Source organism: Dromiciops gliroides, chromosome 4 (genome assembly GCF_019393635.1).
Source record: "Dromiciops gliroides isolate mDroGli1 chromosome 4, mDroGli1.pri, whole genome shotgun sequence".
Lineage (NCBI taxonomy): Eukaryota > Metazoa > Chordata > Mammalia > Microbiotheria > Microbiotheriidae > Dromiciops > Dromiciops gliroides.
Genome location: NC_057864.1, coordinates 474,664,741 through 474,908,533, shown reverse-complemented (window position 1 = coordinate 474,908,533; position 243,793 = coordinate 474,664,741). Strand labels below are relative to the sequence as shown.

The 243,793-nt window shown below is 47.0% G+C and overlaps 4 protein-coding genes across 6 annotated transcripts; 2 read left to right on the top strand and 2 right to left on the bottom strand.

Moving 5' to 3' along the window:
* Positions 1 to 952: 952 nt before the first annotated feature.
* Positions 953 to 20,493, top strand: NCF1 (neutrophil cytosolic factor 1). 2 transcript variants are annotated; one of them, XM_044004719.1, is made up of 11 exons: positions 953 to 1,074; positions 2,874 to 2,954; positions 5,112 to 5,187; positions 6,294 to 6,459; positions 10,060 to 10,115; positions 11,750 to 11,872; positions 13,333 to 13,440; positions 17,609 to 17,726; positions 18,664 to 18,771; positions 19,274 to 19,419; positions 19,970 to 20,493. In XM_044004719.1, the coding sequence occupies exons 1-11, from the start codon at positions 1,003 to 1,005 to the stop codon at positions 20,086 to 20,088; spliced, it is 1,173 nt and encodes a 390-aa protein (XP_043860654.1). In that variant the 5' UTR covers positions 953 to 1,002; the 3' UTR covers positions 20,089 to 20,493. The 2 variants fall into 2 exon arrangements, with proteins under 2 accessions (XP_043860654.1, XP_043860655.1); XM_044004720.1 differs by lacking the exon at positions 13,333 to 13,440.
* A 10,152-nt stretch (positions 20,494 to 30,645) lies between these two features.
* Positions 30,646 to 49,040, top strand: RCC1L (RCC1 like). Its single transcript, XM_044003760.1, has 11 exons — positions 30,646 to 31,057; positions 32,563 to 32,692; positions 34,395 to 34,523; positions 35,457 to 35,523; positions 36,394 to 36,445; positions 36,814 to 36,898; positions 37,510 to 37,691; positions 38,070 to 38,157; positions 38,872 to 39,045; positions 41,716 to 41,801; positions 44,855 to 49,040. The coding sequence occupies exons 1-11, from the start codon at positions 30,722 to 30,724 to the stop codon at positions 44,930 to 44,932; spliced, it is 1,407 nt and encodes a 468-aa protein (XP_043859695.1). The 5' UTR covers positions 30,646 to 30,721; the 3' UTR covers positions 44,933 to 49,040.
* A 3,161-nt stretch (positions 49,041 to 52,201) lies between these two features.
* On the bottom strand, positions 52,202 to 151,148 carry CASTOR2 (cytosolic arginine sensor for mTORC1 subunit 2). 2 transcript variants are annotated; one of them, XM_044001562.1, is made up of 10 exons: positions 150,956 to 151,148; positions 82,913 to 82,983; positions 65,954 to 66,147; positions 65,147 to 65,279; positions 64,821 to 64,944; positions 64,010 to 64,087; positions 62,765 to 62,875; positions 62,066 to 62,148; positions 61,510 to 61,604; positions 52,202 to 61,416 (listed from the first exon to the last, which is right to left on the bottom strand). In XM_044001562.1, exons 1-10 carry the CDS (start codon positions 151,066 to 151,068, stop codon positions 61,351 to 61,353), a joined length of 1,068 nt encoding a protein of 355 aa, XP_043857497.1. In that variant the 5' UTR covers positions 151,069 to 151,148; the 3' UTR covers positions 52,202 to 61,350. The 2 variants fall into 2 exon arrangements, with proteins under 2 accessions (XP_043857497.1, XP_043857498.1); XM_044001563.1 differs by lacking the exon at positions 64,010 to 64,087.
* A 41,412-nt stretch (positions 151,149 to 192,560) lies between these two features.
* LOC122752552 (60S ribosomal protein L38-like) lies at positions 192,561 to 192,773 on the bottom strand. The gene has a single exon (XM_043999376.1). It carries the CDS (start codon positions 192,771 to 192,773, stop codon positions 192,561 to 192,563), a length of 213 nt encoding a protein of 70 aa, XP_043855311.1.
* Between the last annotated feature and the right edge of the window lie 51,020 nt (positions 192,774 to 243,793).

Genomic DNA, 243,793 nt, shown 5'->3' with positions numbered 1-243,793 from the left:
CATGGCCCCCAGTGTCTCTGCCACAAGCCCTGCTTCTTCCCAGGGGCTGAGGACATCTGGCTTTGGGGCCCAGAAGGGGCCTAGGCGGGGCCCAGGGCAACAGAAGGCTAAGAAGCCTCCATAGCTGAACCAGGTGTGGAGTTCAGGCCATTGTCACAGCCTCTGGACGGCTGTTCCCCACGGAACCCACCTTAGAACTCCAGCCTAGACAGGGGGCTCCCCACCGGGGGGCCAAGAACTCAGGAGGCTGTGGCACTGGATGGGCCTCTCTGGCTTTGGCTTCCCCGTCTCCTCTGGACCCGAAACACGGTCATTCAAATGCCCTGCCCACAGTACTCTACAGTCTACAAGGGACACTTAGTATAGCGAGAGAGGCAGACCCAGTTTCAAAGTTCACTCCTGTGTAACCTGGGGCAGCTCACGGCTCCGAGCCTCAGTTCCTTCACCTATAAAATAAGGGAGGGTTGGATCAGAGGCCTCTCAAGTCCCTGCCAGCTGTGGCTTCCTGATCCATTATCTCATGGGATGCTCCAGACAGCTCCGGGAAGGGGAGGGGGAGGGCGGGGTGGGGGAGGCAAATACCATCTCTCCCTTCCCACCTTCTCTCACTCTATCTCTCTCTTTCTCTCCCCATTTCTCCTTCTCTCTCTCTCCATCTCTCCATCTCCCCTCTCCATCTCTCTCTCCCCCTCTCTTTCTCTCACTCTCTCACACACACGCACACACACACATGCACATATACATATACAGAGTTGTTGAAATGGTGAGAAAGTGAAACGATGAATTAGAAGAAATTATGAGAAACTGAAAGAAGAAGCCAGGACCTTCCAGGCACCTGCCCCTCCCTGAGGGCCGAGCCCCTCCTCTCCCCTCAGCCTGTGGCTTCCTCTTTTGCCAGCACATAAAAGGCAAGGGGTGCCGCCAGCACGTCCAGTCCTAGCTCTGCCACCAGCCTTCAGCCCCTCAGGGAGTCCTGACCTGAGCAAGCTGGGGATTACAGTCATGGGGGACCCTTTCATCAGGCATATCGTCCTCCTAGGCTTTGAGAAGCGGTTTTCCCCAAGTCAGCACTACGTGAGTACAATTTGGGACTGGCCCTGGTCTATGGGCAGATAGAGGGGGGAGCTGTCCACCAGCAGTTGCATCACAATACCAGAGATTTCCCCATGGAAGTCTGAGTATAGGGACTATGAGTGTCTTTCCTGGGGTCACAGGAGCCTCTAAAGCCTGAAGGACCCTCAGGATCTCTAAGCCAACCATTTCCCAAAGAGTTTAGGTAACCTGCCCGCAATCCCCTGGAAGGTCATTATCAGAGGTTGGATTTGAACCCAGCTCCCCCAACTCCAGAGCCCACGCTTTCCACTGCTCAGTGCTGTCTCCTTAGACTTCACATTTCCCCCAGTGCTTAGCACTTAGTAGGGACTTAATATTTCTTGACTTGAATTTAATTGAATTAGGCAAAGTCACGTTTTGTTTCCTGTAAATATCCCTGAGAGTTTAAATCATTACCAGTCTTCCGCATCCATCTCCAGCTATGTGGCCTGAGACAAGTCACTTAACACTGGGCATCAGTTTCCTTTTCTAACACCTGTTTAGACTAGACAGCCTCTAAAGCTTTTTCCAGCCTTGCATCCTATGAATCCACAACCTTTTCAAGAGAAGGAAGATTCCAAGACAGCTCACTGGCTCTTGGGAGGAGAGAGAAAGGGGGCAGAGGGGCCACGGAGGGGGGAGGCGGCTACCAGAAAAAAGGAACCTGGACATACCAATTCTGTCACACTGTCCCCACTTCTGTCTTTACTTTGCTTTTCCTTCCTTTCTGTTTTGTTTCCCCTACTGAGCTCCTAGAGAGCATAAAATGATTTGTTTGGGTTTTTCCCATCTTCATGCCCACTGGAGCACCCTATATCCAAAGGCCTGATGAAAATTATTTACTTGTAAGGAAATCTCTCTTTAAAGTACTATATAATTGTAGCTTTCTATAAAAAAAAAATGATGAGCAGGATACTATCAGAAAGACCTGGAGGGACCTGCATGAGCTGATGCAAAGTGAAATCTACTGTATACAAAAGAACAGTATTATTGTGAGATGATCTGCTGTGAATGACTTGGTTATTTTCAGCAATGCAATGACACAAGACAACTCCAACGGTCTTTTGAAAAGTGCAATCCATATTCAGAGAGAATATTTGAATACAGATTGAAACATAATTCTTTTTTGCTAGTTGTTTAATGGCAAGAAGGCAAGAGTCAAAACAAAAAAAAAAATGATGAACAGGATGCTCTCAGAAAAACCTGGAAAGACCTACATGAACTGAAGCAGAGTGAAATGTACTGTACACAAAATAACAGCAATAGTGTAAGATGATCTGCTGTGAAGGACTTGGTTATTTTCAGCAATGCAATGATTTCATAAATCCCTGAAGGACTTATGGAAATTGCAATCCATCTACAGAGAAAGAACTGATGGTATCTGAAAACAGATTGAAGCATAATTTTTTTTTCGATAGTTCCTTAATCTGAAGTTTTGTTTTTGTCTGTTTTCTTTTACAACCTGGCTAATGTGGAGATGTTTTGCACAACTATTCATGTATAACTTTTTTAAAAAATGCAAATAAAACCTGAACAAAAAGAAAATTATTTACTTGCCCTCTTTCCCTTCGCCCTAACTCCACTTTCCCCTAGATTCTCCTATTTATGGTTGAGGCCACCCTGTAGGAAAGGAGCTAGAAAGCTTCAGGAAAGGGCTGGACAGCATTCTCCACTCCCACCCCACTTCCTGCAAAAACCTGGCCTGATGATTCTTTACTCCATTGTTTGGCTGGCCCTACTCATGGACACTGAGCTTAGGTGTGCCCTTTTCTTTTCTCCAGGTCTACATGTTCCTAGTGAAATGGCAAGACCTCTCAGAGAAGGTCATCTACCGCCGATTCACAGAAATCTATGAGTTCCATGTAAGTGTGGTCGGGCCGGGGGGTGGTGTTCAGGGGTTATCAGCATAGTGAGAGGGGAAAGAAGGAGAAGCAGGAGGAAAGGCCTTAAGAGGCTCCATCCCTATCTGACCACTGACTGGAAGAAAAGACCTGAGATATATACATTATATACATAACTCCCAGTTAGCCAAGGAAGGTTCTCATTATGAATGAATAAGTGAGAGAATAAATGAATATTAAAACATTTGGGGGACAGCTAGGTGGTGCAGTAGATAAAGCACAGGTCTTGGATTCAGGAGGACCTGAGTTCAAATCCAGCCTCAGACACTTGACACTTACTAGCTGTGTGACCCTGGTCAAGTCACTTAACCCTCATTGCCCTGCCAAAAAAAAACAAAAACAAAAAACCCCAGCCATTTGTTAAACGCTTAAAATATGCAAAGCACTATGCTAATTGGTATAGATAATCCAAAATAGCAGATATTCTCAAGTACAGAAAATAGTAATCCTCAAACAAGCCTCAAACCACCCCTTTGGGGCTCTGAAAGGCCTTCTCTAATATGAGGGTCAGCAGACTGACCTGCCTAGGTGGTAAAATGGATACTGCATTGGACCTTGAGTCAAGGGATGCCTTAATTCAAATCCAGTCTCAGGCTCTTCCTGGGTGAGTCATTTATCTTCTGTTTTCTCATCGCTAAAGTGGAAATAGTAACAGCACCTGCCTCTCAGGGCCATTGTGAGGGTAAAATGATATGATATTTGTAAAGAGCTTTGCAGACCTCAAAGTGCTATGTAAATGTTAGCTATCACTAGTATCTTTGGCTTGAGACCACAATACAGTGAGTTTGTCGTGTAGAGATTGACAGTCAGGGGAAAGAATAGAAGAAACAGGGGCCAGGTTGAATGGCTGTCCCAGATCAGATACAGAGTGTGTGGCACCTCCCCTCCCTGATCAGATAACTGGGGAGGGGCCAGATGCCTAGCATCACTCAACAGCTTGATCACCTGGGCACAGGGTGGGTGTTGTTCCATTAAATCCATGTTTGCTGTGCTCATTAGTGTCTGTTAACACAGTGATGTTTATTTTTAATCACGAAGTTGTGGTCAACTGGTTACTCTTTGCTTTTGGGGTGGACTTATAGTCCACCCCAAACTTCCTCTCGAAGTGCTAACAAGACCTAAAAAAGATAGCTCAGTAGATATGTTCAGTTGTGTGAGACTCTCCATGACCCCATTTGGGGTTTTCTTGGCAAAGACAATGGAGCCATTTGCCAGTTCCTTCTCCAGATCATTTGATATATGAGGAAACTGAGGCAGAGAGGTGGACTTACCCAGGATTACACAGCTAGTAAGTGTCTGAGGCTGGATTTGAACTCGAGTCCTCTTTAAGCTACTATGCCACCTAGATGCCTCATCTATATATCCATCACTTTCTCACCTGTGCCTTTCCTTAGGCTCTTTCTTCTTCCCAGAATGCCCTTCCCTTCCTTTCTATCCATTGAAATGTGATTGATCCAAATACCCACTCCTCTAAGGAGACTTCCCCTGAAACAAAAGCAATTTCTTCCCCCTACATCTTGTTCATCTCTCTCTTGCCTTCTATCCTCTTTTCTATTGTAGTTATTTGTTCAAGCATCTTATCTCTCTCACTACTTTATAAACTCCTTGAGGCAAAGATTGTATAAATCTTATAAATATCTCCCAGAACCCAGCACAGTAGTCTGTACATAGTAGGTGATTAATAATTGTTTTTGGAACTGAATGCACATGATCAATCCAGCAACTAGCATTCATTAAGCACCCACTAGGTTCCTGCGGGGCTGGAGATAACAATGATCAAAATGAAACAATGCCTGCCTTCAAGGAGCTTACACCTATCAGTCTATCATCAACCATTTATTGAGTCTTATCAGTCGAGCGACAAGTATTTATAAGGCCCTGTGCCAGGTACTTCCAAATACCGAGGGAGCTCTGGGACTAGAGAGAGGATGCTGGATGTAAAAGGAGAAATATCCAATCTGGTGTCTGCTGGATGTGTGGAGAGACTGAGGTGAGGGTGATTCTGAGGTTGTGAGCCCAGGAGGCTGAACGATGAGGCTGGCTCACTCTGAATTTCTCTCCATCATGTGGGGAGCAGGGACGACGTGATTTGCCTTTTTCTGTTTTCTCTCATTTTAGAAAATGCTAAAGGAAATGTTTCCCATCGAATCTGGACAAATCAGCTCAGAGAACAGAATCATCCCTCATCTCCCAGGTAGGCTTGTCTGAGGGCAAGAGAGAGGAAAGGAGTAAAATCTTCTTGTCGCTTCTCCCCCCTCCCCTTACTGAACCCAAGTAGATCTTGATGGGAGGAAGGGGTCTCTGGATGGTGAGCATCATTTCCCGCTCTCAGTTTCTTCTTCTGTAAAATGGGAGCATACTCTCTGTCCTGCCTATGGAATCCTGTGTGTGGACATGCTTGTAAAAATGTGCGGCAGCAGGGTGGGGCTTTGCCCCAGCTGGGTCCTCTGTCAGGGGCCTGAGCTCTCGGGCATTGGATGAGGGTTCGTTGGGATGAGCTAGCTGCCTTCCCCGGGGAAAACCCCGGGCCGGAGGGGGAAACAGAGTTCCCAGCTGTGCTTTGCTGCCTAAAGTTTCAATTCCTATCAGAACTCAGGGCCCCAAATTCAGAGGCGCAGTAGCCTAAAACCAACGGAGAACCGCCAGGTTTAGGTGGCAACGATGACTGCAAACAGGAAGTTGCCAGATGGCTTGTGTCCTTAACCCCTGGGCCGTGGCCAGGTGAGGCCCTCCTTGGTCAGCCTCCTGTGGCCGCCTCCCTAGGACCAGGCCAGGCTCCTAGACCTCCCACAGGCCTCAGAACTTCTCCTTGGGTCTCTGCTTCTCCACCCGCCCGGGTCCTGCTCCTTGTTTGTGGGGCTTAGTCTGTGCTATGGGACAGGTTGGAACAGAAAGAGGAAGAGGAAAGAACAGCAAAAGCCACTCAAAAGCCTCAGGGAGTTGGGCATTCATGGGACAGGAAGCCACGCAAGCACTTTCTCAGCTTGTTGGCCACAGATGGAGGGGGGAGGACCTTGGCCAAGTGCACAGCAAAGCAAAGTCCGGGGCCCGAGACTCCTGGTCTCCCACTCCATGTGTCCCGGGACCTAGATTCAGGAGGACCTGAGCTCAAATCCAGTCTCAGACACTTGACACTAGCTGTGTGATCCTGGGCAAGTCACTTAACCCCAAATACCTCATCCAAAAAAAACAAAACAAAAAACCTCAGTGATATCCTTCTCATTTCTCCCTACTACCCCCACCCAACTGAAAGTGATCTCTTCTTCCATCACTCACCTTTCTGCTTGCCATCCCACCCAGCCCCTCGATGGTTTGATGGGCAGCGGACCACAGAGAACCGTCAGGGCACACTGACTGAATACTGTAACACCCTGATGAACCTGCCCACCAAGATTTCCCGCTGCTCCCATGTTCTGGATTTCTTCAAAGTAAGGCCCGATGACCTGAAGCTCCCCTCGGAGAACCAGTGAGTGACTGCTGCCCAACTTCCCTTCTCCACCCCATTCCCCGCTAGGGGAGGGATGAAAGGCCACAGAGTGGGACGTTGAGGCCCCAGCCAAGCAGGCAAGGGGCAGCGAGGTGGTGCAATGGATAGAGCACCAGCCCTGGAGTCAGGAGGACCTGAGTTCAAATTCAGTCTCAAACACTTAGCAGCTGTGTGACCCTGGACAAGTCACTTAACTCCAATGGTCTCCCCCCACAAAACAAAACAAAAAAAGCATTGTTAAATTTGGAGCCAGTATATTTTAGTGGCTAAAGACCTGGTCTGGGAGCCAGGAAGACCCTGGTCTTCCTGGGAGCCAGAGACCTTGGCCTCTTCCACATACAAGTTATGTGACTCAGGGCAAGTCATTGCTTAGTTCCCCAGGTAGCTTCCTGACTAAATTGCAAGTAACTTAACCTCTGTTTGCCTGCCAACCTCCCAGAATTGTGGTGAGGATCAAATGAGATATTGATTTTTAAAAAAAATTTAAGTGTTTTATTTTTTCCAATTATATATAAAGACAATTTTTAGCATTCATTTTTTTTTGAAAGATCTTGTGTTTCAAATTTTTCTCCCTCCCTTCTCCTCTCCTCTCCCCAAGATGGCCAGCAATCTGATAGAGGTTACACACTTTAGCATTGTTTTTTAAAAATATTTGTGTTCCAAATTCTCTCCCTCCTTCCAGCTGCTCCCCCACCCATTGAGAAGACAAGCAATGGGGCAACTAGGTGGCACAGTGGATAGAGCACGGGCCCTGGATTCAGGAGTACCTGAGTTCAAATCCCGCCTCAGACACTTGACACTGGCTGTGTGACCCTGGGCAAGTCACTTAACCCCAGTTGCCTCACCAAAAAAAAAAAAAAAAAAGAGAGAGAGAAGACAAGCAATATTATATCAATTGTACATGTAAAATCATGCAGAAATATGTTCACATTAGCCATGTTGCAAAAACCCTAGAAACAGAGAAAATGAAAAAAATTATACTCTGATCTGTGCTTAGGGTTCACCAGTTCTCTCTCTCTTGAAGATAGCATTTTTCAGTGAGATGAACAGTGTCTGGCAAACAGTAAGCACTATATAAATATGGGGCAGCTAGGTGGCACAGTGAATAGAGTGCCAGGCCTGGAGTCAAGAGGACCTGAGTTCAAATATAGCCTCAGACACTTAGGCCTAGGTGTATGACCCCGGGCAAGTCACTTAATCCTGCTTGCCTCAAGTTTCCTCATCTATAAAATGAGTGGGGCAAGGAAATGGCAAACTATTCCAGTATATTAGTTCCATATGGAATCACAGAGTCAGACATGACTAATCGACCAAAAAAAAAAAAAAGGAGGAATATAGGTGGAAAACATAGGTGATGTAAAACCAAAAAATATACATAAAAATTTATTTAAAACCACAACTCTGTGGAGGGTGGGTAATCAAGTCTAGGGCAGGGTTTCTTAACCTGAGATGTATAAATTTGGTTTCATAAGTGTTTTTCTAAATATATTTCAATGTCATTGGTTTCTAAATATTTTCTTTTCTTTTTTTTTTCTTTTTGGGGGCAATCAGGGTTAAGGGACTTGCCTAGGGTCACACAGCTAGTAAGTGTCTGAGGCTAGATTTGAACTCAGGTCCTCCTGACTCCAAGGGTAGTACTCTATCCACTTTGCCACCTAGCCTATGTATTTTTTTGGATGCATTTAAAAACATGATTCTGAGAAGGGTTCAATGGGCCTCGTTTTAGAAAAAGAAATTGAACAAGCCATCAATGAACTCCCTAAGAAAAATCTCCAGGGCCATATAGATTTATAAGTGAATTCTACCAAACATTTAAAGAACAGTGGTTTCCAATACTATATAAACTATTTGGGAAAATAGGTGAAGGAGTCCTACCAAATTCCTTTTATGAGACAAATATGGTGCTGATACCTAAACCAGGAAGAGCCAAAACCGAGAAAGAAAATTATAGACCAATTTCCCTAATGAATATTGATGCAAAAATCTTAAATAAAATATTAGCAAAGAGATTACAGCCATTTATTACCAGGATAATACTCTGTGACCAGGTGGGATTTATACCAGGAATGCAGGGCTGGTTCAATATTAAGAAAGCTATCAAGATAATCAACCACATCAATAAGAAAACCAACCAAAATCCTATGATTATCTCAATCGATGCAGAGAAAGCTTTTGACAAAATACAGCATCCATTCCTATTAAAAACACTAGAGAGCTTAGGAATAAGTGGAGCTTTCCTTCAAATGATAAGCAGCATCTATCTAAAACCATCAGCAAGCATTATATGGATATAAGTTAGAGGCATTCCTAATAAGATCAGGGGTGAAACAAGGATGCCCATTATCACCACGATTATTCAATATTGTGCTAGTAATGTTAGCCTGAGCAATAAGAGAAGAAAAGGAAATCAAAGGAATTAGAACAGGCAAGGAAGAAACAAAACTATCACTTTTTCTAGATGATATAATGGTATACTTAGAGAATCCTAAAGAATTAACTAAAAACCTATTTGAAACAATTAACTTTAGCAAAGTTGCAGGATATAAAATAAACCCATATAAATCAACAGCATTTATATACATATACATATACATATATATATATATACACATATACATATACATATATATATATATATATATATATATGGCCAACAAAGCTCAGCAGCAAGAAATAGAAAGAGAAATTTCATTAAAAATAATTGTAGACAATATAAAATATTTGGGAGTCTACTTGGCAAGGCAAATCCAAGAACTATATGAACACAATCACAAAACATTTTTTACAAAACAAAATCAGATCTAAACAACTGGAAAAATAGCAATTGTTCATGGGTAGGCTGAGCTAATATAATAAAAATGACAATTCTACCTAAATTAATTTACTTATTCAGTGCCATACCAAACTACCAAAATTTTATTTTACAGATCTAGAAAATTACTAACAAAATTCATCCAGAAAAACAAAAGGTCAAGAATAGCAAGGGAATTAATGAAAAAAAAAATGTAAAGGAAGGTGGCCTAGTCACACCAGATCTAAAACTACATTATAAAGCAGCACCCATCAAAATTATTTGGTACTAGGGGTGGCTAGGTGGCGCAGTGGATAGAGCACTGGCCCTGGAGTCAGGAGTACATGAATTCAAATCCGGCCTCAGACACTTAACACTTATTGGCTGTGTGACCCTGGGCAAGTCACTTAACCCCAATTGCCTCACCCCACCCCCCCAAAAAATTATTTGGTACTGGCTAAGAAATAGAGTGGTGAATCAGTGGAATAGATTAGGCACAGGAGACACAGTAGTAAATGACTATAGTAATCAACTGTTTGATAAACCCAAAGGGCCTCAGCAGACACCACCCAAAGGGTGCACGACACAAACAAGGTTAAAACCCCCGACCGAGAGGAAAGGCTCGTCTGTCTTCTTCCTTGCTCTTGCTCCAATCTGATACATGTTTCTGGTTATCTAAAAGCTCTTACTTGGGTCTACCTCAAGACCACCTGCCATAGTGAACAGTGAGTCAGGTGTGAGCAAGAGAACACAGGCATGAGATAAGATACTGGATCTCTTCCTTGCAGGGCGAAGAAGCCAGAGACCTATCTGATGCCCAAAGATGCCAGGAACAACATTTCCGGTGAGAAATACAAGGGGCTCTGGGGGATCAGGGAGTATCAAAGAAGGGAAGGATCTTAGAAGCCTCACCCCAGAGGAAGTCATCAGGACTCAAATAGGGGAAGGGATGGGAGGTCAGCTTTGTGTTCCCCACAACCCTGGGACTATCGTAAGCCCCCTGAAAGGATTTGCTGAGTGAATGAAGACCAGAGCTTCCTTGGATCTTCCCTTTGGAGGGAGAGGGAATCTTTCTTCTTTTTCTTTCTTTCTTTCTTTCTTTCTTTTTTTTTTTTTGCGGGGCAATGAGAGTTAAGTGATTTGCCCAGGGTCACACAGCTAGTAAGTGTCAAATGTCTGAGGCCGGATTTGAACTCAGGTCCTCCTGACTCCAGGGCTGGTGCTTTCTTCACTGCTCCACCTAGCTGCCCTGGGAAAGGGGATCTTAGAGGCTGCCACTGGTTCATCCTTTGTTTTACAGAAAAGGAAACTGAAACCCAAAGACAATTATAGAATCATGGCTATGTCAAAATGAAAGGGACCTCAGAAAGTGTTTAATCCAACCTCCCCCTTCCCGTTTTACAGAAAAGGAAATGGAAAGGAAGTGGTCATACAGGCAATAAGTGTCTGATGTAGGGTATGAACTCAGATCCTTGGACTCCAGAGCCAGTGGTCTTTGCACTGAGTGATGATTGCATTGCCTGGCATTGAGTCTGAGTTTCTGAAAGGCTTTGGAGTATAATGGAAGGACCACTGGAGTCAGAGGCTGTGGGTTCAAATTTTGCCTCTGACCTTTGCTTATCTGTGTGATCTTGGGCAAGTCACTGAAACCTCTCTGGGCCTCTGTTTCCTATTCAGTAAGATTAGGGATTGGATTAGGATTTGGGAGTTCTTCACCTTTTCATTGTGGGCCCCTTTGGCAGTCTGGTGAAGCCTGTGGGCCCCTGTCTCAGAATAATGTTTTTCAATGCCTAGGATTCCAAAGGAAACTAAACATACTGAAATAATTATGAAAATAATGAAAACAAAAAGCCATGAGGGATGAACTCTAAGTTCTGCTAGATCTTCTATGATCTTAGCCGTATGACTTTCTAAATTCACTTAATCTCTCTATGCCTCAGTTTCCTCCTCAGCAAAATGAAGGGTTTGGACTAGATCACAGCTTCTTAAACTGTGGGTCTTGACCCCATATGGGGTCACATCACTGAATGTGGGGGGTCACAAAAAATTTGGCACCAGTAAAAGGTTATGTATGTACACCTATTTTATATACCTACGTACCCGGGGTCATGTAAAAATTTCCCAACAAAAAGGGGTCACGAGTGGAAAAAGTTTAAGAAGCCCTGGACTACATGACCTCTATGGGCCTTTCTGGCTCTGGGTTATTTGGCTTCATCTGGGGAACAAAAGGCGGGAGAATAGGCCGTCCTTCTCCCCAAACAGAAGGAGGAAGAGTGAGAGGTCGTCACAGTAGAACAGGCTGGGGGGGAGCAGGGGGGCGAGGAAGTCCTGTCCCCATTTCTCCATTCTTTCTGGTGGGGGTGCAGGGAGAGGGGGCCAGAGGCAGGGGTCCAAAGGACAGCCCCCCTCCCCTGGCTCCCCCCTCCATCCCCCCACCTGGAAGCCTCCCTCCTCAGCGCTCCTCTCTACCGCCTGCAGACATCACTGGCCCCATCATCTTGCAGACCTACCGGGTGATCGCAGACTATGAGAAAAACTCCAATACGGAGATGACCCTGAAGTTGGGAGACCTGGTGGATGTGGTGGAAAAAGGACAGAGCGGTCAGTCCCCCCGCCCCCACCTTCCTTCTGCTTTCTTCTTCCTTCCTCCTGCCTCCCCTCTCTCCCTTCCCCAACCCCCGACCTGCACAAGTCCCATCCCCAGCGCCCCCTGGGACAGGCAGGCTGGGCCCCTGTTTTGCTGGCCTCTCCCACCAGAGGATCCCACAGATCATTGAAAGCTTTTACTTTTTGTTTATGGAGTTGGTGGGGCCAAGGGTGGTGAAGGGTCGGGGTGGGGAGGTGCCAATGTATAGGAATAGTCCTCAGTTGTTTCCCCAAGTGGCCTTGTCTGGGAGGCTTTGGGGGTTGGGGGGAAGGGGAGAAAAGGGGTTTGGATGACCTGTGGATGTGCGAGTGTGTCTGTATGTAAGACATGGTTACGATACATATTCCTGTGTGTCTGTCCATGTGCTTGTGTGCACATGTCTCTGTGCAGGGAGGGAGAAGGGAACAAGCATTGATTAGCTTCTGCTTCATCGCTAAGTGCTTTACAAATATTATCTCATTGGATTCTCACAACAACCCTTCAGACCGGTCGCTGTTACAAGCTCCATTTCATAGGATTACAAAGATATGTTGGGGAAAAAACCCCTAAAACTCTGGACTTTGGACTTACCTGAGTTCAAATCATGCTGGTGCTAGCTGTATGATTAAGGCATTTGATCTCTCTCTATCTGTGCAATGGGGATATGAGTAATTCCATTACTTGTCTCACAGGGTTGTTGTGGAGCTCAATAGAAATGTGAGCTATAGGATAGTGAAGATGACGTATTTAGCAGCTAGGTGTTACAGTGGTTGGAGCATTGGACTTGGATTCGGGATGTCCAGAGTTCGAATCCAGACACTCACAAGCTGTGTGATACTGTGCAAGTCACTTACCCTCTCTGTTTCCTCATCTGAAAAATGGAGTTAATAATAGCACCTGCTTCCCGGGGTTGTGGTGAGGATAAAATAAGATAATTCGTCAAGCTTTTTTGCAAGCTATAAAGCGCTACAAAAATACTCTCTGTAATAATTATTTATTTATTTCCCATCTATTTATTATTATCACATCAAGCCAAGGACATGTTGATATGTTTATGTCATATTCTTATAACAAAGGGTTGATCCCATGATAACCTCCCAATACATAGGTGTGTCGGGAGGAATGAGTGTGGTTTGTAGTTGTGTAAGGATTATGCTTTCAAGCAAAAGGCTTCCAGGTGTCTATGTGTCTTTGTGCTTGTGTGTTTTTTCATACACTTGTGGATGGTGACTGGGCCCGTGGGCTTGGTACCTAGCATAGCACCCTGTCTGTAACAAGCCCTCAATAAATGTGTGCTGAATAGTTGAGCACCTGTCTCTATGGGCGAGCTTGTCTGTTCGGGTGTCTCTGTGGGTGCTCCCAATAGCCTACAGGGGCCTGGAAAGCCACAGGGAGGCATCTGGCCCACACACTGCATTTGTGGCTCTGGACACAGGTTGGTGGTTTTGCCAGATGAAGGCCAAGCGTGGCTGGGTACCGGCTTCTTACCTGGAGCCCATAGACAGTCCAGATGAGTCTGAAGAACAGGAGCCCAATTATGAAGGTACCTTTCCTCCCCCTTCCCAAAGACGTTCCCCACACTTTGGAGGGGGGCCCTTCCATATCAAGGCGCACCTCTCAGTCCAAACAAGACAGGATGCAGCAGGTTAAGGAGAAGAGAAGAATCTCTTCCTAGCCAGTAGGAATCCATCCATCCATCCATTCATTTAATCAATCATTCAATAATATCATTGAGCCCCTAACCTGAATTCTGTACCAAGTGGAAGGGAGGCAATGTACTACAGTGACAAGAACACCAGATCTGTAGTTGGAGGAGCCAGATTATAATCTGAGATCTGCTACTTGTTAGCTGTGTAATCTTGAGCAAGTGACTTCCCCTCTCTGAGCCTCACTTGCCTCACCTCTAAATTGAGGGGGTTGAACAAGATGATTACTCAGGTTCCTTCCAGCTCTAAGGCCTATGATCTGTGGTACAAGAAACAGAGATGGTACCTGCTCACAAGTTGCTTACATAAGAGGAGAAAAGAATTTGAACCCAGGCTTAAAAAAACAGATTCTGAATTCAACAAACATGTAAAAAGGAAAACGTCCATGTACAGAACAGAGCAGAAAATAAAGCTTTCCACCACCACATTCGGCTGGGTTTTCTCTCCAAGAATATAACGTGTAACTTTTAAAGCTATTCTACTTGGCTGCTTCCTTCTGTTGCTTCTGTGAATTAAAAAAAAAATTCTGAACTTAAACATTAAAAAAATCCAGTGTTTCCCTACACAAGGTAGAACAAAATTCTATATGAAATCATGAATCTCCATATTTCCTGCTTTTAAAAAAGTGTTTACTACATTTTACATCTGACTTTCAAAACTGTCCTGCTTGTCTATGCTTCCTTCTGATTTTCCTTTTGTTTTCTCCTTTGCATTTTTTTTGGGAGGGGGGCTGGGCAATGAGTGTTAAATGACTTGCCCAGGGTCACACAGCTAGTAAGTGTCAAGTGTCTGAGGCAGCATTTGAACTCATATCCTCCTGAATCCAGAGCCAGTGCTTTATCCACTACGCTACCTAGGTGCCCCCCCTCTCCTTTGCATTTTAAAAAATGTTACAATGTCCCTCTTTTTTGAACATCATTATTACTAATTTGTCTTTCCCCTAACCGTAGCTCCTCCAACTAAGAACAGAGATAGAAAAGGGGTAAAAATACCCAACTCTTGTAACAAATAAGTATAGTCAAGCAAAACAAATCCACCCAGTGGTAAACTCCAAAAATATCTTTTTATTCACTGTGTCCATCACTTCTTTGTCAGGAGAGGTAGGCGACATGCTGCATCATTTGTCCTTTGGAGATATGGTCAGTCATTGAATTGATCAGAATTCTTAAGTCCTTCAAAGTAGTTTTTTGTTGTTGTTGTTGTTTTTTTGTTTTTGCGGGTAATGGGGGTTAAGTGACTTGCCCGGGGTCACACAGCTAGTAAGTGTCTAGTGTCTGAAGCCACATTTGAACTCAGGTCCTCATGAATCCAAGGCCGGTGCTTTATTCACTGCACTATCTAGCTGTCCCTAAAGTTGTTTTTCTTTACAGTGTTTCTGTCCTTGAAAAACTCTTGTCCAGGTTCTGCTCGCTTCATTTTACATCACTTCAAACTAACTCTGACTCTCTGAAATGATCTTTTGTCATTTTTTACAGTGTAATGATATTCCATTACATTCATTGACCACAATTTGTTTAGCCATTCCCCAATTGTCTAAGGCACTCCCTTAGATTTTAGTTCTTTTCTCCCTTCCCTGCCAGCCCCCACTTCAATCTCTTCTTTGGGATCGGCACATTCATTTCATTTATCACTATTCTCTTTCCAGTATTATTTTCCTTCCTAACCAACCCCTCCGTCCCTATTTCCATAGGTTCCCCTGTTGAGTTTGGTGTACTTTTATACCAAACTGTTGTGTGCATTCAAACTACTTTTGTCTCAAAGAGTGAGGTTTGTCTAATACATTCTTCTCCAACTCCCTCTCCATGTTTGTATACTCTTCCTTTCTTGTGCCCTAATTATGAAAAATAACCAAGTTCCACCTCCTTTTCCCCCTTTCTACTTTAGTGTATTCCTCTTTTTACCTTCCCTTCTCTTTTCTCTTTTTAAACCCTTAGAACAAAACTAATCCACCCCCAGGGTCTCTGTTTTTTCTTAATTAACTCAATACTCTTTGAAGATAAGAAAGTTCTGAAGGGACAGTTGTTTCTTTTCCTCCTATTAGAATGTTAGCACTACATCATCATACATCTCCCACTTCCTCAAATAATTATACCTTTCTAGATGTCTCTGAACTCTTGTGTTTGTATTCCAAAGTTTCTACTAAGTTCTAGTCTTTTCATCAGAAATGCTTGAAAGTCCTCTATTACAGTAAGATCCACTTTTTCCCCTCTGTAGGATTATACTCATCTTAGTAGGGTAAATTATTCTTGGTCATAAGCCAATATCTTTTGTCTTTTGAAATATTGTATTACAAGATCTCTTCTCATTCATAGTAGAAGCTGCCAGGTCTTGTGTAATCTTGAATCTGGTTCCTTGGTACTCGAACTGCTTCTTTCTGGTTTCTTGCAGTATATTGAGGCTTTTGTTTACATGGGAGCTCTGGATTTTGGTTACTATATTCCTGGGAAATTTTCTTTTGGGCATTCCTTTTAGGAAATGAGAGGTAGATTCTTTCTTTCTTTGCTTTTCCCTGTGATTCTAAAAAGATAGAGAGAGTTTCCACTTACAATTTATTGAAATATAGGCTTCAGACTTTTAAAAAAAGACATAATTTTCAGAGATTCTAATGATTCTTAAATTCTCCCTCCTTGACTTACTTTCCAAGTCAATTGTTAAAGATATCAGATCTTTATTTTATTTTTTTATTTTATGATTTTGTTCTAATATTTCTTGCTATCTCATGGAATCAATGATTTCTGTTTCATCTCTTCCAGTTTTTAGAGATTGCATTTATTGGATAAAGTTTACCATTTTCCCTTCTAACCTATTTATTCACTTTCTAATTCTTTCTTCACAAGCTTTTGTTTCATTTTTTAAAAACCTATTACCAGGGGCAGCTAGGTGGCGCAGTGGATAGAGCACCAGCCCTGGAGTCAGGAGTACCTGAGTTCAAATCCGGCCTCAGACACTTAACACTTACTAGCTGTGTGACCCTGGGCATGTCACTTAACCCCAATTGCCTTGCCAAAAAAAACCCCCCAAAACCTATTACTTTATTTCTTCTAGGTATTCATGTAGTCCTTGTAGGAAATTTATTTATTTTCCTTTGAGTCTCTGCTCACAGTTGTTATAGGATTACCCACTCTTACTTTGGGGAAGTCTATAGATTTGCAATAATTTTTATATAGATTGATGTTTTCTTTGATTTATTCATCTCTCCAACTTCAGGACCTGAATTGGAAATCTGCTCCACTCACTGCTAGTCTTTCCCTTGGGTTCCTGTATTTTCCTCCATTCCCTGGGGTTAGACAGACCCTCCTGGATTTTTTTTTTTTTTTAGTGAGGCAATTGGGGTTAAGTGACTTGCCCAGGGTCACACAGCTAGTAAGTGTTAAGAGTCTGAGGCCAGATTTAAACTCAGGTCCTCCTGACTCCAGGGCCGGTGCTCTATCCACTGCACCACCTAGCTGCCCCCACTTACTATAGTTTCTCATTGGATTTATTGATCATTATTTGGTCTGGTTTGAACTTGAGGAGTTTGCTAGGCTAGGTATATGGGAGCTGGGTCATTTGAACCATCTTGCACCAAAAATTGGGCAGCTATCTTGGCTAGTACCTGAGTAGTCATTTTGGCTAGAAGTTGGAACCCATCTTCCCAACTCCAGGTTGAGTGTCCTATCCACTGGCCCACAATGCCTCTCTCATAAAGCCATGGGATTGAATAAACTAACTGAGAAATCCCTCTCAGGGTAGAAAAAAAAGGAGGCCTAGAGCAAAGCCTTGGGGAACACCCCAAGGGGAAGAGGGATGTGCAAAAGAGAAAGAGGAATGGTGGGAGATGTAGGAGGAGACAAGGAGGAGGCCATATCACAGGTACCTAGTGAGAACCCCTGAGGAGGGTGGGGACAGACTTCAGAGGCCCAGGTCAGCCTGTGGATAGGGTTGGGAAGGGGGAAAGGTGGTGGTGGTGGTGGAACAGAGGGGAGGGATGGGGCTCAGAACTTTGCACCCATATGACCATCCCAGGTGAACCCTATGTCACCATCAAAGCTTACACTGCCGTGGAGGAGGATGAGATGACATTAGCCGAAGGAGAAACCATTGAGGTTATCCACAAACTGCTGGATGGCTGGTGGGTCATCAGGTAGGAGAAGAGGCACGGTTTGGGGAGCAGGGGTAAGGGATGTGGGCAATGGTCCTGGTCAGGTGTTAGGGATTTAGACCATTATTATTTCCCTGGGAAAGACTCTCGGGATGGAGTCACCAGCTGGGGAAGCCACATGATATAGACTCAATCGACCAATTAATCAATCAGTCAGCTAGCTAGGAAGTGGGTAAAGTGCTGACTTGGACACAGGACTGCCTGAGTTCAAATCCTGTTCCATATACTTACCAGCTGCGTTACCCTGGGTGAGTCACTTTACTTGTCTATGCCTCAGCTTCCTCTCTATAAAATGAGGGAGTTGTACTCAGTGGTCCCTTCTGGCTCTAAATCTATGATCCTCGGATCCAATCAATCAACCAGCATTTGTTAAGTGCCTACTATGTGCCAGACACTGTATGAGTCACTGGAACTTCAAAGAGACCTGGACCCAATTTGGCATCAGGAGGCCTGGGTTTTGATTTCAGCCCCGGCCACTCATTCACTGTGAGACCTTAGGCAAGTCACTTCCTTTCTGTTGGACTAATAATCTGTAAGGGAGCAGTTTAATAGTCGCTCTGGATTCAGAAGACCTGAGTTCAAGTTTCTCCTCTGTGTGTCCCTGGGTGAGTCCCTTCATTTCCTGAACCTTGGCTGCCTCTTGTATAAAATGAGGTGCACTCTGAAGTCCCTTCGACATCTAGATGATCCAGCTCCGCCATTTTATGGCTCTGTCTCTAAGTTGCTATGTGACTTTGGGCAAATTCTCAACCTCTCTAGGCCTCAGTTTGCTCATTGGTCAAAGAGGCATCATTAAACCTGCCTCCTCTTAAAGGGAGAGATCCCTTGGCTGAGGACCTCCCATTTATCCCCCTGGAATTGCTGCCCATCCCAGGGCATCGTGCCTGGGGAGTATCTCACGGGAACTCTGTGACTGTAGGAAAGACGACATCACCGGCTACTACCCGTCCATGTACCTTCAGAAGTCTGGGCAGGACAACACCCAAGTCAAGGACCTCATCAAGAAGAGGGGAGCCCCACCCCGCAGGTGAGGCTCCTCCAGGGGTCCCTTTGTGTCGGGGATGGGATGGGAGGCCAAGGAGCTTTCAGGAAGGGGCCCAGGGTATCTGTCCTGAGCTCTGTCTCTGTGCCAACCTATGGGGCAGACAGGAGAGGAGAAGAGACTGGCATTTCCCTCAGGGAGCTTACAAGACTCTCACACAGAACTCACCGCTAGTACTCATATAACTGGCATATGTCCCAGAGCCCCAGAAATCATGATTGAACTTTTCAGATGTCATGGACACATGTGAGTCAGAGTACCTAGGTTCAAATCCTGACCTTGTCACTTAGGAAGGGGCAGGCTTTCTGGGATGGGGTTTCCTTTTTTGGGGGGCTCTGTCCTACGAGCCTGCAATTGGGGTAAGGCATTTAGAGAGGAATGAGAAGCCCGTGCAAAGAGAGTCCCAGGGGCCAAGGGGATAGGGGTGAATCTGGGAGGTCTTCTTGGGGGAGGTGGGCTTCATACCGACATTTTCCCCACTCCCAAGGTCCACGATCCGCAATGCTCAGAGCATGCACAAGCTAAGCCGGAAGCGCATCAGCCAAGATTCCTACAGGAGAAACAGCATAAAATTCATTCAGCAGCGGAAAAAGATGAGACAGCTCAGTGCCCAGAAGGAGGAGAACCAGCTGGGTGAGTCTCCATCCTGCTTGTCTGGGGGCCTGGCTTCCCTGCCCTGCCACAGAGAGGGGGGCCTTTTGGTGCTAGGAAAGGGGCTTGGAGGTCGGGGGACCCCATGGAATGGTCCCCCAGCAAAGACAAGGGGGGCAGAGGCAGTGTGTCATAGCCGGAGAAGCTCAGGGTTAGGACCCAAGGACCCTGGTTCAAATCCTCCTCTAGGTCTAGGAACGCCCAAGAGAACGGCATTGGTCGGCTCTTCTCTCTCATCTTTCAAGCCCCTTCCTCTTCCTTGACCCCTCCCATCCCTTCCCTTCCAGTCTGATCTCATCCCTCTCTCTGCTGCTCATCCCTCTCGATCCACAGAATATTTTCCACCAGGCCCAGCCTGGCCCATAGGTAGAGCAGGTAGATAGCCAGTGTGAGAAGGTTCCTCAGAGACCTTCCCAAGGATGCATCCAATATGGTGTCTGTCCCATCCATTCCTCCCTCTATCCATCCATTCCTCCCTCCCTCCACCTCTCTCTCCATCTCACCATCTCTCTCTCTCTATTTCCACCACCAGAAGGGGCCCCGAAGTCACCCATGAAGCCCCAGCCAGCTGTGCCTCCTCGGCCCAGCCAGGACCTCATTCTCAACCGCTGCAGTGAAAGCACGAAAAGGAAGCTGATGATGCCCATCTGAGGCTGAGCAGCCCCTGGCGCTCCCAGCCTCTACCGTGTGATGGGGAGGACTCTCTGCATGGCAGCCACAGGGCACCGGGCCAGGAGGGGCCTTCCATTTGGCCCAGCCTGCCCCGCCAGGCTCCATGCCTTTGCCAAGGTTGACCAGCCCCCTTGGGCAACTTCTTTGTCCCTTGTAGCACCTTGGTCCTCTTGCTCCTCCAGGAAGTCCTCCCAGATTCCTGCTGGTCCCTTATCTGTGCTGCTCTGTACATATGTGTATAATCATTGGGAACTGCCCACTTCTGTTTTCTCCCCTCTCTAGGCTGTGACCTCTGGAGGGCAGACACTCCCTGCCCTTGGTGTTCTGTCTGTACTTGGCAGCTTGCCCTCAATAAACACTGGTTAAGGAGGACTAAGAGGAGCACATTCATGGCCCTGCCTGGGTTTTTGGCAGGTCCAGCTGGGCCTGGCACCCCTGCTGCCCTCCCTCCACTCCCTGCCAGGGGCTCTGGGGATCTGTCAGAGGAGGAAGTTGTAGGAGTTTGGGTTTGTGGGGAGGGGGTCTATTGCACACAGCCTTGGCCAAGAGCAGGCTTGCACAAGGCTGGACTGCAAAGAGGCACTTCCTCTTGGAGCTGCCTTACCCAGAGCATGCTTGCTGCTGGGGCAGCCTCCGTTCTTCCCCCTTCCTTCGCTTCCCCTCCCCCATCAAGCTCCTGCAGCTCCAAGATCCCAGGATGGATGGAGGGAGGCTGCGCATGGAAAGGCTCGGAGCCCATGACAGCAGAGCAGAGAGCCCTGACCTCTGGGGGCCAAACCTGGAGGCTCTGGCCACCTACCACCTGTGTAGGGCTGGACCAAAGGCCTCCAAGGTCTCTTCCAGCCCTGGATCTATGGCATGCTCTCAGTCAGCCTCGTCCTCCTGGTGACCCCCAGAGTGCACGTGGCCGCTCACCTTGTGCCTGTGACTTCACGCATGTGCGAATGTGAGAGTATGTAGGAGCTATGGTCTACATGCAGATATCTCTGAGCATGGGAAGGGGGGGCACAGCTGGGTACCTGAGTGTGACGAGTGCCCACCTGGACAGCCAAATTCAAAGTCACAGAACTTGGGTTTGAATTCTGGCTCTGCCGCTTTCTACCTTGGGCCTGTTCCCTCAGCCTTGGAGTCAGAGGAGGCCTGGGTGTTTTCTGAGGTCCCTTATGCCTCTGGAACTAACTGCGATGGGAAGTGCGCTTCTCCCAGGGAGTGTTTCCCAAACCTGTTCAGCTTCCCCTTCCATGGCTCACTGAAGGTCTCCATGGGGTCCCCGCACCCCTCTTGTCACTCACCCCCAGTTCCCGGCTTGCTCTGGGGGAGAGGGTATGTCCTGGTCACTTAGTTTGGACTGGATGATCCACTTCTAGGAAGGAACCAGGCCTATCTGAGTAATCTCACAAAGGACTATTTCCCACCAGCCTTTCCCTCCTCTAAGATGAGCCAGCCCCATTCAGCTTCCTCCATCACCATAACACCAACCCATCCACCCTCCCCGCCCCTGCCCTGACACAACTACTGGGTGGGGGGAGGGGTTCTGCCACTTGCTACTTGGGGTGACCTTGGCCAATTCACTTCCCTTTTCTGGGCCCATTTTCTCATCAGTAAACTGAGAGATTAGACCCCACTACAAGGAATACAAATACATAGACCAGGAAAACTGAGGCAAGGAAGAGAACTCTTAAAACAGGGGGAATGAGGGAAGGCTTCCTGGAGGAGATAACACTGCTAAGCCTTGAAGGAAAGGCAGGGCTGAGGGGGGAGCTCATTGCAGGCACAGCCTGGGTGGGTGATGAGGGAGAATATGACAAACAAGTTCAATGGTCAAGCTAACAAGCATTTGTTAAGTGTGTGTCTACTATGTCCCAGGTACTGTGCTAAATCCTGGGGATACAAAATGAGGCAAGACAGTTCCTGCCCTCGGGGAGCTTACAATCTAAGGGGGAGATAATGTGCAAACAACTGCACACAAACAAGGCATGGACAATGGGATTGACTGGGGGCAGTCCCAGAGGAAAGGGCCCAAGGTTAAGTAGGACTAGGAAAGGTTTCTTGCAGCAGGGAGGCCTTTGGCTGAGACTTGAGGGAAGTCAGGAGGTGGAGATCAGGGAGAAAGCTCCAGGCATGGGGGAAAGCCAGTGTGAAGGTCCCATGTTGGATAATGGAGTATTATGTGGAAGGAATGGCAGGGCCTGTGTCCCTAGAGTAGATGGGGGGGGGGGGTGTAGGAAGACTCCCCATGAAGGGGAATCAGGAGGACAAATAACTGACTTTTGGCCCATGAGATCTTGTGTGGACAGAGGGGCTCTTGGGTTGAGTTGGCAGGATTTTGAGAAGGGGAGGGTGGTCCGAAGGAGGCCAGTTCTATTGGCTGGAACATCAGAGGCAAAGGCTAGAGGTGGGGTATGGCTGACCGGAGCTAAGGAGACTGGGGTGGCTCTTGTGATAGCCCTGTGGGGGAGTGGCGATAAAGGCCTGAGCTAGCTGGGCAGTGAGGCTAGAGAGGAGGGAGCATCATAACAGAGAGAGGCAAAGGGAGTATTAACAACCAAACCAAACCAAACTTGTGACTAACGGGGTGGGGGAAGTGAGGGGACAGGGAGAGTCACAAGATGCTGCGATTAAGGGCACCCAGGAGGAGCTGTTTCATGGGGGATGGGGACCAGACCCCTGGCTCCCAGCTCTTCCCACTATGCCCAGCAGCTTCCATGCTTTTGTTTTGGGCGGGGAACCAGACTTGCAGTTTCATTGCTACAGGGAACTCCCAGATGAGGAAGCTCTCTCCACCAACACAGGTTGGCCCCCACTCTGCCTCTTAGAATCCAGAGAGAGCACTGAGAGGGTGACTTCACCCGGTCAGGACGGGTCAGAGGCAGGATGTGACCCCAGGCTGGGATGTCTCAGGGAGATGATGAATTCACCTCTTTAGACCTTTCACTTACAGACAGAATCTCAGCTCATGTCTCCCCGCTCTGACCTGGGGGGTGAGCCTCCCCTGGACCAGAGCCCTCGCGTCCTGGCATTCTCTACCCTCTTGCCCACACATATCATAGAACCACAAAAAAGTCAGGGTGGGAAGGGGCCTTGGAGCCCACCCACTCCTAGAATTGTAGGATGCAGAGGCCCAAAAGGAGCTTAGGGGTCATTTATTCCAATTCTCTTGCTTCATGGGGAGGAAACGTGCTGCCCAAACTGGTGAGGGAAATCAGGTGTATTCTTGAGGCATTTGTAGGACAGTGAGTAGAGCACTGGGCCTGAAGTCAGAAAGACCTGAGTTCAAATCCAGCCTGTGACCGTGGGCAACTCACTTAACGTCTGTTCCTGTTTCCTCAGCTGTGAAACAGGGATCATTTTAGTACCAACCTCACAGGATGCCCGTGAGGATCCAATGAGAAATCTGTAAAAGCACCTAGTGAGGGGGCAGAACCAAGATGGCGGAGGAGAGGCTGTGACTCCCACGAGCTCCAGATAAACCCGTCTACTCAAGCCCAAATAATGCAGTAAAAAAACAAAACCCAGAACAGCCTAATGCACATAAGAACAGAGTGAGACTGTTTCTCCACAAAAGAGGGCAATTCTGATCACCTGCTGATCAGGCTGAACAGCTCAGCCCACGGTCCAGACCCAGCCAGGGACGCTGCTTCCAGCGCATGTCAGAGTCTTCAGCACCGGCAGCTTCTGAGGCTCCGATCACGGACTGGTGAGGGGGTTCGGCGGTAGACCGGGGTGAAGTGGAGGCAGTACCTGCTGGAGTTGGAGCAAAGCGCCCTGGGTCTGAACCAGTGGGCTGAATCGAGTGGTAGTGACCTAGTGGGGGAGGGGCAAAAGCACGCCGAGCTTCCAACCATAGAGAATCAGAGCTCAATCAGGCTTCTGTTTCCGGGTCAAAGAGAAAGCGGCTGTGATTACTCACAAGCCAGGCAGGCTGAGAAGAAGCCCAATCACCCCCTGGGCCACGCTGTAGCACGAACGGTGTGTCCGGGAAGCAGCACTACACTTTAAGGAGTAAAAAGCCAAGAAACAGTAAACCAGAATGAGTAGACAGAGAAAGCAGAAGACCATCGAGAACTTCTTTGGGGGTAAGGTAGACCACAATACAACCTCAGAAGAAGATAATAACAGGGTCAAAGCTCCAACATCCAAAGCTTCCAAGAAAAATATGAACTGGTCTCAGGCCATGGAAGCTCTCAAAAGGGACTTTGAAGAGAAAGTAGGAGAGATAGAAAGAAGATGTAGAGAAAGGGAGGAAAGAATGGAAAGAGAAATGAGAGTGATGCAGGAGAGTCATGAGAAAAAAGTCAACAGTTTGAAAAGCCAAATGGAAAAGGGGATTAAAAAACTGTCTGATGAAAACAATTGCCTAAGAATTAGGATTGAACAAATGGAAGCTAGTGACCTTATGAGAAACCAAGACATAGTAAAGCAAATCCAATTGAATGAAAAAAATAGAGGGCAAGGTGAAATATCTCCTTGGAAAAACAGCTGACCTAGAAATCTAGGAGAGATAATTTGAAAATCACTGGACTACCTGAAAACCATGACCAAAACAAGAGTTTAGACACCATCCTCCAAGAGATTGTGAGGGAAAATTGCCCTGATATTCTAGAAGCAGAAGCTAAAAGAGAAATTGAAAGAATCCACTGATCACCTCCTGAAAGAGATCCCAAAAGGAAAACCTCCAGGAATATTATAGCCAAATTCCAGAGCTCCCAGGTCAAGGAGAAAATATTGCAAGCAGCTAGAAAAGAAGGAATTCAAATACTGTGGAGCTCCAATAAGGATAAAGCAAGATCTAGCAGATTCTACATTAAAGGACTGGAGGGCATGGAATATGATATTCCAGAGGGCAAAGGAACTGGGACTACAGCCCCAAATCACGTGCCCAGAAAAACTAATCATAATCTTTCAGAGGAAAAATTGAAATTTCAATGAGAAAGAGGACTTTCAGGCATTTGCTATGAAAAGATCTGAACTCAATAGAAAATTTGACTTTCAAATACAAGACCATTGTGGTAAAAAAAAATATGAAAGTTTTTTTAACAGTCAGTTAGGATAACTGAAAGACGCCAGTTTTTTTAAGGACCACCCTTTCGGGGAGGAGACCAATGGCATGAGCTACGCACGCCAGTCCGCCTGCTGCGCATGTCAGACTGCCTGCTATGCACTCGACTTCCGGGGTGCGAGCTTAAAAGGCAAGGAGAGAACGGAAGTGGAGACTTTTTTTTCTGCTCTGCTGGTCTCCTGACTGCGCTGCACAGGCTGATGCTGACAAGAGTTCGACTGGGCCCGGCTCGCGGTTAGCAGCAGCACGCGCTTGACACGGTCTCTCTCTCTCCCCAAAGGTGGCCTTCAGCTTTTGGTGAGTTTTATACGGAATATAGACTAAGCTTAGACTTAAGACGATTTGTATTGTATTTCTACTTTCCTATCCTTCTAATCAACATCACCTTGTGACTACCATACAATAAAAGCTCTAACTAGAAAACCAGAAGCTTCTTCCATTTACTAGTCTGGGAGATAAATTAAGGGAAAGGTTAAAGAGGGGAGATTTATGATCTAATATCCAATTTTCAATCTCACACCATGGAGAAGCATAAAAAGGTAAAAAGGAAAAAGACTTCATGAGGGATATTAGAAGATCAAACTGTTTATATTCCTACATGGGAAGATAATACTTCAAACTCATAAGAACTAGCTAGGAATTCACAGAGGACACAGGTCTGAACTGAATAGAAAGGGATGATATCTGTAAAGCATTTATGTTTTGTTCTTTGTGGGGCAGACAGGGTGGGTGTCTTATGTCTGGGGCCGGATTTGAGTTTGGGGCTTTCTGGGTCCAGGGCTGGTGCATTGCCCATTGTGCCACCTAACTAACCCATGATGACATCTTTAAAATAGGGTTGAGGTGTAGGAGGAATAGACTGGGGGAGGGGGAAGAGGAGAGATGGTCTGGGGAGAGGTAGTTCACATGAAGGAAACAAGAAAAAAGCTTATGGAGGGGAGGGGAAGAGGGGGAAGGAACTGAGGAGTGAGTGAACCTTAATATCATCAGAATTGGCTTAAAGAAGGACTAACATACATACTCAAGTAAGTATAGTAATCTATTTTTGCCCTGAGAGAGGGGAAAGGAGATAAGGGGTGGAGGGAGAGGGGGAGAGGGGAAGGAGGGAAGGGCAGATTGGGGGAGAGAGCAGTAAAAAGCAAAACACTTTCGAGGAAGGTGAAGATGTTCTGCATTACTGCACAAGTATGACATTGAATTGCTTGATGTCACAGGGAGAGTTGAGGAGGGAGGGAGGGAGGAAGAAAATTTAGAACACAGAATTAGCTCAAAGACCTTAATCCCATCAGAGTGGGCTCAAGGAGGGAATAACATTCACACCCAATTGGGAGGAGTAATCTATTTTACCCTACAGTAAAGTAGGAGGGGAAGAGGATAAGGAAGGAAGGGTAAAAAAAAGGGAGGGCAGAGCAGGGGAGGGGACAGTTAGAAGTAAAACACTTTTGAGGAGGAATAGGTTAAAAGAAGATAGAAAATAGAGTAAATATCATGGGAAGGGAATAGGATGGAGGGAAATAGTTATGATGATCGATTATAATGGCAAAATGTATGGTACCTACCTTGCTGGGCTATTATGAAGAAAATTCTCTGTCAAGTTTAAGGTACTATATACAGGTTATGATGGAAAGACCTACATGAACTGAAGCAGAGTGAAATGTACTGTATACAAAATAACAGCAATAGTGTAAGATGATCTGCTGGGAAGCATGTGGTTATTTTCAGCAAGGCAATGGTCCAATATAACCCTGAAGGACTTATGAAAATGGCAACCCATCTACAGAGAAAGAACTGATAGTATCTGAAAACAGATGGAAACACATTTTTTTTTTCTATTTTTTTTCCTCCTCTTTGACAATTCCTCAATCGGAAGTTTTGGGTTTTTTTGACTATTTTCTCTCACAACCTAGCTAATGTGGGGATGTTTTCCATGACTACTCATGTATAATTTATTTTGAAATGCTTGAATTCTAGTGGATTGGGGGTGGGAATGGAGGAGGAAGAGAAGTTGGAACACAAAGTTTTAAAAAAATTGATATTAAAATCTGTTTTTACATATATTTTGAAAAATAAAATTCTATTCAATTAAAAAAAAAGCACCTAGTGCAGTACCTGGTACACACTAGGTGCTATATAAATGCACACTCTGCTCCTTTTCCTCCTACTTCCTTATCATTTCTTCAGTCTTCTGGGAAACAGGTTGACAGGAAAACTAGTGACCTCCACCCACACACTCAGAGGAATGGCCAGTTCTGACTTCCTGTCCAGCCCGAGGGACAATGGACTGACAAGTACCACTGTCTATTGGGGCCACTAGTCAGAGCCTCTTGACCCCTCTGGGCCCACTTGTTTAAAGCCCCAGGCTATGCCCTGGCTGGTTTCCCTCTACAACAATCAGGCTTCAGGGAACCCTTGCTAGTTTAGCCTGGGGCAGCTGATTATCCAGCTCCTTCCCCAACTACCAGCAGCTAGATAGAAGCATATCCCCCAAGCCTGTAGCACTTTCCAGCCCACCCCCACATTCTTGTGTGAAAGGCCTCCGAACAACAAATATTTTCTAAGTGAGCAGTGCAGGAGATGGATGGATGGATGGATGGATAGATGGCTGGGTATAGATTGGCAGAAGGATAACTCAATAGATAGAGCAATAGATGCAACGCTATATAGATAAAGAAAATGATCGATCAATAGAAAGAAGTAGATTGATGGATAGGCCAACGGAAAGAGATTAATAAAAAGACAGATCAATAGATTGATAAGATAGATACATAGAAATATATAGATGGGTAGACAGATTGATCAAAAGATAGAAATATAGATAGATGGATACAAAAATAGGCAGATAAATACAGATAAATAGATGGATAGATACAAAGATAGAAATAGATTGAAAGAAAGATAGAAAGACAGGCAGATGGATAGTTGGATAGAACATTTATCAAGCATTTACTATGAGCAAGCATTGTGCTAAGCATTGGAGATTGAAGCCAGAGAAAGTCCCCACCTCCAGTCCGGTCCACATGGAAACCTAACTTAGATTTAGGCTGTGCCTCAGTGTTCCATGAATGACCCAAGTGGTAAATCCTACTGCATCATTTCTTTTCTTTTTTTTTTTAAAGTGAGGCAATTGGGGTTGAGTGACTTGCCCAAAGTCACACAGCTAGTAAGTGTTACGGGTCTGAGGCCAGATTTGAACTCAGGTACTGCTAACTCCAGGGCTGGTGCTCTATCCACCGTGCCACCTAGCTGCCCCCTACTGCATCATTTCTAGCCAGAGTGGTCAGGGAAGGCTTTTTGGAGGTGGTGGAATATGCTTTGAAGGATGATTTGGCAAGATCTGAGACAGGGTGGAGACTTCTCTTACTCTTGCTCCTTCTAACCATGAGCCTCCATAGCTGATCTCATAGTCCCCTTGTTTTCTGTGCCTTCTAGAGAAGGCTGGGCTCATCCCCTCCCTGGTGCTGTCTCACTGCTGACACCTCATGGCCAAGATCCAAATAGAAACTCTGAACCCTTTCTAAGGGAGTGGATGGAACAATGGTTCCTCTCATTCACACCCATTCCATTCTTTTTCAGGGCACAATAACATTCTATTGCAACCATATATCACAGTTTCTTTAGCTGTTCCCCAATAGGAGGTCAGTCATTTCGTTTCCAAGTTTTGGCTACCACGAGAAAAGCTGCTCCACAGTAAATTAACTAGGTGACTTTGGGCAAGCTGGAACTTAATCTCTGTGCTTTGTTCATTCTCCCTGTCTTGTATATTCCTTACTTACGTCACTGGGATGTTGTAGGGATCAATTGGAATTGCCTGTAAAGCATCTGAACTCTTTGGAGAAAGATATAAGTCCAAAGTAAGCTATTAAAGTTGACTTTTTCATGGGGAGTAAAAGAGAGAAAACCATATCAATGAGGACAGACATAAAATAGCCATTGTCAGTCACTGTACAACCCAAATGGCCAGAGGCCCCAGAGCCATTTCCCCAGAGTTGATAGTCAAAGGGTATAAATAGGCTGTTTTCAAAGGAAGAAATCCAAGCTGTTAATAATATTTTTTACAAAGCTTTAAATTGACAGCAACTGGAGAAATGCAAATTAGAGCAACTTTGAAGTTTCACCTGACACCTATCAGACTGAAAAAGATGACAAAAGGGGAAAATGACCAACACTGGAGAGGCTGTGGGAAAACAGGTTTACTTGTGCATTGTTGGTGGAGTTGTAAACTGGTATGGCCATTCTGAAAAGCAAGTTGGAACTACGTGCAGAAAGTTACCACTGTGCATATATACCCTTTCCCTCAGTGATACCACTGCTAGGTCTCTACTCCAAGGAGAGAAAAAAAAAAAAAGGAAATGGATTCATGCATACAAGAATATTTATAGCAGCTCTTTCAGTGGTGGCAGAGGATGCCATCCATTGGGGAATGACTGAACGAAGCATTCAAATCTCCCCCAATATCCAGTGATATATCATGTATGTGAAGTTGCACACCCTACTTCATTGACTTCCAGCTGCCCGGGGTGGGGGTCACAGCACTGATAGGAGGTGGTCACTGCCCCAGGCCATTTGGTCATAAAGCTCAGGATTATCTAGAGCCAGAACTCACCTGAGGCCATGAAGTCCAACCCTCTTATTTTACAGAGGGAGAAGCCGAGGCCCAGAGATGCAAAGCCATCCATGTAACAAGTGTCAAAGGGGGGATTGGAGCCAAGTGCTCTTTCTTTAGTAGGGGTTGTGAGGCTGGAAAGGTCCTCCAAGGTCGTCTGAGTCTAACCCTCTTCTTTACAGATGAGGAAACTAGACCAGAGAAGGTAAAGGCATGTCCTGTTCTCAACTCCATCCTATAACTCGTCTCCCATCTCCACCCATTAGATCTTCAGAGTCCAATGGGATCTATCTCACATCCACCTTCTTCCCCCCAAAGTCACACCTCCCTCTAACTTCTCTATTTCCCTCAAGAAGGCAAGAAGCATTTATTAAGCACTTACTGTGTGCCGGGCACTCACTAAATGCTGGGATTACAGGTAGAAGCAAAAACCAGGCCCTGCCCTCAAGGAGTTTACATTTTAATGGGGGACGATCGAATAAAAAGGAGGCTGAACGGGGGTGGGGGAGAAGGTAAGGAAGGGAGTGGGCATGGAGGCCTTAGAGTCAATTCTCGTTCACGTCAAAAGGGTTTGTCTATCCTCCGTTTTACATTAGGGGATTAAAGCGTTAGGGGTGGGATTCGAACTCTCGTCCCATACTTTCCCTCCGCACCCCGTCCAGCACTGTCTATTCTGAGCATGCGCCTGGGTGAGTGGGCGGGGCGACGTCGCGCTCTCACTAAATGGGTATTTGCCATGCGCCGGGCAGCGAGGAACACCCTCGGATTACGCTGATTGGCTGGGGCCATAGGTTATGAAACCCTACAATGACGCCACTCCCGCTTCCGCCCATATGAGACATGGCCGACAAGGGCTTTCCGCACCGGAAACGGAAAAGCGGACACCAACAGAGAGGGCAGAGGTCTCCCAAGATGGCGGCGCCCCAAGCGGGAGGCCTGCGAAGACGCTGATGGCGGGGGCGGCGTGGAGAGGAGTGTGCGTGTGGGCGCGGCGCGTGGGGCCGCTGTCGCCAGGGCGCGCGGGCCCGTTGCTAAGGACGCATTGGACCGCAGCTGAGAAGTCTCGGAGCCGACGGGAGGCAGCCGAGGCCGAGGCCCAAGTCCCCGTGTTCCAGTACGTGGGCGAGCGAGCTCGTCGCGCGGACCGTATCTTCACGTGGGGCTTCTCGTATACGGGCGCGCTGGGCGTGCCCAGCTTCGTGCAGCCCAGCGCCGACGGGCCCGCCGCCGGCCGCAAGCCCCGCGCCATCCAGCCGGTGCCCTACCGCCTGGAGCTGGACGCCCGGGTGAGGAGCGGGGACGGGGCCGGGGAGTGGAGGGGCGGGGCCACGGGAGGGAAGGACCAATGAGGCGTGAAACTACTAGGTATGACCAGTGAAAGGCGGGGCTAAGATGGGGCGGGGCCACTGGAGAAAATGACCAGTGAGGCATGAAACTAACGAGCCTGGCTAAGAGTAGGGCGGGGCCAAATGAGGGGAGGGAGTGGTAGGGACCGATTCAGGGAGGGGCTTATGGGTGGCCCGAAGTTGGGAGGACTCATCTTGGCGAGTTCAAATCCAACTCCATACGTTTTCTAGCTGTGTGACACTGGGCCAGTCACGGCACCCTGTCTGCCTCAGTTTCCTCATCTGTCCAGCATCTTGGCCAGGAAAGCCCCAAATGGGGTCACGCAGAGTTGGCCGGGACTGAACAACACCACCCCCGGGGTGAACACAGACTCCGGGCTCCCTTACAAACAAGCCCCAACCCTTTCTTCCTTTGTCGCTCCCTCCTCGGCCTCAGACCCGCCTCCATCAATGATCAGTTTCTCCTCACTCAGTTTCTGGGTCTCTTTGCCTTCGGGGAGTGGGGCCTTGCCTCTGCCTGGTGAACCCCTCCTGGCTCCCCCATCTTCACCGTCAGGGGCTTCTCAGGGAGAACACACACACACAAACAACCCAAGACCTCTTTTCTAGCAGCACCTGAGGCCTTAACTATCGTCCTCATTTTGCTGGTGAAGAAACTGCTTTTTGGGTCCCTCTGATTGGACTCTCTGATCCAGGGGCCCCTTCCCTCCCGTTCTTTGTGTCTGCACCCTGCTTCCTGCTAGGTTTTTCCTTCCGTTCTTGAGCATGAATGAACCGGGTGTGGGTGCCCTCCCACCTTCCCATCTTCCAGGTGTGGCAGGTTGGCTGCTTGGGGCTCAGGGGCTGTGGTCTTGCCGCTTCAGACTGGCACTCAATAAACGTTTGCTGTCTGATTGATGGCATCAGATTCTCCCTCTTGGGGTCTGGGCATTATTTCCTCATGCTCTTGAACAGCATGGAAAATTTGGGTGTGTCTTGTACATGTCTCTGTGAGGGCCGGGGTGTAGCGTTCCCTCCAGAGCCCGGGGTCAGTACTTAGAGCCTGTGATTTCTTGGGGTATGCCCTTGTCCCACCAACAGCCTCAGAGTTTGCCCATTGCCCTGTGGCCAGTCTGGTGGTGAGCTTGTCTGGACTGTTCTAGCTTGTCCAGGCACCTCAGGGCCCCTCAGAGATTGTCCTCTGCCAGCCTCGCTTCAGCTGCCTACAAATCATGAGGAGATACTGAAGATACAGAGTGCCACCTGATAGCCCAATGGGGGGGGCTGACGAATGAGTCTCTGAAGTGGGTGAACGTCCGCGTGATCTCTTGCATCTTGTATTTCTCCGCTCCCGTCCTCACATGTTCCATCAAAGTGCTGCATAAAGCTCTGGGGAGAAGTGGGCAGCATGCCAGCTGGCCGGTCACCCGGTCACTTACCACCAGGGTCACTTACATGCCTTTCAGATTTCGTCTGCCGCCTGTGGCTATGGATTCACGCTGCTGTCCTCCCAGACCCAGGACGTCACCAAAGTCTGGGGCATGGGCCTCAATAAGGATTCCCAGCTGGGCTTTCACAGCAGCCGGAAGAACAAGGGTAAGTGTCCCTGCGCTCCCTGCCACGAGCTGTTCCATAGATTCTGTTTGGGTTCCCAGGGCAAACAGGCAGTGGTCAGCATAGCCAAGAAGGGTGGCCTGTGGTGAGGCTGGGAGCCATTCACACACCGTGTCTACAGTGACTGCAGCCCAACTCGTCCACGCTGCCCGTCCTGGATCGTCATTGGCCTGGTCACAGCCGTGGGGAAAGAGCCCCATCGGCCTCCTGGCTTTGTGCCAGCTCTGAGGGGCGGTTACTCTTTCTGACCTTCCTGTGATGGGAAGTGCCCTCCCTGCTCTGGGCATCTTCCCTGGCCATCCTGTGCCTGAAGTCCTCACCCTCCTCCTCACTTCCTCCAGGACCAGCCAAGACCCTGCCTCCTGTGGGAGGCCTCCCCCCTGCCCCCCATCGGTCATTCCCTCTCTGTAGCTCATCTGTACACCATTGTTTGCTCATACTCTCTCCCATCAGAATGGGAGCTCCCTGACAGCAGGGACTGCTGTTTGCCCCTCTCAATCCCCAGCACTTGGCTCAGTGACTGGAACTTTGGGTCAGGAGAGACCTGAGTTCAAATCCTACCCTAGACAAGTCTTAGCTTTTCTGAGACTGCTGCTTGTCTGTAAAATGGGCCTCTGCCCGTAGCACCTGCCTCAGAGGTTTTATTGTGAGGCTCCCGGGAGAACCATAAGGTGCCATACAGATGGGGCGGGCACTAACGCTTGCGCTCTTGTTTTGAGCGTTAAGCCACTGGACGCATGTGGCCTGCTTCGTTGCTTCTCCTTTATCACTGTCCAGGATCAGAGGCCATGGGCTGGAAGGGACCTTGCAGGCCGCTGAATCCTACCCTCCCCTTTTACAAATGAGGAAACAGGCCTGGAGATGAACGGCCTTGTCCTGGACTCTCCAACCAGGCGGGATTCAAACTCGGGTCCTCTGTCCCCCAGGCCAGTACCCTGCAGTGTGCTGAGCACCCTTTGTGGTCCTTTTGGCTGAGGAAGCATTTTGTTTACCCCCGAGTCCTGTTTGGGCTGCCCTGGCTTATGTCCAGATGTTGAGAAAAGCTCTTTTCATGTTGGAAGGGGGTGGGGGAGTGATACTCAGTACTGTCAGCCTCAGGCCTGACAGCTGTTGTTTGTGTGTTTGTTTTGGTTTTTGCTTTTTGGTTTTTTTGGCGGGGCAGTGAGGGTTAAGTGACTTGCCCAGGGTCACACAGCTAGTAAGTGTCCAGTGTCTAAGGCTGGGTTTGAATTCAGGGCCTCCTGACTCCAGGGCCGGTGCTCTCTCCACTGCGCCCCCTGGCTGCCCCCAGGTGATAGCTTTTTAATTTAAGTTAGGCATAAGAAGGAAGAAATGGCCAAAGCCATTCCCTGCTCTTTTGGATGGCAGAGGCCATTGGATAGCTGTCAGCACCCCTGGGTTCTAGTCCCGGCTCACGTCCCCTCCCTGGGCCTCAGTTTCCTCCTGTGTAAAATAAGGGGGGTTGGACAAGTTGTATCCAAGCTCCCTTCTTCCGCATTAACGCTGACCACATGTTTAGGAGAGATCTGAGTGAGTATTGGAGTGATTGAATGTTCCGGATGTTGGGGGCTGTGGAGGGGGGGGGGAGGGGAGGGGTGCTCTTCATGTCCTAAGGGAATGAGGTTTATAGTTGTCGCCGGGCTTGAGAACACTCACCACCCTTCTTACTGCTTGGATGTTTCAGGCCGGGGATATGAATACGTCTTGGAGCCATCCCCGGTGCCGCTGCCTCTGGACAGACCGCAGGAGACCCGGGTGCTGCAGGTTGCCTGTGGAAGAGCCCACTCCCTGATCCTGACGGACAAGGAAGGAGGTGAGCCCAGAACACCCGCTGCGGGGCACTGAGGAGCCTTGGGAGGAGGTGGCTGGGCTCTGGGGAGAGCCTCAGTCTGGCCAAATCAGATGGGGCCCATGCAGCTCTTGGCCTTTCACAGACACGGCAGCAGGAAGGACGTTCAGTGGGCAGAGTTCCTGGGCTGTGCAAACCCTTTCACAGGGCTTTTTTCTCCCAGACATGGAAAGTGTGGCCTAGGGCTCTTGCCTCAGAGGCTCCAAAGCCACTTCCACGAAATAGTCTGTTGACAGACCAAGCCTACAGCCTGGGGGCATGGTGGTCCAGTCCCTTTGTTTGAAACCCCCAGACAGTTGGGGGCCCAGGGAGCCTGCCTACAAATGCTTTTTTCGAACCTGGAACCTGGGCTTTGTTCAAGTTAGACCTAAGAGGCGGCAGGTGGCACATTGTTGGGTCTGGCATGAGAAAGACCCAAGTTCCAGTCTGGCCTCAGGGAGTTTATTAGCTGGGTGACTCTGGGCAAGTTCCCCTCTGTTTGCTTCAGTCTCCTCAGCTGTAAAGTGGGGAAGGTAGTAGCAGCTCCTTCACATGGTTGTTGGGAGGATCGAATGGGCTTCTATTTGGGAAAAGGCCCAGCACACGATAGGGCCACAAGGCCTGGCACACAGTAGGGCCACAGAAACGTTCATTCCCTTCCCTCCTCACCCCCCATGGAGGGAGGGTCCATTGGAGACCCTGGACAGGTGCTCTCTCTCCTGCTACACTTTGGAAAGTGGGGGCTGCTGGGTGAGAGAGCGATGATGGAGGTGGGGGTGGGGCAAGCCCCTCCCTGGGCTGCAGGATTCAGTCGCTACGGCCCATGATAATAGGGAGCATTTATGTGGCTCCTGCCACGGGCCAGGCGCTGGGCTAAGGGAGGGCTTGAACTGACCTACTTGGCGGTGGATTTTCTAGTCCTCAGCATGGGAAACAATTCCTACGGGCAGTGCGGAAGAGCCGTGGTTGAGAACGAGGTTTACAGGTGAGCACTTGGGAGTCCCAGCTCCAAGTAGGGGCACTTTGTAGCTGGTGTCTTAGGTCAGGCACTTTGCCCGCCAGTGCTTTAGAGACACAGAGATGAACCAGACTTAGGCCCGACATGTAGGGAAACAAGGGCCCTGAACAGTCACAGGGACAAATAAAAGTTAGGTTCAGATTCAGTGCACTTGACTGGGTAAAAGAGTAGATGGGGAATCACTACATGGTCTCAAAAGTTCTTGCTCCCATTTTTATGGGTCCCCCCGTGTGTACAACAGAATAGATGTTGTCCCTCCTTTGCAAACAGTGGCCACCAGACAGGCAGGTAACTGGGCCTGGTGCCCCAGCAAAACCCCAGCTGCTTGGCCCCTGCGGAGTTCCTCATCTTTCGAGGACATCGGGGGCTTTGGGGCTGGGCCTCTCCGTGCTCAGGAGCGTGCGCGCTCTCTCCCCTCCCCGCCCTCTCTTTCTCTCTCTCTCTCTCTCTCTCTCTCTCTCTCTCTCTCTCGCTCTCTCCCCTACCCCCCCCCTTTCTCTCTCTCCCTCTCCCTCTCTCTCTCTTTCTCTTGCTCTTTCGCGGGCGCGCTCTCTCCCCTCCCCCCCCTTTCTCTCTCTCCCTCTCACTCTCTCTCTCTTGCTCTCTCACACTCTCTCTCTTGCTCTCTCTCCCTCTCTCACGCTCTCTCTCTCTGCCCCCCTAGGAACGCCCCATCCTAGGGAGCTGGGATCCCAGCTCCAGGGGGGTCATTGACGTGGATCCAAATCAGCTCAGGGAGAGTGACGCATACAGGGAGTCGGGCAGGGAGGACAGGGAGGATGCTGGCTCGTGGTGGTCGCTAAGCCCAGCCCCTCTCTCCTTTGCTCTGACCCACAGTGAGAGTCACCAAGTGCACAGGATGCGAGACTTTGATGGACGGGTGGTGCAGGTAAGGACCGTGACCTTCAGCAGCCCGAGGCTGAGTTCTGACCCCCTTGCTCCCTGCTGAGTGTTTCCATATTGGCTTTTGAGGGAGGTGATACGGAACCGTGAGGGGCTGGTCCCCACAGTTGATATGGAATCCTCTGTGTGCTGTGGAATGCTGTGTATGCTGTGCTGTGGGATCCCCCACACACACACACCTCATTCAGGTGTAACACCTGCCCTTGTTGGCTCCACAGAGAGCAGGAGGGAACAGGGCCTTGGGGACCCATCCTCAGCCTTTTCTTATAGAGGGACCCCCTGGAGGGTGAGGGGATCAGCATGGTCCTTGGCTGCTCACAGCCCATGACCCCCTGTCTCTACTGCTCCCTGCAGGTTGTCTGTGGCCAAGACCACAGTCTGTTCCTAACGGATAAAGGCGAGGTCTACTCTTGCGGATGGGGCGCAGATGGGCAAACAGGTAGTGTGTTTTCAGTCTCTGCTGGGGAAATAGTATGCTCTGTCCCCTGCAGTGGGATGGCAAGGGGTCTGTACGTTAGGGAGTCAGGAGGTCCTAGCGCTCCTAAGTCATTTCACAATGACTTCGGCCAGACCCCTCGCTTTGATCATGGATCAGGGGCCCAAGGACCCTGGCACTCCTCCCTGCCCCCCCCCCCCGCGGCCCCCCCCCCTCCAGTACTGGGTTCAGAGACTCACCAGTAGTGGGAGGGCCAACAGATCGAGCCAAAGTTGGCTGCTTTTCCTAAGAAGCCGACAAGCCCTAGAGAGAGCTGACTTTTATGTCTCTTCATAAGACACGTGGTCGACAGGAGAGGCAAATGAGCGGGCCCCTATTTGATTAGATGTCCAAGGGGCCACCAAGTCACGCCTGCGCTGGCCCCCACTTATTTGTGAGTCTGTCACAGTGCAGTGAATGAGAGTTTCAGGGCCTTGGAGCAGCACAACGGGGCTCCCAGACAGGTGGGAGGCTGCTCAGGATGTTCCCAGTGCAGCGACCTCCTCCCCCAGACCGTTCTTGGGGCCTGCAGAGGGACGGGAGGTTTTCTGATGCCCCGCTTTGCCCTGAGGCAGGTCTGGGTCACTACAGCATCACCAGCAGGCCCACCAAGGTTGGCGGAGCCATTGCCGGAGTGAATATAATACAGGTGGCCACCTACGGAGACTTCTGTCTCGCCGTGTCTGCCGACGGGGACCTCTTTGGCTGGGGCAACTCGGAATACCTGCAACTGGCTTCCATCACCGAGGCCACCCAGGTACCGGCTTGGGAGTCACGAGAAGGTGCTGGGGCGTTTTAGGGGGTGGGGGCCAGGGTTCCATGAAATGCTTCTTGGTGCTTGCTGCCCCCCCCCTTAAAAAAAATAAGCCCCCGACCTACTGGGAGACCAGGGGCAAAGCCTGGAAGCCAACCCATCCTTCTCCATTCTGGGCCAGGGCAGTCCTGGCCTGGCAATTGGGAAGCCAGACCTCTGCTCCAGTGTGCTTAGCCCCCAGTACTTTCTCTAATCAGGGAAGAAGGAGGAGAATAAATTCCTGGCCAGCCCGTCAGCCCCAAGAGCCCGGTCCCCTGTAGTCCAAGCCAAAAGGCTTCCCAGGTTTCTTTAGCCCAGTGCCTGGTTGTCTCTTGTACGCAGGTGAATGTCCCCACACACTTGCCCTTTTCTGGGATCGGGAAGGTCAAACAGGCGGCTTGTGGCGGAACTGGCAGTGCCGTCTTAAACGGTAAGAGCCCCTCGGTCAGGAGCTGGGCAGGCAGGCTGGGAGTGGCCTTGGGCACGTCCGTACAAGGCAAGGGCCCTACCTCTGGTCTTCCTCCGTGGGCCAGTTTGACTGAGATGGAGCTGGGACGTTCAGATCCCACAGGCACGAGGATCATCCTCACCAGTGATTCCTGCATAACAGCAGGAAGAGCTGATTCCCTGATCCCTCTGCAGGGAGGGCCGTCACTTCTACCTGTTTCTCTATTCAGAGACAACGTGTCAGGACGCCTGACGGGAGGGGTGCTGGGATTACTGAGATCCGGCCCCCCAGGATCGAGCATTGTGTACCCAGGACTATTTAGAAGAAAGACCCTCTTTAAAAACTAACTAGATATTGTGAAGGGCAGGTCTAGAATTTGTCAAGCATTGATGTATTTAGCCTTGTCCAAATAGGGCGCAACTAGGAATTGAGCTGGGGGTCATCCTTCTCGAAGCCCTCCTGCTGCTCCGTGAGGCCCAGTGGTTAATGGGTAGATTGGCCTGAGCTGGGTGATCCTTCTGAGCTTGGTCCTTGGCTGTCTCCGAAAGCAGGGAGGCAGAGCCCCCATGCCCCCTCCCAGCGGGAGGGAATGACCCATCCATTGGGCCTTGAATTTCTTTGAAGTTGTCTGCCTTTTTCCAAAAAGGAGGGAGGGCTGAGTGGGCTTAACTGCCTGTTATTTTTATTGTGATGTAGACGAAGGAAATGTCTATGTCTGGGGATACGGGATTCTTGGGAAAGGGCCAAACCTCATGGAAACTGCGCTCCCAGAAATGATCCCGCCTACCCTCTTTGGCTTGTCGGATTTCAGTCCAGATGTCCGGGTTTCCCACATTTGCTGCGGACTCAGCCAGTTTGCCGCACTTACCAGTAAGTGATGGAGCAAAGCGAAATGAGGGGCATACCTGGGAGTCACTGCTACTTAGCTTTGGGTTGTAACATGTTTTTCTCTAAAAAAAAGTCTTTGGGTGAGTTAGGCTCCTGCAAAAATGACTTGGTGTGTCCCCAGGCATATTCCAGTGCGGGGCGGGGGTCCCCCACCCAGGCTGGTAGCCTGCAGAAGGCCCTCCCCCCGTGGGGTAATTGAGAAGTGATTTGCTCAGATTGAACCATTTCACTTAAGGTGGCGCCACCATGAACGGTGGAGGTTAACATGCGCCCTTTGGGCTCAGCCTGGTGGACTTCTGTGTCCATGTCGAAGTCGCGGGCCAGAAAACAAAATGACAAAAGCAAAGGCTTGAAATTCAAGGCTTTACTTTCATTTGTGTATGAGATTTAACAGACAGAGAGGGGAGCCCGGAGATCCTGGGACTCAGGACCTGTAGGAGCCTCTGAGATCCGCTCGGCTGAGCCCTTCCTCTTACAGACAAGGCCACTGAGGCCCAGAGAGGTGAAGCCCTGGCTTGCCTGTGGCCGCTGCCCCGACCGTTGTAGCTGGTTAGACGTGTCCTGATTCGGTTCCCTTGGCCAGTGGAGTCCTCTGTTAGAGTGGCCCTCCTCTGGCCTAGGAGGGCAGGACAACCCCGCACAGCAAAAAGCCTTCTCTTAGCCTGCTTGATGGCATCCGTCCTGGGTGTCCCGGCTTCTCCTGTGTTTGTGTAAGATGTTGTAAGCACTGCCATTGCAGTTAGGGAGATGTGAGTTTGAGTTCTGACTCGGACATATACTAGCCCTAGGCAAGTCCCTTCACTTCCCTGGCCTCTTTGGTCAAGTGTACATTAGCTGGTCCTTGAGGCTCCATCCAGTTCTAGGGCGAGGACCCCAGGGTCCGAGAAGCAGCCCCCAGGCATACGGCTGGGGCATCTGGGCAGGGTGTGCCGGCCCACAGGCGAGCCCCCTTTCTCTTGGCCCTCATTCCAGGGCTGGCCGCCTCCCTGAGTCGCTATCTGACAGCCAGGCTGCCTTGTGAGATTTGCTTTGAGGCCACATGATGCACTTTAAGATTAGGAAAAAAACTTTCTTAGATGCTAGAGACCAAGTTAGGGCAAAAGGCTTATTATTCTCCACTGCTTAATTATTTTTTAAGCTAGCTTCTACATTCATTTTGGGAGCAGTTCGTGATTGAAGAGGGCTCGTGGTGGAAGACTTGAAGAAGAACCAGACCAGGCTGGAGCTCTAGGCTAGACAGGCCTTTTCTTAACTGCATGTGTTCTCTTTTTTTTCTCATACCTGGTATGCTTTAATAAATGCTTAATGGGGGCAGCTAGGTGGCGCAGTGGATAAAGCCCTGGATTCGGGAGTTGCTGAGTTCAAATCTGGCCTCAGACACTTGACACTTACTGGCTGTGTGACCCTGGGCAAGTCACTTAACCCGCATTGCCCTGCACCCAAAAAAAAAATGCTTAATGAGGGGTGGCTAGGTGGCACAGTGGATAAAGCACCAACCCTGGATTCAGGAGTTCCTGAGTTCAAATCTGGCCTCAGACACTTGACACTTACTGGCTGTGTGACCCTGGGCAAGTCACTTAACCCGCATTGCCCTGCACCCAAAAAAAAAATGCTTAATGAGGGGTGGCTAGGTGGCACAGTGGATAAAGCACCAACCCTGGATTCAGGAGTTCCTGAGTTCAAATCTGGCCTCAGACACTTGACACTTACTGGCTGTGTGACCCTGGGCAAGTCACTTAACCCCCATTGTCCTGCAAAAAAAAAAAAAAATGCTTAATGCCCAAAGACTGGTGCTGAAGCTTCTAATTTAAGGCGACCACACATTTAGATTTTAAATGACACAGGAAGGCTGGGAGGGCTGGTGAGTTCAAACAGCGGGCAGTGTGTAATGGGGGATCCCGGGATCAGCCTCTTCCTCATGACCGATGTCCTTGGCCCAAGCCCAGCTCTTAGGAGGTGGCCAGTGGACAAGCTGGTCACGTTGAGGCACCTGTCTTCTTACAAAGCCTGGCCCGGACAAGACAGGGTTGAAATTTGGGGCTAGAGGGAGGTTTTGGAGGCGGGCGCTACACCAGCCCACCTGTCTTCATCAGGAGAGGTTCCTGAGAGATCCAGAGAAAATGGGGAATGTGCTTCCCCACAGCTGTCACGAAGCTGATTCCCCCATCGAGGAAGCCAGGCGAAGAGGGGCCGAGGAGTGACGGGATGGCGGCTTTAGAGGGGCCAAGGAGTGACAGGACAGCGGCTTTAGACCTGAGGGTCCGGGGCCTGCAACATTTGGGTCGTGGGGTATTTCTGATGCCGGCGTGTCTCAGCTGGGTTAAGACGTTAAGCCCGTCGGGCTCTCCCGATGCCACACGAGCCGTCCGTCCCTTGGCTGGCGCCTTCCTCCTGGCCCTCAGAGCAGACCCTAGTCCTGAAGAGAGTTCTTGTTGTTTCTTTTCATGTGAAGGAGCATTATATGAGGTTTTCCCATTAAAGGGGAGCCTGGGAGAGAAAACAACAGTCCCTCAGATTCCTTCTGTCCCAAGGGCTTGTTAGCCTCAAGTCCCTTGCTTTGTTCTCACTTCTGGAAAGCCTCATGTCCCCAGTCCCCTCGCTCTGAGGACAGCGCTTGGTCCGCCCTGAGCCAACGCTTTGGTTTCTTTGCAGACAAAGGAGAGCTGTTTGTGTGGGGTAAGAACATCCGAGGCTGCCTGGGAATTGGCCGCCTGGAAGATCAGTACTTCCCGTGGAGGGTAAGCCTGGCCCGCCTTGGGTGGGGTGGGGCTGGGGGTGGGGAGGGTCAGGCCCTATGAGAACAGCTTCCAGTCCATCTGGTAGCAGGAACCCCGTGAGCCCCCACCCCATGTGCCCGAGCCCCGTGAGCCCCCACCCCATGAGCCCGAGCCCCGTGAGCCCCCACCCCATGTGCCCGAGCCCCGTGAGCCCCCTCCCCATGAGCCCGAGCCCCGTGAGCCCCCACCCCATGAGCCTGAGCCCTGTGAGCCCCCACCCCATGAGCCCGAGCCCTGTGAGCCTGAGCTCCGTGAGCCCCCACCCCGTGCGCCCGAGCCCCGTGAGCCTGAGCCCCATGAGCCCCCACCCCGTGAGCCAGTCTGCTCCAGCCTTTTCTGGCCTTCAGTTCACAGCAAGCCCCAGGCTTGCTAAGACAGGGATGAAGAGCTGGGCTTACTCTGGCCGGGCATAGCTGAGGCTTCTTGGCAGACAGCGCTCACCCCACCTGGTGTCCAGCTCCCTTGTTCCCAGTGGCCCGGGTCCTAGGCCGACAGCCTGTTCCATCATCCTTCCTTTCTGTAGCTCATTGGCTGGTCTCTGGGTACTCAGTTGGAAGAAATGGCCTCCCCCCCAGCATGCCATTCTTCCAGTCTCCCCTCCAGGAGCAGGCAGACAAAGCCTGGGCAGAGTCTGGCTGGAGGGACCCACAAAAGGGAACAAAGGCAGACTTTCGCTTCCAAGTAGAAAGCGGGGCGGCCCGGGAGCCTGGCAGGCTGAGGCCAGGGAGGGGATCTTGGCGATGTTGGAGATGCGTGGTGACTGGCCAGCCTCAGACCCTCGGGACCTCCCTGAGGGGTGCACGCTCATGGGCCAGGGCCTCTCCCTGGCAGCCCCCCTTCCCCTTGGGGCTCTGTACCTCCAGCTGGGCCCTTTGAAAAGAGAGAGAGGCTTTTGTGGACTTCGCAGGTGTGAGAAATGGACTTGCAGAGAGCCCGAGATAGGAATTGACCTTTCAGAAGACCCCGATTCTCCAGTGTATGGAGGCATCGCCCAGGGAAGGGAGAAGGAAACTTGGCTTTCAGCTCTTCCTCAGCCTGGTTCTCATAGCTCCTGGGGACCCCAGTAGGGCCTGACTCATTTGTCACAAGCTTTGGGGCCCCTATTTCAGAGAGCAAAAAAAATTAGTTTTTTCTTTTTTTGCTCCCCCCCTCCCCCCCACTGGCTCCCCCCCCACTGGGCTCCCCAACCCCCCAGTGCTTTTTCAGAGGGTTTGGTGAGTGCTTGGTAGCTTAATTTCCTGAGTGTTCCTTCTGCTGGAAATGAAATGACACGTCAGCCATGACTGCTAACAGCTGGAGGGTAGAGGAGTCTTGAGCGTAGTGGGAAGGGGATTGGGGTTGGAGTCAGAAGGCTTAGGCTTCCCCCATACCCAGTGGGACATTGGGAGCTCCCATCGCTCAAGTTCTTAGGACTAAAGTGAAGGTCTTTTACCTCCAGCGGTGTTGACACTGAGTTCAATCAAGAAATGCTTTCTCTCCAAGACAGCATTTTGCTATATGCCCTTTGGAACTCTGAAATAGGATCATCTTCTTAAAAACCGCAATCCAAGCTTAGATAGGAACTTTGGGAAAGGTCCTTTGCTGACTTACACAGAGAAAAGTGAAGACCTTTGAACATTTGGCCTTAAAAAGTATTGAGAGCTACTTTTTGTAACCTGGGTGTTTATAATGGTCATGAGATTTGGGGGCAAACCCTTCTATACCGATTAGGAGTTTGGCACTTGGATTTTAGAGGGCCCAATACAGAGATCACCTGGTTTTCTTTCCCCGCCTCTAACTTTTACCGGAAGAAATGTAGCAGGCCCCCAGCTCCAGTCAGGAGGAAAGCAGGGGCCGCCTCCCGATGTTGCTCCAACACACCAGGGCTGCTTGGGAGCTTGTTGTTTGAACTCTTTCCCTTTGCAGGAGCACCCACAGTAAAGCTTAGTTTAGAAAAGATGTTACTTTTGCCCTTGCCCTTAGAACAAAACCACCTTACCAGGACCTTGTTTAGACCGTTGGAAGAATGGAAATTTTGAGGAGCTTTGGCCTGGCAGATCTCGAGCAAACCCAGAGCTTTGCCTGAGGAAGGGGCTTTTAGAAGGCCTCCCCCACTTCGTTTGTCACCCCCATCGATGAGCTCATAGCCAAGGCTGCCCTTTGGGAGTGATAAGCCAAGGTGGAGAAGGCAACTCTGCCTGGGGACCAGGCTTTCTAGGTGTTAATGAACAGGATCCTGGATTTGGGGTGAAGGTCGTTGGTGTGTTAGCACAGTTGGCCAATGGTCCACCTGGCAGAGAGAGAAATATGCTCTCTTGTGAGGTCAATAAAGGCCTCCTTTTGTGGTGGTGGGGAGGTGGCGAAGAGTGCAGAGCGGTCTGCTCTGACCCCCTTCTCCCCTCTGTGTCTGAACTGGGTCACGGTGGGCTCCTGTTTGCTCAGCTGCCTCAGTTTTCCTCACTGTGATTTGTGCAAAGGAGGAGAAAGCCCTCAGAGCCCAGGGCTCAGTGCCTAGCGTCTGTTTGCCTGGGGGCCCGAGGCCCGAGTCTGAGGCTTCTTGGTCTCTTGCTTTAGCAGCAAACCACTGTGGGTAAAAGGAGCCGGGTCCGAGTGCTCAGCCCCAGACGGGTAGAGCATCCTAGCTCAGAGGTCTCCTCCTGGCCTGGTAAAGCTTCATAATTTCTGCCAAAATGCTGCAGATCCCTGAGCTGGATAGACCGGGGGCTGCCATTTGGGCTGAGATGCTTTGGATCTCCAGCATCCTCTAGGCAAGATGCCAGGCCTCCATGGAGCCCGGGCTGGAGCCTGGTGGGCTTGTGCCAGGTGTCCTGAGTGTGGACTCAGAAGGCCCAGGTTCAAATCTTGGTTGGCACCTCAGGGACCCTGTGGGCAAAGGGCTTCTCTGAATGCCTGTTTCCTCATCAGTAAAATGGGTGGGGAGGGTGGGCAAGATGACCTCAGGGGCCCCCCAGTTCTCATCTTTGGTCCTCTGATTTCCCAGCCTGCCTCACCCCCATTTGGGCCCTGTTTTCTAGGTGACGATGCCAGGGGAGCCGGTCCAAGTGGCCTGTGGTGTGGACCATATGGTGACTCTGGCTAAATCATTCATCTAAGCCTGCTGCCTCCGCCAGGTTCCAAGAACATGGCCCCCCAGCCCTCACCTCTCTCGGAGACAAATCGGCCCCGCCCTCTTTGAGGATCAGCTGCTCTGGGCCCCCGGAACCTTTGGACAGCAACTGACTCATTAGGAGACAGGAGGTGGTTGCAGCCTCCTCGGTGTGTGTCTGCACGTATGTGTGTGTCTGCACATGTGTGTGAGTGTTGGGGGTGAGGCTGTGGCCCCCCACCTTCCTTTCTCTCAGGGTAGTGTTCAGGCCAGCCCCCTCCATGCTGAGGGCCGTGTGGCATGGGTGTCCAGCTCTGTGCGGCCCTCCCCGGGAGCAGGGCGCTGGGCGGCTGTGCAAACAACAGCCCTCCGATGATGGAGAGGGAAGCAGGGCCGGTGGCACCTGGTGTCCCCACTGGTATTTTTCAACTCTTATCAAATAAAATGACAGCTTTCTCTGGGCGCAGCGGCACGTTCCCTTATGCGGGCTGGTCAGGCAGAAACTGGCTGGGGGTGGGGCAAAGGATCGGCCTTTGAACCTCCGGAGTGTATTTGATCAGTAAGAGATGACCCAGCAGAATTCATGGTTGACTTGGGGTTCCCATGGCCCCCTGGTGATGGTTTGGGCTTCTAGAGCCATGCTGTCCTCTGCTGTTACTTCATTTGTGTCTGAGCTGGCATCCCTGGTGCCTCTGTGGGGCCCGCCCTGACCTAGCTGTGGGTGGACTGCCCAGGCCCCTCCTGTGCTGCCTTGTTCTGCTGAGAGACAGGGAGAGATTGGATTGTGAGCTTGAGCCTGGAGGGGAAGCTTAGGTTTTGATACTGCTCTTAGGGGTCCCTGCTGCTACTGCTGTTCAGGAGCCCAGTTAACTGGCCCCCAGGAGGACAGCTCCTTATATCCCAATGCTGGGCTGCATTATCACCAAATCTCCTTGGGCCAAAGGTTTCAAGTGCGGTCAGCCTAGCTCTAGAGAGGAAAAATCTACCCCAGAACGTCTTTCCGGAAAGCATTTCACTGAGTGCGCCTGTAAAGAAGCTCTTTCTTTTAAAAACTCACTTTTTGAATAAAGCAGAATGTGTCTTTTGTTAGTCCCTCACTGGGACCCAGCCCACAATTGTCCCCAGCACCAGAGAGCACCTGGAATTCACTTGGTGTTTGGAGAATGGTCTTTAATGTTAAAACCTCACACTAGAGGCACACATTTGGGGTTCTAATGAGAGAAAATGAAACGCATTTTATAATTCCCTCCACCTTCTCTGAACAGTGGCTCCTCCCCGCAGTGCAGCCCTGGGAAAGGTTAATGGCAGGGCAGCTAGTTGGTGCAGTGGATAAAGCACCAGCCCTGGATTCAGGAGGACCTGAGTTCAACTCCAGCCTCAGACACTTGACACTTACTAGCTGTGTGACCCTGGGCAAGTCACTTAACCCTCATTGCCCCACCCCATAACCCCTAAATTTAAAAGGTTAATGGCAAGAAAGCCATTGATGCCAACCAGGGAGCCCAGGCTCTGGCCGGCAGCTCTTCTAGTGTTGGTTTGTGAACCAGCTTGTCTTGGTTATGCCATGTGCGATGAGGCTCCTCAATAAGAGGGGACACCGTGTGTGCCCCCACTGCACAAACAAAAACCACCTCCTGAGTTCTCTTTGTTCCAGGGCGGGGCAGGAAGTTGGAGATTCCAGTTTGCTTCAAGTCGCTGCCAGTGGCCACTGGCTGGATTGTGTGAGACAGACAGCAGGGGTCCTAGCCTCAAGCTCCTCTTTCCACCAACCTTTATTAATGATGTGCCAGACCCTGGGGGTACACAGATGAAAAGGGAACAGTCCCTGTCCTTAAGGAGTTCCCATTCTATCAGTCCACCAGCATTTATTCAGTGCCTACCGAAGTACTTTGTTGGGCAATGGGTAGACAGACAAAAAGGGAACAGTCTCACCTACTTTGTGTGAGACACTGGAGAGCCAAAGCATCCACTGATACCTTCCCAACATCCATTCCTTTTGGCTGGAATCTAAAACTCCAGATGACTTGGTGTCGTGTCTCCTCCTTTGAGCCAGGCACAGGGTCTCAAGCAGAGAGGGACCCCAACAACTATCTAGTCTTCCCGATAAGTAAACCAAGACCTGGGGAAGTAGAATGACTTGCCCAGGGTTACACAAGGAGCCAGTCACAGAACTGGCTAGATGACCTCAAATTCCCTCCAGCAGTGCCTCCATTGACCACCTACCTTGATTTGGCGCTTCTTTGGGCCTCTATCATGCCCCTGTGCTGGGCACCTCCCCTTCTTCCTCTGCTACCCCCCTTTTCAGTTTCCTTTTGTGTGTTGTCTTTCATTAGATTGCAGGCTTCTTGACAGGAACTATCGTTTCTGTTTGTATCCTGGGCACCACAGTGCCTGGCACATAGTAGGTACTTGATAAAAGTTTACTGATAGCCCTGACTTTCTGTGGTCTTTAGGGATTCACCAGACTGCATAAAACACCTTTTACTGATCCGAAAAGTCCCTAAAACTCCCACCATGTCTTTTCTTAGATTTCTGATTTTTATCATTGCTTACAGAGGAGAAGCCATTCTGTCCCCTTGACCCACTTTTATGGTGAAACAAAAGCCAAATGTGTGTCTATAGGCTACAGGATTCCATTGCTGAAATGATCAGTGTTTGAGTTAACATTTTAAGAAATGTGCTCAATAGCTCATGGTTTATGTGGGCATTTCCATATGTACATACAGTGGGCATATGCCAACTGTAATCAATTGATATAGCCCCGGTCAGTAGTGGTGGCCCATGAGATGATTCGTCGTGGCATTCACAGCAAGTCCAATTAATAGCAAAGAAAAAAGATGTAGAAACACCCAGATCAGTTGGCCACCTCAGCCCTGCTTTATCTAGAAGCTGTCACAAAAGCCTGGCTAGGGGAGTGGCATTGTGGGGGGAGGGGCATAACGAGAGGAGGCATCAGTCTTTGCCTCTGCCTTTACTTAGAGCAGAGATTCTGAAATTCTATAGATTAGAAACCATGTTCCACTATAATTGTTTTCCTTGGTAATATTGTGTATTTTATGCATTCTGAGAAAGGGGTGCTTTTGAGCTTCACTAGACAGCCAAAGGGGGTCTATGACACCCCCAGAAGGTTGAGAAACCCTGACCTAAAAGGGGCTGGCTTCACCACCTAAATAAGCTGAGAGTACCAAAACCTCTCAGCCCATTTCATGCTGTGCCCCTTTAAAAGCAATAGTCAGAGCTGTTGGCTTCTGGTGCCTTACAGAGGTCTTAAGGACTGGTTATCATCTTCAGCGTTCTGTGGGAGAACTGTGGTGAGAGGGACAGAGCATTTATTAAGCACTTGGTGGGGGAAGTTGCTGCTGGTGACTGTTAAACTCACATTTGTTTGTGCCAATCCCCAGGAGTATTAATATGTTGGCATTATCCAAGATACATTGTCTGCATGCTGGGTGAAGCCTACTAGCTCGAAAACTCCACAAAGGTGCATATGTGTGTATGTATGTATGTATATCAAATCCATCCATTATTCTCTTTCTGTGCTATGAAGCCTGCTAACACTCTGCAAAAGCAAGGGGCTGTCTCATTTAAATCTTTTGTGTTTGTATTTATATCATTCATCTATTATTCTTTCTTTTTTTCTTTCTTTCTACCTACTTACACCTACCTATGTGTACTGTGAAGCCTACTAGCTCAAAAACTCCACAAAGGTAAGGGCCATGTCATATGTGTATGTATATGTATACACACATATCTCTAGGTAGAGATGTAATGTATATCTAGGGGTGTGCTGGCACCAACTCTTAAAGAGCCTATTGAATTTTCAGTGTGAGCATTTACATCTTAGAAATCTGCAAAGTCTATGAACCAGGGTTTGTTGTGTTAGTTATACATACATGTGTGTGTACACACAACAGTGCCTATCACAGGAAAAGAAATTTTTGAAGGGTGGAAAAATTTGTCAATCATGTTCCCTATACACGTACCTCTGTCCACTCTTCCTCCTGAACTCTGGGTTTATTTGTGGGAGTGTACCCTGTACTTTTGGAGGGGTATGTGTGTGTGTGAATAATTTGTAATTACTGTAGTGACATTTGAGTAAATGCTTTTCCTAAAAATCTGATTCTCTGGGCTGATTGTTGAAGGAAAGCATTGACTGGGGCTAATAAGTTAATGTTTTGGAGGAGTAACCCACAGGGTTTCCCCTAGAACCCTGGGAATAGCCAGGGCCCAACTGACCAGTGCTGCCTTGTGAATTGGGAAAGGGAGCCCAGACAGTGTTTAACAAGCAACATGGTATTGTGAAAAGGATCCTGCATTCAGAGTCAAAAGTCATCACATATATCCTCCCAGTTCTGCTTTTTTCACTGTACATAGCTGGATGTTATACTTTGTAAATGTATTCCAATCCCCCTTCTTCTCCCCACCCCAACCGTAACAATTTACTTCCTCTATGAAGCCTGTTAAGGTAAGGAACCCCGTGGGCTGAACATTGACTTAAAAAAACATGTATTTAGCATTATCTATGTTCTATTGTATTTATATTTTGTTAAATATTTCCCAATTACCCCCAATGACATTTTTGTTTTGTTTTTAGTGAGGCAATTGGGGTTAAGTGACTTGCCCAGGGTCACACAGCTAGTAAGTGTTAAGTGTCTGAGGCCGGATTTGAACCCAGGTACTCCTGACTCCAGGGCCGGTGCTCTATCCACTGCGCCACCTAGCTGCCCCCCCCCAATGACATTTTAATCTGATTCTGCCCCACTCCAGAGGGGGCCTCCTGCTTGGTACCCCTAATGCAGGGCTAGTAAGTCAGTAGAGCCAAGAGACAAGAGAAGGAATGAAAAGGCACAGAAAACAACTCAGAGCTGGGGAATGATGCGTGGGAAAATGTGGGACTCTCACTTCAGCTACAGCCAACCCTAAGGGATATATGCCAGATGCTTGCTAGCTGTGTGACGTTGGGCAAGTCACCTGGGCCCACCAAGCTCCTGCAGCTCTCTAATTCTGATTTCTTGACTGTCCAAAGACCCAACCTAAAACCCCTCGAGATTTTCCCATCCACCCTGGATTCAGGAGGACCTGAGTTCAAATCCGACCTCAGACACTTTTTGACACTAGCTGTGTGACCCTGGGCAAGTCACTTAACCCCAATTGCCTCACCAAAAAATAAAAAAAAATAAAAATTTCGAGGGCCTCCTCCCCATGAGCTTTCATAGCAGTTGAGAGCCATCACTATTTACCATGAGAAATGAAAACTTCTTGGTTATAATGATGAAAAGGTTTGATCTCGGGGACCCCCAGCCCACAATCACTGCTCTGGATTTCTCTGACCTTTCTGAGTTCTCAGGGAGCCTGCTAAGCGCTAATTGATTACTCTTTCCCCCAATCTCTATTTCTCTATTTCCTCAGACTGACCCAGCACTTATTCAGTCTGTATTTTTCTATTTCCACATTATCTCCCCCAACAGAATGCAAGGGCTTTAAAAGTAGGGGGTGCTTTCTTTTGGTCTTTCTGCCCCAAGGACCCAAGAGGAGTGCTGGGTGTCCCAAGTCTTAGTACACCGAGTCTTGCTGTATCGACTTCAGTGCTTGTTGACCGAGAATTCAGACGTGACAGGAGAACAAAGGGGGCCCCTGGATCAACAAGAGGATGTCTCCATCTCACAGGGCAAGTTCTAGGTTTGGAACCAGGAGAGAAGGTGGGCTTAAATTCTGCCTGACACAGCCAGGAGGTCTATCCCTCAATACTGAATGGATTGGGTACCTTCACACAACACCCATGAGCTAGTGCACTCTTGCTCTTGCTCACACTCGCTCACACAGCCTCGTTTTTCCTTGAAACCTCAGGAGTTTTCCCTGGAGATCAAGGAACCTTCTCCTTGAACCTAAGCCAAAGGACAGACACACCCAGAGAGATAAGCAGATGACCTAGCTCCGGGACCCTTCATTCCAGTCTCCCTCACCCCCTTGTTAGGCGTGGCTACACCAGGAGGGGGCAGAGTAACTGCCCACCACCAGACTACCTCCAAACCACCACCCAATAAGGGACATTTCACCCACGCCACCATGGCCCTATAAAAGGGCACTCCCCAGTCTAGTTGGGGAGGAGTTTTAAACCTTCCTCCCGGCCAGTTTCTCTGATAACCAATAAATCTGTTCTTTTATTCCTAACTAGAGTGTAATTCATTACAGAGGAATCCTAAGGACCCATGTGCTTTCCCCATAACATTTCTTTCTTTCTCTCTTTTTTTTGTAGGGCAGTGAGGGCTAAGTGACTTGCCCAGGGTCACACAACTAGTAAGTGCCAAGTGGCTGAGGCCGGATTTGAACTCGGGTCCTCTTGATTCCAGGGCCAGCGCTCTATCCACTGCACCACCTAGCTGTGCCCCCCCCCATTTTCTTATCTATAAAAGGAGGCAAAGTGCTTACGATCAAGCTTCAAGTTGTTGAGTTTAATAATATTTGGGGAGCTGACCACCTACCCCCACCCCAGGTTTGCTGTAGGTCCAAAGGAATGAAACAGCAGGGTCGTCATTGGGCTCAAGGCAGGATAAAAATGCTTGTGCTGCCAGCAGGGCTGCTGACACAATCTGGCTGTGTGAACTTGGACAAGTCACTTAACCCCTCAGTCCTCCAGGCAACTGTCCTGGCAGGACTTTGCTCAGTGGGAGTTCACTATGTTGCTATTCACATAATAGGAAGTGAACCTGAGGAACTTCCTTCCAGAAGTGATATAGGGTGAAGAGTTTCTGGTTACATATAGTTAAGAAATGGCTCTGCGCACAGAGGACCTGAGTTCAAATCCTGATTTTACCACTTACTACTTGGATGACCTTCAACAACCCATTCTGGATCTGTTTTTTCCCACTTGTAAAAGTAAGGGGGTTGGACTAAGGTAACTTCTGAGGGCTTTTCTCGCTCTACAACTCCAAAGAGAATGAGGGGATGATGCCCAGGGCAGGAACACATTAGGGACCATCAAAGGAGTGGCCGTTGCCCACCTTCATTCTACCAGACTTCCAGCAACCCCGCTGGATCAGGCGGCAGTACGGGTCCTGACTCTGCTAACTGGCCATATGACCATGGGCAAGGCCCTTAGGTCCCTCAGTTTCCTCATCTATAAAATGGGTTGCACTAGACAGGCTCTGAAGTCCCTTCTCGCTCTAGACCTCCGATCCTGGGATCTCCCAGCCCATGGACTTATTCCCACCTCTGGGGGATTTGGGGAACAGTCAGGGGGAAAAGAGGCAACAGGGGCATCTTGGAAAGACACTGCCACGCTTCATTTTATTTTAATCAGTTTGATCAGTACAAAAGCAGACAGTGTTTGGTTAACTTTTCTGTTTTAATTAACACTTTACAAAGTACAAAATATACTGTCATTTGTTTGGGGATTAGGTATTTTTTTTTCCTCTTTCTCTGTTGTACAGTACATGAAATCTCTAGGATTTTTGTTTTTCTCCTGCCCAAGACCCCCAAAGAAATGGGAGGACACTGGAGGGAGGAAAGGGAGCCCCGAAGTAGCCTCGTGAATTCCCCCCCACTCCCTCACCCCACCAATCTTCTGGTCCGTCCCAACCACAAGGCCAAGGTGCTCCAGAGTGGCTGATGCTGGTGGTGTAGCCATTGGGTGACTCAGGGGTGGTCCTAGCCAAGTGCTCTGGGCTGGCATGTCTTCAGAAAGAGGGAGGGGACAGCACATCAAAAGACTGGGGGGGGGGTGGACTGGATACCAGGTGGAGAACAGAGAGAGCCACCACCCGATAGTCATTAGCTCTCCTGCCATGCACCCCCAGCCTCCCCATTACTCCAGGGTAATGGAAAGGGTTCTGGAGGCGGCTCTCCAGTCCCGAGGGTCTCAGGGCCACCATCACTGCCCTCCACAAGCTGATCCCCGAATGTCTAATTTCCACCTTGGTCTTGTCCGGTCTCCTTATCCCAGGTTCTGCTGGGGACGGTTCTATGACCTTACAGAGCAGGGAGAGATGGAGGGTAGTGATGGCCACAGGGGAAGGGGCTGGGGAGACACTCCTTGGGGTCCAAGGGGAGATTGGGAGGCTGACCAGGTTATGCCTGGCCCTTGATGCCGCATTCGTCTGTGCCAGATGACGTCACAAAGGCGGGGAATCAGTTGTTCCCTCTTCCCCAGACCAGAGGCTCCAGAACCCCTCCACACTCTAACATGGAGGGAGGAGAAGTGATGGGTCAGGAAAAGAAAATACCTCATCGGCCTCAGCTACCAGAAGAAGCTACAATCTTCTGCCTGGTTTGAGGCTGGACGACGGGTCCGTGTTCTCCACCTGGGTGGTGGGGATGGGATGGGATGGCTTTGGGGGATGGACAGGCACCATAGTTGGAGCAGGGGACAGAGAGTGCCCATTCTCCAAGGGCTCAAAGTAACTATGAGCCCCAAATCTCTAAAAAAGGGATGAGGTAACACCACCAACCAGGGCTGATGCTCCTAAGGACAGTGAGCTAGCCCTCTCGTGCTCCTGGGACTCGCTGCGCCCCCTCCCGTGTCCCCGCTACAGTACTTATTTGGGAAAACAAACAAAATGAAGTGCATCCCTCCCAGAGGTAGAAGGGAGGGGTGCCCACACCCACGCACAATGTTCAAAGCACCCCAGGGCAGTGGGTAGCCAAGGTGGGAGGCTTGTGGACTCTTTGGGGGAGGGGGACAGAGGGATCCCGTGACATCAAGGGCCACCCACTCTGTAAACTTCACCCATAAGCAAACATCTAGCCAGGAGGTCTATCCCTCAATACTGAATGGATTGGGTACCTTCACACAACACCCATGAGCTAGTGCACTCTTGCTCTTGCTCACACTCGCTCACACACACACACACACACACACACACACACACACACACACACACACACACACACACAGAGTAAACCATCATTTTGGCCACTCCCAGAAGACAAATGTTCACAAAGACCCTCTCCAGCTGCCAATGGCTTTCAGAGAACACATCCGCATCCCTCCCGTTCCAAGAGGGCAGGCTTTGGCTCTTCCTTCTCTCTGCCCATCTGGCTGCTTTTTAAAGAGGATCAGTTTTCCTGTCCTCCGCTCAATGAGTTTTCAGTCCATCTGTCAACCAAGGTATTTTCTGAGAGCCGTCAATCCAGACCACACCCCAGGCCCAGAAGAGAACTAAGTACTTGACCTATGGGGCCCTTGCAGAGGGTCTTAGAACTTACCCCAGTGCTACAGAACTGTGACATTCTAGACAGTCCACTAAGTCAATAGTCCCCAGGACCTCAATGTAGAACCCAGGCTGTCTCAGGTATAAACTCTTAACCTTCCCACTGCTTCTGGCCTGATGCTAAACATCCCAGAAGTCACAGAAATTGGGCAGGACCATTTGGGGAAATCAGCTCCTGGAAGGCCCCAAAAAGCACAGAGGGCCCAGCCTGGTGTTCAGCTGGACCATGAAATGGTAGTGGGTCACTGCGTGCTCCTCCTTCCCCCTTTCTCCCGTGACTTCCTGTCCACCATACATCACGGTCTGACTGTAGGTGCTTGGCTAGGGAGTGATTCCTTGTCTCTGAGCCTTCTTGGCCCAATACTCCGGACCCAAGAAGGGCACCCCAAAGCAGGATCTTCCCAAGAACACATTCACCTCTGGCCCACTGCCTCTGCCTTACCGAGTCCCTACCCAGTGGCCCACAACACTGACATCACTTCAGAGCACGACAATAGAACATGCTGCATTCTCACATCCAAAAATATATATAAATAGGAAATGGGTTGAAGGCTAACTCAGTAAGATTCCCTGGGAAGGTGGAAGGAGAGACATTCAATTTGTCTTTTTGTTGGATCATTAGAAAGAGACGGGGACGATCCAGACTTGAGATCGGCTTCTGCACGGGAAGGACCTGAGGTCAAGCAGGGAAAGAGGCAGGCCCAGCCCGCTACAACAGAAACAAACGCTCACATCCACACACAGACCACAGCACAAGACACCACTCTTTCCCTTGGAGAACAACCCCAATCGCAGAAGCCATTTTGTCCAGTGTCTGGAAGAAAGGTGAGGAGCGGGGAGGAGGGAAGGGGGCTACATTTCAAATGGCTATCAAGCTAAACCCCGGTATGGAGCAGGATGGCTGCCAATTCAAGATGGCAGCCATCTGAGAAAGGAAATCAAGCAGGCAGCAACCTTGGGCCCTCTCCAGCCCTCACCTCTTTTCTTCTGCTCCCAATCCAGGACTCCAAAGAAACACCTTCTGAAAAATGAGAATACTTGTGGTCTTCCAGCTAGAATTCCACTTGGGATGGGCAAAGATGCCCTCCCGACAAGCACCATTAGCAGAATAGCCAATCACGTCACCTTGGGGTTGCCGTTAGCTACTCAGAAGCACAACCCTCTGTTTTATCGACTTAGGGTCAAACTGTTGAATGGTGTCCGTACTAAAGGTCAAAATGACCCTTTCCCAGGCACTAACATTCTGAAACAGGCCACAAGAAAAGCTCAACCAAGAAGCCTGCTGAGGCCACCTCCTTGCCCACATGGAGCATTGGTGAGGCCCCTTCTCAGTGGCACTGTGAGAGTCGAGCTAGCTCTTCCCGTACTGGGTAGAAGCTCAGCTAACGTGGACCAAATGCCCAAGTCTACACAACGGGTGCATGGTAGGTGAGTGATGGGAGATGGGGGCTGTGCCCAGAAACTACTGTACAATCCTCATACCAGTGCCTTTTCTCAAAGAAATCAGGTGGGAAGGAATGAGGACAGGAACAGCTGTGGAACTGTCCTGGCAGCTCGGCCTGGGGGGGGACGACAGGCAGGCGGGGCCCACTCTGCACAGGGGGCTTTCAGGGACTGTGAGATGTGGTCTTCGGAAGGGCGTGAAGAGAACTGGCCCAACCTAGCATATAAAAGCAATCACGAGACTGCATGAAAAGAGATACATTTTAGCAGCTCATTAAAGGAAGTGAGGCTGAATGAAAAGAAGAAAACACCAGTAAAACTAACAGATCTAGTATTTTTAAAAAAGCAAAATTTCTTAACTCACTGAGGATTTTCAACACTTGGGGTGGTCAAATTCCTTCCCTTGGGACAGCCAGACTGGGTCAGACCCACAAACAGAAGCCTTTTGGTGGTTGGGCAGGGCTGCTCTCCCCTACCACAAGCTCTTAGTAAAGGCAGTGGCCCAACACTGCCGCCTTCTAACCAACCCCACTCCAGAAGAAGCCAGGTAAAGGTACCAGGTCAGTGGTCCACTAGGGACACAAGAACTTCCTATGTTTAAGACAAATAGGTAAGCACTAAGCTGGCTTGATGTGACCCTGCTTCCAGGAGGATGGAGCTGAGGTCCACCTCTTTTGACACACAACCTGTGACATTTCTCGCCTCTGCCAACTCCCAGGGGAGCCTGAAGCTCCCAGAAACCTAGCTAAGCCTTGGGCAAATCTCTCCAGGGGCCTTCTAAAGACCCTTTCATCAACCTCTTCCTTTTCTTCCCATCTGGAAGCCCAAGGAAACAGCTCTGTTGTGAAACCCACCCATCCACTTTGGGCTGAGCAGCTCTTGGGATTCTCCCTAGCTGTGGATACTTAAATGAAAACCCAGCATAACTTATCTGGATCACTGATCTCTTCCTACAGCTCCCTGCTCTAAGCAGTTCCCATCATGGCCTGGGGCCTCATGGACTTCCACTCTTGTCTAGGGGCTGGAGGGTCCGCCACAAGAGGGAGGGGCTGTGAAGGAGACCAAGTTCTCAGAGCCCTCCAAGGGCCCTTGTGCTGCTAGGGAAGGACTTGGGTGTCCAGGAGCTCCACCACCATCCAAGCTAAAGAACTACTTGGATGCACCCCCCTCCCCCCCAAAAATGGGAGTCCAGAGCTTCCTAGAGGACTCTGGTGACACTGAAGAAAACAGACTCCTGAAGGGCCCCAGGTGCCAAGGAGTGGAGTGATGGGACACGCTAAGGAGGTAGAAATGTGTGCAGCCCTAAAAGGGACAATTATTTTGAGGGCAAGATACTTTGGGAGGGGGGCCGGGGGAGCAGAGGGAGAGGGCAAGAGATAATTCCCATGGCCAATCCCCCGGCTGTGGCCTCCTGGTTCCAAAGACGCAGAGCCTGAGAGGGCCGGGAATCATCTCTGCTTATTCAGAAGATACTCGCATACACGTGCTCACATATGTGTACACGCACTCACATGTGTGTGCCCTCTCTTTCCAGTCTGGGGCCACGGCGGGATGCCCAGGGTGGCTTTCTTCATTCGGTCTGGGCCACCCCGGCCCACCAACCCTCTTCTTCCTCAGCAAGTTTTAAATGTGCCAGGGTTATTAGTGAGAATCAGGACTATCAGGATCTCCTTGTCCCTGCCCTTTGGAGGGGCTGGCCGGTGGAGAAGGAGGAAGAAGATGATTGGAAATGGGAACGCCCTGCCTAAATTAGGCTCTCCAGTAACAACAATAAAAACCCAGAAAATATCCCCATTGCCCATTCCCCCTCGGAATGGGCCGCATCTAGCCTCCACAAGTCCTAAGTAAGGGGGGGGCGAGGCGACTGGTGGAGGCAGCAGACGGGGGCTACTAAATCACATCTTGTCTGAAAGAATGATAAAGATTAAACTACTCAGAAGCTACGGGATTCATACACACTCACAACCCCCCCCCCCAAAAAACAACCCCAAAGCACAGCACCCTTTTCAAACAGGCAAAATAAAGCGCCCAATGTCTCCTTGGGCTCAGGATGGGACTCTGACACTGTTCAGCCGACGTGGGCCTGGACAGTGAGTGCCTGCCCCGATTCCCGATTCAGGTATCGAGAGCTCGTGTCCAGGCTGGGCCCAGTGGCTGTGACTCAGCCCATCAAGGGTAACCTTTCCTGAAAAGGACTAGTCCATTAATAATAGGAATATTAAAAAGGAAAACGGAAGGAAACCTGTCCTTAGGGTCAGGTGCCAAGGGCAATTCTACAGAGAGACAAGGGAAAGAAAGGCCCATCTTATTCCCAAACTTAATGGGAAACCACTTTCACACCAGAACTCAGGTGACCACTGTCACTGGCTGAAGGACGCCCCACCACGGGGCCCCTGATCCAACCGGGGAATGGGACAGCTGTGTCACTAAAAGCCAAACCCAACGCTGGAGCTTCCCTCCCATGCCCCCACCCCCACCCTAACAAGCAAACCATGGTCTGGCCTGGTCTGGCCGTCACAACTGACCGGGAAGGCTGGAGGGCAGGGTGGCAAGCCCAGTGGCTACCGGACAAAATAGACAAGGCCAGAGAGCAGCTTGAGCTCCGTGTCAGGGGCCTTCCCGCCCCGACTCTGACCCCAGGCGAACTGTGGCTGCTGGTTGTTTGACATCAGGTTTGAAAAATCCGTACGGCTTATCTAAATAGTTGTATTGCCCATATATCTGAATGAAAAATATATGGTGACTGTGTGTGTGCGTAGCTATGCCGCACATGCCCAGCACATGGATCGGGAGACAGATGCCGCATTGGCAGTATCCCATGGACACTTACGCGCCTCGGTAACTGGGATGTGTCTGTACACAGGTGTACGCACTCACACACTCACAGTATATATATTAACATATATATATATATATATATATATATATATTGCTCAGGTATATACGCTATTTACAGCATATATATATATATATATCTCTATCAACATAAAACACAGGTATTTATATACGTGTCCAACAGGGTCACGTCTGGCTGAACACAATGCATTCGGAGGGTTGGGATGGATGGACTAACAGACGCACACCACACAGTCGGGAGGAACACTGGGGAAAATTGGGGGAAGGGAGAGGATTTGGGTTGCCCTGGGCCTCTGAGGGACCAGAGACTCCTGCCCTAACACTTTCCCCTCTGGGGACCAGCAAGGAATAGACAACTTTTGGTTATTTCAGAATTTTGTGCAAAATTAGAGACCATAGTTTTTTGCAAGGGGGCAGGGGGGGCTTCCACAAATGGAGACAAATCCCAAGAAATCCCGACGTGTCGCTCCATGCCCTTGTCCTCCCTCCAAGCCATTCTCCTCTCTAGTCCTTGCAAACAGGAGCCCAGGACAAGCTCCCTCCAGCAGGATCAGGATGAGAATGGGGTGTAGGTGTATGATAGGGGGGGGGGGGAGCTCACTTGGCCCCTCTCCTCAACCCCCTGGAAAAGCCTAATCAGGGAAAAGGGTCTTCATCGTGTTTCGGAGAAACACTGTGACTCAATGGACCTTGGCAAGAAGGGCATGAGGGAGAGTCGGGGAGGCCAAAACAGTGGTGGGCGTGGGCCCCTCTTTGGGATTCTCTTTGGGCTCCCCCCTTGGGGGTCCGAGGGGGCTACTTCTGCCATCTTCCAGATGGGAGCCAGAGCACAAGGGACGTGTCCTTGGGGACAGATCCGCTACTGGGACAATAGGCCCGAGAGGAGGCAAGTGAAGTCACCCTCCCCGACCGTGTTCCACAGCCTTGTTTTTCTTCTCTTTGGTCTCCCCTCCCACCCTTGTCTACTCACCCCCAAGCCCAGGAGCACACACGCAGGCCAAGCATGCTGACTGGGAACTCTGGGTGGCTCAGGACACTGGGATGTACCAGTCTGAGGGGGATGAAGGGGGGGTGAGGGAGCTGGGGCTGGGGGGAAGGGTCCTCGCTGAAAAGGGCTCCCTCTCCCCGCTCCCATGCCACCAAATGAACTTCACTAAAACAGCCTGAGTGCAAAAAACACTTTAAATAAGAAACTAAAACAGGGTTATTATTTTCTCTTTCTATTAAGGCTCATTAAAGGGGCCTCTGAGTTCAAGTAATTGCTTGATGAATGCCACGTGGTCTGGGGGAGGGGAGGTGGGCAGAGGGAGGGGGGCCGATGGGTTACAGGGAGGCACCAACTTTTCACCTTCCTCTAAGAGCTGGGGGTACAGCTCTGGGCTAAGGAGGGACAGGGTGGGCCTCCAGACATCAAAAAGACCAGGGGAGATGTGAGCCTTACTTACGCAGGTACAGTTGCTGGCTGTCATCACTGGGGGCGCGTGCCTTCAGCCCAATGAAACCTAAAGCCTGAGAGGGTGGGCAGAGCCCGAGTGCTGCTAGGCCTCCACCTCTCTGGGTATATGATGGTCTTACAGGTTGAAGCCACTCAAGGGACTATCCCCTAGGAGAGTATGACAGCTACTTTTACTGGGAGGCAGGAGGGGTCTTTTCTGTCCTGTGGGCTACATGTCTCTGGGGAAGGTTCTGGGGTGGCAGTGGGGAAGGGGCGGGGCAGACCACAGGGTCAGTCAGTGGAAAGTTCTGGGAGCGGGCCACAGACCTGACAAAGGGGCCAGTGAGCTCCTCTTCTCCCTGGCAGGAGGAGAGCATGGCCCGTGGCCAGCAGGGGCTGGCGGAGGTGAGAGGGGAGCGTGGCCCGTGTGGTCGGGGGCTACAGCTGGCTCTTGAAGGACCGAGGCTGCCGGGCCAGCAGTTCCAAGTACCTTTGGCTCTGTGATTTTACAACTTGGGGTGGGGGAGAAGGAGGGGAGGAGGTGATTTTCTTGGAGGGTCTCGGTGAAGACCTCCAGCCTAGGTGACCCAGCAGCAGCAGAAGGGATGAAGGGATCATGGCGGGGGGGGGGGGGGAAGGAATATTAAAATCACCCCAGCAGAGGGTCCTTTTTGTCATCCCCCACTCCTGCACCCTCCAGGGCTCAGAAGGGACGCGCTGGGGTGAGAATCCAGGCAAAGCTGCTAGCAAGGACAGACTACACTTCCTTCTGGCTCTGGGGAGCCCGGTCCCCCCACCTTCAGGCTAGCTCCACCCGCTCCCCAGGGTTCCGGCTCCTTCTAAAACCTGGAAGAGGCTGATGAGATGTTTCCCCTCAGTCGACCACCTGGGTCTCAGAAGTGACGGGCATGGGGTGTGCCAATGGTGCGGGTAGGTGTGAAGTAAGGAGGAAACCAGAAGGCCGTGGGCTGGGCCTCAGCCACCTCCCACCGACTGCCCCCTGGCCGGGCTGGCCGGAGCATTCAGGTGTCCCGGACACAGTCTCACACCAGGCTTAGGAAAGAATGTCCCCTCCCATCATCCGACTACCATCCTGCCAATTGGCGGCCTCTTGAAGGTGGTGGTGACTTCTCCCTGCCTCTCTGTCCGAGCCGAGGTGAGGAGGGGGAGGAGCGGGGTGCCGGGCACGTCTCTTTTGTGTTTCGTGTCGGAGTGTTGGGGGGCCACGGCCCTCGCTGGTGGTGAGGGGGGCTGCAGGCGTCCTCACGGACACAAACCCCACTTCCCTTCAGGCCTGACCTCGGCCCCAGGGGACGGCTCCTCCTGAGCCCTTCCTTGCCGGCTCTGTCCGTGGCGGCCTCTACGGACCGTTTTCTGGTTTGTTAAGAAATGCTGCGAGAAGAACGTGGGGAGTTGCGGGCAGGGGATGGAGGTGGGGGGTGGGGAGCATGGGGAGGATGAGAAACTGGGGAAGGGGGGCTTCTAATGCTTCTCCGCTTGACTGACTTTCAAGGCATTGATAACACCCTTGATGTTTTCCTCAGGTACCTGTGGGGGGCAGGGGAAGCAGAGTGAGCACCTTGGGGTCCCCCGCCTCTCCCCTCCCGTGTATGGCCACCATCCAACCGGCTGGAGACTCACCAGCGCGTGGTCGAACTTAAAAGTACTGATGTAGTAGGCGGGGATGTCGGCAGCTGCCAAAGGTTCCGAGATCTGAGCGACGATCCCACATTCATCTAGGAACACAAAAGCTCACTGTTTCTGCGCCTCCCGCGGTCTGGTCCCCATCCAGCTTCCTCCCTTCACACAACCTAAAACTGCTGCCTTCCAGATACGGCTCATACCCCAGAGGGCTGGCCTTGGGAGGCTGAGGACCTGCGTTCAAATCCTGCCTCTCTCGGACTTCCTACCTGTGGGACAAAGCACAGAAGGGTCTGGTGCCTCAGTTTCCTTTTCTGTAAAATGCATGGCCTCTAGGGTCCCAAGGCAGGAGCCTGACTGGTGGAGCCAGGCAGCCTTTCCAGAGTCCCCTATCCCTTAGCTCTGTGATCCCATGTCCGCTTCTCTGTGGGCAGGTGTGTGGCAGCAAGTCTGGGGTCTTTGCTTATGATACCCATCTTACAGATGAAAGCCCTGAGGCCGGGTGAGGTTAAGCCACAGGGTGCCTGGCACCCAGGAAGCACTCGGAGCTACTCACCAAAGCCGAGGGGCTGCCCTCCAATCCGCACCATCTTCCAGAGTTCTCCAGACGCGCTCGTGAACAACAGATTGTTTGGAAACCTCGGAAAGGGACACACAAGATCCACTTTAGCCACGGGACGAGCATACCAAAGACCCATGTTAGCCAAGACGACCACCCACATGGCTGGGACTCCTCTGCTCTGTGACCCCCAGGCTGGCAGCTTTGGCCCAGAAGAGAGCGGGCAATGACTGTGCACAGCCAGCGTCCACCTCCACATCCACTGGCGGGCTCATGACTTTCAAATCTGCCTTCTCCTGTCTCCTTGCACTCAGAAAGAGGAAGATGGCAGGGGACTTCTGCAATGTTCTGGTCCCCTGCCTCCCCGACATCAAATTCCACCAGGCTTCCCTCCTTCATCCATAGTGTTACAATGGAAGGAGACCTGGGGGCTGGAGGAGACGACAGCGCAGAGCCTGGGATTCCCGAGCACTAAGCTGACGATTTGGGTGCCGCCCAGGAGGGGCCCTGGACATCTGGGACATCCCGATGGCTGGAGCTGCTCTGCACCCATCACCCCTGCAGCTTTTAGAGCACAAGGCGGCTCTGAGTGAAGCAAGAGGTGAAATTCTAGCCCACCCAGGCCTTTGGGCCTCGACAAATCCCTGACCTGCTTCTCTCATCCGGGTAGCAGGGAGCCCCAGCCCCAGGCCTCACCTCTGCTGGGTTTGCACATCCATCACTAAGGAGATATAGCCCTCAATCAGGGAGAAGGAGAAGAAGCGGATATGGCCGCAGTCCTCGTTGCCTACCACAGACTCCTTCACCCTGGGGACATAGGAGAGAGAGGTTGACCAACAGGGGCCAGGCCATTGACCCCTAGACTCCCACAACACCCCCAGCCTCAGAGTGAGGCTAAAAGTGAGGAGAAAACAAGGTTCAGGCCTCAGGAAACCCCAATTCCGCAATAAAATGGCTGAATCTGGGAGCCATCTCACATCTGGGACTCAGTTTGCCTATCCATAAAGTGGGAACAATATCCACCCCCCTCCACCACGAGACTCACACATTATGAGAAGCACAGAATGGGTTGCCCCTAAGTCATTTTTTTTTTTTTTGGTAAGGCAATTGGGGCTAAGTGACCTGCCCAGGGTCACACAGCTAGCAAGTGTGTAAAGTGTCTGAGGCCGGATCTAAACTCAGGTCCTCCTGAATCCAGGGCTGGTGCTCTATCCACTGCGCCACCTAACTGCCCCTCCTAAGTCATTTTTATAATCTCGTGCCTTTCCACTTTTGGACGGAATCCCAATAGAAACTGTTAATTCAGGAGATAGCGCTCTTCCTCCCTCCCTCTCTCCCCCCCTCCCCCCCACACTCTGGGGAATCCTTCTCAGGCCAATTCCAGTAAGAGAGGATTATGGGAATGATTGCCTTCCTGGTTTGGTTTTTCCTGCTAGATATTTATATTTTGGGAGCTTTTTATGTAATCTTCATCATAACCCTAATGATCATCTTCATTACGAGCAAATGGTGCAGCCCGGGAGATGGACAGCTGGCTGCTGAGTCAGGAAAACCTGCCTGGGTTCCAGTCCTCATGGACAGTGGCCCCCTGTAAATCACTTGATCTTCTAGGGCCCCAGGATCCTCTCCAAGCCCAGGAAGAACAGGGGTCACTAAGAAACCCACAAGGATGCTCGAGTTACTTAGAAAACCTGATAGCAATTGTCATGTTTTATTCTGTTTTTATGTTGTTAAATAGCTCCCAATATTCTGGTTTGGATCCACAGGCCTTGGGTCTGACACCTCTGTCTAAAACTAAAGAGTTAGTCAGGTGCTCATCTACACTAGTGGAGGCATTTCCTCACTTGGGAGATCCCTGCAGTGGCAAAACCACGAACTGGACCCAAACACCGCCCCCCCCACCCCCCAAGTATAATGATTACACCTGTCTCTGTAACTCACCCAGGGCCACTGACTGAGCTTGCACTTGGCCAAGAATTTCTCAGCTTCCAGGGTCTTGGGGTATTTGTAGGAGACTCTCTGATCTCCGAAACATGAAGGAAAAATCATTAGGGATGGGAGATCCCCAGGCTAGGGGCCGGCCCCACCTCCCTTCTGGGACTGAGTTATTTATTCATTCATCACACCCCATATCTATTTCTACCTTGGTCCTCCTTGGTCCCTAATGACACCCAAGAGATGACTATGGCTTCTCAAAGAGGATCAGGGTCCAGTGGAAAGGCCTTCAATGGACTGTCTGCCCGGCATCTGCAGAACACTCCAGCCAAGTGAGGGGAGGCTCATCCCCAGGCCATGCGATTTTGGGGGTCCTGAGGAATTTATGAAGACTCAGGAGGGGCTGTGATCTGCATCAGTGAATGGTATGCTCACCCACACATGGGGGTTTTGAAGCACTGGGCAAAACCAGATTAAGAATGTGAATGTGTCATGAGGGAAAAGCTCCCAAGAACATTCACAAGTAAAATCCAGCACCATTTACATTTTACCAAATCGACAACTACGTAGTAAGCACCTACACTGTGCTAGGATTCATTCTATCACAGTCTGTCTTTCAGAGATGGCTGTGTGCCACCTTCCCTATCAGAGCAGGGGCTGAATCTCCCCCTTTCCTGTTTCCCTCGCAGTGTCCAGAGCCCTAGACTCAAAAGTGATCGCGAGTCCTCCATGGGAAGCTGTCCATGCGCCGGGCTCTCAGACCTTCCTTCCCAAGGCAGGTGAGCCGCTCACTCTTCCCTCTCAGGTGAGGACCTACCCATTGGAGTAGAACATGACATCCATCAGGAGCGTGGCCACAGTGGGGAGTGTGTCGGGGTCCAGGCTGGTGACACAGAACATGTTACTGGGGCTGGAGAGAGGGTGAATGACCGGCCTCTGAACTGGAAGAGAAGAACAGAAAAGATGGAAAGACTAACAGATGAGCCAGGGATAAAGGCTTCCCCTGGGGGAGGAAATGCCAGAGAGGGTCTACCGAGAGACCCTTCCTGCTTCCCGGGCAGACCCGAGGGCAGGTTCCCGAGGGAGGTCAGGAGATAGATGTCCTTCTCCTCTGCCTACCACCTCAGCGATGCCGCCTCTTACCCATCTTGGGTTTCACAAAGCCGTTGGTGATGCCCAGGTTGTCGGCAGCTACCGTCTCCCCATTGACAACCCGAAGGATGGTGAACTCGGCTGCCAAGGTGTGTGTGACAAAGGGCAGGTCCCGCTCGCGTACCTGGGGGAGGACAGGGAGTGTGGAATACGTCAGTTCTCTGGGACTCAAGCATATAAGAGGAGGAGGTTAGGCTAAGGGCGCACTAAGGTTCTTCCCAGCTCAGACAATCTGTAGTTTTGTGATTTCCTCCCTGGGCTTTTCCCTAAAGCCCTCTGCTACCAGAAGGGAGTGCACAGAGGAAAGAAGCAGGAGAATTCTCCAGGGTCAGGCTATAGGGAGAGGGATGCCGGGTCCCAAAGGGAAGGTGTGTGGTGAAACCAGTTTAAATCAGTCTCGTGGGATTTCTATCCAAATTCTATTCAATAGTCATCCATGCAAATAAAAAGCTACCCAGGCTCTAGCTTAAAAAAGATGGTAATTGCGCAGTGGATAAAGCACCGGCCTTGGATTCAGGAGGACCTGAGTTGAAATCCGGCCTCAGACACTTGACACTTACTAGCTGTGTGACCCTGGGCAAGTCACATAACCCTCATTGCCCGCCTCCCCCCAAGATGATAATTAATATGACAGATGACATTCTAGGCCTCTGAAAAGGCCCAGGTTATATAGTAACTGAGAAAAAGAAAAGCGTGTCTATGGGGGAGGAGGATGAACTCAAGGGGGTGAGGTTGTTCAAAATTCCTAAATCCTAGACCAGTGTAGATGTGCTTGCAATGTCCCCCACATCCCCATACCAAGATGAAGTCCGTCTGGTAGGTAGAAAGCATGAACACAGAGATGTTCTGGTCGGCCAGTGGGGCGATGACTGACTTGGCAATCTTGGTCACTCCGATGGGCTGGGAGCTGGAGAAACTTCCCCCGCCGGACACCACGTTCAAGGCCAGCCACGTTGCGTCGGCCACACTGAGTTGCTCCGAGGACGGCAGCTCTGTAAAAGGTGGGGGGTGGGGGGGTGGGGTCAGCCCCTGGTTCCTCACTCCATCCCCTTCCCAGGACCTCTTCCTCTCCCATTCCCCCTTGGCCACACACAAAGATGGCAATACCTTCCTTCAATGGCTGTCACCCTCCCCCCCAGACCCAAATCCCATCCCAGGCTACTTCTCCCTCAACCATTTTCTTGACTCATTGATGAACCCATCCATGTCCTCCATTTTGGATCCCCTCGGCCCCTTCTCGTCCCATCACAAAACCCAGCCCTGGACGACCACCCCGGTCGGCATCCTTTACTCCCATTCACACGTTGGTTGGAGCTAGAGGAAGTCACCTGGACCCTCCCAGAGGCGATGCTGCCCTTCCCTGATGGATTCCCTCCCTAGTCCATATCCCTACAGTGCTTCCAAGCCTTCTTGTCTCTCCCCAAGCCCCCCGTGGTATTTCCTTAGCCTCTTGGGAAGCCCTCGCCTTGTACTTTATAGAACAAAATGAGGCCTCTGACTGTGAGCTCTTCCTCCCCCCACCTCCTCCAGCAGATGGCCCCCTGCCTCATGCCCATGGTCACTATTGGACGATCTCTCCCTGGCTGCCTCCTTCCCGGCTGCCCACAAACATACTCAACTACCTCCTCTTTACAGGGGAGGCATCTGAGGTAAGGGGAGACCCCCCTCCCGGGGTCCTTTCATAGCCAGAGCGAGTAGTGATAGAGAGCTCTCAGGCTTGCAAAGCACCTGATGGTGATCGTGCCTCATGGATCCTCCCAACAACCACAAGAAAGAGAAGCTGTTGTAATCCCCATTTTGTGGATGAAGAAACTGAGGCAGAGCACCCTCATGTGATTCGCTCGGGTCTGAGGCTGGATTTGAACTCAGGTCTTCCTGAATCCGAGCCCAGGGCGCACCAGGGCAGCACCCCTTCCTCTGGGTGTAGGTACCATGAGGCTTTGCAAACAGAAGGTGTTTGATAAATTCTGTCTGTCTCTAGGTCACCCTCCCAGAATTTACAAGTGGGCAGGGCCTGGGAGATCCTATAAGTAGAGGAAGAGGCAGCCTTGACTGGGGGCCAGCTTGCCTAGCAGTTGGGGAACCTCTGCTGCCCCTCCCCTTCTGAGCCCTTGGCCCTTCCGTCTCCCACCTGCTCCTCAGCAAACCCTCCCCCATCCTTGGCCGTGGACCGCTCTGTGAGACTTGAATGAGGCTGCTCAGGGTTCCCATGGCTTCAGTAGCCATGGTGACCAGGCCATGCAGGAGGGGATGAGGGGCCACCCGACAGACTATGGCTAATCCTGAAAGCCCAATTTGTGGGATTAATTTGCACATTTTCCCATAGGCGGGTCATCCAAGGGGGCAGCTTAAGTGGGGCCGCTGAGGCTGGGAGCCAGGCACGGAAGGGAGGCTTAAAAAATGGGAGCACAAGGGTGGGGCCAAGCAAGACTGCTCACATCTGGGCCCCTCTTGTCTAATGTGAACAGCAGCCACCGGGCACAGGAGGCAGAGGGTGTGGCCTGGGTTCAAATCCCAGCCATGTCACTTTCTAGCTATGTGACCCCGGGCAAGTCACTTTCCTCCCCTCCTCTGGGAGGGAATGAGGGGCTTGGCCTCTGTGCTGTCTGAGGTCCTCAGACAGGCTGCAGACAGGAGAGCTCTCTGGGATTCTGTGCTTTGGGCACTGTCCCTCAGCACACAGAACAAAGCTTTACTGGCTTAACTGTCACTCGCCGGGAGGAGAAACTGGGATTTTCAGGAGATTCTGAAGGGGAAGGAGTCAGTTAGGGAGAGGAGTCCAGAGCAAAGAGGCTTAAGGATCTCACCCTGACTCACATCTGTGAAGCAAGCAGGGTTGTACCCCTTCTCCCTCCACATCAATCAAGTGACCCGGCTAAAACAAAAGGCCAAAAATGCATCGTGCTTCTTCCAAGTACCCGTAAAGATCACAGTTCTGATGCTTCATAAAGCTTAAAAATGTGTTCTTTGGAGGAGGCAAATCGGCTGCAGAGCAAGGCATCTCTGCTTCCCAAAGGTCAGTTGTTTTGTGTTGTAAATAAAAGCACCCAGCTCTAGCTAAGCCCAGGATCACCCTGCCCCGGGGCCAAGCTGGCCAGGGCCCTGAGGGAAGGCAGAGATGGGGGAAGCCCCCATGTGGCCTGAGGCCCTTGGAGGGGAGCCTTCCCCTGCCTTTAAGTCTGTCCACCTGCCTTTTACTGCCTCAGAAGATCACGGATCCAGGTTTGAGGGACCCCTGAACTCCACCCTCTCATTTTACAAAGGAGGAAACTGAGTTAAGTGATTTAGGCACAAGCTCAGAGAGTCCAACCTAACCCCCTCATTTCACATTTAAGGAAACCGAGGCCAAGATTCAGGGTCCTAGCTTTAGACCTGAAGACGACCCCTGAGGCTATTCAACCCCTCCCATTTACAGAGGAGAAAAGTGAGTCTTGGAGGAGAGAAGGGATCTACCAAGGGACAAAATGGCAGTATTTGAACTCTGGTTCTGGGGCTCTAGCCACCGTAGCACACTGTCTCTCATTTAATGAGAGCTGAAACCACATCACAGGCCCATTTATTACTCATTCATTCGCAAGCATTTGTTATTAAGCCCCTGTGCTTGGCACTGGGGGTCAGAGACAAAATTACTCCAGGCTGGTATTCTATCCACTGCACCACCTAAATGCCCCAGAATAAAGTTTTAAATGTATACCACCTCAGATAACTCCTCTCCTCTTTGTTAATTCTCTCTCCTTCCTTAAATTGCCTTGTATCTATTACTACCATCAGGCAGTTATATAGTGCTTTACAAACCTCTCATTTTATCCTCACAACCACCCTGGAAGGTAGGTTATCATCACCCCCATTTTCACAAGTGAGAAAACCAAGGCAGGTTAAGTGACTTGCCCAGGGTCACATGTCTGTAAGGATCTGAGGCTGGATTTGAACTTGGGTTTCCCTGACTATCTCTGCATGCACTGATTCCCCCCAGGGGAATGTAAGGTCCTTGAGGGCAGGGACTGGTTTCATCCTTGTCTTTTTATGCATCCAAGACTGGGTAAAATGGGTCCTTCTGCACTGCATCTCCCCGCTCCCATTCTGAAGATGGAGGTCAGGAAGTCAGGAGTTAACTCTGGAGTCAGTGAAGCATTCGAGTGGTGTGTATTTTTAGGCAGCCCTTACATAAGTGGGTGATGGCTCCGAGGGTTCTCTCTCCTCAGGTTCAGCTGAGCAATGGAATTGTCAGCCTGGCTAAGGAACTCCTCCGAGCAGGGTAGAAAGCAGGCACACTGCCGGTGGGGGCTTGAAGGAGGATGCCAGGCACAATTTTATTCCTCTCCTGGGAATTGCAATCGATAAGACTGTCCCGTGGAGCCCAGAGCGGTCCGTCTGACAGCACAAGTCAAGCACAGCCGAGCTCTGGCCTGTGAGGCTGCTCGTTCCAGCCTTCGGGGAGAATTAATGGGACCCAAAATAGAAACCCCACAGAGGAGTGATTCCAAGTTTAAAGGGGCCAGCTGATATGGCAGGGATGCAGCTGGATTGGAGAGAGAAAGAGAGAGAGGGAGACAGAGACAGAGAGAAAGACAGACAGATAGATACACAGAGAGAAAGAGACAGAAAGAGACAATCCCCAACTCTGTGGGATCCCCTCAAAGGCCTTCAGGAAGGTACATTTTCTTAACTCAATCAGCAATAATTAAGCACCTCCTAGGAACCAGACACAGTACTAGAAAAGCCACTTGAGAAACACAAACTCAAATGACAATCTATCAGGGAAGACAACATGTATACATATTTTTGGGGACTGGACCTGTGATTTCTTTGGCACAGGGCACAAATTAGCACCTTCTCTGTAACTTTTAGTGCTAGAAAATGGCCAGCCCCCTGACAAGTGGATTGCCCAGGGCCAAGGGTCTAAGCTAGAATGTGTCAGATGCAGGATTTGAATCCAGATCTGTCAGTTCTCTGCCCATTCTGCCACTGAACTGCCTCTCACACAAAAGAAGTACAAGGTCATTGGGAGGGAGAAAGGTCCCAGGCAGCTGTGGGAGATCAGGGCAGGCTTCAGGAGGGAGGTGGCTTTCTCCCCTAGGGAACACAAAAACCTTAAGAGTCAAGGGCTGGGGCAGCTAGATGGCACAGTGGATAGAGCACCGGCCCTGGAGTCAGGAGGACCTGAGTTCAAATTCGGCCTCAGACACTTAACACTTACTAGCTGTGTGACCCTGGGCAAGTCACTTAACCCCAATTGCCTAAAAAAAAAAAAAAAAGTCAAGGGCTATAGGGGCAGCTAGGTGGCGCAGTGGATAGAGCACTGGCCCTGAAGTCAGGAGGACCTGAATTCAAATCCAGCCTCAGACACATGACACTTACTAGCTGTGTGACCCTGGGCAAGTCACTTAACCCCAATTGTCTCATCAAAACAAAAACAAAAATAAAAACAAAAACCCCCCAACAAACCAATGATCCAAGAGTCAAGGGATATCAGAGCCTGAAGGGATTTTTTTTTCATTGTTTTAAATTTTTTACTGATTTTTAAAACACGATCATTTAATGGGATCAAACTAGAAGGGCCCTTATCTCCTCATTTTACAAATGAGGAAACTGAGTCCTAAAGAGGTCTGGTGATTGACCCTGATTCCCACAGCTGGTGAGGATCTGAGGCAGGATTTCTACCCTCCACTGCTTCCCCCCTTCCCCAGTGCAGCAAGCTAGCCTTTGTAATAAAGAATAACAAAGAAAAAAACCCCACACGCAATAAAAGCCATTGGATTAAGCAAACACATCAACCTGCTTTGTGGAAGGGACTTCTGGGTCCTCACTTTACAGATGGTAAAACTGAGCCCAGGGGCAGCTAGGTGGCGCAGTGGATAGAGCACCGGCCTTGGAGTCAGGAGTACCTGAGTTCAAATCCGGCCTCAGACACTTAACACTTAATAGCTGTGTGACCCTGGGCAAGTCACTTAACCCCAATTGCCTCACTAAAAAAAAAAAAAAAAAAAAAAAAAGAGTTAGAAACTGAGCCCAAGAGAGAGGGATCATAGATTTGGTCAAGTTCAACTTCCCCTCCCCATCTCCCTATTTTGCAACTGAGAGAACTGAGGCCCAGGAACATGGAAAGAGTCACCAGGGGCTATGAATCAGCTCATCACAGGATCATCGCTGGGAGAGCCAGTAGTAGTTTTCTCTAGGCTTGACCACCCGTTTCAGGGAAGTGGAAGAGATGGGGAGTCTTCTGACTTCTTGGCTATTTGGGGGCCTTTTCAGGCTCCAGGGGAGTTTTCTGCTTCTTCCTTCCAAGTCAGGTGTTAGGAAACGTTCCCTACCAAGGATAGTCAAGGGGAGCAGGGGATAGAGAGCAGAGCCCAAAGCACACATTTCTCTGAGGGGAAAAACCCAACCTATTCTGAGGCTGAAAGGGCTTATTTTTGACACAGCATGTCCCCAGCCCTAAAAATAGCAGCCTGGCTGTTCAAAGGTCCCCCAGAGTGGGATGTGAGCTTTCTACCTACTTCCCATTCACTGGGGTGCTTTGACTCAGTCCCTAGACATGGTCTTTGGAGATGTCACCTCCTCCAAAAAGCCTTCCAAGGTTTTCACCCCTCACTCTTGACAGACTTTTCTCTCTATTCCCTTCAAATAAAACAGACTTCCAGAGCAATTTATTTATTTAGTTCTCCTCTCTCTCCTCCCCCTCAAGACTCCTGACACAGCAGCTTTTCTGCTTAGACTTATCTTCTGGAAGGCCATTCATTCCCTTCCCTATTGTAACTGGTGAACTTCACCAGCTCCATAAAACGGAAGGTGTTTATTTCCCCCTCCTTCCACCAGGGACCAGAGCAAAGGCAGGCTGTGCTCCACAGTCAGCCTTGGGAACAAGAGTGTCAACAGGATCCCAGCTCTCCCACTCATGCTCATTGCCTTATTTTGGATACAGGGTGTTTGCTTTAGCAACACTGAACCCCATTAGATTTGAGGTTTTATTCAGTCTGCAGGCTGCTTGTCAGAATGCAAATACCTGAATGCCAGGGACCCACCACACCCACCCACAGAAAAATGAAATTCTGGAACTACCCCATCCTTGTCTATGGGACTTCTTTGTTCACAGACAGGTCACAGCCCCCTCAAGTCAAAATATTTTGACTGTGGCCAAAATACCGTAGAGATCATTTAGTCTGACTTGCTAATTTTACACATGAGGAAATTGAGGCAGACAGAGGATAAGTGACTTACCCAGGGTCATACAACTAGTAAGGGTCTGTCTTCAAGGATCCAGTTGAACACTATCTACTGCACCACCTGACGCAAGGGTTCTTAATGTTTTGGGGGTCGTGGACCCTCATCTCCCCTGTGGTCTGGTGAAATCTACAAACCCCTTGAAATATATGTTTGTGAAGGAAACCGGTTCTCTTGAGAAAGTTACTGATGTATTAGAAGAACAACAAATAAATCCACTAACCTCAGAGTGAAGGAACAATGGCATACTATTGCACCACAAAAATGATGACTGTGAAACCGTCTGAGAAACGTGGGGAGTTTTGTATGAACTGATGGAGGATGAAGTAAGTAGAACCAGGGGAAAAATTTACATGACGACCAAAAATGTAGAGGCAACTGTCTCAGGAAGACCTGGATTCAAATCCTACCTCAAGACACTTACTAGTTTGTGCGATCCCTGTCAAATCATTTAACTGCTGTCTGCCTCAGTTTCATCCTCTGTAAAATGGAATCATCATATCACCTCCTCATGGGGTTGTTTGAAGATAAAATGAGTTGACATATGAAAAGTGCTTTTAAAGGTCTAGACAAGGGCAGCTAGATGGCACAGTGGTAAAGCACTGGCCCTGGATTCAGGAGGACCTGAGTTCAAATCCGGCCTCAGACACTTGACACTTACTAGCTGTGTGACCCTGGGCAAGTCACTTAACCCTCACTGCCCTGCAAAAAACAAAAAAAACCCAACAACAACAACAACGAAAAGGTCTAGATAAATGCTAGTTATCATCACCATCGTTGTTGTTGTTGCTATTATTAAAAGCAGATTAGCCCTGAAGGACTTCCAAATTCTGATCAATATAGTAACTCAATGGGACCCCAGAGAAGTGGCAATAAAACTTGTCTCCCCCTTCTTGGCCAAAGGTGGTGGGCCTCGGGTGCAGAATGAAGTCAATATTTTCAGATGGGCCAAGGGGTTAATGCATTTTGCTCTCCTTATTTATTAGAAAATTGAGGTCTGGGGGCAGCTAGGTGGCATTGCAGTGGATAAAGCACAGGCCCTGGATTCAGGAGGACCCGAGTTCAAATCCAACCTCAGACACTTGACAATAGCTGTGTGACCCTGGGCAAGTCACTTAATCCCCATTGCCCCCTTCAAAAAAAAGAAAAAGGAAGAAAGAAAGGAGAGCTCTATTATGTGTGGGGGGAAGGAGAGTCATTGAGAAGCGAGTGATCTTTTAAAAACAGCATCAATAAAACAGTATAAAAAACAAAGTCATGCAACAACAAACAAAACCCCCCCAAAACAATGTCAGAATGGGGAGCCCAAACTGGGTGGGTTCTGAGTTCTGGCTCAGCCCCTATTTTTTCTGCTTGACTCTGGATACACCATTTCCCATCCATAAGCTTCAGACTCTGTCAGGGCCTGACACAGTAGACACTTACTTCCTTAAGGATTGTTGACTGACTGAAAATGAAGAGGTTGCTGGCAGTGAGGCCCTCCCTAATGGAAGGGGGTGGGGGCCATTCCGAGGAAAGAAGAGCCCATCCCCAAGGCTTACACAAAGAGGAACGCAGGCAGCCCCTGGCCCAACAGGGAGGAAAGGGCCTCCATCTTCCCTTCCATGGCAGGCCGGCTCCCCCAAGGCTTATTTAATGACCCCCCCCCCCCACCTAAGGAAGCTGCCACACTTGGGTCCTTCCAAGTTAAGAAATTACAATTCTTTGGCTGCAGAACAAGTGTGTGTGTGTGTGTGTGTGTGTGTGTGTGTGTGTGTGTGTGTGAGAGAGAGAGAGAGAGAGAGAGAGAGAGAGAGAGAGAGAGAGAGAGGACCCCTTCTTAAAATCATGCTTTTAAATGCCTGAAATAACAGAATTACAAAGGAACCCAATTAGACTGAAATACAGTTATCAACACATTTAAATAAAAACAAGCTGGGAACTCAATCGCCAAAGGCTCCTTTCTCATCAAAGACCCTCCCCCACCCTTCAAGCCATGATGGAATGAGGCTAAGAATCTGATCATTGGTGGATGGCCTCCCAGTCAAGGCTGGCCCTCGGATAATGAACCGGGGAATCTGTCTCTCCTGAGGCTGGCTCTTCTTTGAAGTGGGTCCAGCTTGGTAAGAGGCATTTCTGAAGCCTTCGAGAACCCAGGGTCACCTCTAGGAGGGCATCCTTACAAAAATAAACCCTGGCCCCTGTGCTGGGAGGGGGGCTCAAATAATCAGGATGGGCCCAAAGGGCTTTGAACACTGCCAACTCCCAACAAGCAGCCCAAGGTAGAGAGCGCATGGGCAGAAGGCGCTGGGGACAGAGAATCTGGACCGCATCACGACCCAGAGGAGAGTGTGCTGGGGGACAGGGCACCTGGGTTCAAATCCTGACTCTGCTTTTTATTAGTCATGTGCCCTAGTCACTTGCCCTGTCTGGGTCCGTTTATTAATCTGTAAAATGATTTGGTCTAGAAGGTCTTTGAGGGCTAGACAGGACCAGGAGCCGGGTCTTATGCCTGCCACCCTGAAGGGTCTTCCTTTTTTTTTTTTTTTTTTGGTGAGGCAATTGGGGTTAAGTGACTTGCCCAGGATCACACAGCTAGTAAGTGTCAAGTGTCTGAGGCCGAATTTGAACTCAGGTCTTCCTGAATCCTGGGCCTGTGCTTTATCCACTGCGCCACCTAGCTGCCCCTTGAAGGGTCTTTCCATTAGAGGTTGGACCCTGATGGGTGCAAGAGGTTCCATGGGACCCCGGAGATGTGCTTGTGGCTCCCGCATACTATTGATGTTGAAGACACAATTAGAACGGAGGGGAGAAGATCACCTGAGTCGGCTATTTCTCAGGTCATTAGCTCAAAGAATGTTCCACATGACTTAGCTCTGGCATTTATGAGCACTGGGGTCACCACATCTGTAACTATCTACCACTTTCTCCAGGCCAGGAGTTTCCGAGTTCCTGGAGGAGGCAGGCTGATGGAACTTTAGCTACAGGTGGTCTTGGAGGCCTGGGTTACACAGGCAGCTTTTGTGGGGGGAGGGTCCCATTCCAGGGGGGCATTCCTTTCTTCCCTTACCCATTCCTGAATCACATTCCCCAATCACACACACACACACACACACACTCTCACTCACTCTCACTCTCTCTCTCTCTCCCCCCTAACCAAATCTTACCCACCCTTCAAGGCCCAGTCAAGTATCACCTCCTCCAGGGACCTTTTGCTCCCTGGGGTCATCTGCTATTTTCGCCTCTGAGCTGCCACAGCCTCAAATGACTATGCTCCTTCCCCTGGCCCTCAGCAAAGAACTCGACTCATTAGCTCCCTTTCCACTCCACCTTTGGCCACTTCTCCAAATGGACAGGAATATCCTAGAGGGAAGCCCAGGCTGTCTCAGTCTGGACACCAAGGTGGACACACACAGAGACCCAGACTTGGGTCCTGTTCCTGAAGTCCCTCCCCTCTCAGTGCCCACTGAAGACAGTGAAGAGAACATCAGACACAGGCGCCATTTTGCAGTGAGGAAAGGCCAACAAGGGATGCTCTTGGACTCTGGTGTGTAGCCCAGTGTCTGGCATTGGTAAATGCTTGGTGATTTATTCTAGCTCAGTGAGGCTAAGAGGGTCCTCAATATCTTCCAACTGAAGATACTATGATTCTATGAAAGGATTTCTGGTGAACCTTGCCCACATAGAAAACTCTGGGAGTTCTTGGATTAAGGTCCAATCAAATGTCAGCTACTTGAAGGCAGGGACTATTTCATTTACCCCTAGTGTCTAGTACAACATTATATTGTAGGTTGCTTCATAAGTGTTTGCTGAATGACTAATAACAATAGCTAACATTTATATAGCAACTACTTTGTGCCAGGCACTGTGCCAAATGATTTACAATGATCATCTCATTTGATCCTCACATTACCTACATGGAAGGGAGGTGCTATTATTTATTCCATTTTACAGATGAGGAAACTGAGCAAACAGAGCTCACCTTCCGCTGCCCTGACAAAAATAAGGAGTCAGGGAGAATGTGTGCAGTTTTCGTCATCTGAGGCTCGCTCATTTTGGGTAATGATTTCCCAAATTAGGAGGAAACCAGCCTAGGGCATGACAATGTTGGCCCGATCCCAAAGCAAGAGGCAGTGGAGGAAAGAAAGTGCCGACCCAGCGGCCTCCCATTTCAAACAATCCTCAGCAGAAAAAGAAGCCAGAGGACAGACGCCCATCATTCCTCCAGCCAAATGCTAGTCCTGAGGCCTGGGGATCTTGGTTATGGTTTGGAATGAGGTCATGTAGAAGACTGGGGAGCATGAAGGGCCAGGGTCCCATCCTCCTGCAACTCCCTTCCCTCCTGCCCTGCATCCGGTGACCTTAGAGATGAGGCTTCTCTTCCCTTCCCTGTCCCTGTGGACTTCCTGTCTGAAAGGAGAGGCCCTTCCCATCATGGGACTCAGTTTCCTCCTTTGTTAGAAGAATGAGTTCACCCATCAACATACTTTGGAGTCCCAAAGTAATTCTGTAATGGTTGCTCAGTTGTGTCCAGCTCTACGTGACCCCCTTTTCTCGGCAGATATATTGGGGTGGTTTGCCATTTCTTTCTCCTGTGTACTCCCATTTTACAAATGGGGAACTGAAACAAATAGGGGTGAAGTGACTTGCCCAGGGTCACACAGCTAGTGAGTGTCTGAGGCCAGATTTGACTCTTATTGACTCTAACCCAGGTGATCTATCTACTACACCACCCAGTTGCCCCTAACAAGTTACTACTTGTTAAAATAAGCACATGCTAAAAAAATTAAAATTTTAAAAAATCAGCATACACTGAAAAAAACTAAAAACCTAAAGTGTACAGAATAAGAGCTCAGGGGGCGGCTAGATGGCGCAGTGGATAAAGCACCGGCCCTGGATTCAGGAGTTCCTGAGTTCAAATCCGGCCTCAGACACTTGACACTTACTAGCTGTGTGACCTTGGGCAAGTCACTTAACCCCCACTGCCCCGCAAAAAACAAAACAAAACAAAAAAAAAACAGAATAAGAGCTCACATGGTCACATACAATTCTGTTTGTCTGCATTTATGCCATGGGCTTAGAGATACAAGTGCAAGATCAAGACTGGACTTGCTCTCAAGGAGATTAGATTCTAATTCTTCTAGACAAGGGCAACATAGAGAAGGTAAATTAGGCTTACAGGACTACAACAGCATCGCTCATATCCTTAGCAACAGGACACTCTAGGCTTCAAATAAGTGAAAATGAGCATTAAATGGTATATAGAAGGGGAACTGGAGTAATAGGGGCCAGGGATACTCCCCCAAAAAAGGGCAGCCAGGGAAACTGTGGAGCAAACAAAAGAGAATTGGGAAATATTTTTGAATTGAAAAAAAATTAGTACATCTAAATAAATGTGAAATCTATCCATCCATTCATCCACTCATCCATCCATCCCCCTATCTATACACACTTTGTATTTATTATTTTAAAAGGAAGACATTGCTAGCATTGATTTTCTTTTGGGGGGGGAGACAGTGTAATCCCTATTTATAGAGTACAGGACACTAGGACACCATGGAACAGTCTGGACAGTGTTGAACCTCTAAGACTCCTCTTTCATCCCACAACACCATGAGTTTGTTTTTAAATAGGAGAGAGAGAGAGAACCTGTCCCTTTAAATTTCCCTTTGTTTTTTGGGAGAAAAGATTTTTTAAAAATTACTCTCAAGTGGGGGCAGCTAGGTGGTGCAATGGATAAAGCACCGGCCCTGGATTCAGGGGGACCCGAGTTCAAATCCGGCCTCAGACACTTGATACTAGCTGTGTGACCCTGGGCAACTCACTTAACCCTCATTGTCCCACCAAAAAAAAACCAACCCCAAACTCCTGACTACACGAATGAATGAAAAGCATTTATTAAGTATCCCTTTTAGCCTGAGTGCTAGGAGATAAGACAGAACACAGGTCCAGTAGCTGGGCCTACTCTGGCCAAAGAACACTGATGTATACAGCCATCTACCATAATAATATAGCCACCTAAGTTAAACAACTGGATGTTTCTTTTTATTTTTGTGGAGCAATGAGGGTTAAGTGACTTGTCCAGGGTCACACAGCTAGCAAGTGTCAAGTATCTGAGGCCGGATTTGAACTCAGGTCCTCCTGAACCCAGGGCCGGTGCTTTATCCACTGTGCCACCTAGCTGCCCCCAACTGGATGTTTCTTTATGCAATAGTACACAAACTCATTACTTAAACTTTTTACTTAGAAAGAGGAAATACTCCTAGTTAAGAGCAAGGGTTAAAAAAGATTCCTAACTACAATGAAGAATGGGCGTTCCCCTAACAAATGAAGAAGCTTCCTTTCTGCAGGTTTGCCAGCCTCCTACCCCTGGGCTGCCCCAGGCCTTTTTCAGGGAGGCCGGCCTACCTGATGTCCATTCTCTCTGCAGTTTAGAATACAGAGGCTAATTACCTCCCTGTCTTTCTCAGCCACTCACTCCAAGGACCAGATTCCTCCCCACAGGTCTTGAGTGCCCAGTCACAGAGGCCCGGCCCCCAAATGGGCAGGAGTGTCGGGTCCGCATGGGAAGCAATGAGAACGAGCATGTGGTGTCAGCGCCGATTCCCTGAACATCAAGGCTGTCCAGAGGAAATGAAAGCTAAGCCCTTTTTGGAGAGTTTGTGGGATGGGTCATTGGCCTTCAGGGTCCAAGATAATGGAAGCAAGGTCGTGTCCATCTGGAGAAGGGGAGTAGGAAGGGGGGTAAGAAGACCCAGGCCCTTCCTGTCAGACCACAAACAGCTGCCTGGGTGAAAGGCCAGAAAGAAGGTGGGAAATCTCAGTGCCAGCTTCCACAAGAGTTAAGATAATAAAGAGTCACCTTTACATTCTCAGCTCTTCCATACCCATTGTCATTCCACACACCAGAGAGGCACAGTACTTTACCTAGGGGTGGAGTGAGGGGGCTAGGATTCTGAAAACAAAAGGGCAAGGTTAGCTCTTTGGTCTAGGGGACCCCAAGGGCTCCCAAGACCCTTTCAGGGGGTCTGCAAGGTCAAGACTATGTTCATAATGCTAAGATTTTAATTTCGAATATAGAAAATGTCTCTCTGTATAATATATATTGTATATGTACTTTACACAATACATCCAAGATATATTAATTACAAATTTGTGCTTAATGCATTACTTACGTAATTTGTGATATAGAGTTGTTTTATATAAAAATAATATAGAATAACTACATAGCATTTAAATATATTTAATGTTAATTATAGAACCAATATCTCAATAATTTTAAGTATGATTATGTTGCATACAATTTATTATGTAATAACATGTAGCAGTATGTGATATATGTATATATCATAGTATATGATATATACTATATTTAAGACATACTATATTATATATAATGTAGTAATGCTATATATTACAAAATCTAAAAAATATGTAGCATATGATTGACTCCACATAATAATAATTATATATAATACTATATCTCTATCTATCTAAATAATACCATATATCCCAGATAGACAAAAGCTCTTTGGGAAAGGGGGGGGGTCCTTCATAATTTTTGATGTAAAGAGGTCCTGAGAATACAAAGTTTGAGAACAGCTGGGCTAGATCAAGGGTTCTTAACCAGAGGTTTACAGATCTCCAAGGCATCTGTGAAATTTTTATGGAGAAAAAAAAGTTGCATCTTTATTTTAACTCACTCTAATTGCAATTTAGCATTCCCTTCCATTAGGAATCTGAAAACAGACAACACGGTTCAGAGAATGGGTCCCTAGGCTTGCCCAGACATGGCCCAAGGACTCCAGGACACACATGGCCCTGGTCAGTCAGTCGGTGCCAGGGCTAGGTCCAGGATGCCCCATCAGAAGATGTTTCATGTAACCAGTAGCTGGTTCACACGGATGTTGTCCAACTCGGGTGTTTTACAGTTGTGTGAACCGAGGCACAGGGTTTATGTACCCAGCAGAAGCAAAATAGGAGAAAATCTGGGTTTTCCAGCTGAACCAGCGGCTGCCCTTTTCTTCCTCGCCCGCCCACGCTCCCCTGCCAGCCTGTTTCCACCTTGCTAAAGAAAGCTTCCCTGTGCCTGGGCACTCAGGTGTGACAGGTACACATCCCCAAGGGAGTCAACACCCCCTGCTGCTAATGTATTTTCCCACCCCAGACAAATCACCCAGAAGAATCTCTGATGTGGCTGTTTGCTATCCCTGGTTTCTGGTGGAGGACTCAGTACTCCTGCCAACAAAACAGCATCTGGCAGTAGCTCCCTGGGCCGGGCAGCGCCCTCTGATGCCCCACCCTCCACACACCACTGATGGCTCCCTCCCCCAATGCAGAGCTGCCACCTGAGAGCTTAAGAATCATTTGGGCACAGAAAACTCGAGAGTCACACAGTCAATCTACATACAGCAGGTAAGATCTGAACTGGGGTCTCAGTGCTTCTGAGGCCACCTCACTACCCACGCTCTTTCTTTCACACGAAAGGAACAAAAATCAAGGTAAACTTCTACTGGAAAGGGTGCATCTATCCATTTGCCTCAGATATCCCTCCCTGGTGCCTACTTCACTATTAAGTGTGTGATCTTCCCCTATTAAAATGTCAGCTTCTTAAAGAAACAAAAAAGAATGTAAGCTTCCTCTGGGCAGGGACAGTATTCTCTTTTTAATTTCTATCCCCAGTGGGAAGCAGAGCCGCTCTCATCATTTACCCTCCCTGCCTGCCTTCCTCCCTTCCCTCTTTTTTTTTTTTTTTTTTAGTGAGGCAATTGGGGTTAAGTGACTTGCCCAGGGTCACACAGCTAGTAAGTGTGTGTTAAGTGTCTGAGGCCGGATTTGAACTCAGGTACTCCTGAATCCAGGGCCGGTGCTCTATCCACTGCGCCACCTAGCTGCCCCCCCTTCCCTCTTTCCTTCCTTCTTCTTCTTTTTTTTTTTTGGTGAGGCAATTGGGGTTAAGTGACTTGCCCAGGGTCACACAGCTAGTAAGTGTTAAGTGTCTGAGTTCAGATTTGAACTCAGGTCATTTTGAATCCAGGGCCAGTGCTCTATCCACTGTGCCACCTAGCTGCCCCTCTCCTTTCCTTCTTTCCCTCCCCCCTTCCCTTCCTTCCCTCTCCTTTTCTCCTTTCCTTCCCTCATTTCCTTCCTTCCTTCCCTCTCTCCCTCGTCTTTTACACTGCAACAAGCACAAACCACACAGAGAGCACACCCACCCAGCCCCCAGGCTGTTCTAAGACCCTCTTTTCTTCTTTGTGATTCTCTGGTCACCATGCCTACCTTCTACTTGAACTTATTTTTATTTATTTATTTATCTATCTATCTATCTATCTATCTATTTATTTATTTGCGGGGCAATGGGGGTTAAGTGACTTGCCCAGGTTCACACAGCTAGTAAGTGTCAAGTGTCTGAGGCCAGATTTGAACGCAGGTACTCCTGAATCCAGGGCTGGTGCTTTAACCACTGTGCCATCTAGCTGCCCCCTACTTGAACTTATAATTAGGAAAAGAAGAAAAATCAATTCATCGCATAATGGAAAAAACAGATAATGGTTTAAAAGTTTGAATAATAAGGCAGCTCATGTGGTCTGGGCTTCTGTGTTGGAGAGAGAAGCTCTAATGTGTATTTTGGGGCCAAAATTTCAGTCTCTGTGGATATCCGTGGCCAAGTCTGAAGTGGAGTTTCCCAGAGTCCCTGAAATGGGATTTAGGAGAGCTGTGTTCTAGTCCTGTTTTTTTTTTTTTTTGCTATTAGCTGTGTGACCTTGGTCAAGTCCCCTCCCCCTAGGGATCAGTTCCTTCTTCTAGAAAAATCAATAAGCAAGCATTTACTACGGGCCTCCTGTATGCCAGGCACCATGGATATAAAGACAAAATGAAACCTAGAGGCAGCTAGGTTGTGCAGGAGATAAAACACTGGGCTGGAGTCAGGAAGACCTGAGTTCAAATCCAGCCTCAGACATTCACTAGCTGTGTGACCTCGGGCAAGTCTCATCGCGTGGTACTCCAGCCAACTCTCTGAGCCTATAACTTGCAGAAAAGTCCTCAATTGGGCACATTCTCTGTACCATAATGTCCCTAGCCCTATAGATACACAGCATGACGGAGCTGGATTAGAAAGACGACCTCCACAGTCCCTTTTTGCTCGGGTACTACAAGACAGTATCTCTCTCATATCAGTAACACCCGTTAATACTAGGGTACATTGGGGGCAGCCAGGTGGTGCAGTGGATAGAGCAGTGGCCCTGGATTCAGAAGGTCCTGAGTTCAAGTCAGGCCTAAGACACTTGACACTTACTAGCTGTGTGGCCCCTAGGCAAGTCACTTAACCCTCATTGCCCCGCCCCCCCCAAATTACTAGGGTACATTACTGAGTTTCTCAGTCTCTTTCCTGGGATTCGTGAGTGACTTCAGACACGTCCCTCATATCAAGGCTAAGAATATGAACAAAAGCTGGATGCTCACAACTCATGCTGATGAGAGAATGGTCAGGTGGAATTGTAGACATCTCCCCTCTCCCTGCCCCAGAATAGAAAGCCAGACTCTGACTCCACTTACCCAGGAAGCCCTCTTCGTCCACAATGATGGTGTAATCCTCCGGTGTTTCGGTCAGGCTGAAGAACTTGCACCTGGCACAGAAGAAAAGGATAGTCTACAGGTTAGACACAGGCATGTTTGCAGCTCCCTCCCTGGGGTGCCATCCTTCCTCCTCAGAAGCGTCCACTCAGACATGCAGGATGAGTATAAAGAAACATTAAAAGATGCATGAATGCACAAGTGAGGGGCAGCTAGATGGCGCAGTGGATAGAGCACCGGCCCTGGAGTCAGGAGGACCTGAGTTCAAATCCGGCCTCAGACACTTAACACTTACTAGCTGTGTGACCCTGGGCAAGTCACTTAACCCCAATTGCCTCACAAAAAAAAAAAAAAAAAGAATGCACAAGTGAGAAGCACCAAACAGCAAGGGCACTCATATAGACATTACAACCACCCACCTTTCTATAACAACACTGTCAAGTGTACAAACAGACTTATTTCTTATTGTGCCCAACTCTTGCTGAATCACAGAGTTAAAAGATTTCAGAAGCCATCTGGTTGGGCCTGTATGGAGGCAAGAATGCCTTCGTACTTAATAAGGGGTCATCCAGCCTCTGCTTGAATACCTCCTGTGATGGTAAACTCAGTACCTTTTAAGGAAGCCCAAGACATTTTTTAGACCTCTGTAAATATTAGCAAGTTTTTCCTTCGGTTTAGCTGAAACCTACTTCGCTCTAAATTCTGCTCATTGGTCCTGGTTAATATAAAATCAATAATAACAATGGAGAGGCAGTGTGGCATAGTGGGTGGACTAGGAAGAGATGGGTTTGGACACAGCCTGGCCGAGTCATTCCACCTGAACACTAGACAAGCCTCTAAGACTATCAGACAGTTACAGAGAAGAGAAGGTGCCAACATGCATTGCTAGAGGGAATGTCTTTAACCAAGCCTACAAATTCTAGAGAAATCACAGAACCAGCCCCTAGAGCAATGGCTTGCATTAATATTGCCCATAATTACAAGGTGAAGAAGTATCTGATTATCTCTGGTGTGGATAAGCCCCTGCCCAAAGACTCCCCACCCAAGACTGAATCCCTTAACCTGCCAGAGAGCTCACAGTGTCTAAGGGAAACCCAGATCTGAACAGAAGGCCACTGGTCACTCCTCTCTGGTGGATCTCAGTTTCCCTTTCAGGAAAAAACCAGAGGATCGGATCAAATGACCTCCCAACTCTCATTCCTGCATTCAAGATAACAAACCTAAATTTCTCTGCCGGCAATCAAACAAGCACTTATTAACTACCTACTGTATGCCAAGCACAGAGGATTGCCCCTGGTCCTCTAGTAACTTGCATTCTATACAGCAGTGGCTCTAGACCTGGGATTTGTGAAAGAATATCTGGATGACTGGGTTCCAATGAATGTAACTGTGTTCCTTTGTAATCCTGGGCATTTTGTTTTGTGCATTAAAAACCTAACTCTGAGAAGGAGTCCATAGGCTTTCTGAGGGGTGATGTGACTGGACTAGGATGTTCTCAAATATGTACACATGTATAATACATAGGAAATGATTCTGCAAAACTTTATTTTTAACATTCATTAAAAAACGAGTTCTGAATTCTTTCTTTCACTCACTCCTGACCCTCAAGAAGGTAAGAAATGTGGTATCAATTATACATGTGAAATCATGCAAAACAGTTTTAAACAGTGAAAAGCAACAGAGGGGGAAAGGGAGGAGAAATGCCAGCAATCTGGGGAATCAGTTAAGACATCTAGGAGGAGCTGGCATTGGTGCTAGGCCTTGAAGGGAGTTAGGCCTAATTTCCCTGGATTGATACTTGGCCAACTTCCAGCGCGTTAACCGCTTGACACAGTTAAAATGCCATCTCCAAGCTAACCCTTAGGCCTATATGTGTGCATGCACACGTGTTCGCTGCGTTCTCCTCATAAGTCCTCAGTTCCTTCAGTTTTTGTGAGATGAAATGAGATTTCAGCCCCTGACCAGATGCCATCCCTGCCCTAAATAGCCAGAGATGATGCCACTTGAGCACATCATAGAGGAGAGAAAGCCAAGAAGGGGCTGGGCTGCCGTCTCCACTTCCCCTGACCACCCATCTTGGGTGAGGGCGGATGGTGCCCCAGCCTATGTTTGGGGCTAGTTCATGCTTCTGTGGGCACTGCCAAAACAAGCCTGTGGAACAAGACTCTGGCAAATTATTGGGCCCCTTCCCTTCTGCCTAACACTGTTCAAAAGGTTTCATTTCCATATCTATCCCTTTGCTCTCCTCAGAGATCTACTCCTTGCAACAAAGAAAAAAAAATCAGAAATGGTAATGTATAGGTATGTAGGTATAGGTGTATGTATATACACAGTACATATATGTACACATATATCACCACATGTACACCTACCCACCTACCCCAGGGATTTTTAATCCTTTGGCAGTATCTAATGAAACTTATAGACCTCTTCCCCAATCTCTGCAAAAAGGGAAAGAGAGAAGGAAGGAACGAAGAGACGGAAGAAAGGAGGGAGGGAGAAAGGATGGAAAGAAAGAAAGGAGGAAGGAAGGAGGGAGGGAAGAAGGGAAGATTCAGTAAAATTTAAATCAGATACTGGGTTTTATTGTTAGACTTATTCTTAGTCTAGGGGACCCAGACCAACCTTGTGCTTGGTTACCCCCAAACAGTCAGGAAGGGAAGGTCTTACCCGCTACCTTCTCCACGTTCCTACTCCTGAGGAGCTGCACTTGAGAGTTTCGGGTCAAGTAAGAAAAACAAAAAAATGAGCTTGAATGTCTTCAGCAAGACCAAGGTTAAGTAACAACAGCAACAACAATGATATTGTTCATGCAATAAAGTCCTTTAAGGCTTTCTATACTTTCCATCCATTATTTTAAATGATTAACACGATAGCCTTGTGAGATGGATGTTGTTATCATTCCCATTTTGCAGAGTAAAAAATTAAGGCTCAAGGACATGAAGTCAACCCCAGCATTTGGCGGACAAGAGGCAGGATTCGAACCCAGGACTTGCTACCTGACAAGATTCTCTTCCTCAGATCTGATGCCAGGGTCAGCGCTCTAACCACTACGCCACCTGGTCAGCACTTCAATGCTTGCCAACTGCTGACTGACAAGTTCCTCTCCGGGAACTCCCCACACCAACTGAAAACAAAACAAAAAGCTCCACAAAGCCTTGGTTCTGTAGGGGACACAAAATGAAAACATCGGCCTCATTTTAGAGACTGAGAAAGTGAAACTCAGAGAGAGCGAGATGCCCATAGCTGATGCACAAGTTAGGACGAGTGGGAGCGGGCCCTAAATCCTGGCCCTGTCCCTGGGCCACCAGCGGCCCCTCTCTAAGCAGCAGGAGGATGCCTTGGCCTTGTCACTCTCCCTTCTGCTCAGGTCCTATGGGAGCAATCTGAGCCAGTCCCTCCGCCCCCCCCCCCCCCCCCCCCCCGTCTGAAGGCCATCACTTGGGAGGGCAGGTCAAGGGCCTGCTTGTGGATGGAGCCTGGCAGGAGTAGCTGAAGCCATTTATCAGGTCTTGCCCTTCTCTCCTGTGCAACCCTGAGTCTTAGTAAAAATCCATCCATCACTGGGAAGCCTTGAGGGAGGAAACCCCCAGTGGGCAAGAGAAAGGACAGGAGATGAGAAATGAACAAAAATTCTGGGTGAGTGTACACCAGCGGCTTGGTGGCATCAGCTCCCGGGGCTCAGAATGGGTTGTGGGGGGAGGGAGCAACAGTCACTAGAGCAGGAGGGGACCTCGGGGCCTCCTTGTTGGACTCCATCATTTTACAGATGAGGAAACCGAGTCCAGAAGGTGAAGGAACATAGGATGTTAGCTCCTGAGCTGGGGGAGACTTCAGAGGTCATAGTTCTTCGTTTTAGAAGAGGGAAACAGAGCCTGAGAGAGGAGAAATTGGCACCTGGGCAGATAGAGAGCTGGGCCTGGAGTCAGGAAGACTCATCTTCCCCAGTTCAAATCTGGTCTCAGACTCTTACTGTGTGACCTTGGGCAAGTCACCTAACCCCATTTGCCTCACTTTCCTCATCTGTCAAATGAGCTGGAGAAGGAAATGGCAAACCACTGCAGTGTCTTTGCTAAGAAAACCCCAAATTGGTGTCCTGAAGAGTCAGGCATGGCTGAGACAATAAACAACAACACAGGTCCTCCCACTCCACAGGATCATAGACTAGGCCATAGACTTCTAGGTCTAAAGCAGGCAGTGACCTCAGAGCCCATCTCCTCTGACCCCCTCATCTTACAGCTGAGGAAACAGAGGCAAGGACAGGTCAAGTCATCGGCTCTTTTTTTTTTTTTTTTAGTGAGGCAATTGGGGTTAAGTGACTTGCCCAGGGTCACACAGCTAGTAAGTGTTAAGTGTCTGAGGCCGCATTTGAACTCAGGTCCTCCTGACTCCAGGGCCGGTGTTCTATCCACTGCGCCACCTAGCTGCCTCAAGTCATCAGCTCTTGAAAGAAAACTTGGGAGGCCCCGGGGGCCAACACACTGCAAAATCCCAGCCCCCAACAATTATAATTCGCATCACCTTCAGTTCCAATAGCCAGTGAGTTATACACACACTCATATCTGAGTGAAGACTGTAACCCAGCTTGTGAATATTCCAGGTCCTACTTGTGAACCATCCCAACCACCAGCCCCAACATGTCAATTTCTCATCAGACATTTTGTCTTCCCATTATCTCACTCTCCTTGTTTATTCCATAACCAATTTGCAACCATTAGGTGGACAAATGAAATTTATAATTGCTTTGGGGCCAATAGCAAATTATCACCTTATTAAGTGCTAATTTGGGTGCTGTCTGCATGATTCCGAAGGGGGGGGGGGGGCAACGGATACTCAGAGTAAGACTTTCTTGAAAGCTCTAAAATAAACAATCACCATGTATTCTGGCCCCAGCCCCCCAACTCTCCCCAGAGCCAGCACAGGTATACAAGGTGGTCAGTCCTCATTGGAAACAACACTTCAGATGGCCAGGAATATCCTATGGACTGAGAAACTGGCTCTCAAATGCTATCCGAGCTGTGGACAACAGGCTAGGAACAGAGAAGACTGAAGGCCAAATGAGTGTGTATACACACACACACACACACACACACACACACACACACACACACTCTATAGCGGCTGGTACCAGCTCTGGTGCCTAACTCAACGGTCAGTGGCTAATTTGGTACCTTGCACTTCCCTTTCTGATTCAGACCTTAGGAGTTGGACCCAGGTCTTCCTGACTTGAGGGTGAGTAAACAGAAAGTATTTATTAAGTACTGACTCCACAGCACACAGTCTCCCTACAAACCCTACACTTAGCAGGCATTGATGTGTGTGTGTGTGTGTGTGTGGGGGGGGGGTTTCTATGATTCTATGACCTCACTGTTGAAAATGGAGGGGGGGAGGAGAAGTTGGAACACAAAGTTTTTTTGAAAAATTGATGTTAAAATTTTGTTTTTACATATATTTTGGAAAATAAAATTCTATTCAAAAAAAAAAGAAAAAGAAAATGATGACTCTGCTCCTCGCCCATTTTCGATGCTCTTCTAGGAGAATCTAGGAGCACAGTTCCAGAGCATGAAAGGATGCCAGAGTCCATCTGATCCAATCCCTTCATTTGACTGATAAGGAAACTGAGAAAAAGCAGGCTGGCCCCTGCCTTCACAGAGCTTATAGTCTAACAGAAATGACAATATGGGTAGGGCAATGGCAGCCAAGGAGTCGTAGTAAAGACAGGAAGGACTGGATTATGGTTCTAGGGGAGGGAGGGAGGGAAAATGTGCATGTGTGTGTGTGTGTGAGAGAGAGAGAGAGAGAGAGAGAAAGAAGCAGGGGGGGTCCTCTGTATCCCAGTGCCCTGGAGGACATCCATACCCATTCCCCCCCCCCTTGATCAAGTACACCAAGGATAACATTCTGTGCCCAATTCATTGTGCTGATGTCATCTCCTCATGCATCTTTCCATTTCCATCTGGGTCAGCCGCCATGCCGACCCTTTAGAGCAAGCTCTGACTAAATAAGAAATGTTCGCTGAAATCACAGAGGCCCGCTTCTCCCTGGTATAGACCACTGGCACCTCCTGAGCTGCAGATGGAGAACATGGCTATCCATCATGATTTGGAAATCACCCAGGGAGGGAGCCTTGTTTCCCTTCAGTGTCTCTTTGGGGCTCTATCGCCCCAAGGAAAGGAGATGTCAGCTGCAGCTCTACCACTTCTCATCTGGGGGCTCGGTCAGTCCAGTGACTGCCCCCAGTGAAGCTAGAGGCGTTCGGTCCAGGGAATGATTCCGAATACACATCAAGAATAAATGCTGTCGGCACCCTGCAGTGCCTTAGCAACCATCCATTCCACTCTAACAAACATCAGGGCTTTTTTCATGGCGATTCTCTCCCCAAAGGGAACTGTGGGTTCTAGTTGACACCAAAGGTTTTTTGAAAAGGATTACTCCTTTCTCCAAATGTCCTCCTCCTCCCATCAAGTTTTTATGAAATACATTCTTCTTTTTAAAAAATTCAAAGCAGCTTTTTATAGATATTTTGTCCTTTCTCTTCTCTCTGCCCAGACTGACATCTTTGTTTAAAAAAAATTTTTTTTAAATGAGAAAAAAAAATCTAGCAAAACCAATAGACTTTTGAAATGTTCTATGTAATGTTCAACACCTATGGAGCCTCACTTGTGTAAAGACGTTGGGAGAAGGGTCTTTCCATAATTTTTCTCTGGGGACAAGTTTGTGCTTTATAATTGCTTTGTTGCCATTCTTTCCATTTTATATGGTCATAATCCCTGTGTATCATTTTCTTAGTTCTGCTTCCTTCAGTTTGCATCAGCTCATAAGTCTTTCCAGCCTTCTCTGAATTCATCACATTCATGGTTTCTTATAGCTCTGAATTATTCCATTACAATCGTGTGACACTTTGTTTAACTCATTTCTAGTTCTTTGTAATTACAAAAAACGCTACTGCAAATATTTCAGTCTATGTGGAGCATTACTTCTTGTCAATGACCTCCTGGAATGTCTGAGTCAAAAAGCATGAACTAATTTTAGTCATTTTGTTTGCAAGGTTCCAAATTGCTTTCCACAAGGATTGTACCGAATCTTAACTTCAGCAACAATGTATTAGTATGCCTGTCTTTCCATAGCCCTTCAGATACAGAAAACTCCCTTCTGTTAACTTCTCCAGTTTCCTGGGTGAAAAGTAAAACCTCAGGGTTGGTTTAATTTGGATTTCTCTTATTATTAGTGATTTGGAGTGATTTTTATAAAGTTAATAGTTTGCAATTCTTTTTTAAGGAAAAATTAGTTTATATCTTCTGGGTACTTATGGCTTATTTGTATACATAGGTATTTTTAGAATTGTTTTTGGTCTTACATATTTGTGCTACTATGTATATACTTTCTTTCTTTTTTTAAGTGAGGCAATTGGGATTAAGTGACTTGCCCAGGGTCACACAGCTACAGCTAGTAAGTGTTAAGTATCTGAGGCCGGATTTGAACCCAGGTACTCCTGACTCCAGGGCTGGTGCTCTATCCACTGCGCCACCTAGCTGCCCCTATGTATATACTTTCAATATTGGAGCCTTATCAGATATGTGATGTAAAGATTTTTTTTTTTACTTGTATATACATTAGTTTTGTTCATGTGAAAGCTTTCCAATTCCAATGTAACCAAAATTATTTTATCTTTTGTAATTGCCCCTATCCCTTGTCTGGGTTAAAATTTTATCAAATACCCATGATCTGCTTTCTAATTTTTTTTAATAGCATGAGCTTTGACATTCATGTCAATATGCATTTTGAGTTTACCGTGGGGATATAATGCAGGGTTACTAGTCTAAATCCAATCTCTGCCAAACTGCTTTCCAGTGTTCCCATCATTTCTTAGAGTTTTTTCTAGTTAATTGATTGCAGGTTTATAAAACACTGGGTTGAGTTGAATTTTTTCTAATTCTTCCTTGTCTAGTCAGCTCCAATATTTCTAGTTTTTTAAAACCAGTATCAAGTGGTTTTGAAGATCCCTGCTGTATGATAGTTTGAGATCTAGAGAGGCTATTTGTATCTATTTTTCATTGTTTCCCTTGATCTTCTGTTCGTCCAAATGAATTTTGTTAGTATTTTACCTAGCTTTGTAAAGTATCTTTCTGCCAAAGGGCTATAAAATTGTCCAGCAATACTACTACCAAATCTATTCCAAAGAGATTTAAAAAACAAAAGGAAAAGGAAAAGGACCTATATGTACAAAACATTTATAGTGGTTCTTTTTGCGAGGGCAAAGAATTGGAAATTGTAGGGGTGCCAATCAGTTGGAGAATGGCGGCACAAGCTGTGGTATTTGATTGTGATGGAATATTATTGTGCTGTAAGAAATGATGGGCGGGATGCTTTCAGAAAATCCTGTTAAGAATTACAAGAACCAATGCAAAGTGAAGTGAACAAAATCAGGAGACCAGTGTACACAGTAATAGCAATATTGTACAATGATCATCTGTGAATGACTGAGTTATTCTCAGCAATACAACAATCCAAGACAATTCTGAAAGACTTATTGGGGGTTTTTTTTTGGTTGTTGTTTTGTTTTTGTTTATTTATTTATTTTTTTTTGCGGGGCTGTGAGGGTTAAGTGACTTGCCCAAGGTCACACAGCTACCAAGTGTCAAGTGTCTGAGGCTGGATTTGTACTCAGGTCCTTCTGAATCCAGGGCCAGTGCTTTATCCACTGCGCCACCTAGCTGCCCCGCTGAAGGACTTATGATGAAAAATAATATCCGCCTCCAAAACAGAAACTGACAGAGTCTGAATGCAGAATAAAGCAGACTTTTTGCTTCTCATTGATGGGAAAGGGGAGGGAGTGGGGAGAAATCAGAATTAAAAAAAAATGAATGTTAAAAGTTGTTTTTACACGTAATTGGGGAGAAAAAAACCCACAATATTAAAAATTTTTTAAAAAATCCCTCTGCTCAGCGATGCAAACAAGGGAAGGCACAGACAACTTCTGTCCTCAGGAGGCTTAGACTCTGAACCAGGGACCAAATTGCTAATACTTGTTACTGCAGTTATTCCTTGCTTCTGGAGAAGCACAAATAACTGATATTGCAAGGTTTCATGACTGCATCATTCACCACCAAGGCAGATCACAATTCTCCTGTACCTTCATAGGGAGTCTTCATGAATTGCCCAGGCTGACCAACCCTAAGAAATTGTTTGGTGATAGGTTTTTGTAATGAAGGCTTTTTCATTTTCTAGGGAGAACTTGCCAGGGTCTGTGCCCCACAAGGATAATCATCAAGAGCTTGGGGGAAAAAAAAAGAATCATCAAGAGCTTGCTAATACCTCCTGAGTTACCATGACACGTGGGTAACTCAGTCAATAAGCACTTATTAAGTGCCTTCTACATGCCAGGAATTGGGCTAAGCAATGGGAATACAAAAAAAGGGAAACCAGTACTTCGCTGGGAAGATCAGTGGTATGGTGGAGTAAGTTCTGGGTTCATATCCTGACTCCAGCACTTAGTACTGTTTGGCCCACATTAGGTGCTTAATAGAAGCAGCTAGGTGGCGCCATAGTGCATAGAGCGCTGAGCCGAGTCAGAAAGCCTCATGGGGGCAGCTAGGTGGCGCAGTGGATAAAGCACCGGCAATGGATTCAGAAGTACCTGAGTTCAAATCCGGCCTCAAACATTTGATACTTACTAGCTGTGTGACCCTGGGCAAGTCACTTAACCCTCATTGCCCCACAAAAAAACCAACCAAACAAACAAAAAACCAGAAAACCTCATCTTCCTGTGGTCAAATCCCACCCCAGACACTATCTGAGTGACCCTGAGCAAGTCACTTAACCCTGTTTGTTTCAGTTTCCTCCTCTGTCAAATGAGCTGGAGAAGGCAATGGCAAACCATTCTAGGATCTCCGCCAAAAAAACCTCAAATGGGGTGGTAAAAACTCAGACATGACCAAGAAACAATAAATTGACTTGCTTTGACTGATGCTGACTAGGCTGTGTGACCATTTCACCTCTCTGAGCCTCAGTTTCCTCTCCTGTAAAATTAAGGGATTATACTAGAGGGGTCCCTTCCATTTCACTATTTATGGTCACAGTTAATAAATAGCAAAGCCAGAACTTCAAACCAGGCCTTGTGTCTCCAGGTCTATTAAAGCACATTACTTTTTATAGGATGATCCAAAAAGCAGATGCCATATTGTATAGGGCCGATTTAAAAGCCAAGGTAGGTTTGGACTTGACCCAGTGACGACCAATACCAAAGGATTCTGGGTAGCAAAGCTCCTTTAGGATTGTCTAAAGAATCAAACAATTTTAAAATCCAACTAGTTTTGACTGGATTCAGAGGCTGAAATCAAATAACAAGCTCAGTTTGGCCATTTTCAGCCTGAATGAATCAACTTTCTTCCCTCCTTTGCACAACCAGCTGTTTATTTGGCAGTGTGTCGAGAAATTGCCTTAGTGAGGTTTAAGAATCTGTGAACCAGACCCTGTAGCCTGCAGCAAACCTAGCTTGGCACTGAAATGTCCCAGCTTCCAAAGTGCCCCTTTCATAGGACGCACAGCTGAGCTTGGAAACTTCCAAGAATCTGTTTAGGATCTTGAACCCAGGTGCTGCCCCATTGGCCCTTTCCTCAGTTCTGAGCTTCCAGGTGGAGATTAAAGAAAATGGAATGCAAGGTGGGACTTTTCCCTGGCTGCTTTTTTCTTCCTCTCTGGAGCACATAGCACAGGGCCAGGCACAAAGCAGTCAATCGATAACGGCTCGATCCCTATTTTGACTGATTGATCTTGGGTAACAGCTTTTCGGTTGATCATCCCCAACATAAAGGCCATTCATTCTCGTTTACAGAAACACAAAAACAAAATGAAAACCAAGTGGTTCTTTCTTCTCTCTGTTGGCAGCTGTCTCCCTCCCACCCACCCTGAGCAAAGGTCTTACCCTTTGTTGGCTTCTCCTTTTTCTTCCACAATAACTAACCCCCCCCCCCCCAGCCTTTTCTGTTTCCATCATCAGCTGTAGCTCACTCTGGGCTTTCATATTAGTGATTCATAATTCATTTGCCATTCCTCACCTTGCTTCCCGCTTCTGTACATTTCTTTCTTTTTGGTACATTTCTTTTTAAAACCTACATTGGCTGGTGAGGAATTGTGGGTGCCCACATCTGTCTCCTCAGATAACTCTCATTCTTCTTCCTCGGTGGGAACCTCCCTTTGGGGCTTCAGACTTTCATTCCTGGGCATCTCCCATCACTCCTGGGCTGACTTCCTCTGTCGTTTTAAGTTTTATTCCACAGAATTAAGAGCTAATTTTGCTCTGAACTTTCTGAAATCTGCTCTCTGCCAAACTAGGGTATGTGTCACATTACGCCTCATTTTCCCCTCCACTGTAAAACCTAGCCTGGAGTGGTCTCTTCCCTCCAAGGAGAACAGAGGAGATTTGTCCTTGTTGTTTCCTTCATGTTTTGGGGGTGGCTGATCCAAAAACTGAACGAGAGTCTAGGCTACCCTAAGAGAGGGGCAATGTGGAGGAACGAGGAGGGAAGAGTGCCGCTGTACTTAGCCCTACTGAGAGCATGATGGGAGCTGGTGGTCAGTTCTGGTCACTGAGCGAACCAGGGGGCACGTTCGTCTGAAGAGAAGACAGGATGGATGGGACGGCTGTTTTCAAGTATCTGAAAGGTCCCTTCATCGGAGGAGGGGCTACAATTCTTCTGCTCAGTCCCAGAGGACAGAACTGGGAAGATGGCTGGGAAATGAGGAGAGGTGGACAGGGCATTAACTAGGTGTCCGAAAGCAGAATAGCAAGTCAAAGTCCCCCGTACTTGAAATCTTCAAGAAGATGGTAGAGGGTCTACTGGTGACTCCCTCCTATTATTATGTCCCTGTGTCTCCATGGATACTGCTGCCATGTTGGTGCTGGCCCTCGTCACCTCGTTCAATGGCCTGCCTGCCTCAGGTCTCTGCCTGGTCCAGGTCGTTCTTCACTCAGGCGTAGGTCTGACCATTCTATCAGCTCCCAGTTGCTCTTAGAGCCCTCCACAAGCTGGCCCCTTCCTCCATGTGCAGTCTTCTCACACTCTACTGGCCTCCATGCACTCTAGGGCCTTCTCACAGCTCCTCAAACATGGACGATTTTCCTAACACTTGGAGTGCTCTCCCTCCACCTCATGGCCTCCAGGCCTCCTTCAAACTCTCAGCCCCAAACCCACCTTCTGCAAGAAGCCTTTCCCAGTTGTTCCCCTTCCCATTAACTGCCTTCCCCCTGAGATTCCCTCCCATTTACATTGAATATATCTTGTATATATATACACCATGTTATCTTCCCCATGAATCTCCTTGAGGGTGAGATGGTGTTTTGGCCTTTCTTTGTATCTCCAGTGGCTGGTACACAGCAGGCCTTCAAAAAATGCTTGTTGACTGACGAATGATATTGTAGAGGTCAGATACAAATTGGATTAGATGACTTTGTTTTTTTTTTGCAGGGCAATGGGGCTTAAGTGACTTGCCCAGGGTCACACAGCTAGTAAGTGTCAAGTGTCTGAGGCCGGATTTGAACTCAGGTCCTCCTGACTCCAGGGCCGGTGCTTTATCCACTGTGCCACCTAGCTGCCCCCTAGATGACATTTCTAAGAGACACTGATCTCAAGAGCTAATAATCCAGGAGGGAGACAACACATCCATGAAGAAAATGACCGATACCAGGCAGGGTCAGGGAACGGATAGAGAGAAAAAGCGTTTGGAGCCAGGAAGTCTTGTGTTGAGTCCGGCCCGGTTCCCAACCTGGCTGCATCCCAGATAAGGTGATGATCGGATGTGCCTCTTGGGCACAGTTCTGATAAACCAGCGGATCAGGCTGTTGCTAAGTGAGAGAGCATATGCAGGCAGCATTATAGGCGGTCAGAGAAAAGAGGCAATGTCCTAAACCCTGCTGGTCAGGGGGACTTCCCAGAAGGAATGTCGAGAGGGTGGCATTAAGGAGAGAAGGAAATTCTGAAGGGCTGAACAAAGGTACAAGGACAACAACAGCAATGGGGTATTGCAGGGACAGAGCAGAGTTTCTCTGGCTTTGGGTCACATGGTGAGGAACAATAATGACAGCCCCCTCCTCTAATCCAGGCTTTGGCATGGTGAGCCTGGAGGGGGAAGGGCTGCCCCAGCTCCTGAGCTCAAGCTGGCCATGGCCCCTTTTACTCATCCAGTTATTCCTTGGCCCATCCTGCTGCCCCAGCAACGACCTCCAGAGCCAGCCCCAAAATGCTGACTCACGAGGAAAAAAAACTCAGAGTTGCTCCCTGGGGGTGGAGAATTGTGTGAAGGCTTCGGGCAGTCTTGTCTGACCGAGGTCACCAGAGCCCAGGCTGGTTGCCCAGCGACGAGAATCAGCTGCACACAAGGGCACAACTGTCCCTTAAGACTCCTAATGCTTCTTCCCCCTAACCCCCATCAGGACAAACAAACAAAAATCCAAACTCTTTCAAGCAGAAAGTGACTTATTTTTAAAGGAACCCTAAGACAACATCTATCTTCATTACTTTTCAGGAGAGTGGGGCTTCAGAACGGGAAGTGACTTGTCCAAGGCCACTCATCCAGGTGCCCCAAGTACTCCAATTGCATGCCATGTTGGGACATCTCTGTCTTATGACCCCGTGGCACATAGAAAAAAAAAAAGCCATTCTTTAGAACAAAGTTGGCTCTAATATCTCAATTGTGACAGTCCTAGGAGCACAATGGAAAAGATTCTGGATTCCAAGTCAGAGCTCTGCTCCTTGCTGTCTGTGTTCCTAGTCCTACATCTATGACCTAGAGCTGGAAGGGACCTTAAGTCCAACCTGCTGATTTTACAGAAGAGGAAACTGAGGCAAAATGGAAGAAATGAAACACGGGTTCTGAGTTTTGTCTCCCGCACTGGGGACAGGCTGGGCTATTCATACTCTGCAGCCTCGGCCCCCAGTAATGGGAGCAAAAACTGGCACTTCTAAGATGGCTGGCAAGGCTTAAACTGAGATAAAGTGTCAGTCTGGAGAGAATGAATCACTCCTCCTCCCTGCAAGGAAGGACAGAATCAATAACTGTGGCCTTCTAACTGCGCTAACCACTGGGTTAACTGGACATGGCTGGGAGGGGAAAGGTAACAGTTTGCTCTCCGCTCATCCTGCTTTTCTAGTCTTCCCCCAGAAAAGGAGACTGTTTTGTCTTTTGTCTGGTTCTCTGGAACCCTTAACGATCCTGAAATGTTTTTTTTTTAAGGTCTTCAATTTCCATAATCAAATTTTGATTGGTTTAAACTGGCTGCAGTGGCAGGAAGCCTTGTCCCAAGTCAAATCACCTTCAGCTCTTCCCTCTGCAGAAGGTGAAGCTCAGGTTTTATTCTTGACCCTCGTGGGGGTGGTCAACAGACAGTGGGGGAGGGGCTCTCACAAAGTAAACATCCAAGCTAGGGCCCTGAACTTGGAAAACGGTCAATTATCAGATTAATTCCTCACCCCTGGACTTGAGACTTTGGCTGCCCAAGGGCCTTCATATCCCATCACTACCTTTGATCGCTGACACAAAACAAATCACACCCATTTCACAGATGATAAAACTGAGGGTCTTTGAATTCCAAGGAGAAATTGTTTTCCAAGAGGGGAATTCACTTTGACCAATGTTTAACCATGTGTGAAGCCCAATGCCAGATGCTGGGAATGCAGAGACAAATATGAAACACATCCTACCTTCTAGAAGCTTACATTTCATTTTGGGGTAATACATGGAGATGGAACAAAGAGTGACAAAAGGGAGACCCAAAACTAGTACAAGTCTCAGAATCGGAAAGGCTTGACATAGGGGGTGGTGACTAGTTCTGAGGATGCCCCTCTCTAACAAGGGGAGCAATCCAAAGTGGAGTAAGGTAGTGAGCTCCCCATCTCGAGAGGTCATAAAGCAGAAAATGGAAAACCAATTGTTAGGTCATCCTTACGACTGGTTGCTGTTCTGGTAGGCATTTTGGGGGGACAGGTTAGACTACAGAGGTCCCTTACAACTGAAATGGTTTGATACTTCTTATCACAATTCCGTGCTATAAAGGAGAATCCACGACAGCCTTCTAAGAAGCTGGTAGCCCAGCAGGGGAGGCAGGAAACAGTCGCAGTAAGAAACACTGTGCTTCTATGAGGTCATGCATGCCAGGCCCGTGGAGGATGCACTGAGGTGGGAGATGGAATGTCCAGACCAGCATTTTCCAAACAGCCCAATCAGCCTGACTCTTGCCCAGGCCTGACCTTTCCTCACCAGTGAGGTGCAAAGACATGATCGCCAGGGGCAATGTTTAAACTACTTGACATCAAACCAGAAAGTCCTCCTGAAGCCACCGCTTGTAGCATAGAGGGGGTGTAAAGGCGACAGATTTGGTTAATGTTTAAAGCGAGATTCCTCAGAGCAGTTCTGCTAGGCATTTTTGTTAGCCAACTTGAAATGACTGTGCACTTACTAACAAAAATAATAAAACTGCCTTTAAACTCGTCTACAGTCCAGACAATCTTCATTCGTCTATGCTCCTCACATCCCAAATTCATCTAAATAAACAGGAGCATCAATGCCCATCAATTTTTTTAGAGCCCGAGAGGTCTTTTGGGAGAAGCTGAGGTGTCTACATAGGCACCCACAGGACGGGACTCATTTTCAGACTCTGCCTAGCACCCCAGTTCTGGGTTGGCCCCCAGTTTTATCTTTTCCCACCCCCCAGGACTGGGAAAAGATGAGAAGGAAAATACCACCCCTGGGTTATCCACTCCTTGCAGCCTAAGGTCCCATTGTCTATTGGCTGCCACTGATCAAGCAGCCTTTGAAAGTAGGAAACCGTTTTCTAAAAACGTTTCTGGGAATCAGATTAACACCAGTTCTCTGGCAAAACAAACCTGCCTCTTAACAGTGTTTGTGCCAAGCTGTTAGGTCTCTCTCCCTCCCCTAAAGAAAAATCAGGCAGGGCTCTCAAAAAATAAATAAAAATTCAAGGCCTTTGAATTCCTTAGGCCCTTTGCCAACTGCCTTCATCTCCCAGAGTTCTCCAGACCTGCTTGCATTGTCTTCACCAGCTAGCTGGGTGATGCGCCGCCGGCCTGGCTTCAGTCCAAGCTCTGACCCTCCCTCGCCTGGTGACTAACTAGCTATGTGACCTTGGGTAAGTCACCTGATTTATCATCCACAGAAGAGAAATATTATCATCTTTCCAGGGGGGATGTGAGGGTCAATCAAGGTACCATGTGATAATAGCCCTAGGAATCAGAATTTCTGAGCTGAAAGGGATCTTGGTGGTCACCTGTCCCCACCCACTTGGCTGCCCCTGAGACAAGTGGTTGCTCAAGCTCTTGCTGTACTGAGGGGGCCTCAGAGGCGTGCTGGAGACAGCTCAGACTGGCTGGAGAGAGCAGATTGTTAAATATTCGGTGTGAGCATGTATATCCTGGGAATAGGGGCTTCAAGTATTGTTTTGCTGATTGTCTAGACAGATTACACTTAAAAGTCTGACCCACATTCTTCCTTCCTTGTTAAATGTTTACCAGCATACCCTTGGGGAGAACCTCCTACCTTGAAAGGTAGCCCATTCCTCTTGGGGATACTGGTAAATATTCAGAGAAAGCTTTTACTGATGTCAAACCCTAGGTCACTTGCACACATCCTGCCTGGTTCTTCTATCCAGTGACACAGGCCTCCTGGCTCTTTTTTTTTTTTTTTTTTTTGGTGGGGCAATGAGGGTTAAGTGACTTGCCCAAGGTCACACAGCTAGTGTCAAGTGTCTAAACTCAGGTCCTCCTGCATCCAGGGCAGGTGCTTTATCCACGGTACCACCTAGCCGCCCTCCTGACTCTTCTAAGTATAAGATACTCCATCACTGGGCTCTAGTTTTCTTTGACTGTCCCCAAGGTCTGGAATTCTCCCTCCCTCTTCCGCTCTAATCACTGACCTCCCTGGCTTCCTTGAAGTCCAAACTAAACCCCACCTATACAGGAAGCCTTCCCCAGACCCTCCTAACCCTAGTGCCTCAACTCTAATTATTCCTTACTTATCCTCTATATAGCTTGTTTATATATATTTGCATGTTGTTGTCTCCCCCATTAGACTGTAAGCTCCTGAGGGCAGGGGTTGTCTTTTGCCTCTATTTGAATCTCCAGCAGGTAGAACAATACCTAGAACATAGTGGGTGCTTAATAAATATTTATCAATTAATTGAGTGTGACTACTTGGCCCAGAAGTCCTTACATGCATTCATTCATTCATTGTGACTTGAGAGGCTGCATTATGATAGGCACAATATCTTAAAAAGAAGCCCTGATCTCCATGCCCTGGTCTGACCTGGTTGGGAGCCTTGTATTTAGTGAAGCTAAGTTGGAGAGAATCTAGGAGGGCGAGTGGATGGGGATCATCTGAAGTCAACGGGAAGTGATGTTTCCAGAGGACTTTGGGGTGTTTAGTCTGAAGAGAAGACTGAGAAGGGGACACCAGAGGGGTTAGCTTTGTTCTGCTTGGCCCTAAAGGGCAGGACTGGAAGCAATGGGTAGAAGTTGTGAAGAGGTCAATTTAAACTTGACAACAGGAGAAACAGCCTAACAATAATACTTAGAACTGCCCCCCAAGTGGGCCTCTCTTTTATTGGAGTTTTCCCAGTACTGACAGGACAACCATTGGCTGGGTATGTGGTAGGGGTGGCTCCTAATCATCTATGAATTGAGCTGATGGCCTTCCAAAGTCCCTTTCAGCTGGGAACCTCAAATCTCCAAGTATCCTTTTCCCTGAAATCCATCTTAAGGTTGTCTTGGAGGAGCTGACCAGGGCAGAGGTAAACAGGAAAGTCAACTGACCCTTGGAATTTCCTTTCCCAGCCCCATTCTCATCTCTGATGGGAGAGCTGCCTTCCCAGGGTATGCCAGAGAACACTAGTTGTGTCCCATCTTCTCCCTGACCTAAAGCAGGAAGCAAAATGGCACCCCAGTCATTGAGATGGCCACGGATGAATGGGTTTAACCCCCAAACCAAAACTAACACTGGACAAAACTTCACCTACATGGCTGCCCATCTCAATCCCTGGTTTGAGAGTTCTTAACCTGGGATCTGTGAACTTGTTTTAAAAAAAAAAAAACATGCTGGAAATTGCATTTCAAACCTTTGTAACTCTATGTGTTTATTTTTAAGCATTTAAGAACATTATTCTGAGTGGGAGTCTATGAGGTGGTCCCAAAGGAGTCAGCTTTAATTTTGTGCTTCTTTTCAAACATCATTCACTGAGGGCATTTGGATGGCCAAAGGAGTGCAGGGGGCAGCCTGTGGTCCAGAGAAGGTTTAAGAACTTCTGGTCAAGTTAGCGTAGACCACTTTCGAGCAGAGTAGGAGAAAAAATTAGGAATCTTCTCACAGCACAATCGATTCTTAGACCCCTGGGGTCCCAAGACCCTTTCAGAAGACCCTTGGGGCTAAAACTATTTTCGTATGTTAAATGAATATATGGATCACCTGGATTTGATGGAGGTACCTTATTATCCAAAAGGAGTTTTATGAAACCCTGGATTAATAGGAGAAAAATGTCCTTCAACTGAACTCCAAACCTGAACCCAGATAGCTAGCAGATAAAAGACTCTAACTAGTGACTTCTTTTCCCTCAGGATAGTAAGTCCCTATCTTATGGTAACATCTGGGCGTCCTCACCCTTGCAGAACCCTTTTTTGGAATCTTGTAGTCTTATCATGATGCTCCTGTATTTCCTCCATACTTGTTATAACTGAAATTGCTAAACTGCTTTTTGCTTCTGGGTTGATTTCTGTATCATACTATTGAAACTGACAACACCTTGTAATCAGTGGACTAAAACCATATATACCTTCAGAAATGGGGAGTCCCCCAAGCTTCTCTCTTAGAGGAGGGGAGTCTCCACATGATCATGTTTCTTCTTGGGACAAAATATTAAATTGATATTGCTTTTCTGTCTGTCTCTGATCTGTTTCGTAGGAGGACAGGTATCGTTCTCTGATCTGGTTCATTTTACAGGAGATATTATATTATAATTTTTCTGATCTGTTTATTGATTTTGTAGGAGGGATTAAAGATTATTTCTATGATCTGTTTGTAGGAGACAGGCAGCTACAAAAACTATATTTTAATATTAAAAAAATAAAAAATATTCAGCACATAATAACACTAAGACACTATTTGCCTGCTGAAATACTCCTCCCATTTCCAACTATGTATCTATGTGAAGCTGGATTTTCTTCATATGCTTCAACCAAAACAACATATCACAACAGACTGAATGCAGAGGAACACATCAGAATCCAGCTGTCTTCCATTAAGGCAGACACTAAAGAGATTTGCAAAAATATGTAAAACACCACCACTCTTCTCACTAATTTCGTTTTAGAAATGTAGTGATTTTTCATAAAAATGTTATGTTAACATGCAATGGGTTTATCCACATTTTAAAATTAATATTTTTTAAATGTATGAGTTTTAATTTCCTTTCTTTTTTTTTTTTTTAAGTGAGGCAATTGGTGTTAAGTGACTTGCCCAGGGTCACACAGCTAGTAAGTGTTAAGTGTCTGAGGCCAGATTTGAACTCAGGTACTCCTGACTCCAGGGCCGGTGCTCTATCCACTGTGCCACCTAGCCGCCCCAAGTTTTAATTTCTAACACAGCAAATGTCAATAGCTATGTAATCCATATAAACAAAAACTCTGGGATCCTCAATAATTTTTAAGATTGTAAATGGGTCCCTTGAGACCAAAAAAATGAAGAACTGCTGCTGTAGAAAATTTACCATGTGTACTCTTGACTTTAACCAAGCCCTGGGTAGTTAAGATTCTTCCGGCTCCCAAACTCTCCAAAGAGCCAGCTAACACTGTAGCCCGTGATACCCATCTTGTCCTCTGTACCCCAAGCTGAAGAGGCCACCCTGTGGTTTGTGGTCCCCCTCCAATGACCATCAGCTTCAATAACTCGTCCCTAGGGCCAAGCATCCTCACTGTACCTCCTTCCCTCCTGAATACTGAGATAATCCCTCATGAAGAAGGAACTGTGCCCCCAGAGACTGTCCAAAGGTCACAGGTTATAGCTGGAAGGGATTTCAAGAGACCCTCTCATTTCACAGATATGGAAACCTGGCCCTGAGGAGGTTAAGTGATTTGTCCAAGGTCACTCCTAAGCAATCCTTCGGACCCCTGTTCTTTGTCTCCAAGGTCTGTGTGCTTGCTCCTGGAGTGTAACTGCCTTCTTCCGACATTCATCATTAACACAAGACCTGATCCTAACCATAATTAACCAGAAGAATAAAATGTTCATTGACTAACCAAATCCAGACCTGAATGGTGCAATTAGGAGACGGGCTAATTGAATTGACTTTGGCCTCCAAGGACAATCAGCCTCCCACCTCACAAGCCCTTGGCCCAAGAATGCAAATATTATGTAAGTTACCAGCATTCCCTTACCACGTGCTACCAATCTTCTGATTCCTGCTTCCCCTGGCTCTGCTGGCTGGGCCCGGGGGAGACCAACACCAGCCTGAAGCCTTGGGGCTGATCCCAGAAGGTCCAAGGATGTGGACAGACAACTGCCAGCGGTCTGGGTTCATTACTGTTATCCCTGCCTATTTGGGACTGGAGCCAGAGGACCTGCATTCGAATCCCGACTCAGTGGTGTTAAGCAAGTCACTTATCTCTGGGCCTCATGTTTCTTGCCCTGTAAAAGGAGACAGCTGAGCTAGACTGGTTGTGCGTCTGTGATCATTTAAAAGCCTTCATCGGGGGATAAGACCTTCAGGGTCACCTGGACCTCACCAAGAACCCCCTGCTAACATTCCCAACAACTAATCCTCAAGCATCAATCAAGTGCCTACTAGAGGCAGCATGGCTTAATGGGGATAGAGTCCTGGATGTGGATTTAGGAAGACCCGGATTCAAATTCCAAAGACACACTTACTAGCTGTGTGACCCTGGGCAAGTCACTTAATTTTCCTGTGCCCTAGTTTCTTCATGTGTAAAAAGGGGTTAAAAACTGTCATGAGGGGGCAACAAGGTGGCACAGTGGATAGAGCACTGGCCCTGGAGTCAGGAGTACCTGAGTTTGAATCCGGCCTCAGACCCTTGACACTTACTAGCTGTGTGACCCTGGACAAGTCACTTAACCCCAAATGCCTCACCAAAAAAAACCAAAACAAAATAAAAAACTGTCATGAGACTTAAATAATATAATGTATGTAAAATTTTTTACAAACCTTAAAGAGCTTTGCAAATATTAGCAGCTATAGCTACTCTTGTTGTTGTTGTTATCACTACCAAGCATTGTTTGTAGCTGGGGTCTCCAAGATAAGATTATATACAAGCTAGCCATATAGATCTATCAGTATCTACGCCTACTTTGCAAAGTGCCTTCCAAATATTATCTCATTTGAGAAGACTCACAAGAACCCCAGGAGGTGAGTGCTATTATTAGCTCCATTTCACAGATGAGGAAACTGAGGCAGGAAAAGTTAAGTGACAGGCCCAGAGTCACATAACTATTAAATGACTGAGGCTGGATTTGAACTTGGATCTCGCTGACTCCTGGGTCCTCTCCACAGCACCAGCTCTGATGAAAAATACAACAGTCTTGCCCACAATTCTATCCCATAAGGGAGTGATCATCTCTCTTTTGTGTCCCTCTGGTGAGTATTTGGCAAGCTCTCCCCACTGTGCTAAGCTCTGGCGGGAAGTGGGGTGGGGGTGGAGGCAGGACCCATCCTTTCTGGAGGGGAAGTTTACTCTCCTTTGGGTCACCTTCTTCCATAGAGACCCTAGCTTAGTCACTGGAGAAAATGAAGGGTCAGGGAATTGGGGAAAGCAGAGCCCCATCCTTAGTCCTGAGCTTACTGTGGAGACCTTGGGAGAATCCCATCTGATCCGGGGTCAGCTTACCCATCTCTCAAATGGGGACAGAAATATTGACCCTACCTAGAGATTCCTGAGGAAAACCCTAGTTGATAAAGTGAGGAAGAGAGGTAAGCTATTAGTTACGTTATGACGACCAGTACTACATCAACCATGCAAACACCCAGGGCTCCAACTGGAGCCAGAGGACCTGACTCTGTGTGACCCTGGGCAAGTCACTTATGCTCTAGACCACAGATTCTCCATCTGTGTACAAGATGGCCTCTGAGGTCCCTCTCAGCTTTAATCTGTGCTTGTGTCAAGAAAAGGCCCTTTACGGGGCAGCTGGGTGGTGCAGTGGATAGAGCACCGGCCCTGGAGTCAGGAGTACCTGAGTTCAAATCTGGCCTCAGACACTTAACACTTACTAGCTGTGTGACCCTGGGCAAGTCACTTATGCTCTAGACCACAGATTCTCCATCCGTATACAAGATGGCCTCTGAGGTCCCTCCCAGCTTTAATCTGTGCTTGTGTCAAGAAAAGGCCCTTTACTACCTTCTAGCCTCACTAGATAACAGCTACTCTCTAGTATTGTAGCGCATGAGTGTGCACGCATGCGCGTGCGCGCGCACACACACACACACACACACACACATATACCCTCTTACTTTCCCCAGGACCTAATAGCTTTTCATCTGCACAGGTCTCAAACATTAATCAAAACGGCAAACTCCAAAGTAATTTGCATAGCAAAAATACATTTACATGATAATTAGCAGTAACAATCCCAGGGAGAGAGTGTCTGCTGGTAATGAATTCATCAGGCAGCCAATATCCCCCTTTACCCCCTCCCCCCCATCTTTGTTCTTGGCTATTCTCTCCTTAGGAATGATCACCCATCTCATCCACCACCAATCTGGGGCCGTTATCACCCAACTGTTAGCACCATAAGGCCTGGGATTTGGAGTGAGGAAGACCTGGATTTAAATCTTATCTCAGACACACCTACTTTGTGCCAGGCACCATGCTAAATGCTAAGAACATGAGGAAAGACAGTCCCTGCCCTCAACGAGCTCCCGGTCTAATGGGGAAGAAAACACGTAAACAAGGTATGTAAACGGTGAGTTGGAGGGAACTGAGAAGGCCCCCAAATTAAGAGGGGGTCAGGAAAGCTGTCCTGCCGGAGAGGGGGTTTGAAGGAAGTCAGTAGCTGGTGTGGATTGAATGCTTAAGAGGAAGACCTCCTGAAGAACCCGTTCTAGAACGGGGCTGGAGAGCTCAGCTTCAAGGGCAGCTGGGATGCGGATGGGGTAAATTCCTGCACCAAAGGCCAGAGACAGCCTGAAGAGCAGCTATAAGCCCTGCTGGACTCCACTTCAGAGTGTGGGGATAAACCTGGAAGAGGCTGGGGCCTCCAAGGGAAGGGGGTCTAAATGCCGGAGGTCTTTGTGTGTGACCCTAAACCACGACTGATGGGAGGGTGAATTGGAGTGAGGCGTCAGGGTTGTGAGCCTGGGTGACTGGAAGGATGTGGCAGACAAAGTGCTAGGATGAGCTCATTGAGGGGGAAAGGGGCTTCCTCCTTATCTCCTCCGGTCCAGAGGACCCAGCCTGGGGCAGATGCCTGGTCCTCACCACCAACTGCTCCCCACGAACACCCCCCTTTTTCTGCTCAGACGTGCCAGAGAGGAGCAGGGGCTTTGTTTACCACTGGGGTTGGGGAATGACCTTCTAAACTGCAAAGAGAGAAACAGCAGGGTCCTGGACCAAAACCTCAGGGGGAGGATTTCCATGACTTTAGCCCCAAAGCCTGGGCAGGCAGCAGAGCGGAGCGGGGGAAACACAATCGTTTACACTCCATCCTCCAAGAACGTCTGTGGGTTCATCAGGCCCGGGCCTGCCTACAGAACCTCCATCCAGGCTTGGCCAGAAGCCACCTCGAGATGAGAAAGGTGTGAAACCCCAGGGAGGGATAGAGGAAGAAGAGGAAGAAGGCCCTGCCTATTTAAAGAAAAGGCAACACCGGAAACCAGACTGACCAGGCAGATACATTAACCCTTTCCACCCCAACTCATTTTATGGGTCCATTCAGTACAGGTTTCCTGGGAGGGGCAGGGGGGGGGTCCCCAGGGAGATTGGAATGACTGGTTATGCTGAAGTTGTCTTGACAGGGAGGCCGAGTCACAGTAGACCTTGGAAGTCCCTTAGCCCAGCCTCCAAAGCAGTCATTATTCAACTTTCTAAGGGGTCTCAGGATCTCAGGGCACTTCTCCCTCCAAAGAGCTTCTGCTTAGGTGGGGACTGTATCCCAAAAAGGGATCCCTGGAATCCCCAGACCACAGTTTGTGGACCAATCTCTTCTCTCTCCCCAGTGTCTGGCATAAAAGGGAGAGTGTGATAAATGCTTATTGATTGGCTGATTGGTTAACTATACTGTGACAAAAAACCCCAACAACCTCCCTGCAGCACCTATTTTCTGGTCCTAGCTCAGTCAACTAGAGCCAGAGAGGAAAAAAAATAATTCAATAGTCAAGAGAATCAATCAATTAATATTTATTAAGCACCTACTATGTGCCAGGTATTGTTCTAAGCAACTGAAGGATACAAAAAGAGGAAAAAGACAGTCCCTGTCCTCAAGGGGCTTACAATCTAATTCGTTAGGAGGACATGGGTTCACGTTCTGCTGCCATAACCCAGTGTCCTAGGCAACTCTCAATGTCTGTGGCTCATGGGCATGGGCAGAGGGGATTTCCTCAGAGAGTTCCCAATGGGATCATGGTCACAAAAAGCCTTCACTGGCCCATCTCTCCCCAGGTCTCTTCTACCAGGATCTACTGTGAGACCAGGGTTCCCGATCCCCATATTTATGATGATGGCTGAATATGAGCAGAAGGGGTCTTAGAGCTTCCACTGCCAAAGCACCTAATTTTATACATCAGCAGAAGCCCAGGGACCAGAGGGGGAGGTGATTCAGCCAAGGTCACCCAGCTTGGCAGGCGGAAGAGCCAAGGGCTCATCACTCCCAAGCCCTGGCCTCCTCCCCACCCCGCCCGGCTGGTCTCCTATGACTAATTTTCTAAGCTGAAATGGAGACAGAGAGGCCAGCTTTAAATTAAAGTGTGAGGAGGCTCTGCCAAGGGCAGCTACATCTGAAATGAAGATAAAGCCTCCATCTCTGAGATGGTGAACCAAACCAGGAGGGAGACGGGATTGATTTATGATCATCTCTGTGATCTACACTCAGGGCTTGGGGGAAATCACACCTCCTGCGTGACGGCAGCTACGCTGGGCTTGACTTTGCTGGCTTGTTAACGTCCACCTGGCAGGTCAAAGTGGGCAGGCATGGGCACAGAGGAATGGTCTGAGGGACCCAAGGGCCAAGCTCCCGATGAGCTATCCACCAATGGCAGAATCTGCTCCCGGGCAGTTCTGGAAGGAGGGCCCTGCATCGATGCTCAGCTTCTCCTGTTTCTCCACCATCTAATCACCATCAGTCCCCATGGGAGAGAGAACGATCAATGACGCAAATGTGCTGCCCCATGGCCTGGCCCAAGTCTCCCTTTCTATCCTGGGTCTAGGGCTGGAAGGGACCTCAGAGGCCACCTTGTCCAACCTCCTCATTTTACCGATGGGGAAACTGAGTCCCAGGGAGGTCTTAGATCGAGACCTGGAATGGACCACAGAGGCTGTCTAGTGCAACACCGTCATTTTTTTGTCCAGTCATGTCTGACTCTGTGACCCCATTTGGGGTTTTCTTGGCAAAGATACTGGAGAGGTTTGCCATTTCCTTCTCCGGCTCATTTTACAGACGAGGAAACTGAGGCAAACTGGGTGAAGTGACTTGCTCAGGGTCACACAGCCAGTAAGTGTCTGAGGCTGGATTTGAATTCAGGTCTTCCCTGACTCCAGGCTTGGTGTTTTATCTGCTGAGTCACTTAGCAGCCCCTTATTTTACAGATAAGAGGTTCGGTCGCTTGCCCAACATCACCGGGCCTTCTTCCTTCTGGTTTTCCAGCCACTTCTTTGCCTTGAACCCACCTTTTCTGCCATATTGCTTATTTTCCTCAATGGAGACCAGTGACCGCCATAAACTCCGCCTCCAGCCTCCAAGCCTTTGCACTGGCTGGTGGCCATGCAGGTCTGGGTGGGAGAACAGATACTGCTGTCCCTTCCTGTGTCACAGGCGGTGAATGTGAGTCTAGGTGGGGATTTTCCTCCAGATCTGCTGCCCATTCCCCATTATCAGATGCTTCTCCAAGCTTTCTTGGAAGGTAGGGACAGCTTGGTAGTATAATGGATGAAGCACAAGGTCTGAGTTCAAATTCAGCATTAGATGCTCACTAGCTCTATCACCCATGACAAGTCACTAGACCGCTGTTTACCTCATTTTCCTCACCTGCAAAATGGGAATAATAATAGCACCTGCCTCCCAGGGATGTTATGAGGATCAAATGAGATATTTGTGAGGCGCTTAGAAGAATACCTTATAAATAGTAGGTGCTCTATCAACGTTAGCTAATAACAACAAGCTCTTACTAGCTGTGTGACCCTGGATAAGTCACTTAACCCTCACTGCCCTGCAAAAATAAAATAAGTAAAGAGGTACAAGAAACATTTTTATACAAATAGGTCTTTCTTTCTTTTGGGGGATGTCTTCAGGATCTTAGAGCAGCGGCATTGCTAATAACCACAAGCTTCTCTACTCCCAGCTATACCCTACATCTATTAGAGGTTAATACTCATTGTTCATGTGTCCAACTCTCTATAATCCCAGATGGGGTTATGTTGGCTGAGGTACTGGAGCGGTTCCCCACTTCCTTCTCCAGCTCATTTGACAGAGAGGAAACTGAAGCAGACAGGGTGAAGTGACTTACCCAGGGTCACACAGCTAGGAAGTATCTGAGGTTACATTTAAACTCAGGTCCTCTTGACTCCAGGCCTAGTTCTCCAGCCACCGTGCCACCCAACCACCCCACCTCCTTATGGAATCAGATTTGGAAAAGAATCTTAGAGATTATTTAGATTTCAGGCTCATTCTTTTATGTGAACAGGAACACCTGTTCTCAGACTCAAATTGGGGGGGGTGTCAGCCAGCTCAGAAGATGGGAGATGATGGGAAATGAGGTCTCTTAGGGAGGTCAGTTTGGCTGTGCCATGGCCTACATCAAGGGGAGTAATGAACAATGTGATCACTGAACTTTGCTGGGCCTCAGTTTCCTCTTGTGAAAAATTAAGGAATAGAACGGGGTGGTTCATTCCTTCCATTTACGGCATTCATGGATCTTAAGACATGAGAACCAGATTTCAAACCCAGGTTCTCTTACTCCAAATGTTCTCCGTTTCTCCATAGCACACAGCAGGCACTCAATAGTTGTATTCAAAAATTCATTAAGCATCACAGCGGGGAAAGAGTAGTCTCTTTAAAAAAACAAACAAAAAACTCAGCACTAAATATTCTTCACCACTAGATGGCAGCAAGCTGGGTATTACGTCTATGGGAGAAAGTATGACTTGAAAGAGCCAATCAGAGTACAGCACTCTAAATCCTTCTTCCAATAAGCAGCGGCTACTCCTCCCCCTCCCTCCCCTCAAAGATCCTGGTCCTCACCTGGGGAAGCGAGAGGAAAGAGAAATTGACCAAAGCCGGCTTTGGTGCTATTTACCAGGAAGAGCAGCGTTATTAATCACACCAATTAGAAATAAAAATGAATGCTAGCTACTGTTCACAGAGCAGGTTTGCCGAGTGCTGGGCAAATAGAATCTCATGCTATTTCATTAAGATCAATAGCTAATAAGCTCCTGTTTAGCTAGGACTCTTCGCTTTACAGCCTCTCACCTGATGCTGATAACAGTGAGGCTGTTCAGAAAGAGGTCGGAGTGCCGAGGTGTGGGTTCAAATCCTGACTCTCACGCTTCTCCTCCTATGACCAGAGAAATCAATTCCCGCTCTGTGCTAGCCAGAACTGATCAAGGAAGAGGTTCCCCTGGGGACAGCCATTTCATGTGAAAAGAAGATTAGAATCTCCCGGTGAGGGCAGAGACTGATTTCTGCCTTTGTGTCTCCAGAACTTAGAGCAGGGCTTGGAAGGGAGAGGACATTGTAGGTAGAGAGAAAAGCACAGTCACTGAGGCAGGGAAGCTCATGTTATGTTTGGAGGCCGAAGAATAGACCAGTGCAGCTGGACGAGTGCCGGGAGATAAGGCAGGTTGGGGCCAGACTGAGGAGTCATCCCCTAGAACAACAATCACCTGGGTGCCGGGAAGGGCCTCCTCAGCCCAGTGTTGAATGCAAGGCAAGCAGTTGTCACTTAGCCAGGGCAGTGTCAGGATGCACTCCCTCCCTTGGGAGATCCTGCGCAGACAAACCTGATTTCTTTGTCAAGGAGATGGTGTGTACTTAGGTGGTGTTTGGCACATTCTTGGTCAAGATGGGGACTCTGCACCCCTCCCCAGCCTCAGCGATCAATCAGTCAACAAGTATTTACCATGTGACAGGCACTGGGGACTGAAATGGGAGGGAATGGGATCAAGGACAAGTGTAGAGGGGCTGGCCTTGACAAGAAGGGCCTCCTCTTTATGAGAAACTGTGGGGAAAGAGAGCCAAAGATGATGTCAAGAGAATGGGAGGGGCACCTACATGCATCCACCTCACTGGAGGGGAGGCTCTCTGGAGCCCAGGGGATGTCTGTATCCCTCCTCCCCTCCAGACCAAGGAGCTATCCATCTTACCCTCTCTCCCAGAGGACAGGTCCCTGGGAACAGGAGCAGTTTGCATCCTCCCTATAGGCCTGTGCTTTGCTCATCTGGTCAATGGCTCCAAAGAGAGGGACCTTGTGAACAAAGTCTTTTCCCTGGGGTTGTTCTGAGAGACCAACACCCTTCAGGCCCCAGGATATCATTCAGCACATAGATCAAAACAGAACAAAAAACGCACTGTGGAGGAAGAAGCTTTCCCTGCAAGATGAGAATCATCCTCAAACTCCTGTTGGCCCGGTGGGTCTTCCCAACCACAGCAAATGGGAAGGGAGCTGTCCACCGAGACCTGCTGGGAAGAGCTAAGGAGACCGATCTCACGTTCACAATGGTCTTGAAGTCAAGAGGCTCTGGGTTCAAATCCTTGCTCCCACATTAGCTGTGTGACCTTGGGAAAGTCAATCTCTGAGCTTCAGTTTCCTTATCTATAAAATGGAGATGCCCACATAGGGTTGTTGGAAATAGCAACAGTTAAAAGGGCCTTAAAGTTGGCAGAGCTAATGGAAATTGTGTCATTTGATTTGAGAGAGAATGACTTATTTGAGCAGAACAGAAGTGTATAGGAGCCTGCCTCTTTGTTTTAGCTGTAGCCTGTCCTCCCAAATCTGGACTGCCTTCCCTACTCAAATGATCTCAGTTCTACCCATCCTCCAAATGCAGACCAAGTTCTCCTGTCCTGCACATAATCTACCCCTGAACGGCTAATCCTCCAGTGGGTCTTTCTCTCTGCTCACCCCTAACTTAGCTTCTGGTAGGTACTTCCTAGAATCAGGTAGTCAACGTTTTATCTCCCCAATTAGACTGTTAGCTTCCTGAGGGCAGAAACTCCTGTCATCACTGTATCTCTGCTCCCCAAAAGAAACTAGCTCAGGACAAAGCCCATGGGAGGGGCTCAGGAGAGCCTCCCTCAATGAAACATCTTAATTTCAGGCCGGGGCATGCCCTCTGGGAAGGGAAACCAGACTAACTTTTATGAAAGCACCCTTAGAACAAAGCTTCTTCAATAGTGGGTCCAGGCCCCACGTGGGGTCGAGTAACTCAATGTGGGGGTTGCAAAAAATTTGGCAACAGTAAAAGGTTGTGTATACCTATTTTATACACCTATATACCCAGGGTTGTGTAAACATTTGTCAAGCAAAAAGGGGACCCAAGTGGAAAAAGTTTAAGAAGTCCTGCCTTAGAGAAGCTAATAAGCATTTCCAGGGGAAAGCTCCATATTCATTTCAAAAAAGATGAGAGTAATACTGGAGAAAAATAGACATTATGTCATATACGTGTATATCTATGTTTGATATATGTATAGAATTTAATTATGTATCACAAATAAAATTAAAAAAAATAAAATGAGCTGAAGAAGAAAAAAAGGAGAGTCGATTAACTTATTAGGCAGGTTCCTTCATTCTTTGGGCCTCAGTTTCCTCTGATGTAAAAATGGGGTGGTTGGACTGGCTAATCTCTAAGGTACCTTAAAATTCTGATAAAAGTCTCCTATTCTAAATCCAAACTGAAGAGAACAAATTAAAAAAAGGAAGAATGGTGTGTCTTTCTGTTACTGTAACTCAGACCCAATGCTTGGAAGCACATTTGCTGCTTACTTTTTTTTTTTTTAAGTGAGGCAATTGGGGTTAAGTGACTTGCCCAGGGTCACACAGCTAGTAAGTGTTAAGTGTCTGAGGCCGGATTTGAACTCAGGTTCTCCTGACTCCAGGGCTGGTGCTCTATCCACTGTGCCACCTAGCTGCCCCTGCTGCTTACTTTTTAAGCCCAATTTATGGCTGATTTTTGTAAAGGTGTCATGTGCAGCTAAGAAATACACACACTCCTTTCTATTCCCATTCAAAGCCACCAGAGATTTATCATTCCTTGGACAAGTCTGTGACTTCTCTTTTTCCTTATCTCTATCTCCTGGCTTCCTTCAAGTCTTCTGGATTCCCCTTAGGTGCCTTTCCTCTGTTGATCATCTCCTATTTATCCTATCTCTATATTATTTGTACGTGTTGTTGTTCAGTCACGTCTGGCTCCTTGTCACCCTATAGACCACAGCACATCAATACTGTCTTATGGGGTTTTCTTGGCAAAGACACTGGAGTGGTTTCCTATTTCTTTCTCCAGTGCATTAAAGTAAACAGAGGTTAAATGATTTGCCCAGGGTCACACAGCGAGTGTCTGAGACTGGATTAGAACTCGGGTCTTCCTAACTCCAAGAAGAGGCAGCTAGATGCCTTAGTGGATAGAGTGCTGGGAATGGATTCAGGAAAACCCAAGTTCAAATCCAGTTTCAGACACTGTGTGACCCTGGGCAAGTCACTTAACCCTGCTTGCCTCAATTTCTTCATCTGTAAGAAGGAAATGACAAACCGCTCCAGTATTTTTGCAGAGGAAAATCCCATATTGGGTCCAACAGGACTGAATGACTGAAGGACAATAACAAATTCCTGACCCAGTCCTCCATCCATGGAGCCACCTAGTCCAGAGTTTGTACAAAGCTGTTTGCATAATAACTCCACTTTGCATCGGCTGCCCAGCCAGGTTTCAGCTCCAGGGAAGAAGATACCCCTCCCAGGGTAAACTCATCACTTCTAATCTCATCACCAAGCTGCTGACTGAAGCCTGGATTACTCCATCTAATTTACTCCTCCCAATGCCTTCCGTTATCAATGGCAGAAATCAGTCACTTAGATCCCTTCGCTTTGCATCTACTGCCCAGCCTGGTTTTAACTCCATGGAACAAGATAACCCACTGGTGTGCCTTACCGCCCCGCCTCCTTTTGTGCATAGTCTCCTGTCTGTCTGTCTGTCTCTCCTTAGATTGTAAGCTTGTTGAGGGCAGGGACTTGCAAGGGGTGGGGTGGGGAGTGGAGGGGTAGGTTGGATAGAATGAGGAGCCTGGGGGTCAGGAAGACTCCTTTTTGTGAGTTCAAATCTGGCTTCAGACATTTACTTGGCTGTATGACCCTGGGTAAGTCACTTCACCCTGTTTGCCTCAGTTTCCTCATCTGTCACATGAGCTAGAGAAGGAAATAGCAAACCACTCCAGTATCTCTTCCCTAGCTCTAAACTGCAGAGAGCAGGAGGAAGCTCTTGTGTTTTTTTTTCTCCCCAATTCATTCAAACATTTAATATGTCAGAATAACAGCTAGCATAGCTTTAAGGTTTGTAAAACACTTAAAAATTTGAACTTGTAAAAAAAAATGTCACTTACTAGCTATGTGACCCTGGGTAAGTCACTTAACCCTCATTGCCCCCCCCCAAAAAAAATTGAACTTGTTTATCTTCACATCAACCCAGGGAGGTAGGTGATATTATCACCTCTGTTTTACAAATAAGGAAACTGAGGTAGAGAGAGGTGACTTGCCCTGGGTCACATAGCTCAGGTCTTCCCGACTCCAAGCCCAGCATTCCATCTACTACACCACCTAGTTAGCTATTATTAAGCACCTTGCTATGTGTTAGCACTTTGTTAGGCACCAGAGGGAGATATAAATGGGAATGACACGGTCCCTGATCCCAAAGAGTGTACAGTCTAGCAAGGGCTAGACAAGTATATAGTTAGCATCAAAGGCCCCCATAGAAGGGATCTCAGAAGCCAAATCAGCCAGCCAGAAGTCTAAGGGTCAGGGAGATCCTATGACTTACCTACAGGCACACTAGTAGTAAATGTCCACGGTGGGTGGGATTTGAGTCCTACTCTGATTTCCAGTCACAGATAGGGTCCCTGGAAAAACCGAGTCCTGGGAGGGAACAGAGGAGGGAAACAAGGGTCCCTCTGGGAGGTGGGAGGTGAGCATCTATGCAGGCGACCTTTCACCTGGGTCTTGGGGAAGGGGAGAATAGGGGAGGGGGGCCAGGGGTGGGAGGTAGAGACCCAAAGGTCTCAGATGTTGAGATCTGGGAATGAGAGTCTCCCCTCCTCACCCAAGGCCAGAGAGGCCAGGCCTACTGGGTATAAGAGCCCAAGGCAAAGCATGGTTTGTCAGAAGGAGAAGTCTGGGAAGGAAGGCAGGTCCCCAGGTTTCAGCAGACACCTTACAGTCATTAATACAAACAGCACCTTAGGCCAGGAAGTACCTCATCCGTGGTACTAACAGTTACTCAAAAATTAGAGCGATGACTCACCCAAGGCCCTCAGCAGGAAATGTCTTATTTCCATTCTCACCTTGCACCTGAGGCAAGCAGAGGAATTCTGACAGTGAGAGCATTGTGTGAAATACATATACATGGCTGTTATATAGGCTAACACCCCATTCAAAAGATGCTGTTTACTCTTTTTATCCACCCGTTTATCCACCGGTCCGCCCATCCGTCCATCCGTCCATCCATCCATCCATCCATCCATCCATCCATCCATCCATCCATCCATCCGTCCGTCCGTCCGTCCGTCCGTCCGTCCATCCATCCGTCCGTCCGTCCGTCCGTCCGTCCGTCCGTCCGTCCGTCCGTCCGTCCGTCCGTCCATCCGTCCATCCGTCCGTCCGTCCGTCCGTCCGTCCAACAAACTACAGCCTGCACTTCACTCAACAATCCCACAGCTGGAGAATGACGGAGCTGCTTAAACACCAGGATTCTCCACTCACTCATCAATGGCAATCTAGACCTAACTGCACTTCTGCAGAAACATGTTGTTTAAACTCTTTCAGGAGGGCTTTTGTTTATTATTGCTAAACATCTCTGTTTGGGGGTTACTAATATAGGCGGCGCTTCGTTGCTCCTGTGGAATTTTGATCACAGAGTCCACAAATGGAAAAATCAGACGTCCCTGGTTTCATCCACTCCCTCCTCCCTTGCTTTACAGCTGAGGAGAATGAGGCCAAGGGAGGGGAAATGATGATCCCACTTAAGTCCCTCCCTCCCCTCCTTCCCTCCCACCCCCAGGCCCCCAGCTTGTCCTCTCCCCTTAGAATGTAAGGTCCTTGGGGCAGCTAGGTGACGCAGTGGATAGAGCACTGGCCCTGGAGTCAGAAGGACCTGAATTCAAATCCAGTCTCACTTACTAGCTGTATGACCCTGGGCAAGTCATTTAACCCCAACTACCTCACCAAAAAAAAAAAAATTTAGAATGTAAGGTCCTTGAGGGTAGGCTTGTCTCTTTAAATATTTCTTCCCTCCCCTGCCTTTAGTTAGCACAGGGCATGGCACTGAGCAAGCTTAGGGCATGACAGACCTCTTAGAGTTGTACTGAGAGCAAATGACTTGCCCAGAGGCACCCATCGGGTATGTGTCAGCAGCAGGACTTATTTAAACCCAGGTTATTCCAGTTCAGAGGCTGCCTCTCTATACTGTGCCCCACTGCCATTCTTTTTGTTTTTGTTTTTGTTTTTTTGGCAGGGCAATGGGGGTTAAGTGACTTGCCCAGGGTCACACAGCTAGTAAGTGTCAAGTGTCCGAGGCTGGATTTGAACTCAAGTACTCCTGAATCCAGGGCCGATGCTTTATCCACTGCGCCACCTAGCTGCCCCGCCCCCGCAACTGCCACTCTTAACAAAGCTTCCTAAAAATGAAAACTGTCCCAAAGTGGAACAGGTCAAAATTCTGTCTTATAAAAGGATGGGTGAGGGCAGCTAGGTAGTGCAGTGGATAAGGTACTGGCCCTGGATTCTGGAGGACCTGAGTTCAAATCCAGCCTTGGACACTTGACACTTACTAGCTGTGTGACCCTGGGCAAGTCACTTAACCCCCATTGCCCTGCCAAAAAATAATAAATAAATAAATAAATGAGAGGATGGGGGAATTCCCTATCAGGAATGGCCTGACTGATAAAATTTTCAGTGTGAGAACTTGCCCCTCATAAATTGAAAAAAAAAAAAATACAAATTAGGGCTTGTCTAGACTTAGGAAAGTGACGGTGAAAATGTTAATGACTCAAATTCAACTTAAAAGTGATGTCACATCCCCAACCCCAAGCAGCCTTTAGCATCTCTCCTACAGAGGCTAGAAGGAGGAGGGCAGGAGCACTGGATGTCTGCTGAGAGGCCTGGGAAACCCCAGGGACAGAATGAGGAAGAGGGTTCTGTGGCATCTCTGTCCCACCTGTGGGAAGATAACACTTGGACTGTGGAGCAAGTATCAATAGAGAGAGCAGTGGCAATAGCCACGAACACCCGGCCCACTCTTAAGGCTCATTCAGCCAACAAAAAAGGCACCAAGGAGGGGGCAGCTAGGTGGCACAGTGGATAGAGCAGTGACCCTGAATTCAGGAGGACCTGAGTTCAAATGATACCTCAGATACTTGACACTTACTAGCTGTGTGACCCTGGGCAAGTCACTTAACCCCATTGCCCCGCAAACAAACAAACAAACAAAAAAGGCACCAAGGGGTGAAGGAATGAGTAAGACTTCCCTGCCCTTCCCTGTCACAGACACTCTCACAAGTGGCTACAGCATAAAGAGGAATGGAAACCCTACCCAGGAAGGCACAGTAAGATTGGGGGGGGGGGTCCAGTGGGGGAAGTGATCAGGGACGACTCCCCGAAAGAGGTGGCTGCTTGGGTTGGGTCTTGAAGGACAGGTATGCTTTCAGCAAACAGAAAGACAGGAAGGCATTCTAGGGAGGGGAAACAGCAGGAGCCGAGGGATAGATTCTGGAAAGGAAGAGGAGTTGGGTCTGGCTGGGTAGAATAAGAATTCTTTTTTGGACAGGACCTGTGATTTTGTTGGCATACGGAGAGGGAAAAAGGACAGAGGCTTAGGTTAACCCATACATTCGGGGAGACTCAGAGGATCCTAGGCCCAGAGCTAGGCAGGACCTCAGGGCCCACCAAGGGACAGCCACCAGAGCTCTGCTCTCAGGAATCCTAGGGCCGAATCCTGGCTTTGCTGCGCACTAGCCGTGTGCCCAGGGACACACAGCTCTAGGCCTCAGGTTCCTACCCTGGCAGACAAAGGGGCTGAATCGGACCTCTAATCGAAGGAGAATGGAGCCCTTTTCTAGGCCTTATGGGCACCTTTCCCAAGAGAAGAGATTTGGGGGGGAAGAGTTGTCTGAACTGGAGGGGAACGTTGGGGCTGACTCATCCAAACCCTCATTTTTACAGAAGAGGAAAACAAATTCAGGGCAGGAAAGGTCCAGATAGTCAAGTGGAGAAGGCAGAATTTGAACCCACATCTCCCAACTCTTGATTCAGTCGACCAACAAACACATTCATTAAGCATCACAGACTCGGGGCCTTTAATGAGGCTGCAGCTATTGAAAGCAGCCCCAGTGAGAAGGGCCCCTGGCATAGAAAGGGGGAAGGATGCGTTATGTGCACAGGTGACACAAACTATAAATGATAGGAAGCCATCTCAAGGGGGTGGAGGGTGGGAAAGGAGGGAGAGGCCCCTCCCAGATGCATTTGCACAAAGGGTGATGGAATCACCCATCGATCTGCTCTAATGAGGCCCAGCTCCGGGCAGTTAATGTTTATCCTGCTGCCTACACTTCCTAGCCTTACCACCACCCCCCCCCCCCATGCTCCCAGTGCCTGGCAACTGCTCAACAGGCAGGTCCTGATCCGATCCCAGGGCCTTCGTCTCTTGGCACATCAAACAGCCCAGTCTGGGCAATGCTGATCTCAACATGTGGAGAGGCCAGCAGCTCCCACAAACAGCCACGTGCATGGCACGGAACGAGGAGGGCAGAGAGCCCACTCCCCATCAGCCGGAAAGCACTTCAGGAATGATAGCTCATACCGCTCTGTCTGTTGCAGTGGGCCTCAGTTTCCCCATCTATAAAACGGGGGCCTGAGGCCCCTTCTAGTCCGAGGGCTGCAGGAATCCCACAGAACCCTCTCCACTATCACATAAGCTAATCTGGCCTGTTTAGGAGCCCACACCAAAGTCTGGCTTCTTCTAAGGCCTCACCCGCTGTGAGCAAAGAAAAGGGGGTGGGAAGGAGGTAGAGAAAGCAGGAAAGGCAGCTACCACCCCATATCCCCCATCCAGGTGTAAGTAATCACCAAGAACAGGACCAAAAGGGAGGGGGGGGACAGGACGGGACCTAGGTCCTTTAGCAATAAAGCCCCGAGCTACAATCAGAGAAGCAGGGACCCACAGCCTTATTTCTAGGATAGAGCAGGTCTTGGACGAGTTGGTGACCAACTGTGCTCAAGAGGAGAAGAAACAGTACTGATAAGCGATCATTTATCTAGCTCTACGTATAAGAGAAAACTAATGAGACCAGGGCAAGGGCCCAAGAAGGTCCCCTCCCCCCACCCTGGGCCATGGCCTGACCCTTCTTGCTTCCAGGAATGTGGAAATTGTTAGAGAAGATGAGGTCCCTCCCCGCTGCTGCTTCAGCATTCCTTCCGCCCCCCCCCAGGGCTCCCCAGCCTGGGCGCCCCCTGCCCCACCTTAGCCCCCTCTAGACCCCCTGCCCTGCCAAGGTCGGGTGGCTTTCTGAATGACACCTCCGGGACTGGTTTTTAAAGGGTTTCATTAACTACTTCAAGGTAACTGCTTTCCCTTGGAGTTCTGGGTGCTTTATATCATGTATTGAAAAAACAGGAGGAGGGTGAGGGGAGTCTAGAGGCGTCAGTCACTGGCCTCAGAGGGGACTGTCACACAGGAGGGCATTGCTGGGGCTAGGCTGCCTTCACCTGGTCTCGCCCCCACCAAGATCCGTCCAACGTGCAGGCGTGACCTGACCATGTCCCTGCTCCCTGGGCTCCCAAGAACAAATCCAACCTCCGGCTTTGCTGGGCATCGAAAGCTCTTAGAACCTTCACCTTCCCTACCTTCCTTCTTCCACGTAGCTGTCCCTGCTGAGTTCTACAGCCTCCTTGCTATCCCTCCATCTTCCATCTCCATGTGTTTGCACGGTCTGTACCCCCCTCACTCGGACAGTTCTAGTCGCACTTACTCAAGGCTTTTTCTGGATTCCTTTGGCCGCTAGTCCCTTCCAGCTTGAAATCTATGCTTTGGCCCTACCCCCAAATCCGACTCCTGACATTTTGCAGAGGAAACAGGCCCAGGGGTGGCAAGTTATTTGCCCGTGGTCCCATAGAGAGTTAGGGGCAAAGCTGAAACACAAGCAAAGGCCTTTAATTCTATACCGCTGACCACACCAAGTCATTCTGCCCTACCCACTGGCTTCTCTCCCTCCCCTGGTCTTGGCCTCTGACCCTCCTATTGCCTTCTTTGGTCCAGACTGTCAAGTGCTGAACGAAGCTCCTTGGTAAGGGGTGTGGGGGTGGGGAGGGAAGGGGGCGGTGGGCGTTCACAAGTGCCATCTGGTCTGGAGTCAAGCCAGCCCCTGGGCTCCGGGAGCAGAGGCTCTGGAAGCGACACAAGGCATCACTCGGGGGATGAGCCATGTCTGCCAACGAGGATGCCAGGAAAACCAGCCTGTTGATGCCAGTCAGTCCAGGGTGGCTCCGAGGAAGCCCTTTGCTCCTGGGACAAGTTCAAGAATGGGCAGCCAGGTGAATGGGGGGGGGGGGTCAAGCTGAGATGTTTAAATTCCCCCAAATACATCCCACCAACCTCCACGCCCATCAGTCCCATCCAGCACAATCGATACATTACAGATCCATTTGGGGGGAAAAGTGGCTTACTGGTTCTCCTCTGAACAAGGCCAGGCCTGCTCCCACTTGGGGTCAGGTGAGGGACAGAAGGTGGCTTGAGGACTACAGGCCACCAGGCCCATGGCTCTTCCTCTTGGAGGAAGAAAGAGGAAGTAGAGACAGCAGCACTGGATTTAGAGTGTGGGTATGGGTGTGTGGGGAGAAGATGAGTTCAAATCCTGACTCTGCACAGTACTACAGATTTAGAGCCAGAAGGGACCCTTGAAGGAAGTAAAAGAAGTATAATGACTTGCCCAAGGTGATAAAGACAGCAAGCAGGATTTGAACCCAGGACCTCTGACTACAGAGCGCCTATATTCATGTATATGTTGGGGGCAGGGGGCAATGCCTTCCAAGTGTTGCCTATCCTACTGAGGGGCAGTGTCCCAAGAAGAACTAGTGGAAAGAGCTTTGATCTGGGGTAGGGTTCTCCCAACACCTTTGTCCCCCAATTCATTTTTGTGACTTTGGGTAATCACTTGGCATCTCTGGGCCTCAGTTTCCCAGTCTCTAAAACAGCTCCTCCGTCTGGCTTTTAAAGGGGGTATCACCTGGCCCCAGGCTACATTTCTCCCCTTCTGGCCCTCCATGATCTGGCCCAGACACTCCATTGAGTTTTTGTCTCTGTAATTCCCAAAGCTTGGCTTGCACGCAGTAGGTGCTTGATGCCTGAGTGATGATCATTTGAGAAGCACCAAGGGTCGGTGATCCGGAGCTTTCTCTATTTCCCCAGGTGTGTTGAGGATTGGTAAGAAAGCGGGAGGTAAAGGAATGCTGGGAAACTCGAAACCCCACATTCAAATGATCAGGGAAAAAAATTAAAAACAAAAAACAACCACCCCCCAAAAACCCCACAACAAATGATCTGGAAAGGGAAGCCATTCCCAGTGTCTGGGGCCAAATCTTCCAGCAGCTGACGTTCCTCTGGCCTCTGGGCCTCACAAAGAGCTGCTTTCTCTAGGCCGAACCTCACAAACCTGTTGGGCAGGTTCCAGGACCAACCTCAATGTATGAGTCACCTAACCTCAGAGAAGCTAAGTAACTTTCCAAGGGTCACACAGCCAGACCTATCAGAGGTGAACTGAACCCAGATCTCTCCTGACACCTGGTCTGGGCTCCTTCCACAAGAGCAAGCTGCCCCTCTCTGGCTAGGTCTGAGACAGCTTCCCCCCCTGCAGAAGACTGAAAGAGGAGAGCCCCAACATCCATAGTACCAGGCACCAATGTCCTTCCTGCATGTTTAACTATCATCTGGTACTGCCTCCAGCCCTGATTGCTATCAATTCCACACTCAAAACACAGCCACTCCACCACCTTAGAAGAATAAAGATCCAAGGTCTTTCTATCCATCTTTCCATTCATCCTGCAAGCATTTCCTGACCCGCCCCACCCCCACAGCTCAGCCCAGAGCTGGGCACTGGAGGAACATCCTACGAAGTAGCAAAGCTAGACGGCTATTTGATTTTTTTTCCTTTTGTTTGTTTTTTGGTGAGGCAATTGGGGTTAAGTGACTTGCCCAGGGTCACACAGCTAGTAAGTGTTAAGTGTCTGAGGCCAGATTTGAACTCAGGTCCTCCTGAATCCAGGGCCAGTGCTCTATCCACTGCACCACCTAGCTGCCTCTAAATGGCTATTTGAAAACGATCTGGGGGTGGGGGGAGGGGGTTGGTGGATCCCAAGTTCAATCTGAGTCAGCAGCACGATGTGGCAGCTAAGACAGGCCCCCAGGTAACATCTTGGTGACTGTGTGAAATCACTTCAATTCTCTGATCTTTACCCTCTTGGTTAAATGAGAGTGCTGGGGGGACCCAAGGTGCCCCCCCCCCTGCTTTATGATCCTGACCTTAGGTTACACCAAGTCAATGATTAATAGGTATTTATTAAGCACCAACTGCATGCCAGGTGCCATACCCAGTGGTGGGGATACACAGTGGAATAATCCTTAATTTCAGAGATTACATTCTAACCAGAGAGAGAGAGTGCCCAGGGAGGGGAGGGGAGGGGAGAGCTGGGCTCTTTTCTGCACAACGCCACCCCCCCCCCATCTGAATATCAAGTTCAGTTCTAGACACCACATTTTAGGAAGAGTGCTGAGAAGATGGAGAGAGCCCAGACTGGGAGAGGGTCTCGGGGTCCCCAGAAATGAGGACTGGGTAATGGGGCTGGGAATGCTCTGGCTGGACAAGAGCTAAAAAGGAGCCTCGGGACATCTGGCCCAACCCCTCTCATTTAGAGGGGAAATGACTGGTCCAGGGCCCCTAGGGAACTCCCTTGACCAGTGAAGGGTCTGAACATTCACAGCTGCTGCCCCAAGGCATGCAGCGGGAAGTGACTGAGGTGGGATTTGAACCTGGGACTGGCCTGACCCAGTGGTAACTATCTGCTGTATAACACAGCTTCTCAACAGCCTGGTATATGTGAGAGGTGAGATTTGAATCCAGGTCTTCCTGGCTCTTATCCACAATAGAACAGAAAATGATTCTAAAAGGCTGAAACCCAAGGAAATGCACAATCAATAACCGCCGAGTAAGCACCTACTGTGTGCTTAAAGGAACACAGTGGGTAAAGGCTCAGTCAGCGACAGGAAGGAGCACGGCAGGTGGCATCTGGGTCATTTCCAGAGCCAGAATCCAGACCCTCGGGGACCATGAAGGGAGGAGAGGGATGTTGTACAGGGGAGAGAGATGCTGCTTGGGAAAAGGACCCCGGAAAAGCACAAGGAGAAGACGGGTCCAAGCCCACAGCCCACCTTCTTCCACCCTGAGCAGAGCCCTCCCCACTCCTGCTTCGACCCTGTCAGCAGTGGCCCCTCCCCTCCTCCTCCCCCTCTCTCTGGCACACCCCAAGATCTCTTCTACAAACATAAACAGAACCGGATGCTGGGCTCTGGGCTTACTGAGGAGCAGGCAGGAGGAAAAGTCAGGTTTCATACACTATTTTCTTGATCTCCAACTGTTTGGAGCCACAAGGGGTCTTAAAAGACCAGCTCATGAAGCTTCCTCTTCCCTCCCTCCCTCCCTCATCATGCAGGGGAAGAAACTGAGGCCCACTAAGGGGAGACTTGTTGGAGGTCATTCACTGAGTTAAGTGACAGAACTGGGGCCAATCAATCAACAAGCATTTATTAAGCACCTACTATGGTCAGGGCACCCAGAGAAGCAACTTCTCAAGGAGTTTACATCATAACAGGGGAGAAAAGTGAGTGCCTGAGTACCTAGAGATTATAAAGGGATAAACACAAAGCTGGTAAAGGGGGACCGAGAAAGGCTTCAAGCCCAGGATGAGGGTGAGCTGTAGTCTTGAAGGAAGAGAGGGGACGGCATTCCAGGCACGGGGGATGGCTGGTTCAAATGCACGGAGATGGGAGACAGAGGGTACCTGGGAAGGACAGTGAGTACGACCTCATGGCTGGAAAGATAGACTGGGCCAGCCTGTATGCTATGTGAAAAACTAAACAGTTTGTCCTAAGAGAGGAAGCCTTGGAGTTTATCAATTAGGAGAGTGAACTCTGCTTAAAGAAATCCTTTGGCAGCCCTTGGGGGATAAACGTTCCTGGGAGGGACCTGAGGAAGAGAAGGAGCCACAGTTAGAGAGGGAGGTGAGGAGGAGAGGGTGAGCCAAGAAAACAGAGCCCTCTTTTTTTTTTTGGTGGGGCAATGAGGGTGAAATGACTTGCCCAGGGTCACACAGCTATTAAGTGTCAAGTGTCTGAGGCTGGATTTAAACTCAGGTATTCCTGACTCCAGGGCCAGTGCTCTATCCACTGTGCCACCTAGCTGCTCCCCCCACCCACCCCACCCCACCCCACCCCTACCTCCCCATTCCTCTTCTTTCTCCTTTGTCGGAAACCGACTAAAGGCCTAGGTCCAGAAACACCACTCAGTGATCTGCCCATTTCTCACTCACGAGTGATGGTCACTACTTCCTACTGGCCTGAACCTTCAGTCCACAACAGAGACGGATGGAGCCCCTTGTGTGGGGAGAGCAGAGCAGCCAGTAACCTGAGTGTCCCTCCAGAAATCATCCAAGGCTGAGGGAACAGCAAGACACACGTGCAGCCCACCCTCACGGCGGGCACTGCTCTGAGCAGCCAGCCCAATCCCTTCCAGACCTGGGCTGCTTTAAAGTCACGAGGAATGGTGACATCCACGCTCATCTGAGGCTGAGAAGCACAGGACTGGGGCAGAAGAGAAATGGCACCCCCTGAGAGGCGTTGGCCAAAGTCACAGAAAAGTGTAGGGTCAGGAGGGACTACAACCCCAGGCCCCAACCTGGGGGGCTCAGGGAGGATTCTTAGCAACTGTGTAGGAAAGTAACTCAGGTGTTCATAGCTTATGGCTTGGTAATGCTAGGAATTGGCATGTACCCCAAGGAGATCAAACCTTTCCAGTGCCTTTGCCAAGAAAACCCATGGACAATACTGGCACACTATGGTCCATGGGGTCACCCAAGAGTTGGATAGGATGGGATGACTGCACAGCAACAACAGGGGCAGCCAGATGGCTCAGTGGATAGAGCACTGGACCCGGAGTCAAGAAGACCGGAGTCCAAATCTGGCCTCAAACACTTACTAGCTGTGTGACCCTGGGCAAGTCACTTCACCTCTGCCTTAATCCACTGGAGAAAGAGCTCTGGAAGAGAGAGCGTGGGGCCAACTTTCAAAGCTCTGCCTCACTGAAATAGGACTCATAAGCACATCAAGACATCACCCTCACAATGTCATTGGTCCTCTTTGAGAATGAAGGATGAACAACAACTGCAGAAGGAAATGGCAGACTGCTCTAGCATCTCTGCCAAGACAACCCCAAGTGGGGTCACAGAGAGTTGGGCATGACTGTGGGACTGACCAATGAAAATACTAGGAACTGGCATATGCTCCAAGGAGGTCAAAGGTGGGGAGTGTGTGTGTGCGTGCGTGCATGTGTGTGTGAGAGACAGAGAGACACAGAGAGAAAGAGAGACAGAAAGAAACAGAGAGACAAAGGGAGAAAGAGAGAGAGGGGGGGAGAGAGGGAGAGAGAGAAAGAGAGAATACAGTTTTCAGAGCACTACTTTTTAAACACAGAAAAAAAGACCATAAAATGGGTGCCAAGTAATTGGGGATGGCTGAATAAACTGCGGGATGTGAATCTAACAATAGATTACTGTGCCATAAAAATAGTTTAAGAATTCAGAGAAATGGGGGCAGCTAGGTGGTACAGTGGATAAAGCACCGACCCTGGATTCAGGAGGACCTGAGTTCAAATCTGGCCTCAAACACTTGACACTTACTAGCTGTGTGACCCTGGGCAAGTCACTTAACCCTCATTGTCCCGCCAAAAACAAAACAAACAAAAACAAAAAAGAATTCAGAGAAACACAAGACAAGTTTTGTGAACTGATGCAGAGTAAGGCCAAAACAAACATATATGAGGATGCAGCAATGAAAACCAAAACATCCCTAAAAGACAGCAGTAAAAAGGTGGGCGCCTATGGGTGCTGAAGGAGACCTGTGTGAACTATCCTGGTGAATGTTTCTGTCTCAAGACAGGGTGGGGGGGGACTGGGTAATAAATAGGAAGTAAGAGAATCTTTTTTAATTTAAAAATTTCCCCAAATTTCCAAATTAAAGTTTTGTTCAAAATGTAAAAAGAAAGACAAACCCAAACCACTTTAAACAAATATACACAGTGAAAAGCAAACAATTTCCCCAACTGGCCTCGTCAAAGATACGCTTCATTACTGGTGTGCTGGAATCCTGGTTGGTTAGGGTGTTGTTCACAGTTTTTAAATCTTCCAAAGTTGTGCCAGAGATGGGTTTTTTGTTTTGTTTTGTTTGTTTGTTTGTTTGTTTTTTTAGTGAGGCAATTGGGGTTAAGTGACTTGCCCAGGGTCACACAGCTAGTAAGTGTTAAGTGTCTGAGGCTGGATTTGAACTCAGGTCCTCCTGACTCCAGGGCCGGTGCTCTATCCACTATGCCACCTAGCTGCCCCCAGAGATGGGTTTTTTAAAAAGTATTAATAAGAATAACATTTGCTCTGATCCTTGACAGACTGACCATCAAGAGTCAATAAAAATGCAACAAAGGACCTACTATGTGCCAGGAACTGTCCTGTAAGTTCTATAAGACAGGAGAAGGGATCTCAGAGGCCATCAAGAGCAAACCCCTAATTTAACACATCAGGAAGAAGCTGAGGCTGATTTGCCCAAAGTCCCACAGAAAACAAATGCAGAGGGAAGATTCTAACTCAGGTCCTTGATCTCCAAATCTTGAAGGAGATGGGTATATTAGCAGCATTAGGTGTCAGGCATTGGTGACATGAAGGAAGCAGACACTGCCCTCAAGGGGCTTACATTCTATTAAGAGGGAAATAAATAAACTACAAGCATATACATTATTTGTATATTAAAATATCCACAAAGTAATTTGGGGCTATGAAGAGAAGCAGAAACACAACTGGAGGGGGTCAGGAAAGGCTAAGGAATTAGCTTCCAGACCAGTCTCCCTGCCTCCAACCTTTTTGGCTGTAATCTGGCAACTAGGTGCTGTTGTGGAGAGAGGATTAAGACTTGGGAGTGGGAGAGACCTGAATTCAAATCCTCTCTCAGACACTCATCAGCTGTGACCTTGGACATATATAGGTGCCTAGGTTTCCTTACCTATTAAGAGGGGATAATAACAGCACCTACCTCCTTGGGTGGTTGTGAGGATCAAATCAGATGATGTACACAAAACCCTCTGCAAACTTCACAGCACCGTTTAAATGTGAGCTACTATTATTGTCAATAATATAAATAATTGACAACTACAAAAAAGAATGAGCCCTCCTTCACTCATTAATCCCATTACTGTGAAAACAACTCAGTCTCATCAGCATGTCAGAGGTACAAACATTTTTAGTAGCGGCATTTTTCATTGGGGAAAACAAATAAACCTGGAAATACCCAGATTGCTGGTCATTCTGGGGAACGGCTGAGCAAACTGTGGTAATGGGAAACTCCCATCTAGGTAAGATGGGTAAGGATGAGGAAGAGGGAAAGAGACAACAATATGGAAGAAGATGGTATCATCATTGGAGGCGCCTACAGGTGACTAAAAAAAAAAGGGAGATCACCCATAGATTAATGGACAAAAAGGAAATTAAAAGGGACACTGAGTAATTAATCACTCGTTATGGACATATTAAACATTGAAATCTACACGCTCCAAAGTACACAGCCATAAAGCAGGCTCCCTTCACTTACTGATGGCCGGAGCTCACCATAAATCATTCACCTCTCAGCAGCCCAAAGAGCAGTTATAATAGCCTGTGTTTATACAGTGACTGGGACGAAGGGAGCAGAGGTATTAGCAGCCCAGATTTACAAACCAGCAAGCTGAGGCTGGGAGCACACCGGCCTGGTCAGTTTCAAGCCACCATCTACCTGGCTGCCTCTCCAGCCAATCCCTGCAGGGTCCTTGGCTCTGGTGCCCTCTGATTGGTGAGCAGAAAAGAAGAGTCCGGCCTGGAGTCTCCAATATGCGGGCCAATCAGAGAAGTGTTGCTAGGCAAGCCCAGCATCCCAGGGTGTGCTGATGATCCAGCAAGGCTCTTGCTTAGCTCCCTGAAGGTCTCACTGTGGTGGGGGTACTCCCATATACATTCATGGACTTGGAGGGGCATAGAGAGAGGGGCGTCGCTTTGTCCTCCCCCAGCAAAAAAAAAAAAAATCCCATGGTCTCTGGGATGGGAAATGGGGAAAATCAGGAAAAGCCATGGGGAGACGGCCCAGATAACTTGCTATGCAAGAAGCAAGACCTAACCTGAGTTCGAATTCTGACCACCCCAGAATCTGCCTCCTAACACAATGCTCTTGGAGCCATGTGCCCCCTGGGACAGTATTTCCCGATATCTTTTCCCTAAGTCAGTTAGTTGGCTGGGGTCTGTGTTCTTGCAAACGGCAGGGTCCCCATCCTCAGGAAGCTTACCGTTGTGAAGGAGACTTGGCAGTAAGATTGTGTGTGGTGTGGACAAGCCCAGGAGTTCACAAAGGGGGAGATCAATGGCAACACATCCAAAGACGCCGGAGCTACAGCTAGAAAAGTCAATGCAAAGCCTTTTAGTCCAACCTCCTCTTTTACAGATGAGCAAAGTGAGGCCCAGAGAGGTGAAGAAATTTGGTGACGGTTACATGGTTAGTAAGTGGCAGAGCTGGGATTCGAACCCAGGACCTTTGACTCTAAATCTGGCACCCTTTCCTCTCTCCTTATCACACTACCAGTAGGCAAGGAAGGCTTCCTGGGAGAGGTAGGAATAGAGGCAACCTTTGAAGAATGAATAGGATTGGGAGAAGAGGGAACAGAGGTACAAAAGTCCAACTGAGGCATGGCTGGCATTTGTTGTGGACAGAAGGAAATCAGTCTGATTAAAGGGTGGAAGATGGGGATAATACACAGGTGGTAAAGGATGGAGACCAGATTGGGGGGGCCTCCAGGCAGGTAAACACACTGGACTTCAATCAACCAGTGAGCCCACTGGGTGTGCCTAGGCAAGTCACTTGGCCTCAGTTTCCTCTTCTGTAACATGGGGATAGTAACAGAGCAGGGCTGTTTTGACAGTGGAGTTTAAAGCATTCTGCCAACCTTAAAACACTACATAAATGTTGGCTGTTATTATTATTATTATTATCATTATTTGATGCAGTTCAAAATGGAGTCAGAGACCAAGGATAAGGAATATGAGATACGACTGAGAGGAGATGATGACACTAACCTCCCGCCTGCCTCCCCATTAGGGTGTGATGATCAGACAGGCCCTGTGGCCTGTGCCTTTAAGAGCTTCCTGCTGCAAACCTCCCCCCACCCGCAGACAGCCAGGACCCCTGTCAGCAGGAGACAAAAGTGAACCTCTTGGCCCTGGCGGGCAGGGGCAGAACGGTGGTTACCTGGCAACAGGCAAGGAGGCATTCGATGCTGAGATGGGGAGATGCTGAATGAATGAATGGAGCGCTCCTGGAGGACCTCAGCTCCCAGCCAGCCGGGGTGGGGGAGGCTGAGCGTCTTGGCTCCCACCCTCTGCAGGGTCTGGGCAGGACCTCGGTCACCTCCGATGCCCCTCATGCTGCTGATCCTTCCTCTTGGAAGCCATGGGGGCCACCCAGTCTAGCTACAGTGAGCTTCTAAAGTGGCTGGGGCTGGGGGAGGCCCTGTCATCAGCAGCCCCATCTCCAGCAAGCTCAGGGGCCTCAAAGCCAGGTGAACACCAGAAAGCAAAGCCAGAAACAATGGGGCTTCTGATCAGCCACAGGCCTCCTGCGTTCTGCCCTTAAGACAAAGCCCCTCCAGGACTTAACTCAGAGCCTGATTATTCTTACTTTACACATAATTCTAACAAACTTGGTCTTCCAGCCCCTGGCTGATTAGAAGCAGCAAATTAGACAGGGGTGGGGGTGGGGGAAGCGACTGCTGTAGGTGGGCACACCGACAAGGAGCTAGAAGTAACCGTGAAAGAGGCAATGACTTAATTTAAGCAAACAAAACAACAAATCAGAACTATTTAAATGTCAGGGCCAATAGGTTTTTGTTTTTTTTTAATCTTTAGTCTTAATGATACCTAAGACTTGAAAAGAAGTAGGGCTGGTTATGGGGCAAGCCCAGCGGTCTGGAGGAAAGACCCTTGTCCACCAGGTGGCCGGACTTTGGCCGATCTAAGGTAGTTACATGGGAAGCGTTGGACAGGATGAGAGGGGCTGCCTCTAGGTCCCGACAATGCATGGAGGCTGAGCACACAGGAGTGGGTCAGTGTACAAAGCACCTCGCTGCCTGATGGGGGGTATTACAGAGTCAGGGTCTCCCATAGCCTGGTTTAAAAATGACCTTGAGTCACTGACAACACTCAGAGAAGAAAACGGACCAGGATACAGAGGGCTCTAAAACAGACACCCAGGATCTCATCTAAGCTGCACAGCGATTATAGGTTATGGATTATGGTTACCCCCATTTCACAGAAGAGGACACTGAGGCCCAGGCTGGAATCACTGCACTACACTATTGGGGGGCAAAGCAGGTAGTAAGTGCTGTGGCTTTTCTCCCTCCTGCCCTCCCTCTCCTTTAAAAAGCAGAATAAGAGTCACAAGTAGACATCAGAGCCCAGGCCACAGGCTCAGAGGACGGGAGGGTTAATGCCAGAAGGGGCCACTTCCTCATTTTACCATTGAGGGAACTGAGGCACAGGAAAGAAAAGTGCTTTGTTTGCCCACACAGGTAGTACCTGAACCAGGATTTGAATCCAAGTCCCCTGTTTGCTTGTTTGTTTTGAAGGGCAATGAGGGTTAAGTGACTTGCCCAGGGTCACACAGCTAGTAAGTGCCAAGTGTCTGAGGCCGGATTTGAACTCAGGTCCTCCGGAATCCAGGGCTCGTGCCACTTAGCTACCCCCCCCCCTTTTTTTTACTGGTGTTCTTTCTACTGGGTTATGGTGCTGACTTCTTCCTGTTTCTGTCCACTGAGCCAACACAGAACCTAATTTGTCAGCCCTGGGGTCCACCCTTGGATGGAAATGTCCACAGCCTGGAGACTAGACCTGCACCCAGATGGAGACCTATTACCTAAAGACAAAGAGGTTAAGTGAGAGAGTCGGAATTTGAACACGGGTCCTCTGGACTTGCAAATGCTTGGCCTGTAATGTTCAAATGTGTCGCCTGCTGCTCCCTCTGGGTCCTGAGACAACAGGCAGGGGTGACAGAGGCTGAGATCAAGCTCAGCTCTGCCCATGGATGGGAATCTAAGCATCTGTTCACTGGGTGAACATCAGGGCAATCCAAGTCTGGCCAATTTCTGGCTTCCACCTCACAGGCCGCCAACCTTTCCGGGGGCTCGGCCCAAGGCCCTGGACAGTAAGAATGGGGGCTTCCCAGCAGCTCCCAGGAGGGTCCGACACTGACCCCTCCGGCTGCTGCCTTCCATCATTCCCCTTCAGCCAGCCGAGCTGGGGTTCTTTTCAAGTGCTCTTCCCCGGGAGGGGAGGAAAGGAGGAACGAGGAGTTTCCCATCTCCCGCGGCTTGCCGCACATTGGCCCAGGCCGCCCCGCACACACCTTCTGCTGTCTCCAAGCTTCCTCCTTCCCTTCTAACCTCAGCTCAAGCATCTCTTCCTATGAGTTCTTTGCTGGCAACTCCCCATCCCCCACCCCACTCACCATGTATCTATTTTGTATACTCTCGTTTCCAATCAAAGATCCTTAGGGGCCATTCAGTTTGAGCCCCCTCGAATAGCCCCTGGTACACAGTAAGCACTTCATAAATGCTTCTGGACTGCTTAGATGGGCTTAAGAGGTGGGATTCCCACCCAGCTCCTTCTAACTCCAATTCTTCCGGATGAGAAGTCACTCCCTCTCTGAGGTCATGTGGAAAGTGCTTTGTAAATCATACAGGTTTGTATTTCTCTAGATTATTTACCATTATTGGAGAGGAGCCACTAAAGTTTACTAAATACTTGACCTGACCCACGGGGAGGGTCCAGCCTCACTTCTAACATTCCCCTTTCCTTCTTCCTGATTCCCCATATCCATTGATTATCTCCAATTTATTCTGTATATAGCTTGCACTGGGACTGACTTTTTCCATTGCTTCACTCTTCAATCTCTCTTTCTCCCTATTCCCCTCACCATCTTTGCCCTCTTCTTCAGGCCAGACATCTGCTTAATCTCTGGGGGGGTGGGGGGGGGTGGGGGTGTGGTGTTTCTTCAAGGCTAAGGAAGGGAGACCCTGGGCAAATCACTTGAACCTGTCTCAAGTTCAGTTTCCTCACCTGTAAAATGGGTGGGTGGGAGATGGGGATGAACTTGATCACACTTCTGAGGTCTCTTTCAACTCTAGATTTCTAATCTTATGAAGTAAAGGCCTCACCCCAAATTAAAACTTTGGATCAAAGTAAACTAAAGAAAAAAATGAATTAATCCAAGCAGAAAAGAAAGAAACCAGCTGTTTCTTTGTACCTTCTCCGAAACCTCCAGGCCAACCATGCAGTGTGGACACCCTGAAGGTCGGGGCCCCTGGCCTTCTCTCCAAAGCAGATAAGTATCCCCTAGGAGAGCTGTGGGTACACAATGCACATCTGCCTATATCAATGCCCCACATTCTCACTTCCTTGTTCTGGCCTCATGTTCCTGGTTTCTCTTCTTGGAAAATAATAAGGCCCCTCTTTGGAAGGACACTTGACTAGGAAAATCCTACCTTACAAACTAGATAAATTTGGGAAGGGAAGAGCTGATTAAGAAGGCAAGAGTCAGAGAATGGGAGCTGGATTTCTGGAACTGGGCTTGAGATAAAGGAATGATGTGACATTGGCGAGACGGAATCCAACGAGGGGCACTTTAAATGAAAAATAGAGGAGGAAGGTAACAGAGAATTATAGGGATGATATAGAAAGAATAGCCACAGAAAAGCCCAGAAATTCTCAGGAAATAAGGAAGCAAATAAAACTTACAGCTTCAGAGAGAAAAGCAGAGAGTACTAGGTAATCAGCAAAACGACCCGGGCATCTTAATGGAAGGACATAAATACAACCTCAGAGTATGAATGAATTGGAGCAGCAGGTCCAGTAAAAAACAAACAAAACTGGCATGATGTTATAGTGGCAGCTCATTACAGACCACCAAGTCAGAAGGAACAAATGCATGATGAGTCCTGGAAGCAGATGGAAGACAAAGTTGAGAAGACTAGGGACAGTCAGGATGGAAGGCTTCAATGAACATCTACCCAAGTTCTCTACTCTCTCATCCTGTCTCCCTCCCTCCTCTTCTATCTCCTCTCCTCTCTTTGTTTCCCTTCTCTTTTGCATCCTCCCTCTCTCTATGATTTTCTTCCTTCTCTTTCTTTTCCTTTTTTTCTCCTCTCCTGTCTTTCTCTGTCTCTTACTTCTCCCCAACTTGAAAGAATAGGCAAGAAATCCTTGGCTTCCCTCGTTGACAATTTCATCTTTTAAAAGGTAGGAGGGGGGCAGCTAGGTGGGGCAGTGGATAGAGCACCGGCCCTGGATTCAGGAGGACCTGAGTTCAAATCCAGCCTCAGACACTTGACACTAGCTGTGTGACCTCAGGCAAGTCACTTAACCCTCATTGCCCCGCCCCCCCCAAAAGGTAGAGATGACAGAAATTCTATTTTACAACTAATTTCAACCAATGAGGAAGATCTAGTTGGCAAAATAGAAATGTTAAGAACGACGAAATGAGGGGGCGGCTAGGTGGAGCAGTGGATGGAGCACCGGCCCTGGAGTCAGGAGTACCTGAGTTCAAATCCGGCCTCAGACACTTAACACTTACTAGCTGTGTGACCCTGGGTAAGTCACTTAACCCCAATTGCCTCACTTAAAAAAAAAAAAAAAGATGTGCCAAAGATGGAAGCAAAGACAGGTGGCCAGGGATAAATGGAAGGGTGGCCTGATCTTGCGCAATGATGACATGGGGGCTTCCTAGAAAGGCTTCCTGTAGAAAGTGTCCTGTGAGCTGAGAGGTCTGAAACAGGGGATTTTTAAAAGAAGAATACCCAAGTCCTTTAACATCATCTCTTTGGAGCCTCACAACAGCCCTCGCAGTAGGATTATTTTCCCCATTTTAAAGATGAGGAAACTGATGCCGACACAGTCTGTAGTCACACAGCTCGTATTGGAGACTGGATTCAAACCAGACCTTTGCTGACTCCAGCTCCCTCATCCTCTTCACTACATCAGCCTATTATATTAACATATGATATAATATGTACCATAATATGGTATTAACATAATAATTCAATATAGTAACAGTAATAATCACAAAAGCTAACATGTATAAAGCACTTTAGGGTGTACAAAGAGCTTTATAAATATTTCATAGGGGCAGCTAGGTGGTACAGTGGATAGAGCATAGGCCCTGGAGTCAGGAGTACCTGGGTTCAAATCCGGCCTCAGACACATGACATTTACTAGCTGTGTGACCTTGGGCAAGTCACTTAACTCCAATTGCCTCACTTAAAAAAATATATATATTATCTCATTTGATCCTCACAACAACCCTGGGAGGTTGGTGCTAATATCTCTCCATTCTACAGATGAGAAAAACAGAGGCTGAGAGGTTAATTATCTTGCCCTGGGTCACCCAACTAGCAAGGATCGGAGGCCTCCCTGCCTCCAGGCCCAGTGTTCTACCCTGAGCCACCAAGCTAGGCAGAGTAGAGGACAGAGGATAGGAAGAAATATAAAACCACCTATTTGGGGAAACAAAGGAGTTGGATGAGATGGCTTCTAAGAAGTCACCCAGCTCCCAAATCCTGAGATTTCTATGGCCCCTAGCAGCTCCAAAGTCGCTAGAACCATCAAGATAAGACTGGTCTCCAAGTGGACCAACATGGCGCTCACCTGTACTGATCAATGGCCAAGACTCCAGCCCACAGACAAAAAAGGATGCTCACTATCACACACCAGTTTGAAGACTTCCCAGCAGGGGAGCCCACCAGCCTGAGGCAGGCCATTTTACTGGTGGACAACCGATCCTTAGGAAGTTTTTCCTTGGGTCAAGTCTAAACTTGCCTCTTTGCAAGTCCCATCAGCTGCTGCTGTTTCTGAGGCCAAAGAAAAGTCTTAACCCTTTTCCTTTGAATGCTTAAACCCGGCTATCTTGTTCCTCCAGAATCTTCTCATCTCTAGCCTAAATACCCCCCACAGTCCCTTCACCTGACCTTCATTTGTCACCAACTGAAAGCCCTTCACCAACCCTGGGCCACTCTCCAGCTTATCAATATACATTGCAAACTGCTTCCTAGCACTAAATAAGGTCTGATCAGGGCAGAGGACACCCAGACAATCGCCTCCTTATTCCTGGTTGTTTGGTTTCTCTTAATGTAGCCTTTTCTTTTTTCACTGCTGTGTCACACAAAGTAAATGAGCTTGAAGTCCGCTGAAACCCTCAGATCTTTTTCAATATAAACTACTTTCCAATCATCATCCCCTGTCACTATACATCCCTCCCTCACCTATCTGCCCAGTAATACCATACTTGTAAAGTTAATTCTCTAAACCCAAATGTAAGGCTTTTCACTTAATAAATTTCATTTTTCAGATTCATCTCTAGCCTGTCAACACTCCCAAATTCTCAGTCTGTCATCCAATGTGTTATTCTTTCCAGTTTTGGGTCATGTGTAGGCTCGCTAAGCATGCCACATGCCTTTATCCAAATCATTGATAAAAGCATTAAACAGCTCAGGTCCTAAGTTCAGGACATTCCACCAGTGGCCTTTCCCAAATGACTTTTAACTCTTTCAAACCAATCCAAATCCACCATCAACTAGCCTATATCCCTCAGTCTTTCCCACAAGAATAGAACGCTTGAACAAACAGTGTGCACTAAAATCTCAACTTAAACCATCTCCTGACCTACAAGCTTAGTAACCCTGTCAAAAGAACAAAAGGGAAGAGTGGACTTTTCCTGATGAAACCATGTTGGGTCTCTGATGATCACTGCTTCCCTTTCTAGAGGCTCACTAACTATCCTTTAAATGATCTCTTCTAGAACTTTGCCAAGAAAAGGATCTAAGCTTACTTGCCTGTTGTTATGGATGCTCTTCTCTCCCCCTTTCTGAAGGGTCCTCCATTTTTTTCCTCTCTCCAATCCTGTGGTGCCTCTCAATCTCCCTTTGCCTTAGCAGTCATAGTCCTTAGCTTTCATCTGCTTGAGGTGACCTGGATTCATTGGAGGCAGCTAAAGTGCTCTCTTACCTTCTCCTTACTTGTCCTGGGCGTCAACTTCTTATTCATCATGTCTGTTCTGTCATTTACAGCCCAAAGAGCACTCTCCTTGGCAGAAAACACAGATGAAAACAGAGAAATTGGGCAACCTGATGTTATTTTTCTGGTTTTAATCACCCAAGGCGGGCCATTCTCTCATTTAAATTTCTGCTTTTCTTCAGGAAAGCATGGTTAAAGTCACCTTTTGCTTAACTTTCGCGTAACTCTAGGTAGCACATCTGACACTCTTCTTAGAGGACCGACCATACCCGTGTGTCCAATCCTTCATGTGTCACCTGGTCTTGCTTTCATCTGATGCGCACATTCTTTTTATAGCCTAAGGGTGGGTTGGGGAGTTCCCTGTGCATCCACATGGCTCCCCTCAGACAACTCCTGTTTTCTCTCCTTGTTGGAAATGTTTTTGCTTATGCTTTCAGAATCTCATTCTTGAGAGTTCCATCCCTGCTGGGCAGACACCCCCCCTGAAGAATATGAAGTCATGTGATCTAGGGGGTATGTCAGACTGGGTTGACTTTCCTCTTCTCTATTAAAATTCGAATGGGGATGCCGTGGAATTCTGCCCTTCCCCCCCCCCCATGCTGATACTAAAGTTGATGTCTATCTAACCAGGACTTGCTCTTGACATGGGCAGAATTCAGTTAAAAGCTTCAACCAGGGGCAGCTAGATGGCGCAGGTGGATAGAGGCACCGGCCCTGAGTCAGGAGGACCTGAGTTCAAATCCGGCCTCAGACACTTAACACTTACTAGCTGTGTGACCCTGGGCAAGTCACTTAACCCCAACTGCCTCACTAAAAAAAAAAAAAAAAGAAGAAAGAAAAGCTTCAACCACACTCATTGAGGGAAAAGGGGGTAGAGAGGCATCCTTGGAGGAACAAAGAAGGTTAAGGAGCCCTGGGCTAGGTTACCCTGACTGTGTTCTAAAGTGCCCCCTAGGGCTTTCAAGTGCCTTCTGTTCCTTTCTTCCTGCCCCATTAGGGGACAATTCTAGTCCCCTAATGTTTATCGAAGTATGGAAGCATTAATGTCTCCTTGCTAAGAACCTAGCCTGCCAGGGGCAGCTAGGTGGTACAGTGGATAAAGCACTGGCCTTGGATTCAGGAGGACCTGAGTTTAAATTTGGCCTCAGACACTTGACACTAGCTATGTGACCCTAGGCAAGTCACTTAACCCTCATTGCCTGCAAAAATACCCCCCCCAAAAAAGAACCTAGCCTGCCACACCTTTTCACCAATGGAATTCCCAGCAATGGCCAGATGACACCAGACAAGTTCCAAATCAAAGTCTGACTTAATGAGACCTTGGACTTTTGCCAGGAAAAGAAGCTTTTGAGGCAACAACTGTGCCCCCTAGGAATGCAGTGCCCAGAATCAAAACCAGGCGTCCCAGACATACCGAGGTGCAGCAGAACATTTTTCTAGGCTTAGGTGGGAAGCACTTCTTTGCTCTAGAAATCACTGGGGACTGGGTGGAGGCGACTGCATTCCTGACCCCAATATGCTACTCGACTCTGCTGCCCCTTTCTCTTTTCCCCAATCAGGCTCCTTAGACTAGATATATAATTACTATCTGCCAGGCACTATTCCAGGTTCTGGGCAGCTGGGTGGCACCATAGTGCATAGAGCAGGGGGTCTGGAGTCAGGAAGTTCCCTGAGTTCAAATCTGGCCCCAGACCCTTACTAGCTGTGTGACCCTGGACAAGTCAGTTTACCCTGTTTGACTCAGTTTCCTCATCTGTCAAATGAGCTGGAGGAGAGGGCAAACCTCTCCAATAGCAAGGAAACCCCAAAATGGGGTCACCAAAAATCAGGCAAAACTAGAAAACTACTGAACACCAATACCAGGTGCTGGGGATACCAAAATGAGCAGAAACAAAGATGGCACTTGTGGGAAGCTGAAAGGCCAGTGGGGCACTTAAATGTCAGCATGGTGGGGGTGGCAAGGAAGGATCAGGAGGTCTGGTTCATTACCAGCAGGACAGAGAGCCCAGGACCTCAAGGGCAGAGTCCAAGGTTCTGTAGGAGGGGCCTCTACCAGCTCCAGGTATATATAATCCCCTTCCTCCATGCAGCCTTCCAGGACTGCCCCAGGGTTACAGGCTTTAACACAGCCTCCAGCAGCAATGGTAGCTTCATGCTGGCGGCAGAACCAGATTCCCTCCCCCTTTTCCCATTGACAGGGTTCAGCCCAAGCTCTGAGCAGTCAGCAGAGATAAGAAGGGAAACCGCCATACTTGCTACTTGGCCCTCCATTTATCTTATCAGCGATGATATCAAGTGACTTCTGAACTTCAGGGGGGGAAAAAGCCTCAGCCTCAGGAAATCCCCCTCCCCTCCCCCGGGAAGGGAGAAGATCTGAGCAAACAGGTCTAAGGACACAAAGAAGAGTCTGGATCAACAAAGGAGAGAGACCCCAAGGGTGATGGGAAGAGAAAACAGAGCTTGTATTACTGGGGAGTGATGGGGTCTTCACCACCTTGAGAATAAGCTAACCCACTGTGTCTGGGCTTGTCTCAGTGAACAGGAGACAGGCTGGCTGGGTCAGGAGGGTGGAAGTCATCTTCACCTCCCTAAGCCTCAGTTTCCCCATTGTAAAAAATGGGGATAGCAGTCCTTGTACCTTAGATCTTGCAGGAGCAGACTGAGATTTGCTTAGTCAGTCTTCCTGGGTCAGACAGTGAGCTGTCATCTTTTGATCACCTTTGGGGTGAGTTGCAGCACCCTTTGGGCCTGGGGCGTGGACTTCCCCACCACCAAACCCCTTGAAAATCACTGTCAACGTGTCACCTGGCTGGAACTCAGTGTTCAAGCAGCCTTGCCCATGCAGAGGAGAACCCAGCAACAGGAAGCAAAACGACAACAAAAGTCACAAAGTCCAGACACTCAAATCTGGACGGGCCCTTCCCCCGGGGACTATTGACTTTTACCTTGCACACAATTCTTTCTAGAAAACATTAAGTTTTTATTGCTATCTTGTCTTTCCATCACTTACAGTTCCACATGTGACCTTCCTCCTCCTCCCCCCTCCCTTCTCTTACAATAACAAAATTTCCTTAAAAAAGGAAAAAATTAACAGTTCACACCAAAAAAGTCTGATGTTCGGCAGTGTTCCTCACTTCTGTAGAATGGGTGGAGAGGTTACCAAGTGTTCTGTTGACCCGGGTGTCCGGAGGCTTGGTTTCAGGGGCTTCTAGAGGTAGGAGTGACAGTCCAAGGGCCCAGCAGTCCAGGGCTATACTGAAGGCAGAGAGCCTACTAATAGATAGTCTACTAATTGGTGTAGATACTGGGGGTTATGGGGGAATGAAAAGAACCCTAGGCATTAGGGATTCAGGAGAACAGAGGTCCTAGGGGGTGAACTTGAGTAAATTATTTCCCCTCTCTGGGGCTGTTTGCCCATCTGTAAAATGGGATGTTGGACCAGAAGGCTTCTGAGGACCCTTTAAGCATTAATTATGCTTAATTATGACTGTATGTTCATAATGAATGTGAATCATCAAAAAAAAAGAATTGTGTTTAGTGGATAAAAACCATGGATGGGATTGGGAATTTAAATGGCTCAAGGCTCGTTCAGGTTCCAAATCTATGGTTCTCACTATGACAAAATAGGGAAAAGAAAAATACATCTTAAAATTAAAATATAGAGGTAGATTTTGGGGGAAAGAAATCTTGTTCTGTAAAGGCACAATTCCTTATCTCCCTAGAAAATCCAGCTATTCATTCAAGGAAGGCTTGGGGGGGGGGGAGCTGGCATTCTTATTAGGCAACTACTGTGGGGACCCTGGCTAGTCAGAGCCCAACTTAATCTGGTGGCTCAATGAATTGGGATCCCAAGAAAGGGCGGCGCTGATGAGAAATCAAGGCATTCCTGGGAATATGAGAGCAGGTCAGAGTATTCAGTCTTATCTAGCTCCAAGCCAGGGCAGGGAGGGATTTGCTTAGAACAAAGGAGAAAGGAGAGAGATCAGTAGATTATCCTGGTATGGAGGCCACGGCCATTAAAGAAACCATTTCAGAGGTTCAGATTGAGACCAAAGAAACAAACCCTCCAGAATTATAAGAGGAAATAAGAAAGCTTCCCTCCTCCCTCCATTGCAGAGGTGAGGGACTAGGGACATGGAGCATCACATAGATGGTCAGACTTGGATTCATTTGCCTAGAATTGCCTTTTACAAGTCTTTGGGAGGAAAGATGCATGATGGGCGGGTTTATATTCAAAAATATTTGGAGGTTTGAGTTCCAAGAGCTTACTTTAAAAGTCACCCAAGGCATCTTTGAAATATCTGTTGCTTCCGACAACAAGGGGTGAAACTACATGGGCTTTTATCCTAAAGCTTTTAAATAGTTGTTACCAGGGCATAGCTAGCTTCTGGGGGATGGGTATGTGCGTGTGTGCATGTGTGCGTGTATGTGAGATCAATTTAAACAAAAGCAAAAGTCATCCATTTAAATTTTAAAATGGGGCTCCAGGGCCACAGGGGTGTCACTTTCAAACCAGGTACAATGGACACGTCATGGGTAGAATTGGGAGGCAGAGAACCTCAGAAAACAAGCTGAGCTTCTAGCAGTTGTGTGACCTTGGACAAATCACTGACCCTGTTCTGGGTCTGTTTCCTTCCCTGTAGGATGGGAGGATTGAACTTCCAATTCAAAATTTGTGACCTTGTGGTCTGTGTCCACTCTGGGCGGCCGGGCTTCTCCCAGGGGTCTCCACTTGTTCCCAGGGCTTGTCCAGGGACAGAATGGGAGCTGTTTTGGGGGAAAAGGAACAACTTTTCCAGTTTTGTCTTGTTGGTTGAACAGAACATCCAGGGAGAAGATGTGTGAGAACCCCTTCCATTAGGAAATCTCTCCTACACAAAATCTGTGTGGAATCCTTCCAGCATTGGGGACCTCACTACCTTGAGGTATCCTATCCAATCTGGAGGATGTGGCCAGTCTTCATAGACAGAGGGCAGAAAGCGGCATCTGCAGGCAGGATACACCATCCCTGAGTCACTGAACCCTAGACCTTCAGAGCTAGTCGTTTATTACTTGTGCAACGCGAGTGAGGGCTGGCGCTTTTCTGAACCGCACAAGGCTCCCCCGTCCAGTGGAACAGACGAGGGCCTGAGTCTTCCTGGACAATCCAGATGCAGTCCCTGGGGGTGGCCTGCAAGCTCAAGCCGCTCGCTCAAAATCCAAGGCCCTCCTCATTCATTTTAGAGGGAGCCCCAAGAAGTGGAGAGCAGGGTACAGCTCGGGAGTCCTGGACAGCTCCACCTCCAACACTTCCTGGCTGGGAGACTTGGGGAAAGGCCATTACCTCCCTTGCCCTCAGTTTCCTCATTTGTTAAATGAGGTTCAGCCAAACAAAAAGCACTGATCACCTGCTGGGCTGGGGAGAACAAAGACTGCAAGAATCTCTGTTTGGCAAAGAACTCACAGAAAAGATCCCTGCAGCCTCAGCACCGAGTCTATGTGCCCACAGACAGGCAATGCCACCTCACCTACCTCACAGGGCAAGAATCAAATGAGACCCTGTGTGTGTGCACGAGAGAGAAAGAGAGAGAGAGAGGAGAGGGAAAGAGGGAGAGGGAGAGAGGAGAGGGGGGAATGGGGGGAGGGAGAGAGGGAGAGAGAGGGGGTGGGGTGGGGAGGGAGGGGGGAGGGGGAGAGGGAGAGAAAGAGAGAGAGGGAGAGAGAAGAGGCCAGCCTTTGAAGTCAGAGGGCCCCAGCTCAAGCCTCAGGCTATTGTTTCTTCACTGTGTGACCTTGGGCAAGTCCCATACATTCAGAGGTTTTGGCTTCTTTGCTGAACTGTGCTACCTCTGTATACCAAAAGATTAAATTTTGGGGAGAAATGCTAGAAACTATGGGGCATTTACAAATGCCATCGAGAACACAAACACCGGGGGTAGTCAGGGAAGGCTTCCAGGAGATGGGCACCTGGGCTGGATCTGAAGTGATGGAGAATGGGAAAGGGACATTCCAGTTGCACACCCGTGTACACACGAGTACATGCACAAGTTACGCCACCCCAGGGGCTTCAGAGGCAGAGTCCCCCCTCCCCCCCCCACTTCAGAGAGGAAGAAGCTGAAGTCTCGGAGGTCCAGTGACTTGTCGGGGTCGCCCAGCTGGTCATGTCCAGGTGAAGCAGGGATCTCAGGAGCCATCTAGCCCCTCCCCTCATTTTACAGATAACGGGGCTGAAGTTTCTTGCCCAATGTCACATAAGCAACAAAGAAGAGCAGGCTGGAGTAGTTGTCCAGGGCAGGATTCTGGGGGGCCCGGAAGCTCCGCTGCCCCTTCCGATGCACAGTCCACTTGGGGTAGAGCCTGGGAATTACTCTTTGGTGAACCCTGGAGTCCAAAGAACCATGGAAGGGGCAGCTAGGTGGCGCAATGGATAGAGCACTGGCCTTGGATTCAGAAGGACCTGAGTTCAAATCTGAGCTCAGACACTTAACACTTACTAGCTGTGTGACCCTGGGCAAGTCACTTAACCCCAACTGCCTCACCAAAAAAAAAAAAAAAAAAGACTACAAAGAACTATGGAAACTGAGTGTCACCACTGCCGGGCAGGCCTCCCTCCTGCTGTTGCCCTGGACAATTTTGGCCACCCGTCACTGAGCAAGGGTAGAGTCTGGAAAATGTCTCACCCCAGAGCCAGGAGGGAACTTAGTCATCGACCTGACCTGACCCCTTCCCTTTACAGAGAGGGAAACGGAGGCTCAGCATCCACATACTCGGCCCTAGACCTCCAGCTGTTTCCTGAGCCCTGGGGCCTGCACAGACCTTTGGGTCACCAAGGACTCATTCCAGACAGCCAGGAATTCCTAGAGCCTCAATCTACCACAGTGGGTAAAGTTCATTTTGTTATCTCGAACTAAGCGCCCCAGAGGTAGCCCTGAGGAGGGCATCTAAGGATAGAGCTAGGGACATTCTGAAAGCAGGAGCTGAGCCCTGCCTGGCTTCCCTATCCCCACCCCCCTCCCAGCCTTTGGTTTGCTGACTGACTGAGTGACTGCAATAACTGGGCCTCCTTCAAGGCTTCAAGGTGGGGGAGGGGGCCTTGAACTGCCGGCATCCCCCCCCCAACTAAAAGACTGTCCTTCCCCTCCTATTATCCAACTCAGGGTGCTGGGTTCCCCTCAAATTCGGTACAATCCCATCAGCCCATGGGAGGGAAGCTATTGCAGCTTTTTTTTGGGGGGGGGGGGGTCACTATGGCCCATCGTCTCTTCACGGAGACTCAAAAGTAGGAAGCTTTTCTAGCAGCCCCAGTAAGAAGTCACCAAGACTTGAAATAAAATGGTGACAGGAGGGAGAGGGAAGCCACAGAGGCTTCCTCTTAAGCTCTCTGCTCCTGATTGGATGGGGAAAGTGGTGAGAGGGCGGAGTCCAGGTAGGATGATTCCTTTAACCTCTTCTCTGTGACCAGCCCCTTGGGGGATGTGAAGCCTGGGGGCCCTGGCTTCATACACCGGATCACAGAAGGAACCCCAATTATTTCCAAAGACACTGCCCTGTCTACACCTGCTCTCTCAGTCAGGTGAACCAAAGAAAGACATTGCCCTGTCTACACCTGTTCTCTCAGCCAGGTTAAGAATCCAGGCCTTAAAACTTTCCAGAAGGGGGCAGCTAGGTGGCGCAGTGGATAAAGCACCAGCCTTAGATTCAGGAGGACCTGAGTTCAAATCCGACCTCAGACACTTGACACTTACTAGCTGTATGACCCTAGGCAAGTCACTTAACCCTCATTGCCCTGCAAAAAAAACAAACAAACCCCCCCCCCAAAACAAAAAAAAAAACTTGCCAGAAAACATGAAGAGAGCACCAGGATCCACTGGCAGGAAAAGGACCATGGGGCTGGGACAAAAGGTGGGCGAGAGAAGATGGATTTGGTTTTGCAGATGCTGAGTTAGACCAGTTGGTGGGACATCCACTGTTCTAGACAGAAGTAGCTGGGACTCAAATCAATTAGCAAGCATTTATGAAGCACCTACCATTTGTCAGACACTGGGCTTAGACCCTGAGAATGAAATGAAGGGTTGATCAAGTCACTTGCACTCTAAGGCTGGGGGTGGGGAGAAATATGAAAGCAGATGTGAACCCAGAGCTCAGGAGAGTTCCGGACCAAGGAGAATTGCTTTGGGAGGATTTCCAGGGTAGATAGAGCAAGGTGGCCACTCAGAGAGGGAACAGTTTTCTGTGTGTGTCTCCTTGCTTCTAAGAGAGCTTTCAGCACTGACCTACCTGTTCTATGAGACCCTCCAACATCTGTGCTTCAGAAACCAAGGTAGGATGAGGGGAAGACAAACTCCATGTTGGAAAGATGAGAACGGGTCCACTGGGTCTCCAGAAATTAAGCCCCTGCATCTTTTTTCCCGGATGGACACTGCGATCCCTCCTCCACCTTCGCTCCCAGAGGCATCCGGGAGACCAAGAAGAGTTCTAATATTTTTAGACAGTCAACGTTTATTCAAGAAGCTCCTTTCTACAAAAGCCCTGGCTGGGGCACTGAGGGAGACAGAATCAGACAACTCGGAGTGGTCCTTGCCCCAGGGGGTACAAGAGAAGGAAGGGACCCAGATTCAGTGACATAAACATGAGAGCTGACCAGAGACCCAGACGCTGTGAACCATGGATATGGGGCTGGCTGAGGCTTTGGGGCCTCAGAGCAAGGAGTCCTCAGAGGTCATCTGGTCCAACCCCCTCATTTGACTGATGAGAAAATTGTGGAGGAACTTCCTCTTGTGATTGTAAGAACAGAGACTGAGAGCTGGAAGAGACCTCAGACGCCAACCTTTTCATTTTACAGACGGGGAAACTGAGGCACTTACCCAAGGTCACACAGATATTAAGCGGCAGAAGCAGGATTTGAATCCAGCTCTTCTGACACCAAATGCAGCAAAGGCTCTTAGATGACAATGAAGATGAACCTTGAAGGATGGAGTTAACCAAGGGGGTGGTGGGGGGGTGGCCTGGGAGAGGTTTCAGGGAAATTCTAAGAGCAGGGAAATCAATGAACAATAGAACAGAGGGAGCAAAGGGCAAGCTCCCTAGAATGGCAAGTGAGGCAGTCTGTGTTGGAAGGGCACTCAAAAGGGCTGAGTTCGAATGCTTACATGCTCTCCCCTTTGTCTCTCTGGGCCTCAGCAGTGTGGGTGCCATGGACCAGGCCATGAGGCCTCAGGGAGAAGGCAGTTTGGCTGTTACTGGCAGGTGGGAAGGAAGGGGAAGTCACAAGAAGGAGAGGCCTAGCAGGCCGTGATGTAGGACAGAGGAAACAATCAGGAAAAAACCCTCTATGGTGACTCAGATAATGGAAGTGAAGTGATAGGAACCAGCTCTGGGAGAACTCCCAGCCGCTTTCTCTGACCCCTGAAAGGTCAGTCAGTGCCTTTGTCCAGGCTCACACAGTCAGGCTGCATCAGAGGTGGAACTCAAACCCGGGTCTTCCCAGATGGTTCTCTGCTACACTGAACCCAGAAGGTAGCTGAAATCAGCTGAGATGCAATGACCAATGGGGACCTGGAGAAAAGTGACAGAAGCCACCCAAAGTGGAGGTCTTGGCAGGGGTGGGGGGGTGGGAGCCTTGCATGTTATTTTTGGGAGGTTTGGCTTAATTATTTTTTGTTTTTGTTTTTTTAGGGAGGCAATTGGGGTTAAGTGACTTGCCCAGGGTCACACAGCTAGTAAGTGTTAAGTGTCTGAGGCTGGATTTGAACTCAGGTCCTCCTGACTCCAGGGCTGGTGCTTTATCCACTGTGCCACCTGGCTGCCCCTAATTGTTTTTTTTTTTTTTAAACAACAACCAGGGGATGGTTTAAGGGCAAATGTCTTATGTAAAAAGCAAGCAAGCAAGAGAAATAATAAAACTTTGTGTGTAAGGAGGGCAGAGCAGGCAATAGCAAGAGTTCTTTGGGGCTGAAAGAGTCTCCAAGTGATCATAGGTGTAGGGCTGAAGAGGACACCAAGGACCAGAGATCAACTCCCCCATTTTACAGAACAAGGAAACTGAGGCAGGAGAAAGTGAAGAAGCAACAGTGAATCCACAGTTAAGGCCAAGACTAGATACTCAGTAAAGGTGGGCCAAAAGTCATGAAGGAGTCTGATGTTTTAATAACTTTTTGAAAATTATTTGTTATTTCCTCTCTCCCCCTCTGTCCTCTATATACCATATAAGATGCTATGGTATTATACGTTAAAAACAAAAAATAAAGCAGTTGGGGGCAGCTAGGTGGTGCAGTGGATAGCGTACCAGCCCTGGATTCAGGAGGACTTGAGTTCAAATCCAGCCTCAGACACTTGACACTTACTAGCTGTGTGACCCTGGACAAGTCACTTAACCCTCATTGTCCTGCCAAACAAACAAACAAACAAATAAATAAAGCAGTTATTAAATGCTGAACCCCTTCATGACTTCTGGCCCACCCTCAAATTCAAATGTAAACCCTTGGAGGGCAGGCAAAGCTTGGAAAGAGCTTAATTTTCATTGATTCATTCATTCCAGAAAGGAAGCTTCCCAGCAAGGTGAACCTAAGGCAGGTCCAAGGGGCCCCAGAAACCAAAAGCAGTAAAAGATCCATCTGGGTGGGGAAGAGGGGGCAGAGGACAGAGGCCCTGAAACCTCTGGTGGGCTCCACTGGGCTCTTGTCTGTTTTTACCTATTATTCACAGTATACACTTTGGGGGGTGGGGGCTGGTATTGGTTGTGGGTGAGAATTCTGCCTTGAGACTTGGGCAAAGGCAAATTGTAAATTCTAAATCTACCCATTACTGTTACCCCCCTCCTCTCTCTGGATCCATTTCCTCCTTTGTATATTGTGTGTGTATAAGTGTGTCTAAATTGCAAGAACTTGCTTCTTCTAGCATATGTGTGTGTGTGTGTGTGTATGTATTTAAAGTGAAAAGCCAACAAACATAGCCTAATGGTCACAGCACTGGAAAGACCTGGAAGGACTGGATTCAAATTCCAACTCAGCCACTAGATGGGCTTTTCGCACCCAGAAGTCACTTAACCCTCCCAGAGCCCCAATTCTTTCATCTACAAAATGGGGAGAACACACTCCCAAGATGTTTTATAAACCTCAAAGCTCTGTATAAAATATGAATTACGATGACACTTCCTTCACTGTGAATTGCAGGGCCAACATGGATGGCAGACAGGCTCAGTGCTACAGATCTGGGCCCCACACGTTGGCTGGAGACACTTCCTGACACCCACCCCCCAGGACAGCTGGGCAATAGCCAACACTGGCTGGGTCTAACTGGAATTAGAACAACCACACAACAAGCACCTAGGAAGCAGCCAGGAAGAATACTAGACTCAAACTGTCCCAGCCCTCAGGGGGCTCACACTCCCTCCTCCCCTCCAGAAATATTTGGTGTGGCTGAATTTTCTAGATAGAAGAATTCTTGACCATAACTCTCTCCTCAAAAAAAATTTTTTTTTAATCTAAAAGGTGTATTATTCTTTTCTCAGCCCAGTCAATGAAAATCATAGCTTTGGGGTTAGAAAGGAAGCAAGAGGCCCATTAGCTCAACCCCCTAACATTACAGGGAAGGAAACTGAGGCCTGAAATGAGTAAGTGGATTATCTGAGGTAATAAATAACAGACCTAAGCTCTGAAACAAGATTGGTGTCAGATCTGGATTCAAATGACCGAACCTTGCCATTCATTATCAGTAGGACTTTGGAGAAATCACTTCCCTCTTATAAAAAAGATTAGGGGGCAGCTAGGTGGCACATAGATAAAGCACTAGCCTTGGATTCAGGAGGATGTGAGTTCAAATCCAGCCTCAGACACTTGACACTTACTAGCTGTGTGATGTTGGGCAAGTCACTTAACCCTCAATGCCCCATAAAAATAAATTAAAAAAAAAAAAGAGAGATTAGTACCACTCAAGTCCAAAGATTTTCCCACCCCATTACCAGAAGTATACCCTACCCCATCCTCTTTAGGAATCTTGGGAGGGGAGTAGAGATAAGAAGGGGGCCAGAGTGAGGGGCTTTCTAAGTGGTGCTGGTCACCTGGACCACAGAAAGGTGTGAAAAGCCATTATGAGAATCCAATCTACTGGGGGTGGCAGGTTGGGGGTGGGGAGGGGGGGTGGGCGTGTTTTGTTTAGGAGGGAGTCACTCCAGCACCCATACCCTTCTGCAAAGGGTGTTCATGCCTCCCTGGGGCAGCTCCCTTCAATTTTTCCAGTTTCTCCCCAGATAGCAAAGCCTTAACACATGAATCCCCCCTCCCCCCAGCAAAAGGCTCAAGGGCAGCCTGAGTCATCCCCCACTGAAATGAATACAGTCCAGGCAATGGTGGGCTAGAAGCAGAAGGGGAGGGGGGGAAAAGGCAAGGAGGCTTAGCCAGGGCAGTCCATCTTTGGGGACTCCATTGGCCCTGACGAAGGTAAGGAGGGAATTTTAGATTTGGAGAGCCCCCCTTCCCCTCAAGGCCAAATCCAGACCTACACAGTTGGGGGGGGGGGGAAGGGAGGCTTTTTTCTTCTTTTAAACAGAGGACTTGTTTAATAATTACCTTTTTAAGAAAAATAGGGTTGGGCTCCTCTAGCCTCAATTACTCAGAAATTGGAGGCAAAAGCCAAATTCATATGGAGATTTCCATCCTTAAAAGCTCAGGCTGAGAAAGTCAACAAGATACTCAGAAAACAGGACCCAGGCAAACAATGGGGGGGGGGGGTAAGCAGAGGTGCAGATCTAGGGAGATCTCCATCCAAGCAAGTAAGAAGTTAACCAGAGCAGCTAAGGCAGTCCCATTCAATGACCCTTTTAATTCCGTGCCCCCCCCCTCCTTTTTTTATCTCCAACCCGCCAAGCAGAAACCGGTTATTTTAATTTTAACCTTGACGTGCAACTTTTTTCTTTTTCTTGAAAGGAGGGGGAAAAAGACCACAACAACTTCCATTAGCCAGAAGCTCCCCCCACCATTTAAGCCAGGATTGGAAAGGGTGAAAAGTGAAGTCATAATCACTGGGAAAAACAAAACACTTAAGTTGCAGCCGGAATCACACACACACACACACACACACACACACACACACACACACACACAATTTCTCTCAGTCCTTCATCCACACAACCCTGGGGCCTGACAAATAGATCCAGCCAGGGCACCCACCCAGCTTGCCTAGTCAAGAGACACCTTTGGCCGCTCAAGTTCTAAAGGCCTTGAAGATTATTTTTTTGGGGGGGTTGTCTTGGCAGCATCGCCCCCCCCCCCAAAAAAAAACCCACCCACCTCATACACTGTAAATATAACTGCCACCCTTTGCACGGATTTGTAAACTGTTCTACCGGCACAATAATAATGATTAATAATGAGCTTTTCAAGACCCCCCCCCCCTCCAAAAGCAGAAGGTTGCAGGGAAGATCGGGCCGTTCTCCACCCCCAGACCCTTCTGAATTTCTACCAGACACCTTGACATAAACACGTTCGGATTTTGATCCCCCCCCCCCCCAACTGCTCTGGGCAGAGTCCCTCCCTCCGCTGCTCTCCCCCCACCTCCCCCAGGCCCCCAGCTCTTTGTTGTCCCCAGAACGAGCCGATTCTCTTCTTTCTCCCTCAGCCTCTCTCTCTCTCTTTTTTACTTTCACTGTTTTTCCTCTACATTCCCCACACCTGTTTTTCATTCATTCATTCATTCATTCGCGACTGCAGCCGCCTCCTCCTCCTCCTCCTCCTCCTCCTCCTCCTCCCCCTCCTCCCTCTCCCTCTCCCTCCTCCCTCCTCCCCGGCTCTCCAGATTTGCAAGGGGGGGGGGGGAGGGAGAGAGGGAGGTGGGAAGAAGAGAGAGAAGAGAGGAGGGGAGGGGGGTGGTGAGACAGACAGAGAGTGGAAAGACCCAGTCAAGGGGCAGCCCAGTTGGCTTTGTCAAGCCCCCCCCCAGCCCCCCCAGGAAGGCTCAGGGAAGGGAGAGGACAGAGCCAAGCCGGGAGGGGGGGGAGAGGAGGAGGGGGGATCCACAGGCACGAAGTTGTTTTCCTAGCCCTCTCCGTTCCCCCCACCCCCTCCCCTCCTCCCTCCTCCCTCCTCCTGCAAGGGAATTAGCCCAGGGAAGCCGGCTCAGTTGCAGCCTCTTTGTCTCCCCGCGATCGGGCGCCGGGGAGCGGGTGCGTGGGCCCCCCCGGGCACACTCACCTGGTCTTGGAGGACAGGAAGGCAAGTTTGATGAGCCCGTAGGTAAATAGAGGCACGCTCTCCTTGGCTATGCTGGCCACTTTGAGCCGGTGTTCTAAGATGTGAAGCTCCATCTTTTCCTCTTTCTCATTGGGAGTTAGTTCATCCGAGGGGCGGACGGGGGTCTCACTCCCTTCAGCGCCCCCCCCACCCCGGCCCCCGCCCCCTCCCCCCCACGGGGCACCGTCGGCGGGGCTGATTGGAGGGGAGGGGTTCGGCGCGGCTCCCGGGGCTGGGGGGCGCGGAGGGGGAGAAACCCAGGGGCTGGGGAGAGAGGTGAAGGCAGCGCCCCAAAGTTGTTCGGGCTGCCCCGGCCACAGGCAGCGGAGAGAAAGAGCGAGCTAAGGCTCGGAGCCGCAGCAGGAGGACTTGAGGGGCAGAGGAGCCGCGCAGCTCCCGAGTGCAGAAAGCAGCTGGTGTTACAGTCTAACAAACAACTTGCCACTCAAACTCGGGCCTCGCTGCGCCTGCGCAGGCCGGTCCGGGTCTGCTGGGACTTGTAGTCTGGTCGCATGCCGGGGGCGGGGTCGGGAGAGGAGGGGCGGGGAAAGGAGCGTGAGGGGAGGGGGGGGGGTGCAATTGACTCATGCCTGCCTAGTGTCCTCGAAAACAAGGAGACAGAGCTGATGTCAGCAGCTCCCGCTGTCGTTCCCGCTGCCGCTGCCGCTGCTGCTCTTGCTGCTCTTGCTGCTCTTGCTGCTCTTGCTGCTCCTTACCAACTCCTGTTCCTCCTCCTTGTCCTCCTCCTTCTCCTCTTCCTCCTCGTCCTCTTCACCCCCTCCCTCTCCTCACCTCCTCCTCTTCCTCCTCTTCCTCACCTTTTCCTCCTCTTCATCCTTACCTTCTCTTTACTTCCTCCTTACTTCCTCCTCCATTTTCTCCCAAGCTCCTGCGATCTGGAGACTAGGCTAGATAACAATCAGAATAATAACAACAATAAAAATAACAGCTTGCATGTATGGAGTAATTGAAAGTTTTCAGAGCACTTTACAAATATCAGCTTATTGATGTTCACAATAACCCTGGGAGGTAGGGTCTATTATTGTCCCCATTTTTTTTTTTGGTTTTGTTTTTTTTTGCAGGCAATGGGGGTTAAGTGACTTGCCCAGGGTCACACAGCTAGTAAGTGTCAAGTGTCTGAGGTGGGATTTGAACTCAGGTCCTCCTGAATCCAGGGCCGGTGCTCTATCCACTGTGCCATCTAGCTGCCCCCTCCCCCCATTTTTTAATAGAAGAAACAGAGAGTTTAAGTGACTTGCCCAGAGGCCCAAACAGCTAGTATGTGTCTGAGTCTGGATTTGAACCTGGGTTCTCTGACTCACCCAGTCAGTCCCGGTCACTACAAATGTCAGCTGAGACACAAGGCAGTCAAAGGGGAGAAGCCAGGAGTAAGCTTAGTGCTAACCAAGTACCATATAACAATGGTTATGGCTAAAGTCTGCACTAAAATAATGAAAATAATTATCATTTTCTTACTTTTCCTATTACTGATTTTGGGGTTTGTAGTTTTTGCCTCAAAATCTCTGTTGTTTATGAAGTCCTCCATAAAGAGCTTAGACTGATGGTTAGGAGACTGTCATTATTAATGAGGCTCATTAAGTGAGTACATCTTCTCCCTGGGCCTCAGTTTCCCCATCTGTCAAATGAGAGGGCTGGACAAGCTGATAGTAAATCATTCTTTTATATATGCTTTAATTTGATCCTTACAATTTCACAAGAGTGGAAACTGGGGAAGAGGGAGAGAGTTAGGATTTGAACCCAAGTCCTTTGATTTTTTTAAAGAGGTGATCAGGGTTAAGTAACTTGCCCAGGGTCACACAGCTAGTAAGTATCTGAGGCTGAATCTGAACTCAGGGTCTCCTGACTCCAGGGTGGAGGCTGTATCTATCTCTTAAGAGCCACTGCTAGGGGCAGCTAGGTGGTGCAGTGGATAGAGCACTGGCCCTGGAATCAGGAGGACCTGAGTTCAAATCTGGCCTCAGACACTTAACACTAGCTGTGTGACCTTGGGCAAGTCACTTAACCCCAATTGCCTCCAAAAAAAAAAAAGCCACTGCTCTTTGTTGGACCAGACTGCCTCCTGTAAGGTGTAAACTAGCATGAGCCCCATATTTCAGCCCACCTGGCCTGTGATTCCCTCCTTCCTTACTTCCCTTTCCCTCTAAGAATTCTCTCTCAAACTCATCTTTCCTGCCACCATTACTGTCTCCCCACCCCCAGCTGCTGTGGCCTTCTCCCTCCACTACTTGAAGTGGACTTTTTCTTCTTATCTTGCCCCTGTCTATCTGCAGCTTTAGCACAGTGCCTGCCCCATAACAGGTGTTTAATAAATGCTTGTAGCTCCATGGATTGATGAGGAAACTGAGACTGGGCTGAGTTCAATGACAGCCCTGGGAGAATCTGGCTTAGGTGTGATTACCTGGGCTGATGGAGCTCTGGGAAAAGCTTCTGGATATTAATCAGCAAAGCCGACAGGAAGCTTGCCTTGTGCCACGCGCTGTGCTCAGGGGTGGGGATGAAAGAAAGGTTAAAACAGCCCCTCAGGTCTGAGAGTTCACATTTGAAGGGCAGCAGGTAAACATTTGAGATCCATAGAGAGGAGATGGGAAGGGGTCTCAAAGTGGAAGGCAGTCTCCCACTCGTGGGGAAGTGTTGAAAAAAGTCAGAGAAACTAAGAGGTGGAGGTGGCCCTAAGGGAGGACTTTCCAGTCCTGGGGGCAGCCAGTGTAAATGCTGGACTGGAAATGGACTGGGAAGAGGTCATGTTGATGGACCCTAGCGTGTGTGGAGGGGAGTAAAGTATAGGACTGGAAAAGGAGGCAGGCACCAGTTATGAAGAGCTTTAAAGGCCAAACAAAAGAATTTAGACTTGATCTTCAGGGAGACACTGAAGCCCAATGAGCAGAGGAATAAGAGTTAATTCTATGCTTTTGAAGGCAGCTGGAATCAGGGAGCCATGTGATCAAATCTAGCTTCTGACCCTTGCTAGCTGCTGTTGTTTGATCTTCATTTTTGAAGAGGACCAGTGACATCATGGGTGATGGCTTGACTCGTGGGTGAATTGGATTTAAGGGAGGCCGATGGCACAAAGTTGTCCATCTCACTCTCCCAGAGTTGTTTGAGTCTAGCGGCTAGACAAAAGTCAAGACCACTTGTGATGGCCCAGGATGCAGCAGGTAACCTTGGGGTCTTCCATGGTTGACCCAACTCTGATCGCTCCGCAGCACCTACTTCAGCAAGCTTCGTGGCCTTTGGAACAAACTGCTCTCATTCGCCCATTCAGTCTTCACATGTCTAGGGTAGACACCCCCAACTCACTGATGGGTTTGAGGTTGTTAGCCCACCCTCTACCTCGTCCAGTCCAGCTGCACGCACCATTCACTAGCTGTGTGACTTGGCAAGCCAGCTAGTGTCTCTGAGTTTCTGTTTCTTCACCTATAAAATGAGAGATTGGACTAACGTGTCCCTAAAGTACCTATCAGCACTAGATCTTTTTGATGTTCAATTATTTCATGGCCAACTCTTTTTTTCGGGGGGTGGGAGGAAGGCATGGCAATAAAGGTTAAGTGACTTGCCCAGGGTCACACAGCTAGTAAGTATCAAGTGTCTGAGGTTGGATTTGAACTTGGGTCCTTCTGAATCTAGGGCCAGTGCTTTATCCATTGCGCCACCTAACTGCCCCCTCATCCAACTCTTTTTGACCCCATTTGGGGTTTTCTTGGCAAAGATACTGGTGTGGTTTGCCATTTCTTTCTCTGGCTCATTTTATTACAGATGAGGAAACCAAGGCAAATAGGGTGAAGTGACTTGCCCAGGGTGACACAGCTAGGAAGTGTCTGATTTGAACTCACAAAGAGGAACCTTCCTGATTCCAGGCGCTCTATTCACTGCACCACCTAGCTGCCCCAACACTAGATCTCCTATTCTATGATTCTTCCATTCTCTCTTTTACCTCTCCTGTTTCCATACCTTTGATCATGCCGTGACCCCCCCCTTTCTATCCACTGAAGTCACCCCCTTGTGTCTGCATCCATCCCAGGTGAAACCTATTCCATGCAGCCTTCTATGACTCTACCAGCTAAAATCAATCAATCAGCAACTTATTAAGTACCTACTATGTGCCAGAAATCCTCCCCCCCCAATTATCTTTCCCTTCTCCAATTTGTCATAATACCTTTCCTGGCAATATCTTTTGCTCTTCTGTAACTGCCCTTTAAAGCACAGGATTTTCAGCACATATCTTCCCTGTTATAATATAATGGGCTGTAGTGTCACCTCATAAAATAGATTAAAGGATGGTAGAGCAAAACCATCCCAAAGAAACTGTGTTGGGAGACCCAGTGAAGTGAGGACATATATAGGAGTAGAGCAAGTAGAGGCAAAATGGGCTGTATTAGTCAATGTTCTCATGGTGACCGAGGTTCATCACTAATGATTTCCCAGTCTACCCCAACCCTGCCACTGGCTGCCAGTGCTTTTGCCCCAAAGCACCTTTCATTTATTTTCTAAATTTCTAGGTGTATACATTGTCTCTCAAGAGAATGTATATTCCTCAAGGCCAAGGATGGTTTAATTTTTGTCTCTGTATCCCCATATCTCTGTATCTAGCATAGTACCCGGCACATAGTAGGTGCTTATTGATGAAATTATCAATGATTTGGACTCCATAGCCTCAAAACCATATGTGCACAAGTGGGAATGGCGCTTTAGAAGACACAGCTGAACTCCAACAATCTGAGACATTCACTGAAGCCCATTAAATCAGCAAAGATGGTAATAAAATGATCAAAACCATGCCGGCGGAGGGGCAGCGGATAAAGCCCTGGATTCAGGAGGACCTGAGTTCAAATCCAGCCTCTAGCTGTGTGACCCTGGGCAAGTCACTTAACCCCTATTGCCCTGCCAAAGAAAGAAAAAGAAAAACAATGCCGGCAGGCCTGTGGAGAACCGGGCTACCTATTATATAACTAGATCTATGAAATGGTGCAATTGCTGTGAAAAGCAGCCTAGTGACATTCAATGAGCACCATGAAACTGTTCATACCCTTGACCAAATGATCCCCTATGAGATGAGGCCCAGACCCTAAGGCAGAGAAAAAGACCCTTCTGTAAATAAGTAAAGGAATGAATGAATGAATGATTAAATGAATAATCAAATAGATAAGTAAACAAATGGAAGAATAAATGAATTAATGAATAAACAAATAAATAATTATATGAACAAATGAAGGAATACATGAATAAATGAATGAGTATACACATATACATGCATACACATATGTATATTATAGATATGTATGTATAGATACCTATATATGTGTGTGTTACATGTACATGTATATATGTTCCAAGCAGCATTACTTACAAAATTTTTTTTTAGTTGGTATCTTTTGTTTTTTTATATAACCTTTCTTTCTTTCTTTTTTTTTTTTTTTTGTGGGGCAATGGGGGTTAAGTGACTTGCCCAAGGTCACACAGCTAGTAAGTGTCAAGTGTCTGAGGCCAGATTTGAACTCAGGAACTCCTGAATCCAGGGCCGGTGCTCTATCCACTGCGCCATCTAGCCGCCCCCCCTATTTCTTTTTAAAATTACTAAGCATTTATTTTCTTTCCTTCCCATCCACGTCCAATTAATAAAAAAAAGAAAAAGAAAACCCTTGTAATAAAGGTGCACAGTCAAGTAAAACAAATTCTCACATTGGCCTTTTTTAGAAATGTAGGTTTCATTTTTCATCAAGAATCCATCCCTTCGCACCAGCCCTGGATTCAGGAGGACCTGAGTTCAAATCTGGCCTCAGACACTTGACACTTACTAGCTGTGTGACCATGGGCAAGTCACTTAACCCCAATTGCCTCACCAAAAAAAAAGAAAAGAAAAGAAAAAGAATCCATCCCTTCTCTGTCAGGAAATATGTAGTGTCTTTGATTGCCAACCCTCTGGAATCATGGTTGGTCATGAAATTGATCAGATTTTATATGTCTTTCAAGGTTGTTTTTTGTTTCAATGTGGTTATTCATATTACATAAATTGTTCTCCTGGTTCTGTTTACTTCAACTGTTCATATAAGTCTTTTCAGGTTTCTCTGAAACTATACTTTTCATGATTTCTTTGTTATTGTTTTTCAGTCATTTCAGTCGAGTCTAACTCTCTGTGACCTCATTGGCAAAGATACTGGAGGGGTTTGCCATTTCCTTTACAAGCTCATTTTACAGTTGAGGAAACTGAGGCAAACAGGATTAAAGGATCACATATCTACTAAGGCTACGTTTGAATTCAGGATGATAAATCTTCCTGACTCAGGGCCCAGGGCTCTATCCACTGTGTCAGCTAGCTTACAGCACAATTATTCCATTACATTCATATACCATTTGTTCAAGGGGCAGCTAGGCCACACAGTAGATAGCATGCTGGGCCTGGAGTCAAGAAGGCCCGAGTTCAAATATGGCCTTGGGTACTTACTAGTTGTATGACCTTGGGCAAGTCACTTAACGCTGTTTGTCTCAGTTTCCTCATCTGTAAAATGAGCTGGAAAAGGGAATGGCAAACCACTCCAGTATCTTTGCCAAGAAAACCCCAAGTGAGATCACATAGAATTGGACATGATTGAAACGACTCAACCACAAAAATAATTTGTTCAGCCATTCCCCAATGGATGGACAAATGATTAAGTTTCTGGTTCTTTGCAGACAATTGACTATAAGTATTATTGTAAATACAGATCTTTTCCCTCTTCCTTTGATTACTTTGGGAAATGGGTCTCATAGAGGTCTCGTTGGGTCAAAGGGTAGGTTCAGTTTAGCTCACCTTCATTTCCAATTATATCCCTCTGAAGGCTGGGTTGGAGTCTCACTGGATGGGAGGTAGATAGAATGAGAGGACTTCTGAAGTCCAGCTCAAGCCCTAAAAGATCTCCAGTTAGGAGTAAGGGCAAGAACAGAGCTCTAGGGGGGAGCCAAGATGGCGAGGAAATGCAGTGAGCTCTCTAATTATATCCCTCTCCCCATTTCTAACCAGATAGCCATTCCTAAAGTAAAGAATAAAGAAAGACAGAGTGGGCAAAAGCCAGTCTAGCAAAACTAATCAGTGTAGGAATTGAGTCCGAGGGTGCTACTCCTGTAAAGGAAGGAGGGCAGCGCATTTTCTCCTCTCTCTCTCTCTCTTTTGGACAGGGCAATGAGGGTTAAGTGACTTGCCCAGGGTCACACAGCTAGTAAGTATCAAGTGTCTGAGGCTGGATTTGAACTCAGGTCCCCTTGAATCCAGGGCCAGTGCTTTATCCATGGTGCCACCTCGATGCCCCCTCTCTTCTCTTTTTTAGGTCAAACTTGTTCACTATCATTCCCCAGCATTCAGTTTTGGGATCATTTCATTTAGATTGTTGTAGTCACTGTGGGTATTTGTTCTCCTGGTCCTGCTCACTTCACTCTTCATCAGTTTATACAAGTCTTTCCAGACCTCTCTGTATTTTTTATATTCATTGTTTCTTTTAGTTCAGTGATACTTTGTTGCATTGATGTGCCACAATTTGCTTAGCCTTAGCTCATTAATGGTCTTACTTGTAATTGCAAATGGAAAAACCAACCCCCCACCAAAAGGAAGCAGAATTGAAGACAACCCAGGTGTCCAACCTCCCCACCCCAGCAAAGTACCTTGCTCATAGTAGGTGACTAAGAAGTGCTTCTTGAATTGAACTGGGCAGGGGAAGGGATGAGAATAAGCATGTATTAAGTGCCTACTGTATACCAGTGTGTTAACTAAATGCTTTACAAATATCATCTTATTTGAGTCTCACAACAACTCTGGAAGTTACGTGCTATGATGATCCTCATTTTATAGCTTATAGAGGAGAACTGAGGTAAACAGGGTTTTTAAGTGATTTACCCAACATCACACAGCTAGTAAGTGTCTGAGTCTGCATTTGAACTCAGGTCTTACTGACTATGGGCATGGTACTCTGTGCACTCTGGCTTCCATTAGCAGCCTTATTCAAATAAACAGAGACTTTTGGTTATTATTTTGTTAAGGATTCATGTTTTTAGAGTAAGGGGTAAACCGTGGCAATTTGGGATTTGGGGAAAACAATAGTCTCTGAAGAACGGAAGATGAATTTCATATGGAAAATGGAGAAAACATAATACATGTGAGCAGTCTGGTAGGTGGTATAGGACTAGGAGTCAGGAAGACCTGAATTCAAATCTTACTCAGACACTTACTAACTATATGGCTTTGAGCAAGTCATTTAGTCCCTATCTACCTCAGTTTCATCATCTGTAAAGTAAGAATAACAATATTTCTTACTTCTCAGTGTTCTTGTGAAGATAAATGAGATCATTTATGTAAAGTTCTTGGTAAATCTTAAAGGATGATATAAATGTTAGTTGTTGTTGTTGTTAGATAACTAGGGGGCACAGTAGATAGAATGTCAGGCCTGGAGTCAGGAAAACCTGAATTCAAATGTGGCCTCAGACACTTTTAGCTATGTGACCCTGGGCAAGTCACTTAACCCTGTTTGCCTCAGTTTCCTCACCAGTAAGAGGAGCTAGAGAAGGAAATGGCAACCACTCCAGTATCTTTAACAAGATAACTCCATGGGGCAGCTAGGTGGCGCAGTGGATAGAGCACTGGCCCTGGATTCTGGAGGACCTAAGTTCAAATCCAGCCTCAGACACTTAACAATTACTAGCTGTGTGATCCTGGGCAAGTCACTTAGCCCCAATTGCCTCACCAAAAAAAAAAAAAGATAACTCCAAATGGGGTCATGAGTCAAAAATGACTGAAACAGGGGCAGCTAGGTAGTGCAGTGGATAAAGCACCCTCCCTGGATTCAGGAGGACCTGAGTTCAAATCTGGCCTCAGACACTTGACAGTTAAGTGACTCTGGGCAAGTCACTTAACCCTCATTGCCCCCCCCCCACACCAAATGACTGAAACAAATGAACAACAATGATTATTATTATACAATCAGCCCACAGGTATTCTTTAGGTGCCAGCTGTGTAGCGGCCCCTCCCCAAAGTAGGTTTTTTTGTTGGCTTTGTTTTTGCTCCTCCTAACAGAAATGGTTCATATTTTCATCACCAACATGTTATTAGAGTTGTCATAGGCCTGTGAGACCTGTGACAGCATTGCCTCCTAATACCTGAGGATGAGTATCACATCGAGACCAAAGGTGGACTCCATCATGTCACACTGGAGAATGTCAAGGAAGCACTGGATGTCATCAAGGAATTATGTGGCAGAAAACCTGGGCTGGCCACACAGTGACAATGAAGGATGATGGTGGGCAGCCAGGGTACTCCACTGGTAGCCTTGTGAGGCCAAGAGAAGGTGAGGGAGGCCTCCAGCACACTAGGAGGACTCTTGGCAGCACAGCTTTGAGTGGGGCATGGAGCAGAGCTACCCTCTGACATGGAGGGGCTGCCATCTGCAAATCTGCATCCTTGGAGGAAACTCCCCAATTAGTGAGAATACTAGCAGAGTTTGAGACTGAGAGGGGGGAGGACAGCTAGAGGAAAAGGACGTGGAGTAGTGAACTTCCAGAATGAGAAGGCATGATGGAAAAAAAAAAAAAATTTCAGTCAAAGGATGGACTTTGACCAAGTGGGTTCCATGTACTTGTTGAGGATTTGGACTGGACTTGTCTATACAATAGAGAACTCCCGAGGAAACTCCCTTCTCTGCACTTAGGGTCTTAGAGAACTGCCTAGATCATTGAGAGTTAAGTGACTTGCTCAGGGTCACACAACCAGGATGTGATGGTGTCAAAACTTGAACTCAAGGCCAGATGCCAAGCTGCCTCTTTACATGTGCCACGATTATACAAAATGCCACAAGGGATGCCAGGCTAGCAATGACTTTGCCCAATCATCCTCAGGGCGCTGGCTTCGCCACTGCAGTATTTCAAGGATCCATGATTTTGTTAGCCTAGGCAGCCCCTCCACTGAGGCTGATCACAACCTTGCACAACTTAGTAGAAAATCTCTGTGATTTTGGCCATACAGCCAACCTGGTGATTGGCCTCTTTGGACCTGTCAGGCTCATCCTCAAGTGGAAAGGTAGAGCCAGTCCTCCACTGCGCCCAGGAAATCATGAATCCTTCCCTGCTCAGGGATGATGCAACTTAATGGGGCTGCCAAGCTTTAGCCAGGACTGCAGCACCTTAGAGAACCCAGATTTGCCTGCATACGATGATGAGGCACCCAAGGAGACTCTAGGACTCCAATAGACCGAAGCCCAGCAAAGTTTGACAAAGAAAAAGAAATGCTTGTCAAAGGGATTTGCATCGTCATGGAGAGATCTCTTACAGCAAGTCCAAACAGAGGAATTTTCAGCAGATGGAGAGGTCTTCTAGGTGCTTCCTTCTGTCTGTGGATAACATTGTGCTGATTACATCTCATCTCCCCAGTGAACTTATGGTCATTGTAAAGACAGTGCAGTGATTCAGGAGGAACTAAACACATGGGTATATACACACACAGTATGCCAGCAACATAAACTCTTACTAGCTGTGTGACCCTGGGCAAGTCACCTCATCCTGTTTGCCTCGGTTTCCTTTTCTGTCAAATGAGCAGAGGAAGGAAATGGCAAACCACTCCAGTATCTTGGCCAAGAAACCCCTAAATGGGGTCACGAAGTGTTGGAGGGGACTGAAAACGACAGAACAACACGGATGTGAAGGTGACAGCATCAAACATTACATAGAAGTTAAACTAAAAGAAGGGCGGTGTAGAAACTCACCCAGAAGGAGACTGAGTGGATGAAGAATGTGTGTTGCCCAGTTTCTGACGTGCACTGGGGTGGGGAAGCCCTTTATAGGCTGTGAGCTCACAGATTGGTTTTGACAGATGATTTCAATGTTTTCTAATCTTTGATCAAATAGCTTAATACATGACGACAATTGAGGATGAGGGCGATGATCATGATGGTGATGATGGCAGCTAACCCTGACATAGCACTTTTTTTTTTTTGCAGGGCAATGGGGGTTAAGTGACTTGCCCAGGGTCACACAGCTAGTAAGTGTCAAGTGTCTGAGGTCGGATTTGAACTCAGGTCCTCCTGAATCCAGGGCTGGTGCTTTAACCACTGTGCCACCTAGCCGCCCCCTGACATAGCACTTTAAAAAAAATGTAATCAACATTTTTATGTATAGTTTTGGGTTCCAATTTTTATCCCTCTAGGCCACAGATTTGAGAGAGATACCCTGCATGGACGATGACCTAGGCCTGGAATCCTGGAAGCCTATGGGAAGTGTTGGATCCCACTGGAGAAGCTGCTCTCTCCCTCAAAGGTTTATCTTTTTTTTTTTTTTTACACCAGGATTTTCCCTGTGATGTCCTATGGGTGTGAGTTATGGAATGCTTTATCCACTGTGCCACCTAGCTGCCCCCTCTCCAGCTCATTTGACAGATGAGGAAACCGAGACAAACAGGGTGAAATGACTCGTCCAGGGTCACAAAGTAGTAAGTATCTGAGGCTAGATTTTAATTCAAGTCTTCCTGACTTCAGGCTGGGTACTCTAATCACTGCACCAGCTAAGTGTCCACTTAAATGCTTACTGTTTTTGTTTTTTTAAATCTCTCAGACCTCCGTACCCTCAGGAATATATAATGCTAGACACCAGACTTCCTCTCAGCTGCTCCAAATCTTGCTTGTATTTTCAGAGCCCCCCTCATGGCTCACCACTTCCATGACACTTTCCCTAACTCATCTTGACTCCTCCAAACACCTAGATTAAGCAGCCTTCATTCGGTCATTCTCTGAATCGTTCCCGTTTGCTTGTTTTTTCTTCTTGGCTTGGCTATGATCTCTTCAAGGAGAGAGATTGTGAACTGGATTTGTTTGTCTGGGTCACTCACAGTCCTGAGCTGAACTGTACATGGAGCAGGTGCTTGGGGATGGTGCCCACCCATAGCCTTGCCTGATCTGGCCCCAACTTCCCTTTCCTGTATTCTCTTCCACCATAGGCTGACACACCCTCCTATGTCCACTGTTCCCTGGACATATTGCATCCTGACTCCCTCTCTGGTTTTGTTTATGGTATTCCATTTCATTCCATTCAACTCAGCTCCATTCAGTCAATTAATTTCAAATGAGTGCCCAGTGCTGCACTACCTGCTGGGATATAAATACAAAACCAAAACAGCCCTTGCCCCCAGGGAGCTTACATGCTATTGGGTGGGGGAATAAAATAATTAGATGAAAATATATACAAAGTAAATGCAAATGAAATTCAGGTTGGTGGAGAGCCACTGGGGTAAGATCAGCAAAGACTTAATGGAAGAAGTGACACTTGATCTGAGTCTTTGAAGGGAACCAAGTATTCCATGAGCCAGAGGTGAGGAGGGAGGGAATTTCAGGCTCCTGGGACTGCCCGCGTAAAGATATGGAGACAGATATAGTGCCTGGCCTTCCCTATCACCTCACCCTGTGAAGATCCTGCCTGTTCTTCAAGACCTCCCTCTAGCCTCATCTCCATGGTTGGAGATGACTTTTGCCTCTATCTTTCTTCTGGCGTGTGTCTCTCTCAGAGTACATCACACTCTACCTCATTATAGGCATGTCGATTTTTTATCTCCTACACCAGAGAATTCTTTACGTTTTAAAAAATATATATGGGGGGGCGGCTGGGTGGTGCAGTGGATAAAGCACCAGCCCTGGATTCAGGAGTACCTGAGTTCAAATCTGGCCTCAGACACTTGACACTTACTAGCTGTGTGACCCTGGGCAAGTCACTTAACCCCCATTGCCCCGCAAAAAAAAAAAATAGATAGATAGATAGATAAATAAATAAATGGAACTCTTTCATTATCTTTGGCTTCCTTTGTATATTATTTTATACATTTTAAAAAGCAGTATTCTTAGAAGGCTTCACCAGATTGTTAGAGGGGGCCCAGGAAACAAACAAGGTTAAGAACCCTATTCCTAGACTATAACCACTCAGCAAGCAGGGAAAATAGTTTATTTGTCTTTGTCTTTCTTATGACACCCAGCAAGGGTCCTGTTTGCCTAGGCTAGCTTTTCAATAAAATCTTTCCTGATTGAAGCAATGAATGCCTTTTGGATATAAAATAAACTTTAAAGATGTGAATTAGCTATATGTGTGTGTCTATGGTGTGTGTGTGTGTGTGTGTGTGTGTGTGTGTGTGTGTGCTCTTTTCAACACTCTGGGTAAATGTAAAATAGAGAACTTCCCTATCTCAAGCTCTGCTGTGACAGAGTCCCCTGTCCCCTCCTCCATCCCCCCACGTCAGTAATAGGTCCATTTCGCTTCTATTCTATGGTGAGTACAACCTTGCCTGAGCAGCCGTTTCTCAGGGAGGCTCTCAGGGAATCGGAGATGAGTAACTCGGTGTTGTAATATATTTGGCAAATAGCACTGCGAATGGCAGGGAAATATGTTAGGGTGATAGGGAAAAATGCATTTCTTGGCTGAGAAAGAGAGAGAGAGCTTAGAAGCCGAGACAGGCTCCAAATTCAGTTTTTAGGTTCAGGTTGGGAGGATCCAGGTTCTCCCCTCTTCCTCTTCCTCCATCAGTCAATCTGCTTGCCCCATTTTCCCATCCTCCTCCATCCTCTTTTTTCTTGTGGAGCTGATCATCTAGCTTGACTTCCATCAACCACCAGGATCCCTTTCCAGGGCACATGGAAGTCATGGGTAACCATGGTGTGCTGCGTCTCACTGCCAATGGTTACTCCAATTGCCTTTGTTCTTTGTTGACCGCCTATAAGCCAGCTCTTAAAATGCCCAATTCTATTCCTTGCTATAGAGAGAACTGGAGGTGACTTTCCTTTCTCCCCATCATGGTTATTACCAGCTAACCTTTGACCAGGACCACGGTGGGGAACAGAAGTGTGAGTAATTCCAAATAGGAGAAAATCCAAATAGATTTTGTATTTGTCCTTGTGACAAAGCATCTCTCTTTCTCTTAGATTTGGGATCTGGGGACCAGGGTTCAAATGTTGCCTCTGTTCCTTTACTCCCTCTGTGACCTTGAATTAACTCACTTAACGACTTTATGCCTTGATTTCCCCATCTGTAAAATGAGAAATGCTCCCTGAGGGCTGTAGTGTTTGAATTTTATCCTTGACAAAATTCTAGATCTATTAATGCTTCAGTGGATTCATGAGCTCATTAGGGTGGGTAACTGCATCCACTGGGAATGCACCTCTTATCTTACAGAATTCTTATCCATGCTCTTCTGTCTATCTGCCTCCTCAAATATCTTGGGTCTAGGGGTACAACTTTGAGTTTAGAAGGAAGGCTCTTTCTCTGGTTATTCCTAAAGGGGAGAATAGCCAATAGTGCTATCCGGACTACTTCCCAACAAATGTTCATTATATGAAAATCCATCACAAAATAGTATTTTTAAAAAATTTAATTTAGTTTAATTTAATTTTTTTTCTTTTTTTACAAAATAGTAAACAATGACTAAACCCATTTCTGGAGGCAGCTAGGTGGCATGGCACCAGCCATGGAGTCAGGAAGACTCATCTTCCTGAGTTCAAATCTGGCCTCAAGCATTTACTAGACCCTGGGCAAGTCACTTCACCCAGGTTACCTCAGTTCCTCCTCTTTAAAATGAACTGGAGAAGGGGCAGCTAGGTGGTGCAGTGGATAGAGCACCTGCCCTGGAGTCAGGAGGACCTGAGTTCAAATCTAGCCTCAGACACTTAACACTTACTAGCTGTGTGACCCTGGGCAAGTCGCTTAACCCTAATTGCCTCACTAAAAAAAAAAAAAAAAGAACCTAAAACAAACAAAATGAACTGGAGAAGGCAATGGCAAAATGCTCCAATATCTAACAAGAAAACTCCAAGGGGGGTGACCAAGAGTCAGACTTGGTTGAACAACAACTACAAACCCATCTATCCAAGCAAAATAGTAAATACATACTAGATTAGACTTCAGATTAGACTATCCCAGAAAATAAACAAGTTTAGCCCCTCCTGGGATAAACTGATGATATCTCAGGTGACTCAGTTTTTGATACTCAATACCTTTTCAACTCCCATAGTTGCCTCTCCCTTTGAAGGATGGAGCACTGAACTCTTCCCAAAGGCTTCCTTTATAAAGGGCTTTCCATTTTCTATCAATATCTCTGCTTAGTTTGGATTTCACTAGTTACTCTCTCTTTCTCCTAGCCCTGCCCTTGCCTCCAGCTTCTCTTTGTGTGTTGTTTTCCCCCTTTAGATTGTAAGCTCCTTGAGGTCAGGGACTATCTTTCTTTTTCTTATTTGCTTAATAAATGTTAATTTCATTTAACTGAATGGGAATGAGATGGGATCTTAGGTCAAATGCCATTCTAGCAGTTTCTAGAATTCCAAGCAAGTCCAAAGACCTGATGATTCTGGCTTCCCATGAATGTCTACTATTCCTAAGACTTTCTCCTTTACTTCCCTGGAGTGTCTTCTGTCCATCTGTCTGGAAGAAGCTCCAGAACCAACTCAGCAAATCTTTTCTGCAAATATTCAGCCTTTTGCTCAGCCTTCTCCCCACCAATCTGGAGTCACATCTGCCTCTCAGTACAGAAGCTCACAAACCACCGGAGGTGTTGTTCCTCTGTAAACAGAAGATGCATCTAGTGCTCTGCAGACTTTTCTCTAGGTTTTTTTTTTTTTAAAGAACTAAAAGTCCTCCTGCAGTTCTAGAACCAGCGATTCAATGCTTCTCTTCATGAACATGTAGAAGGGGAGATGGGTGATCACTAGGAATCTGCATAGGTTCACTGAAAACAAGTCATTTCCTTTTAGATGGTATGAGGGGAGGCAGCATCGCACAGCATTCATTACACGGGACACAGAAATTCTCCGCTTCCTTGTTCCTTCGGTGTTGTTTCTGGAGAATTTTTGGAGATGGGGGAACCTCAGAACCATTTCTCAGTCAGAGGCAGAGGTGATCTTATCCGGGGACATTTCCCATCAGTGACTGTTCCCTCTAACAATCTGACTACTCAGACCAGTGCCCCAAACCAGAGACTCATAGATCCAGGGCTGGAAGGAATCTCAGAGGTCATTTCATTGAAGCTCATTATTTTTCAGAGGAGGAAATTGAGGTCTGAGGAAATTAAGTGACTTGCCCAAAGTCCCCTGGGTAAGTAAGAAATGCAGTAAGGTTTTGTTTTTGTTTCTGTTTTTTGGTGAGGCAATTGGGGTTAAGTGACTTGCCCAGGGTCACACAGCTAGTAAGTGTTAAGTGTCTGAGGCTGGATTTGAACTCAGGTCCTCCTGACTCCAGGGCCGGTGCTCTATCCACTGCGCCACCTAGCTGCCCCTGCAGTAAGGTTTTAAACCAAAGTCTTTTGACTCCAAGTTCTATGTCCTGATGCCATGCGATATTATCAAATGAAGTAATATTTGTAAAGACTAAGCACATAGTAGGTGCTTAATTAATACATTTTCCCTTTTCCCCTTCATTACCTGCAGACAGACACCGATTGAACATATGCCTCCCCAGCCCAGTGCCCAGTGGTCAGGTCCCACAGGACACACAGTCTCATGCAAGGGCAGGAATCCTATAACATTGCCAATGGAGGATCTTTAAGTGTCACACAGTGGTGCTGTTCCAGCTTGCAACCTGCGGAGCCCCTGGAATTCCAAGTGCCCAGGGTCTCATCCCCAGCATCAGAGATGTCCCTGACATTGCTTCTCAGTGGCTGAGCCGATGGCCACCACCAGGCATCAGCTGATGCAACTGCATCCCAGAAGCATTGCCTCAGATACTATTCTCCCCTGACACATGGCTCCTATCTTTTCTCAGACCAAGTGTATGTGACAGCTGACTTTGCTGACTGCCCTTGCATGCTTGGAGTGGCTTTCCCTGAGTACGCTGGGTCTGTTTACTTCCTGTCCTCCAGTGTCTCTATGCCACATCAGGAGGGTGTTTCTCTGTTTGTGCCAAGGTGTGTTTATGTCTCTGATGGTCAGGAGGACGCTGGAGACGAGGTTTATCTGGATTTCAGAAGGGATAAGATGAGGACATGAGAGCTGAACAAGAGAGCAACTCGGTAGAGTCGGATGCCTGGACTCCCAAGTCTTGACAAATGAACTGATATCAACTTGGAGTGAGTTCTCTGGTAGTGTCCCAGGGTTCTGTGTTTGTCCCTGTTCTCATTCATCAGCTTTACTGAGGAATCGGAGGAAGGCAGAGATGGAAAGCTTGTGAAATTCATGGATAAAGGGAAGCTGAGAAGAAGCATTAATACATTGGCTAATCCAAAAAGATCTTAGCTGTCAGGAAGATTGGCCAAATCTTAAAGAAGGTGAAATTTAATAAGGGCAAATGAAGGTCAAGCTGAATACTTGGACTAAAAGAAATGAAAAACAACTGTACAAATGCAAGGCAAGAGGTGTAGCGGCCACCATCACCAAAATGCAAAGCAAATAGTATATCGACTCATCGATGGGTGGCATGGGAGAGCCGTCCACAAATGTCACACCAGGCGTGCCCCTCATCCCGGGTCTCTTCCTGTGGAGTAGGTTAGTAATAAAAAAGGGAACAGGACACCTCATTCAGGCTTCAATTTTAGTACCTTTGATATTTTCTCCAATTTATGACCTATCTATCCATCCATTCATCCATCCATCTACATCTATCCATCTATCTATCTATCTATCTATCTATCTATCTATCTATCTATCTATCTATCTATCATCTATCTATCTATCCATCCATCATCTATCATCTATCTATCTATCTATCTATCTATCTGTCTGTCTATCTATCTGTCTATCTATCTATCTATCTATCTATCTATCTATCTATCTATCTATCTATCTATCTATCCATCCATCCATCCATCCATCCATCCATCCATCCATCCATCCATCCATCCATCCATCCATCCATCTATCTATCTATCTATCTATCTATCTATCTATCTATCTATCTATCTATCTATCTATCTATCTATCCATCCATCCATCCATCTATCTATCCATCCATCATCTATCATCTATCTATCTGTCTATCTACCTATCATCTATTTATCTAATATATGTAAACACATTTATATAAAATTATATACAAATATATGCATATATATGCATGTGTATGTGTGTATACATGTGCATGCACACATACACGTATGTATGCACACAGAGATACACATAATACACAAATAATACACATATGTGCACGCACACACACATACAGTTGTTCAGTTGTTTCAGTCATGTCTGACTCTGTATGACCCCATTTGGGGTTTTCTTGGCAAAGATACTGGAAGGGTTTGCCATTTCCTTCTAGGGCCCATTTTACAGATGAGAAAAGTGAGGCAGACAGGGTTAAGTGACTTGCCCAGGGTGTCGCAGCAGTGTGATTTGAAGTCAGGGAGATGAATCTTCTTGACTTCAGGCCCAGTGCTCTATTCACTATGGTGCCACCTAGCCTTCCCATTATGCATATATCTATCTAGATATAAGGGGAAGGGGAAGACAATAAGTATTTCTTAAAACACCCATGTGTCGGGCACTGTATTAAGTGCTTTACAAATATCTCATTTTACCTTTACAACAACCCTATGAGGTAGGGGCTATTATTATCTCCATTTTGAAGATGAGAAAGCTGAAGGGAAGTCACACTGTGTCAGAGGCCAGATTTGAACTCAGGTCTTCCTGACTCTAAGCCCATAGCTCTATCCATTGTGCCACCTATAGATTCATGATCCAATGAGACAGTGAATCTCCTGTCACTGGAAGTCTTTAAAGGGAGCCAGCAGGACCATATCGGCATCAGAGAGTTCTCAGATGGGGAGGCCTGTGGTGTGGGAGGGATTCCTAAGTCTGGGTGCTGAGGACAGAGCACCAAGTTCCAGTGCTATTCCTTATTACCCTCATGCCTTGGGCAGATCTCCAGGTCCTGATTCATTCTTCTGTAGATTGAGGGAACTGGACATACTGACTTCTGCAGGGCCTTCAAGCCTACATTTGTGATTCCAGACATTCTGGAAGGTTTGATCTCCCTCCCAGGCTTGCTGTGAAAACAGTACATTGTAAACCTTAAAGCTTCATAGGAGCTGTGTGACCCTGGGCAAGTCACTTAACCCCAATTTGCCTCACTTAAAAAAAAAAAAAGCTTCATAGGAATGGGTCATGATGGGGGACCGGGTGCATGGGTAGATGTTTTCTTGCCTGGTACCAAACTTGTTTAGAAGCTTAGTGAGCCTGTTTCTGGTGATGAGCGTCTGAAATGCTTGTCCTGACATGTGACCAGGTCTTCTAACAGATTACCAAATCAGAAGGAGACAGGAGTGCTGAACCAGAACTGAGGTAGAATATAAATATGTGGCTCGTCAAGGCCATTCCCAGAGAACAGAGGCAGTGCTTTGAGCAATAGCGAGTCACTAGAATAAGGGAATGAATGACCTTGAAGGTCCTATCAAGGTTGCTGTGGGGTGTACTTTTTAAACTGGAAAGTACTTTAGAAATGGGCCCTAATGGGCAGGGACTGGCCAGAGAAGGCCTAGTCTTCAGGGCAGATGAATGGGTACCTTAGAGAGCAGTTCACTGCTACCAATGCTTGGGATTTTCTCAATTAACAACTGGGGCAGATAAATATTACTATAGGTCAGTCACCAGCCCAGGGAAGGTGGTTGTTCTCAGGTAAAGTTCCACTCAGGCAAATGTTAGGGGCTGGCCTGAGGGAATAAAAGAGGGAGGGGTTGGCCATTCAAGAAACATTTACTCATTGATTCATCCATCCATCCATCCATCCATCCATCCATCCATCCATCCATCCATCCATCCATTCAAAAAGTAGCCTGCCTACAGAATAGGCCACTGGACTTGGAGCTAGGAAGAAATGGGTTTAATTCTTCTTTACACACTTATCATTTCTCTGGGCCTCTGTTTCTTCCTCTGAAAATTAGGGGTGGTGGTGGTGGATTTAATTGTCGGAGGTGAGGGGCAGCTAGGTGATGAAGTAGATAGAATCAGAAAGATCTGACTTCAAATGTGGCTTCAGATACTAGCTGTGTGACCCTGGGCAAGTCACTTAACCCTGTTTGCCTCAGTTTCCTCATCAATAAGAGAAGCTGGGGAAGGAAATGGCAAACCACTCCAGTTTCTTCATCAAGAAAACCTCAGGGGCGGCTAGGTGGCACAGTGGATAAAGCACCAGCCCTGGATTCAGGAGTACCTGAGTTCAAATCTGGCCTCAGACACTTGACACTTACAAGCTGTGTGACCCTGGGCAAGTCACTTAACTCCCATTGCCCAGCAAAAAAAAAAAAAAAAAAGGAAAAAAAAAAGAAAACCTCAAATGGGGTCAGGGAGACTGAGACATGACTAAAAAGACTGAATAGCAACAATTTAATTGTGTCTGGTCTTTTGCAGCTATGGAAAGAGCACTGAACCTGGAGTCACATCCTTCCTCTGACATATAATACCTGGTGACTTTAGGGAAGTCCTTAGGCCTTGATTTTTTCATCAATAAAATAAGAGGGTTGGATCAAAGCTTCTTAAACAGTGGATCATGACCCCATATGGGGTCACATAACTGAATGTGTGTGTGTGGGGGGGTCACAAAAATTTGACAACAGTAAAAGGTTATTTCTATCTATTTTATACCTGGGGTAGCATCAAAATTTCTTGGGTGAAAAGGGGTCAAGAATGGAAAAAGTTTAAGATGATCCCTGAGGTCTCCCTTTCAGCTTTAAATGTAAGAACTCCATGGTGTGTTGGAGGGAGGTGGGTCCACTCTCCCCCACCCCTCAGTCTGCTCTCCTTCCTTTCCTTGGGCCTGACCTCTATCATCTCACACAGCAGCCAGAGCCACTGAAGACCACCATTACTCCTGGGCCCCAAAGGGATTAAGGCCTCTAAAGCCTAAGGAATAGGATTAGTATAAATAATTGCAGACTAATCCAAAACAAGCCATTACCTCGAAGTCATTATGGAAGAGGAAGAGGAAGCCACACCCTTATACAAGCCAAGCCGCTCCCTCCCATTACCTTCTTCTGTCAAATACCTGCCCTCCTCCCAATCCATCTCACCCCCACCTCCATCCCCATTACATATACTCCCAGCCAGCCATTTACCTGGAGGGGCTGCTTTGTCTGTGTTTTTTTTAATTTTTAGGGTTTTTTTTTTTTGCAGGGCAATGAGGGTTAAGTGACTTGCCCAGGGTCACAGAGCTAGTAAGTGTCAAGTGTCTGAGACCAGATTTGAACTCAGGTCCTCCTGAATCCAGGGTTGGTGTTTTATCCACTGTATCACCTAGCTGCCCCCTTGTTTGTGTTTGAACACAAGAGCATAGAATTTCTCCTTGTTTGAGTAGGTATAATTTTTTTCCCTTATTTTTGTTGACATATTTAGCTTGTACAAGCAGGGGCTGCCTGGGGTAGTGGATGGAGAATTTGCCTTGAAGTGAGAGAGACTTGGTTCAAGATCTACCTTTCATACCTACTGCTTACGTGACCCTGGGCAGATCACTTTACCTCACTGCTTTAGGCAATTTTCAGGGCTGTAAGTAACAGAGAAGATGCCAAACTATATTGGTAAAGCAAATTTCTTTACCTAGAAGTTCCTTACACAGGTCTAGTCCCTATTTTTGCTTTTTATATCATTTAAGGGGCTAAAATTCTAGCTAGTCTGTCTAAAATATCTAATGAGTGGTCACCAATAAATTATAAGCTTTAACAAGAGTTAGACTTTTAAGCATTTATTAAGGAGAATAAGAATTTGGTGAAGAGAAAGAGAAAGGCCTAGATTCAGCTATCTATTAAAGGGAGAGCGCATTGCTAGCTCCCTTCTCCTGAGGAAGGAGAGCAAGAGCGCCAGCCTCACCCCCTCTTCCTCCCACAAGCAAACGTCACTTCCTGATACCAAAGAGCCACATGTCTTGCCCTCAGATGCCTTCTCCTCATGGCGGAGCGTCCTGCAGTAAGTCTCCAGCAGGTGGTGTCATTCCAATCATTACAATCACCTTTATTTCTGAATAAATCTCTCCCCTGGTGTAATTTTGGTTAAAGTCACCTGACCAGCCTAGGCCTCATTTCCTCATCTGTAAAATTAGGGGGGTTGGATTACATAGAATTTGAGGTCCTTCCCAGCTTTAAGTTTATGATCCTTTCCTACGCAATGAATTCTCTCTTACAACAAATATTTTTATTTTTATTTTTTGCAGGGCAATGGGGGTTAAGTGACTTGCCCAGGGTCATACAGCTAGTAAGTGTCAAGTGTCTGAGGCCGGATTTGAACTCAGGTACTCCTGAATCCAGGTCCGGTGCTTTATCCACTGCGCCACCTAGCCGCCCCCAACAAATATTTTTTTAAAGGGAGGGAAAAAAGGAAGTTCAACTGAACTAATTGATACATTAAGAGTATTTTGTAGCAATGTACTGTGAGGAATATCACTCAAATAACTTCTGGAACTCAGTGTTGGTGATGTGTCCCAGGCTCATTTATTGTCATTCTTGGGAGAATGGGCCACCCCTGGTCCTTCTGGTGGGTGACCACAGAATGGAGGCTCACAGGCCTTTTTATCTCCTAGTCCCTAATTCAAATGGCTCCTCCCCCTTTTCACCATTATTTCGATTCCTCAAGGGTTACAATCTATGCCCCCAAACTAGCTAACCCCTAAGAGGAATGCAGTATTTTGTTTGGGGGGCGGGGAGAGCAGCCTTTTTTCCTCAAACAGGTCCAGATTAAGAGGAGACCAATCCCCATTTCCTCACATGCACTATTTCACACCCATAGTCCTCCACCTCTGCCAAGAAGGGAGGGAAGTACATGCTCTTGGTTTATCTGTAGGGCCAAGACTGGTCATTTTAATTACATTGTGCTCATTTTCTCTTTTGTTCTTTCTGTTATGGGATTAGGACTATTAAAATTTAAACTGGACAGCTGACTTAGGTCTTCTTGAGAAGACAGACACACCTGGAAGCAAGAGAGATAAGCCCATTAGGCATAACTCCAGAGATCAGAGCTACCTCTCACCTAACTTCTCCCTGCCCACCACCAGTGGGGGGGGGGGCATCCCACCTTTGAGTGATCACCTCCAATAAGGGAATTTTCCAGTCAGATGATCACCCCATCGGTCTCTCCACCATTGGTCCTCTGTAAAAGTATTTTTCTTTCTTCTCCTTGAGAAGATTGGTATCTCAGAGAACCAGGTCTCTGAAACTATCACCCCATGAGAGAAGCATGACTTCTCTTTTGGTTTCCTTTCTCCAGCACCTAAAAAAATATTATTTTATTCTAATTGGATTTGGGTGTGAGAGGGTGCAATTCTTTTTTTTTTTTTTTCAGGGCAGTGAGGGTCAAGTGATTTGCCCAGGGTCACACAGCTAGTTAAGTGTCAAGTGTCAGGCTGGATTCGAACTCAGGCCCTCCTGAATCCAGGGCCGGTCCTTTATCCGCTGGGCTCCCTAGCTGCTCCACTGTAATTCTTTAAAGAGGAATTCCCAAGGACCCCAACCCCCACCCATTTCCCCCATAACATTTCTGTTTATGTTGTGTCTATTATTTTTGTGTATTTCATCTTTCCTGGTTCTGCTCCCTTCCCTTCATATAAGTCTTCCTATGCTTCCAGAACTACAAAATTTCAAGAGTCGGAAGAAATCTTAGAGTTCATCTCTTTCAACCTCCCACTCAAAGTGATGGGGAATGTTCCCTGGTGTGGTTCCTTCTGGCTTTTGAATTATTAAAGCACTGGGTCAAAGGTAATGGGGAGTTGGAGGGGCCACCGAGGGGAGAGGAGGAAACAATAACAAAACCTCCTAAGGTAGTTTTCTGGAGTGGGCTGACATAATCGTCCATAAATATTTATTAAGTGCCTGCTACGTTCTAGGTACTGTGCTAAGCCCTGGAGAGACAGAGAAAGGTGAAAGACAGTCCCTCCCCTCAAGGAGCTCACTGTCTAATGGGAGAGACAAAATGTAAACAACTATGTCCAGACAAGCTATAGAGAGGATAAAGAGGAAATAATGAAGTGAGGGAAAGCACTAGAATTAAGAGAAATTGGGGAAAGTTTCCTATAGAAGGTGGGATTTTAGATGTGGAAAAAGGATGTGGGAGACTGAAGTAGATAATGGCTTTGTGTTGAGCAGCTTGCACTCTCCTCCCCCCACCCCAGATTCTGTTGTCTTTCCACTGCAGTTTTCTTGGGTTCTATAGATTTCTGGTCCTAAACTAGCCTCAATTTTGGATTACAATCGTTTACCTCCTGATTTGGAGGTGGAGAACCCTCATTTTTTCTCAGTTTATATTATCTTCCATATCACAGCCCTTTGGATAAATCATGGCTAGCCTTTATACAGTATTTTAGGGTGAGTATTGTCTGTATTATCTCACTGGACACTCAGGACAGCCCAGTGACATGGGAGTTATTATTAATCCCACTTTACAAATGAGGGTACTGAGGCTGAAACTAAGTGACCTGCCCAGGGACACACAGCTAGTGCGTATGTAAGGCAGGATTTGAGCTGAGTTTTTCCTGTCTTTCATTCTGGCACCTTGTTGCTAGACTTGTTGGATCACTTGTTGGAGACAGTGATCATATCAAGTCAACCAATATTTATTAATCACCCACTGTGCATCGGGCACCATCCTAAGCACTCCGGCCTTCTCTGAGTAAGTCTTCTTTGAGGTTAAACACCCTGTGTTTCCTCGCCTGTTATCTATCTGGGGCGGTGTGACTCCCTTCAGCGTCCTGTTTGCTCTCAGATGGATGGATTCCAGTTTGTCCATGTGCTTCACAAAATATGATGCTCATTACTCACCTCAGCGCTGCCTGACTAGTCCCAAGGAGAGTAGGACAATAGTCTTTCTCAATTGGGATGCTGCGGTCCAACACTCGATGCATTCTTCTTTGGTTTTCTTGGTTGGACCAAGGGGCTCCTCCAAGTCTTGGCATGCCTTTTCTGGGGAGGCGGTAGTCTCAGGGAAAGGGGCACAGATCCCTCTGCTCCCTGAGGACAGGGAAGTGTTTGACTTCCCCAAATAAGATCAAGTTCCCCACGAATAGGGACTGTCTGGTTCTTTCTATTGTATTCCTTCTCTTACCCAGCACAGGGCTCCATAATGCAGACCGTCTGGCTGGCTGGCTCAGTGGATGGATGGATGGATGAGTGGCCATCACCATGGAGACAGCAGGACCTCGCTTCTTTCTCCTGTTTGTTTTGGATTTTCCCTTTGTCTATTCAGCTCAGCCCTCTCCTCTGGCAATCATACTCATCACACGCAGTTATGGTCGAGGCCCCCTGCTCCCCCTTTCCTTCCCTCCACTACAGCAGAGCACCCTGGGAGGAGCAATGAGTGGAGGTCAGATGACCTAGCTTTAGGTCTCATATCCACTTTATTGCCTGAACAATGCTGGGCAAGTCCTGCCCCTTTCTGAGCTTCTGTTTCCTCATCTGTAAACGAGAGGATCGAACTAGAAAATCTCTCTGGTCCCTCCTGACTCCAAGTCCTGTGATCCCCAAATCCCAGGATGTGGATAAGCTGAATCTAATAAGATGAAGTCCAATAAGGACTTCATGTAAATAAGTCTTGTGCTTGGGTAGTAAAAAGAAACAAGCAAACTCTAAGATGGGGAGGTGTGGTGAGATAGCTTAATATGTTTGTTGTTGTTTTTTTTTTGGGGGGGGGGTGCAGGGCAATGAGGGTTAAGTGACTTGCCCAGGGTCACACAGCTAGTAAGTATCAAGTGTCTGAGGCCAGATTTGAACTCAGGTCCCCCTGAATCCAGGACTGGCTCTTTATCCACTGTGCCACCTAGCTGCCCCCTACTAGCTTAATATGGGCAGTGGATAGAATGCTAGGCCTGGACTCATCTTCCAGGGTTCAAATCTGGCCTCGGATACTTACAAGCTGTGTGATCCTGGGCAAGTCACTTAACCTTGTTTGCCTCAGCCTCCTCTAATATGAGTTGGAGAGGACATGGCAAACCACTCAAGTATCCTTGCCAAGGAAACCCCAAAATGGAGTCTTGGAGAGTTAGAGATGAGTGATAATAGTGGTAGCAGGAAAAGCTCATGTGAACCAAGCCACAGGAAGAGGGGCAGGGCTGTATTGCTGAAGGTATGGCGTCCTCTGCCCTCATCAGAGCTTACCTGAAGCACTGGCTCAGTTCTGGGCATCTCCAGTTTAAGGATGACCCTGATACCTGGAGAGTGTCCTGATAGGATGGTGGAGGGCCTAACTGGGGGCCCGGAACATGCTTATTCTGGAAAAGAAAAGACGAGGGGGTCGGGGATGAAGGAGAAGCATGATAACTGCCTTCTACTATCGAGCACGCATTAGTCTTGCTCTGAATGGTGACAGAAGGCCAGACCAGGAGCAGCAGTGGATGCTACAAGGAGGAAAATTGAGGCTTGATACCATAAAAAACCTCCAAGGACTGGAGCCATCCCCTGGTGGAGTGGGCTCCTCTGGAGGGGGTGGTTTCATCCCCCTTGGAGGTCTTTGAGCTGGGGCTGCAGATGTTAACTTGTGGGTTCTATTATCATGGTGGGGGGTGTTCTTTTCACGTCTTGGTGGTCTAGAACAGCGGGGCTTCAACTTTTTTTCACTTGAGTCCCCTTTTTGCCCAAGAAATTTTTACGCCGCCCCATATATATAGGTATATAAAATAGAAATACTTAACCTTTTGCTGCCAGATTTTTTAAGACCTCCACAATCACTTATGAGGTCCACAGTTTAAGAAGCTTTGGTCTAGAAAGCTGCTCATAGTGGGATGTGACAGTCGGTGCTGTTTGAATCACCCTACCGAAATGGTGTCCTAATCTTCCAGCTTCCAGGCCTGAGCTCACTCTCCAAAAGTCCCCAAAAGCCGCTCTCTGGGGCTGGGATTTCTGTCCTTGCTGTAGCTGTGGCATTGCAGGCAAATTTCTCCCGCTCCCCACTTGGATGGGCTTCAATGTCATCCTCTGCAAAATGGGCTGTGATGCTCTTTAGTGGGGCAGTGTTCCTCCAAAAAGAGTGATGCTGTTTCCCCCCAAAATGTTACTCTATATCTGATTGCTTACCACCTCAGGGAGGGGGAAGGGGAAGGACAGAAAGGGGGATAAAAAGTGGAACCCAAAACTATAAATAAAAATGTTTATTACTTAAAATGTCACTGATATGCTGGGTAAAACTGAATGTAATTAAGGGCTAAGGACAGACCCTGTTGTGTCAACTGGTAGTCACTTTGAAGCTTCCAGTGGTCAGGGTCTGCCTCTTTTACTTTGTGCCACTCTTTGTTCTTTGCAGGGTACCTTTTACACAATAGGTCCTCATCATAGAGCTCTTTACCAAATGAATCTTTGTGCTCTTCCCTCCAGTTTCAGCTGAAATTCTACCTTCTGTAAGAAGCCTTTCCCAGTTCCCCTTCATGCTAGTGCCTCCCCTTGGGGAGCACTTTTAAATTTCCTGTATGTGTTTTGTTTGGGCATAGTTATTTGCATGTTGTCTCCCCCAACAAGATCATGTGTCCTTTGTGGGGAAGGGAACCTCCCTTTTTGTCTTTCTTTATATTCCCAGAACTTAGCACTGTGAACATTAGTAAATGTGGTTGACTGTTGGACTTCAAAACAGACAGTGCCTGGCACAGAATAGGCAGTTAATAGATGCTTGTTGACTTGATAAATTTTGGGGGGTTCCCAATATTCCTATTTTTAGACAATCCAACCCCAAACTCTTACAATCTTTTGCATTTGGTCTTTCATTGCACGACCAAGGCTATTTTTAATTCACACAGAATTAAATTTCAGGGAATTTCAAGAAAATGTCTAGCTAAATACAAAGATGTAAGTCTAGCTACAAAGAACTTCTATAAATTGGGATTCTTCCTTATAGCATTAGCTTCCAAGATGAAGAAATACACATATTCCCACAGAGGGAATGGACATTGATGACCAATGATAATTAAGATAATTAAGACCAGAGAGACAGCCTGTTGGTGTGGATGGATGACCAGCCTTGGGGTGGAGAAGACTTGGTTTTGAGCCATGCCTCGGTCACCTCCTGGCTGTGTGACTCTGGGCAAGATCCCCAACTTCTCTGAGATGATGTCTTTTTTTTTTTTTTAGTGAGGCAATTGGGGTTAAGTGACTTGCCTAGGGTCACACAACTAGTTGAGATGATGTCTTACCAGTCTGCATGGGTGGAGAGAATTCCCCCTGTAGGAGTTCCCCACAACTGTGAAACGATAGGTCTGGGCCAAAAGTCTATCTCTGTTATTGAAATACTGTAAACTCTCATCTCTAGAACTAGAAGGGATTAGCCCAATGCTCTCATTTTACAGGTAGAGAAACTGAGACCTAGAGAATTGAAGAATTGTTATAATCAATGTTTTCCTCGTTGCCTCAAAGACACAAGAGTGACACGGGACCAGTTGGAGAGTATATATGGGGAAACCACATCTATCCAGCTTCTAAAAATACCCACTTTTGCAGATGGGAAAACTGAGGGGTGGGCCAGGTGAAGAAGGACAGACAGGTGGCTCGGTCTCCATCCCACCATCCCTGGTTAGTGGCAAAGCTGAAAATAGACTGTAGTTGGCCTGACCCCCAATTAACCCTGTGGTCACAATTTCTTCTCACTAGGCCAAATCTAAAGGAGGTTGGAGCTCCTCTGGGAATTGAGATTCATCCTCTCTGGATGAAATCCGCCGTCCTTAAGACCTTTTTGGGTGAGTGTACAAATGTGTGCCCATGACTGCTGCCTGGCTCGCTCCTGAGAAATGAACCTGTGCCTGCATGAAAAGAGCAATTTATCAGAGGTAGTTCCTTCCAGCGATGGAGGACCTTTCCAAACTTGATTGCCACGAATAGACCGGCATTTCTAAGTGTTTTATTCCACTCCCAAATAAGATAATGGAGACCTCTAATTTACTGTTCAACTACCAAATGGGGTGAGTGGGTCAGGCATTTAAACCCCAGGGCTGAGGGAGATGCAGTGCTGATGTATTTAGACAGGCTTCTGACAACGCAAGGGCATCCCGGGCCTGGGAAACAATGATGCCAACGTAATTGTTGAAGCTGTCCTTATCCTGCAGTGGGTTGGCACTCAACTGCTCCCTTGCCTTCCCAGCCCCGAATCTTAGGGAGTATTTATCCCCTTTGGTTGTCTCCAAACCTCAGCAACACAGAACCCCATTTGTAGTGAGGACATTGCTTGAATGTTTCAGTATTAATAAGATGGTGAATGGAAAGATCCCTGGATTCAAAATCAGGGGACCTCGGTTCTAATTCTAGCTCTGCTGTTTACTGTCTATGTGACCGTGGGCACCTTACTGCCTGGGGCCTCAGTTTCCCTATCTATCAAATGGAGGGGATTGGACTCAGGGGCCTCTAAAATCTCTTCCAGCTCTAAGTCTGTGATCCTAAAACTCCTCTTTCTGCGGTGTGTTAATATTTGCAAAGTATCTCACTTGACCTCTATGGCAGTGCTGTGAGGTAGCCAATAAAAGTTATCAGCGGGGAATGAGAAAAAGGGACTGTCTGGATAAAAGCTCATTTATCTGATATATACCCAGTGTGGGTATATTGCCATCTTCCCTGCTGCCCCAAATGTCACCCCTTCCCCTCTTCCATCAACCTTTTCTACCTTTTGCTATTTCTGGAGACAATCATCAAACTCAGTACTGGAAAGGGTGTGATGATCCTATGACCTATGGGCTCCTCCCCACTCCTAGACCAAAGCTCCCCTCCCTGGGGAGGGAACTGTGTTTTTGCCTTTTTTAAAATCCCCAGTGCTTAGCACACAGTAGGTGCTTAATAAATGGTTGTTGATTGACTAATCAAATTCTCCAGTTTTTTCCATATGGCTCTTGAAGTGAGGTGCCTAGAACTGGCCCCTCGGGTGTGGTCTAATTAGTGAAGATTAAAGTAGAGAGAAAAATGGATTTGGAATTAGAAGTTGTTGTTAAGTGGTTTTGACCCTTTCTGATCCCATTTGGAGTTTCCTTGGCAAAGATACTGGAGTGGTTTGCTGTTTCCTTTTCCAGATCATTTGACAGATGAAGAAACTGAGGCAAATGGGGTTAAATGAGTTGCCCAATGTCACACAGCTAGTAAGTGTCTGAGGCCGGAATTGAACCTAGGTCTTCCTGACTCCAGGCTTGGCACTCCAACCACTGTGCTACTCAGTTGCCCTAGTTAAAAGACCTGGATTCAAATCACACTTCTACCACTTATTAATAAACTGTGTGACCTCAGGCAAATCCATTAACTTCTCTGGGCTCCAGTTTCCTCAGCAATCCAGAAGTGGGACTAGATTATTTCCAAAGTCCCTTCATATTCTAGGTCTAGAATTTTTGGATTCTTTACTTCGGGAGCTGAATGAAGGTCTTCATTCTAGATTGCTTGTATGTCTTCAGGTAGCCTATCAGAAATGGGCATCTATGAATGGGCAGAACATTGATCTAGGCTCTAATGAGACTTTTGTTGTTGTTGTTGTTGTTGTTGTTTTTGGTGAGACATTTGGGGTTAAGTGACTTGCCCAGGGTCACACAGCTAATAAGTGTCAAGTGTCTGAGGCCAGGTTTGAACTCAGGTCCTCCTGACTCCAGGGCTGGTATTCTATCCACTGTGCCACCTAGCTGCCCCTTTAATGAAACTTTTTTTTTTTTAGTGAGGCAATTGGGGCTAAGTGACTTGCCCAGGGTCACACAGCTAGTAAGTGTTAAAGTGTCTGAGGCTGGACCTGAACCCAGGCACTCCTGACTCCAGGACTGGTGCTCTATCCACTTTGCCACCTAGCTGCCCCCTTAATGAAACTTTAAAAAAAGGCATTGCATAGGGGCAGCTAGATGGCACAGTGGATAGAGCACCAGCCCTGGAATCAGGAGTACCTGAGTTCAAATCCGGCCTCGGACATTTGATACTTACTAGCTGTGTGACTCTGGGCAAGTCACTTGACCCCAATTGTCTCACCTTAAAAAAAAAAAGGCATTGGATAAGATCCCTGACAGGGTCATCAGGCCTGCAGTCTTATTGGGGCCCCAAGACCCCCCCAGAGGAAGAGGCCACTTACAAAACAGGGCCCCCAAATAAATGACATAGGCAGGAAGGGATGGCTTTGTTATGCTCTACTGAGCCAAAGAAATACTGCCCCCAATACAGGCCATGCCCCTAACGGGGTCTTTCTTTCTTTTCTTTTTCTTTTTTGTGGGGCAATGAGGGTTAAGTGACTTACCCAGGGTCATATAGCTAGTAAGTGTCAAGTGTCTGAGGTCAGATTTGAACTCAGATCCTCCTGAATCTGGTTCTTTATTCACCTAGCTGCCCCTGGGGTCTTTCTTTAAAGAAAAAAAAATCCATAAATGCACACACACTGAAAGATCATTGTACAAATGGCCACAGAAAATATATTTAAAACTCTTAAAAATATTTTTTAACATTTCTTCTGAGTCAAATAAAAAATTTTTATTCTTTTTTTTTTTCATCATCGCAATTCTCTCTCTGTGTGACATTTGTTGTTCTGTTCTTGTACGTGGTTTTAGCCTCTGTGGAGGTTTTGTGCCGCTCAGATCTGGGGAGAGTTGCATTTTGTGTTTGGACCCATTCAGAATCTATTCTGCAGATGTGAAATAAAATTTAAATCCCTCAAAAAAAATAATAGCCAAGCTCTGTGCTCTCTCCTCCTCCGTGCACCTCTTTCTCCTTGTTTGTTCCCTATGGTTTGGTCTCTGGTTCTTATTGGTGTGACATTCTTGTTCTAAAAACAGCCGGGTCACACCTCGGGCAGATTTACAACTCGGTGACACTGGCTTTGCTATGGATCTGACTTCCGTTCCCCCAGAAGCCTGGGGTCCTCCCCAGCCAAAACGTCTCTCCTAACAGGGAAGAAGAAGCCAAAAAGTTTGGCGATGGCAGACTCAGCTCAAGGAAGGCCGAGAGTATCCCTCACCCTCCTCCAGGGTCCTAAGGTCCTCTGCCTGCTTTTCTGTGGGTGACCATCCGGGCATCCAGGAGGCCATGTGGGCTCCTGTTATCTCTGAGGGCCAAGCTCCAACTGATGGGGAAAATGTTCCATTCTCTAGCTCCCCTGTTCCAGCAGCTTCATAAAAACTAATTGGGTCGGCTCCTCCACGCACTGACTTTTGGAAAGCGCTTTCCAAATTACCAGATGAAATCCAGGAAATGTCTCCTTGGGATTTCTGCCTGTCTTGGGGCTGTCAGCACGTTTTCAGTTGGTTGGACTGGCCTTTATGCTCCGAGGCAATCAATTCCTCATCAGAGATTTCACCCACAAGGCAGGGCTGACCCTGCCTATAGGCAGATTTTGTGGCCGCCTATGTATGGTCATTTGGGGGAGAGAAAGAAGCAATCTACTCTCTCAATGCTTTTCCTGTCCTCCAATCTGCCCTGGCTCTTCCCTCTTCTCTCTCACCATTGCAGAATCATGGATCGTCAGGCCTGGAAAGAACCTTAAGAAACAAATCAACCGTACTTTGGGAGTTGAAAGGAACCACACAGTCATCTACTCCAGATCTGTAATTTTTTTTTTTTGGGTGAGGCAATTGGGGTTAAGTGACTTGCCCAGGGTCACACAGCTAGTGTCAAGTGTCTGAGGCCAGATTTGAACTCAGGTCCTCCTGACTCCAGGGCCAGTGCTCTATCCACTGCGCCACCTAGCTGCCCCCAGATCTGTCATTTAAAAAATGACAAACTGAAGCCCAGACAGTTTTAGTGAATTTCCTGAGGGTTACACAGGGAGTGAGAAGGCAAGCAAAGGATTTGAACTTGGGTCCTTTGACCCCCATTCCAGGGCATCTTCCACAGTCCCACAGGCATCCTCAAACACTAAACCTTTATCTAGAGCTCCCTGCATACCAGGCAGCAACAATTAAATAGTCCCTGCCCTCAAGGAGTTGGCATTTTGTTGGGGCAGTTTCCTCATTTTAGATCAAATTCTTGAGGAAGGGCACTTAACCCAACTTTATCAGTTCTTGAGGGGATTAGCAGAGATTAGACTCCTGAGATGCCCATCACCCCTGGACCAGGGTGGTGCATGGAATGTGGAATCATGAGGGATGCTTTTCACATTCCGGTGAGCCACTCAACACTCAAACATTTATACCGAGTTTTAGACAGAGAAATGGCTGGCACCAATGGGAGACTGCCCTGTCATCTCTAAGGGAGTCTAGGGAGGGCCAATGAAATGAGGATATTTTCTGAATTCCCTAATAAGGAATGAGGAGTGAGGGGCTGGGGCAAAGGGAATTTAGCTCTAATTATGTCATTTGGGCAAGAGTTGGGAGGGGTGGAGTGATGCTCAGTTTGGGGCTTATTAGCCCTGACAAACACACATGGGGAGAGGGGGAGGGGAAAGGGAGGGCTCCTCCGTTCTCAGAAGCCTAGGACTAGAGATAGAAGGACCTTGGCCAAGGTCGCCTAACTGGCTAATGGTCTCCGTCAGGACTGGTGCCCAGGTCTCCTTTCAGGGATGTTTTTGGGGTGACTCCTCGGAGGTAGAAGATGGAGCGGGTGGCATCATCTCTGTGAGTCCCTGATTAAAGACAGAACTTCATTCTAATTAGCCTTCTCCCATTAGCACACAGAGATGAACTCATCAGCAGAGCTAGTTAATAGCATCTCGCCCTAGACAAGTGGATGTCTCCTGGTAAGGGATGAATGCTAAAACGGTGGAACAGAACAGTGTAATGGAGTGTTGCCCTCTGCCTGCCTCCAAGCAATGGCTGCTTCTCCAGCCTCTTCCATGCTCCACCTTTCCTACAGTGACTTGAATACACGATGCAGTGGGGAAAGGATGGCACTTGATGGGGTGGACGGGGGGAGGAGAGAGCAGGAAGTCCAGCTATTTTATGTTTAAGTGAGGAGGGGAACCCACATGTGAACCTGTGATTCCAGGAAGGCTCTCCTTCTCCCTCATCATGAGATATGTCTTGTCCAGGGGATTTCGATTCGCTTCAGATGGGAAATCACTCTCTGTTTACTATTTCTGTTTAGCTTGAGCTGGCTAAGGAATACTATAACAGAGTCACATCATGGGGGCTGTGATTTCCTGGGGGAAGAAAAAATTTCTTGGCCACCTCACTAAGGGCTGGGGGCACCTTCTGCTTTTATCCAGATAGCCCTTCCCCAAATCTTCTATCACCATAATTATTATCAGATGAAAAATTGGTTAGTAGTTATTCATTTCTTTTATGTAACAGTGGGAATAAGAAAGAAAGAGGGGGAAGAACAGAAGAGGCAGAGGAAGGAGAATAGCTTTGAATAGACACTTGCCCCTCGAATTGAGCTTTTCTAATTTACCTTCTGTTCACAGAGAAGAGTTGAAGAGAAAATCTCTGGAGGAGTGGGGCAGTTAATGGCAAGTACCTCTTTGCCCTGGATCAGAGCCATGGGAGGACATTTTTTTTTTTTAACATGGCAGGGACGGGGGGAGGAGACTCATCTCGACTAAATCTTACCCAATCAGTTCATTGCTTATGGTTGCTCTAGGGTTCACATCAGTTGTATCATTAATCAAGGTAGTCACCACTGTGCCAGCAGTGGCCACCACTTTTGGAGTCGTTGAGAAGCATTGGTGGGGGGCAGCTAGGTGGCGCAGTAGATATAGCACTGGCCCTGGATTCGGGAGGACCTGAGTTCAAATCCAGCCTCAGACACTTGACACTTACTAGCTGTGTAACCCTGGGCAAGTCATTTAACCCTCATTACCCTGGAAAAAAGAAGAGGGAAGCATTGGCAGTATGTCCCTAGAAATGTCTGCATCAGGATCAGAAAGACACATGGAAGAAAAATGAGACACATCCAGGAAAGTCAGCTTCAAGGACTGTGACCCCTTGGGGTAGATAGAATTACAGAGTACGGCCCCTACAAAAGCACCAATTCTTGTAGCTCAGCAGTTATACCTAAGGGGCACTTCATGAGGATGCCAGGAAAAGAGAAAAGTACTCTGTAACTAGGAGTGATGAATTAACTTTTTGCCATGTGTGCTCTGTACCAATGTATCTCATACTATTTTACTATAAATTTGAGGCTGGTTCCCCCAGGGAATCTTGTGTACGTATGAGAAGAGTGTGTCTCTGGTGTAGGGGTATTCTTTTTGTAACAAATGTCTTTGTTCTACCTCTTTAGTAAATATCTTTCCTAAAATTTCATTCTGGCTGATGATCAGTGGTAAGCACACTGGTGGGGGTTCAAAGGCTATAGTTCCTGGGCAGCAATAATTACTCTGAACCCTTACTGCCTAAAGGCTATGTATGTTACAATTTACCCCTCTATGTGTTCTCCATACTGTTAAGTAGGTTCGAGTGTGTTTAGTTTCGTTGCCATTTTTTTTTTAAATGAGGGGTTAAGTGACTTGCCCAGGGTCACACAGCTAGGAAGTGTCAAGTGTCCAAAGCTAGATTTGAACTCAGGTCTTCCTGACTCCAGGGCCAGTGCTCTACTGCCCTGCCACTGTACCACCCAGCTGCCCCTTCTGCCATTGGTTTTTGACTTCACCAATGGCATTCCCCCAATTTTAGTAGTCCTTTGCACCCTAGTTCCATTTAATTATTTAACAGTCAGATTATCTCTTACAGAGGAATATTTATTTCAAAAGTCTATCAAAAACATATAAAAATCACCTCTCCCCCAACATCTGGAGGGACATAATCGCCTCTTTTACCACTTCAGTCTCTGAAGAAGTGAGAGGATTAGAGTCACAGTTTAACTTGATTCTTGCATAGTATAGTCCCACTGAGTTTCAAGTCCAAAACCCACTTTGGACTTGAATCCTGGGCATGTTGGCTTCTCAGCCCTGTTGGGCTGGTAGCAAAATCTATCTTGAAATCCTGCCTCCAACATCACCATGTCTCGAGCTCCAGTTCTGAGGATTCTACTGCTTGCACCAAGAGCTGGAAAGGACAAATAAAGCAGACTGCCCCCACCCCCCCCATTTCTCAGAATCACAGGGCTTTTTTAAAAAGAGGGGGTGGGTCTCTGCCATTCAGCTTAGTTCATGGTGCCTGTGTTAGGGGTGAGCAGGATGCTGCCAGTCATAGAGAGAGACTGTCTTCATTTGGTGGTTTTAAAGATGCAGCTTGTTCTGGCTATGTAGCCAATGAAAAGAAGCTGCTTCCATCCATTTTATTTCTAGGTGAATGAAGAAATTCTTCTCCCAGAAGCAGGTCTCTGCCCTCTCCCATGTAGGTGCCTCCATCTTAGGTGATGTGGGCATGCTGTAAAGCCCCATTTCACTAGCAATCCCCAGCCCCTCAATATTACCCCCAGCGCCCTGGGGGAGGGAGTAAAAGTAGGCCACTCTTTAGGGACCTGTCCAGTAGATGAAATAGGAATTGGGGAAGTGACCCCAGAGGCTGTGTAGAGAAGAATGAGGTGGGGATGACCCCAGAAGTGATGCTTCAAACCTCCTTTTATCATTCTGACAGTAATGAGCCTGGAAAAATCAGGTGGGCAGGTTCTGCCACAGTAGCATCTCCCTCTCTTGAATGTCAGAGTCCAGAAGAATGAATCAGGAAAGCAAAATGGGAAATCTGAGTGGAAGGGAAAACCTCTCTCTCCCTTTCCTCCCTCCACCCCATACTTCTGATTGTGTTTTGTTTGTGACAACTCAATTATCCTTTCCCAGTAGCTGACATGTCTAATCCTTTCATGAAGGAAAGAGAACATGTCACTGACAGAGAAAAGCACAGAGAAAAAATGGACCCAGTACAGATGTTGTTGTATTGACTTGATGACTCATTAAAGCCCACCTTGTGGGTTATTGGTTTGGGGACAGCTTGCCTTTTGAGCTTTTCACTCCCTCAAGTGTGTAATAGCATCTTTGGGTCTAAGCAGGAGGGATGTATTGCTTCTCTCTTTACCCTAGTCTTTTCCCCAAAATAATTTTCTCTTTCTTTAGCCGATCAAGAATGCCTCTTCTTTTGGGCAGGTCACTTGGCCATAATTGCCTCACTAAAAAAAAAAAAAAAGAATGCCTCTTCTTTTTGTCAATGTGGTTATTTGACTTTCAATAAACCTTTCCCACCCTCCTTCCCTTCCTTCCTTCCCCCCTTTCCTGGGGCTATTTCCTCAGTTCCCATTCACATTGATGGGTCTCTATAAGGTGGCTGACTTCTACTCTCATGGTTCTAGGGATCCCCTGGAGGCTTAGATTTCAAATACTATCACTCAAAAGCCCCCATTGGTGTGATTCCATTGACACACAGCCAGTTAGACTTAATTAGCTTTTAGAAAAAAAAATTTACTAAGAAAGCATAAGAAAAATAGTAGGTACAAACATCCTCCTCATCAATCTCCCCTCTTCCCCAAGTCTGGATTAGACCATCCTAGTAGTTCCACAAAACTCTAGGGAAAGAGTGGAAGAGCACAATTATAATAGGCACACATGCAAAGAATATGTATGACTAAGGGGTAAACCCATAATTCTTGGCTATCAGAAATCCTTTCTTGGGTACATGGTCAAACAGCACAGTGCCTGGTACATGGTAGACACTTAATAAATGTTGATTGATTGATTGATTGACATAGCCAGCATTTTTCTCTGATACTCCTTGAAGCTGCTTCTTCCCTCAGATGGATATCTCTGTATCCATTTGTGTCCCCTGGATGCCTTGTCTGCTACAGGTGCAGTCTCTCAGATAACATAGTCGGTGGTCAAGAAGGAGAGAAACAAAGAGCCTTTTGCCTCTTCCAGAGTAATCTCTCAAGGGCTTGGCTCAAAGTGAAACTGGATCTCTGAACTTGGGAGATCCCCCCCACCCCCCAAACAGGATACTACTTTGCTGTTGGAATGAACTTTCTGCTAGATGATTGCTCATTTTATAAGTAGCTCAAGAGGTGTGTCTAGAGCTTCTAAGACAATCACAAAATGTTTCCTAGGAATCTTTCAAACTGATTAAGAACTTGTCCAGGGACAGCTAGGTGGTGCGGTAGATATTGACCCTGGATTCAGGAGGACCTGAGTTAAAATCCAGCCTCAAGTCACTTAACCTTCATTGCCCCACAAAAACAAACAAACAAACAAGAACTTGTCCACATATAATGATGAGGTTAAAGCAAAATTCTTTAATACTCAGCTTACTCTGTTGATCGACAGATTGTTAAATTGGAGTGGTGATGGGATTCCACTTTTCCATGTGTATATATTTGCTTTAGACATAGCAGACATTTTCCTTCCCCGCCTTTTTTGGGGAGTGTGAGGCAACTGGGGTTAACTGACTTGCCCAGGGTCACACAGCTAGGAAGTGTCAAGTGTCTGAGGCTGGATTTGAACTCAGGTTCTCCTGAATCCAGGGCCAGTGCTCTATCCACTGTGCCACCTAGCTGCCCCAGCAGACATTTTCTAACCAGTACCCAGATAACCCTACCTCTTCCTCTCCCCCTATATATACGAAGTTCATTTTCCTAAAACGATCAGGCAAAACTGGCTAATGTGTGATTAAAGGAAGGGGAAAGGAAGAAGCATTTATGTAGCACCTGCTATGTGCCAGGCACTTCACAAATATTATCTCATTTGATCCTCACAACAACTTTGTGAGAAAGTTGTTATCATTATCCTCATTTTACTACTGAGGAAACTGAAGCTGAGAGAAAGTAAGTGACTTGCCCAGGGTCATACAGTTAGTACGTGTCTTTGGATCTACTTCTAGTATTTCCAGACTATCAAATAGGTTAGTTTTCTATTATTATTAACCTGGTTCTAGATAGTTTTAATATTTAGTTTATCTTTTTTTTTTAAAGCCTGGGAAGGCAAATTTACTTTCATTAGTTCCCCTCCCCTTCACAAATGTTTCTTTTTATTCTTTCCTTTTTACTTTTCTATGTAATTTCTCTTGTGATTTTATCCAGTTCAGTTAAAACTGAAACACTCCTGGCATCTTAATTGATATTGGAGCAGAGAAGAAGGGGCCACAGGATTTGGCAGATGGAGACCTTCCAAGGAGACAAATCGTACCAGGACTTCTACCTCAAAAGGAAGGGAGACAAAAACAAAACAAACCAAAATAAAACAAAACACACACACACACAAAGGAAGGGAGAAGGAAGAGGGGAGGAGATTTGAGTCTGACAAGGAAGAATCTGAAGAGTATGACCCATTCAAAAGAGATTCAGAAACAATTTACAGCAGGAATCACAGAATCAGGTCAGGATTCAAGGGGGATCCAGAGAGAGAAACAAGGAATCCAGGCAGATGTCAAACATCCGGTAGTCAGTTGCAGTGGGGTTTAGGAATGGGGCTCTGGTGTTATGGGTGATGGCTAATTTGTATGCACAATGTCTCTTCTGATGAGGGTTGTCTTATACACAAGCATTTTTCTGTGTCTCCTACCCACCCTGTGGACTCCCATAATTCCTTATATTAGCAACAGAGGGGCCTCAACGAATAATGCATTATTTCTATAAATTAATTTGGGGAATGTTGTTATGTTTAGTATACCATTAGGTTTCTTAACCCGGGGCCTATGAATTTAGATTAAATTTTTTTTGATCACCATATTTCAATACATTTCTTTTATAGTCTTGCGTGTTTTATTATTCGCTTTTAAAAACCCAATTTGGGAAAAGTTGGGTCCATAGGCTTTACCAGACTGCCAAAGGGATATAGGAAACAAACAAACAAACAAACAGATTAAGAATTCCTGATCTAAGGTTTCTATAATGAGGAACAACAGTTCCTCAATCAACAAATATCAAGCATACTGTGTGCCCGGAACTATCCTAGGTGCTGACTGCACAAAGACAAAACCAACCCAATCTATGTCCTCAAGGAGCTTGCATTCTAATAGTTGAGACAACATGGACACATATGAATATCTAGAATGCAAATATAAAACAAGGGAACTTGGGAGGGATGCTGCCAGCAGTAAGGGACATGTGGAGAAGGTGGTACTTGGACTGAGTCTTGAAGGAAACTGGTTATTTAAATTTTCTTATTTCTGTCAATCAGAGGCAGTGTGGTATAATTCAAAGACTCAGAGTCAAGTTTCAATCCTGCCTCTGCTAATTGATAGTTGTGTGATCATGGACAAATAACCTTTCTAAGTTTGAGTTTCCTCATCTGCAAAATGGGTATAATGATCATACTTTTAGTACCTGCCTTGATGGTGTGTGCATGCATGCTGTGGATCAAATAAATATACATAAAACACTTTGTTGACTCCAGAGTCTTAGAGTAATCCTAATAAAAGTCACATGCCTATGCACACTGGTTCATTTCCAAGTATTTAATATTTTTGGTGGCAATTGTAAAAAGGATTTGCTTTTAAATACATTTTCCTTGGGCCTTTATTGATTTTATTTAAGAAGATAAATGTTTTGTCTTGTTTCCTGCAAACAGGAAAGTGTCAAAGATGACTCTGAGGTTGGCAATTGAGATGCCAGGAAATACATTGATGTTCTTGATACAAAGAAGGAAATCTGGAGGAGAGATGAACTTAGAAAGGAAGATAATGAGTTTTATTTTGGACACACTGAGTTTGAGAAACCTATAAGGCATAGAGTTGGAGATGTCCAATAGGCAGCTAGTGACATGGGACTAGGACTCGGGAGAGAAAAGAGGCTTGCTATAGAGATTAGGGAGTCATTTGTATTGAGATGATAATTGAACACAGGGGAACCAATAAAATCAGCAAGAGGGCATATAAACAAATATTTCATTAGAGATTGTGCTATTAAGTTTTTAATTTCATGTAGCATCAGTTTGGGTAATTTATGTCTTTGCAAATAATCATCCCTCATTTAAATTCTCTAATTTATTTGCATAGAGCTATGTGTAATATTCTTTGATGATATTCTCAATTTATTTTGATATTTATGGTGACCTATCTAATTTAATTTCCAATTTCGATAATTTATCTTTTCTTTCTGGTTAAAAAAAGTTTGTGTTTAAATGACTCTGCTGCCAAAATCACTTTGGTTGTACCTCATAGAGAATATATTACATGTGTTATCTTATTTAATCCTCATAGCAACCCTGTAAGCTAGACAGGTAATAGAAGCAATGAGATGTAAGAGTGTGCCTTTTTCAGCTCTTGTGTAGTCCATTTGCACACAAAAGTTCCAAGAAATTTGGAAGATTGGCAAATACACTAGACCTGCCTTTCTGCATATTTCTCCACACCCTCCTTGACATGATTTCCAAAAAGCTATGGAGAAAAGAATTATGGAGGAAGAACCTAGATCTTGAGAGTTCACCTCTTCCCTTGTGACTCTTGGAGAGTACAAGAAAAGAGAGAGGGGATTAATCTTTCCCCATTGCCCACATCAGCAGTGAAGTCTTAGGGCAGAAGATCATGCAAAATTGTAATGGAGAAAGGGAATCCAGCTACAGAATTCAGTGAAGTTGAGGTGGTGAGAAGAGTTGAGAGTCAGGTGCCTATTAATTAGTGAATGAACATCTAAATGGAGGAAGAACACCTATTGTCCAGACTGTGCTCTACAGTTGAATGGAAAACACAGAGCAGGTCCATGAGTCCCTGTAATTTTGGCAGAGTAAATTAGGCCAGAGTTGGATAGGAGGAGGAAGAGAAGAAAAGGTTGGATTATCTTTAGGAAACTGAAGAGTCTTTTGATGACCCTAAGCCTTTTCCTGAGCCAAAAGCCCATTTTTTTCTTTTTTCTTTTTTTTTTTACATTTTAATACTGGTGGAACATTAAATGATTCCTTCACTTCAGCTCCTTCACAGCCAAACCAGGAGACAAGGACTGTTTAAATTTGTCTGCCTTCTCTTTGTCCGTGATGTCCAAGGTGTACAGGTACTTGCTGCAACAAACCTTAAACTGCACATTGTCCTTGTTTTTCTTGATCTGGACAGATTTGGCATCCTTTCTTCTGGCTGTGAGCAAGAAGTCTTTTATTTCCTCAATTTTGGGGGGCATGGTAGTGGACAAGGGGGCAGCACAGGGTCTGAGAGACTGAGCCACGGGAGTGATACTCATCAAAAGCCTGTATTTAAATTTTTTTTTTTTTGTGGGGCAATGAGGGTTAAGTGACTTGCCCAAGGTCAAACATCTAGTAAGGGTCAAGTGTCTGAGGCAGGATTTGAACTCAGGTCCTCCTGAATCCAGGGCTGCTGCTTTATTCACTGTGCCACCTAGCTGCCCTCTACTACTATTTCAATAATAAATTGGACTACACTTGGGTCTTTAAATGATAAAGAAATATATGATTGGAGCAGAAGGTGGGTTGGTTATGGAGTGAGAATGAGGGATGGCCAGTGGCCAGTCTGCATGCTCTATTGGTATCCATACCATATGAAGTCATGTCAAGAGATCTAGAGGGAGACCCATAGTAGAGTGGATGGACTGCCTTCAAAGGCTTATTGGAAGACATGGGTGAATTTCAAAGGATGAGAAGACTTGGATGAGTTATGGCCTGTATGGTTGGAGGTAACTAACACCTGCATCATTGAAATTCCAAATGCATTGAAAAATCATTGAAGGGGCAGCTAGGTGGTACAGAGGATAAAGCACTGGCCTTGGATTCAGGAGGACCTGAGTTCAAATCCAGCCTCAGACACTTGACACTTACTAGCTGTGTGACCCTGGGCAAGTCACTTAACCCTCATTACCCTGCAAAAAAAAAAGAAAAAAAGAAAAATCATTGAAGATTTTAATGTGAAGAAATTCTTTTTTTGCCTTTTTTTTTTAAGTGAGGCAATTGGGGTTAAGTGACTTGCCCAGGGTCACACAGCTAGTAAGTGTTACGTGTCTGAGGTCGGATTTGAACTCAGGTACTCCTGACTCCAGGGCCGGTGCTCTATCCACTGCACCACCTAGCTGCCCCAATGTGAAGAAATTCTAATGGGGGATTTGGGGATAAGTAATTTTTTTCTTTCTCAAAATTTGAATAATTACTTGGAATTTGGAAGTTTGATAATTATAATTTGCAGATTTAAATTTTGGGTTTATTTGTGGTTGGTTCTTGTGAATCCTTTTCCAGTTTTTGAGTATTAGCTAGTTTTGACCACTGAGAAATTTTCTATAATTATTTCTCCAATAAAATATAGCTTCTATTCTTTCCTTAACTCCTCCTCCCACTTTTGTTATTTCCTGAAATCCCACTGTCTTCCTGATTTATCTACCAAGCCTGCTTAAAAAAAAATCCTGCTTTGAAATAATTGAAATATGCTTTAAAACTTTTTTCTGATAAACAACTTAATTGTTGATTTCATTGTTATTGATCTTTGCTAATTTATTCTGCTTTTTGTTGCTTCAGTTAATAGTCCCTAGGAGTATTATTCCTTACTTCTCCTAGATTGAAGAATATGTTGTATTTAGTCCATTTTTATTTGATTTACTCATTATTTGTAGGATAAATTATTGTTTTATTATGTTTTGCCCTTATTGCTCCTATGATTTTTTTGTGGGGGGCAGGGGGTGGAGTATGTATGGGGCAGTATCTGGAAAGGCAAATTGTCCTGGATCTAAGGTAATACTCCCTTCTCCCTTTCCTGCTCCCATCCCCATACCTCTTGAGGTCCCTACTGATGCAGTTAGAAGGGATAGTTACAGGGAAATGGTGGTCTGGAATATACTCTATCCTACCTTAGTAGGAGGAGATTCATGCTTTGGGGTTGCTGATAGCCATTGGAAGCCCTTGATCCATTGGTGAGCTTTTGATGCAGCTATTCCTGCAGGCTATTGTTATAGGATCCTTGTCAACTCTCCTGGTTGCCTCCCTCCACATTTTACTTGATTAGGGACAGCTAGTGGCATCAGAGATATAATCATGGCTAATTCCAAACATCAACATTGAAGACTTCATTTCTTTCTTTCTTTCTATTTATTTATTCATTCATTTACTTATTTATTTATTTGTTTGTTTATTTATTTATTTATTGGGAGGGCAATGAGGGTTAAGTGACTTGCCCAGGGTCACACAGCTAGTAAGTGTCAAGTGTCCGAGGCTGGATTTGAACTCAGGTCCTCCTGAATCCAGGGCCTGTCCTTTATTCACTACAGCCCCACCTAGCTGCCCTGACTTCATTTCTTTATTATTTTATCTGTTGGCTGTAGGCAGGTCCAATGTGGTAGAGAGATTAGTATACTCATTTCTTTTGGGGTTTGAACAGGTAATTTATTAATATACAGAAACAAATGTTAAACATGGAAGAATTACAGCAGACATTTGCAGAATTAACAGGTTTAACAGGATTCAGGAACTAACTTATCACTAGAGTTACAGATAAACATGGCAGAATCATAGCTCATAGTTGCAGAATTAACAGGTTCAACAGGATTCAGGAGCTTATAGCCAGAGTTACAACTAAACATGGCTGAATCTTAGCACACATTTACAGAATTAACAGGTTTTTCAGGATTCAGGAGCTTATAGCCAGGGTTATAGCTAAGCATGGAAGAATTATAGCACATATTTATAGAATTAATAGGATAATTTATAAGTACAATAATAATAATAAAGTGAGAGGCATTTTAGCCTCATCAGAACATAAACAAGTTTTGCAATACTGTTGGTTAGGTGTTGCTTATATATGTGTATGTATACACATATATACATATATGTATATATATTTCACCTCAGCATTGACCTGTCCAACCACTCCCACAACTCCTCTGCTGATAGCATGGGCCAAACTTGGGCCAGTTCTTTTGTTGGTGGCCACCTTCACTGATACAGAAACTCCTGCCACCATCCATCACTATTATGGGAACACCATACTTTGGAATGAGAAGACTTCCAAGCCATCTTTCAGATGTTCTGGAGTTTGCAAAGTCACTGCCAGTCCTGTACATGTGCCCATTGGCATGTCAGTTTTACTAAAACAGGGAAAGAACAAACACGATAAAGGTAGGGGCAGCCATGAATTGACTGCATGGAGGCCAGGTGGGAGACAGGGCAATTGCCCCTCACCCCACCCAACTCTGGGGACCCAGCTAGAACCAGATTACATGATTCACGGTGGGAAAGGAAGAGAGCTCTTGATAATCCTGTGTCTGCTGAGCACTTCCAGCTCAGCAGAGATTTAAAGACATCTTTAATAAATCAACAAACAGTTATTAAACATTTACTATGTGCCAAGCACTGTGTCCAGTGCTGGAGAGAAGAAAAAGCAAAAACACTTCCTGTGGAGATCATATATATATATATATATATATGTATATACATACAAAAATTAATTCAAACAAGATAGATACAGAGAAGATAGCCTTGTACAGTGCAAGCCCTTCACTGAAAAATCACACACGGCCAGTAGCAAACTCCTAAAGGTTGACTGGAAGTATATGTCATACTTGGTTTTATTTTTTCCTATTTGATTTGCTAGTTAATCCCTAGCATCTCCCTATCTGGGATTTCAGATAGGGGAAAAGAACAAGAATGAACAAACATGGTTGACAGGAAGCATACAGAAAATATCTGCCCGTGCTTTGTACAACCCATCTTATGTATAATAATGAAAGACAGAATCTTAACATCTAGAGTGGGAAGAGACCTCAAGTCAATCTAGTTCAACCAATTCAACCCTCTAATTCACACCTTGCTTGAAGACCTCCAAGGAGAGGGAACCCACTAACTCTTGAGGCAGTCTTTTAGATTGGGGCAGCACTAAATTATTAGGACTTTTTTTTTCTTGCTATCAAACTTAAATTTACTTTTTGGCAAATTCCTCCCATCACTCCTGGTTCTGCCCACACCTAATTATTACCTTCCAGTGCCCCCTATTTCTCTACCAAGCCACATCATCGACTGGGTCACAGGATGATACATTTTTTTTGACTACTACAATCCTTTGAGTTTTATTTTTTACCATCTTGTTATACACAAAATGTAAAGACTGGAAGAATGGATAAAATTCCCAGGCCATTTCTTGCTGAAAAGAACTCAAGTTGATATCATTCTTATTGGCACCTCTCCTCCCTTCTATTTCCTCTTCCCTCTTTCTCCCCATCCCCTCTTCAACTCTGGGTTGCAATTCCCCAAATGAATCACATTCAACTTCTCTGAACCCAGTCACCCAAACCCAAAGATAACACAATAAGCAAACAATAAGCCTCTTCTTGCCTTGGACCCAACCCAGCTGTCACTTTGAACTCTTTCCTTCCTCAAGGGAATTTCATTTGGGGACGGTGATTTCCCACAGTGAAGTACCATTAGCAGCAAGTTCTAAGGAGCTTTGGTGGTGCCCCCCAAATAAAGAGCTTTTTTCTCTATCCAGATAGAATAAATGCTGTCTCTACCTTGCTGGATCAGGACTGGCGATGGGGATTGGAAAAACAGCTGAGCAGTTGCATCCCTTATGAATGTAAATGGGAGTGAGGCTTTCCCATTGGGGATATCCCCAAGACCCATAGCTAAGGTCTCCTCCACATTCTATAGCCTGCTAGATTTCCATTTGTCATGGGCAGAGCTTGGAAAGGAAAAGGAAATACAGAGGCAGAGACAGAAAATGAGACAGACACTTTGGGCAAGCACTTAATTGCTTTGGGCCTCAGTTTCCTCACCTGTAAAATGAGGGGGTCAGGCTAGATGGCCTGTAAGGTCCCTTCCAGCTCTAAATATGTGAACCTTGCTTATAGGTTTTCTGCACGTGGGCAGAGCAGAGAGGGGGTAACAAAACAACCCTCAGCTCCTTGGGGGTGGGGCATGCTTCATGTTTGTCTTAGTGTCCCTAAAGGAGGGTACACATTAGGCACTTAGAAGATACTTGCTGGAATAAGTTAAATGGGAGGGGGAAGGAGATGGGAAGAATACCACACATAAAGAACCTAGATACTGAGGAAGGACAAAGTGACAGAAGGGGTCCCTTCAGAGGAGGAGGAAGCAAAATGGACATATGACAGGCTACAACCCTTCTGAAGGGGGACTTCCTCCATCAGAGGCACAGAAAGGATGGAGCCCTTTCTGCGATCCAACATGCTAGTCCGTGTAGCCCACAGGTGATGGAGAAGAGCATGAAGATAGACGTGCCACATCCCAGTGTCAGGGGAGTAGGCTGCCAGGTTACTGGCGAAGAAAAAAGCTTCCACCAGACAAATGGAAGGTGTGGATCTGGAAATCCTGGGGAGTTCCCAGCCAGAGGAAGTGATCAGTGTGGGGCAGCAGAAGGGCCCCCATGAGGGCCCACAGATTGGGAGGGGAAGGAGTAGGTGCTGGGAGACCCGACATGCCCGGTGCTGAAGAAGCCAGATGAGCTGTCCATCTGGGTTTCAAGTCTGTCCGTTGTGGCCCAGATAGGATGTGACCCTGGGCAGAATTGATGGACCAGAGTAAACCCCCAGGGTCAGGAAGGGTCCACAGAAGCTTTTGAGGATCGGCCCAGGTTGGGCCATAGAATCATTCCAGTCGGAGCAGGTCAAATTGGTGCTCCGAAGATGTGGGGGGATAGATCACAGGAAAATGCAGGCCCAGGGCAGGATTCAGGGATCCTAACTGGGCGAGGGGTGGCCAGCTAGCCAGGGCTTATACTCCTGTTCCTCCCTCAGGCTCCCAACCTCTACAGACCCATCGGGGACCACTCCGGAAAGGGACCCATCCTGGACCACCCCGGAAGGGCCCGCAGCAGTGGGAAAGGATGCACGGCCTCGTTTTTCCTTCTCACTTCAGCACCTGACCCAGGATCTCACCTTAGGCCCGGAGTACTTCGGCAGGGCAGGGAGGGGCTGGGGGGGGGCGGAGCTAGGAAAGGGGAAGGAAGAATGGGAAGGGGATGGAGGGAGGATGGGGGAGGGGAGAGATGGAAGGAACAAGGAGGGGGATTGGCGAGAGCCGGACCCAGGCTGGCCAGGTCGGGTCGGGCTGCGGTGGCAGGCCAGGCGCACCAGATGCCGCACAGGGAGGGGGTGACCGTCAGCCTGGTCCAGGGCGGGGAGAGGGCGCCTCCCAACCTCTCCATCCCGTCTGGTGAGAGGTCAGTGTGGCAGCCGCTTCAGGCGGCCACCAGGAGGTGGGGGCGCCCCTCTGGGGTATGGGGGCGGGGGATGGAAGTGGACAGGCGCTGTCCAGCGCGGGGCCATAGGCGGAGAAATCCTCCGGGCGCAGTTTCTTCTTCCGGTGCAGCAGCAGCAGCAGCAGCAACAGCAACAGCAACAGCAACAACAGCGTAGGAGCAGCAGCAGCAGCAGCAACAGCAACAGCAACAACAGCGTAGGAGCAGCAGCAGCAGCAGCAACAGCAACAACAGCGTAGGAGCAGCAGCAGCAGCAGCAACAGCAACAACAGCGTAGGAGCAGCAGCAGCAGCAACAGCAACAGCAACAACAGCTTAGGAGCAGCAGCAGCAGCAGCAACAGCAACAGCAACAACAGCGTAGGAGCAGCAGCAGCAGCAGCAACAGCAACAGCAACAACAGCGTAGGAGCAGCAGCAGCAGCAGCAACAGCAACAGCAACAACAGCGTAGGAGCAGCAGCAGCAGCAGCAACAGCAACAGCAACAGCAACAACAGCGTAGGAGCAGCAGCAGCAGCAACAGCAACAGCAACAACAGCGTAGGAGCAGCAGCAGCAGCAGCAACAGCAACAGCAACAACAGTGTAGCAGCAGCAGCAACAGCAGCAGCAGCACCAGCAGTAGCAGCAGTAGCAGTAGCGGAGTTCCGTCGGGCTCTTCTCCGAGGCAGACAACAACTGGAGGCGGTCAGGGACCTGGCTGGCCTACTTATCCAGCCAAGGCCGCATCAGGGGCGGTGGCGGTGGCGGTGGTGGTGGCGGCGGCGGCAGCAGCAGCAGCAGCTCTGCGGAAAGATGCTCTTGGTCTTCCGGGGACAGGGTCCCAGTGCTCTGCAGGAAGGGATAAGAGAGACCTCGGGGGCCGAGTCATCATCCTCTCTAGCCGGGCCGGCCGCTGGAGGCTGCGGCCCCAGCGGCCGGCCCGCTCCCGGTCCGGCTCTGGCTCCCGCTCTCCTGGCTGAGGCTGAGGGACTGCGGCAGAAGAAGGAGGCGCTAAAAGGGACCGCCCTAGCCTCCGCAGCCTGCAGTCTCCGAGGGAGCAGGCGCGGTCGCCATGGAGACGGAGCCAGGCTCTCTGCAGTGATGCTCTCTCCTTGCGTAATTGACCACAGCTTCCCAATCTGGCCAGCCTCACATCAGCTGACCTGCCTTGATCGCTATGGGAACTGGGATGGAGGGGAGACAATGCCTGGCATATGGCAGATGCTTAATAAATGCTCATTAATTGACTTGGAACCATAGTGTATATAAACTGTTGTAGGGGGCTGGGAATAAAGGAGAAGACCTGATGAGAAGTGACTGGATCCTCTTCCTTCCTTCCTTTTCTTCCTTTAGAGAAAGTTCTTAATCTTTTTTGTGTCACAAATACTGGGGAAACCTATGGGATCCTTCTTAGGAGTTTAAATTTATTGTGCATTTAAATGAATAAAATAAAGTCAAGTCAACAAGCATTCAGGCTCTGCGCACAGGATTACAGGGGAAACAATTATATTGAAATAAAGTCATAAAATATTATTTTAAAAAGTTGACAGGCCCTACATTAAGAACCCGTGTAACAACACAGATGAACAATTTTTACCTCTTAGAATTACCTATGTCATTGAGAAGTTAAGTGACCTACAAAAAGGCCACAAAGAATGTGTACATCACATTCTTTGAGAATCCATTCTCAAGTCCCAGGGCAGATCTAGATTCCATTATGCTATACTGCCTCTCACCAGTTTTCTTTAAATATTTAAAATCCTCATCCACTAATGTTCTACTCTGAGACTTCAGTCTGGTGTGGAGTTGACAGTGAATTTGTGAAGGTGGCCCTACTGAACTAGAAAGACTTCATGCCCTGGTGGACTTGTCTGTCATCCATGGACCAGTCTGGCTTAAATAAGATCTCATCCTTGAGTGGACACAGAACCTCTCAGTTTAAAGTTGACAGTTTACTGAGTCATAGGTAGATGAGACCGGTGTCTGTGGAAGGCATTCATTGACATTACTTACATGCTTGAAGATCTGTCTTGTGGAAGAAGGTGCAGACTTGTCTTGTGTGTTTCTTTCTTTCTTTCTTTCTTTCTTTCTTTCTTTCTTTCTTTCTTTCTTTCTTTCTTTCTTTCTTTCTTTCTTTCTTTCTTTCTTTCTTTCTTTCGGTGAGGCAATTGGGGTTAAGTGACTTGCCCAGAGTCACACAGTTAGTAAGTGTCAAGTGTCTGAGGCTGGATTTGAACTCAGGTCTCCTGAATCCAGGGCCAGTGCTCTATCCACTGCACCACCTAGCTGCCCCCTTGTGTGTTTCTAATGGGTAGATCTAGAACCACTAGGTAGAAGCTATAGGGAGGCAGATTTCAGCTCAGTATGGGCAAGGTTTTAAAGCTACCTAAAGAAGAAACAGGTTGTTTTAAAAGGTAGGGCAACATTGTATTATTGGAAGCCTTTGAGCAGAAGCCAGAGACCCACTAGTCTGGATTATTGAAAGACTTCAGAACTGGATAGGTGGGTGGGTGAGGGAAGGTCAAATATTTACATTTCTCACTGTGGATTGCTCTGTCCTCGAAAACAGCTAAACAAATAAGCAAACAAGGATTATTTACTTAATCACTAACATTATTAATTTATTTAAAATTACGAAATAATCATTTATATAATAAATATCACAATAAATAACCAATTCATAATTAATTTATCAAAATTATTAATTTGTTTTATTTAAAGGGCTACTTTTTATTTCATTAAAAATAGCAACAAAATGCATCAACTCTCTAGGAGATAATCTTTTTTTTTTCTTTAAATGGGTTTTATTTATATGGACAGAGTACAAAGATGGATTTTGTCCATAGAGCAAAGCAGTTTTTAAAAAAAGTAATAAATGTTCAAATCCAGCCTTAGACACTTAACACTTACTAGCTGTGTGACCCTGGGCAAGTCACTTAACCCCAACTGCCTCACCAAAAAAAAGAGTAATAAACATTTTTGTTTATAGTTTTGAGTTCCAATTTTTATCCCTCCTTCTATCCTTCCCCCTCCCCACTCTCTGAGGTGGTAAGCAATCAGATATGGGTTTGTATGTGCAATTATGTAAAACATTATCATACAATTTCTTTGTACAAGAAACTTGAATAAAAGAAAAAAATGAAAAAGTGAAAAATAGCATGTTTCAGTCTGTGTTCCATCAATATCAGTTCTCTCTTTGGAGGTGGATTGTATGTTTCATCAATAGTCCTTTGGGATTGTCTTGGATCATTGTGTTGTTGAGAATAGTTGTCATTCACAATTCTTCATCAAGCAATATTGCTGTCTCTGTGCACAATGTTCTCTTGGTTCTGCTCACTTCACTATACATCAGTTCATGCAAGTCTTTCCAGGCCTTTCTGAAGTCATCCTGCTTGTCATATAGCACAATAATATTTCATCACCATCATATACCACAACTTGTTCAGCCATTCCCCAATTGATGGGCATTCCTTTGATTTTCAATTCTTAGCCACCATTCTGGGAGATAATCTACCAAGGTTCCCTCAAGGCTTACATTGATTCAATTACAGGTCACTGTTTAAAGAAATTAAGGGTGGAAAGGTAGCTTGACATAATCTCCTGGAGACTCCCTCCTCGTTGCTACCCCTGGCTTTATTGGCTTCTTTCCTGCCTCAGCTGAAACCCTGCTTTCTATAAGAAGCCTTTCATGGTCCTCAATGCTAGTGTCTCCCCTCTGATAGGCATGAAGTAGAGCCCCAGGGATGTTTTAATTCCCATTTCTATTATTATTACTGATTTGGGGCATTTAAAAAAATCATATGGTTGTTAATGGATTGGAGTTCTTTTGAGAATGGCCTGTTCATATCCTCCAACCATTTCTTTCTTGGGAAATGTCTGTCATTCTTATATATTTGAGTTAGTTCCTTAAACATCTTGGATAGCAGATCTTTTTCAGACAAACTTACTGACAAGATTTTGTTCCCAGTTAACTATTTCCCTTCTAATTTAAACTAAATTGATTGTCCTTGTGTAAAACCTTTTCAATTTTATGTAATCAAAACTTTCCATTTTCTCTTGTCTTTTCTCTCCCTTTTCTGGTCATGAACTCTACCCCTACCAATTATAGTGAAAGAGATTTTCTTCCTGGCACCACTGATTCATTTATGATGTGACCACAGATTAAACTATAAGGCAGGACTTATCAAAACAATTGGTTGAAAAAAATAGAAAAGCAGGTCAGAGGAATAGAATGGATTAAGGAAGTTAGATGAATAATTGGACTCAACTTTTTTTTTTTAATCAGAAGAATTTTCACAAATGAGAAGGGACATCAGAAAGCAGCTAGTCTGACTTGTGCTTGAAGGGAATACTCTCCATAACAAGCCTGATATGTGTCTGCTAGAGGACTTTCGCTGAGGGACAGAGAGAGGCTATGTTAACAAGAGTCAGGTGGCCCCTATTGCCTTCTACCCTTAGGCCAGACATTTTCCAATTCAATTCACCAAGCATACATGAAATGGCTGCTATGTGCCAGGTATTACACTAGGAGCTAGAGGAAGAAAGAAAAAAAGAAAGAGGAAAGGAAGGAAGAAAGGAGGGAAGGAAAGAAAGAAAGAAGGAAAAAAGGTGGAAGAAAGGGAAAAAGAAAGACTATAAGAAAACAAGAAAGAAAGGAAGGAAGAGAAAGAATGTGATAAAGGAAGAGAGGAAGAAAGAAAAAGATAAGAAAGGAAGAGAAAGAAAGGAAGAAAAGAAAAAAGGAAAGAAGGAAGGAAGAAAAGAAAGAAGGAAAGAAAGCAGGAAGTATGAGAAAATAATTATTAATGATGAATTTCTTGGGGGACCCAGAGATCAGTCCTTCCCTCCACCCCTCCCCAACCCCACCAGAAAGACCTGTTCTCCTAGTCTGGGACAAACCCAAGGGAACAAAAGAAATGGATGTCTAGTCTAGTTCAGTGAAGGATTGATGGAATCAAACCACATCTAGATACTGAACTTGGCCTTTGCCCTTCATCAAGGGTCTTTTACATTCTTCTCCCTGATGTCATCAGTAGAGTTCATTTTAATTTAGACCACCCTCAAGTCATGTCAACCAATGGAATTGAATGATGCTAACCAATTAGCTTTTTATTTATTTATTTATTTATAGGCAATTGGGGTTAAGTGACTTGCCCAGGGTCACACAGCTAGTAAGTGTTAAGTGTCTGAGGCTGGATTTGAACTCAGGTCATTCTGAATCCAGGGCTGAATGCAGTGCTCTATCCACTGCACCACCTAGCTGCCCCACCAATTAGCTTTGATCAATGTATAATAACCCACCTCTATCAAAAGATGATAGAACCCCTTGACCATGCCAGGAGCTCTTTCGTGGCTGGAGCTCTTGGCTTGGCCCTTCCTCTTTAGGACAACATAGGTTTGATGGTCTGAGACCATGAGAAGTTAGGGAGACACATGGTCAATCCTTTACTGGTATATAATATTAATTAATAATAATGCTTATTACCCAAACTGGTACAATAGTGATTAACTTTTTTTTGTGGGGCAATGAGGGTTAAGTGAATTGCCCAGGGTCATACAGCTAGTAAGTGTCAAGTGTCTGAGGTCGGATTTGAACTCAGGTCCTCCTGAATCCAGAGCTGGTGCTTTATCCACTGCGCCACCTAGCTGCCCTTGTGATTAATTTTTAAAAAATGGCTTCAGTCAATTTATAAAACATGGAAGGAAAGAAGGAAGGAAGGAAGGAAGGAAAGAGGAAGGAAGAGTCTTTGCCCTCAAAGAGCTTACATTTTATGGGGAAACTCAAACAATTGTGAGTTTGCATTACTCTGGACCATAAAAATAGCAAAGCATTTAGCTCTGGGAATTTCAATTTTCTTTGTAAAATTGTTTTATCCATCAGAGCCAGAACTGGAACCTTAGAGACTTTTTAGGCCAATTCCCTTGTTTTACAGATACAGAAACATGGACCCAGAGGAGTTAAGTGACTTCCCCATGGTCACACTGGTAGTAAATATCAGAAGTGATTTTTGAACCCAGGTCTTTTGACTCTTTTGGGCAGCTACGTGGCCTAGTGGATAGAGTGCCAGGACTGGTATCAGGAAGACCTGAGTTCAAATCCAGTCTCAGACACTTAGCTGTGTGACCCTGGGCAAGTCACTTAACCCTACTTGCCTCAGTTTCCTCATCTGTAAAATAAGCTGGAGAAGGAAATGGCAAACCACGTCAGTATCTGTGCCAGGAAGACCCCAAACGGGGTCACAAAGAGTCAGACACAACTGACCAACAGCAAAAACTTCTGACTCTAGAGATAGGATTCTTGCCACAGGTAAACTTCAGAAACAAAGCAAAAATAAACAATGGTCCTCATTGTCATCACTTCCAAAATGATAAGCCCCAAAGCGCTTCCCTTTCCTTGGCTTCCTTTTCTTCCTCTATAAAATCAACTCACCAACTTTCCTGCCATCTCTAGTTCTAGAACCAGATAAAATAATCTATCTCAAAGCCGCTTTAGTGTTGTAGAACACTAAATATTCTACAGATATTCACTATTATTAATATTCTCTCTGACTTTTCTCCCTGTGCCCCCTTTCTCTCTACCTAGCCTCACCTTTCTGAGATTGAACATCCCAACCAAAATCCATCTTAACCTAGCAGTGACCCCCTTCCTCTCCAACTGTGGGTCATTCCCTTGTGTCCTGAGTGAGCGGAGCTGAAATCTGTTCACTGCGCACCTACTGCTAAGTTCTTTTTATAGTTCTTTCCCTTGATGGCAAAAATACACAGGTGAGCTCTATTACAGAAGCATTTTTATATACTCCAGATGTATATTTAATACAGTCACAGCTTGAGGACTGGTGGAATATTCTTTCTTAAACTTCTTCCTTCACTACCCAAATCAGGTTTATTTCCTTAGATTGTCTTTCTGGGACATCTATAAGGCATTTTTCTAGATTCCATTCAATTCAATTCAAATCTGCTAAGTCCTTGCTGAATCATAGAAGGACTATGGGAAGGAGAAAGGAGCTAGTCCCTGCCCTGGCACTACTGTATTCTGGGGAATGAAAGCCATAAGCATCCTGCCCTATATAAGAAAATACTATGATTGAATGTGTATAATCTATATCAAGTTGTCTCAGGGAGGGGGGGAGGTAAGGGGCAGAGAAGGAAAATTTGGAACTCAAAATTTAAAAAAACCATGTATGTTAAATTGTTGGTGGAGTTGTGAACTGATCCAACCATTCTGAAGAGCAATTTGGAGTTATGCCCAAAAGGCTATAAGACTGTGCATACTCTTTGACCCAGCAATACTACTGCTAGGTTGGTATCCCAAAGAGATCATAAAAAAGGGAAAAGGACTCACATGTACAAAAATATTTATAACAGCTCTTTTTGTGGTGGCAAAGAATTGGTAATTGAGGGGATGCCCACTAATTGGGGAATGGCTAAACAACTTGTGGTATATGAATGTAATGGGATACTATTGTGCTGTAAGAAATGATGAGCAGGCAGATTTCAGAAAAACCTGAAAAGACTTACATGAACTGATGTTGAATGAAGTGAGCAGAACCAAGGAAAACATTGTACACAGTAATAGCAACATTGTGTGGTGATCAACTGTGAAAGACTCAGGTCTTCTCAGCAATACAATGATCCAAGACAATTCCAAAAGACTCAGGATGGAGAATGCTCTCCACATCCAGAGAAAGAACTATGGAGTTTGAATGCAGATTGAAACATACTAGTTTCACTTTTTGTTGTTGTTTATTTCTTCTTTCTTGTGGTTTTTCCCTTTTGTTTTGATTTTTTCTCTCACAACAAGATTGATATGAAAATATGTTTAACATGACTGTAATGTATAATCCTTATCAGATTGCTTGATGACTTCAGGAGAGGGGAGGGAAGGGAGAGAGGGAGAAAAATTTAGAACTCAAAATCAAAATAAATGTTGAAAATTTCATATGTAATTGGAAAAAATAAACAAAATTGCTATTAAAACATATGTAAAATTGTCTTTATGTGTAACTGAAAAATAAAATAGGATTAAAAAAATAATAAAATGTTTATTTATTTATTTTTTTTTAGTGAGGCAATTGGGGTTAAATGACTTGCCTAGGGTCACACAGCTAGTAAGTGTTAAGTGTCTGAGGCTGGATTTGAACTCAGGTCCTCCTGACTCCAGGGCTGGTGCTCTATCCACTGTGCCACCTAGAGCTGCCCCAATAATAAAATGTTAAATTTATGGACTGTAAGAACTCAAGGGGACCTCAAATCATGGAATGATAAGATTATAGATTTAGGGATGAAAAGGATCTTAGAGGTCATCTAGTTCATTTCCTACCCAGGTCAGATGCTGAAATGGAGGGCCAGAGGTGAAGTGATTTGTCCAAGGTCACACAGGAACAGTGATAATTATAGCCAGCATTTATATATGTAGCGCTTTAAGGTATACAAGATACTTTATGTTTATGGTCTCATTTGATTCTCACAGCAGCCCTATGAGGTAGTTGCTATTATTATCCTCATTTTATAGATGAAGGAACTGGGGTAGACAGTAGTTAAGTGACTTGCTTAGTGTCAAATAGATATTAAGCATTTCAGGCAGAATTTGAACTCAGGTCTTTCTGATTCCCAGTCTGATGCTCTATCCACTATACCATCTAGCTGTCTCACCAGGAAGGAGCTCCTTACAAAGATGAGAATCACAGATGCAGTTTCTATCATTGGGTCATGATATAATCCCTGGTCAAATCACTTCTCTCTGGACCTCAGTTTCCTCCTCAGTCCAATGTAAGGGTTGGATTAGATGAGCAGTTCTCAAACTTTTTTGATCTCAGGTTCCCTTTATACTTTAAAAAAATTATCACGGACTCCAAAGAGCTTTTGTTTATATAGATTATATCTATTGATATTTGCCATATTAGAGATGAAAGCATTTTAGTATTATTATGAAAATTGCTTTGATTTTGTGGACTCCCTGAAAGGTATCCCTATTCTGGGTGTCCCTGATCATGGTTTTAGAATCACTGGACTAGATGGTTGTTTAGACTACTTCTAGCTCTAATAATCTTAATCTTATGAGAACATACTTTGGAATCTGAGAGTTTATGGGCCCCCATCGGTGAGGCCCCATATTTAGATAAGGTTAATTGAAGTACGGATAGAATGGGATGGGGGGGGCAGCTAGGTGGCACAGTGGATAAAGCACTGGCCCTGGATTCAGGAGGACCTGAGTTCAAATCCGGCCTCTGATACTTGAAACTTACTAGCTGTGTGACCCTGGGCAAGTCACTTAACCCTCATTGCCCTGCAAAAAAAAAAAAGAAGAAGAAGAAGAATGGGGTGAGCAGATTGTGATCACCTTGGTAAAGATTTGGAGAAAACTCATTTCAGTCTTTGTACATCATTTGATAGAAATAGATGAGGTGTCAGGTAAGGGGGTGGTGAGGTAGTGGGAGGAGCTTAATCCTGGAACAGAAGACTTTGGATTTTGGGAACATCTCTTATCCATGTAATCATGGACAAGTGATGTCACTTTTATCAGCCTTAGTTTCTCATCACTGTAAGCTCCTTGAAGGCAGGGAATATGCCTTTTTTTTCTCTTTGTTTCCTTAGCACCTAGCAGTCCCTGGATCATAGGAGGTAGGTACTTAATAGATGTTATTTGATTGATCTGTAAAATGGTGATAACAAAACTGGCAGCAGTACATAGTAAATAGAGAGCTGTCCTCTGAGTCAGCAGGACCAGGATCCAAGTCCTGTCTTTGACACACACACTTGTGTGACCTTGGTCAAGTACCTCTCAGTGCCCCCAGGTCATTCTCTCAGACTTGAAGTTGCAGAACAGTTGCTGAGCTACATTGGCAGCAGGAGTTTCCTCACTGGGGAGTTCTCTATACTCATGAAATAATAGATCTGGACCAAAAAAAATCCTTCTACCAATCTCAAGGGGTTCTTGCCAGGAAGTCACTTTGCCAACCTCAACACCCTAGAGGAAATTTGAACCTCTATCTGTTAAAAGAACACAGGGTCGGGGCTGCTAGGTGGTGCAGTGGATAAAGCACTGGCCCTGGATTCAGGAGGACCTGAGTTCAAATCCGGATTCAGACACTTGACATTTACTAGCTGTGTGACCCTGGGCAAGTCACTTAACCCCAATTACTTCACTAAAAAAAACCAAAACCAAAACCAAAAAAAAAAAAAAAAGAGAGAGCACAGGGCAAGATGTTTCTAGATTTAGGGTTTGGTCTTAGCTCTTCCTTGGTCTGTCTGAGTGACCCTGGATAAGTCATCTAACTTCTCAAAAGTCTCACTTTTCTCATTTATTTCATGGAATCATGGCATCTTTTCTACCTCTTTACAGGATTGCTGTGATAAAACAATGTCTTAAGAAGGATGACTTCCCATGAAAACAAGGTTTTATAATTAAAGAAGATTTGAAGACTTCATCATTTTCTGTTATTCCATTCTCTTATTATATCCAAAGACCCATGATTTCATCAGGTTGGTGTGGGTGGATGAGTCTTGTTCCACTGGGAGGCAGCTTGGTATGGAGGAAACAGTGCTAAATCAGTGCCTGACACACACAACAGGAGCTCGGTCAATGCTTGTTGAATCAGAGGACCCAGGCTCTGTTACTCTCTACCTGTGGGACCCTGGTTGTCACTCTCCCAATCTGTAAAGTGAGGGGGTTAGACTAGATAGCCTCTAAACCCATGGTGCATATCATGTCCTCTCGATGCCTCAGTACACATATCTCCATGAGTTGTTGTCCCTAAATCCCTCACCTGGTGAGTATGAGGCTCTTTGGACTTAGCTGGTGTATGGATGGCGGACACACAGTTCATTGCTGGAATCATCCTCCATAGGTCCTGCCAGACCTTGGTTGGAAGGTCTGCCGGTTGGCACAGCCTTCCAGGACTTAGGATCACCATTGGGCCACGATGGATAAACACAACACATATTCAAGTAACCCAAAGATCAGCAACTTCATGGAGGAGACAGCATGACTTAAGGGATGAGAGTACTGGCCTTAGGGTCAGGGGGATCTGGGTTCAAATTCTGCCCTTGGCATGTTGTAGAATCTCAGAGCTTGAGAACTGGAAAGAGCCTCAGTGGCCAGTGAGTCCAACTCATACATGAAGGGAATCCCCATTTTAACACACCTGACAAGTGGTGTCCAACTGGGAGGCAGAGCCAGCCCCTCCAGGTGCCTTCCATTTCAGCTGTCATTGTTAGGAGGTTGGCACCAAATGCAAATCTCTTGCATATCCCCCCTCCTCCCCATTACTCCTGGTTCTAATTATCTGGGCGAACCCCTCCCCCACATGACAGCTCTTCACATTCTCTAAGAAGACCCTCATGTTTCCCCACCCATCCACCAAGTCTTCTCTTCTCCAGTCTAAGTAGGTCCAATTCTTTCAAAAGATGTGGTTATTTGCCAGCTGTGTGACCACAGGCAAATCATCTCTCCTATTTGAGCCTTAGTTTCCTTATCTATAGGGGGCAGCAAGGGGGCACCATAGTGCACAGAGCCACAGGCTTGGAGTCAGGAAGACTCCTCTACCAGAGTTCAAATCCAGCCACTGACACTTACTAGCTGTGTGACCCTGGGCAAGTCACTTCATCCTCTTTGCCTCAGTTTCCTCATCTGTAAAATGAGCTGGAGAAGGAAATGTCAAATTGCTCCAGTGTCTCTGCCAAGAAAACCCGAAATAAAATGATGAAGAGTTAGACACAACTGAAATAACTAAGCAATAACAAAATGGGGATAAATAATAGCACCTCCCTCCCAGAGTTGTTGTGAGGATCAAATGAGATAATATTTATAGAGTGCTTTATAAATTATAAAGCACTCTATACATGCTAGTTCTTATCTATTTATGCATTTATTTGTTCATTCTTTTACATATTCATTCATCTATCTACTCATTTACCCATCTTTCTATCTACCAATCTACCATCTATCTATATAGTTATTTATTCATCCATTATTTATCCATGCATTAATTAATTTATCTATCCATTTATCTATCACTTCAATCATTCATTGATGCATTTATCTATCCATTCTATCTTCTATCTATGCATTTATTTATTCATCTATCCATGCATGCATGCATCTGTCCATGCATCCATCTATCTATCTATCTATCCATCCTATCCATCCTATCTATCTATCTATCTATCTATCTATCTATCTATCTATCTATCTATCTATCTATCTATCCATCCATCCATCCATCCATCCATCTCTATCTATCTATCTATCTATCTATCTACCTATCTATCCATCCATCCATCCATCCATCCATCTCTATCTATCTATCTATCTATCTATCTATCTATCTATCTATCTACCTATCCATCCATCCATCCATCCATCCATCCATCCATCCATCCATCCATCCATCCATCCATCCATCCATCCATCCATCCATCCATCTCTATCTATCTATCTATCTATCTATCTATCTATCTATCTATCTATCTATCTATCTATCTATCTATCTATCTATCCATCCATCTATTTATCATCTATCCTGTATTTCCCTCTACTGATAGAGATGGTACACTCTGCCACACCTCAGGGGATGGTACAGAGAGTTGTTGGGGCCAATAATGTTTCATCATTTGTTGGCCAACCCTTTGCTGATGAACATCTGGTCCCCAGCCCTGGAGTCTGTTCCTGGTTCTGTTCCTGAAGGCTTCCCACGCTTGGGAGCTGCTGCCAGAGCTTGCGTTTAGCTTCCAGGAGCCCAGGGTCTCCTCCGTGCCATGACAGAGGACGTCATGTCTGAGACAGTTTGGAGTGGAAGATTGTGGTTCTGTTCTCACCCAGCTGTCTGACCCTGGATAATAATCCATGGCCTTCTCAATGGGCTCCCTGCTTCGAGTGTCTCCTTGCTCTGATCCATCCTTCCCCCAGCTGCCAAAGAGATTCTCTTTAAGTGCAAGTGTGGCCATGTCACCTCTCACTCTATAAACACCAGTGGCTCCTGAGAGCCTCTGGAATCCAACATAATCTCTGTTTGGCTTCTGAAGCCCTTTACAGCTTGGTCCCAGTGTATCTTTCTGGCCTTATTAATCATCGCTCCCCTTCCTGCACTCTGCCATACAGTCACATTAGTCTTCTGTACCTTACACATGGCACTCTCTCTCCAACCTAAGTCTTTCCACTGGCCATCCCTCACACCAGGAATGCCCTCTTTTCTCACCAAGACCTCAAAGCATCCCCGCCTCCTTCAGGATACAGCCCAAGCACCAAACCTTTCCTGATCTCCCCAGCTGTTAGTGCTCTCTCTCTGGTATTTATTCGGCGTACATTTATTCCCCTCTAAATACCTTAGAAAGGCAGGTGCCTAAACACCTTCCTTCTCCTCTGGGTGCCCTGTAGGTAACTATTTATTGATGTGTTTTTTTTGTTGCTTATCCCCATCACTATGTAAGCTTCTTGAGGGCAGGCACCGTTTCCACATTTTCCTCCAGTATTTAGCACAGTACCTGACATGTGCACACACAGGTACAGACCAGCAACATTTATATAATATAAGCATGTGTGCTTCCCTGATAGAAGACACCTCTACACACATGTATATGCACATACATGCATATACATGTGTGTATATACATAAACAAATGCACACATGCTGTCTTCCTCCCCTCCCTCCTCTATGTAAACTCCTTGAGAGGAGGGATTGTTTTGTTCACTGTATTTCTATCTCTAGCACATAGAAAAGTGTCTGGAACATAGTAGGTGCTTAATAAATGCCTGTTGGTTGGTTGATTGACCATGGGTAAACCACTTGACCTTTGTGGGACTCAGTTTCTTCATCTTTTTTTTTTTTTTGGTGAGGCAATTGAGGTTAAGTGACTTGCCCAGGGTCATACAGCTTGTGTTAAGTGTCTGAGGCTGAATTTGAACTCAGGTCCTCCTGAATCCAGGACTAGTGTTTTATCCACTGCGCCACCTAGCTGCCCCAGTTTCCTCATCTATTAAATGAAAGTGTTGGACTGGGTGACCTATGAGGTCCCTTTTAGCCCTAAACCCACGATAATGAGCCATGTGATGACTTTTAAATCAGAGGACCTGGGTTCAAGTGTTGGCCTACCATTTTAACCCTATATTGTTGTTTTTTCCGTTGTTTCAGCCATGCCTGACTCTTCTTGACCCCATTTAGGGTTTTCTTGGCAGAGATACTGGAGTGGTTTTGCCATTTCCTTCTCGAGCTCATTTTACAGATGAGGAAACTGAGGCAAACAGGGTGAAGTGACTTGCCCAGGGTCATACAGCTACTAAGTGCCTGAGGACACAGATTTGAACTCAGAATGCCTCCAGGCCCTGCATTCTATCCACTGTGACACCTAGCTGCCCCAACCCTATGTGATGACCCGAGGCAAATAACTTCACCTGGATGAGCCTCAGTTTCCTCATTTGTAAGGTGAGTGGGTTGGACTAGATGGTCCGAGAGATCTCTTCTAGTTCTAAATGTGTGCTCCTGTGGAGTATATCCATTATAATTGCAGTATATTAAAACCCTGGACACCGTCCATGATTTCTAGTTCATCTGTATCCATATTTTATCAGGGTGAAACTGCTTACCTTGTTTTAAGCATGATCTTGGCATTGAGCTCAGAGAGGGGAAAAAACCTAAGCACCCAACCCTGGGAGCTGACGTCGTTCTTTGCAGGCCTGGAGCTCACTGTATTGGAGTTTCTCCGAATAGCTTTTTGGTTGTTTTAAAAACAGAATGTGAATTCGTCCTTCAGCCCCGGCTCCTCCACATTCTTCCCTCTGAGCCTTCCTCCCCAAACAAATCACCAGCCCCCCACCCCCAATTAGGAACAGAAGTGGAGCCTTCTCTCCTAAACTGTTTAATTGAATGTATTTATTAAGCCTGTCTAAGCTGTGTGCTGGGTACTGTGCTGGTTACTGGAGGGACAAAGGCAAACATGAAACGACCCTGCCCTCAGTGAGCTTACATTCCAACCGTCATTCAAACAATCGACCAACATATGTTATAACCCCCCACCTTCATGTCTGGCACTGTGCTGGGCACTGGGGATAGAAAGCACCCAATAAGAATGGTCCCGGTCCTCAGAGAGCTTACATTCTGCCAGAGGGGGTGGGAGTCATTCATGATATATGCAGATAAGCAGATGGAGAGAGAACAAGTTGGGGAATCTGGGGAGGCTTCACAGAGGAGGGAGCCTTTTACTGAGCTCCTGACGGAGGCTCAGGATTCTAAGTGACAGAACTAAGCAGGGAGAGCATTCCAGGTATGGGAGCAGCCTGTGAAAAGACACTGAATGGCCACTAGGGGGCGCTGTGGATGGAGCACTAGCCCTGGAGTCAGGAGGACCTGAGTTTGAATTCGACCTCAGACACTTGCCACTTACTAACTGTTGTGACCCTGGGCAAGTCACTTAACCCCAATTGCCTCAAAACCCCCCCCCCCCCAAAAAAAAAAAAGAGAGAGAGAGAAAACATTGAGTCAGGAGAGGAAAGAAACCTTTCTCCACTGACCTCACTTAGAATCTGTTCACAGTTCTTTTTGTTTTTTTTTTTTGGGGGGGCAGGGCAATGAGGATTAAGTGACTTGCTCAGGGTTACACGGCTAGTAAGTGTCAAGTGTCTGAGGCCAGATTTGAACTCAGGTCCTCTTGAATCCAGGACCGGTGCTTTATCCACTGAGCCACCTAGCTGCCCTGCTGAAGCATTTTAAAAAAATTCTTGGTTGATGGTTCAATGGGCCAAATGTCAGATGGTGAGTCAGGAATATCCAAGTTCAAATCCTTTCTCACATACTTATCAGCAGCATTATCCTGGGCAAGTCACTGTCTTTCAGTCTCAGTTTCCTCAGTTCTTACAAGACTCAAAGGTTGTGAAGATCAAACGAGATGCCATATATAAGGCACTGTATAAATATCAACTATTATTATTTTTATTGTTATAAGGGATGACTCCCTGTGTAGGGTAAAGGGGGACTGGGACTTTTTTTTTTTAAATTGTATGTAATCTAAAGACAAAAAATAGAGATAAAAACAAAAAAAAAGTGAAGTAGATTGCACAGAAACAAAAATTCCATTCTTACCATTCATTTACAATACTCAGAAATTCTGGTTAGATACTCACATATACACATAGTGTAAATTCAGTTTTATGAAAAAAGATTGAATTAAGTATGTAAAAATAGGATTCTTAAAAAAATGAACTATGCACCCATTGTCATTTTTTTTGTCCAACTGGTTCTTTCTTTCCTTCCCTCCTTCTTTCTTTCTTTCTTTCTTTCTTTCTTTCTTTCTTTCTTTCTTTCTTTCTTTCTTTCTTTCTTTCTTTCTTTCTTTCTTTCTTTCTTTCTTTCTTTCTTTCCTTCCTTCCTTCCTTCCTTCCTTCCTTCCTTCCTTCCTTCCTTCCTTCCTTCCTTCCTTCCTTCCTTCCTTCCTTCTTCCTTCCTTCCTTCCTTCCTTCCTTTCTTTCTTTCTTTCTTTCTTTCTTTCTTTCTTTCTTTCTTTCTTTCTTTCTTTCTTTCTTTCTTTCTTTCTTTCTTTCTTTCTTTCTTTCTTTCTTTCTTTCTTTTGTGGGGCAATGATGATTAAGTGACTTGTCCAGGGTTACACAGCTTCTAAGTGTCAAGTGTCTGAGGCCAGATTTAAACTCAGGTCCTCCTGAATCTAGGGCCGGTGCTTTATCCCCTACAACTGGTTGTTTCTTAGTCTTTTTTTTTACTTAATCTCACCTTTTCCCTTGTTCTCCAAATGCCAAACCCAATTCTTGGTGGGAGAGGCGGGGAGGTATATGCTCGGCCTGAAACGGAATTTGCTTTGGTGTGAGATGGTGGCAGTATCTGCCACCTCTGACACTATCTTCGGGATCTTGGGTTTTTATCACATTAACGTTCTATGTCTTAGTTTCCTCATCTATAAAACGAGTGGGTTGGCTAAAGGGTCTCAGAGTGCTGTTCCATTCGGATATCTCTGCCCCCGAGATCCTATGAACTCAGGACAAACATGTCCTGGCCTTAGGCCAGGTCTTCTTGCTCAAGGACATTTAACATTTCATTTAGAGCCGTCCTGAAGAGGCCTCTGTGGGCTCCTATTGAGAGCTTATTCTCTTAGCCCTGCCAGACAGCTCTGGGAGAGAAGTATTGGAATGGGAGAGAAGATGAGTGGTCAGCACAAATCCCAGCTCTGTTAATTGTGAGGATTTAGCAGAGAGAGCGGCAGAGGGAAGGGAGAGGGCCCGTCAACCATCTGCACAGAGAGAGGGCCTGGGGGACAGGAGAGCTATTGAGTGACCTTTCTGGGCTGCTCTGAGCTACTCATCAACAAGGGCTCAATAGGTTGGTGTCAGCAGCCCCGGGCGCTTGCTGGCTGGCTGGCAGGTGGGCCGGCCCAGGGAAAATCAATGCAGATCCCTGATAACAGGCCGGGTGATGGAAGGATGGTAACGCCTGGCTAGACTAACCGAGAGAGCAGACAGCCCTGAAGTGGAAGCTGACAGATGGGCCAGAGATTCTACTCCCAGGGCCAGGCTGGAGAAAGAAAATGGTCCAGAGAAATCTCAAGCTCTTGGCTCAAGGGCAGGAAAGAGCAGAGGCTCAGCTGGAGAGCACCTTGCAAACCGTCCAGCCCAGTTACCACATTTTACAGAGGGGGAACCTGAGGCCCATGGAAGGGAACTGTCTTGCCCAAGGTCATTCAGGTAAGAAGTAGCAGGGCCAAATTTTCAACCCGTGTCTTCTGGTAAGCTTCCCAGGTGAGTGATTCCTTTTTTTTTTTCTTCTTCTTCTTCTTTTTGTGAGGCAATGGGGGTTAAGTGACTTGCCCAGGGTCACACAGCTAACAAGTGTCAAGTGTCTGAGGTCGCATTTGAACTCAGGTCCTCCTGAATCCAAGGCCGGTACTTTATCCACTGTGCCACCTAGCTGCCCCGAGTGATTCCTTCTATCTGAATACCTCCGGCAAAGGGTTCCAGTCACCTGGAAAGCCAACGCAGTCCACTTGCCAAATAGGTTGGCAAGTTTTCCCTTACATTGAGCCAGATATTGTTCTTTTTGCAACTTCTTCCTATTGCTTTTTGTTAAGTGACTTGTCCAGGGTCAATAAGTGTCAAGGGCTGGATCTGAACACAGGTCTCTTAAATCCTATACTGGTACTGTTTTGACTACACTGTTTTTACACTGAGTTAAGGTTGTGGCAAAAGGAGGTATCATGAGGGATCAGGCCATCAGATCACAGGTTTGGAGTTGGAAGGAACCCGAGGCCATCAAATCCAAAACCCAGTCCAGGTGAGGGAGCTGAGGCAAACAGAGGTTAAATGACTTCCCCAGAGTCTGCTGTGTCTAAGGAGAGATGTGAGCCCAGGCCTTCTGTGTAATTGCACAAGAGCAGTTGGCAAGATGCTGATAACTCTTTTTTTGTGTGTGTGTGAGATGATTGGGGTTAAGTGACTTGCCCAGGGTCACACAGCTAGTAAGTGTTAAGTGTCTGAGGGTGGATGTGAACTCAGGTCCTCCTGACTCCAGGGCTGGTGCTCTATCCACTGTGCCACCTAGCTGCCCTGATAACTCTTATTCTTTTGTTTTTTTGTGGGAAAATGGGGGTTAAGTGACTTGTTCAGGGTCACACAGCTAGTAAGTGTCAAGTGTCTGAGGCTGGATTTGTTTTGTTTTGTTTTTGTTTTTTTGTGGGGCAATGGGGGTTAAGTGACTTGCCCAGGGTCACACAGCTAGTAAGTGTTAAGTGTCTGAGGTCGGATTTGAACTCAGGTCCTCCTGAATCCAGGGCCAGTGCTCTATCCACTGCGCCACCTAGCTGCCCCCCTTGTATAGTTTCATATTTTGCATTTATTTCTCTGTGAATGTAGAGGTGGCTGGGAGATGTAATAGAGAGAATATTGTACTTGGAGCCAGGAAGACTTGAGTTTGAATCCTGCCTGAGACACAAGATAGCTTTATGACTCTGGGCAAGTCACGTAACCTCTCAGCCTCAGTTTCCAGATAGTCCCTTCTTCCAAGGTAGTTGTGAGGATCAAGTGAGATCATGCAGATAATTTTGCAAGCCATAAAACGCTCTATTATTAATGATGATGATAGTGACAATAATGTTTTTGGCTCTCTCCTACCATGGAAGTAAGCTCCTTGAGGGCAGGTTTGTTTTGTTTTTGTCCCTACATCCTAAGTGCCCAGAATAGTACTTGGCACATGATTTATTTGTTTATTTATTTGTTGAACTGAGGCAGAATTTGAACCCAGGTCTTCCTTCCTCCAAGTCTAGGACTCTATACGCTACACAGTATGCTTCCCTTCTACCTTTCTAGTCTTCCCTTTATGTTTTCTTTGCTCCTTTCAAACCGATCTGTTAACTGGTCCTCATCAATGACATTCCTACCTCAAGCTTCTGCACAAGTGGTCCCTCCTGTCTGTTGCACGGCCTCTGGAGCCACTCCCCAAATTTGCACTCTCAGCTTGGGTCTCCAGGGGGATGGTGGCTCCAGGTTCAAAATACAATGTTGGCTGGCCCTGGAGTCAGGAGGACCTGAGTTCAAATCCAGCCTCAGACACTTGACACTAGCTGTGTGACCCTGGGAAAGTCACTTAACCGCAATTGCCTCACCCCCCCCAAAAAAAAAGATACAATGTTGGTCTGTACCACTCAACTATAACTCACAAGCCCCTACTGGTGCACTTTCTGTTAATGCTTAGCTAGTAGACACAATGAACTCACAGCAAAGTAATCTTAGGAACAATAAGAAACAAAAATGCCATGGGGTGTGTTCTCCCACAAATACCCACAGCATCACTTGAGAGAGTGGGCACATACACAGAGAACTCAGCTATAAGGGATGCACGCTGCTAAGGCATCTCACATCTCTGGTCCTTGCATCCCTCTCCTTCTTGTGGTATTCTTACCCTCTCCACAGCTCAGCACCTGATAGTCGGGGCTGGCTCTCTGATCTATTCCCAGAGGTCACCCTGCTCCAAGAGGTCTTCTTTCTTAGCCCTCAGTAGGCCTGCCCTAAGTTGGGTGCATTGGAGCCTACTGGGTGAGTAGTTCTGCTAGAAGATGCTATGTCTTCGGCTCAGTGATCACCTCCCCTAGGAGCCTTTGAGGCCAGTCCTTATGTAAGGTTTAGTGACTCCACTTGTCTAAAGGGACAGGGCCATTGTTCTTTTTTCTTGTTGTCTTTGCATCCCCAGGGACTAGCCCAGTGCCTGCCACATCGCATAAAGATTTGTTGAGCTGATCTGACCTCTCCTGCTTATTTCTATTATCTTGAAATCCCCTGACCTCATTTTCCAGGCTGTCTTCCCTGGGGTGGGACATTCTACCACATCAAATCAACCAGCATTTACTCAATGCTTACTATGTGCTGGGCACAGCACTGGGTATTACAGATGCAGACAAAAAGAAAGACGTTTCTGTCCTCACGGAGCTTGCATTTTAATGGGAGAAGATGACACCAAAAAACAACAACAACCCCCTCCCCAAACCAAAACCAACCAAAACACCCCAAACTGCCCAAATCCAAATCCCAAAACTAACCAACCAAACCACCACCAACAAACAAACCAACCAAACAACAGACAAACAAAAGTAAAAACAAACTGAATTCATGGGAGCTGATATCACCAAGGAGAAATCTTGCAGAGAAAGAAGAGGGCTAAGGGTAAAGCGTGGGGGGACCCTCACAATTGGGAGCCAAGGCATGGATGATGATTCAGCACAGGAAGCTAAGAAGGGGGCAGGTAGGCAGGCAGGCAGGAGAGCCAGAACAGAGCAGAGTCATGAAAACTGAAGTTAGAAAAGGTGGTCAGCAGTTTCTAAAGCTGCTGAGAATCCCAGAAGGCTGAGGTCTGAGAAAAGGTCATTGGATTTCATAGTTAAGAGATCATCAGTAACTTGGGAGAAAGCTGTCTCACTCTAGGGGTGGAGCTGGAAGCCACATTGTAAGGGGTCCAGAAATCAGTGGGAGTTGGGGAAGGAGGGATGATGCATATAGACAGCCTTCTACTTCCCTGACTCCCCAAATGCTACCAGGTTGTTTGGCTGTGAAGGGGAAGAAAGATATAGGACAACAACCTGAGGGGACGGATGGTAGGATCAACTGACCACTTTTAAAGATGGGGGAGAGTGGGCATGTTTGTAGACAGTGGGGAAGGAGGCAGCACATAAGGAGATACTGAAGAGAGAGGGGGATGATTAAAAGGGATAAACTCTTGGAAGAAGTGGGAAGGTAAAAACAAGGTCAAGGGCACAAGTGGAGGAGCTAAACTTAGCACCTCTTCCTAAGATTGGGACACGGGGAAAAAGAATAGGGACTGATGAACAAGGACTTTTAGGCATGTAACTAGGGAAAAGACAGCTCAATGTTCCACCTCCACAGTCCCTAACTCTGAAATCCTTGTGTCTGACTGGAACCTTCCAGTTCTCCTAAAGATATTCTCTGTCCTCACCACACTCTCTTCCCTTGAAAATCATGACCCTAGTCACCCAGTCCAACCCCACATGGTCTAAGACCCTTGGATACCTTTGATCCACTGCCCTACTGATGCTCGTCCCTTTACAAATCCCAACTTTGGATTACTTCCACCATCATCATTCTCTTCTGCTTGTGTGCAGCTGAACAGAGCTGGATGAAGCCATATCACTGAGCGACCCAACCTGCTACCTGTATATGTGACCTGATCTCAGTTGAGCCCTAACAGTTGGTTGCCCAGCAATACTTTGACTCTTCTCTGGACAGCTCTCCCTTGCACTTCCCACAAGGGTTATTCCAAGCTCCTTTTTCCCTTTTCTTCTTCTTCTTCTTCTTCTTCTTCTTCTTCTTCTTCTTCTTCTTCTTCTTCTTCTTCTTCTTCTTCTTCTTCTTCTTCTTCTTCTTCTTCTTCTTCTTCTTCTTCTTCTTCTTCTTCTTCTTCTTCTTCGGTGTGGTCCGGGCAATGAGGGTTAAGTGACTTGCCCAAGCTAGTAAGTGTCAAGTGTCTGAGGCTGGATTTGAACTCAGGTCTTCCTGAATTCAGGGTTGGTTCTTTATCCACTGTGCTACCTAGCTGCCCCCCAAGCCCCTTTTCTTCTCTAACCACTCACCCCGCCTCCCTTTTAACAAAGAACCTCTGGCAGCTTGCCCCTTTGATTATCTCCTCTAATATTCAACTTCTTATCCACTGGTTCTTCCCCTATGGCCTTCAAAAAACCTACATCTCCCATCTTCTTTAAAAGCCCTTCCTTTTATCTGCCATCCCATCAAGCAATCCTCCTGTATCTCTTTCTTTCCCAACTATACTCTTAGAAAAAGCTGGCAAAAGTAATTTCCTCTAGGTTGTTACCTTTCCCTTATTTCTCAGCCCCTTAACATGGGGCTTAATTGAAACTTCCCTCCCATCACCACCAATCTCTATTATAAATACCTTGACTCTTTCTCAGTCTTCATCCTTGACCTCTCTGCAGTGTTTGATGCTACTGACCATCTCCTTCAGGGTACTCTTGTGAGCCTGAGTGTTCATGACACTGTTCTATCCTGATTCTCCTTTTACCTGCCTGGAAACTTCTTCCCAGTCTTCTTTGTAGTCGTGTTAACTATGTCTTACCCCCTATTCACAGGTTGATCCATCACGAGCCTTCTTCTCTCTATACACATGTTTTCTCAATGATCTCAGTAGCTCCTATGACTTCAATCATATTTTCTTTTTTCTTTTGAATAATAGACATTATCATTTAAAGTTTTGAGTTCCAAATTCGATACCTTCTTCCCTCCCTCCCCTCCCCCTTTCCTGAGGAGGCAAGCAATCATATATAGGATATACATGGGCAATTATGTAATTTTATGTACAAACTTGAATAAAAGAAAAAAATGAAAGGAAGTGAAAAATAGCATGCTTAATTCTGCATGCAATTAATATTAGTTCTTTCTTTGGAGGTGGAGAGTATGCATTATCATTAGTCTTTTGGGATTGTTTTGGATCATTGTATTGCCACGAATAGTTGGGTCATTCATAGTTCTTCATTGAACCATATTTCTGTCACTGAGCAACATTCTCCTTGTTCTGCTCACTTCACTATACATCAGTTCATATGAGTCTTTCCAGGCTTTTCTGAAATCATCTTGCTTGTCATTTCTTATAGCACAATAATATTCCATCACAATCACATACCACAGCTTGTTTAGCCATTTCCCAATTGATGGGCATTCCTTTGATTTCCAATTCTTAGCCATAACAAAAAGAGCTGCTAGAAGATTTTCATATAAATAGGTCTTTTTCTCTTTTTGGGGGTGTCTTTGGGATATAAACCTAGCATTGGCATTGCTGGATCAAAGGGTATGCACAATTCCACAGACCTTAGGTCACAATTCCAAATTGCTCTCCAGAATGGTTGGATCTGTTCACAACTCCAGGAACAGTGGATTAGCATCCCAGTTTCCCCACATCCCCTCCAAAACCCAATATTTTCTTTTTGTGTTATATTTGCTACTCTGATAGTTGTGAAGTGATACCTCAGAGTTTCAACTATATTTTCTATACAGATGAATCGCAAATTAGCATATCTACCCCCTCCCCTCAAACAAAACTCATTGTGTTTACCTCAAGCTCATGCCTTCTCCCATTTATGTTGTGGGCACTAACATTCTTCCAACTCACTCAGATTCAGAGTTTTATTTATTTCCAACTCTGAATTCTCTCCTTCCCACCTCTTCTTCTCCCCCATTGAGAAAGCAAGAAAAACAAAATCTGTTACAAACATGTATAGTTAAGCAAAACAAATTCTTAAATTAGCTATGTCCAATAATTAAATAAAAGCCTCAATTTGCACTTTGAGTTTGTCAGCTTTCTATCTGGAGATGGTTAGTATACTTCCAGGAGTTGTCTGGAATTGTTGTTGGTCACTGTGTTGAACAGAGTTCCCAAGTCTTTCAAAGTTATTTGTTAATATAATATCGTTGCTTTCATTTGTGTTCAATTCTTTGAAGTTTTCTTGGCAAAGATACTGGCATGGTTTGCCATTTCCTTCTCCAGTTCATTTTACAGATGAGGAAACTGAAGCAAACAGAGTTAGGTGACTTGCCTAGGGTCACACAGCTAGTAAGTGTCTGAGGCTGGATTTGAATTCATGAAGATGAGTCTTCCTGATTCCAAGTCCAATGTTCTATCCACTGCATGACTTAGCTGCCTATAACATTGTTATTGTTGTATAGATTGTTCTCCTCGGTCTGCTCAACTTCCTTTGCATCAGTTCATACAAGTCTTCCCAGGTTTCTCTGAACCTATCTCTTTCATCATTGTTTACAGCACAATATTTATTATTCCATCCCATTTATAGACCATAACTTGTTCAGTCAATCTCCAATTAATGGGTACTCCCTTGGTTTCCCATTCTTTGCCACCATAAAAAAAGGCTATAATATTTTTGTACATATTCCACCTGTTTCATTTTACAGTTTGGGAAAATGAGGCCCAGGAAGATGAAGTGATTTTCCTAAGGTCACACAGGTAATAAGTATCAGGAAGGGCTTAGAAGATATCTACTGTACTCCCTTCCTTCTTCCCACTTCCATTTAACAGATGAGGACTCGAGGCAGACAGTTGTTATTCTAGAACCCAGGTATTCTGACTCTTAAAAGGAGATCATTTTAATGATGAGGAGTCTGAAAACTAGAGAGGGGAAATAACTAGAGAAAGATGAGACTTTAGGCAGCTGGAGTTCCTAGATTTTGAGTTTCCTATCCCAGGGTTCAATCCTGTTTCCAACAGAGCCTGTTTCTAACTTCTTTTTTTATGAGGCAATGAGGGTTAAATGACTTGCCCAGGGTCACAAAATGAGTACCTCTGTGTGAGGGCTGCTGAGCCCTTTTCAGGGCTATTTTCCCCCTTTGGTGTCCATCTGATTCATTCAACTTTCACCTGTAGCTCCAGGAAGCTGTGGCATAGGCAGCAGCCACGCCCTGGTAAAGTGTTTCAGCAGACAGCTTAAACCAGGTGGAGGGTAACTAAGGGGTTTCAAAGCTGTCAGTGAGGCAGGGGGGTGTCCACCACGTGAAGACTTCCTCCAGTGGAACAGGCAGATGAAAACAATTTGTTCCAATGCCCACGAAGGTGGAAGAAGCAGGTGGTATGGAACACTTGGAGTTTGGTCAGACATCAAAGATGTAAGGTCATCTACAGAATCCCAGGCCATCACCAGTCATCTTGACGTTGCCTTCCCACTGGACTTGGGTGACTCTGGAAGAGAGAGTGAGGTTTATGACTTTGTGTAACTGCCTCAATTAAATCCAATTTATGTGTGAAGCAGAAGACATCGCCCATATCATTTTACCATTTTATCTATCTCAAAGTCCTGTGGAAACAAACAAGTGACGAGGCAGCAGGTGCAGATTCACTGGGAGCTGTAGTCACAGTGCTGCACACAGGCAGCCCGGGCCATCAGGTCATCTTCTCACTGGAAGCAGTAGTGGGATTCGGCAGCCCCCTGGGTGTGGGAGGAGCCTTTTAAAATTTTTTTATTTTTGTGAGGCAATGAGGGTTAAGTGACTTGCCCAGGGTCACACAGCTAGTAAGTGTCAAGTGTCTGAGACAGGATTTGAACTCAGGTCCTCCTGAATCCAGGACCGGTGCTTTATCCACTGCGCCACCTAGCTGCCCCAGGAGCCTTTTTAAGGACCACATTGTTCACCTTCTGGTATGAGGAAGGGGCTAGAAAAGGTGTCCTGAAAATTGTCTGCTTCACCCAGTCCTGGCTGGCAGAGCTCCTAATCTGTGGTTGAAATGCAAAAAATGTACAAAACCTTTTGCAAAGATGATTCTACTCACCCTTGGCACATGGAATGTGTGCACTCTTATGGACAACACAAAGTCCAGTAGACCTGAGAGACTAACAGCTCTCGTTGAGAGAGAACTCAGCAAGTATCACACCCAAGTAGCAGCCCTGAATGAAACAAGGTGACAGATGAAGGCTAGCTTACCAAAGTTGGAGCTGCAGACATGTTTTTCTGGAGTGACCGAAGTGATGGGGAGCACCATGAAGCTGACATAGGTTTTGCGGTCAAAACTAATCTAGTCAACAAACTTGTGTGTGCACCAAAAGGAGAGAACAACAGACTCATGACAATGTGATTGCCACTTACAGAAAATGCCATGCCACCATTATCAGTGCCTCTGTTTCCACCATGACAAACCCTGATGAAGTGAAATTATTTTTTATGAATACCTGGAGACCCTTCTCATCAACTTGCCAAAAGAAGATAAGCTTGTGATTCTGGGAGACCTTAATGCTAGATTAGGCTCAGACTATCAGGCATAGCAGGGAGTCCTTGGGAAGAATGGAATTGGGAACAGCAACAGCAATGGTCACTTACTACTGAAGACTTGTGCATCTCATGACCTCATCACAACACTGTCTTCCATTTGCCTGAATGCACTAAAACTGCGTGTATGCACCTTTTTTTTTTTTTTTTTTTAGTAAGGCAATTGGGGTTAAGTGACTTGCCCAGGGTCACACAGCTAGTAAGTGTCAAGTGTCTGAGGCCGGATTTGAACTCAGGTACTCCTGACTCCAGGGCCGGTGATCTATCCACTGCGCCACCTAGCTGCCTCTGTGTATGCACCTTTGCAGCAAACATTGGCATTTAATAGACTACGCGATTCTAAGGAGAAGAGACAGACAAGATGTGAGAGTCACAAAGGGAATGTGTGGTATAATACTCAACTCCTAAATGACCTTCTATATAAAGTCTTTTCTGGTCCTTCTCTCCAAACTCTAGTGCATTCCTTCCCTAGAAATTATCTCGTGTTCATTGTGTGTATTCTGTATATACTTACATGCATGCTTGTTGTTTTTCCCACTAGACTGGGAAGGGATTGTTTCATCTTTTGTCTTTGCATTCCTGTCACCTGTCACTGTCCTTCTCTGGGTCTTAGTTTCTTCTTCTGCAAAATGATGGGGTTGGACTCCATGGTCTTTGAGAATCTTTGGTTCTTGGGCAGCTAGGTGGCGCAGTGGATAGAGCACTGGCCCTAGATTCAGGAGAACCTGAGTTCAAATCCGGCCTCAGACACTTAACACTTACTAACTGTGTGACTCTGGGCAAGTCACTTAACCCCAACTGTCTGTCTGTCTGTCTGTCTGTCTCTCTCTCTCTCACACACACACACACACACACACACACACAGAATCTTTGGTTCTTGAAGGTCCTGTCTCCTCTGACAATCTTTGTGCTATGATTGATGAGTGATACTCACCTAGGGCAAGACCCTACTGCAGGGTGAGTAGTGTCATGGTATACAGGATACTCTGTGAGGGTATTTAGGTTCAATACTGGAACAAAACGAGACACTTATAGGACATTCAACAGTTGACGGAAAGAGATTTACTTGGTCACAGTGGACCAAGTGAGGGTATTCAACAAAGATAGGCACTGAGGACACCCCAAGTTGGTTCAGCTGTCCTGAGGATGGTCTCAACATCTTTTAAGGAAAAAGGAACTCTATTTTGCAGGGAGTACAGGGTTAGGGTATTGTTCTTACCACACTTCCTCTGCTAACTTTCTTACTAACTTCCAATCCAAGGTATCCTCTGAACTCTTTGAAATACGCTCTCTCAAAATCTAGGGCACCTGTCAGATTACACCCAACTTTCTGATCTATCATACAATTGAGGGGTATTCAACCCTTTCCCTCAAGATTCCCATTATTTCTGTCCAGGAACCAGTTTTTTTTTTTCTTGTGACTAAGATCATATACAGAATGGAACTGACCCTCAACTGGTTGGTTTCTCCATTTTTTTTTTTTGGTGAGGCAATTGGGGTTAAGTGACTTGCCCAGGGTCACACAGTTAGTTAAGTGTCAATTGTCTGAGGCCGGATTTGAACTTAGGTCTTCCTGAATCCAGGGCCAGTGCTCTATCCACTGCGCCACCTAGCCGCCCCTTCTCCATATTTTTTTTTTTTTTAAGTGAGGCAATTGGGGTTAAGTAACTTGCCCAGGGTCATACAGCTAGTAAGTGTCAAGTGTCTGATGCCGGATTTGAACTCAGGTACTCCTGAATCCAGGGCCAGTGCTTTATCCACTGCACCACCTAGCTGCCCCCCTCTCCATATTTTTTAAAGGATGAAACTGGCATTAAGGCAAATCCAGGAATTATTAACTACTCTGCTTTGGCTCAACAAGGACTCCAGCAGATGTCTTACTCTTGGCTCGTGGTCTTTTGAGGTTGAACCTTTTATTTCAATTCTGAAATTCAAACACAATTTTTCCTTAGCAACATCTTTGTGGGTCTCTCTTTTGATAACTTGCCTTCAGCTATAGATCTATGCACAACTTGCCCCCAAAAGCCCAGGACAAAGGCTTTAAGGATAGAAATGCGCAGCAAGATTCAAATCAGTTTTATTAATGCTCTTTCCCTCTGTCATCCTTTCCACTGTCTGCTGATCCAGAGGCTTGATTGTCGAGGTCTCTGTCGTAACATCTGAGTTGGAAGCTGTCATTGCTTCTGTGGAGCCTTTAAGGGGAGGGGGAGAGGAGCACCATCTTGTAGAGATCGCTTCCCTGCCTGCTGCTAGTGTTGCACTGGACAAAATGTCTAAGTTCCTATGTTTTATTCCATGAATACAAGGCAAGTTTTTATACACACATACACAACACACATGTAAATGCACACACATGTGTATTTGCAAATGCACGCTCATGTTATGTAGTGTACATATACATATACACATGTGTATATGTCCAATGCATATATACTTATATGTATAGCATATAAACACTATATACATACACAATCTATATATTATGTATAGTGTATACATATATACAATATGATTTATAGTGGGCATAGTATATATGGATCATATGGGTGTAGATATAGCATGTACGTGCATAAATGTTATACATGTAAGCATGTGTGTACACAAACACACATGTGATCTATATATACTACACAGACTATACAGATATATCATGTATGTATATCACACACATACACACTATATACACACATGATCTCTATTTATTATGTATAGTGCATACATATATGCAATATGATTTTTATATATTGTGTATAGGATATACAGATCATATAGGTGTAGATACAGTATGCATGTGCATACATTATATACATGTAAGTAGTAGGCTTCCACCAGTTGTGGACAGCCATGGATCAGCACCTTGAAGAGCCACAGGCCACAGTGTGGCTGTGCAGTCCAAAACGGGAGCCGCAGCTCCTGCCGCAACAAGGACATTGGAAAACTGCGCTCTCTGTTGCCCGTCAGCAACATACATGTGTATGCATAACACACATGTGATCTATAACTATAATATACCAACTATATGTACACACTATATATACACAGTATACATACAATATATTGTGTCATTTGAAATGTTGGAGGATCAGCCTCTTTTTGTCTAAATTATTGGGAAACTAGGCTGAGTTTTTCTAAAATATTGCTACTTATAAATTAATATCTACTGCACCCATTTCGGTAGTAAACATTTATTAAATCATATTAAATGTTAGGAGAGCATTGACTGCATTTAACACAAGCCGAAACCCCCCAGTACCATATTGTCTTTAAGAGAGAGCACATGGCTCCAAGCAGAGTTCAGAAGACCTCTATTACCTCAAGAGAGAGCTCAGTTACCAGACAGCCTTCCTTGGCTCATGTGCTCTCAGAATGGCGTTCACCTGGTGATCTGAGTCTCTTCCTCTTTCAATAGAGGTGGCTTTTATACACTGATCAAAGCTAATTGGCTAGCATCATTCATTTCCATTGGTTGACATGGTGGTCAATATTAAAATGAGTTTTACTTATGACTTAATGGGGAAGTGTACGGGAAGACCATCTCTGAAGGGCAAGGCAGATGAAGTCCAGGTGTGGCTAATCTCATCTAGTCAATTTCCAACTCTATTGATCCACCCATGGGCTAGTGGGCTGGTTCCAAAAGAGATCAGCCAAAGTCTCCAAGAACTATGCTTTCTGAAGTTGGGGGTGAAGAGAAAGCTGACTTAGACTGGGTCTTCTCAAGAAGTCCATTATTATTATTATTATTATTGGCAGGGCAATGGGGGTTAAGTGACTTGCCCAGAGTCACACAGCTAGTAAGTGTCAAATGTCTGAGGCCGGATTTGAACTCAGGTACTCCTGACTCCAGGGCTGGTGCTCTATCCACTGCGCCACCTAGCTGCCCCAGCTAGAAGATGGACGATACTAACTCCACCTCAGATCACTGAAAGAAAGGCTCTGGGGAGAAGCCACCCTGGGAGGAGCTGGTGGTCTCCATCATGTCTCCACCCCCATCTTGCATCATGAGTCTTTGGGGAGTTTCCCTTTGGTGAGATCTAGGACTCTTTGTCTTGGTTGAACTGAATTACCTCACCCCCAGTGGGGGCTCCTTAACTCTGCATTATATATTCTCCTCTGTATACTTTCTCTGATTTCTATTTTACTTTTTGACTTGGATAAATGGGTTTCCTTGTATCTGCTATATGTGTTTACTGTGGAACTGGTCTTTGGTGTGAAAGGGGTCAAGCCTTGGATATAAAGCTTGGGGGTCCTCCTGTTGCCCTCATTGATGAAACAGTGATTTGTAGTTACACTGAACCTGAAAACCACATCCCCCAAACTAACAATATTTAAGGGAGTAGAAAGATACAATTTTAGTTCAGTACCCCATAGTTCTGAGGAGAGGAGAGTGGTCTCTGGCCCCAACCTCTTACTTCCTGTCCTGGCAGGAGTTAAAGTCTCCTTTGGGGAAGTGTGGGAGGAGAAGAGGCCAGAGATGGCTTTTCTAATTCCTTTCAAGCCACACAATAATGCCTCCATGCTTTATGTGGGGCACTGTTGTCATTTTATCTATCTATCTATACTTATATATAGTTTTATACATTTATGCATGCTACGTGAATAGATGTATGTATGTATACATACATGTAATGATTAGAAAACTTGTGTGTAATTATAGAGCATACATGTGAGGTAGGAATGTATGTAAGGTGGGTGTCAGGGACTGGAGGCAATTCCTCACCCTATAACTGATGCCCTCCACCAATAAGCTGCTGGAAAGAGGAAATAGGTATAGGACAGAAGATGCTAAGTGAGAGAATCCAGGAGTGCATCGCTAAAGGATTCCAAAAGGAACTCTAGTGCCCCCTTCTATGCCCACCCCTGCTTGTCTCATCGCATTTGTACCAGGTTTTGGCTTGCTAATAACACTAGTCTAAGGGCATATAACTTCATCAGGCTATTAATCGCTCTTTGCCTATTACTTCTCCTGCTTGTCACCTTGGGCTGGCTAAGGAAACTATATCAGGCACACTACCAGGTTTGTGATTTCCCTGGGAAGAACTCATTACCTAGCTGTCTCTCCCACTCATCCCTGGGCGGGGAGGGGGGGAGGAATGGAAGGAGGCTCAGCTGTCTCTGGCTTTTATCTGTACCAGTCGTTTTCTAACCTTGAATGCCTCAAATAACATCAAACACAAAGGAGGGTTTTGGGTCTGATTAGTGAAATTGAATGGACAGAAAATGAGGTGGGGAGGGGAGCACAAATGGCTGGCTGGTTCAGTTGGAAATAAAGCAGCTTCTGCAAGAACAGGGGTGCCTTCTCCAGTTCAGTCTCTATCTTTCCCCTTTGTGGGGAGGGAAGCAAGAGAAACTCAAAGGGGTATTTTCAGTTACTGGAGGGAGTTGAGTCCTTCCTAAGTCCAAGGCAGGAGAACAGGACAGAGGGAAGGTCTCACCAGCCATAGCTCAGCACATCACAGTCGGCCACCATGACCGTGGAATCGCCTACTGCTCTAACAGTGGCTACAACAGGTCCCTGAGCCAAAGCAATCTGAATCTTCATGGAGGGGGATAGAGGAGGGAAAATGTTCGACTGAAGGGTCTGTGTGATGTGAAGACAGAAGACGCCATCTCTATCTCTCAGCCTTTTAACCCAGTTTTTTTTTTCCTTCTTTCTCTCCTTTTCCCTTCATGAATTCTTCCTGAGCGACCACCCTCCCCACTTCATCACGTCAATTGCTGGTGGAATCTTGGGACAGCATCTCCATCTCCATGGTTACATTGATGCAGGACCAGATTCTGACGCAGTCACATTCATTGAGACATGTATTTATCAGGCATTATAAGCACGATCCATTTATAGGCATTTATTAGATCCCCCTTCTACCTCCAGTCTTTTTGTCTACCTCTCGTATGTTCTGGGGACTGGGGAGGGATATTAAAAAATATGAAGCAACCCCTCCTCCCAGGAAGTTCTCATCTCATACACACAAAGAGAGCTGTAACTTGTACAGTTACATATAAAATAAGGCAATTTAAGTAAATATGTCCATTTTGTTCGGTTGTGTCTGACTCTTTGTGACCCCATGGACCTTGGCATGCCAGGGCCGTCCATGGAGTTTTCTTGGCAAAGATACTGGAGTGGTTTGCCATTTTCTTCTCCAAAATAAATATGTACATAAATTTAAATATGCAAATACTTATATAGTACATATCTTTATGTATTATATTTCTTTTTTTTTTTCAAGTGGGTAGAGAGGGGGGAATACCCTTTTTTTATTTTAGTTTATTTTTGGTGAGGCAATTGGGGTTAAGTGACTTGCCCAGGGTCACACAGCTAGTAAGTGTTAAGTGTCTGAGGCCGGATTTGAACTCAGGTACTCCTGACTCCAGGGCCGGTGCTCTATCCACTGCACCACCTAGCTGCCCCTATGTATTATATTTCAGTACGTATTTAGGTCACATATTGTTCTGTGTTGTGTGGTTATTTAAAGGCTTTGTGTATGTATCTCAGAGGGGCAAGTATCTTGTCCTCTTGTAGCAGGTCCCTCCCCCTTTTTGTTGCCCCCTTCCCCCAAATATGGCTGGATGTGCAATAATTGCTAAATGAATATGTGTTGGTTTGTGTCAATAGTAAACAGAGCCAAGCATTCAGCACAGCCTTGGTCAAAGTGGATTGTTGATATAGGAAGGACCTAGTATGAAAATGGGCTGGGGTCACTCACCAAGAGTTATACCTCTATGTGGCTAAATAGACAATCTTTAAAGGGTAGTAGTTATAGTAGATCAGAAATGGTGGTTGTAGGTCAGCCACAGGGGCTCTGATGAGACAGATTGCACAAGAGCAGCATTCTGGGTTTATTTGGGAGTGGTGACTTGGGAGCTGTCCAGGCTTGTAGATTTAGAGCTAGCAGGGACCTGACGTGATAGCTAGGCTTCATTTTTTACAGATAAGGAAACTGAGACCTTGAAAGGTGAGGGTTGCCCAGCCGGTCAATGGTTGAGAAGGGGTGATTTAAAGCTAAGCCCTCTGTTTTCAAATCTGATACTTCTCCAGCAGGACTCAGGTTTGCTGCTGTAGCCCATGGTGATTTTAGGTTTTATTTCCTTGTTACCATTCTTTGTCAGTGCCCTTTGTAGGAGCCAGACAATGCTGACTATGGGACCAGAAGAACAGGAGTTGAGCCCTATCTCTGTGTACCCTGTGAGGGGGGTGGTATCCATAGAGTCTCCACTGGTGTCTTTTTTCTGTGGGTTGTGGAAATAGACCAGACAAGAGGCTGGAGTCACTTTCTCTAACTCAGACAACCAGTAGGAGACCTACCAGTGATGAGAGTTTGACCCCAGGCTTGGCGTGACCCTGGAAAATTTGGGTGTAAAGTAACAAGGGGGAGGAAGTGCTACCTCAAAGGTTAGTCGGTTGATTCATTGAAGAACCAACTCAACAAACATTTCCTGAGCACTTACCATGAGAAATGTGTGCTAAGCATCAGGAGGGAGAATACAAGGAGGAAAAGATTGTCTCTGCCCTCAGGGAGCTTAGTCTGGGGTTGGGGGTTCTTAACCTCTTTTGAGTCTTGGACCCCTTGCACAGTCTAGCAAAGCCTATGGGCCCCTTCTCAGAATCGTGGTTTTCAATGCATAAAATGAATACACAGGATTACAAAGGAAATCGATTATACTAAAACAGTTATGAGAATATTAAGACCTCCATAGGTGACTCCGAGCAGAGAAGGCATTCCAGATAGAAGGATAGCCCAGGAGAATGTAGAAAGATGACACGACAAAGAGTCCCTGTCAGGGATGGGGAGGCCATGGAATTTGTCCAAGGTCACCAGGCTAGTCAAGTACTGGAAAGGATAGAAATGAAAGTGTGAACAAAGTAGTGGGAGTTAATTCTGGAAAGAAGTGACAGGGCCTGAGAGCAGAGAGCCTTGAATGCAAGGCTAAGGAGTCTGGGCTCTTTGGTGCAGTGGATCAGAGGAGCTGGGTTTAAATCCTGTCTCTGATACTGCCTGTGTGACCTTGGGCAAGTCATCTATCTGGGTTAATATTTTCTCATTCCAAACATGATGGGATTGGACTCCACAGCCCTTGAGGACCCTTTCGGCATTAGACCTATAATCCTAAGGTCCATAACTTCCCTGGGCTCCATTTTCTTCATCTGTAGCAGGAGGGGGTCAGACTGGATAACCTCTAACATCCTTTATAGCTTTAGATCTATGAGCCTATGACTTAATTCAATGATCAGTGAGACCCATGGAAGGTTAGAACTCACAGTCTCTGCCTAGACTTTTTTTTTTGCGGGGCAATAGGGGTTAAGTGACTTGCCCAGGGTCACACAGCTAGTAAGTGTCAAGTGTCTGATGCCGGATTTGAACTCAGGTCCTCCTGAATCCAGGGCCTTGTGCTTTATTCACTGCACCACCTAGGGCCCCTCTGCCTAGACTTGTAAACTCTCTTCGGTTTAGTTCAATGAGCTGTGTGACGTGGGGGCCAATAGCTTAATCTCTCTCCATAAAGGAAGGGGATCAGACTGGGAAGTCTTTAAGAAATCCTACCCCAAAGGCTACTCCCTCTGATGTCCAGAAGGGAAGGGTGTCAGGGAGCTGCTTTGAGCAGGACACTCCACCCTGCTCTTTTGGGGGAGGGACTTATGGCTATTTCTGGGGGAGGGGCTGGAACCCACTTCATCTGCCCGTTTTCTCTGGACCAGGAAGGGCCTCATTTTGGGCAACAGATGGTTGGGGAAAGCCAACCAAGCAGCATGTGGTGGTCAGGAATCATGAAATGAACAAAATGCATTTTTAGAGTGCACCAGCTGGGTTGTCTTTAAAAGAATAAAACAAAACAAAATAATTTCAAAAGGGACTTTTAAATTCCTCACCCCCACCACCCCCTTTCCTCGGTCTGCTTTGAAATCCCTGTGAAACCTGGATGTGCATTCCTGCCTGCCAACTCACAGGCACTCAGAGACAACAGCTCTGTGGAACGGGGAGAGACTAGGACATCGGCCGTTCAGTTGGAGAACTCGTAGTCAGAAAATGATAACTTTGTTTTGTTTATCAGTGTCCAGGGTCCAGGTGTCAGAGGAGAAAAACACCCAAAGAAGCTTTTCATTCATCTAAGGCAAATTCCTGGCTACTGCAGACTTTGGTTTAAAAGTGGATGAATGGGGGGCGGCTAGGTGGCACAGTGGATAAAGCACCGGCCCTGGATTCAGGAGGACCTGAGTTCAAATCCAGCCTCTAGCTGTGTGACCCTGGGCAAGTCACTTAACCCTCATTGTCCCCCTCCCCAAAAGTGGATGAATGAATGAAAAAAAACACTCATTAAATGCCTACTGTATGCCTGGCACTGTGCTGAGAACTGAGAATATGAATACAAAAATGAGTCTGCCCTCAATGAGTTTACATCCTACTAAGGGGTGGACAATGTACATTGGGGACCTACGGCCAAGGAAGTGTGGTACGGCAAGTTCCATGGGGAGGCACTGGTTTTCTGCTAGATGGCTGCACAGGATGGTGGTAGTTGGGGTCCTTCGTTCCCTAGCTCTTCCTGTCCCCTCCATGTCTTCCCACGGCCACTGGCCCTTCCCTAAGGTGCCTTAAATATGTCCTATTCTACCATTTGGCTGCCACACAGCTGAGCGCCCTCCTACCACAAAAGACCCTCAGGTTGAGGGAAGGTCCTCAGCTAAGGTCGCAGGAGGAAACAGGAAAGAAAGAACTGGCCATGGTGCTGTGAAAAGAACAATGAGTTGGAAGTTGGGAGACCCAGCTCTGCTACTTTCTGCTTCTATGACTTTGGACAATTCACTTCTCTCAGACCCCCAGGTTCCTTCTGAAAAATGGAGGAGTTGGACTATTTGGCCTTGAAGGCCGATTTAAACTCTAAATCTATATGCCTATGAGTCAGTGGCATTCAAGGCCTTTATCATCACCCTCTCCCAATTTACCTATCCAGCCATGGGGGAGTATTAGCTATTATTTTAGAAAAGGAGGACCTGGGGCATCTAGGTGGCGCAGTAGATAGAGCACCGGCCCTGGAGTCAGGAGGATCTGAGTTCAAATCCGGCCTCAGACACTTGACACTTACTAGCTATGTGACCCTGGGCAAGTCACTTAACCCCAACTGCCTCACTAAAAAAAAAAAAAAAAGAAAAGGAGGACTTGGATTAAAACCCCCAGCTTTGCAGTGGAGCCCTACCCCACCTTCTCTGGACCAGGAAGGGCCTCATTTTGGGCAACTCATATGATCACATGACCTTGGTTTGCCTCAATTCCAACATAAAGTGGCTGTGTGACCTTGGAGAAGTCATTTCAGTTTTCTGGGCTTATTTTCTTCATCTGCAAAGGAATTTTGCAGCCTTGGTTATATGATCTCTAGGATCCTTTCTTGTTGAGAGATTTGTGATTACGGTTCTGTTCTACCCCTACCACCCCAAACAAACTACGGCTTATGGAAACTGAAGCAGAAAGTAGTACAGTGACCTACCCAAGGTCATACAGCAGTGAGTGGCCAAACCAAGATTCAATTGGGTCATAGAAACATCATAGATGAGGGACCTCCCTTCCACCAGAGCTAGAGGCCATGTAATCAAGCCCCTTCATTGTACAAATAAGGACACTGAGGTCCATGGTGTTCAGTGCCCACCCAATGTCACTTGGGGAATAAGGAGCTGAGGTAAGATTTGAATCCAGGCCCTCTGACTCCAAATCAAATAGTCTTTCTACGGTGACACTGCATCCCAGCTTGGCCATTTACCATGAGGCCTTGGGCAAGACACAATTTCTCTGATCTTTACCTGTAAAATGGGGCTAATCAAACATATTTCCTACCTCACAAGGGGTTTTGGGGGATTAAGCGAGAGCATTCCTTTAAAGTATTCTATAAATATGAGTTCTAATTATTGGAATGTAACATGAGAGGGAGGATGGAGCTTGCTTTTTGCATACCAAACCCATAAGGCAGTTGGGTCTTTGCCTCCAGGTGCTGAAATTCAGAGGATGCTGACAGCACTGGTGCCTTTTCTAGGTGCAGAGGGCATCTGCTTAGCGAACTTAGTGCCTAGTTTGCAAGCTAAAATAGACTGTGGCAGATGGTAGCTCTGCATCCCCTGACCCTGCACGTGTGTCCCAGGGGATCCCCTTCTCTGGCCGGTTGCCACCCTATGGCTTTCCCACACTGATGGCCTCTCTTGTATCGGCCTCAGGGAGTCCCAGGTCCTTGTTTTTCATAAGGGGGCATCTGGGGCATCTCTCTCCCTTTGGGACCTTTTGTCCTAAAGGGAAAGGCAAGGAAACAAGCATTCATGTGGTGCCTACTATGTGCCAGGCTCTGTATGGAACTTTAAAAATTTTAATTTTTTTTTACAAATATTATCTCATTTGATTCTCACAATGACTTTGCAGAATAAGTACTATTATTTTCATCTCCATTTGAGGAAACTGAGGCAAATAGAGGTTCAGTGACTTTGCAGGGTCACACAGCTAGTAAGTGTCTGATGTTATAGGATCATGGGATTGCAGATTTGAAATGGAAAGGACTTTTGTTGTCGTTGTTCAGTCATTTTCAGTTGTGTTTCACTCTCTGTGACCTTGTTTGTTGTTTTCTTGGCAAAGATATTGGAATGGTTTGCTATTTCCTTCTCTGGCTCATTTGACAGATGAGGAAACTGAGACAGACAGGGTGAAGTGACTTATCCAGGGTCACGAAGCTAATAAGTGTCTGAGGCCACATTCAAACTCAGATCTTCCTGACTCTAGGCCCAGAGCTCTATCCACTATACCACATAACTGCCCCAGAAGGGACCTCAGAGGCCCTCTAGTGTGACCCATTCATTTTGCAGAAGCCCACAAAGAGAAGCCAAGTGACCAAGGTCACTTGTCAAAAGTAGGATTGGAGCCAGGGTCCCTCCCTCCCTCCATTGCTCACTTTGTAGGGCTCACCCTGGGCACTAAAACTACTAGGTACAGCTCTGGCTCCCTGGCTTTATGGGAAGACTATTGTTGGAGGAGAGTCAAGCCAGGGAGCTCTATTTCAAGGTTTCTTGGCCTAATCTCCTTTCTTTCCTCCTCCGTTTCTCAAGCCAGCAAAAGGAGACGGCTTTCTCCCTCGCTCCCCCTTTTCTCAGCCTCCCATTAAGTCTTCCTTGAGGGCTGGTGATGAAAGAAAGGCAGCTCTGGGCTCCCGTGTATGAGGCCGGACTGTGGGAGGACCATTTCCTCGTTTGCAGCAGAGCTGGGCTGTCTTGTCCCCACACAGAGACAGAGGTCTGTATTCTCAAGGGCATATGCCTGCCCGGCCAGTCTGACCCTTTGCCACTTGATCAGCCGATGTCTCCTTTCTCCCAGGGCGCCTTTTCTATACAGTGAAAAGTGTCTTTGAATTCCCAGGGCTCAGCTGAGTTCAGGCACCTCAGAGTACAGTGGAGATTTGTTAAAAATAAAAACCAAGCTCTCTCCTCTTCTCCCCTCAGGCCTTTGGGTCGAAGTGAAAAGAAGAGAAAGAAGGAGCCCATCTGAAAGTCCTGTGGAGCTGGCCTGCATTTCCAAACAAAGGCCTCTGGGTATTATTCTCAGATGGGTCTTAGCCTTGAAGCTCCAAACAAGGATCCCTCTTTTCTCTGGGTCTGCAGTGGCATCAGTGGAGAGGTTACAAGTTACACGGAGGGCCATTAGATTTAGAGCCTGGGGGATGGGCAGTAGACCGCGTGAGGAGGTGGGTGCTCGATCTGGGGAAGGGGGTCCTGGTTTTTCATCCTAGCCCTTCCATTGACTACATGTGTAACCTCAGACTAGTTACTTTGAACTCTTGGCCCTAAATCTGGGACTGCAAAAATCTGCAAAAAAAAAAAAAAAAATCCATTACCTTATAAGCTTCTTTAGGGCAGAGACTGCTTTTTGCTTCTTTTTGTGTCCCTAGGACTTGGCTAGTACAGTGCCTGGCACACAGTAGGTGCTTAATAAATGTTTATTGATTCTTGGCCAAGACACCGGAGTGGTTTTGCCATTTCCTTTTCTAGCTCATTTTACAGATGAGGAAACTGAGGCAAAGAAGGTTAATTAAGCAACTTGCCCAGGGTCACACAACTAGTAAGTACCTGAGGCTGGATATGAACTCAGGTATTCCTGATTCCAAGCCCAGAGCTCTAACCACTGTGACAGTTAGTTGTTCCCGATGGCCTATCATGCCCAGCTACAACTCCTCTTTTTAAAGTGATTTGTGAGCAAAGGCTACTTAATATTTCAGGATAAGATCCCTTATAGACCTACACTGATGATCCTTTGCTGGAGGCCAAAACTCTCATTTTAGAGATGAGGAAGTGAAATCCAGAGAGCTTCTTGGGGTTAGAGGTCAAAAGCATCTTAGAAGTCATTGACTTCCTTTCTTCCTTCCTTCCTTTCTTCCTTCCTTCCTTTCTTTCTTTCCTTCCTTCTTTCTTTCTTTCTTTCTTTCTTTCTTTCTTTCTTTCTTTCTTTCTTTCTTTCTTTCTTTCTTTCTTTCTTTCTTTCTTTCTTTCTTTCTTTCTTTTTGTGCGGGGGCAATGAGGGTTAAGTGACTTACCTAGGGTCTCCTAATTACTTCCACCCCTGGACCCCTGGACTCCACTCTCCTATCCCTACCAACATATACCCACATGTATACGTGTGTATATGTGCATGCGTGTATATATACCCACATATGTATATATACATATACACAATAGACACATATATGCCTATGGGTGTATGTAAATATGTATGTGTATATGGATGTAAATGAATATGTGTATATACTTTTTTGCGTGTATATATGTATATATATATATGTGCATATGTTGTTGAGTCATTTTTCAGTTGTGTCTGACTCTTCATGACCCCATTTTGGGTTTTCTTCACAAAGATACTGGGGTGGTTTGCTGTTTCCTTTTCCAGCTCATTTGATAGATGAGGAAACTGAGGCAAAAAGGGTGACATGACTTACACAGGGTCACACAGATAGTAAGTGTGTGAGGCTGGATTTGAACTCAGGAACACAAGTGTTCCTGACTCCAGGCCTGGCACTCTCAGTTACTGTGAAACCTAGTTGTATGCATGTATGCACCCCCACACATGTATGTATGTTTAGGTACATATGCATGTATAATGTACACACATGCATGTACATATGTATTTGCATGTATGAGTATATATAGGTATATATATACACTATATACATACAAATATGTACATATATAGAAGCTTTGGAGGACAATGACGGTCTCCCATTCTTTATCATAGTGCTTGGCACATATTACATGCTTACTAAATGCCTTTTCATTCATTCATTCATTCATTCATTCATTCATTCATTCATTCATTCATTTATTCATTCATTCATACTCGAGGCTCTTTGTGGGTAGCCTGGACAGGAGAGCCCAGACATTTCTAGGTTGGAAGTGTCTGTGTGACCTTGAACAAGTTGCTTCCTGTCTCTGGGCCCCCATTCTCTCTATAAAATGAGGGAAAACGGACTGGATTGCTAGGGTGCCTCCCAGCTCTAGCCTTCTCGGGTGGTGGGAGGGAGGGAAGATCGCATCGGGTCTGACTTGGCTCCTCTGGGAGTAATGAAGAGACTCTTAGAGCCCGTTGTTCTTGGGCTCCTTCCTTCTCAGGGCCCTCGTGGGCTTTCTCATCTTCTCTTCCCTCTTCTGACCTCCTGCCTCCTGTCTTCCATCGTCCAGGGTCTTTGCTTTCTTGGCAACAATTGGATGAGACTGGAAATCTGCCATGGGACAGTTGGGTTAGGACAGGAGGGCTCAGGAAGAGAGAGGAGAGGTACATGTTTTGGGGTCTCCTCCCGGGTGCCCCCTTCCCTCAATGTCAATTGCCTAAAGAGCTTATGAGATTCTGAGAGGAGCTGAAATAAGCACAGAATCTGCAGTATTTTTACTTGGTGGCATCTATTCTGTTGTAGCCTTTTTTTTTTTTTAAGTGAGGCAATAGGGGTTAAGTGACTTGCCCAGGTTCACACAGCTAGTAAGTGTCAAGTGTCTGAGGCTGGATTTGAACTCAGGTACTCCTGACTCCAGGGCCGGTGCTTTATCTACTGCGCCACCTAGCTGTCCCCGTAGCCTTTATTTTTTTTAAATTGTTTTTATTGATTTTTTACATCATCATCATTTTAAATATATTAGCTGATATATACACATACATATATGTATGTATGTAGAGACAGAGACAAGAGATAGAGATACAGAGAAACAGAGACAGAGACAGAAGAGAGAAGAGAGGAGTGACAGGGAAAGAGAAAGACAAACAGAGAACAGGGAGAGAGGGATAGGCAGAGTCAGAGAGAGAGGGAGGGAAAGATAGAGAGAGAGAGACAGAGACACACAGAGAGAAACAGAGAGACAGAGACAGAGAGAGCAAGAAAGAGAAAAAGACAGAGAGAGACAGAGACAGAGAAAGGGAGAGAGGGATAGGGAGATTCAGAGAGAGAGGGAGGGAGAGACAGATGGAGACAGAGACAAAGAGAGACAGAGACACAGAGACAGACAGAGAGAGCAAGAAAGAGAAAAAGGCAGTTGGGGTCACAGTGGGGAAGAGTGTTGGACCTAGAGTCAGGATTGACCTGAGTTCAAATCTGACCTGACACTTACTAGCTGTGTGACTCTGGACAAGTCACCTCACCTCGCTTTGCCTCAGTTTCCTCCTCTGTAAAGTGGGGATAATAATAGCACCTACTTCCAAGTTGTTGTGAAGATCAAATGAGCTTGTGTACAGTTTGGCAAACTTCAAAGAAGTGTATAAATTATAAATGCCAGCATTTGTGATTATTATGTGTTCCTCTGATACATTCTGAGTGATCTTCTGCAACAGGGGGAGAGAGAGGAGGAAAGGGGGGGAGACAGAGAGAGACAGAGGACGGGAAGGAGGAGGAGGAAGGGGAGGAGAGGTGAAGAGGGAGAGGAGGGGGAGAATGGGGAGGGGGAGGAGGAGGGGAGAGGGAGAATGAGGGAGTGGATGGAAAAAAAGCTTCTCAGGAAGACCTGAGTTCAAGTTCCACTTCTGACACATCTTGACTGTGTGACCCTGAGCAAGTTATTTAACCTTTCTTTCTTTTTTTATGGTGGGGCAATGAGGGTTAAGTGACTTGCCCAAGGTCACACAGCTAGTAAGTGTCAAGTGTCTGAGGCCGGATTTGAACTCAGGTCCTCCTGAATCCAGGGCCGGTGCTCTATCCACTGTACCACCTAGCTGCCCCTATTTAACCTTTCTGTGGCCCAAACAGGTAAGACTACAGGTAGAAGAGAAGGTGCCAACGTACATGGGTAGAGGAAATTCCTCACCTGAAACTTCCAACAACAGTGAAACAACAGATCTAACTTTTTAAAAGAAGAGAAAAAAGTTTTGTAAAACCAACCCAGGGGGCCGCTAGGTGGTGAAGTAGATAAAGCACCAACCCTGGATTCAGAAAGACCTGAGTTCAAATTCAGCCTGAGACACTTGACATTTACTAGCTGTGTGACCCTGGGCAAGTCACTTAACCCTCATTGCCCCCCCAAAAAAACTTAAAAAAACTCCAAACCAACTCACACTATAACTGTCAGACAGTGTATGCGGCGCTCTCCCCATAGCTCCCCCATTTCTGTAAAGAAGGTTGGTAGAGACACTTTCCCAACTCTTCTGGCCCAAGCTGGGGATGGCCCTGAAATCCTTATCCTGGAACCAAATGAGGGGGAGACAGGCCCCAACCCCATGCCCAGGGCTCAGAGGTCTGGGAGGCATAGATTCAGCTGGGAATGAATGACTATGAGCTCATGCTGAAAAAGAATGAAGATGCTGAGATGCCCTGAGGCTGTGCTGCTGCAGTGGGAAGGAGGCTCTCATGGAGATCTGTTGATTCTAGAGGTTCATGAATTTGATGAAAGCTTTTGCCTTTGGTCTGACTCATTTGCTGGCCTGGCCCAGTCAGCCAGCACAGGGGGCCAAGCTCCTGGGTCTTGAGTTCAGATCCCAATGCGGTATCAATGTTGGCTGGATTTAGGGTCAAATTGATCATGAGTCGTCCCAAAAGAATGACAAGACTCAGTGACTCAGTTTCCCTTGTTTTATTGCAATACTGTGAGTGACCACAGGGAGAGAACCAGAAAAGTGGAACAGTCTCGAATTAGAGAAAGGAAGACAATGATATTTATAGTATGGCTAAATTGATGATCAGTCTCATTATAATCATCTCCACCTTAGGGAGGTACAGGGGAAGGTTTATCCTAATTTGGAATTCCTGCGGGCTTGAGCAAACCCCCGAGACAGGCACCTTTTTCCATGGAGGGGTTTTTGGGGTTTACCCATCATAAGGTGAATCTGGGGACAAATTTGGCCTTTTTTGTGCATGTCACCTTTTCATTCCCATGCCTAGTTTCAAAATATCTTCATTTATCAGTAGAATTTCTATACCCTGTCAATGTATCATTGTTATAGTTAAGGTGTCTATGACCTGCTTCTGTATTTTCTTGTTATGAGTGCTGATTCATGTAGGTAACAAGAGCCTAGGCCCTGCCTTGTATTAATGAAGACTCAAGCCTTAAATTCTCCATTACCTGGGGTCTGGATCCCTTTAGAGCTCAGATCTGATTTCGAGCTCGGGTCTTGGATTTTTCTGTTAGCCCCTTTTTTGCCTCCTACATCAGCGTTGTCAGGCTCATAGCAAGTCCCTGGCCTCTTGCCTTGTCTAGGGCATTCTTTTTTCTTCACACCATCATTAACAAGAAGAAGAATCCCAATCCACTCTTCTCCCCTTCTCTTCCACTCCCACAAAACAGCCATTAAATTCTTCCTGAGCATTTTCTCCTCCAGTCTAAATATCTCCAATTCTTTCTTTTTTTTTTTCTTTTTTCTTGCCAGGCAATAAGGGTTAAGTGACTTGCCCAGGGTCACATAGCTAATAAATATCAAGTGTCTGAGGCTGGATTTGAACTCAGGTCCTCCTGACTCCAGGGCTGGTGCTCTATCCACTGCACCACCTAGCTGCTCCATCTTCAATTCTTTCAGCTAATTGTCACGTGGCATGAACCTGAGGCCCTTCACCTCTCAGCTGGTCTCCTTTGGATACTCTCCAGCTTATCGCCTGAAAGTGTGGCTTCTAAACATGCCATTCTACAGATGCATCCTGACAGGTCAGAGAGACTCTGACTTCCTTAGTCCAGATGCTGTGCCTCTCCATGCAGCTCAAGATCACATGACCTCTTTTGGCCACCATATCACTGAACTAATTGAGCTTGTGGTCCATTTAAACCCCCAGATTTTTTTTTTTAAAGACTAAGGGCCATCTTGCCACATTTTTTCCAGCTTGTACTATGATACTTCCTTTAAGGTTCCAAGATTTGTTTGTTCCTCCTCCCATTAGCAGCCAGTCTTCATGTGCTATTGCAGCCAACACCTTCTCCACTGAGGCACCTACTCCCCCCTCCTTTTAAGAATGGCAACAACAACAACAACAACAACAACAATACAATAATACCTTATACCCACGTGGTACTTGCCAATTTAAGCTGTTATATCCACAATCTCATTTGATCTTCACAACAACTTTATGAAGCCTCAATACTTCACTTTACAAATAGGAAAACTGAGGCTCAAAGAGGCAAAAAAGGATTTGTGAATTAGTGACAGAGAAGAACTGGAGGCCGGCTCTTCTGACTCCCAGTCTATGGCCCCTTTCACAATGTCACGTTGCCTCACTGTGTCTATTGGAGACAATAATGGGTATGGTGCAGGCCTAGAGTCAGGA

Bases quoted from the DNA above. Each gene is read 5' to 3' on its own strand.
- NCF1 (XM_044004719.1), top strand. From the start codon at position 1,003: ATGGGGGACCCTTTCATCAGGCATATCGTCCTCCTAGGCTTTGAGAAG. The intron at 5,188-6,293 runs GTAGGCTTGTCT...CATCCCACCCAG, and splicing joins AATCATCCCTCATCTCCCAG to CCCCTCGATGGTTTGATGGG. The intron at 19,420-19,969 runs GTGAGTCTCCAT...TTCCACCACCAG, and splicing joins GAAGGAGGAGAACCAGCTGG to AAGGGGCCCCGAAGTCACCC.
- RCC1L (XM_044003760.1), top strand. From the start codon at position 30,722: ATGGCGGGGGCGGCGTGGAGAGGAGTGTGCGTGTGGGCGCGGCGCGTG. The intron at 37,692-38,069 runs GTACCGGCTTGG...TCTTGTACGCAG, and splicing joins CCATCACCGAGGCCACCCAG to GTGAATGTCCCCACACACTT. The intron at 41,802-44,854 runs GTAAGCCTGGCC...CCTGTTTTCTAG, and splicing joins ATCAGTACTTCCCGTGGAGG to GTGACGATGCCAGGGGAGCC.
- CASTOR2 (XM_044001562.1), bottom strand. From the start codon at position 151,068: ATGGAGCTTCACATCTTAGAACACCGGCTCAAAGTGGCCAGCATAGCC. The intron at 82,984-150,955 runs GTGAGTGTGCCC...CTTCTGTGCCAG, and splicing joins TTCCTGTCCTCCAAGACCAG to GTGCAAGTTCTTCAGCCTGA. The intron at 64,945-65,146 runs GTAAGAGGCGGC...CTTCTCTTCCAG, and splicing joins CTTTGTGAAACCCAAGATGG to TTCAGAGGCCGGTCATTCAC.
- LOC122752552 (XM_043999376.1), bottom strand. From the start codon at position 192,773: ATGCCCCCCAAAATTGAGGAAATAAAAGACTTCTTGCTCACAGCCAGA.